Source organism: Corvus kubaryi, unplaced genomic scaffold, assembly GCF_017639235.1.
Source record: "Corvus kubaryi isolate FWS band 111438036 unplaced genomic scaffold, C.kubaryi_AGA036_p1.0 76, whole genome shotgun sequence".
Taxonomy (NCBI): Eukaryota; Metazoa; Chordata; class Aves; order Passeriformes; family Corvidae; genus Corvus; species Corvus kubaryi.
The window spans coordinates 101,175-386,474 of record NW_024582063.1 but is presented as its reverse complement, the minus strand read 5'-3'; the positions used below and the strand labels follow the sequence as shown (position 1 = coordinate 386,474).

General features: G+C 42.4%; 8 protein-coding genes and 2 long non-coding RNA genes across 15 annotated transcripts in view; 5 read left to right on the top strand and 5 right to left on the bottom strand.

Moving 5' to 3' along the window:
- LOC121675891 overlaps nt 1-10,306 on the bottom strand; it is a 32,181-nt gene extending 21,875 nt beyond the window's left edge. The window contains exons 1-3 of the long non-coding RNA XR_006020267.1: nt 10,117-10,306; nt 8,686-8,812; nt 7,516-7,685 (exon numbers count right to left, since the gene is read on the bottom strand). This is a non-coding gene — a long non-coding RNA (uncharacterized LOC121675891). The remainder of the gene's footprint in view (nt 1-7,515; nt 7,686-8,685; nt 8,813-10,116) is intronic.
- Nucleotides 10,307-10,527: 221 nt separating this feature from the next.
- Nucleotides 10,528-42,473, top strand: WDR26 (WD repeat domain 26). The gene is made up of 14 exons (XM_042051886.1): nt 10,528-11,361; nt 12,849-12,948; nt 13,066-13,122; nt 19,644-19,780; nt 20,370-20,467; nt 21,259-21,415; nt 25,910-26,048; nt 29,534-29,674; nt 30,981-31,100; nt 31,855-32,000; nt 32,523-32,601; nt 33,187-33,316; nt 35,955-36,140; nt 37,532-42,473. The coding sequence occupies exons 1-14, from the start codon at nt 11,003-11,005 to the stop codon at nt 37,555-37,557; spliced, it is 1,875 nt and encodes a 624-aa protein (XP_041907820.1). The 5' UTR covers nt 10,528-11,002; the 3' UTR covers nt 37,558-42,473.
- Nucleotides 42,474-46,022: 3,549 nt separating this feature from the next.
- On the bottom strand, nt 46,023-54,326 carry CNIH4 (cornichon family AMPA receptor auxiliary protein 4). The gene is made up of 5 exons (XM_042051889.1): nt 54,194-54,326; nt 52,865-52,933; nt 51,939-52,051; nt 47,708-47,848; nt 46,023-47,119 (listed from the first exon to the last, which is right to left on the bottom strand). Exons 1-5 carry the CDS (start codon nt 54,260-54,262, stop codon nt 47,092-47,094), a joined length of 420 nt encoding a protein of 139 aa, XP_041907823.1. The 5' UTR covers nt 54,263-54,326; the 3' UTR covers nt 46,023-47,091.
- Nucleotides 54,327-54,335: 9 nt separating this feature from the next.
- Nucleotides 54,336-93,074, top strand: NVL (nuclear VCP like). 3 transcript variants are annotated; one of them, XM_042051883.1, is made up of 23 exons: nt 54,336-54,442; nt 56,360-56,433; nt 56,974-57,026; nt 57,117-57,213; nt 58,069-58,123; nt 58,657-58,923; nt 59,743-59,866; nt 60,158-60,234; nt 60,510-60,644; nt 62,085-62,186; nt 64,055-64,172; nt 64,672-64,816; nt 67,487-67,757; nt 69,988-70,206; nt 70,766-70,870; nt 71,666-71,728; nt 72,922-73,041; nt 73,733-73,832; nt 81,698-81,804; nt 85,443-85,519; nt 87,010-87,098; nt 90,950-91,020; nt 92,818-93,074. In XM_042051883.1, exons 1-23 carry the CDS (start codon nt 54,386-54,388, stop codon nt 92,860-92,862), a joined length of 2,571 nt encoding a protein of 856 aa, XP_041907817.1. In that variant the 5' UTR covers nt 54,336-54,385; the 3' UTR covers nt 92,863-93,074. The 3 variants fall into 3 exon arrangements, with proteins under 3 accessions (XP_041907817.1, XP_041907818.1, XP_041907819.1); XM_042051884.1 differs by lacking the exon at nt 62,085-62,186; XM_042051885.1 differs by lacking the exons at nt 81,698-81,804; nt 85,443-85,519; nt 87,010-87,098; nt 90,950-91,020; nt 92,818-93,074 and adding an exon at nt 79,710-79,901.
- Nucleotides 93,075-98,030: 4,956 nt separating this feature from the next.
- DEGS1 (delta 4-desaturase, sphingolipid 1) lies at nt 98,031-103,735 on the bottom strand. The gene is made up of 3 exons (XM_042051888.1): nt 103,565-103,735; nt 102,042-102,784; nt 98,031-99,864 (listed from the first exon to the last, which is right to left on the bottom strand). The coding sequence occupies exons 1-3, from the start codon at nt 103,644-103,646 to the stop codon at nt 99,718-99,720; spliced, it is 972 nt and encodes a 323-aa protein (XP_041907822.1). The 5' UTR covers nt 103,647-103,735; the 3' UTR covers nt 98,031-99,717.
- A 3,740-nt stretch (nt 103,736-107,475) lies between these two features.
- Nucleotides 107,476-121,344, bottom strand: FBXO28 (F-box protein 28). Its single transcript, XM_042051698.1, has 5 exons — nt 121,096-121,344; nt 115,156-115,265; nt 114,052-114,190; nt 111,424-111,619; nt 107,476-109,574 (listed from the first exon to the last, which is right to left on the bottom strand). The coding sequence occupies exons 1-5, from the start codon at nt 121,306-121,308 to the stop codon at nt 109,180-109,182; spliced, it is 1,053 nt and encodes a 350-aa protein (XP_041907632.1). The 5' UTR covers nt 121,309-121,344; the 3' UTR covers nt 107,476-109,179.
- An 11,024-nt stretch (nt 121,345-132,368) lies between these two features.
- TP53BP2 (tumor protein p53 binding protein 2) lies at nt 132,369-185,462 on the top strand. 4 transcript variants are annotated; one of them, XM_042051446.1, is made up of 18 exons: nt 132,369-132,584; nt 152,884-153,031; nt 158,571-158,684; nt 160,165-160,244; nt 164,392-164,493; nt 166,941-167,115; nt 168,487-168,668; nt 169,041-169,205; nt 169,616-169,853; nt 171,555-171,683; nt 172,094-172,230; nt 172,994-173,483; nt 173,845-174,626; nt 176,472-176,609; nt 177,188-177,321; nt 178,314-178,480; nt 181,515-181,714; nt 184,397-185,462. In XM_042051446.1, the coding sequence occupies exons 1-18, from the start codon at nt 132,558-132,560 to the stop codon at nt 184,436-184,438; spliced, it is 3,450 nt and encodes a 1,149-aa protein (XP_041907380.1). In that variant the 5' UTR covers nt 132,369-132,557; the 3' UTR covers nt 184,439-185,462. The 4 variants fall into 4 exon arrangements, with proteins under 4 accessions (XP_041907380.1, XP_041907381.1, XP_041907382.1 ...); XM_042051447.1 differs by lacking the exon at nt 132,369-132,584 and adding an exon at nt 146,742-146,888; XM_042051448.1 differs by lacking the exon at nt 132,369-132,584 and adding an exon at nt 146,986-147,230.
- Nucleotides 185,463-186,321: 859 nt separating this feature from the next.
- On the bottom strand, nt 186,322-209,313 carry CAPN2 (calpain 2). The gene is made up of 21 exons (XM_042051450.1): nt 209,062-209,313; nt 208,210-208,279; nt 202,102-202,220; nt 201,601-201,734; nt 200,543-200,711; nt 198,569-198,652; nt 197,072-197,157; nt 196,363-196,437; nt 195,979-196,139; nt 195,489-195,658; nt 194,912-194,923; nt 193,212-193,423; nt 192,411-192,447; nt 191,727-191,792; nt 191,168-191,225; nt 190,114-190,178; nt 188,927-188,995; nt 188,504-188,582; nt 187,772-187,888; nt 187,262-187,320; nt 186,322-186,652 (listed from the first exon to the last, which is right to left on the bottom strand). The coding sequence occupies exons 1-21, from the start codon at nt 209,296-209,298 to the stop codon at nt 186,629-186,631; spliced, it is 2,103 nt and encodes a 700-aa protein (XP_041907384.1). The 5' UTR covers nt 209,299-209,313; the 3' UTR covers nt 186,322-186,628.
- On the top strand, nt 205,349-213,866 carry LOC121675759. The gene is made up of 3 exons (XR_006020211.1): nt 205,349-205,359; nt 206,644-206,647; nt 213,726-213,866. It is a non-coding gene; the product is annotated as an uncharacterized LOC121675759 (long non-coding RNA).
- Nucleotides 213,867-217,450: 3,584 nt separating this feature from the next.
- CAPN8 (calpain 8) lies at nt 217,451-247,210 on the top strand. Its single transcript, XM_042051797.1, has 21 exons — nt 217,451-217,744; nt 219,951-220,020; nt 227,739-227,857; nt 228,968-229,101; nt 229,405-229,573; nt 230,454-230,537; nt 231,336-231,421; nt 232,781-232,855; nt 233,854-234,014; nt 234,716-234,891; nt 236,889-236,900; nt 238,611-238,822; nt 239,416-239,452; nt 240,100-240,165; nt 241,092-241,149; nt 241,652-241,716; nt 242,963-243,031; nt 244,298-244,376; nt 245,271-245,390; nt 245,996-246,054; nt 246,984-247,210. Exons 1-21 carry the CDS (start codon nt 217,508-217,510, stop codon nt 247,005-247,007), a joined length of 2,112 nt encoding a protein of 703 aa, XP_041907731.1. The 5' UTR covers nt 217,451-217,507; the 3' UTR covers nt 247,008-247,210.
- Nucleotides 247,211-285,300: the final 38,090 nt, after the last annotated feature.

The following is a 285,300-nucleotide window of genomic DNA, read 5'->3' as shown; positions in this document are numbered from 1 at the left end:
AAAAGTCACAGCAAATTGAGTGTTACATTGCTGTTGATTAATTAGATTATTAAACACATTTTCATTTGTTTCAGTGGACCCTATGTTGCCCCACACAGGTAAGATCACAAAAAATGTGCACTGAAGCCAGTAGACCTTACACACAGGTGTAAGCTAGTCTTAAAACAATGTAAATCTCATTTAGGTAAACAAACAACAGGCCCAATATGTCATCTACCTGAACTTATTAAAATAGCAATCTATACCAAGTATTACTTGGGTTAATCACCATGAGTCATACCCAGTGAACCTCATTCTGATATTTCTTGCTCTTCCTCACATAAACTTCTGTGGTGTAAAGAGAGCAGGATTAGGCCAAACAATTCCATCAGCTCGTTAGCCTCACACCACAAACACAAATCAGACACGCGTAAGAATAAAGAGCCAGTTTGGCGAGATACCATGATGCCAAGTCAGGTCAGTCAGGTTATAATAATTTTTAATTAACACTCTTCCAAGTTTCAGTGTTATTTATTTGCATGCCAGTGTCACTCAGAACAATCCAATCCTCTTTCCTCCCTATGAAAACCTTTGAAAAAACTGAAAGAAAAATTTTCAGCCTGATCTGTACGAAGAGAAATCCAATGTAACGACAAATAAAAATGATAGTTGAGCTTGAAAACCCTTAATGAAAACATCTTTAGAAATGACAAGACTGATATATATCCACTGATCAAGAAACAAAAAGCATAAATCAGCACAGGTTGAACACCACAGAAGACATGATTTCTACTTTACTATCTATTTTCGATTATGTTTATCCAAGCAGCAAAAATTCCCTATCTCAGCAGCTTTATATTGCCTTGCCCCTGAAAATGCTCCCTTTTGAAACATCATTAGTGTTACTCCCTAAGGAATACAAAGGTCCAATGTAAAATTCAGCAGGTTGAGCATTCTGGAAGGTTTCATTAAAAAAAAGTATTATTTAAATTATGTTTTGAAAATGCTTGATAGGGCAATAACTATGCAATATTATTCATCGAGACTTGTTTCAAAAGCCAAGTCATGGAAGCAGTTGTTGACAATCTGAATCTGCCTCAATTTACTGTCTTCACAGTATCTGTAGTTGAAAAAATCCACACCAAATATCTGTTCCATACATTAAATTATTTACAATTTAAATTAATGCTTATAGGTATTCATGTTATATAGGTAAAATGATAAAAACCATTAAAGGTGTTGAAAGGCATAGCTAGAACTGCTATTCCTATGACAAACTTTAGAACGTATGTGAAGTAGCATAGTCTTATTTTTCACATAACATTTGTAATATGCTTTATTAACCTTATTAATATTTTGTTAACAATATTGATAAAACACAAATATTTAATATGTTATAAAAGTAAGATGTTGAGTAATATATTAGTTCTGTGTAGAAGACAGGTTAAGGATGTTTTAGCACCAAGTAACTCGTAAGATTTCAGTGAAGTCATAACGTGTTCATACCACACATTTTAGGATATATGCATGGTCAAACTTTTTTAACAATGAAATAGATAATCCTAAGTCTCTTCTCAGTGTTGAAATAATGCTATCAAAATATTGTTGAAGAAGGCATGCAAGTATGTGTTATGGGGTAATTGACCTTATAAAATATAAAAATTAATATGAAAAATGAACGGGTTTAGTGAACTAAAGTGCCTATTTCAGAGTTTTGTTGAAAAGGCTTTATTTTCAACATGGGATACCTGTATTTCTTCTTTATTTTTACAAAAGATGAGAGATTGTGGGAATAGACACTGCTGTCAGTTTTGTATACACAGAATGCTTACTGCATTTAATCAGTAAAGGTTTTTAAGCTTTCACTTTGCTTTTTGTTCCTCTGATAATATTTCTATAATAATTTTAATAGTGTGCATATTTTTAAAGTAACAAAACTAATTAAGCATTGGTGACTACCCTTTACTATCTAATGAACTGCACATAGGCTCCAGTTAGGCCCAAGAGCCACAAGACACATACCCTTAAGAATCAAGAGGATGGAGAGCTCTGGGAGCAGCTTCAAGATAAGATGTGGTAGGTCTAGACCCTCAGAGATCCCCAAAGGTCATCCTCAAGATCCTCCCTGGTAACGTCCTTGGAGACCTTCTGCTTCTTCAGGTGACCTGTCAATACTGGCCTGAGCATCCCACAGCTGAGTGTTAGGAACCATGATGACCCTTGAGGAGAGATGATGACAGATCACCAAGAAGGGATGTGATGGTACAGCTCCGCAATCCATGAGCCACAGGCTGGCCTCCCAGTGACATGGGAGTAAGTGTTGACTGCCACAGCTCACTGTGGCTGTCCGTGGCACATTGGCATCCCTCACCTAATATGACACTGTTTGAATTTCCAAATTTGCAATCACAGTGGAAGAATGTAGGCCAGAATTCACCTCTTTTAACTCTTCTCATCTACGAGTTACTGATGTACTCTAACGTAGCTGGGCTAGGCTCCTGCAGTGTCACTGCAAGACACCAGAAAGCCACACATCCCATCCTATGATAAGGATCTGGGATGAATCACCTTTGTGGATGCCTCCACCTCTCCAGAGGAAGCCTAGAAAAATAGCTTGGGCCAACTGCTTAACTTAGAGGTGTACAAAGTCAGCCTGGATTAACCCCATGAACTATGTTTTTCAAAAAGAAAGTTCTATCAAGGTTTTCCTGCTAACGCTGTTGTTATAATAATAACACCAGAGCAGATTTATCAAGCTACCTACTTTGCATTTGTGTCAATGCTCCTGGCAAAATGAAATTAGTTCTGTTCAGCTGTGCCTTTGGCACCACACATCTTTGGCAGGGGACTCCTAACAACACATGGGTATTCTTTTAGCTTCAGGGAGGGGAGTCTTTGTCTTTTAGGACTGAAAGCTTGAGCTCATTTCAGGATGCATTGTGAGGTTTTGAGAGGCCACAGTGTGCAATATAATTAGTTACTCTGAGGTGACAGATTTGTTTTAATTCATAAAACCAGGTTCCAACTGTGAAAACGCAGTAAACAGTACTGCCCACAGAAGTATGTCTGTGCATGCACTGAAATATTTAAGAGACAGAACCTTTGATCCTAATTTTACAAAACTCCCCTTTCCTCCTTCCAGCTGGAACTACTTCCCACCATGCCTCCCAGCACTGACAGTATTCAGCAGGACACACTCCTCTCTCAGACGTGGAGCTCTGAAGAAGTGTTATTAAATTGGAGTTACTTACAAAGAAGGTGTTGGTATTTATAGAAAATGAGGAACTACCTCGAAAATTCTACAGATGTAATTGTGTCTATTGTATCATCTTGTCCTGATGGATAAAAATAGGAATGACAGTATCTAGGGTGTCCTGCCCATTAGTCCAACTGGTGATGAGTAATGCAGCCAAATGAATGTCAGTAAATCCTAGCTACCACACCACGCTTCAGAAACCCTCCTGGCACTCTTCTTTAAGAGAAAAGCCACAAAAGCATAAAGGTTTAATCTGCATGTATTTGAAATTATTATGTTATTTATGAAGCAAAGATTTGAATAAGGTGTATTAGTTGCTCCAAACACATCTCACTAAAAAACTGTGCCTGCCTATATTCCACAGATCGTACCCTCTTCAACCCCCCACCCCAAGTATTATAGAAAATTTGGTGAATGTTACACTTTCAATTTGAGAAATCAGGTTGGTTTAGTACAAAAGACCCAAATATATTAGTCAAAGACAAAAAACCTGAACTCTCTGATACTAGGAGCCTTTGGAAAAGGATCTGAAGAAACTCTTCTGGAAATCAAAATGTAATGTTTAAAAGTCATTGGATCACATGGGTTTAACATCTTACTGCCTGATATTAGCCTCAGAGCTTGTGTCTTGCATGAGTGTCCTTCTGAAAGCCTGAGTGATCAGTCTTCAATACTGTGCAATGCTCTTTCCCACTCCTGCATCTCAGACCAGTCTAGTTCTGGAACAACACCCTTTTTCAAGCATGCAGAAAAAGTATTCTTGTGCTGGATTAGCGGTGGTGTCTTGGGTTCTTTATCAGAGTAGCTATTTGAAACTTCATGAGGTCTTAAGTCTGAGAGTAAGTGCTGGAGTGGATGCACCAGAAAACAAATTAGACGAAGTGGTGAAGACTTTTTACTATATAAATGTATGGAGACACACAAAGGAATCTTTTCTCTAATTTTGTGGCTCTTTATTTCTGATGTAAATATCATGCACCAACAAGGATGAAGAAGCTTGTATGGAAAGCTGTATTTTAAGTAAAGGTACAGTTACAAGAAAAACTAATGGTTTCCCTTAAAATAAGGGGCACTTAAATAGTAGTACAATGACATTCTTGTGACACTAGCCTTTAATCTCTTGCCCAAAGTAAGGAGGGTCTGGTTCACTTGCTTTTTTAAACATGGACTTGAAAAACCATATATTCCTGATTAAGAAGGGGAAAAAATTAGTAAGTAATCCCAGAGCACCAAGGAGCTATTCACAAGCTTAATGTTTAGATGTAATCTTCTGGTGATTACGTAATAATTTCCCCTCTCTGCCCATTCCAGAGTGGATATGAGATACTACAGTCTACACACCTGGTCTTGAATGTTTAGCTCCAGGTGTGAGAGCTCACTGAAGTTGCCTAGAGAAAGGCCAAGTGTACATGTCATTCTGGGAGAGATAGGTCCTAGTTCCAAGGAGAGGCAATAGAAAGTGGTGTGTTACCCTACTCAGGGTTAGGCTCTAGGAGCTATGTGGGAATTGGCAGACACAATTAACAAGCCTGAAATAACAACTGCCTTGAGAGCCAGCAAGAAGCAAAAGGCAGGGGAGCAGCCCTCAAGTAGGAAAAGTAAAATAACTGCAACAATAGAAGGACAAATCTAATCTCACATACAAACACCGATAACCCATCTGAGACCTGGACATGAAATTGACACGCTGACATTAAGGAACACAGACCACACAAAACAACAAGCTTGGAAACCTTCATGGAACAAAATCAGTGACTGGCTTTTCTGTGGAATACCTGCCAGCTCCTGCTGCACAGTGGTCAGAAGGGGATTTCCTAAGTGTTAGAGTGAACATTTACACCTATTAAGATGTGGGGAAAAATAAAGAAAAATCCAAGCACGCTGTTATTCTGCCCATTGCAAGTCCATTGAAGCACTGACATGGTGGCCTACTCCTTCCAAATCCTGGCTACACATAATTTATCAAATATCTGAAAATGCCTGATAAATCACAATATACACAGACAGATTTTGCAAGGTGACATCTAGCATAGTCCCAGACAGATAAATCCTGCACGCAAGCAAGTCTGACATGTCAGATTGACAGCATACGCAATATTGTCTTGCTCAGAGAAGTTGCACAGTAAGTACCAATCTGGCATCACACCCCTTGCACACGCATGTTTTATCTGTCCTTACAGGGAGGTCCGAGTTCTCCCAATACATGGTGTCCTGCACATCCAGAAAGACACCTATGGCAACAGAAATACAGGGAAAACCATGCCATGTATGCTCTTCCTATGGGAAATTGCACTGACCATGTATTAATATGACAGCCCCTGTACTAAACAGGACGTTCTGTACCACGTGGGATCCTCAGCACCTTCTGACATTTATTTTTGTGACCACACCACGCTGTGCTTACCCAGGAGAGCGCAGAGGTCAACATCAGTGTATGCACATGAATTTGGTGGACAGAAGACACTGTGTTATTACCTAATATTTAATTAGGTTGCAACAATAGCACTACTGCCCTGATCCTCACTATGCAAGCTCAGCTACAAAGCAACATGACTGTACTGAAGCTTTGGGACACAATATCAGTAACCCCTGAGACATGACAATTATCAAGTCACCAATACTGTTCCCCCCGTAACACAAGGATAGTCTTGTAGAATGTATAATCACAGAAAAATCAAAGTTGGGCAAGATACTCTGTAGGTCACTGGTTCAACGTCCCACTCCCTCCACAGCTATCTTCAAGGATAAACTAGGTTACTCAAAGCCTTTTTCTGTCTAGTTTTTTCTCCAAGGATGGAGAATCCATAGCCACTCAGGGAAAGTGTTCTATGATCACTCTCACTTTGAACTTTTGTTTTCTTATACACCATTGGAATATCTCTGGGTGCAGCTTCTCACTTTTGTCTCTTATGCTGTTGGTGACCATCTCAGAGAGAAGCCTCGTGCCATCTTCCCTGTAAATCCCTCTGGGAAGGTGCACATTGTAATTAGATCCTGGTGTGGCTGGACCCACTTCCTCACACAGCACGTGCTCCAGCCCCTACCACCTCAGCAGCCTCTGCTGAACTGGCTGTTCCCAAACTGGACCCTGTGTATCCAGTGTGGCCTCACCAGTGCTGCACACAGAGCTCGTACCTGCTGAGTATATGGATAAGGCAGCCCTGCAGATGTTGAAATCCCATGAGGAACTTCTTTTGTCCACCAGGATGGTCAGGCCCCTTTCTGCTGGGCTACTTCCAAGCCAGCTGGTTCTCAGCCTGTAGCGTCCTATGAGGATAGTCTGTCCCACATTCGGGACTTTGCCCTTGTCTCTGTTGACCAACACAAGGTTCTCACCAGCCTTCTCCTGCAGCTTGGCAAGCCTGCTCTGACTGGCAGCTGTGGCTTCCTGTGTATCAACTGATCTCCCCAGCTTGGCAAGGGGATCAGCTGAAAACTTGCTGAGGGTGCACTCTGTACCACCCCCTGCACGGTGAACTTGTCAAACAAGACTTGCTCCAGTATTGATCCCTGACCCCTCCTAACAGGGCATCAGTGAAGACTTAAACCAATGAGACACTACCCTTCAAGCCTGATGGTACAGACAGTTTTTCACACACACAGTCTGCCCACCCCCCCCACATCTACCCAGTTATTGAGGAAGTTTACCAAAAGCCCTAATAATGACAAGCTTAAATGACATACTCTGCTTTCCCCTTGCTCCCTAAGCCCAAAGTCAGTGACACTGGGTCAGACACAACTGAACTTGTAATATTAGCCTTTGTTCAATCACCTGCAGTCTTCTAAATGTCATGGGGTGGGAGCCCAAACCCTGATACCAGCCCACAGAAGCTTAGGAGATGTGGAAGGGTTTTTTTGGAAGTCCAAGATGAAAGAGGTCTTTTCTTTTTCCTTGACTTGTATGGTCAGCTCAATCACCCAGTTCTGCAGCAGGCTTTCCATATTCCACTCCTCTACTAAAATACTGACCATCCTCCTCTACATGAAGTGACGGAATCTCAGACCAGTGTAATTTGCTTACTATCTGCTGAATGATTTCTAGAAATGCTGTTTAAGGAAGGTGCTTATCTTTCATCCTTATCTAATTTTTTGGAAGTTGCAAGCATATCCAGGTGCCTGTTCAAGCATTTATTTAGCTGGTACTGTGGAAAATGCCATTGTTCTAAATTATTCTTTCTTTGTTCTTTGTTGTTAGTTGGTTTGTTTCCAGTAACCTCAAATTTGGTGCAGAAGAAAAGGGAATGTATACACACCTGATAGAGAATCAAACAATTAATTACCTTCATCATGCAGCTTTGACTGCTAATCCATCTCTCGAGGATCTTCTCTAATATTTTGTAGTATTACAGCTCTGCCGAAGCAGCCTCACATGGTTATTATCAAATAACCCAGGCCCTTAACAAGATTTCCTTCCTATTATTCAGATCTGGAATATGTGCTCCATCCTCCTCTAAAACAAAATGGAGGGGGAAAAAAGTTAAAAAAAAAAAAAAGAGCTAAATTAGCCAAAGTTTATTAGTTCTAGTCAGCTCATAAATGATAACTTCAAGGGTTATTTTTTCTTACTTGACTTCCCAGACCTAGAAAATGGAAGTGTTTCTTGCTTTTCAAGCATTTGTATTTAGTCTAGAATATCCCAAGACAGGTTTCTTACATTTAAGAGATACCACTTGTTCAAAATATTCTACATGGGTAATTTCATTGGTTGTTTTTAACAGGGAGTGATTGGTCTCTTCAGTTTTCTAAACTATCACAATAAATGAGAAGTATTTCTCCAACATTTTTTCTATTAAAGATGTGGATCTATTACAATATAGTCAGATTTCTACATATTCTGCACAGTTATACATTACACTTCTGCTTCAGTAACATGGCTGATACTACAACTGAATTTAAGGTTGCCAAAATTTCTCTTCAAAATTTCTCTTCTGGGTGTTTATAAGTTTGTTATTTTTTATAGCTGAATTGTTGCATTAATTCTCTACTTTTGGGAAACTTTGAAGATGCCTGAATATGATGAACTCCTTCTTCTGTTATTACAATAGAGTCATCTGTCACAAGTGAGACGGGTTTTGTATTTACCAGTTGATTCTCTAATTGTTCAAAAAGCTGCGCACTTTATTTGGATTATTAAATCTGCCCTCTCTCATCTGGGTGCAGAATAGAATCAGATCCAAATCAGGGCTTAGCTGATGAAAAACTGACAGAGCATGGTGCCATTACCGCTTTCACAATTCTCTTTTTCCTGTGACTGTGCCAGCCCCAGACCTGTCTCCCAGGATCCCCTCCTGGTGACTAGGGAAAGCCTAGGAGAAGTAAAAACCATCTCTATGACTAGGAAAGCTGTAAGTGACAAAGGACAAGAGGAGTAGAAGGTGCAAAGGGGTTTTTACCAAACCCCACCCCGGACACTGAGGCAGAGGGCAGGAAAGAATGATGAGAAACTTTACCTTCCTGAAAACCTAGTCTTGATCTTTAAAGTTCACTTTCAGGTGCCTTCACAGGGTCCGCACTGCTCTCTGTACTGTTCCTGTCATCTTTACCCAAGCCTTTGAATTACAGATTCGGTGATGGCATCTGGGGAGGACCAAGAAAGAACTCAAGAATGCCGAAAACACAGAACAATGGAAATGAGAGTATATACAGCAGTGAAGTGCCTAAAATACAAGCCTTGTGTTCTGCAGCAGCAATTGGTGAGCTAAAGAACATAAAATCAACATTCCCCTCTCTGGGAGACCAATGTTAAATTTAACCCTACAGCCACACCTGGGCAGAGGTCAGGGACAAAGCTCTTTCCAACCTCTCCCTCTGGCATAAGAGTGCTTTGGCTGTTATCAGCCAAGTATCTTCTGCAGCCTCTAAACAGGGCCAAGGTATCTACTTCAGCTGGCCAGGCCTCCGTGAGGTCTCATCTCCTTCTCTGGTTTCACTCCTTTCATGCATTTTGTCTCTTCATGGAATTCTCCACTGGTCTTGGGCCTGTGGTTTCCCTCAGCTGGACTTTTTCAAAGTTCCGCTCAAAACAAAGCACTGTTTTTCAAACTTGCTAGTTTAACCTAAGTCAGTACCCCTAAAACTTCAGCTTCTGAAGGGGAAGATAATTAGATATTAACCTCAGCTTTCAATAAGGAAAAAAGTTTTGTTATTTCCCTTTGGGTTTTGGAGAAAAGTTTGAGCATACCAAAGATAAAAATTCTAGGCTCTAAACCAAATAACATAAAACATATTATTTCAAGATGCTATTTTTAAAGACCAAGAGTTCACTCATCTCATGTCTTTTGACCAGAGACTTGGCTCAGGATTTGAGTTTACCTTCCATCACACAGGAGGGTTAGCAGGGAGAAACCACAGCGCAGAGACTGGGACCCTTAAAATTCCCACTATCTTCTGGCAGCCTGTCCTGACTCATGTACCCCAACACTCAGCATTCCTGTAAGATCTACAGCAAAACTGCCATTTCCCTTCTTTTTCCGTGCCAACGCATGCAGTGCCTACAAAAGACAAGACCATCAGCAGGTCGGAAACCTTCCAGTAACCAACCTGGGCAACACCAGGATGCGACTTCATTAAGCATTTTCCTTTTTTAAAAAAACCCAAACACAGAATCATAGAATCAGGGCTGGAAGGGACCTTAAAGACCACCCCATTCCAAACACCCCTGCCATGGGCTGGGACACCTTCCACTAGACCAGGTCGCTCAAAGCCCCATCCAACCTGGCTTTGAACACCACCAGGGTTGGGACATCCAAACCTCCCTGGGCAACCTGTTCCGCTGTCTCACCACTCTCACATAGAAGAGCTTCTTCCACACACCCAACCTGATTTTCCCCTCTTTCAGTTTGCACCCAATTCTCCTTGTCCAAATTGCATCAGGGAACTACCTGAGGCCGGAAATTAGCCGGTCACCTCCACGGTGTCACAGGGACGGCCGGTCCCACCGGGACACGTCGGGGCAGCGGGCGCCCACCGCACCTCGTGCACGACCACCCTCGCCCCTCTCCCGCCCCAGCGCTGCCGGGCGCGGGCACACAGCGGGCACATGCCCGGGACCCCCGGGACCCCCTCGGGCACGACGCCCCCGACCCCCGCAGCCGCCGCGGGACCCCGCACGGGCGGGCGGCGACCCGGGCGGTGCCGTTGGGGCGTCCCCGTCCCCCCCGGGGGCCGCCCCGCCACCGCCCCCCGGCAGCCGTGGGGCCGTGCCCACCGCGGCCCCGGGCGGCGGAAGTGTGTGTAGGGGGCAGTGCAGGAATTTCCTGTGACGTCCCGGCCCGGACTCCATTAGGTGCAGCTGGGCTGAGAGGAGACAAACCCGGCGGGCAGCGAGCGGAGCGGGCCGGGCGCCTGGGGCTGCCGGGCGGGGGCTCAGGGCAGCGGCGGCCGCCATCGCCAGAGGGAGCCCCGAGCGGGCGGCGGCGCTGCCTCCGGGACCCCCGGCGGGCGCAGGGCCCCGCTCCGCCTCCCCTCGCCCCCGCCGCCTCCCCCTCCTCGCCCCCCCGGCTTCCCACCACGGCCGCTCTCGGCGAGGAAACTCTGGCCTCCGCTTCCTCCTCCTCCGACTCGGACACCGGCGGAGCCTCCCCGCCCCCGCGGAAAAAAGCCCGGGCCTCCCCGGCGGCGGCGGTGGAGGGAGCAGGAGAGCCCGGGGCTTCCGCGGCCAGAGCAGGCCTCACCTCGTCCCAGTCCCCCTCGCTGCCCGCCGGGCTCGCCCCCGCCGCCGCCCCGCTCAGAGGCAGCAGCAGCAGCGGCGGCATCGCCAGCAGCGCCATGCAGGCCAACGGGGCGGGAGGGGGCCAGCAGCAGCAGCAGCCGCCGCCGCAGGGCCCGGAGCTGGGCTGCCTGGGTGCCCAGAACGGCGAGGCCTCGGCGGGCACGGCCGCCGGTGACCAGCTGGCCCACGCCAACGGGCTGCTGCCCTCGGCCAACAGCGGCGGCCCCGGCGGCGGCAGCCCCGGCGGGCTCGGCGTCAACAACGGGGTGCCCGCCGCCGGGGGGCCCGGCCCGGCCGCCGCCGAGCTGGGGGGCGGCGGCGGCGGCAGCGCCCTGAAGAAGAAGAAGCGGCTCTCGCAGTCCGACGAGGACGTGATCCGGCTGATCGGGCAGCACCTCCACGGGCTGGGGCTCAAGTAAGTGGCCGCGGTGGGCGAGGGGCAGCGGGGCCGGGGGGAGGCGCCTTCCTTCCCTTCCTGCGGTGCCCTGACCGGAGGGTCCCCCCGGGGCTGGGGCAGCCCCGCCGGGGAGGGTCCGGCGCGGGGTCCCCGTGGAGGATGGGCAGTCCGGAGCGGGGAGGAGAGTAGAGGAAGGGACCCCCGGCGGGGGGAGGGGGTTGGTGGTCAAAACTGCCCCGTCGCAGCCCAGTGGCGTCCAGCGAGGGGAGAGCAGTGCCCGGGTGCGAGGCAGAGCGGTGGGGCAGGCCCGCTCCCGGAAAAAATGGAGCCGGAGCTGTGTTTTCCAAGCTTGTGCCGGTGTCTAGCCAAGGGACAGGACAGGAGCTTCCCCTGCCAGGAATGGCAATATGGAAGTCGAGTTGCACACCGATAAGGGTAGATCAATACAAATGTGTCAGTGGGGGAGAAGTTATCTGGTAAACATAATGGAGCCCGCAGCTGGGCGTGGGGGGGGCGGCTTTTCGCAGATGAGCTCCAAGATTTGGCTTGTCAGCTCGGAGGAAGCGACACAAAGTAAACTGCCACTTAAGCAGGCTGTTTGGTTTCCCTCTGGAAACCTTTGGCCCTCTAAATGGTGAAGGCCTCTCTAGATTTGTGCTGGACACGTGTTTTTGCTAATAATCTTACTCGTAAACAAGATATTAGTATGTTGGCCCTTTCTTAGAATAGAGAAAATAATTTCCCAGTGGAATGGGGAAGTCTTAAGTATTTAATCATAACACTTTGTGAGTAAAGCTAAAGCTAGCCAGCATGTCATAATTTTGGAAGGAGGCTAGAGAAGTTTTGCAAAGTGCTTATGTAGCTACCACAAAAGAAGTCTTCAAAACGCTGCAGAATGGGTCAGCTGTAAAGAACATATTCCATAAAATAAATTGCCTCTGACACAAGAGGCAAGTTTACAGCAGCAGACAACTCGTGACTATTCATAGACGACACCACAGTAAATAAGCTATTTTTAGTATAAAAGGGGGAGGGCTACAGGTTCCTGAGTTTGTTTATTTTTTTTAAGGAGCTAGTCTTTTAAGAAGTGATGAAGAAGAAAAAATTAGGCCTGTGCCAGATGTTGTAGCTCTCCTTGCTCTCTTAGGGGGGAGGTAGGGAGGGGGCAGGGGATGGCAGCCAGTAGCTAACAGCTTTCTAGACTGTGTCTTCCTTCATGAAGTTTATCTTCTGTGCAGGGATGGCTGTTTGTGGTGGCTGGTAAGTCACATACTTTATGGTACTTCAGCGAAGCTTTCAAGCTCCTTGACAACTTGCTTTAGGTAGAGGTAGCTTTTTACATGTCTCAGGCAACTGAGATAATCTTGAACAAGCATCTGAATCTGGTCATAGTATTCTTGTTTTATTAAAGTTACTTTAAGGTATGGTAAACTGTTATCATAGCAGGCGGTGTATTTGCGAGGGTGAAACTGGTCGGGTTTTTTTACACTGTATCTCTCCTGCAGCCAGACTGTTGATCTCCTCATGCAAGAGTCAGGATGTCGTTTAGAACATCCTTCAGCTACCAAATTCCGCAATCATGTCATGGAAGGAGAATGGGATAAGGTAACGTAGGGCTTATAGGACTGTATTAACCACTGTTGAAATTTATAGTATCTATGAGAGAATTCAAAATTCACCCTCCTTATATACTTTTTTTTTTTCTTATGCCGATTTCTGCAGGCTGAGAACGACCTGAATGAACTTAAGGCCTTAGTGCATTCTCCGCATGCAATTGTGGTAAGAGGCACACTTGAACTCTTTCAGAGCTGTGTAGTTGGACTAATTGTAGTGATGTAATCTTTCACTATGGAGTTGGTTGTCCATAGTTCTTGTTTTCTCTTTTTTTGTTTACTTTAAGCTGCTTGCATGCTATCTCAAATGTCATACTAATCTGAACTTTTTTTTTATTCTGTTGTAGAATGTGAGATAGGCAGCCCAAAAGTGTTGAGGCTAAGATTTGGTGTACTGAATGTTAAAACCCTATTAAACATACCTAACTGATAAAATATAAATCCTGTCACAGTCCTAAAATAGGTCAGTTTCTGTAGAAACTGCCTCTGTTGAATACTAATTTCAACCTTGAAATATTTCTCACAATCTCTGTGTTTATAGGAGTTAGGTTTTCTTGAGGGGAAGAGAAGTTCAGAAATAAAATGCAGTAATACTAATGTGGAGTTGGCATTGTAATAGCACATTACAAGAATATAGAGGCTGCTATAGACCATGAACAATACTGTTGCTTTTCCAGATGGCTTTTAAAGAGCAAATGCATTTGTATTGCTGTTTGGGATTTTATTTAGAGCTTTTTCTCTTTGGGTGGCTTTTTTTTTTAAAAAAAAAAAAAAAAAAAAGATAAACCTAGAAATAGAAGGTTGGTGGATCCTGTGACTTGACAGCTACAATACGTATTGTTATGATTTCAGTTGCTTTGAGTAAAGTGTTTCTTGTTTTGATTTTTGTATCTCAAGATGAAAATCATTACTTGGCTCTTCAAAGAGCTTGTTCTGTTGTGTTTAAACATTTATTTTAATGAGATGAAGTTAGAACAGCTATGGTCACTTAGGAAACAAACAGTAGCAAGGCTTTTTGAAGTGTCTGTGACTGTAAACAATGAGGAATCAGCTGATGGCTGCTTAGTTCCACTTCTAGCTGATTCATTTGTTGTCAAGACAATTTCCTGTCTGGTGGGGGAGGGAGAGAAAGAGAGAACAGGAAGTGAAGTAGGAAAAAGAGATGTTTAACAAAACATCAGAGGGTACTTGATAGAAGTTTACATTTGGTCCTATTAATTTGGTCAAAGCTTAGCACCTCTTAATTAGGACAGTAGTTCACTTTCTCTTTTGTCAAAGACTTGAAGGAGTTTAGAATATTGTATGCAGCTTTCAAAAGTTTGTGCAGACTGAAAATATGGAACTGCTATATGGGACTATTAATGGTAGTTTGAAACAAATTTTCTCATGTTTCTGACTTCTGAAGTTAGGAAGTTTGTCTGTAGTATTAAAGTGTTTTGCATGTCAGTGAGGTGAGAGGTTTAATTGAGTTATCAACATTGTACTTCTTGGAGAACTCAGTTTGAGAAAAATGTTTTCCTTTTGTTGTTCAGAAGGGCTCTGAGAGCATTCTCTAATGTTGATGTCTTAACTGGTTCCATAAAGCTTGGTTCAGGAAAAATACTTGGTTTAGACTGAACTTTACCTGAACCAATATTAACTGCTTTCTTTTTAAAGTTGATCTCCTTTATATAAACTCGATATAATTTAAAACAGGTAACAGTTTTGAATGTCTTACATGTGTATGTTAGTAAGACAGCATTATTTGCAAGGATAAATTGAGAGTTTGTGGGTGTTCCATCGTGTGCACACAGTCTCCTTGTCTCTCTCTGTCCAGCTTTTGTGCACATGGTTGAGGTTCTGGGTGGGCATTAGTGTTGCCAGCAGCTGGGAAGCTAGAGAAAGATCATTACAGGTAAGGAGGGATGCTTTATGCTCTGTAGGTATTCCCAACTGCAGTAAAGTCAGAGCTAATGAAGCTGATAAATGTCTTGATCTGGAAAAGTCCAAACAAGGTGCTGCTGCAGGTAACTCTTTAAAAATAGAAAATTGGATTTTGAGTTTCCTGACTTGTGACTCACACTGTGTGACTAGATGTTTTAAAAATGTGTGCATACAAGAAGAATGGGTACCTAAAAATTTAGATGACACAGTGTATTTAACTAAGTAGGGTGTGTGTTTTGTGGTTTGTTTTTGGTTTGTGGTTTGAGTGGGTTTGTTGGGTTTTTTTTCTTATAGTTAATATGACCTGGACAAAATAACCAGGATACATAGCTTCTTTTGAAATGTCTGGTCAGTGAAGGGAGATGCATATGTATTTTAAAAATTCTACTTATGTTTAATTTCCTGATTTCTGCAAAGTGCTTTAAGTTCTACAGGTGAAAAATCTAAATATGAAATGGCTAATCTCAATTTTTAAAGCTTTGATGCAGTGTGTTGATATGGGGGGAGGAGGGTGTGGCAGCACCCAGGAGAGTTTGCGATTTCTGTTTGTGTCAACACAACTGAGTGCTGTACAATATGTGATTAGTCATGTTAACTTTTCCAGCATGTAAGATACAGCTGTCTTAGAGAATCTCTAGGAAAACTTTATAATTGAATCAATGATCTTTTTTCCTTGAGTAACAGTTAGAAAACACTAACTTCAAGCCCGCCTGAGGTTTTGCATACTTTGGGGCTACTCAAGCATATGATGGCATCTGTCTTGGGTACTTACTTGAACCTAAGAAGAAACTTGGAGATTTTTCCTCTACAGTCATCTAGAAAATACCTTCAAACTGTTCTCTTTACTTATTCTGGAAGTATACAGCATGCAGCAGGCAATACAATCTAAAAAGTGAGTCAAATATTATAATTTGGGTGAAGTGCTCCACCTGCCTGCGTGGTGTCCCTCTTGCTACCAGCATTAAGGGCAGTTCCCTATTGGAGTTAATTACTCGCTGTGTGGCAGGACTTGGTATGGTTGAAGCCTCATTAAATTCCTTGCTGAATTCTGTAGAGCAAATTTTTTTTTGCCCTTTACATATCAGGGTATTTAAGTTTTAGATTGTTTTTAAGTGCTTTCATCAGTGTTCTACAAACTATCAAAGTAAAAGACTACAGGATAAAGAAAACTGAGGTCTTAGTTCTGCAGGCTGTAAGTAGACAGCTCCTGTGTTGAGTTTGTTTTGAAACATCTGCTGATAATTTCACCATGTATTTTAGTTACCTATTCAAAGAACAGTTGTTTCAGCAATGTTTACTTACTTTGAACTCCTAGTACATTAATAAAACCGTTGTGGAGCTTGTTAATTTACGCAGGTTGAAAATAACACCAAAATCTAAACCTAAACTTAGGCTATTTTGCATTTTGCTCATAAAACTTCTGAAGGTTTACTGCTAGTTGCAGTTACTGATCAGAATGACCCAATTTCTTGTCTGTGGTAGTATGTTTGTGCTGTTCCTTCCACAGTTCTGTTTGCTGAGGTTTTCACCTTTGGTTACGTAGTGCTGGTGAGTTACGGGACGTGCCAGATGTCCTAGAATTTAAGATTCTGGAAGGGGCTTTCCTACTAACAATGAAGACAAGGAAGGAGTACAGTACTAAGCATTCTTATTAGTAATCGAAGGCTATAGCTTGAAGAAAGAAAAATGCTAATAGTGCATACACTAAAAGAAACAAAACACTGTAAATCTGTTAACTCTTAGTTTTGCCCCAGGGTATTCTGAGTTCAATTTACACTTAAATAATAGCTTGTAGAAACAACAAAGTAATGCACTTTATCCTCATCCTTTCTATAGAGGTGACAGACAGGATGAGGTAGTAATAACTGAACAAAACCAGCCAGACTGCAGTGCTGAGACTTGGATTGGACTTTTCCAGAGGTTCTTCAGGGTGAGGAATCTTGGCTATAAGCTAAGCAGTGATGGTGTCTGAATTTTAAATTGTTAAACAGTAATGAGTGTAATGATGTTGAATTTCCTTTGCAAACACTGAGATGATAACAAATCACAGGCACTTGTGTTACTTTGGTTTCGATTATGATAATTTTGATTTCCCTTCTTTGTAAGGCAGCTAAAGAATATGGAGAAAGAATAAGCTACTTAAACAGTGGAGTTTCTGCTTTTACTTTACAGCTGTCAATATTATAAACAGTTCTCTTTCCTTCTAGAAGAGGTTGTTTGGGCTGTAAAAGAGATGATGTACCCAAAATGGTCTTGGATGTCATAGAAGGTGGTGTTGGAAGAAATTAGAAATACTATTAGGAGGGCATAAAGGAGTTGAGAGAAAGCTATTTGTTAGCAAAGTCACTGACTGCGCAAAAATGAGAATTAGGAGACAGTGAGTTGTCCCAATGTTGAAAAATGACCTGCAATGTGATATTACTGGAGGGTGACTTTTGCCTTGAGGAAGTTCATGCCATTGTTTGAGTATGCTGTAGGGCAAGTTTTGGAGCAGTTATCAAAATAACTTAGCAAATCAATTTAATTTCTCCATCAAGACTTTAGTCCCTGCCCTTTGCTTTCGATAAGTTACTATTTCAAACTGCTTATCTTCTATTCTAATTCTCCATTATGGCAACAGTAGATTGCTGCATGAAATACATAATTCTTTGTTTTTCTGGAGGCCTTCATATTCCTGATATGCCTAAGTCACACATGGCACCAATGACCTCTTTTTTTAAACCATACTTTCTAACCTAGAACTGAAATTACACCACTTTGGCAACAGCATTCTGAGTGGTAGTATTCCTGCAATACTTTCATGAAATTGCTGGGACTGATGTTATAAACCCTATGTTATAGGGGTTTTCTCCTCTTTTTACTTTTTCCTCTAACAAAATGAAATTTGTGTGCTAAGTCCTAAAAGTAAGGAGGGAGAAAAGGTAGGCCATCACATTTAATGGAAATATGATATAAATTTAATAAATATTGTATGCTGTGAGTGGAGAAGGAAAATAGGGAGGAATTTCAGTTTTTATTACGAACTGGAAATATCAGGCTATTTTTAATCTGGTGGTGATCATCAGTGTGAGGTGACTAAGAGCAGTGAAGTACAGTGTGTGTCTGCTACCTGGGCATCTCCATGTATTCTAGAGAGCATGTGCACAGCTGGGGGAGGAAGCTCTTATCCCTCCTGCTGCTGGTATATAAGCAAACAGCGTGAGGTCTGCTGGCCTGCTGCATGTAGCCAACCACTGGGCTTGTAAATAATTGGGATATCTTTCATTTGGTTTTTCACATGTCAGAACATCGAAAAAAGTTCTCACCTGGAAGATGTGTACAGTAATGGTCTAATAATTCCAAATTCAAATAAACTAAAGAGCTGGATTTGGAGTGCAATACAGGTTTGCCTGTCAGATACAGGACAGCAGAGCACTACAGACAAGTTTGAACATAAATCATCTGTACTGTGTCATGTTTTATGCTTCACAGAGCTGTGTGGTAAGTTAGTAGCACTGTATGTGGAAACTTCATTCTTTTGAAGAACTGAGTGTTTCTGGAAATGAAAATGCTTTATATTTTAACTTTGGATTTAACATCTACTAAGCCTTAAACTTTTATGTGAGCTTAAATAGGACAGGAACATCTTAAACTTCCCGATTATTAAGGAGGCTGGCAGTGTGTTTGAAACTAAGTAAACATTGACCAAATATGAGCATGAAAATAGTGAGGTGCCTGAGGTCTGATGAAAGCAAAGGAAACTGGTGATTGAACTGGTGGTGTATTCATTAGGAAAGCAAATGTAATTTGCTACACTTTATCTCCAGTCTGTTTCTCACCAGTATGTCTCAGCATGTACATTTTCCTCTTTAACCTGGTGAGTTTTGTGGACCAAAACCACTATTTCTGTCTGATAACTGCTAGCAGTAAAATATGTGTACAAACACAAGATAGTTGGTTTCACCTAGAAACAACCAAACTGTGTTTCTACTAAATTAGAATTAGAAATTTCTAGGACTTCTGGTTTTTTTTAAAATAGTAACTTAATGCCAAATTTCCCTTTTTTTTTAATCCACAGATATTTGTTGTTAGAATAGCAGGCTTTCTATTTATTTTTAAAAGAAGAAAACAACCAAAAACTGTACAAGTGAAAGGAGCACTATGAAATAACAGCACTTAATTCAGAGTGTTGAAGTGACTCCTAAATATAGGAAACAGTATTTTTTTTGTAATCCTGAAAACAGCACCCAAGGAAAACAAGTTAACATGGAACTACAAAGAAAACCCCAAAACCTCAGGCAGTGTCAGTTTGTTACTGTTATATGTTATGCAGCTATGCAAACAATCTGTGTCAACTCCTGTGTAAGCAGTGTGAGAACTTGTTGTCCTGTTGTGTTCTGTGCTGTCATGCAGTCTTAAATATGTGAATAGCTGATTTGGGGCCCTTTCCTTGATAGAATATTGCACTGGAAAGCCTGTCTAATGCAGGGTTTGAAGAATGATGACTAAAGAGCAGGCGAAAATGGGACCCGTCGCAGGGGGGATCTGGGGAATGAGATAGAAACATACTTGGAGCCCCATCAGGCAGGGAGGAAGTTCATGGATAGCTTGATTGCTGCAATGTTGTTGAAAACCCAACAAAAGAAATTGAGTAATGAAACGTTACTTAGAGCTGTATTTCTGAAGGGCATAGTAGAATGGTTTCTACTGTTCTGTTTAGGCTCAAACGTTTTCTGAAACTTCAGTCAACCTTTTTCCCCTGACTGCTGCTTTCTGTCATGTCAGAGGATGAAGTTTTTGCTGCTGCAGCAGAAGTACCTGGAATACCTGGAGGATGGCAAGGTCCTGGAGGCACTTCAGGTTCTACGCTGTGAACTGACGCCTCTGAAATATAATACAGAACGCATTCATGTCCTCAGTGGGTAAGTGTTTGGACTTTAAGAGCTCTTGCAGAGAAGGTTTTTAAGGAATTTTGTAGCTTTTGATAGCTGATGTTGTGAACCCTCAAATTGTATTAAAGCTACTATGCTGGTGATTAATAAGCTGTAGTGAGATGTGATAAAATGCTGAATAAAGAATACTGTTCAGTAGACAGTGTTCTGTTTCAGATGCCTGAAAACAACCTGATGATGATTTACGTTAATACTACTAGAACCCAAATTAATACATATGTACATATGTATGGCCATCTGATCTTGAGAATTATTAGCCAGTTACTTTATAATGGAATTAAGTGAGTAATCTGGTTTGTTCTTAGCTGAAAATAAGACATTTCTACCTTCCTAAAATTGCTTGTGTTTTATTTTCTTTTTCTATGGGCAGTTTGCAGACATTTGTTCAGAAGACGTGTGTGTGTGTGAAATAGTTCCTTGCCTTCTTCCCTATTGCTCTCAAGTTTAAGTCACCTGTTCCCAGTTCATTAAAAACGTTATGATCTGTATCACGCTTAGAAGTGAAAAGAATGATTCCAAAAAGACTTGGTCTGTTGGTGTATGTGCACTTTTGAAACAGGTACCTGATGTGTAGCCATGCAGAAGACTTGCGTGCAAAAGCAGAGTGGGAAGGGAAAGGAACAGCTTCCAGATCTAAACTTTTGGACAAACTCCAGAGTAAGATGTTCTAGTGCTTAGAATTTCTTCTCACCTCTGTTAAATCCAGTATAACTTATATATCTCAGGGAATTGACTCTGTTTGCTGGTTGGTGGGTTTTTTTATTTCTTGATTCATGGGGGTGCCTTTACCCTTTGGTCTTCTGTACCTAACCCTTTGCTGTCTCTGATAAACTGTTTGTAATAAGAACTGTTATTTCTTAGCTCTGCTGCATGCAGCAGTGATATACCTTGGTGATTAAATGTGTGGTTTAGGGAGGGGTGGGTGTGTGTTATAAATGCCAGCTGCAGTAAGTGGTGGAAACTAAGTGTGGCCTATTACCACTAGTGATACTGGTACTGGTGGTGTTATAATTTGCTCTGAACTATGGTTTCTCCTCTCTCTTGTGGCTGTTGTAATACTATGTACCAGAGTTGCAAAACCCATGGTATTCTTTCTTTTCATAGTGCTAATAGACAATTCCTTAAATGAACACAGCTGGTACTGTTGTTTTACAACATTATAGATTTTGTTAAATACTGAGTTTTGAGTTAGCTTGTGTAAGTGGTGCTTGTTGGCCAGGACAACATGCTCTATAACAACAAATACCTTGCATACAGCTCTGCTTTCCAGAAGTTCATGCTTTTATAATTCCAGGTGTATAGCTGTAAATTTGACAAGCTGTGTGCTATTATTTACTAAGGTCTCTTCCAAAACCACTCAAATCAAGGTATGCTCTCATTTGTAACTTGCTTTTGATAAGTCTTTTTTTTCTTCATTTGTTTGTTTTTTCTTACTAACTCCTCTGAAGCCTACCTACCCCCATCCGTGATGCTTCCTCCGAGGCGTTTACAGAACCTGCTGCGCCAGGCTGTGGAACTCCAACGGGACCGGTGCCTATATCACAACACAAAACTAGACAGCAATCTAGATTCTGTCTCGCTGCTAATAGATCACGTTTGTAGTAGGTAAGATACCTTCCTGGCTTCTGAGATGGGCAACAGGATCTTTTCTTGGGGTTTTAAAATAATCTGATTGTTAGGAGAAGCGTGAAAACTATTCTGAGTTGGTTTAACAGGATTTTACTGGGAAAAAGCAGTTTGTGCTAAATGAGCAGTGGAGGTTGGGCGTAAAGAAGGTGTGTCGAGATTTTGGTAGCTGGATGTGGGGTAATGGGATCAGACTGAAGCTTTAAAATTTTAATCAGATTGGTATGAAAAGAAGATACTGCTATGCTAATCCTTAGCCACTTATTTCTTGTCATTTTGGACAGCCGGTCTCTATTCATCAACACAGGCTTGCTGTGTTTTTTCACTGGAGAATCAGTAGTGTGTTGCTTATCCAGACTCTGTCTTCAAGGTTACTGGAATGCAGAAAGCCTACTGAACCATGCTTCTATGACCTCAGCTTTCAGTTGTAACTTTTAATAGTGGACACAGGTGCTTTTAGACACAAAGGTTAAAACAGAGGAGAAATGTGCAATGGATGTTTCTGATTTACATAATATATAATATGAATAATATAAAGAACTATTTTCTCAGATTTGTAAGGTAGTAAGAATTGAGTGTCTCTTATACCTTTGTATTGGCTCTTTAGACTGTCTGGGTAACTTTTTTTGGTAACGACATCGATGCTGCTTCTGACCCTTCAAAATGCAATACTCTAATAGACATGAAACAGGAAGATGTTTTTAGCAAATGGCTGACTTGAGCACTTTTTCCTCATTCAGCAAAACTTGGCTAAGGACCTAAAAACCCAGTGTAACTTCTATGGAAAACTGCTGTGCTCTGCATGCTGGATTAAGGGAATGAGGGCTAGAACATAAGGGCTGTATGGGACATTGTATATATTTGTCCATGTAACAGGCTAACACTTGGGCTTACATGGGAATTGTTTTTATGTTAAGGTTAGCTCACTGGAGGAAGTTAATTAAGAACTGATAAACTTGATTATAGAAATTTTCTGAACTCAGCTGTTTTGACTTGTATTCTTGAGTTACTTGGAATCAGTTTTTAAAGATGCAGACTTCCACAGTACTTCACTGTAGCCATCTTAAAGTTTTAAAATTACTATCTTTGGCACTTTATGTATTCAAGTAACCTTTTAGCTTACAATTTTGCTGCACTGCATTGTTTCAGCAGCTGCATGTGTATGCAGACATTTGACTGTTGCCCACTTTAAGAGCTGTTGGAAATGATCCTATACTGATATTGTGGCTTCCGTCCTTCAGAAGAGAGTCTTAAAATCAGACTAAAAGAGATTTAACCTTTAAACAAGTCCACGAGTAGTGTTGGATGTTGTGCAACAAGTTTGATATTACTAATCAAACCCCAAGGAGCATTCAAGATCACTGTGAAGAGCATGATTTACTGAAGTCAGGCTACATAGAGCCAGATATAAAAGGTACTACATGCAACAAACCTGGGTTTGAATTTCCCCTATCTGAATCTATTTGACATAAAAGTTTGGCCACAGTTTATGGTTTTGGTTTGTTGGTTCCTTTTTTTCACTAAAGTAGTACTTCCTAAACTTGCATATTCCGTGTGTATATACATACATAGATACTCAGTGCTAAAAAACCCCAACAGCAACGCCTGCCCCCACAAAAAAGTACCCAAAAATTCACTTGAAAAGAAAGGCTTCCATTCTGTCCTTGTCCTATTGTACCTGTCTGTAGCAGGGGTCTGGGTTCAGTTTGTGGTGTGCTGTACGGGCTGCCATGCTTGGGCATACTGAGGTGAGTTAGACAGTGGAAGCCAAATTTTGATCAAGGGGACAGAAGTAACAGTAGTCTAATAGCTTAGACAGTTCAAGTCCTGTACTACTTAAATGATGGAACATTGATAAGTTTCCCTTTTTTAGCTGGAACCAATCTGTTTTGGACTTGAGTCAATATTTTGGTTAAGCATGTTTGAATTGAATTGATGCTCTTGGGGATGATGATTTTCGGTTTTGAGAGCCTTTGGCCTAGCTGGGTGTATTGGGGCTTTTTGGTGGTTTTTTTTTTGTGTTTTGTTGAGGAATAAATCTTTCATTGTATGTACAGGGAATAAAAAGGTAGCTATTTAGTGTTTTACTCTATAATTTTGAACTTGTCTAAATACAACAACAGGAAGCTTTATTGGATGCTTTATTTCAGTATGTGAATGGCATAATTCAGGTGTTTAGTGCTGAACAGAATAATTTCTAATGAAATGCTTCAAAAAAGATAAAAACCTTTGAGCTTCAGTAATGTCTAATTACCAAAACCAGAAGCTGTTAAGACAACTGGTTCTGGTTTCTTGTTTCAAGACTGCTTCTATTTCCTTCCACAGCCAGGTTGTTTAATGTAGCTTTGCTCTCTGTGAAGTCAAACTTGTTGGGTTCTGTGTTTCACAGTTAAGTTAGTTTTGTGGGAGCACCCTGATCAGACTGGGTTATGAATAGCATAATTCAGTATTGAGATGTGTCTGCAGCAGCTCTATCAACTGTGTGTCACCCCTTCTAGGAACCTAAAGGCATCTTACTATGAAAACTGTGTGCTCCAGCATTATCCTGCTTGCCTTTCATGTCTGCAGAACCTTGGCTGCTTTTCTTAAGCTTTAATATGGAAGAGCTGTTGTTCCATAGAGTATTATTTTGAGATGAAATATGCTGAAAAGACTTTCCTGGGATACAGTGTGCTCCTTGTACTTTGTGTGAGTTATGGATGCAGCCTCACCTGCTAGGGCAAGTTGCTGCTCTGAGTAAAAACGTTAACTCTTAACAATATGGCTAAATAATAATGAAACCCTGCTCCTGTAGGTGCACATGTCTGTGTAAGGGCTTGCCTGCTTCCCTTTAGACTTCAAGGAAAACAAGGTTGTCTTTCATGGGTGGGGCTTTTTACCTTGGGTTCAGTGTTCTTCCAGGGGCAACCAGGCAGTTCTTGGTCAGCTGAAAGCAGGAGCAGAACACACTTGTGTTTCTCTATAAACAAGTAAGTATAGACATACCCAAGGAAGCGAATTACAGATATGTATATATATGTACATTTTATCCTCTAAAACAGGACAGGAAATGAGACTCTATGGTTGTTCAGTGCTGCTTGATAGTCTTTAAGCACAGTCTAGGAAGCTCTTCTAGTAAAAGAAAATAGACTGAAAAGGTACAGACGCTGTGTGAAGCAGAACTTTTTTCTAGCTTCAGGCAAGAAGTAGTTTTTTAGGTGTCTGGCTGTCACCAAACTGTATTTGTAAACATGAACGTGAAGGAAGTAAGTTTCTTGCTTAAATTAATGGGGGGGTTGTTTAATTTTTTTTGTTTTTATTTCCTTCCCTTTGGTCTGTGGGGTGTGTTGTGTTTTTGTTGTTTTTTTGGTTGGTTTTTTTAAAGCCAGTTTATCTCCAGGGATACATACAACTGTACATTCAAGGGCCCTGTAATTCCCTTTGTACCACTGTCCCATCAGAGTTGTGTTGCCCTGTTGCACTGGGTGCTGTAAAAATTTAGCCTAAGACTAAACCACTTCAGGATCTCTGCAGTTAAGAAAAAATGTCTGTGGTTAGAGGCTATCTTCTAGTGCATCTGAACAATGAACTTGTACTTCTTGCAGTATTACTTCAAAAAGAGACATCTGCTGTAAAAGCCTACATTTATTTTATCTTAGCTCTGAAATTCTTATTTGAGAGCTTGTAGGCAAGATCTAAATCAAATAAAACTTGTCTCCAGTTCTCACCTAGTTTAATATTTTGAGTGTTAGCTTTTTCTCATTGTGTAACTAGAATATTAAATACCGGCTCTAGAGGAATGTTTGACTCTTCTTCAGTAGTTTATTGTTTAATATTTTGTTTGATAAACACCACATTTTACAAAATAGTGTAGATTTCGGGAGGGAAAAGTGTTCAAGGTGAAAGCTCAATGGTGTCTTGCTAGTTATGCAATATCTAAGATATTGTGTGTGGTACTCTGCAAAGAAGGTGAAAAATGACAAAACAAAGGCAAAGAAACATCTAATTTATTGCAAGGTCACAATCAGGAAAAAGCTTTTATGTAAGAATCATTTGTTAGGAAAATATAGCTAAGTGAGTTAGATACCTACAAAAACCTCAGGAGTTAAAACACTGCACTTATGGTTCAGAGAGACCTATAGTATTTTCGATATGTCAGAAAATTAGGTAGTAATAAACTGCTACACTCCTGATGAGGCCAGTTTTATTCCAAGTTACATGAAACATAACAAATTATGTGAGTATATAAAATAAGAACAGTTCTATGTTCTTATGGTTCATTATGATGACTTGATGGTGTGAGCTTGTTGCCAGATAAGACATTTCATTCTGTACTTATTTGAAGCAGCTGTTAATAGAGGAGTTTTCCAAGTTGTCTGGTCATGCATTTAAATAAGGTTTTTGTTTGATTAGGTTTTTTTTTTTAGTAGCTTGATTTTAAAAAATCTTACTGCTTTCTTACTAATCTGCAAATGCATCCCTTTGTTTTCCCAGGAAACAGTTCCCATGCTATACCCAGCAGATCCTAACGGAGCACTGTAATGAAGTGTGGTTCTGTAAATTCTCCAACGACGGCACTAAATTAGCAACAGGATCTAAGGACACAACTGTTATTATATGGCAGGTTGATCCAGTAAGTGTGCAAAGTGTGAAAACATGCATGAAAACAAGTGTGACAACTTGTGTTTTCCTTCCCTCTCAGCTTTTTCCTGCTAGGATGGTATGATTCTTGTATGACAGGCTGACATGGACTGTAGCCCACTTACATCCCATTCCCTGGGATATAAAAGTCTTGTAAGTCTTGTAGCTGTAGGATATTTCATACATCTTTCCTACACGTATCTATTAGTGTATAAATAAGGAGGTTGATTGATGAATCTAAGCCTGTTTCGACTCGTAGAAGTGATTATGAAAGTATGTCCATACATGTCGTAACAGTTGAAGACTGTGAATAGGCTTGAACACACACACACATCTGAAGTTGCTAATGCTTGTGAAACACTATCAAAAATAAGATCCTTGTGGTTTTTTTAACCACACAGCTGCAGGCTGATATGTAAGGTGGAAAATGAAAGGCTTTTGCAGCTCCATCCTGGTGTTTGGTAGGATTTGAGAGCTGAGTTTAGTTTCTTCCGCTTCAGGTTAGGAAGCCGTTAATCTGAGTCCCTTTTGCTATTAAAATAATGGGAGGACTTAAAACCCTGTTCCATGTGCACAGTTGTTATGTAGCCCCAGAACTAACAGCAGGAACCATGGCTTTTTCAGGCATAAGAACTGCTGTGGTTTGTGTGTTACTGGGGCCTGTGTGGTCTGGGCCAAGAGCTGCATAGCAGCAAAGCTGACTTCTGTTATTTAGTTTGGAAATCATCTGTATGTTGTTCGTTGGTTTTGTTGGAGTTTCTTTTAACAGACAGAGTAATTTAGGTAAATTAAGGATCAAATGTTTTTTGCTGTTAATTTGTCACTTAACTGTAGATGCACATCTTCCTTTTATATTGATGGGTTTTAATACCACACATCTTGATTAGCACATCTTAAAGTGAATTGTTAGCTAATACCTACTTAGTAAAACCAGATAAATGTTTTGTGAGTGTTCAGGTTAACCCTTTTGACCAAGGGTTGCTAAAGAATAAAAATCTCTAAAAAAAAGTGGGAAAGCAGTTTGGTAGAGTTTTATTGGTTTGTCTCTTTTTTTTGGATGCTTTAAAAAAAATTGCAACCCTTTAAAGCAGGTGGATACTTAAATAGCATTAGGCCACATCAAGTGATTGATTTTTGTATTTGCCAGAACATGCTTCTCATGTTTCCTGTAGAGTTGACAATGTCTTTTGACCCGTAAATTTAATTTGATTTTCAAGGCTTTAGGTATACAGAATTATTCTAATCTGTTTGCATAAACTACGTGGAAACATCAATCCAACAATGTCTGGGCAAGTGATGGGAGAGCACTGTTTTAAATGAACAGTGTTTGATTTTTACACACACACTTCGTGTGTGAGAATCTTTCATTTCTCCCTGTCCAAGCTCCTCTTGGAACTGCAATGATGCTGCTGCAATGTGTTTTCCTAGTTTCGTACCTTGAATTTCTTATTTCTTTTCTAAGACCCAGCTACATGTCTAGACTGTCTTAACCTATGCTTCTGTTGTCATCTTCGTGGGCTAATTTCAAAGTTCTAATGCAGACTCAGCAGCATTAAATAGTGTCTTGAGTTGACTAGGTTTGTGTGGGATGCATTATTTGACTGTCAGGAAGTGTGGCAGAAGCTCTGTGGAGCACAAAGGATAAGCACACTCTGTGCATCACCTTGTCTAACAGGCATCTTCTTTGTTAAGAGTTCTCCTTTAACTGGCTCCTTACAAAAATCCCTTCTGCATTTTCTGAAAACCATTGACAGGTTTTTGGCATTTCAGCCAAGGAGCTCAGCTACTGCAGACTTGAGTTGATGCCTGAATAGTTGCTTGTCATACACAACAAAAATTTGGAAAGCTATATGTAAAGCACAGAAGTGCTGAGATTTCTTTCGGTGGTGGGTGGGAGGCAGGTTGACTACATTTGGGGATGTTTGCCTGAAATACCACTGACTGCTGTTTTAGAGCATGGTATAGCAGCTTTATGGTATTTGGAGGGAAGTATTAGAGCAGTATGGAAGATAGTAACAGCCACAGAGTTCTATCATTAGAAGAGGAATATCTTATGTATCTTGTTTCTCATGAGTTTCAAATATGCTGAAGTGACAGGCTGCTTTAATCCTGTTGTAAAAAGAAATGTATCTGTTCCAGACAAGCTCCAGGATGTGAGATGATGTCAGACATGACTCAGTTTTCTTGAAAATGACTTTAGCTACAGACACAGCAGTGTCTAATGCAGTCCAGGAATAATGATTAGAATGGAAAAGGGGTCTTGAGGAGATCCGTTGGTTTGCCCTTCTTTCTCTGCACTCTGAAGATTATTCTTAGCTCACTTTCTTTTGAGGAATTTACTTTTTCTAGCCAGCAGAACCCCCAGGGCTGCAGGCTGGCCAAGAGTCACCAAAGCTCTCACAGCTGATCCCAGGAAACAATCCGTCATGTCACTCTTCCTCTGGTCTTTCTCTTTAGAATCAAGAAGTGCTCTGTTGTTTAATACTGGGGGAAAAAAAAAAGAAGAAAGAGAGAAGGGACAGTTAGAGAAATCAAGCTATATATTAGTCACTCTTTTTGAAAAGAAGTTGGAGATATAAGCATCTGCTATGCATGGAAAAAACTGAGGGTGGGTGGAGGGAGCACAACTTGATTGCCCTTTCCAAGAGGCTTCAAAATAATTATTGTCAGTGTTTTAACAAGCTCTGATCTACTTGTGTATATGTATGCTGTTACCAAGAGTCAGTGCTAATGCTGTACTGAAGCATGTTTCTGTATTTAGGAAGCCAGTGTGTGGTTGTTTCACAGTATCTAGCTGTACCATTTATTTTTGTAAGCTGCTTGAAAGTCAAGTTCCTCTGACGAGGCAGCAGTAAAACAGTTGTAATATAGAGATGATACAAGATGCTGCATGTGCCAAGTATGCTTCATTCACTAAATCTGGCAGAAAACAGCTTGCTGTAGGCAACACTTCTGAAATAAGAACACCTCTCAAGGAAGTTTTTAAAAATATCTTTCTGTAATCTCCTTCCTTGAGCAGCACACACAAGATACACAAGTTTATAAAAATACTGGCACTTCAAGGTTTTTCCTTGTCAGCATCTGTGAAGGTTTTGGTTCTCTGTTTAACCATAACAGGCTTCCAACACGTCTTTACTTTTAAGGAAGTAACTTAATTCTGTAAAATACAGATAATAATAGTATTTTCGTATTCCAGTAGATGTAGAAAGACTTGACACCGCAGAAGTCTTCTGTACTAAAGCAAGTGTAATGTAATGCAAAACTTTGTACACAGTGGTATTTCATGAGTTTTATGTTCAGAATCATGGAAGATTAGAACAAAAATACCTATGAGTGTTCTTGTTTTGAAGGTTGAAACTTAGGAGCTTTTATTTTCTGGCTCTGTAAACTGGCAGACCTGTCATGCTGTGGATGGACACTGTGGAAATGTGGTGGGAGTTCATTTGCATTGTCTCAAGAGCACCTCTCTTGTTGCAGGACACTCACCAGCTAAAACTGCTTAAGACGTTAGAAGGTCACGCATATGGGGTCTCCTACATTGCCTGGAGTCCAGATGACAACTACCTTGTTGCCTGTGGCCCAGATGATTGTTCTGAGCTTTGGCTCTGGAATGTACAAGTAAGTGGTGGCTAAGAGTGAAAAATAAAACTTTGTGGTCAGCCTGCTGCTTTTGTTTCAATATCTGAATACTTCCGGTGTGAAAGAAGTAATTGCTGCGAACTTGTGCCAAGGTGGGAGTGTAAAGAAGAGATGCTGATCTCGCTGCCCTCCTCTCAGCTTGAAAAAAATAATTATGGCAGCCTTTAAATTCTCTTTGCACTTTGGACAGAACTGAAATTGGAGTTCAAGTCTAAGTGTCTGGGATTGTGCAGCAATTCAGATGTATGTGTTTACTGATCATTTCTGAGAAGGGATGGCATAAATGCACAGGACCTCAGAGAGCTCTTGAAGAGAAGGGGACAGCAAATGAATCAAGAGAAGCAGAGGACAGAATTATCAAAGGGAAGCAGTTGCTCATTGATGATTTTAACAAATAGCAAAAGTAAAAGATGAAAACTATTTTACTTCATGTAACCCTCCCAGTCATGTTAGTGAAGGATCCGCAGAGGCTTAAATTTTTGATTTCAGAACTTAATCTTTCTGTCAGGCACTAGGGCATTTTGCCATTTCCTTCATGAACTTGAAAATCACTTTCTGCTGTTGAATTTTATGGCCACTTGAGTTGATACAAAAGCTTCCCTTGCCTCGGTTGAGAGCTGTATAGACTTCCTTGTGCTGCCTTGGACTCTGAACTAATTTAGTTTCCTAAAACAAAAACATTGCCTTTCTTCACCCTTGGAACACTTTTCTTCTGTTTAATTAACTAAATTGGCTCAGTGAAGAGCACTACTGACAATGCCACTCACTGGTGTTCTGTCTTGTGAAACGGTGGCTTTATATGCTGGGATGAAAGCTAAATTTTGGCATGGAGAACTTCAGTTCAAGGAGGAAAACATTCTAATGACTGATATTCCTAACTTCTTACTAAAATGTATTTTGTCACTTCTTCTAGTCTTTTCCTGCCTCCTTTATTTCAGTGTTTTGGGTTTTTTTCATTGATAGTGCTTGTCACTTTCTTGGCGTGTTCATATAACTTCTTTTCATTTCACTCTTTACTCAAAATCTTTCAGTTGTCTGACACAGCAGCTATTCCATCTCTCTTGATTTGAGAGACAAAAGAAATTATCCCAAATCAAGTCCAGGTTCACTGGAGATGCTAAAGTAGTTCTGCCTTTTTATTGCATTATTCTTAAATATGTTGCTTTTTAATAAACGTGTTGAAATATATACACTTCCAAACACTATTCACATCAGATAAAATTACCAGTGCGTTTTTGGGAAAGGGTTCTGGTATAAGGCCTTGCTGCCTTTGTTTATTTTCCAGACTGGGGAGCTGAGGACAAAGATGAGCCAGTCTCATGAAGACAGTTTAACAAGTGTTGCCTGGAATCCTGATGGGAAGCGTTTTGTAACAGGAGGGCAGCGTGGACAGTTCTATCAGTGTGTAAGTTCTCTGCATCTGCCTTATTGTAAGCAAAGCAAGAAATAAAAGTTTGGTCGATGCTTTTTCAGGTGTTTTGTGTGTGTGTACACTAAAGCTTCTTATCCTTTGTGATTCAAAGAAGCAATACATTAATGCAAATATTTCAGCAGCACTTCTGTATGTTGCAGTTTGAAGGGTTTGAGCATCTTTGGTCTGCCTCAAGGAGGATTTGTGGTCTGGAATTTTTTTCTTGGCTGCTCCAGAAAATACGCTAATAAAAAGCAGTACATTTGTCCACAAGTGGTTTTATTCCACAGAGTTTTGACTACATCTTTATTAGTTTTTGCATGCTGCCTTTGCTTAGTGAAAACAGGAATTTGAAACCCTCATTACTTGACTGGCATTGGTTTGGGTTGGTGGTCCACAGTCTCACCATATTCTTGATTATTTTTTCAACTGGTTCCTGGAATAATAATGTAGTATGCAAGCCTCACTGTGAAGGTCATATCAGTGATGGGGTGCAGATGGCACGTGTCACACACAAGAAAGTAAGTGACAGAAGGGTTTCTCTCCTCTCCAGGGCAGATTCCTACAAAAGCCCTCAGTTAAGACAACCAACTCCTAATTCATTAAGCCCTCTCCTGTAGAGGGTAAGATAGCTTTCTGTAGCAATTGTCTGAATAGGAAGTGAGGAATATTTCTATTTGTGTCACAGCTCCTCAGAAACTTGAGACTAATGGTTCAATGTTTGTTGTTTTTTTTTCCTTCTGCTCAGGATTTAGATGGTAATCTCCTTGACTCCTGGGAAGGGGTGAGAGTACAATGCCTTTGGTGCTTGAGTGATGGGAAAACTGTTCTAGCCTCAGACACGCACCAGCGAATTCGGGGTTATAACTTTGAGGATCTCACAGACAGGAACATGTAACTACCTCTTTTTTTGGTTCTGAATTCCTGCTTCTTAGTGTTGGAAGAAAATTGAGGAGGATTTGGGGGACAGGATGGGAAATCACTTAGTGCTCTCAATATTAAAAGAAGACAAGAATAACATGGGACAAGAATTAGTGAGCAAGTTTCAGCAAGCAGCATTAGATCAAGTATTAGAAATAACTCCCTAAGAACTGGAGTAGGTTTCTGCTGGATGTTTTGGCATTTCTATCATCACAAGTGCTTGTTATGGGGTCCTCCCAATTCCTGTGTTCTTTTAGTAGATTCTGCCTTGAATTTAGGAGTTCAAGTTGAGGTCTGAAGTCCCTTTTAGTCTTGGTATTTGGCATAAGTATAAGGAACTATTGCAGACCTGGCTTGTACTGATGTATAGAGTCATACCTAATTTCAAATTCAGAACTGTTTTTCCCTGATCATACTGCAGAGACAGCACATGCCTTTTGTTTTGGTGTTGCATTATTATCTGGTTTTCTTGACACTTGTGTCTTATCATTTCAGAGTACAAGAGGATCACCCTATTATGTCGTTTACTATTTCAAAAAATGGCCGTTTAGCTTTGTTAAATGTAGCAACTCAGGTGAGTTGGGGATGTTGGAAGGAAATGGAAATAAATCTGCTTGCAACTGCTACCTGTTTCTAAATATTTAGATGAGAGTTGGAATGTTAGATATTAACTAGTTGTATATTGTGTGATATGAAGGCCTTAATATTCCGAAATACAGCATGGAATTCTCTGACAAGAAGGCAATCTTATTCTTGAGACCTGATTTTTTTTTTCTTTTTTGACTGATTTATAGTGAAGAGTTTTATATTGTGAAATATCTACTATTAAATGTTATTATCTGGCTGTTGCACTGGGGAGCCAGGTACAGCAAGAACTGTGGCAGGTTAACATGCCTGGGGGCATGAGAATTAGATTTTATTTATCTATTTCTGCTTTTGAAACCTTGGGTAAGAATAAGAGTTTTCAGAGAGGAAGGGACCAAAGGCTGAAAGTTTAGTTTAGTAATTTGATACATCTTTAGTCTTTTCACCTCCTCACAGTACTGAGGTTGGCTCTGAAGTTACTGTACTTTCATGTGTATTTTTTTTCATTGTTCAGAAGAATGCTGTTAATAACGTTCGATGATAAAATAACATTCTTTGTATTTCTTATTTCCAGGGAGTTCACTTATGGGACTTACAAGACAGAGTTTTAGTGAGAAAGTATCAAGGTGTTACACAAGGATTTTACACAATTCACTCGTGTTTTGGAGGTCATAATGAAGATTTCATTGCGAGTGGCAGTGAAGGTAACACCATTCTCCTTTGTGCAGAAAACTGGAACACGGTGTCCTTCCTATACGTTCATTTTATAGATGACAGTTGCTAACAACAACATGATAAAAAGAAGCCAACTGGTTCATGAAATAAATTTGAGGCGTGCTGAGATTGTGGCATACTTCAAGAAGTAATTGTGGGCTGGCAGAAAGCATCTTCTGAGAGGATGGCAGAGGTAGAACGCATTAATGACTCTTTTGTGTTCCTCCTCTAAAGCAAAAGCATCTGCACAGTTTTAATTAGAAGTGGGTGGGGTGTTCTTGAGGATTTTTCTTTTTGTGGTATGATATTTAGACTTCTGGTTTGAATAAAAAGTACTTCTGGGGAATAACAGCTTCATTTGCCTGTTGAAGATACAGGTGTGGTGAGGTTATTTTAATTTCAGTAGAATCATTTTAATTACAGACAGGAGTCTCAAATTAAGCAGTTGTTGACGTACTCTGGTAGGGTTTCTTGGTGATTAAAGGCTTTGTGGTATGTTTTTATTCAGCTGTCTGTGGCAAGAGTAGAAATTTGTTAAAAGCTTATGTGTTAAATTGGTTCAGTTCTGTCACTGGTGTAGTGCCATCACCTGCCGTGGAGGTCACTTAAAATTCAAGCTTATGCAGGGCTAAGAATTGCGCTTGTAATATGTAAACAGATTACTGTGAGTACTGTGTAACTCACAGATCTTAGGAAACAAAGTTGGCCAAGGCATTTCCTACTATCCTGTTTTTGGAAAATACAAAATATGTCTAAAATAAAACCAAGTTTCACCCTCTGACTATATCCAGTGGAATATAAATGAAGGACAGCACCTCCAGTCCTCCAATTCAGTGTGAACCTCTTTTCATGGTTGGACAAGATTCTTGGTTTGAGTCCTGAGTGCCTGAAAGTTCAGGATTTGTTTAGCCATAACTATGTGTAGGTGTAGATACTGTAGTGTACCAGTCCTTTTTCCTCCCCAGTTTGTTGACTTTATTGTCTTCATTGTTTAAAAACCACTGTAGTTAAAACTGATGGTTCCTTAGATTTTAACTGTCTGAAGCTGGTGCCTCTTTGCAAATGTGGCTACTGAGAAAGACTGTTTCCTAAAACAAGCAAACAAAAATAACAGGTCACATTGTCATAGCCTGTTTTAGAAAGTAATTGATACACATTGTCATAACCTCTTAAAACATGTTGTCAGCTAGGTAGGGGTTTTCCTGACAGTGGCATCCATAGGAAGAAAATGGAGGTCTGTCTCAAAGGGGAATTGACTGCTGCCTTGTAGCTATCTTGTTTATTCCAAACCAAAGTACTGCTTTGTGTTTAGGCTTTGGTTCTCTGACAGAGCAGAGGCTTGTGTGTCCAGTGTGTGAATTGTGTTGTTTGGTGAATGGCATGGATGTGTAGTCCCCTTGAAATCCTAAGTGGAATATAAGCACAGCCTGAACATTTTCATCAACACAGCCACATGTGAAGGCGGTACCCTCACATGGGCTGGTTCAGCTCAAGACAAGGGAGTTACCACATGGTTCCATGGGGGTTTTCTAGCAGGGAGGTCAGAGAGCAAATTTGTTTTATAAGGGGCTGGGAGGAGGAATAGAGGAAGGCCTTCAGAGTGATGTCTATGTCAAATATAGACATCGATTTCAAATATATCAAAATACTTTCATTTGATGTGCTGGACCCTAATACTAGGCTTTTTTGTAATACTAGCAATACATACTTGTCCAGTTTCTGTTGCTCTGTTTGGAATATTCCAGACATTCCTGGAGAGGTAAACCCACAGATTTGTTGCAGGCTGCTGGTCTACAGCTGGGACACCACCACCCACCACCCCCCAATTTATTCTTGAATATGGTTGGTTGTAAAGAATGACTCTTCTCTAAACATTGCAGTAGAGTGTCTAACGAGTTCACTATTCTATTCCTAGCATGTTGCTAGAAGTAATTAAAAGCTTCCCATCACAAAATAGGATCTAGAGGGTTTATTTGCATCTACTTTAATATGTACAAATAGGTATCTTTAAATATCACACAATAATTAGTTTTAAAAGACTGTAATAGCTCACAATTTGAGCCATTAAGCTTTGCCCTCCCTCATTTGCTCTGTTTGCACTTTCACTGGAGTGTTACAGCTTTTTAGTATTAAGATGTTTTTTATAAAGTATAGAGCTGTGATCTTATCTGGTACTCATCAAAAGGAGGTGGTTATAATTATTCTTAATACTCACAACTTCATAATGCATTTGGTAACCTGCAAATACAATTATTTGAGGGGGGAAAAAGTCTGAAGTCTTCCTTTTGAATAAGATTACAACTCCATACCTGTAACTAAAGAGTAGCTTGGTTTCTCTCTTTAGCCATGTATTGTCTTATTTGCATTGCAGTCAAATGCTTTTCTTCAAACACCAAGTGTGGTAGACTTGCAGGTGTCAAAAAAGAATGTGTCTCTTAATGGAAGAGCTTTGCCAATGTTCTTTTGATCACTTGTAAAAGGAAAGCTTTGTTAGTGCTGTTGCACACTCGAGACTCAGGTTTTTGACATGGGTTTTAATGAGAGCTGCTGTGGAAGTGCTGTTGGCCCCACACATGGGTGTGTGCAGAGCAGTGCTGCTCATGCTGCTTTTCACTGGTTTTTGTTCAGATCACAAAGTGTACATCTGGCACAAGCGCAGCGAGCTGCCCATCGCGGAGCTGACGGGGCACACGCGCACGGTGAACTGCGTGAGCTGGAACCCGCAGATCCCGGCCATGATGGCCAGCGCCTCCGACGACGGCACCGTTAGGATATGGGGACCAGCGCCTTTTGTAGACAGCCAGGATATTGAAGGTAAAAAATGTGTCTTACTAAAAAATGAGTCACTGCTTTGTTTTGTTTTCTCAAGTGTCTGACTGTTGAATTTTATCTGAGTTACTCACTTTGTGGAATAAAAAAGAAAACTGATATTTCCAACATTACTCTGACATGGCCCTGTAGAAAACTGTGGTGTCACTTAGGATTGTATTAACTTATTTATGCAGACTCCTTAAAAATCTTGCCTTCAATGCTTGAGGTTTAGTAACGTATGATGTTATTAAAATTTAAACAGTGTATTCTAACCACACTGTAAATTAAGTAATGGTATTGTAATGCTTACAAAAGGAATCTCCAAAGTCTAGAGAGAGTTTTCCCCAGGAAAATCTATAAAAACTGAATCTTTACTAACTGTCAGTAATCATACGTGTCATGGGGAGGGAAAGACAATGCTCAGGTTTTGGCTGCCCAAATGCACACAGGTGTTCCCAGCCCTTCTTGCTTCCCCCAGGATTGTTAAGGAGATGACTGCTGGGGAGTTGTTGTACCGTTTATATGCTTCTGTCATTACGTATTCAACCTTGCAGTAAGAATTTACAGGAGACATTAAAATGGTGTATAGCATATCCTGTTGCCCACAGGACCTTATGGATGTGACTTCAAGGGGAGCCTGGGCAAAGTAATCAAAGAGAAATCCATTAAGTGCTGGTAGATAAGTAAACACTTCTAGTTCAGAATGTCCCGAAGGTAAAAACGGCTGAAAGTTGGAAGGGTATTAGGAGAAAGAATTACCTCTTCTCCCTGCTCCAGTGCTTTGATACATCTGCTTCTAGTCTTGGACTAGGTGGACCAGCCTGGCTAATCTGTTTGTAACACCTGGAATGCACCCATAAGGAGTCAGAGCCTGTCCTCCAGTTGGTACTCATGGCTTTGTGGTTTGGTTTTCTCTAGTGAGCTGCTTGCTCACTCTTTCTTAGTTCCTCCAGAAAATGAACGAGTAAGTGCCATCAAAACCAAACCAACAGCAAATGGATTTCTCACAGCAGTGCTTTTGCAAGAGGTGTAGGTGCATGGAATAATACCTAACCACTTAGGAATCCTAAATGGGTGACAAGACAGCTCTGTAATTAGCACACTCCCCTAGAACTTGTATGTAAATGTGTGTTACGTCTTTTTGGACCAGATGCTTTTTGAGTACCCACACTTAACATGCTAAATTAATTTCTAGATTTATATGAACAATTTTATCTAAAATAAATAATTTTAAGCATGGAATTTAGCTACTGTATAAGATCCATTAACTAGTGCATGTTCAGTTAAAATTTATGTAACTACACTGTATTAATTACCTTATGATAGAAATATGAACTGTTGCTAAGATCTTCAAGCTGTGATTTCTTTCTCTCTATGTTTTTGTCTTTGCTCAGAGGAATGCAGTAGCATGGATAGTTGATGGCGAATTTGGAGCAGACGACTTCAGTTTAACTTAATTAGTCGTATTTTAAATGGCTTGGGATTTGGTGCAAACAAACATGATTGATAGCTGGACAGACATGCTCGTCATGAAAAAGAACCATTTCTGAAGCCCGGTTGGGGCCAAACATTTACCACCTTTGCTTCATAGTAACCAGTCGAGATGAAGCACGTCCTTAGAACTTTGTTGGACACCGTGTTGAAATTACCCCCCCATCGGTTGTGAAGAACTGTGCTACATTCAGGCTAACCATTGAACTCAGTATATATATTTTTCCCTCCTGCCTTTTTGTCTGGCAGGCTACTGTTCTTGTTGCTCTTCTGTGTAATGAAGTTTAAATGCTTGTTTGGAACACTTTATTTAACAGTTTAGAAGGCTTGATAGAAAGAGTGCTTTAGTCTGAAGAGTATACATTGGATAGGAAAGTATTTCCTTCTCTTGTTTCTCAAGTCTCTCTCCGCCTTACTTAGCTTGAGATCTTTGCAGCTTGGTTCATGGATTCTAGCCTTGCCCGTTGCGCAGTATATCTATCAATTGAGAGGATAAACCAATGAACTATGTCAAAAGCACTCTCAGTATCACATTTGACAAAAAGTTTTGTACTTTTCACATAGCTCGTTGCCCTGCAAAGGGGTTAACAGCACAATTTTTTAAAAATAAATTATTTATAGGATTAAAATGACTTCATTTGTATACATTTGGAATTAAAACAATGCAAGAAGTGTCGTGAAACATGGTATCACTGATGCTTTTCTGGAGTGTCCTGAGACCCAATCAAAAGCAGTGGCTGGAAGGAGATTTATATAGGCAGTAAAGCTTGTTTCAGATGGAGGGATTCACTGTCCATCTTAACAGATAAACTGTATTAGTTAGGAAAAAAAAGTATTCGGACTGCACCACCAGTCTAAGAGTTTAAACAAGAAGAGGTCTTTTTGGTTTTCTTAATTATATAAATATATGCAACAATGCTGGTGTAAAAGGTAGACTACACTTCGAGGGAAGAATGTGTTGAAAGAGTCCTTTCTTCACAAAGTCAACACTTTGTATAAGTAATTTACATACAAATCATAATTAAACACTTGTATTATGATGGAAATTTTTTCTTTATTTTATAAACAAGGGTGGACAGATTTTGTTGTTGAGAATATACTTTTAAGTTTGCAGATTTAAATGCCTCTCCCAGACCTTGTTGTGTGCTGGTGCTGTGGACATCTTGACACACCTAGGAATAGTTCCACTAATGTCCCGTGTTAAGAAAAAACAAAGACATTTATAATTTAAATATTTATTCTTTTTGACATAAACAGATGGCCTGGCATCTCTGGGCTTCTGCACTACACACAAATCCATTACGGGATGGCACTGGATTCCCTTTAGCCACCGTGGGTGGAAAGATAGTGTTGGTACTGCTGCAAAGTAAAGAAGGAGCAGGGAAGGGCATGCCACCAGCAGTCATGTGAGCAGAAGTGTGGACTTCATCCTTTCATGAGATAATGATCTAGTGTCCTTATTAGTCATGTGTGGAAGAAGGGTGGGGGAAGGTTTGCTGGAATTCCTGGGAAGAGAAGTGTAGCCACTTTGATGAATGGGAGTGTGGTGTTTCCCAGAAAAACAAAGGTTAGCAGGTTAGATTTTTTTTTTTCCTTTTAGATTCCAGCCATCAGGTGGTGTGTGTTTGTCTTGCCTTGTGTGCAAACATAAGCATGAGCTAAGATTCTGATACTGTGGTTGAGACCAGCCCCGAATCTGACATACGAGTCTTCTAATACCTCCAAAACCAGGTAGGAACTTAATGTTCAGCCTTAAAACTAAGGTGAATGCTTTGGTGGCAATTACTGTTTCACAGCACTGGGAATACATGTGTAAACTTAGATTATAAATCAGTTCCTTCTTTAATCAGTTCTGGAGGAAGCTCTTTATTTCTCTTCTTAGTTCAGACAGTCAGGCCTCTGGCCTTAATGTTGCAGGAAAAGAGACAAGTTCTTGTGGTCAAATTTTGAGTAAGCTAAACCTTGGGGTTTAAGGAAAAATTAATTGCCTAAATTGTAAACAGTAAATTGTAAAAGTGTTTTACATGTTCAAAACATGGTATAATTCATAAGCAATGCCAGTGTGTGAATCTTTGGAAGTTACTCTAGTATTGTCTTATCCTGGAACTTAGGTTTTCAAACCAAACATTGTTTAGGGAGAGAGTAAGGAGAATAATGGTTTTGATGTCTCTTAATGCCTCATACAATGGTCTGTCACTATGTACTCCTGGAAATAAAGTGGGAACTTTAGGCAGGTGGTGAAGGCTGGATCAAATCTCAAGTGCAGATTTAAAGTCTCAGATGCACTTCAGCAGGCATTTTTCATGTGGTGGCCATAACTAACCAGAGTGAGAGTCCTTCCCTGGTACAGCTGTGGGGGGTGTATGGGCTGATGCCTGCTTTCCCCAGCAGTGCAATTAGGAATGTAAAGCTAGGACCTCTGCCAAAACACTGCCCCTCTCTTCTGGACTTGGTTTGTCCCTCTGAAGGACACTTGAGCTATTTAGAAGCTGAGTTAGGGAGAAGCACGTGTTGGATCTCTCTCCCTTAGAGTCCTGGTGCAGCCATGCCACTTAAAGGCAAGCTCCAAGCAGGTGGCACCGCTTCCAGAGTGTCTCAGAGACAGCCTGTGTGCGTCTCATGGGCGATGAGCAGGCAGGACAGAAAGGTGAGATTAATCTTCATTTTGCCACACTACCTGGTCCCGCAGCAATTGCCACTAGAGATGTAGCAATGACTACCATTCCAACCTGGAGATGAAAGAGCAACCTAAACTATTGCCAACACATTGCATATTGACACTATGTGGATTGAAAAGTACCAATACTTTTTGTGCACAGACAATAAAATGAGACTGGGGTGGGGTGGGGGGATAAAACCCAAATAAGTTTGCTCATTTGCAACACGTTGATTTCCATGTGCTTAAAAATGTTCGTAGTCTGGCGTGTTAGGCTGGAACAAGTACACACCCACAATAAATTACTGTATTTCTAGTCAGCAGGCCCATGGTTTTAGAGAGGAAAATACTGTAAGTGTGTACTCATTTTGTAACTTTCTCCGGACACCTGTAAAATAATTCACAGTAGCCCCAGGCTACTGTCAAGGCAGATCTTAAAAAAATGCTGAAGCATCTTATTATATGAATGTTCTTTAGCTGTTCAGGTAAGTAATTTTCAAGGCACAATGGAACACAAAAGGGAAAATGGTAGCTCTGTTCATGTTTTGGAGGGGAGGGAAGTGGGGGAAATGACACTTTTGTTTTTAAATTCCCTCTGTCTTTTCTAAAGTTCTCCAACTTTAAAGTTAACTTCTCTTTATGATTGGAGCAAAGATGCAAGCTAGAAATCTACCCAGATCTTGCCAGTTACTTCTCAACTTGGCTTCAACCAGGTAATGTTTAATAAAACTCCGTCTGCTTTTGGGAGTTGGTGTCTAGTTGTGTATTTTTACACTGCTAAGTGATGCTCCCACCCAAAATCAGTTGTAAAGGCTTCCTTAGCAGGAGGCCAGGACTTGTACAATTAGCTGTAGCTTGAGGGGATATGTTATAGATCCAAATGGGGAGGGAGGTAGAGAAAAAAGAATGGACATAAAAAGCAGGATTTACTGACCAACAAACAAACTACTGTAACTCAAGGGGGAGGAGGAAAAATGCACTTTCAATAGTTTGTCCATATTTTTAGCTACACAGTACGCTTGTATCTAATTTCTTTTTGAGACAACTATTAAGAGGAACACCCATCCCATAAATGGCTAGTCCTCCTTTTGCCCTCCTCCTGTCTTTTCCACGTTGGCTTGAGTCCATTTTCAGCTGCCATACTTGATTTTTGAAAACTGCTACTTTTAACGATGTCTAGAAAGCAAAATCATTAACTATGACACTTTTTTTAAACAGGGTGGACTTATTTGAAGTGTGCAGTGTTGAACTACTGCTGCAGTAGCTGCCTCTAGTTGAAATAAACTCTGTAGCCAAGTTTTCTGTCTATTCTCCAGATAATCTGGATTCAGTAAAACATCTGTGAGAGTGTTCCTCCCATCCGGTGTGAGTGTGTGTGTGCATGTGTTCCATGAACAGACAGAGAACCAAATGTTCTAGGTACTTGTCATGTTTTATTACATACTTTAAGTCGTGTGTATGTGAAGTGTCCTTTGACCAGAAGGTTTTGGTTAATATCAGTATATTTTTATAAATTTGAAATTCATTGTGCCCCATCTTTTTTCATGAACATTTTTCATTCTTAGGGTATATGTGCTAGATTTGAAACTTAACATTTTTAGGCACAGATGGAAAAAGTTTATTGGCTCCTTGAAAACATATGGGACAAAATGGATCCTCAAAGCATGTATGTACTTACAAACCAAGCTGTAGAGATCAAGAAAAGAACTTTGTTGTTGATCTCAAGATTTCTAAATTGTCAAGATTTATATGGAGTTGTGGTGGAACTAGTTAACACTTAGAGCTTTTGGTATGTAATGACTATTTGCTATGGACTGATATTAAATGTTTCAAAGGATTGCGTTCTTAAACTTTCTGGATTTTTGTTACTCTCCTCGGATATTATTAAGTAGTTAAAAATTTCTTTGCTATATTACATTAAAAACATAAGAACTTTGGGTCTCGTATTTATTTTCACTTGTTTTACTAATTATTTACAGAACACCGTTTTAACTTTTTTATTTTATAAATGTGTAGTATTTTAAACATATCTTTAAAAATTGTTCAATTGGAACTACATTAACTTCAGATTTGTTTTTATTAGGATTTTTAAAAAAAATACACTTTTTCCATGTTGGTGCACAGCACTTAACAGAAATGTTTGTATTCCCTTTCTTTCAATTCAATAAACAATAAATAACTGGAATGAATAGTTCTTAGTTTCCCTAACTTATATGACTGACTTGGATGTTAATTTCTTGATCATTAATTATAGATTTCTTCCGTAGTATTTCACTTCCTCGCTGGGACAATTAATTTGTGCAGTACAGCAGCAGCTGAGTCACTCAGTGCTGTGCGCAGCTCTCCAGTCTCTGCTGTCTGGCTCTAATCTACCTCACCCTTGTGTTTGTGCTGCACTTCAGCACTCAGCTTGCCCCTGTCTCAGGCTGTGCTTATCTCACTTGCTGAACATCTGCTCCCTTGAGGCTCCGTGAAATCCATCATTCCTTAATGCTGCAGCTTGCTTAAATACCAGACTCTGGTTGCTGGAGGTGATCTGTGAGTTTTACTGGGTTTTTTGGTACTTCATATCAAGAAGGTGCTCCTAAAGTACTTGGATCTCCTGCCTTTGTGTTCCCTCCAACTGACCCCACATTCTTGTCCCTCCTCCCTGTGCCTTAAAACAGAAAGTCACCTTTGTCCTGCATTTTTATTCAGCTCTACTTTGTGTTAAAAAGTTGTGCCTGAATCTCCACTCCCCGTAGCTTTTCCAAACTCAAACCTTTTGCTGAAGTGCATTCAATCTTTGAATTCTTTTAACTTATGTATTGATTAGAAGAAGTCTTCACTCCCTCTAGTAGCACCTTTGTATTAACTTCATTCTCTCCCTTACAGTTTAGGCAGTATATAGACAATTATGGCTTAAATGCAGCTGCCAAGAGAAGGGATGTGCCTTATTCCTCTCCATGTTCTACTTTGTGCCACTTCCCTTGGCTGCTGCTATTTGCAGGAGGGTTCTTAGGATGCAGGCCCACTTCAGCCATAAATTATCCACACAGCAGATGAAGTTCCTAACAAACCCAGCCAAAAAGCTGTGCTTCATCTGCTGTCCTGTCTGCCTTTAAATGGGTCAGAAGAGTGCATGAGAAACAGGTATATGAATTCTCTAGACCTGTGACATTTCAGCATTTGTAAGATTTAAGTCCTGTGGGTTTGTTTGTTGTTGTTGTTTTTTTTTTCTAATGTGTTTTTTGGGTTTTTGTTTGGTTTTTTTGAATCATTCAGATTACTTCAAAGAAATTCCACAAGGAAGCCAAGAGTGTTTCTTAATTAGCTAAAATCCAAGCTCTGCCTGTGGAGAGCCCTTCCTGACAGCTTGTCCCGTGCTCTCTGGTCACCTTGCTTGTCTTGCACGTGCCAAGGCTGTCACCTCATCCCAGAAGGATGGCAGTGCCAGTTGTCTCCTCACTTTAAAAGACCTGTAATGCTCTGAAGGGTAACCACTGAGGCTTGTATGCCTCTGATTCTGCCAAAGATAAGGTGGTGACTGTACTGATAGATATGTATATGAACCATATATACTGATACATATATTTATGAACCACTGTCCATCATACCCTATACTTAAAGGCTTAAATGGTCTTTTGGCACTTGTACAAAATCCTAGAGACCTTCTTGTGAGAAGAAAGAATTAGAATAAAGCTATGACCATCCTGAACAGATAAAGATTTGCCTTTTTGGGCTTATCAGGGTTTCTGGTTGATTGTTAACCTGCATGTAGAATTGTTCTTAGGATTACTGGTCACACTGCTGATTTACTATGTTCCATAATACAGAACCACTTTAGAAAACCAAACCAGTAATTTACTAGATTGAGGAGACAAGTATTTTCTTTAACAAAACAGGCTACATAACCAACAGTCTGTAACTAATGATTAATTAGGGGGAAACATGCAATGGTACACAACTAACCCCCCAAATGCAGAATTCTTAGCAGCAATCTAATCTCTCTGAAAACTGATACAGGATGATTGTCTTTGCAAGCTGGCCAATATATAGATTGTGGGTGAGGAAAAGGAATCAGTAACATCAGTTAAAAAGTTGGAATTCCTGCAGGACTTTGGTTTATTTTCACTGATTAAAAGAGTTTTCTGTCAATCATAGCTAATGGTTCCTCCGACAGTTATACTTGGGTACCTCAGGTTCAAAGGGAAATAGTCTAAGTGAATAGGAAGGAATCTGTATTTGACCTCACACCAATTTGTAGTGATAGTTAGATGATTGTTTTAAAAAATCAGTCTCAAGGTTCTAATTGTCTTGAATTCTGTATTATAAGCTTGGGTTTAAATTACCCTGTTCTCTGCTGGAAAACAGAGGGGTTCTTTTATTTTTGCCATCATAAAAATTTCTGTGCTCTGTGGGCCTCTGAGTAGTGAGATAACTGTAGTATCCCTATTTCTAGCTAATGAGCCATGTTTTTAGCAGTTACATTTTTCCTGTTGCTGACATTGACCTGTGAAGATCTCTGTTGAGGCAGGCACTGACCCTGTAGAGTAGGGAAGGCTTCAACACTACCAGTGTAATTATTCAGCAAAATTGTAGTCTCTGAAACCTGCTGCTGAGGTTTTTACAACTCTTATAACCAACAACTTAGTATAAAGGAACAGAGAACTTAGTTGTATTAAAAAATTGAGGTGGGAATCTTGCATTCATATAGAAGTATCAACTGCTTAATGTTTGACAAGCACCACTTACAAAACATATATGTACTTTTTGTTGGCTTCTCATGGTTAATAATTCACTCTTGAGGAGGGAAGTGGGGAGAATCCACAATTCCATCTCTCTAGGTCAGGATATACACATGCTATCCCACTGGCTTTTCCCCTCACATCTGTTGTTGTTTTCTTTTATCCTTCTTTGTCCCACTCCCATCTCTGAAGAAACACTTCCCTTGGTAGAGAACAGAAGCTTTTCATAGTGAGTGATAAACTTTTCCAGTTCCATGGGGGAATGGGTCTGCTCTATCTAATGTCCTCAGGGTAATTCTAAGGTGCTATTGGAAATCATTGGAGACAATGTAGCATACACACATTTTTATTAATAGTAAAGCTCTTCTCTCAAAATCCTGTCTTTAGAGCAAGATATCAAGCTGCTGGTTTAAGTGATGGACTTACAAATTAATGCTCGTGTTTCTCAGTGTGAAACAAGTTCAGTGAAATATATCTACTGTCAGCAGTATAGCAAGGACTTGACTTAGGCCCTTTCTTCTAACACCCAAAATAAGTGTAGTAGGTTTTTTTCACACACAAATAAAATCATTTAATTGCCTAATATGATCTGCTAAAAAAGTTACTGACTTTCTACCCTTTTAAAGTTTTATTTGCTCTCCTTTCTGCAGACCTACCTCCTCTCTGGCTTTTGGCATTACAGGGCAGTACTTTTTGTAGTTTGATATTGTGCTGTCGGGTAGTCAGTGGCATCCAGCTGGGGTAGCTGTTGCCTTAGGTATTTTTTTAATGAGCACGATTTTCAGCGGTTTTTCATCTTTAACACAGCTGAACTTGGACTCCATCCATCAAAAATTTACAGCCAAACTTTTCCTAGAACAGACACTGAACACAAGGTATCTACAGCAATAAAGCATCAGTGTTGCCTTTTCATGACTGGCCCTGAAAACAGTTTTTAACTCCAGCTGTACACTAGAACCCCAAATACTTGAGAAGAAAAAGCTCATAAATTTTAGGACGTAATTACAGAAGTGTATTTTTTAAAGTGTTTTAATTGATGTGTTTGTTCCAAGAGACCTCTTTCCAAGCACATATAAAAAACTTAAAGACAGTTATTGGACAGTGAGGGTACAAACTCAGGTTTATACACTTATCGCCGATGCAAGAGCTGCACAAAAAGAACTTGCTGCTATCACTGAAGCAGAGTCATATCAGAATTGGGAGAAAAGTGGGATTATGGGTTACCAGACCATTTCCCTGAGCTAGACAGACTCTTGGATTCACCCCACCGGCTATGGAAACAGCAGGTTCAGGGAGTAGCAACTGCAGATAGTCTTTTGCTCTGTAACCATCTCCACCCCAGTGCAATCTGATCTTTCCTTTATCTGGGTGTCCATGATGTAGTTCAATGACAAAATAGGAGTTGAAGGGAAAAAGCAAGTATTAATCATCTTATTTATCTGCACTCTTACACACAAGTGTCATGTCCACCAAAAGGATCTTAGTCCATCCAAATACAAGATTTCATATAGGTTGCTGCAGGGAGGCAGGGACAGGGAGGAAAATGTAGCTTTTATTCCATTGATTTTTGCCTGGGAAAAACACCAGCACAAAGATGCAAGCTCTGCTCCTGTTCCACTTTGAAACCTCTGTTCCAAGTGCTGCTTCAAATTAGGTTCTGATAGGACAGCTTGGCAGCCGGAGTCTCATCCTGACACCTCTCAGCAAGAATCAGATTATCTGAGCTGCACTTAAATGTGTTCTGGAACTACCTTCGTTACCAGCTCATGCTGTTGAAATGAGTTTCCCTTATCACCATTTAATTCCTACGAGGTCACTTCTGCAAGCAAGGATTTCATCTTACAGAAACAGCAGCTCCAGCAGTTTGGCTTGTAAAGGAACAAAAACAACTGCTAGACAAATCCAATGTCTTTTGAAAATATTTTATGTTAAAAATACAGAAAAATATTTCTTGTTCAAAGAAGAAAAATATACTGCATGATGACACTGATCTAGGTGTGTTCGGAAGGTGTCTATGGCTCCACAACCAGTCACTGGAGTGATGACCCGATTTGGCAGCTAATGGTTCTCTTTCAACTTCTCAATCATTTATCAAAGCCAGAATCATACTGTGACAAAACAGAAAACATGATACCAGTGGATTACTGAAGCATGTGCAAGTAGGAGCAGCTCTCAGTGTCACGGGAGAGCTGCACTGAGAGAACCTGAAACAGAAAGTCAAGGCACCCCTGCTGTGTGCTTTGCTTAGGAAGACAAGACTGCAGAAGCAGTGCTGCAGCAGAGGAACAGCAGCTCTGCCACCTTGGAGTAAGTGGCCCTATCACAGAACACATCTGTTTGTAACTCAGCCAGATCAACTTCATTTTTTAAAAACAGAACTTGTAAAATAAACTTGGTCCTCAAGAGTATTTCCATTCTAAACAGGCCACTTACTGTAGGTGCTGAAAGCATGTAACTCTTTATGTTGTACTTGTTTTAAGATTAAGGAATAGCCTAAGTTTCCAAACAGTGTTTGATCAGAATGAATAAAGGCATATAATGAGGCCAGAGATAGCTGTCAAAATATATTACTGAGGCTTAGCAGGATGCAAAAGGTAAGACATGAATACCAGCAATTACAGCAGTAGAACAGAGGAGATAAAAATAGCTGGCAGACAATCCCTTTGTTCCTTGAGAGCAATTTTTTTGAAACTAACCTGTAAAGGTACATGAAGAAACAGAGCAGATGAAAGCCCAGCTTAATCATGGCTTCTTTCATGTGTGATTTCAGTTGTCCTCGGTTATGGATCTCTGTGGGATCAAATACTCCCATGTTTCCACTTGGCACCATAATGTACCTGAAAGTTTAAGAATGAGAAAAAAAAACCCAAATAAAAAGACCCCACACAACAAAACCCAAAAATGTAATTGTTGAAACATTAGGGAGTGTCGGGGAAGAGCTTGCCAAGAAGGGACTTTCATCTAAAGAGTTGTTTCACAATTCAGCATAAGGGAGTTCTGGATATTGCACCTATCTCTGCCACTATAACCCACAAAGAAAGAATAAGAGAACAAGAAGCACTAAAAACATCAGTCCAGCTTCCATAAATAAATGGGAGAGATTCCAAGTAATAGCCAATTCCAGTTAATTTTAATTGCTGTTCACAGTTAGTTGCTGTCATGAGGGAAGCACCTACCCACAGTGGAAAGTGCATTAGATGAAGGGGACTAGAAAAGAATTTAGCTAAGAATCAGTAATTTATTTAGCAAAAAACCTCACATAGGAAATCACAAACTCCAGTGGTCAAAATGAGATGGCATAGGCCAAGGCAAAGGATCTGTGCTGTTACTCCTGCCTTTGTCACAGCCGTCCTCGGTCACCTCAGCACAGACACTGAGGCCGATGAGTCGGGCAGAACTGAAGATGTCAAGTTCGGCTGTCCAAACCCACATGAGAACAAAAGCTGAGTGAAGTCAAGTGAAATGTAAGCCAAGGAAGCATAAAACCAGCAGACCAAATGTTTATGTCCTGTGACAATTGAGCCAGCAGCATGTTCTTTTGTCAGAAGAATTTCTCGAGGGAGCAAATGCGAGCACACGAAGTTCTCACTCCAGCTGAGCTCAGGCTAGAGCATCACTTCATTGAGATGTTACACAGGCTTTATCTTCCTGGAATCAGACTCCTTCTATCCAGGAATTTAACTCTTTGTCTTAAAGCTGGAGCAGAAACATGGTCTCAGAACAGAACGCTTGTTAAATTTTCTTCATCTACTCAAATGACACCCCTTGTAGTCCAAAAGGCACTTCCCCACCCCTTACAACATTCATTTCCTTAACAGGAAGGGAAGGAAAGGGAACAAGCAACAGGGAGGTTTTCTAGCAGCAGTAGGACACTGGGAAATAAAAAGTTCAGACCACAGTAATTGTCTGTCACAGGGGCATTGAAAAGCACAGCAGCATATTTGACCAATATCAAAAACAGTTGTGTCCCATTAAAACAGTTCATGTTAAATAATTCCAGTTTGACATTCTCTTCTAGAATTGAAGTTTTGAGTGATTGTTCTGTTTTCAGTATTGTAACATAAATTATTGTCCATTTCCTGGGAATGTAATACATTTTATTGGAATAAAAGGAGGAACACGTTTCCTGTACCAATTTATCCTATAAATAGAATGCATAATTTTCTTATATGTCTGGGATATGATTGCCATAAAGACAGCATGTATTAATTTTGCTTTTTATAAAGAATGATAACACTTAAATGGTGCAACTTGATTGTGTAAGCTGTGAGGTGTTTCTTCCAAGAGGCCCCCGAGGTAGGACAGCCTGTATTACGTATCTAAGGAACTGAGCCATGGGTACAGTGCTGCTGGATGCTGACAAACCCAGCTCAAGCCAGCTGTCATACTCTACACAGCAAAAAAACTTCTGCAGCAAACAAGTAAACTGTCAGCTTTAATAAATACACACATTAGTGCCTCCAGTATTGCCATTCCATGGAAGCTGCTACCACACCAACAGGACACTTCCCTCTAGATTTCCCAATTTTTTAAGGGATGTAGAAGTTCTGGCCAGAATTTTCACTGAATTGTAAAGATTTTATTTTTTTTAATTTTAATTTTACTCTTTCAGTTTTATCTTCTTAAAGACATGGCAAGAATCTCATTATTTGGGCCTGTTCTCTCAAGGAGATCTATGTAACACAGAAGAAAAAAAAGTTGAATGCTTTCCTTAGTTTTAAAACAAGGAGAATGTAAGACAAAACTGTCTCGCTGGAGACACTACAAAGTTCATCAAAAAAAGTTAAATATCGTCTGAGTGTGCTGAGCAAGAAGGGCCAGTAGGATGTTACAATAAACATGCTGCAACTTTGAAAGTCTCTCTTGATGCTCTTTTTGACTAATTTATCCTTCCCAGGATTTGTTTCTGATACCCCCTCTGCACAAAACCTCTCTCCTCTCACTGAAATCCTCGACGGAATTAGTAAGTTAAGCAAGTACTGCCTGTAGCTGCCATGTGGTCATTGGGATTAAGCAGGTTTTAAAGAAATGTGAGTAAGGGGAAGAGATTATCCTACCTTTCTATCACTTGCACTGCAAAGCACAGACTTCTTCAATCTCAACAGAATTATTTTTCTTCTGTATTTCTAACCTAAATTTCCCCTCTTTTACTTTGAACCTGTTACTCCTGGTCCTATCACTACACTTCCTAATGAACTGAAAATGCTAAACCCCACACTTGCTTTTGCAGGCCTCCAACTCCTTCACTAGAAATGGGATAGTCCAGGCTGTTAATGTGGGAGAAACTCCTTGATCCACAGAAAGAAGGGAGGATTAGTGATACAGGCTTAATATTTGGACTTCTTGTGGCAGGACAGGCAAAGTATCATGTTGTCATATTCATTTATTGCCTACATTGCATATCCAAAATTGAGGAAACAATCCTGGATTTTAGGATATTCAGAATATTTATGCCATGTATAAAAATGATACAAAATGAGAGCTGTCAATACAAAAGAGCAGTCAAAGCTTACTGCCTGAAGTGTAGAAATAGAAATAATTTCTCTTTTAAAACTCTGTCTGACCAGGTTTAGAAGGGAAAGCAAGTGGCTACTCCAAAAATTAATGTAAGTACACAAAATGAAGCAGCAAAGGGGTAACCAGTACAAGAAATCATCAAAGCTTCAAAGACAATGCATTCTGCCTGCAGTGTCTCTGCAGAAACAGCCTTGCCTAAATGAAACATCAAACCCTAAAGTTGCCAGCAGATCCCAAATCAAATACTGGTCACTATGAGTCACAGCTGTACACAGGGAGGGGCAAGCAAAACCAGGCAAAAGCATGCCCTATGTGTGTGTATTTAGGCAACATTTATTTATTAAGCATAAAGTTATACTGTTTCATGTTTCTCCAGCTTAGAAACATTTGAAGGCTTTGTTGGCAGTTCTGTAGAAAACAAGAATGATATTTATCAATATTTAAATAGCATACCTATTTTGCCCATGAACAACCAGGTTGTCAGTACAGAGATCCTCAACTTTGTTTTAATGAGAGCTGTGAAACTTCTTGTTTAATTCTACCAGCAATCCAACCCATCCCTGCAAATAGTTAGCCCTGGCAAGTTCAGGCAAACAAGAATGACAGCCAGCTTTTCATACCTGTACCTTAAACACCTGGGCTTTTGGGTTCCCTCACTATAGTGATTGGAGATAAGTTGTGACAAATTGTGACAAATCCAGAAAATTAGCTTAACACCTTTGAAGGGTCAGTTCTCCACACACCAAATGACATCAGATAAAAAGAATGGTTTGAACTGACAGTCCCAGTGTTGCCACATGGAAACCCCTCCTGACAACTAAACTGTTTCCAAGGGTGGCAGCCCAGTGTACAAAGACCAGTAACACTGACAGCTGTCCTAGGGTGAAAAGTCTACAAACCTTCCCAAATACAAACTGGCAGGACAGGAGGCCAAAACCAATGCAGATGAGGGGGAGAGACAAGTCAGTAAATGAAGGAGGGTGCAGGGGACAACACCACAGCCCCATGGTTGTACAGCCATCAGCCATGCCACCCTAAGCACTTTTATGCTGATAGCACTATCAGGAACAGCATGAAAACATTATCAGCTCTGTTGGCAGTACTACTTCATAATCCCAATTAATCTGCTATTATTTCCTTTGCATTTGGGAATGACCCACAAATTGAGATTCCTGGGCACTAGAGAGAATGCAAGCAAAGACCAAAAGTTTCATATCCTTTACACTGTTGGGTTTCTTGTCATTTTAATGACAAGAAATTGTGTTAGTTTGATCAATGAAGACTGTTAGCAGCTCAAGAACACAACTGAAACATCTCACCATGACATATTATTCATCTTTGTACTACACTTAAAGATTTAGCACTAGTAACAGTGCTAAAAAGCAAGCCCACAAACCCTTGTGCACTTACCTGTATATATTCCATGTGGCCACTGGCAGGTTAAGGAGAAAGATGAACCAGTGCAATGAAATAAGCATTAACACCGTTACAACAGCATGACCAATCACCTCAGGCACCACCCACTGCAAAAAGGGGAAAGAGAAAAGATTTACATGCACGAATGTAAATTCCTTTATGAAAAAGACATCTATTTGGGATTATAATCTGATTATAATCATGTAAAATCAGAAAAAACCTGACAGCAGAGGCATGTGATTCCATCACAGTGTGGAGAAATCGATACCTTCAGGCAGATTCCACACAAGTAAGCAGAAATCAAGCCCTAAGATACTGTAACAGAAGTGCTTTATCCAAGCATTACAAACATTTCTGGAGAGCAGCACAGCAGCTGTCTGAACACAACTATACCACGCAAGCATTCGAGAAAGAGAACTGAGAAAGTATATAGAGCTCATTTGAAATCACTGCAGAGAACAGTGGATTTAGTAACTCAGATAATTAAAAACTGCACAAAGAGCCTCAGGCTTGGAACAGATAAGAAAGCTGATCAATATAAAAACTGACACAGTTACATTGGGTCAGCCCCTGGCAATTACACATTTTTGGCTTGACAGGATCTTGTACCATTCTCTCTCATATTAAGAAAAAGAATACCTTTGAATCAAAGGGAACACACACATGGAAGGCCACATTGATTTAAGGCTAAGAGTTTTAGGCAGATTCATGTAAAATGGTACTTTTGTGATGGAATTTGCTGAAAGATGGATGTCCAAAAAAAGACAAGCAGGCTGAATAAGGGATACATGCAAAATACTGCCACTCAAGGCTCCTCAGATACCGTCACACCCCAGTTATTTGCAATATGCAGATGCAGGTACTCAGATGAAGGATGTGGTTTCCTCAAACCACAGTAAATGCAAAGAAGAACAATTTACTTTATTGAGCTTGGAGCAGCATGATCTAGCATTGATGTAGTCGCATTCCAGATCTGATAACGTGATTATCTGAAGTTCAAGATAAGGAAATACTGTATGGTAACTCAGAATACACAAAGCTTTACTTTACTTTTAGGGGAGAACCCTCTGCTCTCAGCATTCACTGTCGCTCTGTGCTGGTCTTTCAAAGGCATGTTTCAACTAGTTACAATTCACTCCTCTTTTAGATAGGAGGCTTGGCTACATTTTATCATCATTTTATTATGTATTTCCAAGGGCAACTGTTGCACAAGTGCTAAAGTTCAGTTCAGCCCTTAAACCAGACCAGGGAGGCAACCTCAGTATTTTTAGTATCAAAATTGTTACTACAACACTTGAAAACAAAACTTAAACTGGAGAAAGAGTTCATGCACTTTTAAACTCTCCGCACAAAATAGTGCAGTTTTAAGCAGTGAATCTCATTTTTTTTTCAACATGTACAACAACACTGAATTAATTAATACTTTGGTAGGAAATAAGAGGGTAACATCATTATTGAATGAACTTTCAGACTGAAATACGAGTATTTCAGACAGAAAAGTCCTTACAAAAAAGGCTTAGGATGCACGTGGGCACCTCGCCATGCTGTGTCCTGTAAAGCTCATGGTTCTTTTCTCCAAGGAAATGAGCACTAAGAGATTTTTCTTCTACTCCTAAAAAATCGGTAAAGGCTTTTCATTTTTCAACAAACAACTTTTGCTTCTAGGATGAATTTCTTTCGAGTGGTTTCGCTACAAGAACTGGGGAGACTCTGAAAAATCCCACCAGGATTGAAAGAGCGTGAAAGCCAATTCTCTTTTATTGAGAAAAGTAAGGAAAAGCAGTCAAATCTGTGCACAAGGCCAGGCAGCAAAGACTGCGAGCCAGCCTCCAACAAAAGAACATGGAAACCCTGCTTGCCGAGGAGCTCGGAGCCCGCAGCTACGAGCACACAGCCCGCACGGAGCAAGGCGTCCTCGCAATTCAAGCGCTGCTGGCCGCACTTTTTAGGCCCGCGTTGCTCCCGAGCACCAACGCGGGGCACTCGCTCCTTGTGCCGCGCTCGTGTCTCCTCAGCCGCGGCCGCGCCCGCCCGGGGAGCCGCAGCCCCACGGAGCGAGCACGGTCCGGGCACCGAACCCGCGCCGCCGCCGCCGCCCCACAGCCCCCGGGCCCCGCGGCCGCGGCCACCACCCAGCGCAGCCCCCCCCGCCCCGTCGCCTTCAGCCCACCGGCCCCGGCGGCGCCTCAAAGGGCCCGTCCCGCCCCGGGGCCCATCCCTGCCCACGCCGCGCAGGAGGAGCAGGATACGAAGTAAACGGAGAGGAAGATGAGGGCGCAGCAGTCGATCAGCGAGAAGATGAAGACCACCGACTCCATCCCGCCGCCGCGCCCGCCGCGTTCGGACCCTCCCGGCTGCCGTAGGCCCCGCCCTGCCTGGGCGGGCCCGCGCCGCGCGGCACGCTGGGTAATGGAGTCCCCTCCTCAGGCGGGGTGGCGGCCATGCGGTGCCGGCCTGGCCGCGTCTCCGATCCCCGGCTGAAGCAGCGCATCAAGCAGGTACCACCCGCCCTCCGGGACACCCCCGGTACCCCCGGTACCACCGGCACCACCGGCACCGGCAGCCGGTGGGAGGGGGTCTCATGTGTCCCTCTCTGGCTGAGGGGCCTTGAGCATCCGGCCCGCTCAGTGGCGGGAGAGGACTAAACCCCGTCCCTGCCTCTGAGGGCTTTAGAAAGGCTTTAGAAAGGTCTATTTGTTTATTTTATTTATTTTAATTTTTTGGAAAATAGTTTTGTTTTCTCTCGTTCTTCTGTCCCCTTTAGTAGTTCTGGTCTTGAGGCTGACTGCTGCTTCAGATGTGAAATGAATAGGGCAAAAGAAATATACTCAAAGGATAGATAGATAGATAGATAGATAAATAGATAGATATAAATATATGTGTGTGTATATACACGCAGATGGTGTGTATATGTATGTGTATATATATGCAGATACATATATAGATATATATGTGGTGTATATGTATGTGTATGTAAATATGTGTGTGTGTGTATGTATTTAGACCTTATGAAGAATTTCTTCGAAGAAAGAATGATTAAACATTGGAATGGGCTGCCCAGGCAGGTGGTGGAGTCACCGGCCCTGGAAGTGTTTAAGGAAAGACTGGATGTGGCACTCGGTGCCCTGGTGTGTTTGACGTGGGTGGTTTGATCAGTCATGGGTTGGACTCGGTGATCTCAGAGGTCTTTTCCAGCCTAATTGATTCTGTGATTCTGCGATATTGGCAAGTGGTGTTTGTATTTGGAAACGTGTACAGTGGTTTTATTGAATGGCTGGGAAAAGGGAAAGATGAGATTACTTCCCAAATGCGCGTGGGAAGGACAGGGAGAGCTGTGATTCCTGCAAGTGGCGCAGTGCTGTGTCACATCTTATGATAGTTTGTAATGACTTTGCACCTTGAACACCAATTTTCTGAGCCTCTGTATAAGTGTGCTCCACTTCTAATTCCTTAAAATGAGAGAGTGACTGCTTGAGGGAACTTGCTTGGTTTAATTCACAAGATCACATGGATTGTGCCTTGACTATTCCAAAGTGGAAAACCCAGCTGGGTTTATGGTAGGCTTGATGTTTCTTGTAGGGCAGGAGCTGCTGGGTGATCTGAAGTGTAATATAATTTTAAAAGCTAAATCTGTATTCAATTTGATTGTTTTGTATAGACTTATTAATTTAAATGTGGGTTTGATATTCACCTTGGTGTGACATTTATGTTACCACATCTTTTAGGGTGATTCTATATTTTCATCCTCTTTTTTAAGAAGGAAGCCACCTTTACAGTATTGAAAGTTCTGGCTCCTTGGAGAGTGGGGAAAGAAAGCAAGTGGAGTACAGTTGTACATGAAATTTAGTACATTTTCTCACACTTTCAATAACTGGGGTTTGAAAATGGGTTGGATTAGCTGCTGTCAGAGCAATAAAAAGCTTGATAGAATTCATTTTAATTAATATACTTCTTTGTAGTATTCTTTGAAGTATCTTGTAAAGATTAAAGTTGTTTTTATGACAGTACCCATGCTGATTGATACAGATGGTTTCATTTTTAGAGTAGGAGATCTAAACCAAAAGGAGGATAACTGGGAGGAACCAAGACAAAAAGATGGGGTGTGGGCTACAAAGTCAGCTTTCTTGCTAAATAAAAATGACAGAGTTGATCCAGCAGAAGTCATCAAAGCCCCCTAATGTAGGACACTGCCTTTCCCTGGGAAGCAGAGCTGCCCAGTAATCTGTGCTTTAATAAGAATTTCCCATTTCATTGGGAAATACTATCTGGTGTGTTGCAAGGCAGTGAAAAGCTGATTCTGATTTTCATTTCAACTTCTAAGGAGGGTAGAATTTAAAATAGGCATATTTGGTCGAGCTGTTCTGGTGAAGTGACTGACAAAGATTTTATTCCCTGCTTAAAATTCTTCATTTCAGTATCTTGCAAGTAGTAAATGTGGGCAGTATGTTGACATTGGAATTCTAGCATCTGATTTGCAGAAAACCTACAGGTGAGCCAAGATTTGTCTTATATCCTGTGTTCAAAATGTAGATTGTATTAGTTTGTTATTTTGCATTCATTATAAAAGTTACAATTTTCTTTATGTTACCTTCATTGCCAGTTGTTGAGGTTGATTGAAGCACTAAGATTGTTTCCCCTCCAGTGTTTCCACTATGCTGATATATTTAATGACTCATATTTTATTAATGTATTGGTATTACAAGATCTAGTTGTGGTTTGGGTTGATTTCTGTTTTTAAATAAAGAGGTACAGATGCATTGCAGCATGCTGGGATTTACCCCAGTGGGTTTAAAATATGAGGGAAGATAACACTTCAGTGCAGACATGGGGGGAGATACAGGATCCAGTAAGACACTAATATCTTGCTCAGTTGCTCAGCAGCACAATCACGTTTTCACACAGGTAGTTTTTAATAAGAACCTGTGTGGAAGCTTGGGAATCGACTTCCCGTGTTCTTTTTCCACTGGGAATGACACTCTGTTGAGAGAAAAATCAGTTGGTGTAACATGTTTATTTTGGTTTTTTTCAGTGTAGATTATGGACGAAGAAAAAGAAATGCCTTTAGAATACAAGTTGCAAAAGGTAGATCTGTTAATATTATGTCCAAGATGCCAAATTCTTTGATTATGCTTTGGCTGTTAATTCTTAACATGGTTGAACTTCTTCTTTCAGTGTTTGAAATAATCAGTAATGAAAAAGAACGTGAAGATTTGGCAGTTTTAGAATCTGAGCATGTGGCAAAAAGAGCAAGGCAACAAGAGAAAAATGAGTAAGAAGAATTTTTACTACTGGATTAATAATGCCATTGCTGTTATCATTTCTTTAAAGCTTTCTGTTTCTGGGTTATTACATTTTGGTTGTTTCAAAGTTGCAGGTGGATCCTTGATTTCCCATAGGCTTGTCTTCTTCAGAAGTTACCTGTAGTTATTGGAAATCCTTTTGTCACTGAACACAAGCAGATACTAGAGCCAGTCGTGATTTCTCTGTTGTAGGGAACATACAGCCCTGAATTAGTGGGCAACCTTGTGGCTTCCTCGATAGTTTTCCATGTAATGCCCTGTTCCTCATGTGTTTCAGTTCCTTTGTTTTGTTGTTAGTCTTTCTTGGGTGTGAGACATACTGGCCACATCTGAGAGAGGAGACTGCAAGACAGGCTACTCAAAGTAAATCACCAGTGGGTGTGAGATTGGAATGAGGATTTCCTGACTCCTACCCCTGTTCATAGTCTCATGGAGCATTCTGTTTTCTCTAACCTGGGATAGATATTAAGGATCTCATGTAATCTTTTTTGTCAGAAAGATTGGTCTGGTTCAGCAGTGATTTGCTCCTACTTCCCTTGTGAACTGAATCAGAATGAACCTACATCACTTTCTTATAGGTCTGTCTTTCAGATAGGTTGACAAATTGATCCAACTCATCACACACTTGGAAAGGATGCATTTTTTAACTTTTCATAGTAGAAGATTGAGAGCATGGGAGTCAGGAATTTCTCTTCAGCATTAGGCTACATATCATGGTTATGGGGAACCACATTGTGGAAATTGCTTTTGTTTTATTTTACAGATGTCTCACTTGCAATTCTGCTCTGATAAATTAATAGTTTTTGTCTTCCTTCCGTGTTAAGGACTACTGGAAGTGGCACAGATGACTCTGATTTTGATGATTATCCAGAAGATCTAGTAAGTTGTATTTTATTATGATTGTCTGTATTTGTATAATCTATGATTCTGTGTTGTCAAATTGCACTTGAAGCGTTTAGAAGAGGAGATAAAGTCTAGTCAGAGTTGGTAATTCCAACTGAGAATCTGTGGAGCTGGAAGGAGGATGTTTTCTGAAGGAAATAGAGGAACTTGTGGTGGGGAATCACTTTTGAGGAGGCACACTGAGGGCCTGAAGGACTTGGCTATCAAATGGATGAAGTGATTGAGGGAACCAACAGGTCCAGCTACTGCCAAAAGAGGTGCCTGTCCATTAACAGGAGTCATTCCAGGGTCAGTTGCAAAGGCTGCTGCCCCTTCAGCCAGCACATGTACTTTTATATGCAGTCATTTGCTTTGCAGAGGAGTGGGTTGGCAGATGCATTGCCTGTTTTCTCCATCAGGGAAAATGCTGAATTATGTTCATGAAATAGTTTTCATTGACCTCTTTAATATAAATAATCCAAGTTATAACCTGTCCTGTATATTTTCTTTTCAAATGTGTGAATCTGCAGTCTACAAATCACATGAACAGTTCCCTGCTGAGCTTATACAAGAAAGGCAATCCTGATTCTGTTCCACCCACTCCAAAAAATGACCCAGTGGAGACCCCTCCTCCTGGGAGAACAGCACCTCAAACAAGCACCCTCACACCAGAAGCAAGAGCTGAAAGACGAATCTCTGATGGTGGCTGGTTCATTGATAAAACTCCTGATGGGAAAGACTTTTTCATTGACCTCTCTGAGGATGGAGAAGAAGAGGAAAAGAAACTGATTTCTGAGGTACTTTGTGTTTCACAAATCCACAGTGTTTTAAGTGGACGTATGAATAGAATTGGCCCACTTCAAGCATGTTTGTATAAGAGGCAGAAAGTGACCAAATAATGAGTTTCTTCCAGATTGTTTAGAGGGAAATGTAGTGCTCAATATTAAGGAGGCCCAGATTAGTGCCCATACTGAGAGAAAGATGAGTGGAATGTGGCTGTTATTTATTCCATTTGCCAGTGACCAGCCTACCTGGCTTGTGCCTTGCTGTAGCCATAGCAGGGGGTCTTCCTTAGCCAATGGTAAAGTCTTAAGTGACCCTGGGTGAAAACAGGAAACTACTTTTTATTTCTTTTATCCTGTAAAAGTCCTTCTCTCACATGCAGATAACTCATGTTAGGACAGAATAATTTTTTTCTTACACCCCCTTATGACTTACTTGTAATAAAAATTGTTTCCAAGGGAGTAAATACATTCGTAGAGTTTTATTCATCCCCAGAGTGGATTCCTCCATGGCATGCAAATAACTGGTGTCTGATTTTGGTTAGTAGTTTTGAGGGGGTTTGTTTAGTTTGGGTTTTGGTTTTTTTGCTTATTACTGTGTTCTCATAACAAAAAAAGTGACTGTTGTAATTAACCCATTTTAAAAAAGCCAAATCCTAAGTACAAAAAAGATTTTCTACAAGAAGAATGGGATAAATTCCTGCCTTGCTTATCTTTATTTGTATAATATGTGTAAGTTAAGTGTCATAGACTTCTGTTTTGTTCTTTTAAGTTTTTGCAGAAGTTCACTGACTTGGAAGGTTTTGTGTATATAATTCTGGTTTTATGCCCTAGAAATCAACAGAATTTTCTGTCTTGGAGAGTGAAAGAAAGAAGACAAAGGGCAGAAGGGCAAAAAGAAAAAAAGAAGAATTTCCTGATGTAGATGGAAAAATTGAATCCATGTTACTTAAGAAAGGTGAGAAGGTATTTTTGGTGTGTTACTCCAAACAGTGAGATGGTATTAGACCATGGAATCTGTTACCAGAGAAGTATTTTCTGATGTGCAGAGAAGTGACCTCAGGCAGTTTTTAAAAGAAATTTAGCCTTAATGTTGTACTAAAAAAATATTGCAGTCCTGTGTCTACTACTAAAAAATAGTACTGCCCTGTGTGCTTAGCTGTTTGTTTAGGCTGAGCACCTTTCTGTTCAGTATTAGCAACTACATTTATACCATGGCTAAATTTGTGTGACTTTTCCTCCTTAACAGTGAGAAGTAAGGGATCAGAGCTTTACCACCCTTCAGTGAAGTTTGAGGATGTAGGAGGCAATGATGAGACATTAAAGGTTAGTTAAAATTTTATTTGTGGGCTACAGGATGCACTAAAGAAAATGTCACATTAAAAATGATAAGAAATATTGCAGAGTTCATCTGCATGGCACTGAGAAAAGCTGCTTATACCAACAGCATCAAGGTTGTTAGTTTTATTTTGATTAATCTTTCTGTAGGTAAACACTGAAATCAGATTGATAAACAGAACTTTATTTTGCCCTGCCTGTAAGAATAGCAATCTATAATACTAATTTCTACAATTTAAATGGAGCTCCCTTGTTCTTTACAGGAAATCTGCAAGATGCTCCTCCACATCCGTCATCCTGAGGTCTACAGCCACTTAGGAGTGGTTCCACCTCGGGGCTTTCTTTTACATGGGCCACCAGGATGTGGGAAGACACTGCTGGCACAGGCAATTGCTGGGGTGAGATGGCTTCACATTTACAGCTTCTTCCTTTCCTGAGTTGCATTTAGAGAGAAAGAGAATAATCCTCCTTCGTAATAGACTAGAGCTTTTCACATTAGCCATCCTTTGATAGTTTGAAATATGTTAATCTTTACTGCCTTTATTTGAATTCCATCTGCATCTTTACTTGATAGAACCTCATGTGTAAAGAAGAGTCATAGTGACGAGGTTTTGTGCTTTATTTAACTGTTTTGAGGCATTCCCAGAACAGAGCAATACAGGCATGGGTGGTGAGAAGGGTATAACTGAAAGATAATTTTGGTTAAATTTACCATTGTGTTTCAAGTCTAGACTCGACCTTACCACCTTTTATGAGGCATTACATTGATTCTGTTGGGTGGTATCTGTTAAACAGCTGACTTCTGAATTCCAAAACTGGATGTTGCCTCACCTGTGTCATACTGATGTGTTCAGAGCACGTGACACTATTGGTGTTAATAGTTTGGGGTGTGGTGAAGCTGCTGTGCCACTGTTCCTGTTCTGGATATAAATCTAGGAACTATTTAGGGCTCTTCAGTGATGACCATGGACATTTTCTTTTTCTTCAATATAGTTGTTCCTTAAATGTCACTGATTATAACATTAAATGTAGATGCATGTAAGTTACTAACTTTTGTAATGCAGGTAAAGAAAATACTGATACTTATTCCTTAAATGTTGGTTGCACCTTCTGACATTATGCTTCAAATATTTTAATTAAGATTTGGGTGTTTTCTTTCTAATGCCTTATTGTAAAACAGAACCCTTTGAATGATTTGATGATATTTAATGCTTCGGTGGGTACTTGTAACCTGGAAGAGCACGGCATTTGGGGAAAGAAACGTGTCACAAGTGAAAAGCTTTGAGATGAAATAAATTTAATGACTGCTTCTTAAATATTTTTTTCTTTAAAAAGAGATTTTCAGTAGTGCTATTTTAGGCAGATTATCTTCTTTGAGCACCACAGGGTCTCTTGTGGCCTTGACTTGCATAAATTAGGGTTAGTTTTCTTTTATAGGTAATTCAAAGAGCTTGAAATAGGCTGCAGCAACCTGTAGCACTACTGTAGTGCTGCAGTCTATTAAAGTTGCAGTTGTATTTATTTCTTTTTAACAGCAGAACACTTTTGAGTGTGAGCTTTACAAGTGTCTTACTGTACAGTCCTGCTCAGATATTTCTGGAATTGGACTCTGGGAACCAAACCTGGTGGGGAATACCTTCCAGACTGCTAAGCAATGCTGTGTTACCCATTTTAAGTTGGAGGACACTTCTTAACATTTTAAAAAGTTCTTTGAGATTTAGTCCTGAATACGTAATTTGTAGGTGTAAAAGATGTCATATTGAAAAATATTTGTCCTCAAGGACAGCCAGCATTACTAACCTCTGGCTACATCATACAATGTTCCTTGTTTCTTCCAGGAGCTTGAGCTCCCAATGTTGAAAGTGGCAGCAACAGAGATTGTGTCTGGAGTGTCAGGGGAATCTGAGCAGAAACTGAGAGAGCTGTTTGAGCAGGCTGTGGTAAGAGACCCGCTGGAAATAGCTCTGTAAATTGTTTGTCTTTTTCTTTGTAAACATCCATACTTTGTTGCTGTGGTTTGAATTTGAGTAAATCTTAGTGAGTGAATCTTTCTCCTGCTGCGCACATGACTTTGTCTCCCTTTCTGTGACCAGAATTCCATTGTACTGTCATGATGTCACGGAGCACAAAGCTTACTATTCTGAAGCCTTGACAAAAGATGGTTCATCATAGCATTGTAAGGAGAGCAACATAAATGATTTACATATTTGGATCTGCTTGGCTAGATATATAAAAGAAAAAAATCAAGAGCAGTTCATTGTGCTTTTTTGTTACAAGGGGTTCTTGTTAGTTTTGCTAACATGGAATTCAGAGCATGGAATTTGAGTGAATGTCAGAGACTTCAGGCTTTGGGGGTCTAGGTAGAAAGCAAGAAATTTGGAACAAACACGGTAAGAGTGGGAGAAAAGTTGCCATTGAAGTCTTGCTTTGATGTGACTTCTGGATGTAGTAGGAAGCAAAGAGAACAAGACAGGTTGAGATAATTTTAATTTAAATAAATGCAGATTTTTCTGGTTTTGAGTATGTGGCTAGTATTTTATTTCATGAGGTCAATTTTCTGTTCCTGACCTCTGAGAATGTTCTGATTTTCCAACTTTATTTCATTTTTTGACTCTCCCCCACTGTATATGGGTAAAGTATGTTCCTGTAAAAAAGAATCCTGAACAGGGCAAAAAGGTTGATTGTGAAGCTGTTTGTTATGTTTCCAGTTCATACTAAATTTTAATTTTTAGAGAGCCTTGTTAAGAAGTTGTTTAGGATAAAATTACGTAGGTTATGGCAAAGTTTCTAGAAATTAGATCTTTTGTATGCGTAGTGATTGAGGGGAGGTTGCTCTAAATTACTGTTACAGAAATAACATCTGTTGCATAATATATGTTTGAAATAAAATCTCTTGACTTTCTTATAGTCTCTCACATTCCCTTTAGTAGTTTTTCCACTTAGTTTTTGCAGCAACTTTTGTGGGGGGGAAAAGACAACGATTCCTCGTTATTCAGGTGCTGTGAAATTTTTACGGCCTTTTCCCTTCTGTTACAGTGGGAAAGGGAATGACCACGAGATGGCGCAGCTGGTGCCTGGGAACACCCCGTGCAGGGGATGTTCAGCACGGGTTTTTTACTTGGGACTTTTTTGGAACGTGATTCCAGTGTTTTTCTTAAGTATTCCTTCGCACTACTAGTGCTTTGTTGGAATATTAATAACCTTACGTCAGCTAAGCATCATTCTATTAGTTACACTAGTTATTAATCTATATTATTGTTGGCTTTTTACAAAGTTCATGGAATTTTAGAACACTTGTGGGAGTTTCTCACTGCTCATTTTTACTCTTTGAACATGGTCAGGCTCTGTAGTAGTCTTGAAGTTCCATGACCACCTACTGCTCCTTTTGTTTCATTCTGTGTGTCAGTAATACTACTCTTGAAATTCCACAGCTCTAATGTCACTAACAAAACAAACAACAAACCAAACCAAACCTTTCTTGTGTGATTTTCATTTATGGATTTCAGCAGGCAGTCACAATGGAATATTTTGGGAAAACATAAAGCAAGACAGAGGTATATTTAAATTTTGGGCAGTGTGTAGAAACATTTTAAATCTCATGCCTTTATTATTCCATAGCTTCAGCTCAGTGAAGTTCCATAGTCTGGTGGCTCTCCAGACTGTCAGCAAGAACAACAGAATTGTTCCAGGATTTGACTGTGCAGCAGATTGACAGTAGTAGTTACAGATCAGAAAACATGAAAAATTTCTTTCTTGTAATACACTCAGTCAGTGTAATTTTGTAATTATGAATCTTTCTTGTTCCTAGTCCAGTGCTCCGTGTGTCCTTTTCATTGACGAGATTGATGCCATCACCCCAAAGAGAGAAGTCGCGTCGAAGGACATGGAGCGGAGGATCGTGGCTCAGTTCCTGACTTGTATGGATGGTGAGTTTCAGGAGCAGCTGTGTTAAGACCAAATTCTAATTAGCAGGCTCACTGTCTGCTTGCCTTCAGTAGTGATTTGTGCTTACTTTGGAGGAGATAGTGGCAATAATTTTTCATATTTTGACACAGTTTGCCTGGGGAGTGGTGGGAAGATCATAAGTTTGAAGGGGTGTTACTATAATATTTTCACAGTGGTCTGTACAGCATTATATAAGCCTGTCTGTTGTATCAACAGAATAATGGGGGAACCTGTTAAATGTAATTAATAATTAATTAATCTGTTAATTTTAACATTTTTGCTTGATTGTGCAAAATGCAAGCTCTAGGTAGTAGAGATAGAGATGAACAGCAGTTCAGTCTGACTGTTGATGAGTTTATCTCTGCTGACTGCTATCATGTGCTGCAGAAACAGAGTGCCACAGATATGGGAACAAAGTTGGAACAATGAGTATGAGTACTGACTTCCTTCCTTCCTTCCTTCCTTCCTTCCTTCCTTTAGACTTGAATAATGTGGCTGCCACTACCCAGGTCCTTGTTATTGGAGCAACAAACAGACCTGACTCACTGGACCCTGCACTGAGGAGAGCTGGGAGATTTGACAGAGAAATTTGTTTAGGGATCCCAGATGAAGGGGCAAGAGAGAAGTATGTGTTGTGAAGTTAAACTTCCTTTTTGATACATTGATAAGTAAGAAAATAATGTGTAAGTTAACATACAAATTAAGGAAAATTACTTTGTTGTGTTTAGTTCTGTTTGTACCTCTACACACTTTCAGTGGGTCAGCACACACTGAAAAGTTGCAGAAGACATTAGGTGTGCACCTATTTATCTTGGTAGCTGTGTCTACATTTGGAGTGATTTCCTTTCTTTTGTGTGCAGATCTGCTTTTAGCATTATGTTAATGGCTTTTGAAATGCCTTAACAGTACAGATGATGGAATCAAATGTATCTTTTCTTGTGTTCAGGAAGTCAACATTCTGTCTTTGGTGCTCCCTATGTAACTGTTAAATTAGGAACATTAATTAACTAAAGCCCATTTGTTAGTTCACTCAAGCACGTACCTTAAGCAACAGGCCTGGATTCTTCTCTTGCATTCCTCCTGTAAATACATCAGTCCAGGCATTAAGCTGAGCTGCAGTCATCCTGTGTTGTGTGACTCTCCCTTTTTACTCCAAAGATCTATGACTGTCAGATTAGGTTAAAAGAAATAAATCCTTTTTTGCTTTTTTAATTAAAAAGGAACTGCTACTCATTTCCACAACAGCAAAAACCACAGGAAGGGAAGTTTGAAAAACTTGTAGCTTATCTTGCTATGGAAAGGAAAGAAAGGATAAGTTTCTTCTAGCTCAAATAATCATATTTGTAACTTGAAGAGACAAACACTTCTGCTTGCAGTATTGCTCATTTTGTGTTGTCAGCACTCTGTCCATTATTCCACCCTGGGGTTTTTTTTCCCCTTTTGGCCATACCTCCATTTTTTTTTTTCCTTCCCTCCCTTCTTCCTCCAGATTTACTGTAGTAATTATGTTCCTCTTGGTTGTGGGCAAGATAGGCAGATCATTAGAGGAAGAACTAAAGAGTTAACTGAAGAGAGTTGTGATTCTCTGATTCCCAGAAATAGCACACTGTTGAAGGACAGGAGTTAGGAACAGCAGAGCCATTGTGGTCTGTAGAGGTTGTTCACAGGTTAGAGTGGAGACACATTCACATTATTGTTTGTTTGTATTTGTGTTCCTGAAGGTGTAGGCTTACAGGGACTGATGATTTTGTTTTCTTTTTTAAATTACTCCCTCCCCTGCTTTCTGTTTTGTTTTGTGGAAGGCGTGTTGGTGTTGATTTATTCCTTTATTTAAAATTAAAGGGTCATATAGACCTTATAAGTCCATCCAGTGTGCTGATTTACAGGATAAGTGAGTCTTGCTGAAGGCAGGATTTGAACTGCTTAGTTGTGGTTCTGCAGCCTTAGGGGGTGGAGTGAGATGAGAACGTGCACCTGGAGATCTTGCTTTACCTGGTGTTTTCTTCTGCAAATTCAGAATGAGCCATTTGTAGTTCTGAACTGTTTACACTTCGACTCCATTGATTACATACAGCTCTTGTCAGACAGGTTGAAAAAATCTTGAGAAACAAGCTATTATCCCTAAAATGATTGAAAGGAGAGATGATGCAACTTGCTAGTGAGGGAGGGAAACAGATGAAATATAATTTTAGAGTTATGAATAGTTTCATCACTTGGTTTTTTCATAACTTCTCTGTAGTTACTTGATCTGGAAGTAATTTGGACTAGTTTTTATTGGAACTAGAAGTACATTACTGATCTGGACTTCTTTGGTTTGTGCTGCCTTTTTAAAATATTTTCCCAATGAGGTGGTATTTTGCTGTTTCAACAAGTTGATTTGATCAACTGCTCTGAGTTCTTCAGTGCCAGTGTTTATGCAGTGTGACATTGGCTTTTGCTGGCTTTTTTTCCTTTTGACAAGTCATGTAGTTTTTGGTTGTCCTTGGCTTAGAAGAGCAGCAGGAAATTTTGGTGGACCCTGAATGAGATTTTGAAAGCTTCAGCTGTGATACAAAGCGGAAAAAGCTCCCATTAAAAGAAGTGTGAAGTGTAGCTCTTCACTGTCAGTTACACAGAGCTGTTTTATGTTAGTGAGGAAACTGCCTAAGGAGGTGTAACTTCACCTTCGAATGAGGATAAGGTAACTCATGAGGTGGTAACAGAAGCCCTATGTTGCCTACTGGAAGTTTTACTGGGGACCCAGGAAATACCTGCACTTGTATTCCACTGGCAGTGGTCAGGGAAAGATACTGAAGATTAAACCAGAGCTCATCACACAGTTTGATTTCATTTGCTTCTTGCAGAATAGTTTGTTGTGGATGTTCTTCAATAAATAAATAAAAGTGTCATGGAACAGACAATGCAGATTTAGGTATTAGGAATACAAGGTTAAATGTATCAATGGATAACTCGTGTGCATCTCTGTGGTACACTCTGAGTCCTAGCCCATCAGTTTTGAATATAAACTGAGGTTGAAAGGATCTGTAAAACTTAGGTCAGCAAAACCACTGATTTGCAATGTCTGCTTGAGGCTGTTGGTTTTTGTTTAAGAACTGACGGGAAGTTTATAGCACAGTTCTGTGGGTTTCAGAGTTGGTTACTTCCTAGCTGGGTGAAAACTTCCCACTGTACTGCTTCAATTCATGTCGACTGAAAGAGACATTAAATGCTGTTTGTTTTCATTTGGGGGGAAAAAAAAAGTAACAGCTTTTTCTCCAGCTTTATCTTTCCTTTTTTTTCTCCTCTGCTTGATCAGAATTCTCCAGACTTTGTGTCGAAAACTGAAGCTCCCAGAGTCGTTTGAATTCCGTCATTTAGCACGGCTGACTCCGGGCTATGTGGGGGCTGATCTGATGGCCCTGTGTCGAGAGGCAGCCATGTGCACAGTCAACAGGGTCCTGATAACATCTGAGGAGCAGAGGAGGAAACACACGCACTCTGGGGGGAGCACAGCTGAAGGAAGTATGGGGATAGGAACAGACATGCTGGTGGAAGATGGCACCAGACAACCAGAACTTCCTCCTAAGGTATGTGTTCCTTGAAGTGTGTGTTTTTAACATCTGAAGAGTTGAGCCATTTTAGAGTTATGAAAGTCATTGCTCATAAATTCCCAAACATCCACAGCCAACCTAATATTAAATTTAGCTTTACAAGTATCAGCTTCTAAGGCAGGAGCTTAACTCCTAATGACCCTATAATGGGTCGGGAAAAGTGGCTTCCAAACTCCAGTCCTCCTAAAAATCATGTTCATGTTTATACAAGGTGTATTTTTCCCCTGGGATTTTTTGTTTTGTTTCTGCTGTGTTGTTTTGTCTTCTAGCAGAGCAGAGTTTAAAAGAGTGGCTGTATCTCTCTTCAGAAGTGTATTGACTGTAACAGAATTTTAAAAGCATCAGACTTGCACTGAATATTTTGCAGAAGCTGTTTGCTGTGCCCTCAGTAAAATATCTATTATGATGCCTGGAGCTCTTCCCTGGCCTGGTAGAGTTACAGTAAGCCAAAGTCTAGAAGTATTTATGCAGCCTTTGTTTGCCTTCGAGTTATGTGATTATTGAGGTAAATCACGTGTGGTGTCTGGTACCTGTAGCAGGTTTGAGGAAGAGATGAGCTGTTAATGTGCAGCACAACTGGAATTCTGTTGCAGAAAATAGTATTTCAAGTGCCCAGAATTATTCTTTGGCCTAAGTAACATGAGGATTGGTGAAGCAGAACAACTTTACAGAGAAGTCCTTGGTCCTACTTCTCAAAATTTGGAGTCTGTATATGCCTTCATTGTGTGCCTCCTAAAGATTTGTCTGGAGATAAGTGGGCTTAAACGCACATTGTGCTCAGATTCTGTTTTTAGAGGGACTGTCAAAGAGCACTGTTGCTGTGATGACAGAAATCAGTGTAAAAAGCTGTAGTAAGCCTTTGTATTAGTGTAACATAAGCTTAGTGCTTATACCTCCCAGTGCTTCCTGGGGCCTGCTGTAGCCAAAAGAAAGTGGGGAGGGGCAGGTAGTTGCAGCTTTTATCAATGTCACCATGATCAAAGGGGTCACTGAGAATGAGGAAGTCTAATCCTAACAAAGCCATGTTTTGATAGCTGGCAGGAGGTTGACATAGTCTAATACAGGGTATTGTCATTAAAACCCTTGTATTATGTTTATAATGGAAAAATAAACATACAAAACCTTTAAAAATCATTCACACAATTGGAGTAAACACACCCAGTGGTCTTGGCTATTTCAGAGTTTCTCTCAATGGCTCTGTTAAGAACAGGAGGGAGGGCTTAAAAGGAGTATCAGGCGTTCTAAGCACTTGTATTTCTTTGTGGTCAGTTGTAGAGCTATCCTAGCTGAAATTGACAGGAAGTGATACTTTTTCTTTATACTCCTACAGGAAAAATGTTGAAACTTAACACAGTTTTTACATTTATTTTTTCTCCCTCTATCTTATGATGAAAATCCTGATACAGTTTTACTAGCAGTGCAGTACCAGTTTGTTTTGATAATGCCTTTCTGTATTAGAATGGGGATGCATTTGTGTTGTGAAGATGTAAAGTTCTTTGATGAAATATTTTCTCAGGTAGTTTCCCCAATATGGAACTGATTGGAGAAATTGGAATGTACCTCTCTGGGTCACTGTGGTCTGCAACATGGGGCAGTGTAGAAAAGCATTACCCTGCATCTCTATTCTGTTGGCCCAAACTTTATCAGGGCCTGGTTGCAGAACCAGGCCTAATCAAGCTGAAGAAATGAGTTGTCTTGAAATCAGATGGTGTTAAATAAAAGTGGATGTTCTAGAAGTGTGTTAAGAGTTTTAACAGTTTATATGGAACTGAATATTCTGCAAATTGTTGGCATTGTGCTGTCCAGCAGTTTTTCACTTTCTCTTGAAAGCAGTTTCTTGTTAAAAGCAGAATTAATACATATGAATAATACATATTTTTGAAATTTCAGCATGGAAATAGCTTTCTCCTAGTAAATGTGGGAGAAGCAGTAGGAAGAACTGGAAGGCAAAATACATGTGCTAGCTCAGTTTCTGTAGCATCTAAATCAAAATTTTAGGCTCAGCTCAGTGCTTTCAAACCTGTAAATGTACACAGAGCTTCCCTGGAATGTTTTTATCATTAATAGTGGTTTACATATTTTATGTGTATTGTACATAATAATGTGATTGATAGTTGAACTATGGCTTTGAAAAAGCCCTTAAAATGGTTCTAGAAGTCTAACCCAGTTGTACAATCTTTTTCTCTCCCTTTCCATGTACCTTAAGGATGAATTGCAGAGACTTTTGGATTTGCTGAAGGAGCAAGACCCCTTGCCTGAGGAACAGCTGCAGAAGCTGTGCATTGAGATGAATGATTTTATTGTTGCACTGTCATCAGTGCAACCCTCTGCCAAGAGAGAAGGCTTTGTCACAATTCCTGATGTGACATGGGCAGACATCGGAGCCCTGGAGGATGTTCGGGAGGAGCTGACTATGGCAATATTGGTATGTCTTAACCTTACTTCCAAAGATCTGTTGCACTCCCCCCTGCGCAGAAAATAAAACAAGGTTTGTTTTCAATATTTATTTAAGGTATAGTGGTATTTTGCAATATCTTTATTTAAAACAGTCAAGCTTCTATAATTCACTTCAGAATTTGTTTCAAGTCTGGTGTTTGTATTTAACATTTTGTGTTTTGTATTCATGCTTTCAGTGTGTTTGTATTGCTTAACCTTTAAGTATTCTAAAAGGTTTGTACCAATAACCTTGGTTGTGCAACTGCCACACAAAGAACTGGGGACTACTTAGCTGGAAGCTTAGCAGTCTTGCTGCCAGTCAGAGAGAAACTTAACTTTGGTAAATAAAATCTTTGCCTCTGAATTTCTCCCATTTAGGGGTAATTAGCAGTGCTAGATATTAAGATGTTTATCGAATCATTATTCTTTTAGCCTATAAAAATTGGAATAAAGAACTTCCCATGAATGATTTTTCATCCAGCTGTAACTAAAACGAAAAGTTTCATGTTTTCTTTATGCCAGAGATAATGATGATAATTTCTTTTTAGGCACCTGTGCGAAACCCAGAGCAGTTTAAATCTCTGGGCCTGACTACTCCAGCTGGTGTCCTGCTTGCAGGGCCTCCAGGGTGTGGCAAAACGCTGTTAGCTAAGGTAATGCATTTTCTAAACATCATTAAAAACACTGGATAATCTTCTTGAAGTGGATGTTTTTGTAGGATGAGTCTGGATGATAGTGACAGAAGTTGGGCTTTTGCACCACATCTCATCAGAAAATTAAATTTAGGCCTTTGTGCTAAAGTTATTTGATTTATTTGCATAAAGTTACAACTTTGCTTGAATTGAGAGGGAATTCCTGCAAAACTTGAAGGAATGAAGTTAGTTAAGGAAAAAGTAGCAAAGATGAGAAGAAACTCTATTGGATACCCACTTTTATGGAATATTTCACAGTAATTATATATTTGGGGGTATATACTTTACACTCTATTATGTATATGTGATTTTATTTTTTATATTTATCTTATTGAAACTACTTCTATTCTCCTTTTGAGCATTTCAGTTCTTACAGCCTCTCCATGTAAATACAGATGATCGTGCAAATTTCAGGTTGTTTCTCATTTGTGTCTTCAGGTGCTCTTATGGAGTTGAATGTCTCTTTAACTCCCATAGTTATTGGGCATTCTTCTTCTGGTGTGGGGGGTGAAGTGTGAATCTGGAACTGCCTCATCAGAGAGAGAGAGAGAATACATTGCTAAACTTGCTGCTCCCCTCCCACTCTTAATTGCATGTAATTATACTTTGTACTGTTTTCTATATTTTGCAAACAGTTGATAACTATGTTCCTTCCCTTATATTTGTTTATCACTCCATGGACAGAAGCAAAGAAGACATGATAAATGTGTGTTTTATATATATATCTATATATAGCTGACTTTAAGTTTTTCACAGGCTGTGGCAAACGAGTCTGGACTGAACTTCATATCTGTGAAAGGTCCTGAGCTGCTAAATATGGTATGTGCTAATCATGGGGCTTATGTTATTTATGGAATTCTTGTCCAAAATGTGGGGCAAGCAAAATTCCTGATAATTATACAGCTGATACTGGTGTGACTGAAGTTGCCTTATTTAACTTCTCCTTAAAGTTTTTAGCAGTGAAGTTGTTCATGTGAAAAGAGCAAAGTCCCTTGTGTAGCTTAAATATTTATCTTAGTTTAAATTACCTGGCAGGTGGAGCCTTCTTGACTTGAAGTAGAGTTTTTAAATGACCAGCTACATACATCACTGCTTTTCTATAGCATGGAGATTTTAAATGTCAACAGATGAAAGTGCTGTAGTTCAAATTTTTGAAGCACTGGACTTACAAGTGCTGTGATGTAACTTCAGTCCCTTTTAGAGTCAAGAGAATGTGTTGAACTGAGCAAGGTGGCTGTAGCTCCCATCTGGGAAGGCCGTGGCAGTTTTCTGCTTATCAGTAATGTGGAAGCTGAAAGCAGCATACTGGATTTGATTGATCTCTTCCCAAACATTTTTATATGTCTGCTTCAAGTACTGATACAGGCAGGAAATACAACACTTAAGTTAATGAGAAGCCCGACTTCCTTGTGGAATACAGAGAAAATAGTTGGCTGTGGTTCAGAGACTGTGTTAACATATAAATTGCATCAAAACATGTTTGTTTGGAAAAAATTAAGTGTTTGCATTTACAGCTTCACAGCCCCTGTTCTTACAGTTCAACATTCAAAGTGAAATTCTGGCTGACTTTTGAGTTCCCTACCACCAAGGCCCTATCTTCAGGCAACAACTCTATGAACTTCAGATGTTCATTGTGTTCACATTGCTCACTGGGTTTGTTTATGAGCAGCTGAAAAACAGGGTCCTTAATTAAGACTGTATTTGTTAATTCTCATCACCAGAATGATGGCAAGTTAGATTTACTGCCCAGAAAAAAGGAATTCTGTTGAACTCTGAATCTACTACAAATTGTTGAAAGTCAGCTAGTGACAATTAGTTCCTACATAAATCATGTTCAGTAAGAAAACAGAGATAAGCAACTGTTATCAGAAATAAACAGTAATAAAAGATTAGTAGGTTGTATTTCTCCTTTGCAAAGTACCTTGAATAGTGTTTAAAACTATGGATTTTTTTTCCCAAGCAAAATCTTCATGTCTTACGTCATTTCAATGTCGTTTCTCTTCTTTTTTTAGTATGTTGGTGAAAGTGAACGTGCTGTCCGTCAGGTATTCCAGCGTGCCAGGAATTCAGCCCCCTGTGTTATATTCTTTGATGAAGTTGATGCTTTGTGCCCTCGGAGGTCTGACCGTGAAGTGAGTCTGCCTTCAAATATCTCCACAAATAAATACTCTCAGTTACAGCTTTTGTGACATTGCTGGCGACAGAAGTGCCCAGAAGGGTATCTCCCAAGAAAAGCAGTCCACTAGGCTTTCTGTCATTTGAGGGAAAAAGTGTTGGTCAAGTTTTACAAAGCTTAATACTTTTTTTAGTATGCATACACAGAAAAAATATCCAGAGAAATTCAGGTTAAGCTATTGAGTTTGGTTGCAGGATGTTGCTACTATGGAATTAACATTTATGTCTTAGTAGTTCACCTGGTTAAAATGTTATTCCAGAGGTGTCAGTATTTAAGAACTCTTTTTTCTCAAAAAACTAAGTATTGAGAAATTTTGTGGCTTCTTGTTGAGGTACATATCAGAATGACTAGTACAAATATTTATATGTAATCCTGTAAGTGAGTCCTTTAGTTTTGATGGGAAAGAAAAGGTTTGCCACATGTTAAAATATGTGGCAAGTGTGAAGATGGCATAAATTTGGGATGGAGACACGCTAAGAATATAGAAGGAATCCACAATGCAGCTACATTGAAAGTGTGAAAAAGAACCTTTTTCTTTGAGTAATGTTTCAGTGCAGGGACTTAGTAGATCTTTTGTTTCTTTTACCTTGAAATAGTCACATTTCCACTGTTTCCTCGATTTTGTTGACAAATTTCTCCTTCCAAAGTCAGGAGCCAGTGTGCGGGTAGTGAACCAGCTCCTGACAGAGATGGATGGGCTGGAGAATCGGCAGCAGGTTTTCATTATGGCTGCCACTAACAGGCCAGGTAAGCACCCAAAAGTCATAAACAAGAAATCAGACGTCCTTGGTTCTATTCTAATGAAATCATGTGTTCTTAAATATTTGAATTCTGTAACTAAGCCTGTTCTGTACTTAAAATTACAGTGTCTCCTCAAATCCAAAGCTTTTCTGATGAGTTAGTCTGTTCCCTGTTCATGCGGCACTGTGAGATAAAGCAATCTCTTTAAAATGTGTCTTACTTAGCACCTGGTACCATTGCTGTTAAAATGCTTTGAAAGACCTTTGACTGCTGTGGATTATGTCCTTGCAATGTAAAAGCAGAAAAGAGACCTAAAATGTACTTTTAAAATTTTTTTTACTACTTAAATTGATTTTCTATCCAAAGCAGCCTTACAGTTTTCTGCTTTATAGATGTATTTTTTTTTTCCTTAAGACATCTGTCTCGTATTAAATCATTTTTCCATTTGAAAATCATTTTTCTTATCTTTTGCTTCCTGGGTTTCATGTTCTGAACTAGACTCTGTTTGGATCAGTTACTCTCCTGTTCCCTCATATTCTGTCTGGCTTGGATATGGACAGCTGTCCTTGCTCCCTTGCTGGCTCTTCAGTTTTTGGTAGCTCTTGCAATTTCAGCAGCATCTTCTCAGTTAATAACCTAAACACTGATGTCTGCTTTACAAATATCATGTGTTTTATGAGCAATTTTCTGCCTCTTTTTTTTTTTTTTTTGTTTTGTTTTGTATTATGGAGAAGTCCTGTGTTTTATTCATAGCAAGAAACTTGTCTTTTCCTGAATGTGAATTCCATTTAAAAGCTGTGGGTTGTAAGTAAAGGAATTTGTTGTCAGTTAACAAAGAAACATGCATAAAGATGTTGCCCTTCCTTGGTTATGAGGATTTTTTGAATATTGTAACTGAAATGAAACACAGGGTTACAAGTCTGTCTTGTAAAACCATACTGGTGTGGGTACCAGAATTTCAGAAAAATCCTTTGCACCTAGAATTTGGCAAATTACTACTTACAGTGAGACACAGTTATTTCTTACCTGCATGTATTAAGTAAGGACAAGATGTAGAGTTTTGCTGAGAAATGGCTTAACAGAGAAAATAGTAGCATAGCTGTTCTGGATATAATTTGGAAGATGAGAAAGTTAAAATACTTGATATTTCTTGTGCTCTATAAATTAAGAAAAATTTGGTTTGAAATAGTCTATAATAGGCAACTGTGAGCTGTGGGGTTTTTTTTCCAATGGTCAAAAGCTTCAAAGATTTTGAGGAAGATCTTCCTATGTCTTGAATTCTTTGCATCATGACAGACTCTCGGGCCTTCCACATGATGAAGTATGAGCCGTAGGGGCTTAAATCTGTATCTGCTTGTACAGATTCTTTGACTTAAAGTGGTAGGTTTTCCTGGCATGAGCTTGCTGGCCTGAGCTATCTAATGCAATGCAGGATAGAGAATAGGGTTATACTACATGTAGATGCAGTGGGATGTACCAAGAGTATTGGTGGGAGTGTCATCAAGTTGCCTTAGGAAAGAGATCTCTTCCTAAATTAGTTGTGCTATTCCAAGCATTTGTATCAAGCAGCCTTATTTGGAAGTGTTTCTCAAGGGCTTTGTATCTAATTACTGACTTGTCATTATCTCTGACTGGAGCTTGGGCTGGGAATTCCGGCGCTTCTGAAGCGGAGGACACATCCAGCTGTACTTCCTGCAGTGCCTCCTCAGCCTGTTGGGCACAGGGCCAATCCTTTTTGGGCTGCTCTGTGTCACTGTTCTGAGCTAAGGATTCCTCTTGTGGAGGCAGCTGAGTGCAAGCACTCCAGCAGCTTTACCAGGGCCAGTTTAGGGTAAATATTGCTCAGATGTTAATTTCAAAATATAAATACTTACATGTAGCAGGTTTGTCCTAATTCCCTGATTTAGTTTTACACTGATTCAGTGCTTGCTTACGGGTCTGATTTTCATGCATATGTGAAATAGACACCTGTTCAATTGTTAATTCCCCTCTCTATAAGCCTTACACTGGGTGCATTTTTACCATTATGTGGTTAGAAAGTACCTCTGGAATGGTTTGGGGATCTTTTTTTCTTTTTTTTTTTTCCTTCAGTTTTAAAATGTCACTGCTGCCTTGTTCAGCTGCAGTGGCAGGTGTACTGTGTGACCATATGGGAATAGTTTTGAGGGCAGCTGGGAAATGTATGAGGCATGAAATCAACAGTGTATTATTAGTCAGTGACATTGGTGAAAAAAGTGGATTTGAGGTAAAAATGCCAAATGCAAAGAAAATGCAAAGGCAGGGATAACAATTACAGTTAATTTCTGTTTACTGAATTTGTAAATGAATTAATATCCTTTAATTTGATGATTTTATCTTGATAAAGATTCAAGGAGTTGTTTTGCCAGTATTAATAAAATGATTTTTTTTCTGAATGGCCAAGCTTGGCACATCCAGCTTCTGCAGAAAGAGGCAGTTTGGATAGGATGGACATCAGCTGTGTGTATGAATAACATTTTGGATAGGTTTAGACCATGATTTTTTCCTGTGATATCTGCATTTGTCAGTATGAGGAAATAAAGTTTCCAGCTGATGCAGCTTTCATCAGAACAGTTTCTACTGAAGTTGTGGTTAAGTTAGGGAAGCTGATTTTTCTCTCCTGTTGTTTGTTCACTGTTCATGGGGCCTGGGAGGAGGCAGTGTTCACCACATGAAGTTTTGCTGGTGTGGTCTGGGTACCTAATAGGAGCACATTGCAGGTAGAGAGCAGGGAAGTCTGTGCTAGTAAAGCACTCTTAACCACCTTAAGAATGCAAAGCCCAGGCAGAGACCTGTAGGACAAGCATAGCTTATACTGGCTACTATGTTGAAGTGATTCCCACAAACAGTTAAAGCTGTGGTGCCTGAGAAGGTCTTTAATCTTTGTAAGAAAGATTTTTCTGTCGTTGTCGTGGTGAATAGAGGGTGCTGCTGGGGTGGGGGGTTGTGTAATGTAAATCTGAATAATATATGTGTCCTAGCAGAACTGCCTGCAGTCTTCCACTGGGCCAGTACTGTCAAGTGTGAGATCCCATGGCTTTTAACCCATGCTAGTAGAATTTATTGGGAGAGAAAATGGCTTTTCAAGATGCTTCTTTTTTTAGAGTGACTGTATGCATGGTAGCTTTGATAGTTGGTTGCTGGTACTGTTCATGACTGTCAGTGCTTGTTGTCAGCATTGTAGTCTGAAATCATTATGCAATAGGAAAAGTCTTCTCTCATAAGTTATTATTACTGTTGTTGTTGTTGTTACTGTTATTGCTATTATTGTTATTGTTATTGTTATTATTTAGGAGTAGTTGCAGTTAGGCTAGCAATGGCTCAACCACTTTTGGCATCAAGGTACGTTCCTGGCACAGTTGTTCCAGTGAGGTGTTGGCACCCAGGACAAGGTGTTACTGTGAAATGGTGGTGGTTTATACCCCATGGCTAAAGACTGCCAAATTCTCGTTTATATGGCCTTTAAACACTTGGAAGGTTTTAATTCCTATTTTGCCAAAAGGACAGGCACAATAGATTGGTTCCTTTGTTTATCAAATACAATCTGCAAGTGGTAATTCTTATTCTGGCAGTGCTGAAATAAGCCTTTGATGTGCCCTAAAAAGCAGGATATTTGAGTGGTTTTTGCACTTACTCAGTGACTTTGAAAGTCCCCTGTAGATATTTCTTGACTCCTTCTAAATTAGCAGGGATGCTGTATTCCAAACTCAATCTCTTTCCACCTAAATGCAGAATCAATGTCAAACTTTGTCTGAAGATGATTAAACTTTTAAAGTACTCAATATCATTAGAGAGAGAGGGGGGAAAAAATAGAGGCAGAAATGTCATGTCTTGTTAGACCTTTAATGGGTCAGAATAATTATATTCTTTTCCAGTCTACTTCCTTCCCCAAATCCAAGACTAAATACTACACAACTGCCAAACACTACTGTTAAAAAAAATCTATAATTTCCCACAATTTTCTGGTTACCAGTTTGAATTTTGGGATGGGATACTGCTGCTTTGTACTCTTCTCTTACTTCCCTAAGCTTTGAGCATTTATAAACTCCTTAGAGAAATGCTACCAAGGCATCAGCAGCATTTCCCCTGGGATCTAGGGAACTAACTATGTATGTAACATGAGGAAACAGTCAAGATTTTAAACTTGACATAAATTGTGATGATGTCTTGCTTTTATTCATGGCCTCTCTCTTTAGCTTTCTGAAATTAATTCTTGCACAATTCCCCTTCTACTGTTACCTTTGAGCATGATCCTAGTTCCAGTGAGTTCTATTTTTTGTTAGCAAGTTTATTTTAATTTTTTCAGAGCTATTCATGTGAACCACATGTTTTGAAACACAATAAAAAAAATAATCACCAGTCTTTAACAATAGTTAAAGTTTGGGTTTGGGCATTGTTTATGTTTTTACCTGTTTATACATGTTGCTGAATTAAAGGCAAGATAACATCTAAGAAAAGCACTTAATACGTGAGGCATGGAACAATTTCTTTCATAATAGTTCTAATTCACACAAATTATATTTGTGCATTTCAGCAGCCCTTGAGTGTTGTGTATCTTTCACAATAACTTCAGTTGTTAACTGCAGCGTTCGCTTGGAGTCTCAGAAAACCTTTTAGGGCTTCTGGGCCTGCATTTCAGAACATCACAAATGGGAGGGTCTAGATCTTGTGTACTTCGAATATATTTTTGAAAGCTGTAGTGAGAGTATAAGAGAAGTTTGATGGACTCACACAACAGCTGTCACTGCTGGTATGCACTGAATTTCTCTAAATGTGGTTGGCTCCTGTACAGTTGAGATAAGAAATGAATAATCAGCTAGAAATGAATGTGGGATTAACAGATTCTATTTAGAAAAACAGAATGTCCCTGTTTAGGGAATTCATGCACAGATACTTTCAATAGAATGTAATGATTCTGTCAAATTTTGCAATAGTTTGAAGAGCAGTGTAGCAAACTGTAATGTGACATAATTCTCTAGAGGTTAGTGCCTGTTTTAACTATTAAAAACAAAACAAGGAATAGATGTACTCTAAATATCTTCTTATGTAATTTTGTCAAATTATTTGGAAGATGATACTGCTGTCTTCTAATGACAGTCAACACCACTGACCACCTCAGAAAGGCAGAAAATTATTAACTAGACATTTCTCCTAATAGGAGTATATTCTCTCTGTGAGACAACTGCTTGGAAAAGAAGTGCTGTGTTTTACCACATTTCCATGCTTCACTTCCTTTCCAACTTAAGGGATAATAATAGGCTTTGAAAGGGGTATCTGCGATAACTACCTTAATTTCATTAAAATGTTAAATGTATCTGAAATGAGTTGACTTTTTTCTGTTTAGATAACTTTTAAGGTAATAGATATGGAGAGAGTGTTATGATTTATCAGGGTGGAATGTTTTGAAATTCCTTAAAGGGGGACATTATTCAGTTCTTTTGAATGGATATGAGGCGCATCTAATGAGTGCGTTTGCCCAATGAGTAAATACTAATTTTCTGCATTATGTGACTTGAGTTTTCAAGAACTTCAGGCCCAGGTCTGAACCAGAAGAATGAAATTAGTTGATTCATAAGGAGATGGGGAGTGTAGATCTCTGTTTTAAACTTTGGTGTGGTCTTGTTGCTGTAAACCACCATTACTGCAGCTTATCAAGTTCTGTCAGTTGTGGTAACTCTTTGAATGCAGGCAGTGTGATCATTTCCATACAAAAAGATGAATGCAACTTCAGACCACATCACTGACTTCACATTGTTGGACAAATAGCAAATACCATGTTCTCAGCATGCAAAATGGAAACAGTATTTTCCATAGCTAGCTTAATATTTTAAAATATTATTTAATATTTTATTTTTGGAATGTTAGAATGAAGAAATCAGCAAGTGCCTGGTGTTGTAATGCAGTCCCTATTGAGAGGATTTGTTTTGGTATTTGTAATTGATCCTTTGAGTGAACTTTGTCATCTCCTATTAATAATGTGACAAGAAACACAGGAACAGGAAAGTGCACTTGTGTCAAAAGCAAGGGAAAGTGTCATCTGGAACGATGCACAGATGTGTAAGTAACATGTTTTTGTCTGTGCCTGCCATGGCAGGGATTCTGTTTAACCCTTGTTTCATCTGGCCTGGATTAAATTAATACAACCAGTCATTACTTCTTTTTCCCCCCTCACCATTCTCATCACAGTCGCAGTAGCTGATTTTTGCTTCCATAAATGCTTCTGCCCCTGACTGCTGTATCTTAGGGGAAAAAAATGCTTTTGTCCAAGGAAAAGATAATGGAGTTGTTCTTTAAGCGTAAGTGGGAGAGCAACTGGAACAAAAGTATGAGTATCTTTAAAAAGTGGATCAAGACCATATTGTGGTAGGATCAGGTAGTTCAAGTCTTGACAGAATTGAGCAAACTTTTTTCATTTGCAAAAAAGGGACAGCTTTACTTCCCTGCTGCTGTTTTAGGGCGTGGATGGTGTCTGTTTTCTTTAAAACATCTATACAGTAAAGATTAGCAGCTTCACTTTTCCCACATTTCACTTTAATGTACACAGCTGCAGTTTGTCTGTTAGCTCCCTTTTGTCAGCAGGGCAGAGCCAATGCAGGCTGTCAGCAGCCTCATTGGGAGGCCTTGATCATTTCCAGCTTTAGACTTAGATGGAGCTGTCAACTGCCACTTCTGGGAAAGGTTCTTGCAGCAGTTACCTCACACATCCATAGAATTTATATACTTGAAAATAGTCTGTTACAGTAAAAGTATAGATTTCTTTATATCTTCTGTGAGTGCTTTTGTGACTTTGCCGCTCATGTTGCTGTGGCATGTAGGATATCATAGAGCCATAGAATCATTTAGGTTGGAAAAGACCTCAAAGATCATGGAGTCCACCTGTTAACTCAGCACCGCCAAGTCCACCACTAAACCGTGTCCCCAAGTGCCCCATCTACACATCTTTTTGGTACCTCCAGGGATGGCGAGTCAATAGAATTCCTCAGTGAAATAGAGCAGTTAATACCATTATTGGTTTTTGGTAGATGGGGAAATAGGGCATCAAGAAGCATTGAGAAATACCATGCAGACAGTTTGTGCTGAAACACAGACAGAAATTGAGGCCTTTTCCAAGTTACATGCCCTGTCTGTATCTCTTGTTATACCAAAAGCATTTATATCCTGACTTAGTTTGTGTACATAGTAGTGAAGCCTGTGGTTCTAAAAGGCTGCTACACATTTCTGTTACACTTAAGCTTTGAATGATTTTCTAGAAACATTTGTGATAATTTTTGCTTTCTTACTTCTCCACACATCATAAATTTGGAGTCTGTAGTTCTTCCTGGGAAACAAATTCTGTACTTTGCAGCTATATTTAGTACTTTCATGGGTTTCCTGTTTTACCATTCAGATTACTATTATGTAGTAGAAATGCAAATGACCAATAAAATTAAGTTTGCATATGGGTGGTTGTGATTGGCCCTGTGTACTTGTTATGCTTGACTTATCACTGTCCCATTGGGTAGAGTTCCTCCCAGTAGAACAAACTGCTAATAATTGATGTGGAATTCCTCAGCAAAAATGTTCTAATTCTGTATTGCCAGATACATGGTTGTCTTCATCTGTGAAGAAATGAAACTGGTATTTATGAGCCATCATTGAGCAGATGTGGCTGAACTGTCCTGGGTGGTAGAGACAAAATTCAAAAAATGAAACTTTTTCAGTCAGCTACTTTAATGCTCAGAGCTTCACGTCACGGCACAAATGCTTCTTGGAGTCTTGGTACAAATATGCATATATTCCTTCTCATGTGGAGACTTTCCTAAGGGTGCATCTCATTTCTGTGTTAATTCTTTTCTATTTTTCCTCTCCCTAAGATATAATTGACCCAGCTATCCTGCGTCCTGGTAGGCTGGATAAAACCCTCTATGTGGGTTTGCCACCACCTGAAGATCGACTTGCTATTTTAAAGACCATCACCAAAGTGAGTATTTGGAAATATAGCCTTAATCTTGAAGCTTGGTGGAATGATGTAAGACAAATTAAATGTTACAAAGAATTGCAGGATCCTGTCTCATTAAATACTTTCACGTATTCCATGAGGTCATAAAAATAATCCCTCAGCCCATCTGCTGTTAAATTTGCTCTGAGATTGCAAGGGGCTGATGAATCTTGATTAAAGCAAACCTGTTAAACACAGAAGTTGCTGCCTTTATAGTCATAGTTTGAACAGATTTAATTAGAAGATTCCTATCTGTGTGAGTAATGGGCCTAGAAGTGTTTTGTAAGCTTTTTTTGGGAGGCTCCAGACATTCACCAGAATGATTCACAAGCTCCATCTGTATTTGCTTAACAGTAATTGTGACATGTAATTGGCTTTAGGATTAAAGGAAGCTTGTGATGATAGAGGTTGTAGGTTAAAGTAAATGTGAAAATGTGAAATCTGTGCTTTCATGGGTCCTCCCCACAGTTATCAGCACAATCTGCCACTCAGAGACTTGGACTATAGAATTCTGTGTGAGTATTTCTCCAAGTATGGCACAGCAGCAGTCAAGGCCTTAAAAATGAACATACAGAGCACTATGAATTACTTGGATATTTTCTGCTTTTTTCTAGTAGATCAACACTGAGTGTTAAGAGCAGGTGTTCTATCAGATCGGGGTTTTTTGCTGCAAAGGAGAAAAATTACTTAGTGTATTTGTAATAAAAGATAATCCACACTTGTGTAACCTTAAAGTTGTGGTGTATAGGCCATAGTTGATTCAGAATTCAGAAAGTGGGAACTTGTTCAAGCCTGTTCTTTCATGCCAAAATGGATGTTCAGAGAGTGAATTCTCATTACAAATTCAGGATTTTAGACTTTCCTTCGTTTGTTCTCTGCATTACTTCATGGATGAAAATATATTAAGTGTTCCTCCATTTGCTATTTGCACTAGACCAGTTTGTTGTTTTTAAGTTTTACAGAAATACTTCCGTTAATTATTTTTATAACCCTGTTCTTAAAGATGATTGCTTTTCATGAGATGTTGAGAGAAATTGAGTGTAACATCCTTGAATCATTTTTCAAACACACTGTAAGGAATCATGATGTTTGTTTTACCAAATTTATTTTCAAAGGTTATTAGGGGTGTAGGAGAATAGTACAGCAGAACTTGATGCTTTGCTCCCTTCACTGGAGGAAAAGGTGGTATTAAACAGAGCTGATTTCGCTCACTCTCACAAGCTTCCCTTGCTCACACTCTCACAGCTACATGTAGTCACCAAGATACACAAACCCACCTGGCAGGGGCAGGATCCCTCGTGGGAAGCACTGAGAATAAGTGAGAATTAAGTTCTCACTTCATCTTTTGACTTCCTCTTGTTTGGCAGTGACCAGCTGGTTGTTAGGGAGAGCTGTTTTCAGTTTCCCGTCAAGAATCAAGTTCAGAATTGGGTTTACTGCCATAAATCTTGGGTGAGGTGGCTGAAAAGTGTCTTTGCTCCCTTCTCCTGGGAATCTTTGTGCCTACAGTCCTATCTTCCTGTTGGGATAACATCAAGAGGCGTGGCAATGGGATGTGGTAACCCTGTTATTATCCCATTGCCAGAGTATTTTTGTCTTCTGCTGAGAAGTCATATTTGATGTGGCCTGATCTGCTTATGGGCCTTCTTGTGACAGAAGGAATACATTGCACAGTGTTTATCACCTTGGTTTCTGTGGATCCTGTCACTGGTTATCATGTCGTTTATCACGCATTTTGGAATGCAAGATGCTTTCATGCATGCTTAATTCACACTAGTCTGACTTTTGATTACAAATCCTTGTGGTGAATGAGGAGTTAAATCTTTAAAGATGTGTAGGAGTTACCTGAAAGAAGAACATGGAGTAAGACGAGGGGAAAATGTGTTAAATTAATTGAAATACTTTAATTTTTGTCAGATTTCACCCATGCATTCCAGGTAAGGAAATTTGAAAAATTTGAGAACACCTCTGCTCAAGGCTAGAGAAAACAAAATGTTTGGTGCAGATGTGAGTGGCTTCTGGATGATGGCATGCATTCCCAGAAATCTCCAAGGAATACACACACAGCATGTGGAAACAGAATCACTGCTGAATGAAAACATGGATGCTTAGAAAGGCAGCATGAGGGGTAGAAAAGGGACTTGGGGGAGGAAGACAGACAGCCTAAATGTAGGCTGAAACTTTGTTGTGAAAGACTTTTATTTCAGTTAACTTGTACAAATCAGTCATTCCCAATTATGCACATTATGCAAGAGAATCCTGTCTTCACATGTTTCTGTTACTACTGGACTGACATTCCTGCAAGCTGCATCAAGCTCCTCTGCTGCTCAGAGCTTGGCACCAGAGCAGGCAGAGCAAAAAATGCCCGGTGTATTTGCTCCTCAAATTTTGTAGTAGTGGAGAAGGCATCTCTCTGGCTTGCAATTTCCTATAAGAATTACTAAAATATCCCATATGAAACAGTATGAAGCTTCCTTGTTTCCAGGTTAAAGTCTCTCCTTTCAGGATGTTTTCAAATGAGGCTGCTCCTTTATTTTTTTGTTACTTGTTATGTTACTATGTTTTTTTTCCCTTTCTAACATTTAAACATTCATTCAAGATTGTTTCCTTACTCTGCCTAGTCCTTGACTGTTCCACTGCCTGTTAAGTATTGAAGTGTTTTAACTTGCCAGTTACTATATATTTTATTTTTTCTCTTGAATATATTGTAGATATGCAGTATATTAGTTCCTCTGAAGAAGTCAGAAAATAATTATGTGAATTTGTTCATTTCTGTCAAATGAGTTTCTGGCAGAAATTCGTTATTGTATCAAAAAAGTGTTCTTTCCTGTCAAAACTCAGACACTGTTTGATACAAGAGACATCTTGAATCTCTGCACTATCGTGATACTACTTTACTGTTGTCTAAGGATAACAGGGAGCATCTCCAACCTTAACAGTGTTTGGAAATTTTGTTGGCTAGTTTCAAATACCATTTATAATGCAGTTTAGTATTTTTTGCTGTTGGAGATGCAAAAATAATAACAAAAGAAACCACTTCTGGGATCTTCGTGGAGGAAGGAATAATAATGTGGAAAAGTAGTGTCCAAAAATCTACAGTATATGTAAACCTCTATGAAATCCAGATGGAAAACTTCTAAGTTTGAAAATTCATATCCAGAATATAAAAGATATATAATTAATTTAGTCTTAAAGGTGTCAAGAGTAAACTGACATGCCTATTGCTTAGCTGTTTGATTTCAACACACAGTAAAACTAGAGGAGCTGCAGCTAAACAAAGCTGCTGAAGCAACCAGCTATTATTATTATTCCACATATGGAACAGTGCTGGTGCCACAATGCCCTGTGGCAGGCTGGCCATCATTTCCTTAGAGAAAATCTAATCTGTGGGTGGCAAGTAAAAATTTAACAATACTTAACATTTTATAATTAAATAGTTTTAAGGCTGATTATCCTTCTTGTCAGTTTGACATTAAAAATATTAGTATTTGTGGATATTGCATGAAATTTGTCAGACCCCTATATGATTCCTGATTAAAGATAACTAATCACTTCAGGGATGGCATATGTAAAAAAAAAGTTTTCTTACCTTCTCTTTTTTCTTACCTCAACCCCTTTAGGATGGCACCCGACCTCCACTAGACAGTGATATAAGCCTGGAGGAAATTGCTTACAGTCAGCATTGTGATTGTTACACGTGAGTACCTTCTACTTTTGACTTTCCTATTTAAGGTGCAGTGCCAGCAGTCTTCTGATGCATGATCAGGTGTGTTTTGTTGGTATTATTAAGAGGGTTTCTCAACTTTACAAACCTTTGCCCTCAGGCTATTTTTCTTGCTTTCACTTGTGCTTTTTTCCAAGAAGTTGGTAGGAATATATGGATGCTGAAGTCTTCTTCATCTGGAAAAGTCCTCTTCATGTTGTAAATACAGAACAGTAGGGGCATCTTGGTTTCCCTTGCTTTTATTTTATAATTCTTGCATCATCTGAGGACAAAAGAGCCCTCTTTAAGTTGTGGGCTGATAATGATGATAAAAGCAAATTGGTTAAACAGCCATAAGCAACTTGTTTTGTCACAGAGTTGAGAGCAATCTGTTTGACAAAGTAATGAGGGCCCATTTCAACTTGTGCTTTGGGGATAGCAAGGTGTGGCTTTAGGGAAAGCTTGATGGCCATATCTGTCAGAATTATTTGCAGTTATGGTCCATAAAACTTAAAAAGCTTTAAGCTATTCAGTAAGTTAGTAATAATGTTTTTATGGAGTTCACAGAAGATAAAGTTTACAACAAGCTGCTTGCCACAATATTACTTGGGAAAGATGAGTACTTTTTCTTCCTACACCTTTCATTGTTTTATGGTCCAATGTTGTTCTTTTTCAGTGTGTGGGGATTTTGATTTGTTTTTTTGTTGTGGAGTTTCTGTGGTTTTTTTGTTTGGGGTTTTGTTGTTTGGTTGTGCTTTTTTTGATGTTTGAGTTTATCTGTATTTTGAGTTTGGGGGTTTTTTGTGTGTGCGTGTTTGGGTTTTTGTTGTCGGTTTTGATTTCTTTGCTTTTGTTTTTTTTGGGGGGTTTTTCTTTTAGCTGGTTCGGTTTAATTTTTGCTTTTTAAATACTTTATGCCTAGTACCCCCAAATGAAGCATGGGGAGTTAATTTTGAAAATTTTTTTTGGTTCAATGACTTTCACCAGCTGAAAGGCTTGTGAAAACTTCCAGCTGTTCCAGTTCCAGGAAACTGGAAACAAGTACTTAAACTGATCTGACCATGTTTTGTAGATACTGTTATTTTAAGCATGTTTACTGTTCGTGCAGCTTTGAGCAACTTTTTGTAAAGATGAGGGACTTCATTTGATTCTTTCATAAGATTTATAAAAAAAAGAAGTTATGATCCAACCAGGTGGCAAATTATTTATCAACTCTTTGGTGTTTTCAAAGATGGGGTTTTTGCCTCTTCCCTTGCTTTTAATTCATTTGATCTTAATCTGTGACTAAAATCTGAAGGGCATCACTCCGTAATGCAGGGTGCAGACTGGGTAGTCGTCAGGCCTCTTTCCAATGTTCTTAAGATGAAACTTTGTTACAGCACAACCAATTTTTAATGTCATTTTTAGTGTCTTGCCTTTCTATCTGCCATCAGCAAAAGACAAGAGGAATTTTTCTCCAAATAATCTGTTGTTTGTATCTCTAGAGGGGCAGACCTTTCTGCTCTTGTGCGTGAGGCTTCCCTTTGTGCCTTGAGACAGGAAATGGCCCTGCAGAATACTCAAAGCAGGAAAGGTAAGAAAGCTTTAAAAAGAAAATCTTAACTGAATAGTGACAAGATAAATGGAATGTAAAGTGTTTGAAGTAGTTCAAGACAAGCATGAAGCTGTGCAAGCTGTATATCATTGACTGATTGACTTCTGAGCCAAACAAAAGTCAGTCACATAAGGGGAGGTCGGGGAGGGTACAGGAAAAATGGTTATGCTGGAAAGTCAGCATAATTTTTATTTTGAAGGAATTGAAGCTTGCAACCCTAAAGAAAAGATTCTGTTAAATGGTTATGTAAGCTGGTTATTTTCTAGACTAAATACCCCTTTGCCAATTTTCCCTATCACTACCAAAGACTAATTGTGCTGACGTATTTGGAGGAGGGTTGTAAACTGCACATTCCCTGATTACCTACCTTTGGCCCCCAGCTGTGTTGTGTAACTGAGCATGTACATCCAGCACTGATGGAGCTGGGAAGATCTGAGTGCCACTTTGGATCTTTGGTGCTTAGCTCATCAGTGCCTCTTGCCAGGACTTTAACAGGGAGTTATAAATTGATTCAAGTACGTTCTCTGCCCTTTCATTATCTTTCTGAACTTCTGGTATAAATTGTGTGTTCCTGGCATTATTTAAATTATAGATTGAAACTTTTATATAACATGCCTGTCTGTCTAGATTTTTTTCCAGTAATTTTGTTTCTTATTTTACCCTTAAGTCAAAATGCAAAGCTAAGATGGAATTGTGACTTTTCAGATTATGTCCTTGGAAAATGTCATAGGCTTTCATTATGCCCCTGATTTCTAAGAACAACACTGGAATTTTAATGGCTTTGAATGCTTCTTTTTGATCTAATACCTATCCAGTCTTGTCTGGTTTTTAGCAACCAGTAGGTTAACAGAGCAGTGTTTGTATTCCTTGTTCTGAGGCAACAAGCATGTTCAACTAGAGGGGGAAAACACCCTGAGCTATGAAAACCTTCGCTGTTGTATGACTTAGTTACCCATTTTGCTTGCTGTAGCTGGAGAAAACTCTTGATTTGAGATGGAAATTTCTGAGTTTATCCAGTTCTTTTTTATAATTGTTCAGAATAGAGCAGACTTTATTCAAAGCTGTTCATCACTTAAATTCAGCCTTCAAGTTAGGATTGCAGCCTAAGCACTGACTGTATGGATGTGTAGGCAGCCAGCAACAACTCCCTAATATATGCATGGCTTGATTTGCATGTTTATAGCAGCTGCTTGCTTGGACTGTCCTTGGACTTCCAAGACATCAGCCCTGATTGATATGAAAACATATAAGGTGGTTTCTGATTTGAAACCCTGTTCATTTTTATCTTCAAGATAAGACTGGGGATTTTCGTCCTTCAGTGTGACAACAGGACACGCTCAGCTGCCTCCCTCCCATGCTCTGCTTGACTGTGGATGGGTGCTGAGTGTCCTTCTCAGTGCTTTGGAATCAGGGCTGCTCCTTTCTGTTCTGGAGAAACTGTTGCAACTTCTTGTTCTACCTAATACTTTCCTCTGGAATAAATTCAGGGGTGTGGTATTTTTAACACTCAGCAGTAGTTTGCTTGAAGGTAATTTTAGAAAGTGAAATGGAAAGGTACCCTTTTTGTGATATTTTGTAGAACAATTCAGAAATTCTACTGCCAACTTGAACAGGCAAGCTGATCATGTTAGTGACTATGGTCTGAGAATTGCCAGATACAGAAGTTTGTAGGGGAAATTCCAAACAATTGGGCAGATTTCCACTTGCATGAGGTCCTCCTGGATTTCCTCGTCATTGGCCCAGCATTTGACTGCCCAGAAGGGTTCACTGTCATTTGCAAACTTGGAGTTTCACTTCTGCCTCCCTTTTCCAAACCACTCAAGATGCTGCATAAAAGTGGTTTCAGCAGCACTGCCAGAGTGGGACTCACCCGACTGCAGCAGATCCTCAGAAACTTCGGGTGAATACCATGTGCTCCTGGGGACTTCTTCCCATTAACATCTTAACTCACCTCTTTGGCTTGATCTTGTATATTTATTTCAAATAGATCTAGTTGCAGAGAATGTATAGGGTATGAGAAATATCATAATAGGAGAGATTCTTACCTATTTCAGCTGCAGTGACAAATACAGACCTTCTAAACAATGACCCTTTTGGTATGTTTTTATAAAAGACAGCCAGTGGCCCCACATCACCTGCATAGTCTGTAAGGCTATGAGAGAATCTGGGAGACCTTTTGGTAGAGCAGTTAAGAGCAACTGTGGTTTAACAAGTGAGAATGAAGTTTTGCATCTTTGCAGTTGAATTTGAAAAGCAAGATCTGGTGCTTGTTTGATAGGAACCACCTATCCCTCACTCATCTATGTAAACAGGAAAACACCAATTTCATATTTAGTGTTTCAAGTACTTGGTCTTTTTTTTAAAAGATTGTACCTGTTGATATACTTCATTATTCCGATTTATCAATATAAATGGTTTTAAACAATAAAATATTTGTACCTACTTATTCAGACTAAGTGGTTTTGTCATCAGAAATCAAGGCAAAGTGTGTTAATGCAAGTAGCCAAGGTCTGGATTACTGACAGCTCCATTTTCTACATGATCAAGCTCTGGGCAAGCTTTTATCACATAATAAGCATGAAGTAGCCTAACTTACTTGCAATGAGACGTAAACTACCCAGCAGGAGATTTTCTCCCTCCCTATAGCATTGTCACAGTTTGATTAAAAAGTTACATGCTTAAAAACAAAAGTGAAAGCAAAACTGAATTCTTGTAGGTTCATTTTATTGTTTTATGGAGTTTTAAAGTAATCTGACTTCTCAGAAAGTCCCAAATGGAACCTTTTCCTTACTGTAAATAGCATTTCCTTGGGGAAACAGGTTAAATTCCTAACATTTTAAACTTGCATCTTCAATTTTTCTGGGTGTAACTTTATCTGGTAATAGGAATGTTGAATATGAGTGCCACAGAAGTGAGATGACAGAGCAGTGAGGTTGTATGTTTAGTTCAGTGAACTTTAACCTTCATCTTTACTTTAAACACAGGTAATAATAACTGTAGGCTATTTGCTCTTCTGCTTTATACCTTTGACAAGGTATATTTCATTTTTAATTTAGTACCTTCCATTTGCTATTTAGTCTTTTACTATATCAGCAGAAGATTTTTGTTCAACTCAGGCTCAAAATCTATTAACAGTTTTTTCATGGTGGCACATCCCATTTCATGTGGCAAAAGTGGAAGTAAAAGCAATAGTCATCCTAATGAAAGACATTTTAAAAATGCACCAAACAAGACTACAATTTGTATTTCTGTCATATCTGATACCTGTGCACAGTGTCAGCTTGTAATGAATCTTTCTAGTAGTAGCATCTTGGGATTCTTAAGTCAAGATTAAACAAGGTACTGCCTTGTGAGAGCAGAGAAATCCATTACTTATTTGAGGTATGCTTATGTTTTAGCATACTAAGAAAACCTGTTCAGAAGGCTATTATTAGGAATAATTACTGTGGATAGCTGCATTAAGGTCAAAATGGCAATTTGCATAAACTTAAACACAGGGAGTTGTAACAGTGAAAGCTTTCATCACTTCTGTCTAACATCAGGGAAGGCAATGATATGAAGCCAATTATTTAGAAATTGAGTAGAATTGGAATGATAGCAAAATGTTTTCTAGGTACTGCTTAAATAACAGAGAAGCTTAATATTAAATTTATGTTAAAAAAAAAAGCGCCCCAAACTGGAAACAACAGGCTTTGAGGGATTCACTTCCAGAAAGGTTAAGGGAATTTAGTTAGTTAGGTTTCCTGAACGCTGCCTTGAAATACATAAAACAGTCACTTAATTGCCACTTGTCTGCAATTTTAGTAATTTATTATGCTCTGTTCTTTAAGGAGGAATCAAGATTTCTCGTAAACACTTTGAAGAAGCTTTTAGGAAAGTGAAGTCTTCAGTATCCAAAAAGGTAAGATAATATTCGAGTATGTAAAGCTCATTACTCCCTTGGGAAGGACACTCTTGTGATGCTGGAGACTGGTGGGAATGGTTAAGGTTGCAGCATACTTAGATGTATTTCAAACTGACAGTACCTGTTTGTGCATTAACAAACCTGATGTTTGTGTTAAGGTCAGGAATTAAAGCCTCCCTTTTCAGCTGTAGATGATGCACTGCATGTAGGTGGCTTACCAAGATACCAAGATTATCTTTTAGTGTGGTGCCTTGGACTTCACTGACATTCCCAGATTGATTATTAACCTGGCCCTAAGCTCTTATGGCTGCTGAATTTTCAGTTAGAAGTCAAGGCCTTTAGAGTGCACCACATCCTGCCACAATCTTTCCTTCCCCACGACAATGACACACAAAGATTCTCAGCCTTTTCTGTTGGTGTGCAAGAGATGTAAATTTGACATGGGACATAAAACACACTTGATTATCTTAGTTACTTTTTATCACTCTTTTCATTATTTGGATTTGTCAAGGAAGTCTGTTCTAAACGTTTCCTTATGTCCCGTTCCTTTTAATGACTGAAAGGAAAGCTGTTCAATCACCTTAATTACTGTAATTTTGAAGTTAATAGTTAATGTATAGGACTTGCTATTATTGCAGAGCTTGTATATAGGTCTCCATGTGTTGCCAAGAGTGTACTGCAGCCAGAATACAGCAATGTATTCACTTTTAATGCTAGCCAGAGAGAAGTTAGCTAACTATTTCCTTTTATTATTATTGTATTTTGATGGTCAGTGACCTTTCATAAAATTTAAAAGTGATCTGTGGCTCCAAGAACCTTTAAAGATGATGTTGGTTGTTGTTTTCCCTTTGCTAATCACTAAGCAAACAGCCACAAAAATGTAAAACATCTCCTCTAACACAGGACAGGAGTAATAACTGTGAAGTATTAGAACATATTTCTTCTGGTTAACCAAAAATGTTATTCTGCATCTCAAAGGCAGCTTAAATATCACATGTCTGAGAGTCCTATATTTCAATTATATTCATCTGAAGACTTTTCAGTTAGGTATTTTGAAATATCTATTGCACTACAAGATACTTATCTCCCGTTTCCAGAGTCTACTTCCTATCTGCTAGACAAATTCAGTCTGACAAAAACTCTACAGCCCTTGCTATGAATACTGGAAAATCTAAAAAAAAAAGGCTAAAAAAGCTACATCTTACTGATCTAGTGCATTTACCTCTTCTACCCCATACACATCTGTATTTGGTTTAATTGGTTGACTCAAGATAAACAAAAAAAAATCCTTAAAGCTGTGGACAGACATCACGTTCTGAAGCCAGTTATTTCAGTGGAAGTATTCTATTCCTCAAAAGTGTCATTTTGAGTGACCAGTGCAAAGGGTTAGGGAACAGTTAAGTTAGATTAGCAAAAGATGATGTCTGCTCATTGTGCAGAACTAGAGGGGGGAGGAAAGTGTCAACTCAGCAGCTCCCTGGTGAAGAGGGCAGTACCTTCTCAGTGAAGCTGCCATCTAACCCAGCATGGCAACATAAAGAGTAAGAACTCTGCCCAAGGCCTCTGTGAACTACACACCATTGGTGACTCTCCCTGGAGACCCTCATTAATGAGCCAGGGTAGTAGGGGTTTGCCTTATTTAGGTTTTTGTCTGTAAATGTTTTAAATGCAGCTAGTAGCTCATAGAGCTGGTTTGTTTCACTTGCTTGAATAATACACAAAGTCACTTTTAAATATTGTGTAAGCTTTTTACCACTGTCTGAGGTATTTTTTCTATTCTCTTGGCACTGTTAGGATCAAATCATGTATGAAGAACTGCATCAGTCACTGTGCAGGTGATACATTTGGACAATTCCCAAAAGAGACTCATTCTACACTGGCGAAGAGTTCTGCAGTTCCTGTGCCTGTTTTCAAGAGACAGGTTGGAAAGAAGCTGTACTAAATCCATCTCTCAACTTTTTATACTGCATCTGAAAAGAAGGTCATCACAACCTACTGCTCTAAAGCATCCTTAATTTAACTGTCTCCAGAATAAAAGATACAATACATGCTTCCTGCTTATAACCATTTCTATTTTCAAAATGAATGCTTTTAGTGCTAAAAAGCTAATACCATTCTGATATATTTGGTGCCCTGAATCTGAAATCTCTGAGGCACAAGCTAGCCCCTCCAAGTGTTTACACTGCTCAAATAGCTGTTTTCAACCACCAGAGAAAAGTGCTGTGTTTTCTAGAACGAGGACACAGAGAAGCACTGGGAGGACAGAGCTGTGAAAGTAGGCTGGGAAAGTGCTGCAGTGGATGTTACTGCACGCATTTTCTGAGTACAGTGACACATAATTGTGCCAGCCCAGGTTCTCAGAGCTGCTAACAGCTTCCTTCCACCTTACCAAAATAAACTGCCCACAGATTGCAAGCTGGGAGGGTTACCTAGGAGAGAGTAAAGTTTGGAAACTGGCAAAGTGCTATTATAACATGATTCAACCTAGAAAACATTTGAATTAAGAGGTAGTTGACAAGCTGGTTCTTAATTATTTTTCTTAAACAGATAAATTTGCAACAACAAAAACTTTTTTACAGTGTTTCAGTATCCTCCGGAGAAATAAAAATGTTACTGTTTTAAAAAGCAAGCCAAGAGCTTTTTTTTTTTTTTTAATACAAGAAATTCCATATTGGAAGGAAGGTCATAACTTCCTAACTTTCAGTGTCAGCAAATCAGACAGTATCCAAGTTAAAACACTGAAAAGTGCCAGATTATGAAACCTACAATCCTTCAGGGAAGAACCCCAACAAAATAGTTTTTGTAAGCAACATATAATCTGTAAGCATCCTCCCCTAGTTACTTAAACAAGAGGGAGATCATTTCATCTCCTACTTGAATTCATTTAAACAAATACCCTGAACAACCAGATCTAACTTTAGGACTGACCTTGACAGAGAACAGTACCTTACATCTTAAATTCTTCTCAGAATTGTCAGCTAACAAGAAATCTCCTGCACCTTTTTACCCAAAGGTACATGTTGAAGGCTATCACATGTAACTTATCACCACAGACTTGCATTTTAAAAACACTGACACCCAGGGGAGCTTGTTCTTACCACTGGGATTTTTGCTCAACATAGTATGACATTCCCTCCCTCTCCTAGGGAAGCTGGAGCCTCAGTGACTCAAATTCCGACTCATAAGACTAACAAATTAAGTCCCTGTATATAAAGCAGATGATGATGATGTGCCTGCTTTTAATTGCAAATCAGGCTTGAAGCTTCAGCTATGATTCCCAGAAATCCAAGGTGAAGGATCATCATTTTCAATCAATACCATGTTGGAAGGAAACCTCAATGATCATCTCGTTCAACCTTTCTTGGCAAAAAGCAGTCTAGACACAATGGCCCAGCACCCTGTCCAGCTGAATCCTACAAGTGTGTGACACTGGGGAGATTCTTCACAATGAGTACAATCAGCCAGTGGAATCGTTTTCCTCATTCCCAGTGGGAAGCACCCCAGGAGTAACTTGCACTCCTTACCCCTCCTCTTTTCCACATCACCCTTATAAAAGGGAATCTCCATCTTCTTTGTAACCACCCCTGGAACACAGTGATAAATTCTCTCCCTAAGCTTTATTTTCTCAAGGCTGCACAAACACATTTCTCTCAGTCTTTGCTCATAATACTACAACAGTATAATAATAATGATACACTCAATTCACTTGAGTGGCTGAGTGAACCAATGAAAAGTTATTTCTCCTTTATGGATATACAGAGAAGATTCCTGTTACTGTCCTTGAGGATAGCTGCAGCTGATGAGCTTAGGCAGGAGTGGAATCCTCAAGCCCTGGCATATCCACCTAAGAATTTTCCTTTCCTTTTATGATGGCATTATTTCTGTGTATGTATGGAGCAAGAAAGCAAAGAAGGACGTGCCAGGCAAGATAAGGGAGGAAATGCTATCAAGTAGTACTAACAGCACTACAGTCTTGTCAAGAGTGCCAACACAAAACATGTTTATTATTCAAGGTGTCTCATGATCATTCTCCTTAACAGGTGATAAGGGAAGAGGAAGTGGGGTGCAGGAGGGTTTGAATGCACAAGAAAATCTGAAGTGAAAGTGAAAGGCAGAAAAAGCCAAATCAGTCAAGTGCCCATATCCTGCTTGCTTACCTTGTCTGGGCTCTGTGTGCAGCAGGGAGCAGGCAAGGGTAGGCAGCTGAACTCCATTTGCCTGCTCACACCCAAGTGTTGCACCCACACTGCTCCTTGTGGGAAATTCTGCTCAGGCTATAGTATATATCACTAAAAAAACAATGATCCTTTGTACGGAGGAGATCCTTTGTACACAGAAAATGGGAACTGCTTTAAGGAATGAGCCTATTCACGCAATCGAGACAAATATTTGGTTCTGCATATGCAGCTACCACCCCTCCTAACAGACATGCCTCGAGGTTTTGCCTCCAGTCATCTTGTTTCTGTTGTGACAAGATCAAGAAATTGTTCATCATGCCATTCTCCTCTCTCTTTTCCTGAGGCTAGCAACATATCTAAACCACAAGAATGATCCTGTCCCAGAGCATAGCAGAGGCATGGATAGGGGGCAGAGGCAGTGCACTGTGTGGGGGACTGTTGAAAGGAGAAAAGAAAAATACTGTCTTCAGTCATGGCTCAATAGGAAACTTTTTCCACATCTTTGTCCTGACTAAAGTCATATATCCCACTTCAGGCTTGATTGTGAAATAGATTTGCTAGAGAAGAGATAATTGTGTGGAGTTGCAGGTTGCTGTGCTAAAGGCAGATCCACATGATCCAGACACACCTCTTTATCAGATTGTTTTCCTAGGACCTCGCAGAAGCAAATGTTGGCAGCCCCAGAAGTGGTTCCTGTGCCTTGCAATGTGCAAACTAAACAGCAGAACTTGCTTTGCTGTCTTTTGAGACTTCCAAATTACAGAGGAATAGTTTCCACAAGCTGTGCCAGACTCCTTACACAAGGTTGCTGCTTCAAAGTCACTTTCCTCCTCTCAGTCCAACAGGATGGCAGCCTGCAGTCTGTAGCACTGATGGTATCAGCTGTTGAACCTCATCATGGAATAAGGAATGAACAGCTTTAAGCTCTACTGGGGCATGCCACTCCATCCAATAGAAGAAAGAAATGTCAGGGAGGCAGAGGTGACCTCACCATCTGACAGTGTCCACTTACCACCATCAACAGATCCATGTCTCAACACCTGGAGACCTTTGTCTTATGTGCTCACCAGCTCATTTAATGACTTCACCAGAGGAGTTCTGAGACACACAACTGGAAATCTGAACTGTTTAAACTGACCTCTGGTTCCAGGGAGGAAGTCCTGCCCTGGCTCTGACAGCAGGGAGCTCTGCAACCAGACAGATGCACCCATTTAGCACATTAATGTTGGGAAGGAGTCAGGTTCAACAGCAAATCAGGAATGCCAGAGGCAAGAGTTGTTCTGAAAGAGAAGCATACCCACGCCTGTCCTGTGGGAAAACTAATGCCTAGTACAATCAGATTCCAGGATGCATTACTTATTCCACTTAAGCAGCTTCAGATAATTGGGGGCAGGGAGTGTTAAAAGCCATGCAAGGAAGTTTATTCTGAAAACTGCAAGTTACTCTAAAAGGCCTGAAGAGGATTCAGAGCTCTGCACAATTTAACTGCAGCTAAAATACTCGGGTGACAGTTAAAACTCCTGACTGATTTCACATAAGATGTTTTCCAAACTGACAAACTGAAAGGAACAAACCCTAACAAACGTGTGGAAACACCAAAGTTAACTCATTCCATCTGAATAGATTCAGAAAAAACAACTGGGTTAACTGTCAGGGTTCTTGATGCTCTTTAGCTTCAAATTTGCTCTCCACAAGCTCCCTCCAACTTTCAGATAAAATGTTTCAAAAATTATACTAACCCATTTCTGCCAGATATGTTTTAATTGTATTAATGAAAACTATTTAATTCCTTAAAACAATAACTAGATGGTGCATATGTATTTTTTTAAAAAAATGTTAGCGTTTCATATTTCTATGTCATGCCTTTGGAATAAACACCATGCTTTCTCCAGTCATACTTACATTCACTGTTCATTTAGAATATAACAAGTCAAGTAGGGCCAACTGGTCCTAATTACTTTTACCAGTGGTTCAGAAATGCTTCTAACTGTTTTTTAGGGATGAAACTATGCTGGTTACCTTTCAAATAGCTGCTTTTGGCAGTTCTTACTATTGAAGTTAGCTGTTACAGTTTTTTTATGTTTTATACAGGAGTTATATGCCTAAAAAGGGTCACTACCAATGCTTGCAAGAATGAGACCATTGTTAAGATCCAAACTTAAGTCTCACTGGCTCAGATTAACCTAATACAGCAAATTGTTCTCCAATAAGTAGCCAATACCAGATATTTCAGAAAGACTATGGCAAGCACAGATATCTCCCTCAGAATTCCCCACTATTCAGTACCTCTTGAAGTGAAAATAATGTATTTATAATTTGAGTTGGAAGGGAAAATCATAATCAGACCACCTTAAAGCAATGCTTGCAATTTTAAACAAGAAAGATGGCAACTTCAGTCCTGTTTATAAGCAGGAATTCCATGAAATGGGTAACTAAGACTAACTATAAAATTTTTACTCTGAACTCTGGTTATCTTAAATATTCATATAGGATAACTGAATTTCTTAACTATCGCTCTTAGCCATAAAACTTTGTAGGCACTTTCCATCCTTCATCCAGCTATGATAAATCATTAACACCAAAGACAATTTAAGAAACAAAGGGTGAAAGTTATTAACTAAGTGGCTTAAAAAGAAACTGGTTTGCAACTTCTTAAGCCTGTACAAGTATTTCAACCAAAGTCCATTTTCCTCTGAGTAGGGAGGAAAGGCAGTGATTCTTTACAGGTCATCTATATCACCACTCAATAGAATGGATCTCAAATCTGCGTTAGAAGTACCAAACTTCTCTAAAGCTTAAGTCCTTCAGCATAAGGGGACCAATCAAAAATTCACCTAGTATTACTTTAATCTTGGCTTTTTAATTACATGTAAAAATACTGGACAAAGTCTATTTTGGCATTACACTCTACCCTGAGCAACACACTGGCTACACCTGTCAGGTTTCTGGCATAATGAAGTAACTTTGTAGGTGGCTGGCAGACTTTCATACCACTTCTATTGCTTAGCCACAGATAAGGGCCCACACTTAAAACACCCATTAAAACAGCACCGCAGTCAAGACTGAGTTAAGAGGTACCTATACATTCATTTCAGGCACTCACCTTTTCAAAACAAGCAACAAACACCCCAAAAACCCACCCCAAAATGCAGGAGTTGAAGACATCTAAAATCAGGTTACAGCAGCTACAACTTCCACCTTCCATCTTTCAGATGAACACACCACAGAACAACCATTTGAGATTTAAGGGTGATTTGTAGCCAGTTTTGACTGCTTAAAGCCATCATCAATGCATTAAACGGTAGAAGGCAAATCTACTGTGCTGAGGGATGGAAAGGTTTTTCACTGTCCAGCAAGTCAACCTGTTGCCAATGAAAAATTTCCTAAGCAGGAAGTTTGATATCACCACCTCTCAGCACATTTTAATAGGTAAGAAAGACAAGTATTTATGGAGGGTACTGTGGGTTTAGGGGAAAAAAAGCCAAACAAGATTATTTAACAACCTTTCTGTGTACACAAATGACTAATGTGCCTAATAGGTAGTACTGACAGTGGTTGTAGCCAGACTTGTTTGCCAGAATAGTACCAGTTTTAATCCATTCAGTTTTCCATAAAAGCCAAATTTCCAAGTGAGTGTAAATATTTATATTTATATTTAAAACCATAGTAACATGTAATAATTTTTCTTTGAAGATCAGAAAACCCCCAGACTCTGTAAAAAGACTTTTCCAACATAAAACCCCACATTGGGTATATTAAGTTACCTAAATGCCACCTGCTTACACCACATGCCAACAGAAGCAGCTCAGGCAGTAGGTGGGACCCTTGGAGCTGGCAGTACCCTTGAATACCACACCTTTTTTTTTTTTTTTTTTAACAAAGAAGTCACAAAAGCCATCTTGAAGATAGCAGTTTCATTCTGATAGATTGCTCCTCTAAGGTACTTTCAGTAGAAAAGGTAGACCTTTAAAGCAATGCTTCAAATGACACATTACGTATTTAAACAAAAGCAGACTTAACATTTCTGTGCAAATTTAGTTCTTCCAACCATCAGTTCCGAAACATTTTCAACAGAATGTTTAAGTTAACAAATCACGTTAGTTTAGAATTAGCAGGTAAGTACAGCATTTTAAAACTAGTCATCTAAATAGCATGTTGAAGGCAGTATACTACATTGAGAACTTTAAAACTGTTATGAGTCAGACAGACATTTTATATAGATGTAATACCTACCAAAGTAAATTCTGTTTAACAAAGTTTTTGTTTAAACAAAGTGGTTTTGCATTATGCACGTAACACTGATCCTTAGGCAAATAGAGACACATTAAACCAACAAATCTGAGGACTGTGAGGAATGTTATAGCTTGTAAGAGTCTGCTACTAAATCCTTAAGGATGCATTGCTGTGTTGCTGCACATCTTAACTCAGGACACAGGTGAACAGCTTTAGCAGGAGACCTTTATACCAGCCACTTTAAAGCAAGCAGACATTTCAAAGTTTTTTGGTTGCCAGAAGTTTAATCTTGCTTCACTTCACCCTTTAATTGCCTTTTCATGCGTGAATATGGGCTGATTGTGTCATCCATCACGAAGTCATACAGTACTTTTATCCAAGAGTTATATTGGGGCAGGTTGTCATAGTATTCAGCTGCTATTTTCTTCACCTGAAGGAGAGATATGAGGTTTATTTACTAGTTATATTAACATCAGTTGTGACAACTTTACAGTCCTCCATGTGTAACCTAGTGATGTGTAACAGCACTGGAAGTTTCATTCCAGAAGTTAGCTCCTACAGGAAAGGCCACTCATGGCACAATGTGAACGTTCCTTGAAGGAAAAAGCAATTCCCTAGTTGCTAAATAAATCTCATATGAAGCTTTTGGAGCTGGCAGGAACAAACTCTGCTAACACTCCAATGTCCCTTCATTGTGCTACCTACAGGATGATGGAGCTCACAAAAGCAAGTGGTTTGGTTGCTACTGAAAGTGACTCCGTTCAGTGCTGACTCATAGATATAAAAGTAGCAGTAAAAAGGATGTTCTAAGTTCTAGGAAGAGATGTTTAACCCAGCTATTTTTACATGGCGTTTCGAATCTCCATACTCAGAAAAAAAAAAAAAGCATTTTATTTCTGAGGAACATTTTGTTTCTGAAGACAAACTTCAAAGAATGAATATAAACTGCTTCCAAAGACTCTCCTCTCAGTTGCATATGTTGACTAGACCACTATTTAAACTGAGAGCAGCAGGTTCAGTTAGGTGTCTTTACTGCTATTTAGGACCAACCACTTTAAGGCTTAAAAACATAAACAGAACAAAAAGGATTTTTCACAAAATTCCATAGCTTTAGTCAGAAGAATAATATCAATCTGTAAAAGCAACAAACAAACCCAAAATAGTTAAATGCTTGGTTTGAAGGCAAAGCTTGTTTTGACCCATCATCACACCTATAGAATAGTGCACCTAGGCAGTGTACTTTTACTCAACAGTAAGAATTCTCAGCTCACCAGTGCTGAGGAATCGAGTGTTCAGTACTTGGGGATCTTTAGCACACAGCACAGCAGAATCCAGTCCAATTAAATTAACTGCACTGTTCCAAAAGAAGGCTTTGGTTTCTTATCAGAGCTGTGGATTACGAGTCCTGCAGCAGAACTGGGTATTTACCCCTAGGACTAAATACTTGAAAAAATTCATGCCCAGCTTATACCTAAAGTACTGTGCAAGAAGTGAAATGCTGGTTCACAGCACAGAGCCAGGTATCAAAGGAGAGTTAAAGCAACTTTTGCTGTATTTGAAAGATTAAATCTATGAATAAGAGCAGTCATCTCTCTGTAGAAAAAAAAAAAAAAAACAGAAAAACCCACACAAAGCCTCAACAAACCAACTGCATTATCTACCTGCTCTGCTAGAAGTGCTGGCAGTTACTTCAGCTGCACTGCCACCACTGACCACAGAAATACCAATCAAGTTTAGACTTCACCAGAGGGACGATCTTACAGGGTCTCACTACTGCCACGTGCAATAACAAAGCTGTAAGACCAACACCACAGCTGCTGTCAAACTGCAAATTTTGTGTCTGATGAAAAACCGGAATTTTAGATGTAACCCTGAAGTCTGTGTTCCCCTGCTCCAGTTGGGAAACACAGATACAGTGAGAAGGAAGCTCCTGCCTGTAAGAAACAAAGACTGAAGTGAGGAGAAACTTCAGCTCTGCTACTCATGCAGGCATGACAGGCCTAAGTCCTGGCTTGGAACTCTTAATTCTGCCAATGTACAGCTGATATTTATTTAGGGTTCAAAGGCTCTTGCTACAGAAAACTGAAGTGCTCCAGAATAGAAAAGTTATTAAACATTTGTAAACAGTACAACAAACATTAACAGTACCTCAAACCCTCTCTTTTCCCCTACCAGAGAATGTCCCTGCTAGAAGAGACTGAAGAAAAGCACACATTACAATACTGTCCTTAACATTTCAAAGGCAGAGATAACAAATCTCCAGAGTTATCTGCAACGTCTTAACTAGTTTTTTTGCATACTTACAAACAAGAATTCAGAAGACAGGTTGTAATTACAGAAAGCTGAAGTTAGTGCAAAGCTTAAGACATGCGTTCCCTCCCCTCTCCTTTTATGGAAGAGGCTTGAGCCGCAGCATATAGGGAGCTAGTTCAGGATACCACTGAAATGATAAATAATTACCTCCTTTATCACTCAACTTATATTGTGGGGTTTTTGTTTGTTTGTTTTTAAGCTCCCAACCTATTCTTCTGTCAGGGTTCTACCTTATTTTCATGTTAAAGTAGGCCTTAATTTAAGAAAAAGTAATAATCTTGGAAGGAAACTTACCAGTGGAAGGCTCTTGCCAGGAATATTGGGGAAGTCATGATGTTCATTGTGATAACCAACATTAAAAGTGAGCAAATTAAGTGGCCCATAGTAGGAATAGGTCTCATGTCCTTTTAAAAACATGTAATGTTCAGCTATGAAATGTCCTGAAATTGGGTGCAACCCAAGACCAAGTACTGAACCAGCAAGCATGTAAAAAATTGATTTGACGCCCCATAAATAATATATCGTGACATCAAAGGCGAGCTGAGCCAACAAATTGATTATTTCAAGTCGAGTGATGGGTTTAGGATTGATGCAGAGTGGTCTAATGGCATAGAAAAAAGGCTGAAGAACAATCCATATGAACTTCCTAAAACGGGTGCAGAAAAACCAGCCTTCAAAGTTGGTAGGAATGTCCACATCGATGCCGTCACCACCTAAGTAACGATGATGATCCATGTGGTATCTCTTGAAGGATATGGAGTAGGGGAGACCAAGAGGGAGGTTGGCAAATATTCCAAACCATCGATTCCACATGGCTTTGCTGTTGCCAAAGGCACTATTGTGAGAGATCTCATGAATAGCCAGAGTCATGGAGTGGCTAATACAGCTTCCAAAAACGTAAGCCCAAAAGACCACCCATTTCCAATCCAAGTCTTTAACCAGATAGAATGCAGTCAACTGTGCCAGAACCATCAGCACAACCACCCAGATCAGGTTGTAGTCTGGCTTCATCAGTGCTTTTATCTCTGGATGTTTAGCTAGATGGGAAAAAAATTAAATGAAAAAGAAGATATTTCAAAGCTCTCCTCACAACTAGCCCAATTAGATTACAGTTTTTTCTTCCCTTTGTCCCAATTAAGAGTTGTCTGCAAAGGTAATGAAAACGCATGACCTTACCACTTGTGATATTTACTGCTACAATGAATCATCTGAAATCGAGTCATTTTAGCACTTTCACGTTGCTCAGCAACTAGACACGTACATGGCAAGCACCACTACCACCTCCAGCCTCCTCCGGAAGGAAACGGCTCTGAGCCGTCGACCCACCCGTAATTCACCGGGGCTCAGGGAAGCTCAGCCCCGCTTCCAGCGCCGCACTCGCCGCCGTTATCCGCCGCCCCTGGGCGCGGGTGCCGCGGTGACCTCCGCGCGCCGCCGCCCCAGACACCGCCTCACCGCCCGTTCGGCTGGCGGGGAGCGGCCCGGGGCCGCCGGGGAACCCGGCCTTCTATTCCGCCGCTCGGGATGGCAGCCCGGGCCGCCGCCGCCCCGAGCTTCGGGCTCGGCCCCCGCAGGCGACCGCCTGCCCTCCTCCTTCCCCCTTCTCCTTCCTTTCCCCTCCCCCGCCAGCGCCGCCAAGGCGGCGGCTCCCGCCTCCACGTACGCGGGCCCGGCCGCCTCCGGCCGCCCCGCCGGGAGGCTCCAGGGGGCCCCGCCGCCCCCCGGCAAGGGCGGCCATCTTGTGGGGTGCCCGTGTGCCTCCCCCCCGCTCCGCCACGCGGCCGGCGGCAAGAAGCAGCGACACCGCGGCTCCTCACCCAGGATTTCCTTGCGGCGGTCGGCGTGGGGCTGGTCCGTGTAGACCCACTCGAAATCCTCTCTAGCCACAGTATTCCCCATGGCGGTAGCACAACGCCCACTGTCCACCCGCTGCGTGGAGCCCACGGCGCCGCACTTTATAGCGCCGCGAAGGCGGCTCGGGGCCACGCCCCCCCGCCACGCCCTCGCCGCCCATTGGCTGCCGCCGGCCGGGCGCGCTCCCGCGGCGGCGGCGCCCCCTGCCGGCGGGGCGGGGCGGGGCGGGCCCTGAGGGGCTGAGGGAGCGGAGCGCGGAGCGGAGGAGCCCTCGGAGCGGAGGAGCTCTCGGAGCGGGGGCTCCTGTGAGCTGCCGTCCTGGTTTGACCCCGTGCTTACAGACCCCTGCCTAAAGGTACTGAACTGCAACTCCAAACGCCTGTACCAAAGCCTCCATTTCCTTCCTTTTTTGTGGTAAGGTATTTTAAGAACTGTGACAAACTCCTCTGTAAGAACTAACGTCCATTTAATCTGTTACTGCATGTGCTTGTTATAAAACACTGACTGCGGGCAGTTCAGTGAGCAAGATTACCCTATGCAGAAGTTGAACCACTACTTGCTTAGAATTTTAGCTGTCCACTCATAATAATCTAAACCAGTAGATCAAAAATCCACTCAAATAAATCAGCAGTAGTGATAAGAAACAATGGAGGGTATTATCACAAAGTGAATTATACCTTATCTCTCCATGTAGTATCATCACTTAAAATTTATTAGTAATAGTGGGTACAAAAGGCTTATGCCTACAAGCTGCTGAAAGTCCCACGTGCAACAGGGCTATTGGAGGGGAAATTCAATCTCTACTTGGAAATGTTTGCAATCTAGAGTAGTGGACAAAGCACAGGATCCATAAAACACAGCACCTCTGTGAATAGTTTGGTTTGCACGCATTTTGATTTGTGCATATTAGGGTGGGATTTAGAAATGAAAAATGCAGCAAGGAGGTGAGACATGGAAAAGGTTATGCTCAGCCTTCCCCTCCTTAGTCACAGAATCTGGGTTGTGCGGACTGTGAGGACTGGTGCAGCATAAGAGGCTACGCAGATGTGTAGATTTCATCAAGGTACCGTGACCTTGCAAGGTTTACTTTCTGGTCAGTGACCATTTCACAATAAACCAGGAAGCTTTGGGGTTGCCAGTGCAGCAGCTGACTGCAGAATTGCCAGGGCCACAAGTGTTTCGTTCAGCTGTGCTCCAAACACCACACGTCACGTTTCTGACAGCGTTCCCTTCTGGGTGTAGTTCAAATATTAGCACTGCTATCCATCATTGTGCTAAAGACCTCCTCCTCCATGGGAAGGATCCTGCCAAAAGAAGGAGTGTGTCAGCTGGTGACAGAAGCATTGGAGGAGTGACAGCACATCAGGAGTTCAGTACACAGAGGCAGGTTTACAGCACTGCAAACGTACATAGGTTTGTAAATGGTCACGAATTTCAGTAGGGCAATTAAACAGAAGATCCCAGGTTTATAAACTAAACATTCCAGAGCAGTTAAACAAGCTTTAAACAACTGAAAAATATATATTAAATAGGAGAGCTTTGGACAACATAATTGCCCAAGTGTACTGGAGGGCAGAATGTCTCTCCTATTTAATCACCGAGTTTAATCACTGGTTTAGGCAGACCGTGTAACAAATCCAGATTCATTAGGTCTTCAGCAAGCCAACAGTTTTTGTATCTGACATTTTCCATTGCAGACAGCGAGATCCAGTACCTAGTGTGTCTTCAGCCGGCACAAAGCTTGAACAAAAATCCTGGAATGTTCACTTACATGTAAACCAAAGCCAGGAGTGCATCCTTGTCTAACAGGGAAGGTGAGATCCAGGTAGGACAACCATAAAAGTGGAGAGCTGGCCCAGACACAGTGCAAACTAGCACAGAAATGTGACTGGAGACTAACAGAATAGTTCACAACTAGCAGACATGTTGTAGAATAGTCCAAACTGAATCTACTTATTCATGAAGTAACAATCACTGTAATTTGCTAGGTACCCTCTTAAAACTGTCAGAACACCAAGAAACCAGGAAATCCTCTCCTGTGCTGAGGCACATCCAACTATCCTACGTCATCCTGTTTTCGAGAGGCTCTTGGTGTTGAAAATTCCTTTGGCAATCTTAGTGCTCCCCACAATTCACTGTTAGAAGATTGAATAAGAGCAACTAAGTTTTTGTTCAATTCTGTCTTACCTTTTACATTAAGAAGTTACACAGAGGCATCTTTTGTAGCATTAATGAATTCAGTGATTAACGTGCAATGCTGAGCAAGTATCAGGAACTGAAGAAGTTCCAATTGTTTCCATCTGTTCTTTAATCTGTGAAATTTATCTTGCAGTCTTTCTTCCTTCAGTGCTTCCACCTATTACATCCATTAGTTCAGGTTTGGAGGGTCCTTACATACTGTAGTTACATAGAAGCTGTTCAATTTGGGAAGCAAGACCTGGTTGCAAACAGCTTTTCCCTCAAGAAAGTACCACTATGGTATCTGTTGATCTCATTTTCACCATATTCACTAGGTATACAAATTTGTAAAAAAATCCCCAACCTTGCTATGAAATAAAAAGCTGTTTCCAAGCAAGCTGCTGTTTTTAGAAAAGCAGTAAAGCTGGCCTCAGTAGTTTTAAGTTATTTTAAGAAACTAAATGTAAGACACTTGAAATTGCTTTCTCTGTCAGCTCTGACCTTTTTTTCAATTTCAGCCCTTGACACAAGTACTAAAACTGAATAGTGGCTGCAAATAAATCAATTTTTTACGTAACTTTGTGAACTACATCTCAGTCTCACTGGTTTAAGGCTCTCCCTTGAACAGATGATACAATCACTAATCACTACCAACGCTGCTTTGAGGCTGATACACCAACTCACATAAATGTACACAGACATTTAGAGTGAAAAGAGATTTAGTTTTACTTCAGGTGATTCATCAGCTTGTTCATATATTGCAAAATGCATCCTTTTCATTTAACAAGGGACAATTTGGGTGTCAGAAATTAATGTTCCAGCTATTTTGTCCAAATGATTACTTCATTCTGTTTTCTCCATGTGTATATTTCTCTGGTGTACATTCCAACCCGAGAGCCATCTGACATCTCCCTCTCTCTGGGATGTGAAATAGAAAACACTGATGTACCTTTATTGTGGAATTTCTCAGAGCTGCCTTGTAACCATCCCCTCTACCCTGTAAGTTTCATGGGCCTCATTCCATTTGTCTGTCAGCACATGGAGGAGCAGGATGCACCTGCAATCCTGGAGCATGTGATACTTCCTTGAGCTGAAGGTTCCAAGTTGGCACCGTTCACAGAGAACATTTCCCGTAAGAATAGGCTGTTCTTTTCCAGCTCGGTTTACACACAGCCAGAGATTCCCCAACACATACAGAAATGCTGCTCCTGAGGAACCTGAAACAATTTGTGTACTGGGATGGTGTGGAGGGGCAAATTGTTTGCATATTCTAGAAATTCATAAAGAAATTAAAGTGAAGAATATTCAGAGATGTATCAATAAAGCTTTTCAGTAAATGCAATTCACAGGTTTATACTTGTTTGGAAGTATTTGACCACAGGTAGCTGGTAATTAGTCCATTACAGGAATTTTTTATCACAAATAACCATTAAATGAATTTATATCACACAGTAATTCTAGCTCTAATGCTGACCCTCTGACTCAAAATTGTTTTTTAAAAGATAAGGCATATGCCAGTATTTTTTAATCTGAACAGCAGGCATCTATCTCCAAGATAGACTTAGCTGTAAAAAACATTCTGAGCTGTAGAAAACCAGTACAAGCAAAAGCTCAGTTAACCTTCGAAGTCTTCTCTCAGACAGCCTTTTATAATTTCCTTGATGCTTAAGAAAAATGCCCTTTTTTTGGAAAAGACTCAAACTACTCAAGAAGTTTATTTGAAAACGAAATGTCTGTCAAATATTAGGCATTTGCAATGTTACTTCTGGTATGAGCTACTATGTTTTAGAAGTAAAAATTGTAGCTGAAGTTTCAGGAAAAATGTCAGCTTTCCACAATTATATAATATCTGACCAGACAACTTCTGATTTGTTTGGTGCTTTAAATACAGCCACTAGGTTATGCTGACAGCCATACAAAATGAACTTGCACTTTAACCCACAGTAGCAATATCAAGATTGTGAACAGCTACAAATGCAGCATTTGCATTTTCAGTGCCATACCAAGTTGAATTCAGAACCACCTAAAGACAAAGCAGCAGCTGGTTAAAAAAAGGAAACGTAAGTCAAATTATAAAGCTACACAGTTTAGTACATTAAAACAAAACCAAAGACAATGGTATTTGTATAAGATTCCAAAAATATACAGATGGGGGGTGGGGGGAATAATCACTGTACACAACTCTGAGGTGGTTAAAGTGACCAGAGAGACTGAACAGTGCAAGACATGCTTTTCCAGTTACAAGCTCAAAACAGAAGTGCAAAAGAAATTAAAGCTTTGTCTGCAGTGATTTACCTTTTAGGATAAGGAAAGCTTAGAATATTGTCATCAGTGTTACAGAGAAATTTCCACCCCAACCCCAACACAGACACACAAAATAGTTTGTTTATCCATAAAACAGCATTTCACTCAAATGATATCCCCGAGCTTCGTGACTCCAGGGACCATTTGTAGGTGTTCGCTGTTGGCCTGTGACCCAAGTGATGCACAGGCAGCCTCTCGATTCTCCAGCTTTGGCTAACAATAAATCCCTGCCTTCCAGGCAGGGCAAGTGGCAGCCACACAGCCCGGGCTCAAATGCTCCTGCCACTCACCTCCCCAGACCACCTTGCTGTAAGGAAGCCGTTGTGCTGAAAGCAGAGGCTAAGCTGTGGCTGAGGAACAAAGGAATTGCTTGACAGGTCTCTGTGCTCTCTGCCAGAGTTTAGAACAGTTTCAGGCAAGTGCTTTTGGCAGGCTGACTAAGCTGTACATGCATCTATCCATGCAAATGTAGAATATGGCCCCCAAGACCTAGAACCAGGGTGTGTGCATGTGAAGACTGGATAGAAGGCCCTTCCATGTAAGTTTACAAAAATATATAGCCAATACTGTAGCTTAAGAAGTCAGTTTTACTCATTACAGAGAACCCCAAAAAGTATTAACTACTTTTCAGACATTCCAGACAAGGTCACTTGTAACAAAAAAGGTCAAGTTCTCAAAAACAAGGTTTTAAAAGCGGATCTTTCCTTCAAGTGAACAGGACATCTGTTTTTACGCTTAACTGTTTAGTCAGTTAAGACAATTTATTTAAGATTTCATGTGAACATATGCATAAACACAAATAAGTTTACTTTAAACACATCTGCACGGAAAAAAAGGTTAACCCTTCAAAACATAACAGAGCAGGTCTGGTTAGTATGTAGCTATTGCAAATCTTAAAGATTCTGTGCATTAGGCCCACCCATATAGAAAGCAGGGGAAAAGTCAATGAAAGAAAATTACTGTTCAAGTCTAAGTGGTGTTTTGAAGAGCCAGCAGGCTAAGTGACACCATGAAGCTGGTCACAGTATCCAAACAAGCAGACCTGCTTGGGCTACTAGAGCAGTGTATCCTCCTGAAGGCGCCATCTCCTCCCGAGTTATTTTCTGTTCCGAAGGCGTTTAGATTTCCTAGGACAGTCTGTGGAATCAACCGCCTTCCTCCGTTTCCTGGGAGATTGTTCATTTGAGCCGGAACCTGAAGAATTCCCTACTGTGCTCTCCATCACCTCTCGCAGCTTGCGCTCCAGCTCAGCCAAGCGGGCGTTCTGTTCCCCAATGATTTGGGTTTGCTCAAGCAGTTTCTGGTCTTGATCCTGGAGCTGCTTCTGCTGCTCCTGCACTTTGACGCGCAGCTCCGAGATCTCCCGCTTTAACGCCGTCAGGCCCGTGCCGTTGGCTTTCACCTGCTGCTGCAGTTTGGTGACTTCCTGCCTGGAAGGGCTCTGCTTGGAGAACAGCTGCATTGTTGTCAGTGCTGCAGAGGGCCCTGGAACTTCAGAGAGAACTGTGATTAATCCTCTGCAACTTAAGGGTAGAAATGGTGTCCTGGTGTTCATATTTTGCTTACCCCTACTCCCCACATGAATCTGAATACTGGTTGCAATTTATGAACAGGTAAACAGATTTACAGCCACTTAAGTGTCTAACAAGAACATGTGGTAGTCTCAGAGCACAACCAGTTTAATTTAAAATACTTACAGCTTTTCAGTAATCTGGAAAAAAGTTCGTAATTCATTTCCTGTATATAAGCCCCCCTCCTTTTGCTGTATCAAAAATTGCGTAGAGATACTGTGTTGTCATCTAGACTTACTGTCCCAGATGTTAAGACAAAACCCCACAAAACATCTATAAATTACTTAATATGGAATAGTTAAGACTGAATAAATATCTTTCATTAGAGCAGCAAAATTCTGCTGTCTTAGTTGCACACAGCTAAAGTTCTAAAATTTTGTAGTTTGGAACTTAACAAGGTATTTCAGTATAACTTACATTTTAGAAGAAAGGAATTTATTTTCCATGCTTCTTTAGAATCACTCTTCCTAAGCACTAAAACCATACTGGAATCTGAGCTTGGAACTGTTGATTCTAATAAATTTCCTGCAAATCAAGGAGACTAACAGCTACAGTATAATTTCTTTCACTTTCTCTGCCATAAAAGATACCTATCACTTTTGCTGCCATTATACTCTTCTAGCAAGGCTGTGCAAGTAAGGTGCAACTTTAACTGCTCTACAAACAGAAGAGTCTGGAACAGTCATCCTCATTTTCCTCCTTTTTGTCCATTAGGATGCCAGCACAACTACCATTATGTGACACTAATGGAGAGGTTATGCCCTTCCCTCAACAAGAGAGAGGCATTTTATGCACCACAAAGCCTTGAAAAGTTGATTGGCACCAGCTGTGGGTTTGGGCAATACTTCCTCAGCTGAGAGGCTCAGTATATATTAACACACATAATTAATAAAAAACTTAAACCCATATATAATTTCTTTAGAAGTATATAATTAAAAAAATGAAAGTATAACTAACAGGATATAATTAAAAGGTGGCATACACACTTATGGCTAAAAGGATGGACAGGACATACAAGAAACAAAAGCATCAGCAATAGGGCTATTGTTCTTGCTTAAGATGGGGTTTTTTTCCACAATTTTTACTAAGTTATCCTTCTAGAGAGTTAAATTTCACAGTTCCTAAAGTGTGAACATGTCCTGTATAGGGAAAACGCTACAATTTTACCAATATTTTGCCTTTTACCATTAGGATAACTTTGGCCATGAGGCAACTACCTTAGAGTTTGGTTAACAAAAGTTCTGGAAAGTCTGACATATGAGGGGCCAGTTTAATGGCTTATTTATAGACCGTTATTTTAATTGCCTTTTGACTATTACCTGGAACTATTTTGCTTGTTAGTGCATAAAATAGTACCCCCAGTAAAGCAAAAAAGCCCATTCTAGCCCTCTGTGTACTACTACAGCTTAAGCAAATTCATTTGCTGCTTGTCCTAAAAATAAAAGGCATCGAGCTGTCATCTCACGTGCCAAATTTCAACCAAATGCAGTGATAGAGTCTCATTCAGTTTAACAAACCAGTCTCATTTGTTTAACAAATACACACTATGCATAATTCTAACATACATTCAAGTGACTGTTCTTTTGGTAGCACAAAGGCTCCTTAAATTTCAAAGCAAATGAATTTCAATTAGCATTCTTAAGAAACAAGTATCATCAATATTTATGGAATAAAGCTCCCATTTAAGGGAGGGAGCTTTAAAAACATACAGTGCTGTGATTTTTTACAGAAAAACTAAATAAAACTTAACTATACGTTGGAATTAATACCTGGGGCAGTTCCTATTAGACGTCCCGATACATCTGACCCAGGCATCTTTCTTTTCAGTATTGGAACAATCTTCTCATCAAAATATTCCATAGCCATGGAGGAAATGTCCCTTAGTTCTTGAAGAACTTCATGAGCTCTCTGAGGAGCTCTTGTAGAGTTTACATATCTTAGCACTCGATAAATTTCATCTATTACCTAAAACATTTAAGAAGAATTAGGATTTTCTGATAAAGGCAAGATTATTTCAGTTTGTTCTAGGAATTCTGGCATATTCAGAGGTTTTTACCACATAACAGTTGCACACTACTGTGTGTTTTAGTTCCAGATCAGCTTTTTGAAGTGCTGTTCATTATATATCAGAGAAGCTATTCATTTAAACTATCACAACAGCTCTCTTCAAAGTCATGAAATAATGCTCATTGTGTGAAATTTTAAGTACAGCCATAGCTGACTTACAAGTTATATAATCTATACTCAGCAGAGCATGATCATTTCCTTCAGGAGAACCTGGAGCACAAAGCCCCAAAGCAGAGCAGTCACTACCCCTGCCAGTTATGAAACATGTAATTGGAGAAGCAAGAATTAGCATTATGTCAGCCTGAAGAGCTGTAAATATTGACTTGAGTCCACTTCCATATACACAAAATATTGCAAATTCAGATTAAGTCCAAAATATATTTGTTTACAAAACACCAATCCACTAAGAACAGAGAACAAAACTCTCTTGATAGGTTTGGGAAACAAGCCCTTTGGTTAGGAGAGATACAGAGAGATGAAGGGTATCTCATTAATTTATGAATTATAGTCTGAGGCAGGTCAAGATAGGACTGCTGATCTCTTACCCAAAGCTACACAGGTATTTTGTACAGGATTAAGAATGTTTGAAGTGTTTCCTGAAGAACACACATAATAAGGATCTTGTAATACAGTTGCACCTTTTGTTCTGATAAATGAAGTTTAGCTAAAAAGTTGCAAAAGCTAGACAAGACCTAAGCTTCTCATCAAGCAACACAACAAAAGACTTCTCTAATTTCATTCACTTTTTATCCTGTTAGCAACAACATCCTCAATATAGAACCTTGCAGCAGTGCTCTGCTATCACACAGAATGCTGAACCTCAAATCAGGATTTGCATATTCTACCACAAATTCACTTCCTGGCAGTTCTGTAGTGAAATTTCCTGAGGGAAGCAAAGCAGGTGGGAGGGAAACCACAGACTAAGTGAACACTAAGCCTTAAATCTGATTGACCAAAATATTAATCTTGAGCGAACTGGTAACTGTGTTGAGAGAGCAGCAGTGCTAGCAAACTCACACACTAAGTAAATAATTTCTTTAAAAAACCCACAGACTTTTTAGCAGTGTTATCAAAATAAAATCAAGGTCCTTACAAGTTGGTGCCCAGAAGGAAAATGGCTGGCAAGCTCACCTGTCCAACTCCTGCACATCCCTAGTCTAGAGTGAGTACTGCCTTTCCCTCTACTCTTCAAAATAGTAGGGCAACACTTTCTTATAAGTATTCCATTTACCATGTAAGTATCAGGGACTTGAGTTCATTTGACTTTGTTATTTTAATTTTTTAAAAATACATGGGATATAAAAAATAGAATGTAAAGTCAAATAAGAATATAATTTAAAAATAATTAAATATCAAGTCAACAGGAGTGTACAGAAATAGTTACTTCTTCAAGATAAGAATGCATTCCACATCCACAGTTTATCCTACCACTGCTTGCAGAAATGCCTGCATGCTTCCCCAGAATCCAAGAGAGAACTTTTCCATTCATCCCACTGCAATTCAGTTCTCTGCCCACAAAAAAGTAACACAAACATATCCGAACCTTACATGGAAAGATCAATGAACAGAGCATTAGGATAATGTTCACTGATCTAATTTAATCCCTGAGCTGTACCAGTCTTCCTCTGAGCATGATTTCGTCAATTCCCCTGTGCACTGGTGATTTCACAGCTTATAAAACACTGGTATCTCCATGTACATCTTGCCTGCATAATTTCTATTTAACACTGGGTTAGTATTCTGAAACACCAGAACTGCTCAGTAATGTTCCCATTTAACATACTTTACATTTTAAACTAATTCCACCTACTGTGCAAAAATATACCATCCACTGTAGTACTGAACAGTGTTTTGACATACTAAATGTCTTAATTCAATTAACCTGAAGTACTCAAATCCTTAAGAAAGGTGTGTAAAATCTCGATTGACTGAGTGCCTAGTGTTTTATGTAGTCTAAATTACTACATCTTCAGATGGCCTGATCACATGTTTTTTCTAAAAGGTTGTAGAGCATGAGTATACCACCAGTCAACCATCAGAATCAAGAGAGAATCTAAGGGCAAATAGAAATCAAATTTTAAATCATTAATATTTAAATACAGTCTGGTTTATTAATTTCAGACTGCATGGTAAAACAGAGTATTGGCTTGTAGGTTTGTTTGCAAGTATCTGAAACACAGTTTATATATATATATGTATGTATGCAAAAACATATATATATATACACACACACTCTCTCTATCAATTTACCCCAGCTGTGCCAGGTTAAGTTACACAATGCTATTTTTTAAACACAGATACATATTCATATAATATAGTCTACATTTTACCTTTCCAGGTATGAAGCAACAGAGATTGGAATCCACATACTTCATGAAAGTCATATTTAAGAGAGAGAGTCTTGTTTCCACAGCAGCAAGGATGTCTGCATGACGAGCTAATGAATGGTTTCTCCTTTCTGACTCCCGTCTAGGAAACAGACCACAAGGTGACACTGATTTAACAAGGAGTCAAAAAATCAAACTGTAACATTTGTCACATTAATTTCACCCTTAAAACCCTGTAGCCACTAACATTTGTCTTCATGGAAATAAAAGATACAGATTGAGACCCAGCTCGTAACAGCATACTACACTTTCTTAGACAAAATTTGTTCTCTAAATAATTACTATACTTCATGTGATCTATAAACTCAGCATGTAATTTAGGACTTTTCAAGAACAAGGTTTCAGTATTAACTATCAGCAGACACTGAGTGAGTGTGAATATTTTTATCCCCCCCCCCCATGGTCAGTACTTCAATGTAATTGAAATAATAAATGGAATATATTAGTAGTGCTTGCTGTGAAGTGTAGGTTGAGATAGAAATGCTTTTTGACAAAGGATCTCTATGATAAGTAGCATTTAGTTGCTTCACTCTGACTGGGAAATCTGAAAGGACACAGCAGCAGCTGCACTTATTCACTGGGAAGAGGAAGAAATACATTGTTTTAGTGAGAAACCAGTTTCCAGTAATGCTCACATATCAAATCCCTTTTCCTTGTTCCTGTTTAATCCTTGTCAGTGAAAAACCTTGCCCTTTTTTTTTAAGCAAAAAACTTGCTTTGATAAATGATCAGTGAAGGCAGTTGGTCTTGAAAAGGAATGGCATTTATTCATTCCCAGGAATCCTCGCTTGATCTGCCAGAAGAGTTGAGCAATACAGAACCCAGTCTTCTCTGTTTGAAATACCAGATACACTTTTCACACCATTATTCTGTAATTAAATCTTAGGTTCAAGGTGCTTTTAGAAAAAAAAAATGCAATAAAAGCAAATGTGACTCAAATTTTCAAGATACATAAGAGGAATTAGCCAGAAAGGAATTCCTTTTCAATAATCTGCTTAAATTAATCTAACACAATTAAATTTAATTACAGTTTTAACTGGTACATACCTTGGAAGCTGAGCTTTAACTTGCTTCTGACACAAGTTGTGGTATCTTTCCACTTTCAGAAATCCCTGATTTAACATCCTCTGGCAAACCAAGTCCATTCGCTTACAAACCTGTATTTAAGTAAAAAGAAATCTTAAGGCTCAGTTAAGGCCACAAGTCACTTTTACTATTATCTTACCCCTACTTGCCAGGTAGCAAAAAATTCTCTTAACTGTGTTATGTTCCATTTCAACAAGCAAGAACTGAAGTTGAGATTAAGGCATTCCCATCTCCACCAAAGATCATGATACTCCAAAAAGGAGCAGCTATGTCCCACACAGTTCACAAATAAATCTATTGATTTTGCCTAACAAGAGACAGTAGGCTGAATGCCACCTGTTAGAAGCAGATACAATTTCCTCTGATTGTAATGGAAGTTGCAAATGCCCATGCCTGGCTTTTAGCATGGTCTCCAGAGTGATTCTGGTGTGTCAAGTTAGTATTTTGCAATCTCAAAAAAAGAAACCTTTAAAGACAAGAAATTATAGTGGTTTTCTTCCAGTGTTTAAGGTTTATGTTTTTTTGAAGTCAACCACAATTAAATTTAAAAACACCTGCAAAACACTGCACATGGAACAAGATTCTCCTTCTCGTATAAAAAAGTCTTTTCTCCTCTGTTTAAAGGATTCCTTTATTTGCTATGTTGGACACCAATAGTCTCAGGGGTTTTATGCCCCACAGATTTAGGAATAAGGGACATTAAGAGCTGCAGAAGATATAATAAACTGCTAAAGTTAGCTGTTTCCCTTCACAAAGTTACTAGTTACAGGACAAAGGCAACTTGTAGAAAAGTTTAAAGCAATTGCTATTCAGTTCTGAAGATGCAAGAGCTTAGTGACCCAACTGTTCTTCGAAATTGTTTTGGTTTTGTTGGGTTTTTTTAGGTATTAAAGTCCACAGCTCCCACTGTGACCCCCCCTTGCCAAGAAATAAGCTGCTTTTTTTTTTTTTTTTTAAATAAATACTCCTTTCCTCCATACACTCCTCATTTCATAACTTTTAAGTCCATGTAAGTTTATACCTGCAGGAAGGAGATTCTCACTTCTCCCAGAGAAGCTTGCAATTACTTTGTGTAATGCCTTCTGTATAAACAGAAGGAAGTTCTGCTTTGTGAGTCTTCCTCTAGTCACAGCCGGTTTAAGGTCTGTGAGAACTGACCATTTTCAGACAGATCTGTATGAACAGGCCATTAAGCAGTGACTGTGGCTCTGTCCGTGCTCCTCGGTATTAGATCTTTCTGGTTAACAAAGAAGGATCAGACAGGCAAACCGCAGAGGGAGAGTCTTAGCACACTCTGCCCCACATTCAGTGATCCAGTTAAATCATCCCCTGTGTATATGGAAAAATGCTGGCCCTTCCTACAGGAAGGAGGAAACCGTTCTTTTTTCCCTGAGCTCGTAGCTCCAGGGGCGCACGGATTTAAATCGTTTTTGAGTCGGGGCTTTGCAGCTTTCCCGCAGCCCGAACGGTACCGAGTCCCTGGAGCAGGAGCTGGTACCTGCACAAGGCTGCGTCAGCTCTGCAGTTACCCGGCACAGGAGGAAAACAAGCTCCAGCCACGCTCAGCTCCGCGCTCGGAGGCGGCAGAGAGGGTTTTAACCTCGTGCACAGTGACATCTGGTGGCAGAGAGGCCCTCCCAGGGAGCTGCAGCCCAAGACACGAACCGCACTGGGGGGTTTTAATCTTCCTCCTTTGCTTACCCTACACAGCATGAAGAATTATTTGCTCCAGTTTCTCAGCATTACCCATATTTATGCCAATAATCAGCCTAGAACCCAAACACCAGTAGCACCAGAAATCGAAAGTGTTTGTTTACAACTTATTTTACCAGTCATCTCTTAATTCTCAGCTGGCTCACCATGTAAACCATACATAGCACCTACATTTATAGGAAAATACACCTCTTCTAGACTGCAGTCAGTCATACGTACAGTAGCATCATTATACTTTTAGAGGTCCATAGTAGTCCAAGACAGCTTGATATTAGCTATTGGACAGATCGTAAGTTGTATTTCCTTATACTTGCTTTTGCAATTTTGGTGAATATTTTCTTATTCTAGTCACAGAGCTGAAAGAGGCTGTGTTTCCTCAAAGGTCAAATCCAACCGGGTCCTGTGTTCAAATTTCAGGATTAGAAAGGTATTCCAAGTCCATGTGAAAAGCAGAAAGAGAGGTTGCTTCTTTATGTGCTGACTTTCATGTGATAACAGCTTTCTATGATCCTATGCATTATTTTTCCACTTTATTTGTAAACAAACTAAAATGACACAATCTACTAATTTCCATTTCCTCAAGCATGTCTCATTTCTTCCAAGCTTCACTACCAGATAACCAACTCCAAAACAGATATAAATACCCTGGAGTATTTAGATTGTTCTTTTTCTTAGAGGGCACACAGAACCATGTTCTGTAAAATGCCTTTTTTTAGGGTAAAGTAAGTGGCAAAATGTTTATGACTTCATCAAGAAACTTTAAAATAGAAATGCCTGTAAATACAAACTGACTGAAACTGGGAATATTAAAGCCATGTTGTCCAAAGGCTATCAGTCCTTAATAGTGCTGTGCAGGAAATAAGCACAAGTTTGCTGCAGAACCTAAGTCAATTCTGATGTGTATCAGAATCCAAGATAACCTTCTCAGAGTGTTCATGGGAGGAGGTCATGGATTGCGTGATTTTAATCATGCTTGTTGTAGTAATAGCCTGAATGGAAGTGCCTTTCCAAGCTCAAACATGTGACTGAAAAAGAAACTGGAATATAAGAATTTCATTATTATCCCACTGAGGTAAAAATTTCAAAGCTTCTGCAAGTCACTAAAAATATCACAGTAAGAGGAGCCTTCAAAAGCTGGAAGATAGCAAGCTTCCCTGTCAGCATGCACAGTAGGTTTGTCCAGAGCAGTACAGCTTCAGACATAGGGATCTTTGGGGTTTTCTGTGTTTCTCTCATGGTGACTATCAGAGAAAGTAGATGAAGTAAATACTCAGAAAGGCTGAAAGCAAAATGCTGCTGCTTTTCCTCTCATTCACTTAGTCTGAACAAAAGTTTGACAGCTCAAGATTTCCCTCATTTCAGACACGACTGCTCTCTGAATATCTATTGTTTAGTCTCTGTTCCTTAGATCTACTTCACTTCTTAAGCAGTAGGTGCTTCAATTTACGCTTTCACATGCAGTAACCCCAGGAATAGTAGAAAGCATTATGCTCAGGAAAGCAAGTGCTTTTTGCACAATGAGGGGCCCATGGTCTTGCCTTGCAATCATCACAAGCAGGAAATGTTCTTTACCTCATCCTTTGGTGACAGAAAAAGACTTCTGGATCTTATGCCTGAGATTATGCTGCACATAAACAATGCTCGTTTCTGTCTCCATTTCAATCTGAAAACATTCCAGTGTTCTATATCCTCCCACTCAGCCAACTCCTTAGGCTGTTGTCTTGTATACACTGTAGATCCAAACCCAGTTCAACTGTAAGAATTTATTTGTCACCTTTTTTTATGGGTCACTGAGCTAAGGTGATCCAAAATAAAAAGCAGATTAGGACATCCATTCCTTCCATGCTGGGACCCAGAGAATGCATGAAAATGACTGGTTTAGGGAATCCACATTTTTTGTCTAAACAAGTATGATCAAACTTCATTTAGGTTGATTGATGTCCTGGGTTTTCCTGCCTTCCTCAAGATGCTTTATCCCGGGGAATCCCACATTCTAAGGGGTAATGAGTCTGCTTTTTGGGCACGTTTCTAATATGCATGAGACCTGAGCAATTTAATACCTGTCATTCAATTAATGTGCTCCTGCAATGTATCTTTAGCAGAAAAGATACACTCATTCATCTTTGATAAGCAGCTCAAGTCAGTTCTCACAGAAAACAAAAATTTACTGTTTGTGCCAGGCAGATCTTAGAGCAGGGATACACAGATCCTTCCAAAGGCTACTCACCACCTTGAAAAATCCAAAAGTCATGAAATTCCATTATGAATTTATGCCTAGGCATTGCTATTTTTAAAGGCTACCTTAATTCTCTGTCAACAGCACCTGGAGCTATGAAGAACATTGTGTGTCTGCCTCTCAGTGAATTGCCAAAAGAACACCTTCAGCTCTGAACAGCCACCTGAAAGACCCGGCTGATCAAGCTTATGGGCTCAAACCGGAGGGGCTTTGATTCTTTACATTACTGCTGGTTAACAAAAGACTGCTTTCTTCTCAAAAGAATGCTCATAATGCCTTCTGATGTGCTTAAGGGAACAGCTAGGAATTTGATGGAGATTAATTTTCTTGGCTGTCACTGACTCGAAAACTAAAAATAGGGGAAGACCAACTGAATAGTTTCCTTCATTTTACGCCCAGTATTGCTCTATGTATGTGTCAAAGTTGGTATTTATCCAGCCTGGTTTTGCATATTTCTGAAACTTCTGAAAGGGGCTGTCCTCTTCTGGAAAAAGGAACTTGGAGGTGCTATATAAGAAAGCATAAAAGTGTTACATTTTACTTCTTAAGTGCCAGTGAGAGTTAAACAGCTGGTTTAGTCCTGACATCATCATCTTTCCTACTGACCTTCACTGCCAACACAGCATTGCTTACAAACACTTCGAGCTAGAGGAAGAAAAAGCCTTCTATTGACTTGTGAGAGCTCCCACAGGCACTACCATTCATAAGATGCAACAGGAAAGGTGCAGCCACGAGCTGTGCCTGGCATTGCAATTCCGACCCTGAAACGTGGCATATCCAAACACCATGTGATGTACTTCCCTTCCCTTTGGTCAAACTGCAAGTACCACCCGTGATCTTGAGGATGTCCTGTGCAGGGCCAGAAGCTGGACTTCCATGATCCTTGTGGCTCCCTTCTAACTCAGGCTATTCTGTGGTTCTCAAAGTACATCTCTTCTACAGATCCATTACCTACTCCTACAGAAGAAGCTGAAATCTTCAGTGCACTGACAGCACACTAGAAATATTTAGGAACTGGTGTGCTTGGAGTAGTATAAATAAGATCATATTTTCTGCTTGAAGAGCTTTTGTTTTAAAGTTACAGTCAGGATGCAACACTTCAGGTTGCCGATCCAGGACAGAGACAGTCCAATTTCCTGCAGAAATATGCTTATAATATTATCCGGTTTAGACTAATCGAGTTCTTAAAATAGGAACGATACAGTACATGCACGTTTACTGAGAGTTACATAACCTGTGCATTAATTCCCTCACTATTATTCCATTTATAACCTCGTAAGAGATTCAGTAAGACAGCAGCATATCATAATGTGACATGGTTTACATCAGGCTCCTTATGCAGGCAGTTAAATATTGATATACATTGATCTCCTCGCTGACAGCTGCGGGGTCTTTTGGCATTATCAAGTTCAGAGGTGCAGATACTACATGTTATTAGATCTACCACTAAGACTGAAAGAAGCAGGCAGTCTTTTTTGGTTTTTTTACATTTTCTTTTTGACCCACATTTCTAGATAAGGGAGAGTTCTTGGAGCAGCAGGCTCACCACGTCCTACACTCGTAGGCTTAAGCTCTATAAGTAAAAATAAACACACATATGAGACACAATAGACTACCCACCCCAACCAGTCACTAGGAGAAATGAGCCTCCAGCAGCCCGGTGCTTTCTCACAGAGCGCGAAAGGAATTAAAGAAGTAAGAGACGGTAAAAAGAGCTTTAGGAGTGCTTGTATGGAAGCGCACGCCGAGACTGGAGAAGGGATAAAGCCCCATCCCACCCACCCCACCTCATCCAGCCCCCTCCCCGGCGAACGCAGCAGCCCGGCGGGGGGCGCCCGGTCCGCCGAGAGCCCCGCACCTGCCCCGGGCCAGGCGGGCTGAGCCCCGCGGGCTGAGCCCGGCCCGGCCGCAGCGGGGCCCCCGCCCCGCTGCCTCCCCTCCGCGGCCCCTACCAGGCGCAGCTGGCTCGTCTCATCGTAGGACAGGAAGCTGAGGATGCTCTCGATGGCCACGATAGGCAACCCCATGAGCGTGTTGCTCTGAGGCGGCGGCTCCATGGGCGCCAGCGGCTCGGCGGCCTCCGGCAGCGGAGCCGGGGAGAGCCGCGCCGAGCCCGGGGCGCCGCCTTCGCCCTCCGACACGAGCCGCTCCTCCGGCGCCGCCATCTTGGAGCCCGTCCTTCCTCCGCGGGGGAACGGTACCGCCCCTCTGTGACGCCTCTTCCGCAGCCGTCACGGGCAGCCCCGCCCGGGCGTTCCCTCAGGCAACGGAGCGAAATGGAGCTTGGGGTGTTGCTGCGACGCTCGAGGGCTTAGGTTACCATCGCTGCCCGGGAAGCCGTTGGCGAGCGGGGGCCGGAGGGATGGTGCCCGACTCTTGTCGGTGGTGCCCAGAGACAAGACAAGGAGCAAGGGCCGTAGACTAACACACTAGAAGTTCCCCAGCGTGAGGGAGAATTTTTTAAGCTGAGGGTGGCAGAGCGCTGGAACAGGCTGCCCAGGGAGGTCCTGGAGTCTCCCTCTCCAGAGACATTCAAACCCCTCCTGGAGGCGTTCCTGTGTCACCTGCTCCAGGTGGCCCTGTCTTGGCAGGGGGTTGGACTGGGTGATCTCCAGAGGTCCCTTGCGACCCTGACAGTTCTGTGATTCCCATGCAGGATTCCCACCCTCTCCGTGTGGAGTTTGTCCCTATTACCCAACCTGAGCTTCCCCTCTTGTGCTACAGCTGGAGGCCGGAGAGGAGGGATGAGTGCCTCCCTCTCCATGCCCCTCCTGAGGAAACTCTGTGGGAAGGACCTCCCAAAACTCTATGGCTGCTGCCGCGCAGGAGTCCAGCAGTGCTCTCTCCGCACAGGCACAGTGACCTACCGAGAGAATGTGGCTGGATTACAGCGAGGCAGCTACAGCGCAGAAAATACCCCTGTAGCTCCTAAGTAAGACACAACTACATCCTTATTACAAAGTAATCCAGCCTGCTGTATTTCACCTATAGATGGGCGAGCACCCCTTTTGTGTTTGGTGTCCAAGCTGCCCCTACTCTGCTGACTGGAGTAGCCACAGCAGCCAGGGGGGCTGCAGGTCTGCTGCCAGCCTTTGGGATCAGAGCCAGCTGGCAAAACCCTCGGCTGCCCGAAAACCACTGCCTGGAACCAGACATAATTGAGCAGGCGGAAGACCCAGAATAAAGCAAACTCTGCTCCTATATTTGCCCTTTACCCTGTGTATTAAGGAGGTTTCTGGATCAGATTGCTGGGACAACAAAGGGATGGGACCAAGGGCTGTTTCTAGAACATTCCCTGGTGCCTCTGAGAACAGACACACCTCAGTTTCACAAGCATTTTAGCTTGACAGAAGTTGGCACAGCCTTTGAAAAGTATGGTGCCAGTCTCCTCAGTGCCTTCAGCTGCTGCTGCTTTGTTTCACATCAGCAGCGTTGGGTGTGTGTGCTTGACTGGGGGACTGGTGCTGCTGAACACTGATTTGCCAGAAGAAATCACTGAACAAATGCCAGGAGTGATGGTAGCAAAGTGTATGGGAAAAAGACATCAAATGTTTTGGGAGAGTGGGACCATTTCTTGCAGTACCTGCACCAAGGTAGTACAGCTTAAAATATTACAGGACTAAAGAATTAGCTGCCTGCAGTACCTCTGTACTTTTTTTTTTCCAGCCATGCTTCCTCTCTTTGAAGTTTTATCTTAACCCATTTCTTTCACTCTCTCCTCTCCTCGGAAACTCATTTGCAACATATTTCTCAAAAAAAAAAAAAAAAAAAAAAAAAAAAAAAGCATCTGGAAAAGAATTAGCTTGGGAACAGGGCAAATACAAGGGTAAGGCTTTATGTGTGTCATCCTAATGGCACTCCAAAAATGCGCTCTGAAATTAATATTTCCTTTTTGGGAGCAGAACACTGTGTGCCTTGTATGGATCTGGAAGTGTTTTGCTCCCTCCCCTCAACTCATCAGTGCTGCTATCTTGCAACAAGGGTTTTATTCTTGTGCGTGGTTTTCAGACCTGATCTCCTTTCACATGCACCATCAGCAGTTTAAAACACACTCAGGAGAATTCTTTATGAACTTGTGACTTGGCACGTGAAGTTTGGGCTGGCAGTGTGTTGATGGTTTAAAAGGAAGTGGAGTTTTTCATCCTACCTAAGCATATAAGATCTCACATTATTTTGAGAATGCTTTTTTTTTTTGTCATATCATTTGAACAATTTCAGTTCTTTCGATACAGCTCTACGTTTAATAAATATAAGCTGTACGTTCTGTATGTTTATCATATCATCAAACAGAATAAATACAATGAACAGTATATATTTTATGCTAACTATACACATAGCTTAGTAGTTAATAAGTCTATTTTAGTAAGTAGGGTAATTCTACTGCCTTCCAGGTTCTGACTCATGTTGTTCCCCAGTGTATCTGGTGTCATTTTTCTGAGCATGCATCACTTTGCATTAATTTGGAAAAACACAGTTCTCACGCACTTTCACAAAACCCCCATTACAGACCCTCCAGTGGATGAACTTTTCAGTTATTTTGGGATACTGTGAAGCCAGAAAACTTGATAATATTTTCTGAAAGGGATGAAATAAAGCCATGTAGAATCTATTTGCATGTTACATGTCATGTATCATCTTGAAATAGCCTTAAATCTTAAAATCTTGACATAGCCTTAGTTTTGATTTTACCATGTTAGAATTATAAGTATAGTTGGGCTGATTTTTTTTTTTTTAACTTCTCAGTGACTCACAAGAAGGTGTTAGGGGAAATGAATTTTTTCACTCCTTTCATGCAAAAATCCTCATAATATTTTTATTTATGTTTGGGGGAATGAAATTTGGATGTCTCCATACTCTGGACTAAATATTGTGCTCCCAACTGATTGGAGTGTGGTGTGTTCAGGTCAGCAGGGACTGTGAAATTTTACTGAAATTATGTGGCATGTTTTGGTTGGGCTTTTTGTGAAAGCAAGCAATGCCAAGAACTGCGATGAAGAGGAAGGAGCCTGGCTTAAATACAAGTCAAGTTGTATCTATGAAATCTGAGAAAGAAGAAGAAATTAAAGAAAGGGTAGAAAGAGAGAGAGTGAGAAGCAGGAGCTAACAAACAGACATCTGAGAAGATGGGAGTGGGGAAAAAATTTAGCAGCAGGGGTTGGAGGTGAAGGAAAGTGTGTAATTAGGTCAGGAACTGTCATGTTGATGAGGAATATTGGAGCAAAGAGGAGCAATGTGCTCAAAAACTGAGGGTAAGAGCAGAAGCTGGGTGGGAGGAGAACAGATTTGTTTTATTAAGTTAGTGTAATCAATAGAAAAATAGAAAAAGCTTTCCCACATAATTTGTTTTCTTCTCGGGGACAGCAGCAGTTTGCTCACTTTATGGATACTAGGAATTTTTTTTAAAGAGATGCTAAATTTGAAAGAAGTCTGGTCTATTCACACAGTTATATTTTCATTCAGGCTGCTGGACACTAAGGCAGAGTAAAGTCTTTCTTGCTTAAAGGCCTTTTTGTGAAAGGCATTAAAAACCAGAAAAAAGTAATATTTAAATTTCCTTTGGGAGGGTTCTTAATAAACACAGACAGCAGTGTAAATTTGAACAGATTAATCCTCTGCAGTGGAAACTTTTAATCCTTTAATAGGTAAATGGGTAAATATTGTGGTGTGGAGTCAGCTTCAGATATGAATGTAATCCCAGTTTAATTAAATCAATATAAATATTTAACTGGATCCTTTGGAGTTTAATCAGTTTTGGACCCAGTAGTGCTACATGTTGCATAAAAAACTGGTTGAGAAACTGGCTCTAAAATCTACATCTACCCCTTAATTTACTTGTAATACTGTATATTAGGTATCTGATAGTAATCATATGTTGATATTGAGAGACAGAAGAATATGATGCTCCATGGGAAATGAGAGGTAGAAGCAAAAGGAAAACAAGTAGAAGACAGAAGGAAAGAAAATACAACCTCTATAGATTTTTTTGAACTTTAAGTGTGGGGACCAGACTAATCTTGAGTGGTTTTTGTAGGCCAGGTGTGTTACACAGTCAAGCTTTCATCAAATATGTTTTTCTGTTTCAAATTTCAAGAAAATATTTAACTTAAAGTATTTTCAAATCCACAGGAAAATTGGGGTTTGTAGACACCTAATATATTAATTACATACTACTAATAATTAATTACAAATCAGGTAAACTGATGTACTTGGGGGATAAAAAGAACAAGGGTTCAGACAAATACCCTTTCTATTTCCTTGTAGTCAAAATACCTCCCCCGAGAGAGGGCTGCAGAATCAGGTACTGATAACACATTGCTTTGGTCAGGTTACACATCCTCACACAGCTGTACTCAAAAGTAACCTTGGTGAACAAGCTTAGATAGGAAAATAAGAAGCTTTCATTGGATAACCTGACTTTTGCTAATTCTCTGTATTATTCTCTTGTAGGATGTTTGCAGGCCCTAGGGCACAGAATTAGTTTTCACCATGAGGAAGGGCTCAGTTTTGATGTAAATTCCAAGGAATTCCTTTAATTTAAGTATACTACCACATCTTAACGTTATGATAAAGATAATTCAGTGAAAACATCAGTGATGCTGCTGTGTCTCATCAGTTCAGCTTGGTGAAAAATCAGAGACACAACAAACTGCACCAATACTTTTGATGTCCCCATGTCTGCCAGGGTTATTTCAAGCAGAGATTGATATGCTGAGGCACAGGACTACAGCTCTATGTGAGAAGGTGCAAAGAAAATAGGTAAATTAACAACGAGAAGAGGTTTACAAAGACATGGTCTGCTCAGTCCTGCAGTCACTTTACAAAAAAAGAAATTGTTGGGGGCCTGATCTTGCAATAATTTTGTATTTTCTGAAATCCTTCTGGTTTCATTCTCTCTTGACTCCAGAGGGACTGCTAGCATGAGCTAAGTCTGTCTTCTTGGCAGCTGAGCAATAGGGATGAGGCAACAGTGAAACAGCAGTGTTCGTTTAACTCTCCACATTCTCCAAACATCCAGCTAGGATGAAGGTTCAGCCTCACTGTGTGGCTAATCAGTGTCTTAAAGTTTCTGGTAAAGAATGGGATTTTGATCACAGAATTTCTGTTTCCAACAGCTGAATATATTTGTATTTAATGAACATATTTTTCAATTCCTTCCCTGTTTTTCCTCACTGGCCAGCTCCCTTATGGGGCTGGATGAGTGGCTGCAGGCAGATTTCAGCTTTCCCAAATTGCTGTAATTGCCCTAAACAGACGTTTTGTTACAGAGGGTCTTCTGTCAGGATCCGTGCCCAGATAAATTGACAGGGGTCCAGAGTGAGCGTAGTGAATATAATTTAGTTATTGAGAAGAATGGCAGCTGTGTGTGGTGCATACAAAACACTAATTTGTGCCAGCCTACATTTTGTTGAAAGATGCTGGGGACTAATGGAAGAGGAAGTTTATTTCTCCTCTTTTTAAGACATGGTGCAGACTTGCTTTAGCTGGCTGGTTGTTAAATTACCTGTGAGGAAAAAAAACCCCACAGTGAATTTAAATTACATAGGAAAGAATTTTGAGTGAGGAAATTAGAATTTTCTTCCAGCAAGTAACTTGAGAAGTTGGAGGAGCTTTAGTTTACTGAAGTTAAATAATTCCTGGTTGATCTGGAATAAATTGAAGACTTCTGTTTAAAGTGAGTGATGCTTGTGATATTAATGACACTTTCTATTTTTAGAGAATCATCCTCTGAAACTGTATTTAAACGATCAGCTTAAGAGCTGAATAGCTTGCAGCAAAATTGATGCAAATTTCAGAAGTGTTTTCTGAGTGTTGCTGGTTCTGTACAATTACTAGTTTTCTGAGTAACATGATTGAATATGTACTTTGTGCAGTGAGTGCGTGTGGGACTGTCACAATTTAGATAATGGGATTAGTTTGCAGAGAGGGTGCAAGTTAAGCAAGAAATAATTTTGAACTTTAAAGTTACAGAGTCTGAATCTCTGTTGTCTCATGTAGTTGCTTATATACATGACTAGCTTCTACATACAGTGATCATTAAAGTTTATATTTAATTATTGTAGTAGTAAGTGCTATCACAAAGCAAGGCACTGGCTCTCTTGCCTCTGCTTGAGGAGCTGAGCTGTTCCTTGTGTTGGGAAAGTGTAGATTTTGTTTCCGCTGTGGCACAGGAATGTGACAGGATACAGTTATTTGTTTAGATTTTAAATCGATGTGATCTGCATGTGAATGAGGAAGTATGTCACAACCAAAATGGACTTGGTGTGACCACAAAACACACCCCATCCAAGTAGGGGCCTGATGATGTTCTACATTAAGCATGCACGGATGTGATGAACTCCTTAAAGGGATTGCAGCTGAAGAGGCTCATTTCAGCTGCCAGACACAAGTTTAGAGGGAAATGGCTTATTCCAGGAGGAAGGTATGCCTACTGAATTGCTCCTCAATGTCCAGGAAATGTCCAGGAAAACCTTAGAGAACTGGGCTGACGGAAGTTGTGGCAAGCCACTGTGTCTTAATTTAAAATTTACTCTTGCTAAATGTTTCTTGATGTACTGCTTTGAATGTGGCATAGACCAAAGGCTTTTGCTTTGGAAGCAGCTACTGGAATAACATGAGATGTTCTAGCTGATGTTGTTAGCAAATTTCTTAAAAGATTTCATAAATCTTACCTGCAGACTTTGGAACTTGGTCAAGCACTGGAACAGGCTGCCCAGGAAAGTGATGGAATCACTGCCCCAGAAGTGTTCAAAAAATGTATCGTTGTGGTCCTTAGGGACATGGTTTAGTGAAGGACCTGGCAATATTGGGTTAACGATTGGACTTGATGACCTTAGAGGTCTTTGCCAACCTTAATTGTTCTATGGTTCTATGAACTAGGGAACTTTATTTTCCAGCTGGGAGATGATAGTCTCAGTCACTGCTGCATGTTTTCCCCAAAACTGTTTCTGCTGTAAGGTCTGTTATCTCATGTTTTGAAAACAAATTAAATAGTAGGAATGCAGCATTAAATAGTGGAAATGAATCTAACAACAAGAGGGCAGCTGGTGGATTAGCAGAACTGTGTGAAGGTGCTGAAAGTGTTAAACCATCAGGGTTTTTTTCTTTAGCTGCTTTTTCTCTTTGTGAGGAAGTTTGACAACATGGACTAATCGAGGTCTTTGCTTTGAATCACTGCCTGGAAAAGCCTTATCTTGAGCCGGAGAGTAGCTGTATAAGTTAGGTGCCAGAGTTTCAACATTGCTGGAAAAAATCCAAACTTGTGAAGCTGCTGTGCCACAGCCCGATGAGTTTAGGTGAGCAATTCTCTTAGCATGTTCCTTTTTAATTCTTTTTTTCTTTTCTCCACAGCAATCTCAATTCCAAAGCTTTCCCTTCTTTCTGGGCTCTTAAATTATATCCTTCGGGAATTAGAGCTCACAAGTCTGATTTGGTGGATTTTTAACAGTAGGTGGCAGTGGACAGCAAATCTAACCCAGCCCTTCGGTACCTCTTCTCTTGATGCTGCTCTCTTGATTTCTGACACTCTCCGAAATTACTGTCTTAGAAGCAGTTTAAGAATCATATTCAGCTTTTTTCTGAAGAATTAAAGGGTTTATTAAAAACAACCGACAGGTACAGCTTTTTTTTTTTTTCCCTTTAAATTCTTACGAGTTATTGCAAAAGAAATGTTACCTGATCATTTTGTCTGTAAAAGGACTGTAAAAAGGGACTTGACTGGTCTGGAAGCACTTTTAGGCAGTCTGGTAGAGCAGAGGATGTGAAGTTACTGTTAAAATTACTTAGATACAGCACTGAAGGAATTACGTGGAATGTTTGAGTTCTAAGTAGTGTGCTGAGAGCATGAAGTACAGCAGTGTTTTTTCCAGCCCCCTCCTACACATCCCATTGTTTGGAAAGACTAATGACAAGAGAAGATGATGCTATTTATTTCTACTGATTATCATTACCAATACTGTCTGTAATGTCTTTCTGCTGCTGCAGGTTTCTTTGGTTCAGATCAAGTAGATGTCCTGTGGAAAGAAGAATGGTTCCACTACATTTTTATTTAGTGGTTTGGTGGAATTTTTTTCCTTTTCTTGGATACTTTTCAAGCCATTCCATGAGTATCAACTTCCCCATAACCCTTGCTGTGATTACTTCTAGGGGACTGCATGTGGCCTTAGTCAAGTGCAGCATGCTCTGTTTAGGCCGCCAAAAGTAGTGGGAACCAGGGAAGAGGTGCAGAGCTTCAGCTGTCCGTGCCATTGGCTCCAGATCCTGTGGATCTCCTCTTCCTTTTTCTGATAGCTCTGTGTATGCAGGACTGGGAACTGCTGCCCCTTGCCAATGCTCCTGTGCATGACTCAGTTATCTCCAACTGTTGATGCTCTGGAGATTGAACCTGTGGTCAGAAACCCTCACATATTTCTGCCCTCGGTGGGGGAACCATCAGCTCTCTGCTCATAAACCAAAAAGTCTTTCCTGTAATTAATAACCCGTTGTGAGAAATTCATGCCATGCTTATCTAGTGAAATCATGTCTGAGTTGCTGTGAGAAGCAGGAATGTGAGTGCCATAGGGAGGGTGAGCAGTGCTGCTGAGATAGGCACGGGTACAAGTGGTTTTGGCCCCACTTTACCTGCAAACCTGGCCAGCAATGTCCCCTCTGCTGGACAGGAGCTGGGATCTAAAGTGCAAGACCAGATGGCACTGAGAGCCTTCACTGCAGTGTATGAGTCACAGAGCCTGCACAGAACTGGAAATAAATAGGTGCACCCCTTGGAGCTTCATTTCCTTAGCAGGGATGGGGTTGTAGTTTTGTGTGGAAGATGTCAAAGTTAGAACTTGAGCCAAAAGAGACTTCTGTGGTTTGGCCTGCAAGAGGCATGTGCTAGCAAAATGTGGCTACCTTGCACATACACTGCATCTGAAACATCTTTTCTACTTGATTTTTACCTAACCATTTCCAGGTTTATTTTACAGGCTTAAAATTGTTATTTTAACATTCTAATTATTATTAGAAATCATTTGTGTCTGTATTTAGGGTGTACATTAAAAGATCATTCTCCTGATGTTGTCCCTTACCAGCTAGATGCTTCTAAAAATTCAGCAGGGATTTGCAGAATCGTTGGCTGGAGTGTGTTCAAAGAGGGACAACAAAGCTGGTGAAGGGTCTGGAGCACCAAGGCTTCTGAGGTGCAACTGAGGGTTGTTTAGCTTGGAGAAAAGGATTATCAGAGGGACCTTACTTGTGCTCTACAACTGCCTGAAAGGAGGTTGCAGCCAGGTGGGAGTCGGTCTTTTCTCCCAAGTAACAAGTGATAGGGCAAGAGGAAATGGCCTCAAGTTGCACCAGGAGAGGTTTAGATTGGATATTAGGAAAAATGTCTTCATTCAAAGGGTGGTCAAGCATTGGAACAGGCTGCCCAGGGAAGTGAGGGAGTCACCCTCCCCAGAAGTGGTCAGAGACATGGAGATGTGGTGCTTAGGAACATGGTTTAGTGGCAGACGTGGCAGTCTTGGGTTTATGATTGAACTCAAGGATCTTAGAGGGCTTTTCCAAACTCAGTGATTCTATTACTCTACGATTCTAAGAATTTTGGTTCTCCATCGCCACCTGCTTTGACCTGAAACATTTTTATCCTGTAAGATAAATCCAAAGTTTGAGTTTTAAAAAAACTACCAAATGAAAACTGGCTTTATAAACCTTCTGTGCGTAGTTTTACCCATGCATGCGGGCAGTGGAGAAGCGAATCGGAACGGGCGCAAATCGGGAAAGAGCTGGAATTCACAGATCCACTCTGCCGGTGGGATAACCGCGGGGGGTCGGAGCGGCGTGGCGGGCGCAGCGGCGTGGCGCTTTGCTCGCAGTTCGGGCGGCGCGTTTCCCGTCCTTCAGTCAAACAACAGCGTGGGGACAAGGCAGCGGCCCCGCTGGAGGCGCGCCTTTCCCGCCGGGACAACGGGGAGCCACTGCCAGGGACGCGGCCGGGCCGCCAGGGCTTACGGGGCGGGACCGTGACGTCACGGCGTTGCCGGGAGACATCGCTCTGTGTTCGCGAGGTGCCCAATGGGCGCCGGGGGAGGTGACGTCATGTCACCGGCGGCGCCTCCTCATTGGCCGGCCGTGGAGCGGGGGGAGGAGCGCGGAGAGCGGGGTTGGGGGGAGGGATGCGGGAGCGGCCCCGGGATCGGGACAAACACGTACTGGGGGACGCGGCCCGAGGGTTTTATCCCCGTCCCCCGCGCCTCATCAATACTGTGTTTAACAGTGCTTGCTTGCCGCCTAGGAGATCCAGCGGGGAGGGGGGGCGGGCGGGGCGTTATCAATGTTCTAATGCTCTCAAAGTTTCTTTATTGCTTTAGAAAAAGATATGTTTGTATGCAAATTAGGTTCGTGTTTTGCTTTTCCTTCATCTGGGAACTTTTAATCCTCTCCGCTTTTATCCTGCCTAATTACTGCGAAGATTCTAATACGAGTAGGAAAAGCAGATGGAGCTGGTTTTCCTGCCGAGAGAGCCCCGTAACGGTGCTGATTAAATATACTTTTCTTCCAAGCCTTGCGTGAGCTTTTGAAGTGCTGCTAGCAAAGTGACTGGGTTTGAAATGGGTGTCTTGCACACTGGTCCAAGGAAGGCAGAACTATTCCCCTTCATCACTTAAGTGGGTGCAAAAGATTTCTGGGGATGTATTCTGGACAGCCCAACTAAGACTTTGTCATCTCAATGAGGTCTGACTTGATCGACCCCTCAGGTCCAACCAAAAATAACAAAAAAATAAAGCGTGCCTTGGGCAGGGATGCTCCATTGACTGCGGACACGAGGAGCTAAAAGGGATCTGTAGGACGGTCCGTCTGAGGCAGTGGGGACCGCAGGGGCTCGCAGCTCAGGCCAGGGGAGGCTCTGCTGTTGAAGGCTGACCTTGGCCAGCGGCTTCCCACCCGCGCTTTCCCGCTGCCGCTCCAGGGAAGACCGGGCTACGTGTGCCCCTGCCCTCTGTGGGGCCCCGAAACCAGCGCGTTTCGGAGCGGTGTGCAGGAGGAGGTGACCCGAGGGGACTCCCACGGATCTCCTATTTTCACAGCCCCAGCTGAGTGCCGAGCCCCGGGAGGTCCGACCGCGCTCGTGGATCTCTGGGCCGGCACTCGCGGCGGGGGCAGGAGGCGGGCCGGCCCCTCCCGGGGGTGGGCGGCGGGCGGGGCGCGGCGGCTCCTCCTCGCCGGGCCGGGGTTAGTTTCGGAGCGGAGCCGGGGGTGGAGGCGGCGGTGGTGGTGGGAGAGTGGTTGCTGGTGGGAACAAAGCGGAGGGCGGGCGGTGAGGCCGAGCCGAGCGCTTCCCGCAACACCGCAACAGGTCGTCCCGGCGGCAGCGCAGCCCCTCCGCCCCCCGGGCCGCCGCTCCCCGCTCCGGGCGGTGGGGCCGGCACCGGCCGTCCCCATGCGGTTCGGCTCCAAGATGATGCCGGTGAGTCCCGGGCGGCGGCGAGCGGAAAGTTGGAGCGGGGCAGCGGGAGGGAAAATAGATCCTGCGGACGTGGAGGGGGGCGGGAGGCGACCCTCCTTCCCTCCGGCATTCCCTGCCCGCCTTCCCCCACTCAGCCTGGTCTCCGCGGCCGCGCAGGGGCTTCCCCTCCCCCTCTCAGGTTTTCCTTTTCTTCCTCTTTCACGCCGGAATCAACTTGTTAGACGGGCCCGCTGGAGCCGAGCCAGGGCCGGGGGGGCCGCGGGGCCCCGGCAGCAGCGCGGGGTGGAGGGGGGCCCGCATCGCCCGGGGCTTTTCCTTCTCTGCCGGGGGATAAGGCTTCCCCGCCAGGGCTGCTCGCCCCGCTCCCGCGGGCTAAACGGGCACTTCGTCTAGATCCTGCTTTCTTCTGCTTAGGTTTTTTTTTTTTTTTTTTTTTTTTTTTTTTTTTTTTTTTTTAATGGTGCGAAGTTCTTAAAGTTGGTTTGAGCCGTGCTGCTTCTGGGGGATGGGGGTGGCTTTGTTTTGGAGCGCCCGGGCTCCCAGAGGAAGATGGTGTCCATGTTGTTTACGGGTCAGAGTGCTTAGGAGCTCTCGGGGCAGGTATTCCCGACCTTGGACGGGAGAGTTTCGGGAGCTGCTGGCGGCGGTGTGTGCTAAACCTGCCCGGCTCTCGGAGGTGTCTCTGTTCTAACGCTTTCAAAAGGCACGCGGAGCACCACCTCCTCTAAGGAGTTTTAACGTGAATTTAAAAATTACACCGTTTTTGTCAGCTCAGGTTGGATGAAAGCAAAGCCCAGCAGCTTTTCCTTAGTTTTCCAGCACAGTATTTGTGGAAGTGGTGACGTAAAATACTTTCCTTTGAAAGTACACCTGCCACTAAATACCTGGGTTTACCAGCAGGGATGCCCCGTGAAGTCCATATTCTGTTGTTCTGAGAGACTGGAGTATGTACAGAAAATCCCGACAGGCTTAATACCTATTTAGTCCGAGTCGAAGGTGCTTTAAAGTGTCTCTCTGCCATCCTCCCCCGGGCGATGTGGCCTGTCTTACCGAGTAGCTTTGCACGCATAGGTGGTTCTCACAACAGCACTCTTGTATTAAAGATTATTTCCAGTTTAACTCTTCGAGGAACTGACTGAAGCAAGAACTGTACTGAAAGGTGAAACTGGGAATCCATACTGGAAGGATGTGGATGTATTAGGGAAGCTCATTTTGCTATAGGTGTGAGGTTCTTCCGCTGCAATTAGGAGGAAATAATGAGCGATAATTTGATCTCGGAGAACACTGGAGAAGGCTGGGTGATGGTTGCTGTAGCTAATGAGGGAGGAACAGAAAGAATATGAGTCCAAATAGATTAAACAGCCAGTGTGTTATGCAACAGTGGTGTTGTCTGCCTATAAAAACTTAGAAAAACAAGCAGTAAATATAATAAGGTGTTAATTCAATCCATGTCAAAACTGATCTAGGTAAGCGCCCTCATGTATCAGTGAAATCTCCAGGAGATGCTGTTGCTGGTGAGTTCCTTGTCACTGAGTTCAAATAAAGGAGAAAACAAACAGGCGCAGTCTTATCCCATCAGCATTTGCAGGTGACAAGTTCCAGAGTATGCATTGCCCCGGTGGCTCAGACTTCTCTTTGGCTGATGACTCAACTCATTAGTGATTCTTGTTTTTAACACGTAAATAAAGGGATGAATACAGCCTTTTCACATTGTGTTTGCTGCAAATAATGAAAGATTCGTGAGGGTTGAAGGTGGCTTAAGGTAATAAAAATGTAAATATTATGAGTATTAAAACTTTTAATTCAGCGTAAAAAGCTTTTCTCCAGATTTCCTTATTGTCTTTTAGTTAATAATAAAAAAAAAAATCTTATTCTCTTTCCAGAAAAAAATTAGAGGTTTGAGGTGGGCAGAGAAGGAGGGTTTGAGAAAGAGGGAGCAGGATGTGAGGACTCTTTTATTTATTCAGTAATGAAGTGTTCATAGACTTCAGTATCTTTTTCTGCGTTGTTTTAATGAGAAGTAGTAGGCTGGCCCTAAACTCTCTACAAAATGTTTTGTTTCTTAAAGTTTAAGATGTCTCTTTCTTTTCCCCATCTGTATATAATTTTTAACTCTCAGCTTCAGGTCTATCTCCTGTGCTCCAGAAGAGAGAGCGTGGGCAAAGGTTTAAACAACAGTTTGTTCCCCAGGTGGGAAATACAAGCAACGTGAGCCCAGCCAGGAATTCACCTCTGAGCAGCTGCCAGGGAAAAAGCTGGGAAATTGCTGTAGCAGCATAACTACTTGTGCTCTTGGGAGACTACCCTGAAATGGGAATGTTTTCCTTGTGGTAATGACAGATAGGAGCTAAACTGCTGCTGTAACCATATGTCAGGGCAATGTGATTGAGAGTCTGCACGAGGGTGTACTAAGAAGTAATTTGTGTGTAGCTGTACTGATGAAGGTAATAACAGGGTTAATGCTGGCAAGCTGTGTGAGGTTGTCTCACCTTTCATCTGTGAAGGCTTGTGGGAGTGTGACTGGTAATGTTAAGCAGTGAAAAGGAGCTGGAAACACTTTCTAAAATAGCATATCTTTCCACAGCATGATTGGTATCTCTCCTTTTATTTCACATTATTACCCTAAAAGGAGCATGTATTGAGAAATAATTAGGATCATTATGCATGCTGGATAAATGTTTGGGGTTTTTTCCTGTCAGAGAGTGGGATGTGGTAGATTGAGCTCCGCTTTAATACTCAGAAACTTTTTAGATCAAACCCCCTTGATCTCGATAAGGATTAATTTTTCAGTTTGAATTATGTGCAGTGGTTACTGGGGATCTCCTGAAATCAGGATGGATCCAGACACACAGCTTTATTGTTAGGGAGTAACTTGGCAAACTGGAGAGCACTTTAATTCCTTAATAAGTTTTGCTTTCTATCATCAGAAATTACTGAAATGTCTGACACTGAAGTTCTTAATAACCATGTGTTCTTTTCTAATCAAGTTAAGCTTTCAAGTAGCCCTGCAACTTTGATACCACAAGGTGTAGTGCTTTCCTTCTAAAGTCTAACATCTTGTCCCAGGTGAGCTCTTGGAGTTGCCACATCCAGTAAGCACTTAAAGTACATATTTTCATTGCAGAATGCTCACTAGTTTGTGGATATGTGTATTTTTTATCTTAAAAAAACCGCCTACATTAAAAGCTGTTTTGCTTGTTCCATTAGGCAGTGATTGGAGCTGCCATACAGATTCTGATTCACTGAAATAGTCTAGTAGTAGCCTGCCTTTGGGAATTTTCTTAGGAAACACTTTTCTTGTTGTTCAACTGAAGAACTTTTAGCAGAAATGAATCTCTTGCACTTTGTAAGATGAGCAGCTGTAAGTTTATAAACAAACTGACCCCCAGCAGAGTTTGAGAGCAGTAAGTGAACTGTAGGATCTCAGCCTTGTTTCCTGTGGTCTTTTAATTTTTTAAGCTCTGATCAGGTTTATCAGTCATTAACAGAGTTTTCCATGTCCCTTTTTGTGGATTTCAGTGCATGAATGGGGTTTCAGACTATGAGCTCTTCAAACAATATACTGCTTATCTTCATCTGATTGGAGGATTTAGTTTATTAAGTGTTCTTTTAACTGAATATCCACTTAAGGTTAATAATTTAAAAGTTTTAATATTACATTCAAGCACTTTAATGTGGTACTCAGTGTTTAAGTATTCCATCTAAAATGCTAAATAAAGCTTAGGTGATTGTTTTGCTGTGCTTTCTGATCTCTAAACTTCTCAAACCTCTTGCACTTCTCTTACAGACTCTGACCTGTCGTTATGCACAATAGAAAACACTGCCTTGAGGTTCCCAGAGTGCTCTTTTTCTTTTTCCCCTCCCTTCGCTTCATGTTGTTTTAACAAGATCTTTTTTTACTTTTTTTCTGTCCAGTGAATAATTGTTCCAGGAATAGTTTTAAATGCATTTAATGTCTCATATGTCTTTTTTAATACCAGAGCACTCTACCTGCAATGTGTGTTATGTTACACAGCACTATGTTAAATATCTTTGTTTCTTTGTGTGGCTTATATCAGAAATGGGGGAAGGGCAATACTACGAATTCATAACAGATCAAGCTGTGGAGACCATGGGAATAGCTAATTATGCCTCTTCTAATCTATTGAACAGTTCAGGGTCTGAGTGCCTCATGGGGCTCTTGAATTTACAGCTTTGAGGGCTAATATGCAGTCATGAAGTTTGGGATGGATGGATAATTCATGGAATTTTGTTTTGTTTTCTCCTTCCTAGTGTTGTCAGATGGGATGTCTGCTTTTTTGGTGAGCAGATCTGCTTTGTGGGATTAATTTACGTGCAAGTCAGTTGGACTTTAAAAGAGGCAGGTATAAAGGTTATTTCCACAGAATAAACTAGCGGGATGGCAGTGTTCCTAGCATTCCTTTTGAATTACTGATGAAGAAACAGTCTTGAAAGTGCTCCGTTTGTCTAGCCTCTGTCCTTGTTAGCAGCCTGCCTTGGGGACTCTCCTTTCTCTCCCACTGTGTGTGTTATGGAGCTTGTTTAATTACATGCGGCGCTGTGCCTCGCTGCCATACAGCCTCCCTGGAGAAGGAGTCGGGTAACCCTGAGAAGACTGGCTCAAGCTAATTCCTATAGCTTGGTGGCACAGCTGAAGGAGAACTTCTTCATTGTGCATGTGCCTGCTGATAACAAAGGAACACCCAGATCCTTTTAATCTGCGCTTTCATGGTCTTGTGAAATGTAAAAACTTACTCAGGGCTCTGGAAACTGGAGGATGCTCCTATTCAGGAGGTAACGAGCAGATAAAACTTCTCTTTGCTCTCAGTTTTATTATCTCGAGGCCTGGTTTCTCTCAGCTTAGTCACTTGTTAGTCAGGCAGAGTCTTTTTGATCTTCAGTTCCCAAACAGTCGGATGATGCTTGTGAGTAAAGGTCACCAGAAGTCCTGGACATCATGTGAAGCGTACTTAATTATCTTAGTCACTACTGCTTAACTGGTTTAGAGGTTTCAGACTCTTCTGTGGAACATGAAAGATCTGAAGTGTTGTTTAAAACAGTGTTAGGTAACTTACTGTAGTTTGGGATAAATGTTCATGGAGAGGGAACAGTGAGTGAGTTTGGGACAGAACAGCAACTGTGACTGACGTGTTAAAGGGCACAAACTTGGCTTCTGCTTTTGCTGTTTGCGTTTAGTTAATTATTAATATTCAGGATCGTGCTGCTGCTGTTCAGAGTTAGTCATGCCTGTGTCCTCATTGGGGATTTCACCATAGGGATGGTGTTTATATGGATGTTGAACCCAGTGGTGTCTAAAGATGAACTCTTTGGTTTTTGTTTCTGTGGCATTAATAGCAAGAATTATTTTACTGGGCTGGTAATGTAGTTTCTGTACCGGTTTCTCCTGTGCTGCTGTGATGCTCCCAGGTCTTAATATGATACAAAGCTTTGGTAGATGGCTGTGTGCAGTGCCCTACCTTTTACTGGGGTTTGTTTTAAAAAGAAGATTAGGGGAAGACTTTGTGTTTTAGTTGGGGGGTTTGGGTTTTTTAAAATCCTGTTCATATCTTTATTTCATCCTTCTGCAAAGTAAAGCTTAGACACTTTAAAATCAAGCTTCTGCTGCAGCTATCACTCATTCTATGTGGTTCTCTTGATAATAAAATTTATTCTTAAAAGACTTTATCTGCAGTGTATCTGGTTAGAATACCCAAGCACATGTTAAAACATGAACATATTCCCACGCAATTGACAGGGAGATGACTTTAAAGGTTCTGCCATTATTATTTTGAGTTATTCCGTATCAAACATTTGATCAGTAAAGTGCAAACTGCTATGGATCATAACACTGAATAAAGTGAGCAGAAGCTGCAGGAAGGTCAAGCCATTTGTTGGAGATCATGCAGAGAGTTCAGCCCGGATGTGGGGGACCTGTAGAGTCAAACCAACTGCTACATTGTGGTGCAGCTGGAATACGGGTCTGTCATATCCAATATCAGTATTTAAATGATTTGTAGGTTTAATCACAAAGGGGGAGAGAACTTTGGTGGTAATTCATTGTGTTCCATGCTTGAGAATAGGCCCCAAAAGAGATGCTTCTCCACAAATCCTTTACAAATATATAAAATAAATATTCTTATTTCACTGTTTTGGTGCATCTTGGCTAAGAAGCAGCATGTGGGGTGTACTAGTTTGAAAACAAACCAGTGGGAGGCACTAAGTCAGAATAACAATTTAATGGAAATTAAAGAAAAGGGGAAAAAAAAGGTAAAAGAAAACACTGTCAAACTGACAGAGTCAAGGTACAACCTGACACCCTGTTAGGCAGGGCGGTGGTAGCAGTCTGGTAGAATGGTGGCTGCAGTCCTCTGAAGCGGTGATCCTGTAGTAAAACAGTCTGCTCTTCCTCAGGAAGTCCAATGGTGGCTGTGTAGCTCCTGTCCTCTGGAAATCCAGTGGGAAGCCGGTGTCTCTGGTGTTCAGCCTCAGATTATATCCACGATGGGATGCTTGGTTCCTCCCTCTGGGCGGAGCATCTCACAATGGGGTAACGAGTCATGAGGCCAAGTGTTGATTAGGCTCATTAACAGGAGAATAGTCCGGAGGGAGTTATCTCTGAGTCAGGTGGCAGGACAATGATGGGCAATTAACAGAAAGATAGTCTGGGGGGAGGAGGCAAGGAAACACTGCCCCACCTGGTTTCAACGGCTCCTGAGGATGGTAATAGAATACACTGCAACCCAGGACATGGGGTTTGTTTTGGATTTTTTTGTTGAATAAGTAAGGAGATTTTCCTTGTCATTTGGTACTTCTATTTTGTGAAACCTAACTGCTTAAGGAGTAATTTAGATCTAATCTTAGATTACTAGTTTTCCTCTATTTCATTAGGGTGTTAAATCCCATTGTTTCTTTGAATTGAAAGCTAAGGGAGAGTCTCTGGAATTGGGTATTTTTCTTACCTTAATTTTCCTTCTGTCATTTAAAAGAGTAAAATCATTTTTTTAATCTTCTTCAGTGGGTTATTTTTTAATGCTGTAATTTTTACCCCATTTGAGCTCTGTTCTGTGCCAAACCACAGTAACTCCAGTGTAGCAGCAGCCTGTAAATGTGAGCAAGGAGCTGGAAGACTACACATAAGCCCTGCTGTAGAGCATCTTTCTTGCCTTCTCAAGGTATGGAGGCTTGACTTTCTACAAAGTGACTATCCCCTTCTTGAGTTTCAGTAGCCACAAGCCTCTTCAGCAAGACACAGGGATCTCACCTTCCTATTCCTTAGTTCTGCTGGACAAAACTGAAGTTGTGCAAATTGGCTGGGCTGGCAAATCATGTGAGTCTACAGGAGGGCTTTTACTCCCTGTAGCTGGGTCTCTCACTCAGCTGTTTCTGTCACACCTGTGCAGTTATAACTTGCTGATTTCCCTGTTGCCTGAGGGTGGTGTTTTGTCTAGGGCACTTTTTCCTCTTTTTTAAGAGTGTGCAAAGACTGTTTTTACTCTGCTCTCCATCATATGTATTTGCTGCCTTGAATGCAGAATCTTACTCAGATCAGTATCTGAACCATGCAGAGAAGTGATTATTATTAGCTCCTGCTTGGCTTCTCCAACCAAGTGAAACCCTTTCTTGCCATCTAAAGGATTGTGTTCCTAAAACCTATTAGAGCTTCTCTGGTCTCAGCTGTAGTACAACTGTGTCTCCCAACAAAATCAAGTGTTCAGGAGAAGCTGATGTAGCAGGCAATGACTGATTTCTGGCTGTCACAGAGGGAGGGAGCGAGCTGTCACTGAGTCGTGAAAGGCAGAGTGCAAGGGACCAGGCAAAGTGAACCAGACGTGCCTGGAGAATGTGGGGAAGCTCTCCTGTGAAGTACCAAAGGTGGCAAAGGGACTCTGCCATGGGTCATGTCCAAGCCAGGTTCCTGACGAGCGTTGCTGTCCTGTCATGCTGCCATGGCGCCTCTTTATCAGCGACAGCCACGCTGCATCTTCCAGCCTTTTGAGAACACCTTCTACCACAAGGAAGGGTTAGTGCAGGGAAGCCATGGAAACAGCACTCTGTGCTTCTTGCCTCTGCACTGTTGTGCCTCTGCTGTTGCCTGTAGGTCTTGCCCACGAGGCCCTTCTGCAGTGATTTACCAGTGTTGCACAAAACCATTGTTATTTAGGGTACTTCTCTTGCAAATAGTATTTAGCAGCGTTGGCTAAGAGAAGTAGTTTTCTACCTCCAGGGAAGCTGAATGAGCAGCCAAGTAGTACCAAGCTAAAAGGGACAACTTCTGAAGCTCTTGAAGCAAGAGGAACCTGGCATAATACGCATGTTATTTGTTTAAACTCTGCTCTGTTTAATTCATTTAAAATAGGTGTGACATCACCTAAGCAACCACCATTCTGTACAACACTGTTGTTCACTGTCATGACTTTGGTGACAACTTGTAAAGCCAAAAGTCACTCAGCAAGCTCTGCTGCCTTGCCCTGCTCAACTGTTCTCCTCTCACTTCTCAGCTGGTGTGTCTGCAGAGAGCCTGGTATTGCCTGGAACGAGCAGTGGGAGTGAGCAGCACTTAAAAAAAACCTGTCAGACAGTGATCAGCTCTACAATCTGCCAGCCTTCTGCAGCGTCTGGTAGAATGCCTGAATGTTTGTGATACAAGTTAAAGTGTGTAGAGCTCCACATCACAGGAGCAAAGGTTGGATCAAGCTGGGTGCTTGGGCTAATGGGCTGACTGAAGGGGCAGGATTTCTCCTTCCCAGTTCTGCTGTAGTTTTACACATTCCATTAATACGGTGTGGTCAGCTAAGAACATCTGGCCATCCATCACTTCGAGTGTTGGACTAGCCCCATTGATCCCTTTTAACCTGCAAAGTAACAAAAGAGATCCATCTGTTTTGTTGCAAATGCTCAATGTGTCCTCTGTGCCAACTGAGTGGGTGCTGCTTTAGTTACTAATGACTTCCTGTGTGTTTGCAGCCCAAAAGTGGTAGGACAAAACCCCTCCTTTGTGGCTTTGAATAATAATATCAGCTGTTGTCAAATAGGTGTGATCACCAAGCCCAGGCATTTCATGCTGGCAGTCTTTGGCATGGCTGGTGGCTGTGTTGATTGCCTGCAGTGCTGTGTGTCCTGGCAGTCACCTGGATGTGACAGATGAAGGTCATTCCATGCAACAGGAGTGTGTACCCACCCAGAGCTGGTGGTGAATTGGGAAGAGCTGCCCTTCTGCAAAGGTGTGGTGTGACACTACACCTAATTAATTTAATAGTAGGATGCTGCTCAAATGGATGGTCTTGTTCCTTGGGTTTCTATCCACACCCAAAGCCACGTGTCTTTTGTCACTTCCCCTTGAATTTAGGAAGGATTTGAGTGATGGTTTGTAGGAAATGCTGCCTGCACTAAAGGCAAAAAGGAACTAAAAGACTTACATGGTGGAAGTGATTTGCCATGTGGCTGTGCAATCAGAAATAACAGCTGGATTTGGGAAGATCATGGTGTGCCTCAACTCACCATTTAGGTTGGCTGAGTTGGAGCAGTCAGATGATACCTTATCCTCTTTCTACACTCCCTTGAGAGCTGGTAATGCAGGGGAATTTCTCCACCATCTTTGTGTATTCTCATGCACTGCGAGGATTAAGTTGGACTAACAAAAACGTAGAATTTACTCTGGTGGTATTTAGATGGTGTAATAAGGAAGCCTCTACCTTGTAACAGCAAATAAGTAGGAAGGCAGAGGGACCTTTGAAAGCAGTAAACAGGCATGCTGTTGTGCTGTGTGGTCTGAAATTCCCAGTTTGGGTTGGTTTGGTTTGGTTTTTGCTTGTCCTGAAGGTAGATGGCTGAATAACACGTTCTGGAATTGCAGCACAAAGGAGATGTCAACCCAGCCTGTGGTGTGCTAATGTGCCTCTGAATCTCCCATTGTAGTAATGTCTTTTAGGGTACCAGACTGGTCAGCCTGCCTCACACAACAGCCCGGTGTGTCCTATGACTTTTCCCACACTGGAATTAACCTGTGTGGTTAAACATGTCATTGTTTCAGACGCCAGAAATGGTGTGTCCTCTGACCTACCTGTGTGTGTCATGAGTGTTTTGGTTTGGACATTGATCTGTTTTATGGAGGTAGGACACAGGTTTTGACAGCTGTTTTCCTAGAGGAGTGACTAATACAATGTATTTTCAAAAGTGCTTGGCACAGAGCTCTGTGAAGTTGCTGGGTTTGGAGTAAATGAGTGTTCTGTGCTTCGTTTTTTAATGACTTGCTACATGATTTGTTTTGTGTTGCTGTTATACCACAACTGTTTTAGATACATTGACTCAAAAAAAGAAAGTCCTCTCTTCTGCTTCCATACCCTGCCTCCCTCATGGGTGCTCCCACCAGCCCAGCCTCCTGGTATCAGTAAATAGAATTTAAGTCATAAATGTGCTTGATGTATGGGTAGGCACTTGCTGTATGATAAATGTGGCTTTGCCTTGCGTATTCTGGTGGGCTGAGGTGGAGTTGCTTCCTGGTGTGAAAGTCGATCGTCTTTTTATTGGTGAGATTATTACGCATTGGCTGGAAAAGCAGAAAAGGAGTGTTTTTAAACCCAGAAAGAATTGGTGTCTTAGGCAGTGGGAGGTGTGGTGTGGGTGGGACAGGTGCCAGATACTGTGATAGCCCGTGTTGTTTAGGTGTAGGTGGTGTTAAATACGCTTTCATCCCTGATGCACATCTATTTTTGCTTTTCTCCAGAATGAGTCTTGTGTTGTACAAAATCTTTTTCTATTACCAGGAAAAATTCTGGGTTTTCTTTTCATTGTGAGAAAGTACCTGCATTTTAAGGGACTATCTTGAGATGTGTAATTCTCTCAAGTCCCAACAGGGAACACTTAATGTGGCCCTTGTTTGGCCTCTGGCCGTGTATGAGGCTGAGAGAACCATGTTCCCAGTGGGAGGGATGTAAAGCTCTAAAGCAGCAAGAGCAGCTTACTTTCTTTTTTATTTTCCTTTATGTAGTTATTACTACTTTTTTTTTCTTGTACAAGGACTTCCTCTGGGTTTGACGCAAGTACAGAAAACTGAGATGATTCAGGCTTAAGCTTGAGTTCATAACCCCACTCGTTATGCTCGGATGTTGCCTTGGCTTTAGGCTCATTAGGAACAGCCTGTGTCGTGACACTGAAGAATGGGAGGAGCAACTGGAACCCCCTGTGATTACGTTGTATGAGTTGGACTGTTCCTCTTTCCCGTAGTAGGTATCTCTTGTAAGAATTACATGGTATAATTTTTTTATCTGCCTGAAAATTACATTAATTTTGTTCTCCTTGTGTATGAAATGTTTATAACTTGGTGCTGAATGCAGAAGATGAGGCAGAGTCTGCCTGAAGGGGCAAGCCTCCCAACATCCAGTTCTCCTTTGCTGGCTCCAGGTGGAGGAGGAGCAAGCTGCAAGTAGGACACCAACAGTACAAGCCCAAACACCATGTGTAGGCTTGCTTTTCTGACAGTCAGCTTGCAGGAGTTTATGGTAAAGTGTCCAATAGTGCAAAAGCAGTCTGCAGGGGCCACAAGGAAGGATCTGGGGAGAAAGGGAAAGAGTATTTTGGGGTGGAAGGGAATATGTTGTAGGAGAGGAGCTACGCAGATGGCAGTGGTAAGGGATCTGTGAACATGCTGCTGTGTGGTATAATATGAAGAATATATTCAGGGTTTGTTTACTCTGAATTTCTGCAGTTGTTTAACTACATTGATGCAAATCCAAGTGTGGATTCAGGTCTGAGCAGAACGAGCTATAGATGATGTGTTGGCAAATGTGGGTGCTCAGTAAAAGGCGGTGGTTTCCTACATGTTACTGAAAGCAATGTATTTTATATATCTTACAGGCTGGTTTGTTTGGTTTTTATTCTTGTATTGGGTTTGTTTGGCCAGGTTTTGGGCAGGGGGAGGGTGCTATACAGGTAGCTTCTGTAAGAAACTGCCAGAAGCTTCCTCCACATCCAGCAGAGCCAATTCCAGCTGACTCCAAGATGGACCCGCCGCTGGCCAAGGCTGGACCAGTCAGAAATGGTGGCAGCACCTCTGGGATAACATGTTTAGGAAGAAGAAAAGAAAAAGGTACTGTGCAGATGTAATTATGGCTGGAGAAGAGCAGAGTGAGAATATGTGAGAGGAACAGTGCTGCAAACACCAAGGTCAGTGCAGAAGGAGGGAAAGGAGGTGCTCCAGGCAGTGGAAGTGAGGTTCTCAGGCGGCCTGTGATGAAGACTGTGGGGAGGCAACTGTGCCCCTGCAGCTCTTGGAGGTCCATGGGGATGCAGAGATCCACCTGCAGTCCCTGGAGGAGACCCACACTGGAGCAGGGGGTGCCTGAGAGGCTGGGGCTCTGAACCCGTGGGAGGCCCATGCTGGAACAGGCTCCTGGAAGGTACCTGCAGACCTGTGGAGAGAGGAGCCCATGCAGGCTTCCTAGGAGGAGCTGTATCCCTGTGGGGACCCACGCTGGAGCAGGCTGTGCGTGAAGCACCGCACCCTGCGGAAGGATGACCTACAGTGCAGCAGTTTGTGGAGAACTGTTGCCCCTGGGGTGGACTCATACTGGAGAAGTTCATGGAGATCTATATCCTGTGGGAGGGGCCCACGCTGGAACAGGGGAAGGACTCCTCTCCCTGAGCAGCAGCAGGAACAACATGTGATGAGCTGACTACAATCCCCATTCCCATCTCCCTGCACCACTGCGGGGGAAGAGCTAGAGCTGGAAAGGTGGGGGAAGGGTCTTACTGTACTTCTCATCATCCTGCTGTGGTTTTTTTAGTCATAAATCCAATTAATATCTCTAATTTGAGTCCGTTTTGCCTGTGACATTATTTGGGGAGTGATCTCTGGCTTTTTATCTCAACATATGAATCCTTCATTGTATTTTGTCTCCCCCATCCAGTTGCAGAGGGGAGTGATAGGCTTTGGTGGATCACTGGCATGCAGCCAGGGTCAACCCATTACAAACTTTAAGATCTTTTTTTTTTCCTACTAAATGCTGATGTTGCAATAGATACTTGCAGTGCAAAAGTATAGGTGGCTTTAAAAACCACCTTTGTTTGAGATTTTCTTGCCTTGTGTGATATGTGGTAGCTCAGCCAAGGAGCGGGGAGTTATGTTGCTCCTGTGCTGAGTGTTCATCCAAAATAGTGAGCTTTATTTGCATAGACCTTTCTGGTGTCTGGCTTGTGGGAGGACTTCTGCTTTCTTGTGTATGAAAATGCCTGAAGAAAAATGTCAAGTTGGAAAACGTAGCTTGGGTTCAAAGTAAAAGTCTTTGTTTGGAAAGCTCTCTTAAAGACTGTGTGCATAATGCTCTGCTGAAAGAAGGGGGAATGTAGGTCAGGAATTCTGTGTTTGCCGGTCCTGAGCTATGCCTGATAGACTTCACAAAATCAAAATTGCTAATCTAGGATAATGATCTTCTACAAGATTTGGCAGGAAGATTGTAATTGCATATTCCTTGTTATTAAATCTGAACTGCAGTGCTGAGTTCTGTTGTTGAGGTTGCAGTCCATGAAGTAGAATGAGAACAAACCTCCATCCATTAATTTCAGACAGTCACAATACTTGGCTAGAACTCAGGCTGCTTCCCTTGCAGCTCTTCAGATTCCCATCATGATGATGATTCAGATGCCTGATAGTGAGATGTAATGTGGCAGTTGTGCTGTAGCCTTTGCCCAGATGAACTAGCATATACTATAAGCAGATGGCTTTCTTTCTGTTCTCTCTACAGTAAGGATAAGACGGAGGAAAAAAAAGGAGGGGGGAATCTTCCTCTTTGCTGCTTTCAGCTCATTTTCCCCATCCCCTCCTCAACGTGCATTTAGATGTACATTGTATTTTAAGTTCTGGAAAAAATTGACATTTTTACTAAAGATAAAGTACAAATGCATGACAAACTTATCGTTAAAATAATCTGTACAAGTAGAAACTACCGTGCTATTGAGAGTAAAGGCTCAGTCTTGTTTTCTGCTGTGATACAATTGAAAGGGAAAAGGGCTGTGCTTTATACAGACTGGGAATAATCTGAACAATTCCATGGTGCTTCCTACTGTACTCCACCTACCTTGCATCATAACTTCCTTTCTCATATTTATGGCCCAAAGCCAGTGCAAAATAAGCTGAGTAGTGTGTGCGGAGGGTGAGATGGCAAGAGCTGAGCTCCATGCGTTTGGGTGTGGCTGGAGGCAAATACTAAACTTTACTCTGCATTTCTGTTGAACCTTTATTGAGCTTTATTGAGCAGTGGAATATGAAAAGGATCAAGGATAGCAGTCATCCTGTGTGCCTGTCTTCTAGTAAGTCTATTATTATCTTTTGCTTACCTTAATCTTTTGCTTACCTTAGTCTTTAGGCACAATAAGTGAGGATGTTGCCTGCTGAAGGACTGTTTTCAGGTTCTGGGGAACTTCATGCAGAAGAATCACTGAATTACTCTATTGTTGTGGTACACTTTGCACTGAATGGAGAGCTGTAACTGTGCACCAGCTCTGACTGCTGCTTATCAGAACGGGAAAATGTGCTGTTGTGCAGGCTGTCTTCTGTTGTTTAGAAAGTTGCATCAAGTCAGCAAAAATATGTTTTAGCTACTGATTTCTTTGTAGCCATCTGGAAAGGTGCAGCATCATTGTTCCTACTAGGTAAGATGAAAGACTTAAATTTAAAACTCTTTGTATGGAGGGGTTTTGTATTTATTAGGGAAGACTTAGTAGTAGTTTAAACTGTGGGTGAAAACAGTTATTTGTCATTTCTGTCACCTGTACTTGAAGTGTGATAGCTAATCTATTAATTCTAATATTTCTATGCTGCTAGTTTTTCAGTTAACTGAAACTAGCTTCTAAGATGACTTTTTAGTTCAGGATGTAAATTCATAGAAACTGTTTAGGTTTGAAAAGACGTAAAGAGCGACTTTCAATGCCTCCTTAAAAATGAGAGCTAAGAAAATTTGTTATACAAGCTAAGACCATTACTTAGCTGTGTTATGCAAATATAAAAACCTTCAACACAGGTAATGAGTGCTTGAAGGGATTAGGTTTCAGTCTAAAATGCAGCTAATACAGAATGTGGTACAGAATTATGTTACTAGCTCTAATGCAAGGCAGCAAAATGAATCATGTTTTCCAGAGGCAGTGTGCTTGTTTGGCTGTCAAATATAATGGGATTGTCTCTGGTTTTGCCTTCTTGTATGCCTCAGTTTCCCTGCCTGTAAAATAGGAAACTGCTTGCTTGTGTCATGATTTCCTGGTCATAAAGGGCTTTGAAGCTGAAGAATACTGTGTGAATAGATGCCGTGGTTTATATTGTATAGTGCCTGCTGTGCAGGAAGCCTCCATAAAGTTAGGAATTCAGACAATAGTGAAAACCAGGGTTAAGTTGTTTTTCTTAAAATATATTCTCTTCTTGATTATATTTTATAAGAGACTGAGTTTTGCTGGTTGTTGTCCATTGCTGACATTTTATGATCTGAATTAGATTCTTCCCTAGAAGTGTGGGGAGGGGGAAAATGTGTCTCTTTTAGCTCAGGTAGTTTCAGGAATTAAGTGTATTTTAATTTACATCATGCCCCTTACCATAGTGTTCTTCTGAATATTTGAATCCTGAATACTTGAATGCAATTAGTGTATTAGGTAGAAAGTGTCCGATTTAACACCCTTTTAATACCTGAGATGTGTGACATCAGCTTTATAATAACTAAGGAGTAAGAGAAGTCTGATCCTTGCAGAAGCACCATCAAAGCTGAAAAATAAATTGCATTTCTATTTTCCCCCCATTAATCAATAATTGAGGCCTCCTGATCTAAGGAGAAGAGTGATACAAGGCCTTTGATATGAAATGATATCTTACTGGATGGATATCAATTATGAGGCATGTGTTTGCTCAGGTTAGCGCTCCAAATGTGTTTGGAAGCTATTTCTTGTGGATTTGGCATGTTTTTGGTTTTTAAAATTTTGTTTTTAGTTTTTGTTTTGTATGGCAACAAAGCAGGACCCAAAACATAGTGTGGTTATAGCCTAGCACTTTAGTAGGGCTAGCCATTCTTAAATATTTTACTTTCAGTTGACAATGTATTTGCAGATGTTGAGCCCTGTTATATTTAATATTGGTATAATTTATGAAATGATCCCATTGATGAGCTCAGCAATGAGTGGGTCAGATCTGCAGGCAAATGTAAGGCTGTTTGGGATGATGTGCAGAAGAGAGATGGAGGATTATAAAATGGCCTGTGATTTGCTTTAATTGATGACTTCCTGTTTGGTTGCTTTTCTTACTGTGTTCCCTTCCTGTTCCTGGGTGTGTTACAATCCCAACTTAGTGGCTGTAGTTGGAGTTCATTCATAAATAATAGGAGTTGAAACAAGATGATGTATTTCATGCTGGGAGGACTCAAAGTTGTATTTCACACCAATTTGGATTTATTTATTTTTCTGTCGTAAGTGGCAGGCTTTTTGGAGACACGAAGTCCTTTATGTTCAGTACTCTGCTTTGCCATCCAGTTGTTTGTAAGTCAAACAGTGCAGTCATTCCTTGCAAAAACTCTCCCTTGCTTTAGCTCGTGTGACCTTGGTCTTCTCTCTGATGTCCTTGGTGCAGCCGATCGAACTGCCTCATTTGGTGGCTCCATAACTGCAAACTTCTATTTTCTAAGCTGGAGCAGAGTCAGCTGAAATCTCTGATGTGATTTTAAAAGGAACTGCTTCAGTAGCTACACAACACCCCTGTTTTCTCCCAAGTATGCCAAAGTACTGCAGTGCTTTTATATTTTAAAGCTTTTCAGTACCTTTAAGTGAGCATGTCTCTGGGCTGGGAAGAGGAAGGGAAATCTTTTAGTTTAGACCTTACTTAGAGATCTGAGTCCTGTTCAGAAAATGCTTGGTCTGTATGCTGGGCATTCCTAAAACTCAATCTTTGAAAGTCTAGGGGAAAAAACCCTGATCCAAGGCTATATGGAACTGTCAGATATTTTAGAATTTGCTTTCATGACATCTTTGAACAAAGTACAAGGTCTGACTGGGATGTCTTCCTTTTGTTTTTTAAATCAAGTCCTTCATTTATGCCTAGTTTGAAACTGAATTTTTGCATATTGGTTTTTTGTTTTTTCCCCTTTGAAATTGCTGGATGTTTGTATACAGCTGTTTTAACATCTTCGATTTCAGGGAGGAGCAAGTGACTGGTTTGTTCTCTAACTGGGTGTAAGATTCCAGCTTCTGAACAAGGTGTCATGAGAGTACTCTTTTCCTTTGTTTCTTGTTGCCACACAGCAATAAAACAGAGATATAAACTAACTGGTAGGGTGGTTAATGAATTTTGAACCATTCCCAGGGGAAGCACGAGTCCTTGGGATCCCAGTGCAAGGTGGTGCAAGCCACAGCAGCCACCAAGGGTGACAAGCAGCACCAAGAAGCCACAGTAGGCTTTTGGTTCACATCAGTTTCTTTACTTTTCCCACTCCTGTCTGGGAAGAGACATCTCTGTGATGGATACTCTCTGGTTGGAGCTTGCCCTAGGCTCCAGTGTGTCCAGGTGGGAAGCAGGGTACCTCAGGAGGCCTTGCAGGTGAGCAGGCAGTGGTGATAAATGTGACTGCCCATTCAGCAAGAGCAGAGCACAACAACTTAGAGAACTTGATCATCTCAGCATTGTCCCTGGAGCTAAAGGGAAGCAGGATGAGATAACATCAGTATCATAACATTTTAGTTGCTTTAGATTCTAAGGACTTTGAGGTATGTTTTTATGGAATTTGCATTTTGGTTGGTTTTTCTTTCCTTAGTTCCTAGAATATGTGGGCTAGAGGTAAGGCAGACACTCCCAACTCCCAGAAATGGCCCCCACACAGCAGGTTTGAGTGCTCTTGGCTTAATGTATTAGTAATTATCCTGAGCATTGTGGATAGAAATGGCAACTCGTGATCCTTCCTGTGTAGTTGTCTGTATTGCTAAATCCTAAGGATTAACCACTGGATATAGACAGGCACACTGAAGGGTGAACAGCCGTGCTAGGGTCAAATTAGGTCTGCTTTGTGTGTAATGCCATGGTTTTTATAATTTTCTCTTAATTCCCATCTGTGAGCTCATCTTTTAAATTAACACGTTATTGCAGACACATGGCCTGTGTGATTTGGTGATGTTCGAATACAAGGTAGTACAGCGTTGTTTGTGAAGGGTTGATGTGTTTTACACACCTGTATAACCCTCCTCTAAAGCTATTGGGGAGCTTCTTTTGCATTTTATACTCTTCTGCCCCAGTAATTGTGATTAAGAGATATTCTTACCTGGCTGCACCTGACATCCTTCACTGCCAAACTCCTCTAGGGGAGTCAGAGACACTGCATCTGAAAGGTGGCATGTTCTGTGGCAAAAGATTAAAGCCAAGTGTCAGAGTTCCTGCTTGGAAAGCTTTGTGTCATAATTTAGCTCACTACCTCCTTATGCTGTAGACAGCAGAACAGTTGTGCCCATCTTCACTATTTAATAAGTGTGTGGTAAACTGATCCTACCTACCTTCACATTCTCCTAGTTTGCCTCCTTATAAGCTCCAAGTTTGGCTTTTTTGTTTGGTTTTCTTGTTGATTTTTTTGTGGTTTTTTGCCCTCCCATAAAGTGACAAGGAATTGGTTGGGGCAATGTAGCCATCAGGCAGTTTTGAGTGTGTTTTCAGCAGGCTTTTTCCTCTCTGTGAATATTTGTAGAAGGTGTTCAGGAATTTATCAGAAGCCCTTGTCTTGGGGAGCTGGACAAAACCAGAGGTCAGAAATTCTGTGCTCTTGATGCAGGGCCAGGGCTCAAAAAACTGTTTGCAAGTGTTTATACTGCCACAAGTGGGCCAAATACTTGCACTCTGTGTAACAAGACATGCAGAGTCTGGAGTGTTTTTGTCAAAGTTTTTAAAAGAGTAAAGGCAGCCTCTCACATAGGGGTGAAGGGGATCTTAGCACTCAGAAGAGCCCTGGAAAGGCTTTGGAGACATCAGGAATGTCTCCAAACTGTACGATTGTATTCTGTGAGAATCCCCAATAGAGGATTCCTAAAGCTGTGAAACAGACGTGGCTAAATTTCACTTTGCATAAAAATCTCTTATTCCATAGTATTTACACAAAATCACAGAAATAGTGCTTGTGGTAATGGTTTTGTTGTTTTAAAAATTATTTAAATTTATTTAGAAGGTTATTGATACCTTTCTCCCCATGTTTGATTTGGCCTCCTTTTCCTTCTTTTTGATCTTTTGAACTGTTATGCCTAAGAATGTATACCCCTTTCATCCTCTAAAAATGAGGACAGGCAAGGATTTGTCTTTTCTTGAGAAAACATCTTTTCCATCTGTATGAAAAATCCTGAATTGTATAAGTTGCTGTTGCTTGAAATGCTTAGTGGAGTAATTGCTTTCTGGAGATATTTGACTGATTTTTGTGTTGATGGAAGCTGTGTGACTAACAGCCAGTTGAGACTGATGTTGAGAATAGGCCTCAAGAGAATTGACATTAATTTTTAGCTAGCAGCTAAACTTTGATAGCAGTTTAATATTAATAGCATGTAGTGAGATGGTGCTTAGAGGGAGTAATCATCAACGTTTTCTATCAAATATGGCAACTAATTTTTTAGAGTGCTCGTTTAGTAGTTGTGGCAGGAAAGACATGAGCAAGAACAACATCTGTCTGTGTGGTGTGTTTAAACAGAAAAACCAAAGATCAAGGATCCTTCTCCAGCTGTGAAGAGGAAGCCAAGTAAAATATCCTTGGTTTCCTGGGAATGGGGCTTAAGGGGGACCTTGTATTCAGGCTGTAAGACTAAGGGCACAGCAAGTTGACTTGTGTTTCTAGGACCCTTCCCATGAAATACATTATAGAAATGCAAACTGTTTCCACTTGACTGCCTATGTAGTAAGCTCTGGTCTTTTTTTTTATACCCTATGTAATTACCATTGTTTTTCACTACTGCTGAACTCTGGATGACTGTTTCTCCTGCTGTGTAAAATGATTGCAGTGTATGTACACACAGTAAGGTGGGAGGAGTTCTGACACATCACCTGAAGAGAGAAGGAAGGAGCATCAGGTCCAGATTTAAAACCGAGTAATCCTCCAGCAGTGTAATTTAGTTGAGCAGGGGATTATTCCTGTAGTGTCTCTCTGGCTTATACCTTAAAGAAATTTGGGGTTGTTTTGAAAATTGTACCCACTGTAGTTGATAAAAAGTTATCTATGTTGGAAAGAATGCATGTAATGAGCAGGTTGTGACTCCAAGGTGCAGTCTGCCTTTGTGTTGGAAAGTAACCATGTGCTGTTGCCTTTGTCTTTTGCAGATGTTTCTGACCGTGTACCTCAGTAACAACGAGCAGCACTTCACTGAGGTGCCAGTCACCCCCGAGACAACCTGCAGAGATGTGGTGGAGCTGTGCAAGGAGCCTGGGGAGAGCGAGTGCCACCTGGCTGAGGTGTGGTGTGGCTCAGGTAGGTCAGGCTGGCAGCTGGTGAATTCCTGGGCATTCTCTGCTCCTGAGAAGGTAGTACATGGAGACCTGACAGATGTGATGCTGTCCCAGAGAGTTTCTGCATTTCCATTTCATTGACTTCTTCATCAGACTGGCTGTGATAACACACCTGCAAGAAGGCTCACACATGCGAAACTGAGTTAAGCAAAGGAGGGGGACTCAAGCATGCAGATGTTCTTGTCTGCGCAGCCCATGAGTCTCTGATGGGTGTGAGAGAGTTGTTTCCTCTACCTCCTCCTCTCCAGCAGCCTGTGTGGAGGTTTTGAAGTACTAAGTGTTGGTAGCTCTCTGATCAGGTGAGAATGATTTTTTTTTTTTTTTTTCAACCCCACAGCCATTTTCACCTGCAGTGGCAAAATAAAGCTTCCTTTTTCTGATGGCACCTTCAGTGTTACCAACTGCATTAAGTGTGCACGAGGAGTGTGTTAGCAGGAGTAGTGGGAGCTACCTGATATGCAGTGCTCTAAAGAAAGTGGGTGACAGGGAGGATGTAGAAGCTACTTTTGACTGTCCTTCCAAGCCTGTAGGAAAGGGGGTTGTGCATGTGGCTTGTTGTAACTTTTTTTCTTTTTCCACGTTCTTCTAATCTTGGGAGCTCAAATCTCCCTAAATTGCCATGCTCCACTGGAACTGGAGAATATGTCAACAAATAGAACCTAAAATATTACTAATGTCTCATGGCTTAAATGGGAAAGGGCTCTGGACTATCCCCTGTCTCCATGGTGCTCATTAGGCACTGGTAGCCACCCAGGCATAAGATAGATGAATCCCTGACAGGATTTTAAGTCATGAAAAATAATTGTGTCTGAGCCAACTTTTTTGAGATGCTTCAACAAGATTATAAAGGAATCAGATGATAAGGGCTTATATTTCTTCCTCTGCTGTTAGCTCAGGCTCACATCTGTTCAAAGAAGTCTTTGGTGAGATGGATGTTTGTTTAATGGTATGAGATACCTGAGTTATCTCTTGATATTTACTTGCTTCTGACAGAGATGCAATGTTTCTGATATTTCTAAGTCTAAAAAATGGAACAGGTTTTTTTTTTTCCTTAGGAGGTAAAGAAGCTTTGCTTCATAAATGATAGTAAAATCACCAATTCCTCATGGAAAGAGATCTAGGAATATATTTTAATTGTACATGTTTGTCTAAATCAACACAATACTGAAGTGTACAGTGAAAGACAAGTAAAATAAAGGTTTAGGTAAAACTAGTGAATTTATAGTTAGTCTTAGTGCCCACACCCTGTTAAAGAGCACAAGTGGTTTTGGTGAGGGACAGGGTTCTCCTTTGGTACTGAAGTTGGAGCTGTGCTAGAGTGGGCAGTTCCTCTCTTGTTTCCTGAACCTGGATTCTTGCTTGGCTTTTGAGATGGTGATGTAGAGAACACTGGAAAGGGCAGTGAGATTGTCCTGAAATCAAAGGAGAGCACCTATAGTAAGAGGCAAGTGAAGTCTGTTAGTACTTAGTGTCCAGATGTTCTTGTTAAGCTGCAAAGTGAACTTTTGTGTGAGTGGGACCATATAGTGTGTGGTGTTTTATTCATATGATCAAGTTATCAGCCTCTCTGCTAGTCAAGGAGATGTAAGAAAATCGGATACAGAAGCATGAAGCGAAGCAGAGAACTTTTTCTGAGATTAGTCTTTGCAAAGACATCATGAGACACACAAGAACAGATATCTAATGCTGCTTGGACAGCTGTTATAGGACAAAAAAAGTTGCTTCCATTTTCACAGTGAAAACCTTGACAAGATCATTGAGCCCAACCTTTGACTGAACACCACCATGCTAACTAGACCATGGCACCAAGTGCTATGTCCAGTTGTTTCTTGAATATTTCCAGGGCTAGTGACTCTACCACCTCCCTGGGCAGCCTGTGTGGAGGTTCTGAAGTCCTAAGTGTTGGTAGTTCTCTGACCAGGTGAGAATGTTTTTTTGTTTTTTTTTTTTTTCAACCCCACAGCCATTTTCACCTGCAGTGGCAAGATAAAGCTTCCTTTTTCTCCTTGGCAAAGAACCAACCTTTCAGTGAAGAAATTCTTCCTGGTGTCCAACCTGAACCTCCCCAGTTCAGGGGAGTGCAGTTTGAGGCAGTTTCCTTTTGTGTCACTGGTTGCTTGGGAGAAAAGACCAACCCCCACCTGGCTACTCCCTCCTTTCAGGGAGTTGTAGAGAGTGATAAGGTCACCCCTGAGCCTCCTTTGCTCCAGGCTAAACACTCCCAGCTCCCTCAACAGCTCCTCACAGGACATGTGCTCCAGCCCTTTCTCCAGCTCCATTGCCCTTCTCTGGACGTGCTGCAGCCCCTCAGTGTCTGTCTTGCAGTGAGGGGCCCAGAGCTGGACGCAGCCTTTGAGGTGTGGCCTCCCCAGTGCTGAGTACAGGGGGACAATCCCTGTCCTGCTCCCGCTGGCCTCATTATTGCTGATGCAGGCCAGGATGTCATTGGCCTGCTTGGACACGCTGGCTCATGTTCAGCTGCTGTTGACCAGCACCCCCAGGTCCTTTTCCACTGGGCAGCTTTCCAGCCACTCTGCCCACAGCCAGTAGCACTGTTTGGGGTTGTTGTGACCCAAGGGCAGGGCTCGGCAGTTTGCCTTACTGAAGTTTCAAATACCGTTCCCAATTGTACTTGTTAACAAAAAATGCAGTTGTCTCAAATCAATAACATTGGAAGACTTGAGTACTGGATTGTGCATGTTGCTTTGAATAAAAGATGTCTTAAGGATCTGTGTAGCATCCAGTAATGGGCATTTGCAAGATATGTTTTCACATATATTTTGGATTTTTTTTTTGGTGAGGGGAGGAGGCAGCGGGGGAGAGAAATACTTTATTTTGCTAATCTCATTTTAGATGTCAGCAAAGTTTTCTATCTTGTTCTGCCAGGATTAGCCATGACTTCTGCTTTGTTTGCATATTACACTGAACAAATGAAACTGGTTTAAAACAAACATGGTGCAGGACAGCTAACCTCTGGGGGTAGAAACAAAAGACTTGTGTTGGAAAATGACTTCTAAGACGTCAGTTATTGGGATCCTTTTTACATAGCTTGTTTCTTTCTTTTTCTGACACTTGCTCAGGAATTTTAGCTTCTATTGTCAGACCTTATTAAGCCTACTTTGAAAGATTGCTGCAAGTGTGCTTGAGGCACTCTGTTCCCTGAAGGGAGGCAAGTTTACTACTCTCCCTGTGCTCCCAGTTTTGTATGAAATTTGGTGAATATCAGGGCAAAGCTTTTTGACCTTCCTATTATTGTCAGAATTCTGCTAGGCAGCTACCTTTCCTGCTGTGGAAAGCAGTCAAAAGGGGTGTGTGTATAAAGATCTCCCTTTTTTTTTTTTTTTTTTTTTTTTTTTCTTTATGAGACAGGTGGGGGGCAAAAAAAAAAGAAAATGACTGTCCATTCTTCTTGAGCTTTCAAATGTACATTTGTTTGGTATTTGAAAATCTCTTTGACCTTCCTTTGAAGCCAATGAGTGGTATTGACAGAATCCTCCTGTAAAGGGCATCTCCCTTGATTATAGTGTTTCAGCTGAGGTATTGCTGAGCTGCTAGAAATCTGCCTCATAAGCCTGCTATATACCCTTTAAGACAAAAATCTGGCAGTGGTACTGATGATTTTTTTGTTTGTTTTTGCCTTTTTTTTCTTGAATTAAGATTTAGCTGATGAGGAGTGTTTTTTGCTGTCTAGACAAGTAACCGCCAAGAGACTGCTTTTTCTGTAACAGTGACCTACTTGCTTATTCTGTAAAGCTAATCTCTTTTGACAGTGACTCCAGAAATTTTCCTTCCTAGATTGCTTGAGCACAGCTGCAGCACTTTCATTTAAAGAAACACTTTTATGTTGAAAAGAGCTTTTCACATACTGGAAACATGTTAGCAGCTCATTTTTTTAATGAAACTGAAAACATTTATACTTAATGCCAACAATTTTTCCTGCTGAAAACATTATTTCATATTAAGATAGTGACTTTTTGAAAGACTCCATTGAATATGAATGAACTACTCTGATTTAGTTTTTCTTTTTTTCCCCCCCTCCCCTTGCTTAAATAATGAAAGGAAACCGCCAACAAAAGCAATGTCAGAAAAAATGAAACTGGTGCAAAACCGGTGGTATTTAATTTCATTCTTTGTCTGCTTGTCTTATTTCTCAGGCCAGGAACAAGATCTTCTGTTTGTCTGGCATCCAGCACAAATGGGTCCAATGTGATCATGAGCCCCAGTGCTGTTAGAGGATACTGTGACAGTATCCTGACTATGTAAATTCACTGCTATGATATATTGACCACACTGTTGCCATCACATTTAAAATAGGCAGAAATATTTATGGTAAAATGTCTAGAATAACAAAAGAAACTGCTTTTATGTGAAGATCTAGTGGCCAATAAGTAATTCTGGTTATATTCTGGCTATGTGCCTGGCTGTGATGTATGTAAATTTTTAAAGAAAGGTAATAAAGAAAGGGAGGAGTACTGGTAAATGAAGTTGGTAGATGTAGACTCACACTGGGTTTTTCTATTATCACAAGGCAGTAAGTAAGGCTTAAAAATTAGATATATGACTGAATCCTGAGCTTGGGAATAAGAGCGGGAAAAAAAACTCAGTGGAACTTGTGCATGTAACTTTTTCATCTCAGTTATTTGAAAGAAAGTGGCAAGTTCTTACTGAGCTCACTTTTCACTGTCTGATCCTTTTTTTTACTTTGAGCTGTGAATCCAAAGTAGTTCAGCTTTTCAAGGTTTTATCAGAAATAGGGCTTTCAAAATGCATCTCCTCTGAACTTCATGAAATTTGCTGTCCAAGACAATGAGCTGAATCAATGTCTGACAGGAGCTGTGGGAGAACAGTTGAAGTGACAGGAGCTGTGCTGGCATGCTGAGGATCAGGCCCGCTGGGTACTGCCAAGGAGCCTCTTCAGGGTGTTGAGTGCTTCTGCCTGAGCTTGAATGCAAGGGCTGCCATCCAGCGTTAAGAGAATTCCTCTTCCCTGGGAGTTTATCTTTGCATCTCTCTTCATTCTCGTTGGAATTAGGAAGTCCCTGTAGGAATCGTGGCAGCAGTGCCCTTGAGGAGAGGGTGGGAATGACTAAGGAATAAGTTTGTGTGAGGTGCCACAGAAGAGGCGTGAAAGGTACAGCAGCACATGCTGAGGTGGTGAGTGGGTAAGGTGATTTGCACGTACAAAATGAAGGCACTAGAACTGATATCTCTGAATTCCTGGTTTGTTTTCCCTTGGGCTGTAGCAGTGCCTCAGCTTTTCCCTTCAGGGGTGGACTTTTCCAGGGCTGCTTTTCAGAGGTGTTGGTTTAGTTTCAGAAGCAAGGAGCAATGCAGTGGCTTCTTAAGGGAAAAGTAGAAATGCCTTGGGTGAGGGCAAGGGTTATGTGCACTCGCTACACCTGTGTACTAGCAAGCGTTCAGGTGAAAGGTGATATTTTTGGTGTGGTATGTGCCCAAGCTGCGGTGGGATGTAGCAGTTAACTGTTTTTGTACCTTTTCAGAACGTCCCATAGCTGATAATGAACGGATGCTGGATATTCTGCAGAGGTTTGGAATGCAGAGGGGCGAGGTGCGTTTCTTTCTCCGGCATGAACGCTCTCCCTGCCGGGAAGCAGGTATGTGTTGATCTCAGCTGGTTCATTTGTTCAAGTTCTGTTTCATTCTTCAAGGTTAAGGAAACAGCTTGTGTGTGTTACTTACCGATGTTCATAGCCAGTAGGTGTTGCAGCCCTTTTTGTCTGACCGTTGGCTAATTTTTGTAAAAGCCTCATCTTCCCTTGCCATATCTGGGAATAGAAAATCCAAATTGAAATTTCTGCAGGTTTTCTAGAGCTGGTTATCACCAAAGCACCTTAAGGGCGTACTGTGTTAAATATATTTTCTGCAGCAAAATATCTAGAGATCTGTGGTGGTGATCTCTTCTTTTAAATATAGTAAGCAGACTGTTGCCCAGTAATGTAATCTGTGATTTGGGCTCAGGGTTATTCACCTGGATAATACTTTACCAGGGTGGTAAACTTAGCATACTTGGCAAAGAGTTCTTTAAAGTTTCTCTTACACACTTCCGTTAGTTTCAGGAATAGCATTAAATGAACTGCCTGGTCAAGTTCTCTGAGAATATAATTTTCATTGTAAATTTGAATGTGAAACGTGTAAAGGAAATTACTTTCTGCTTTTCAAGGGTTTTCTGTGCATCCCACCCTCATCTCTTCATTAGAATCTTTAAGACTTTTACCTTTTAAATCAGTCTACTGGATTCTTCTTCCTCCACTTTGTCTGTTTTCATCCTTGATAATCTTCCTCAGTGTTGGAAATACTGCATTTGTTAAGTGGCATTGTACCCAGCATATTTTAGATGGCTAAGTGTATCTTGATATTTGAAATGCATACTGGTGATAGAATGAGTCCATGAAAAGCTAAAGCTGTGCTGTTTCTACCTGCTAAGGATCTTACAGAGCAGTTCAGTTGTCATGATGTATTTTTTCAAGTCCAGGGTGCCTGTAGTATTAGGATTATTGTCATTTTATTTGCCACAGCATTGCCAAGCAATGTATTCGAGCTCTGCAGTTAGTCTCACAGAAATATGGTCTTGAAATAGGAATCAAAAGGGCAAGAAGGTAACAGGACATGTCTTTGTCCTGTAGTACACCTGAGTTCTACAGGGAAATCAGTGAGCTTGGTATTGGGCATCTGAACACCTTTTGCACATAATTTGATGGGAATAAAGTAGGATTCTAGTTAAGTAGCATCTTTACTGACACAATGACTGCCCGGAAGAAGGAAAAAATGTGCTTTTAAACTGTCTTTATAATGCACATTTACTAGCAGCTGACTGCCTGTTGACCACAGAATAAATGCTGGAGCAGTCTACTACTGTCAAGCTGTTTTTGTTTGTCTGGTTTTTTTGAACAGAACTTTTGAGAAAATGTGTTGTGTCATCAGTTAGATTCATCTTATGTGGTAAACACATAAGAACAGGTGTTCAGATTCTACACCATAATGACTGTTCTGATTCTCTTTTTGTATTGAATGCTATGTCTAAAAAGATAAGAAAAATCTTCTATTACTTTACCGTCTTTGACAATTTCTTTCTAGGGACTGGACAAAGGTCACAAGATCCAGCCTTCAAAAGAAATGGTGTGAAAGTGCCTGGAGATCGAAGAATAGAGAATGGAGTAAGTGCTTGGTGCAGTGGCCAGTTGGGTTGGGTCTGGCTGAGCTGGAGTTCATTTTCCCACAGCAGCCCTCACAGTGCTGTGCTTTGCACTGGCAGCCAGAGGAGTGCTGATAACACTCCAGAGTTTTGGCTCCTGCTGAGCAGGGCTGGCACAGCATCAGTGCTGTCACAACATTCCCCCCACATCAAGGGGCTGGGAGTGGGCAAGGTCCTGGGAGGGGACACAGCTAGACCAGCTGACCCAAAGTAACCAAAGGGATATTCCATGGCATATGACATCAGCTGAGATATAAAGGCCAAGGGAAGGAGGAGGAACAGGGGAACATTCGTTATTTCACAATGTTTGTCTTCTGGAGCAACCGCTCCACATGCTGAAGCCCTGCTTCCCAGAAATTAGCTGGACATCGCTCTCTGATGGGTAGAGAATAAATTATTTTCTGTCCGTGCTTGCTTGCACAAACTTTTTTGCCTTTGCTTTAGTAAACTGCCTTTTCTCAACCTAGGAGTTGTTTTCCATCTTATTCTCTCTGCCCTGTCCTGCTGGGAAGGGGAGTGATAGAGCAGCTTGGTGGGTACCTGGCATCTAGCCAAGGTCAATCAACCATGGTCCTTCTTGGTCCCTGAACAGGGGTGAGACAAAGGCATATATGTATATATATATTTTTTTTTTTTTTTTTTGCATACCATAGTAAAAAGTAGTTGCCACGTATCAAATCTCCTGTGTGGGACATGGAGTTTGTCAGCTGCACTGCTTATCTCTTTATTTTGCTGAGTTTGAGAACATACTAATATAAACAATTGCTCTGTGCTTTGCCCTTACACTGATGGCCTTGTTTTGCTGGGGGAGCTGTCTTGTGGGGATGATGAGGGCATAGACCTCCCTCTCCCTGCCTGAGATTGATGTGAATGTTTTTAAAATGCAGGCTCCCACGGTCTTTGCTCATCCTTATATAAGCTGTTTAATACTGTTAATAATATTAACTAATACTGCTGGCACACTGTGGGGTTAGTGGAATCCAGTGTCATCGTGGTGTAAGAGAAAACAAACTTTAAGTGAGGAGGTATTGAGATGTGCTGTGAGGCATCCAGTTCCTGGGTGGCAGGGTGTGGGGAAAGATTTGGACAGATGCCTGGGGTGGTTATCACCTCCCATTGCTTGGAACTTTACACCTGAACCAGTAATCAATCAACCCTGGCAAACTGACATGTCAGCTGATAGAAGGGTGCCTTGCCTACCCCAGTGAAAACCAGCAGCCTCTCACCCTGTACCTGGGGCCTGGCTGTGAGCCACAGTTCAGTACTCAGAGGACTTTAGTTGAGGCAGAAACTCAAACTGTGTTTGAGGACATTATGGCTGAGACAGAGACTTAATAATTGCTCCAGTACTGAAAAAGGAAAAATGGAAATGGATGAAGTAAGCTACAGGTCCATATCATTGGTTGGAAAGGGAGGAAGAAGGAGAATTAGGAGAGTAGGGGGTCAGATAAAGAAGCCAGTCCTTCAACAAAGAAATTGCAAGGAGTGAGACAAATCAAACAGGAGATAGTTACTCGGTCCTTGACCTCATCAGAACTTCAAGACTTGGGAAAAAAATTATGACCACCAGCCATATGAGCAGATTTCTGCCTGGCTGCTTCAGTGCTGGGATAATGGGGCTGACAGTCAGCCCTTAGAAGGTCATGAAGCCTGATAGCTGGGATCCCTTGTTAGAGATTTGGAAATTGAAAGAGGAATTGGAAAACAGAGTAATTTGCAGTCTCTGGAGATTGGCTCCTCTCAAATGTGAGGGCAACGTATCCGTTTAAGGAAGATCTTGTAAATTCCCTGGAAGGTGAACCACTGCAGATGAAGGTATCCAGTACTTGAGAGTTAGCACTGCTGGAAGTCATCTGTAGTGATCTAAAAAGTGACAATGTCCCTAAAGATCCAGAGGATGTCCCTTGCACAGTGGCCATGTGGAGGAAGGTGGTTCAAAGTGCCCCTGCATCATATTCCAGCATCCTGGTGGCATTGTAGCACCTGCAGATGGATATACCAACTGTAGAGGTGGCATCTTCCAGGCTTTGAAATGTAGAAGCAGCTCTGGGTACTTCCACATCCCTACAGGCCAGCACCCCGCAGCCCAAGAGATCACTCCCCTCCTGGCCTGGTCAGAGGGAAGGGATGCCCCAAGCGCAGGCCACGTGACAAACTCTGGTTCTTTCTGCATGAGCAGTGGGAGGACATGAGGAAGTGGGATGGTGAGCCCACCTCTAAGCTGTAAGCCCGTGTCCCTGAACTGAGAGCGAGGAGAGCTGTTCAGAAGAGGTCACCCAAAAGGCTGTCAGTGTAGTTGCTGCAGGGAGGCAATCAGTGATCTCCTAGACACAGAACAGAAATCGTCTCCTTTAACCCTGGTGAGGGGACTTCTGATCTGGCATCACAAAGGTCAGATAGTGAATACTCTGACCAGGAGCAGGAATAGAGGATCTCTACCTCCAACTAGGCAGAGTAAAGGGATGACAACCACACTGGACTGTGTGGATTCGATGGCCTGGCACATTGGATCCGCACAAGTATAAAGCTTCAGTAGATACCTGATGTGTATCAAGGCACAGGAGTGCAGAACCCATCTGGATCTCTGGAGTGACGGGGGATGCCAGGAGTTCTCTATATTTGAGGCTGAGTTGAGTTTAACAGAGGACAAGTGGCAAAAGCATGCCATTGTGACTGGCTCAGAGGCCCCTGGTATACTTGGCATCAGCTACCTCAGGAGAGGGTACTTGAAGGGATCCAGAGGGATACTGATAGGCTTTAGGTGTAGCTACTGTGAATACAGAGAAGATGAGTTATCCACCCTGCCTGGTACTCAGAAGATCCCTTCATTGTGGGATTGCTGCAAGTTGAAGAGCAGCAAGTGACAGTTGCTACCAGGACAGTGCACTGACAGCAATATCACACCAACCAAGACTGTGTAATTCCCATCCATGAACTAATTTGTTGACTGGAGAGCCAAGGAGTGATCAGCAGGACCCACTCACCCTTTAACAGCCCCATATGGCCAGTGCAAAAGTCTAATGGGTCCTTAAGAGATGTTCTGTGGTAACCTGGTACGTTAGAGAGAATTGAATCAGACAGTGGGACTCATTTTTGAAAGAACCTCAAGCTCTTGGGCCAAGAAACATGGCATTGAGTGAATATATCATGTCCCTTATGATCTGCAAGCCTCTGGAAGAATTACCATTATAGTGAAAATGGAGGCTTCCCCTCTTTGGAGATACTTGTACAATTCGTACCATGGGAAGAGACTAAGAGACTGTTTTGGAGGGGTTGCTAATGACTGCTCTAAAATAGACACAAAGCCTCTAGCAATTATCATCCTGGCTTTCAGATTTTTAGGATTGTCACCAGGATCTGTTGGCTGCCATATCTGTGCTTGTACAGGTGATCTCAGAGCAGCAAATGCACCATACTTTCCCTTCTCTACTCCCATCAGAGTTCTTTTCTCATGTTAAAGTAATATTGGGGGTTTTTTCACTTGTGGTTTTATCAGAGATCCCTAACTCCAGATTTCAAGTAGAGACTGGTTCCCGTTTCAGCACTGGATCCATTGTCTATCACTTACATCCACAGTTATGGAACAAGAGTAAGACTGAATCTAGGTTCAGGAAATACCTGAACAGATAACCAGTAACAGTGCTGTCTTTGAGAGTGGTGTTTTCCTTCCTGCCCAACTATATTTAAACTTTCTATTTTCTTCAGCTTATGTGGAAGTGCTTCAAATTGTAGTGATACACCTACGACCACAGATCCATCCTGCCACATGCTGAGCATTCTGGGCTCAGTCAGTCAAAGCTGATTCATGCTGAGCTGAATTATAAAGGGCTCTGAAATGCCTCTTTAAAATGCTGCTGGGATTTTGCTAGAAACATTAATGTTCCAAGAGGTGTCAGTTTGTGTGAGTTGTTGGATTGGGCTACACATACATATGTGCTTACAATTGTTTATTCTTTTATCATGAGAAGATGCTGTGTCTTTCTAATTATTTTATTGGCTATTCAGTTGTTATTTTTGAAAGACTTACTGTACTTTTCTGTGATAGCTCTGTTAAGTGCTAGCCAAATTAAAAATTCTAGACTTAGCATGCTTTGGGTTTTCTTTGACAGGTGAGTGCACCAAGGATGGATATGACACTGTCTGAACTTCAGGAAATGGCATCACGCCAACAGCAACAAATTGAGGCTCAGCAGCAAATGCTGGCTAACAAGGTGAGTTTGGAATTCGATTGTTTACAGCCAGGAACAAAGGTAGTAACAGCCATGTGAAGTGGAGGGAGGATTGGGGAATTGGGGTTTTTTCACCCCTTCTAAACAGAGGGCTTCTTTTCTTTGGCTGCCTGTTTTTAAATTTGAAAGTCCATCTATGCAAATACCCAGTTGTAAAACATATAAATAATGCCAGTGATAGAAGTGACCAGTTTAGCCTACTGAAAGGGTAGAGCACATAACACTGATATACTGTCATTCATCCTGGTGGCTCTGTCAGCTCTATTTGTGCTCCATGTGTGGTGACCAGCAATTCACCAGTTTGATCACTAAACAATGCTTCTGTCTCTGCTGTCCTGTCATGCTATCTTGCTTTCTCCTGATAAGAGTTTGCCTGGTTTTCTGGGGCAGCTGGCTGGAAAGATACCTTGTATGTGATAGAAGTAACCTAGGACTGTGATTTATAAAACGCTTGCAGAACAGTAACAGAAAAGCTAATGGAAAAACACAGGGTGCTCCTGAATTGTGTAAGGGAAAAAATACTCTGAATGCATCTGCAGAATGGTGGCACAGAGTTCATGTTTTGCTTGAGTGTTGTTGGTACACAGTACTCTTGAAAATATAACAGGAAATTCTGTTTTTGGCAGAGAATTGTTAAATGTGAGCCTGTCCTGAAGAGGGCTCATCTGTCTGGGTGGATGTTCCCATGCATTTCTGAATGTGCTTTGCTGGGGAAAAAGGCTGCTCTGAGGATCTGGTCTCACCGCTTTTCCTCTCTCACGCACCTTTTCTCCCTCTCCTTTTGAGATGAGCTCTGTGTGTCCCTATGTTTAGTATCTTGTTCAGTTCCCTTGGCCCTCAGTAATTGGATCTCAGGGAAGTGCTTCAAATCATGGCTTTCTAATAGTTCTGCAGCACCTGCTAAGTGGTATTTTTTAAATGGCCTGTCAAAACAGCCAATAAAACTTTTTTCTGCTTTATGGTAAGAACAGGTACAGCTATGAAGCAGGAAATTGGTCACTCAACCAAGCAAATGAGAGTTTTCACCTGAAATGTAGCAGCACAATTAATACCCATACTGCCTTGTTTAATTTGCCAAAGAATGTTGCCCTCTTCTCAGTTCCAGCTGAGATGTGTTTATATATGAGAAGCCTAAACTTCCACAGCTTCTGTTTCACTCACAGGTGATGGCAGTATACCCTAGTCTTATAAATAATGCTGTAGTCACGAGAAACAGGAACATTATTTTTACTGTAAAGGGAGTAATACAAGATTAAAAAAGATAAAAATAGGAGTTTTACTCTGGATAGATACCCATTGGATGGGTGTCTGCTGCCTGTGGTTTGAAGAACTGTAGCCCTGTGGGTGTACCACTGCTAGAATTTTTCATTTAAGTGCCTCTCTGGAACAAACCACCTGCTTTCCTAGATGCCTCTTCAGAGTGACTTTCCATTGCCTCTTTCCTGCCTTCTGAAATCAGATGCAATATTAAAAATAGATTCTGAGGGAGGAAAAATACATTTTCTTTTTAGACGTGAGCTGTAATAGCTTTTTTTTGTGACATTTTCCTGCGTGGGAGTGACTCTAAAGTAGTGCATGCACTGAGGGTGCTGCCTGGTCCTGGTTTTCTCTGGAAGGCAAGCTCACTTTTTTGCTCTGCCTTTTTTATTCAAAGTGCACAAGAATCCCTGTTTTCTAAATCTGACTGGTGATTTTTTTTCTTTTGTGGGTTTGTTTTTTTTGGAGAAAGTATGGAGTTCTAATGTTAGTAAGCAGTGGTAGTCTTGGATATTAGTGGGTGCTTGGGAGTCTTAGTAGTAGTTCTACTAAGCAGCTTGGAGCAATCTGTCATCTCCAGAGCTGGAAGCCGTGTGTAATGGCCAGTGATTCAGAGGAATTCTTTGTAGATGACTTAGTGGTCTCATAGTTTCTTGTAGGTCTAAACTAGACATGTGCATGTAGAAACTGGTAACACATTATTTTACTCCCTTGGAGAGGCAGAAGGATCCTCTCCACTAAGGTAATATCTGTTGTTTAGATGAGGGCCAGGTCACTGTAAAGGTTTTCCAGTGTCTTGAATTATCTGTTTTGTTATAGTGGTGATCATTATCTGGAGACCAGTGTGTTTTCAGAGGTTTGGGGTGCAGTCATCCTCCTCAAGCAGGTTTTAGCAGAACTAGTAAAAGTACAATTAGTATGAAAAATACCAATAATTTATGGGATACCTTCTATATAAAGAATGTCTAATATTCTCCAGCATGACCTAGTTGTTTAAAATGTGATATATGATAGAGATATGTCAAGTACAAGCAGCATGGAGAAGGTAGAAAATAGTTCTTAGCACTTGTAACTCAAGAGTGCTGAGTAGTGATTAAATTAAATTAGCAAATGTCTTGGAACATGAATGCTAAAGTTTTTCTTAGGCTTCAAAATCCTTATCTTGACTGCAGGAACAGCGCCTGAAATTCCTGAAGCAGCAAGATCAGCGACAGCAACAGCAAGCTGCTGAACAGGAAAAACTGAAGCGATTAAAGGAAATTGCTGAGAATCAAGAAGCCAAACTTAAGAAAGTGAGAGCACTGAAAGGTCATGTGGAGCAAAAAAGACTCAGCAATGGGAAATTAGGTGAGTTGCTGCTTGGGGAAGGTAGCCTGGGATTTTTCATGAAGTGCAGTTCTTGGAACTCAAAAGTTTCTGGTGACTTCAGTGATTCGGAGGAGTTTTTTACAGCATTCCAAGCAGTGTTAATCTTAACAATTTCACGTCTTGTATTTACCAAGAAAACTCATGACTGACCTAGAACAAAATATATTTTCTTACTATATTTTAAAACATCCTGTAAGAGTACCCTGTATTTTGAGCCTAGCATGTCTGCTCTTTAATTACAGTGTAGGTTTTTTCCTTACTTGAATACCTTTGTGCACCACAGTAACTTTTTCCATCCTTGGTGTCAATACCCTACACATTTAGAGTGTTATTTTCTTGGCCTGTAACAAAGCTTAGCCAGGTACCCAAGTTGCCTTTTATGCAAGAGGTAATTTGATGGCTGCATATTTCCTTTTTAATTATGTGAATTTGACCAGGTTCTTGCTTGCTTACAGTACTGGTTGGGTGCTTGTAGTTCAGCATGTTGATACAACATCAATATTAAGTCTGAAATAAATATTTATTCTTCTGCTTACCTTTTCATCCTCTCTGTTGTGCAGAACTTGTTATTTCCAGCCTGACTCAACTGAAAATCTGAATGTTGTTTTAGTAGGAAGCATTGTGGTTGACAGATAAAGCAGAAGTGTTTCTCTATGGGTAGAATCCCTTTTCTGTTTGGGTTTTGTCACACAAAATACCAGTTTAAAGGTGTGGAAGGATGGTAGAATAATACAAGATCTTGGAGCATGTGAATCTTGTTTCCCTGCACCATCCCCAGCAGGTCTGATTTTGGTACTTGCTTGAGTTTTTACTGATTCCTTAAATTTTCTTCTATAATAGAACAGTTTCAGCAGTGGGAGCAGCTGATGACAGATGTTTGTAATAGACCCTAAAACGCCCTCTGAGTCTTTGTTTAATGTGACAGCTTGAGTGTTTTGTCACTGAGTTCTTATGACCTAAATTCAGAGTTCTAAGTATCATAAATATGCCTTGTGGTTGAGTGAGTGTCTTCCTGCTGAATTCAGCATTCAGTGCATTTAGGCTTCTTCACATGAATTCAGTCTGGTATTGTGGTTTTGTTTATTTCCATACTTTAGAAAGTAACAAAAAAAGTTCTCTTTCCCTCCCTGTCAGTGCTCTAAGTAGACCAAATTTCCATAATCATTCTAGTGAGCGTGCATTTGCCAGAGCTCAGAGGAAGAGCTGGTGTGACGGGGCCCATGGGTTTGGCTGAGCAGCCCTGCTCTGGAGGCCAGCAGGGCGCTCTCTGTCTCCTTAAGTGCTGCCTTGGAAGCAGCCCACGCTGGGCTGTTTCTCAGGGCAGCTATTGTGCTCTGCCCTTCTTTGCAGTGGAGGAGATTGAACAGATGAACAGCCTGTTCCAGCAAAAGCAGCGCGAGCTGGTGCTGGCCGTGTCCAAAGTAGAGGAGCTCACCAGGCAACTGGAGATGCTGAAGAATGGCCGGATTGATGGTTACCACGACAACCAGTCGGCTGTAGCTGAGCTCGACCGCCTCTACAAGGAGCTGCAGGTAAAGGGAGGTCAGCCCGTGACCCTCAGCTCTTCCAGGCTAAAACCTGGTTGGGTTGTTTCTTACCTCGTTGCAAAGAAATCCTGTTGCTCCTGTTCCTGCCAGGGCTGTGTGACTGCCTGCATGCTGAGGATGGAGAGTTAGTTGTGCTGGGTTCAAGGTAAAGAGAAGAAGGAGCACACACTGCCTATACCTTTCCTTTCTGCAAAATCTGAAGACTAACCAGCGTTTTCTCTGGAGGGAAAACATGACTTGACTTTTTAGAAGGCTTTTCTCTTTCCAACAGTTTCCTGTCCCCAATCCTGAAAGTAAATTTGTTTTTTTTTGTTGTTGTTTTCCCCTCCTCCCCCACTGCTTTGTGAATTTATTCAGTTGAGGAACAAACTGAACCAGGAGCAGAATGCCAAGCTGCAGCAACAGAGGGAGTGTTTGAACAAGCGCAACTTGGAGGTGGCAGTCATGGATAAGCGTGTTAATGAGCTGCGCGAGCGTCTGTGGAAGAAAAAGGCAGCTCTGCAGCAGAAAGAGAATGTACCAGTAAGTGTGGGGCATTTAAGAACTGAAACATTAGTTCTGTGTGTTGTCTGTACAGCCTGAAGTAAGAACTTGCTGGGGGGGAAGGTTGTTGAGATGCTAGACTTGTTGTCCTTATCCATATGTAGTGGAAGTCTTGTATTATTAAAGTCCTTTTCGTGGTACATTAGTGTTAACCTACTTACTCTTTACAGACAAGAAGTCTTATGCTGTCCTGGATTTTTATTTTAGATTTTTTTTTTGCTATTACTACCTCAGCTTTATAATTCTCAAAGCTTTTCCAAAAAAGCACTTTTGATGTTGGAGTATCATTTGCTACTTGTTTTATCCTTTTTGACTTCTGTTTCAAACTCTGATGAATGGATACTGCAGAATAAAATTCTTTAAATTTTCTTCTTTTTTTTTTCCCCAAGGTTTCTTCAGATGGGAATTTACCACAGCCAGTGGCTTCTGCTCCAAGTCGAGTGGCAGCTGTAGGTCCTTATATCCAGTCCTCTACTATGCCACGTATTGCTTCCAGACCTGAGCTTTTGGTGAAGCCAGCATTTTCAGATGGGACACAAGCTTTGCAGGTACCTGATGGGCCACTGAAAACACGAACACTGCCCAATATGAGAGCTGGGAACAGTTCACAAGCTAAAGCTCCTGCAGGTAATAGCTTACAATTAGTATTTCTTATCTAGACATGTTTTGTTTTCTTACCTAACAGCTCTGTTCTGATGTTTTGTTTGTTTGGGTTTTTTTAAAGCACAGCTTTATTTGAGGTGTCAGTCTTGCTACTTGCAATTTTTCCTGCACCTGTGAATATATTTTATAAGCACTGAGTTTCTATGATTCAATGTTAAAAATCAGGCAAATCTATTAGTGAGCACTTTGAGTTGTCGTACAATGTGGAATGTAGGAGGATTTTTCTGTAAAGTAATTATTCTTTTTATTTATTTTGAAGTTCTCCTAAAAACTATACAACAAGTGTGCTTTGAGTTTCTAGAGGCAGTTTTAGTACATACCTGGTAGCAGTCTGGTGCCTGGATTTAAAAACTGGCAAAGCCAGATTTTCTGATTGTGCATTTTTGGAAATGACACATGTAAAAGATCAAGCAACATGACAAGAAATTTTACAAAGGAGGCAGTTGCTTGTAGCACAGAAATAGCAGTAAAGTTATTGACTTGCTGCTGAGTGAGGTTTGGCCTTGCCTACTTGGAGAGTTAATGGAGATTTGTTGGCTTCTCTCTGTGGCTTTCTCCTATGAGAGTCAGTTCAGTAAGAGAAGTCTGGAGAAACTCTTGAGTGTTGTGGGTATCTCTTCTGTGCTATCCTGGGAGAAGACTCCTTTTTCAGCTGGGAGAGAAGAGAAACACTGATCTTCCCAAAAGCAAGAAATGAAGACTGAGCTTGTAGAATAGTTCTGTTTATTTTCTATCTCACTTCCTCCATCTCCAGTTCTGGCAGATACTAAAGTAACCATTGCACAAAAGCAGTTCCAAGTGTCTCTTGCCGTATTGGAGAATGGAGGATTGTTTCTTTTTATTTGGTTTGCTGATCCTAAAACTACTGGAGTGGAATTTAAGCTCTAGACTACAGAAAATTTGAATTTTTGCTCGAGCAATGTGTGGTGGTTAGCTATTTGAACTAAAATATCACATCTTATTCTTTAGCATTTGGACAAAAGGACTGCTTTCCTACAGAGACTTTGATACTTTGTCAGAACAGAACTTTTCTCCTGCTGCTTATTATTACTGTTTGACTTTAACATTACTTAGATTATTTAGAATTTAGTAGAAAGAATTCAGTGAAATATTTAATAGCAGATTGCAAGCATTTTCTTAGTGATTTTTGCAGATCTGGGTGTCTACTCCAATGAATGTGAAGGCCAGCTTTAAAGCAGAACCTGTATGCACATTAAACACACAGATGATTTTTCTACTGTTTTGAATATCACTTGCAGGGTCTGTCTATGCTTTATAGCATCATGTTTTTTCTTTGCACAATATATCTTTTTTATGCTTAACATTGTATCACTTTTAACTTAGCACAGATACTCAAGGAAAGTTTCCTACTAACTGGAAATAATAGAGAAGTTTCTTTTTTGCATGCTAGAAGTGCAGGTGTGTGCTACAACAAAGAGTTTTGCTGCTGCTTTTGGTAGCTGTTCCTGAACTTCATTTGCAAATCTCTTTTTAAAATGAACAAATGAATGAAAATTTGTAATGATAGGTTTTCTGGCAGTTAACCTCTAGGTGATGCTTTTACATTGTCTAGACCTGACTCTTACAGAAAAAAAACCCCCTACTTGTAATAAGTCAATAAAAAATACTATTTTAGCGTAATGTGTTCAATTTGTTCTCTCCTAGGTTCTGTGGTCCCCAATACAAAACCTTCCCCATCTGCCCCTGACTGGAGCAGTTCAAATACAGACAATCATATTAGTCAAGGTTCAGCCTTGACTTCAGGAAAAGGAATTGTGACAAGTGAAGGACAAGGTATGTTCTTTTGTGCTTGGCTAATCTTAAAATATGGATATTCTAGTTGATGATATTTCTCTTCTAAATGCTTCAGTAAATAATAGAGAATTCATTTGAAAGCACAAAAAAAAAAAATCAAAGAACATTGATGTTGCTTTGCTATGGTGTTGCAGCGCTTTTATGAAGAAAGAACTCAAACCCACAACTCACTTCAGGTGGTGAAGTAAATCCTAGTTCCTTCTTACATGCCCCTGCTGAACTTGCATAATACAGCATTTGGCAGGCCCAGGGGCCCTTGGTGCAGGGGTAGGATGGATGCAAAAAGCATCTCCTGCATACACTGTGGTAAATATTGCACAGAGCAGGACTCTTATCCCTACAGTTGTGCCATCCCTTTTGAAAGTTGTCTCCTCTCTCTTCAACAACAGCTGAAGGAGAAACTTTTTTACGAGACAAAGAGAAGAAGGTGCGTCCGTTCTCCATGTTTGACTCTGTGGACCAGTCTGCTGGGCTGGGCACTCTGAGGAAGAACCAGAGCAGTGAGGATCTCCTGCGGGAAGCACAGGTATGCAAGGAGCCCGGGCTGCTGCTTTCCATCTGCCAGGGCTTACCCACAGCTGTTCTAATGTGGCTGGCAGAAAGCTCTGAAAAGTACTGAGGTCAGCTTTTAAAAGACTGCGTCTGAGGAAAAAAGCCTGTTAGGCTTTTGATGGCAGTTGGTAGCTCCAAATCGTTCTCTACGGTCACTGTGGTGAGAATCTACATTTTGGCTTAATACATAAAAGTGGCTGTATTACTTGTACTAGTGTGTATGCATATATTTTTTCCCCCAAAGATACAAAGAGGCATTTGCATGTTGTTTGTTTTTTAAATGATCTACACACTTGTTTCACTCTTTAATGCAGCAGTCTCCTTCATATGTTTGATAGCAGCAAGACTTCCCACCTAAATTTTGGCACAAGGGCACAGTTTGATCAGGTAGGGGAGAAGTAGCCTGCAACTGGGGATGACAAGTGCTTTGTTGGAGAGCAGCCTCTTGCCAGCCAAGTGTCTCTGACATCTGTAGAGAAGTTACTGTGCCCTGCCATTGCTCTTGTTTTAAACATAGCTGTTACAGAAAGAATTAAAGAGAATAGGCTCAAAGTGTGTTCAAACAACAGTGGTGACAAAATGTTTCAAGCAGTTTCTTCTTGTTTACAATGATGTTGTAAACATTATTGCAGCAGTAGTACAAATAAGATACTGTGTCATTCTTTGAGGGTCTTTGGTCCTTCACAGCAGCACTCCTAAACCTTGAGTAACCTTAATGAAATTTTTTTGTCTTTCAGACAACCAATAAAAATGTAACCAAGGTGCCACCACCTGTCCCCACTAAACCAAAACAGATAAACTTGCCTTACTTTGGTCAAGCCAGTCATCTGCAACCTGCTGATACAAAGCTGGATGGAAACCTGCAGAAGCTGCCTTTGGCTATTGCAGCTATGGGGAACAAGCAAAAACCAGTGGCACAGCAGCCTTCCCATCCTTCTCAGCAGATACAGCAAAGAATTTCAGTGCCTCCTGCAGGTTCTTCCTCTAGCCAGGATCAAATTCTTCCTTCCTCCAAACAGGAGAGTCCCCCAGCAGCAGCTGTGAGACCTTTTACTCCTCAGCCATCCAAAGAGACTTCACTGCCACCATTTCGAAAGCCTCAAACTGTGGCTGCAAGTTCCATTTACAGCATGTACACCCAACAGCAGACTCCTGGGAAGAACTTCCAGCAGGCAGTACAGAGTGCTTTGACGAGGGCACAGACCAGAGGACCACACTTCCCAAGTGGTAAGCATATGGCTCTCTCCCTCTCTTCTGCCTGATAAACCTCAGATAGATGTTCTTTCCACCTGGGCTGTGAGTACGAAGCTGTTCCTTGGGGAAATTAAGTGGGTGAGGGCAGCTGTAAGAATCTTAGGGGGTGTGTAAGAGTGTTAACAGGAAGTGCAGCATGTCTGTTTTGTGTTTGCAAGATAACTGTATGGTATGTGTAGTTACCAGGTTAGTTCTGTTCAGTTTTTTGTATTCTGCTTCTTTAGCCTACATAAAGAATACACAGCCTGATTCACCTTTCTTCTTTGTTGTTGTTTTCTTGTTGATCAAATATTCAAACTTGTTTCCCCCCACCCCTCTCTGAACTGCTCCCCAGTGTACGGCAAGCCCGTGATGGCAGGAGCTGCGGTACAGAATCAGCTGCCGCAGACGGAGAACATCTACTCCAACCTGCAGGGCAAGCCAGGCAGTCCAGAGCCTGAGATGGAAACAGCAGCCTCTGCTCATGAGAACCATGAACCAGAGCGGATACCCCGTCCCCTGAGCCCGACCAAACTGCTGCCTTTCCTATCCAACCCCTACCGCAACCAGAGCGATGCCGACCTGGAGGCGCTACGGAAAAAGCTGTCCAATGCCCCCAGGCCGCTGAAGAAACGCAGCTCTATTACTGAGCCAGAGGGGCCTAATGGCCCCAACATTCAGAAGCTGTTGTATCAGAGGACCACTCTGGCTGCAATGGAGACTATCTCAGCTCCATCGCATCCCTCCAAACAGACAGCATCAGCTGCCAGTCCTGAGAGCCCGGTGGAAATCCCAAATCCTTATCTAAGCACAGACTCAGAAAAAGAAACAGCTGCTTCCATGCCAGAACCAGCTATTGCTGAGGAGACAGAAAGCACAGCAGCAGAGCAGAGCGAAGCTGCTCTTCCCCCTGCACCTTTGGACACTGTACCTGAGGCTGGATCAGACAGTGATGAATTCACGCAGCCCAAAGCAGAAGAACCAAACCTAGAAGCTCCACTGCCACTGGAGGTGTACATGGAAGAGTATCCTCCATACCCACCACCTCCCTATCCATCAGGGGAACCAGAGAGTTTGGGAGAGGACTCATTCAATATGAGGCCTCCTGAAGTTACTGGACAGTTTTCCTTGCCTCCTGTAAGTATTAGTTAGCTTACAGTTGGGGTGCCCTGTCAATAAATCCTCTCAAGTGCTGCCGTAAACCCTGTGCATTGTGTTGTAGAGCTCAAGCAGATGTGGGAGAACAGTCCCACAGTCTAAAAGTCTCTCTGTGGGTATCTGTTCTACTTGTGTGATGCTCTTATCTCCAGACTGCATGGCAGTAATGAAAAGTCTCTCTTGTTCCTAGAATTAATGACATAATGAAAAGTTTCAAATGGAATACACAAATAGTAAAACTCTTCAGAGCTGTAAAGAGCATTCCTTATAGAAGTCTGCCTACACCCAGATTTTACTTCCTTTTTAAGAGAAATTAAAGATACAGATAGAGATACAGATTTCACAAGCCTTTTCCACTATTGCTAATAAGAGCTGGAAATGAATTTTCTTAATCCTGCATTGCATTTGCTTATCTGAAAGCGTCTTGCTTGAAAAATATGGAGGAACAGACTTCTTTAGTTTTTGCCTTAAAAACTCATTTGTAAACATCAACTGTTTGTATTTCTTCTACTGAATGTTTTCTGAATTTCTTTGGAACCTGATTCAACATCAGTTTACTCTCAAGTTGCATAAAAATGGAGTCTCTTGGGGCTAGGAGGAGGCAGCACTTTTACCATTTTATTTTGCAAATTTGTATCTGTGTATGATGTTATTGCACTGTTGTGGAACAAAAATGTGTAATGTTTTTGGTTTCTCAGAGACTTTCTTTAGAAACCTGTCATGAGTACAGTTTTGATAACTTGATACATGAAAGTGGTTTTTTCCTCTATCACTTCAGTGCAGAGGAGTTAAAAGCTTTAAAGGTGCTTTTTAACCCTGTAATTTGTGCATGGAGTAGACATTTCGTGTGTTCATGCTTTAAAGATTTTGTCCTTGCTCCCTTTTACAAGGAAACTTGAGTGGTAGGATTTCCTGAATTGTAAGAACTCATTTCTGCTTGGTTTTGTAATAACTCTGCAATGATGAGAAGAAACCAGCCTACCTTCTTGATTTCATATTTAAATCTGTGGGTTGTGCTGCCAGGCTCACTCTTGAAAAAGCCCCTACTTTTGATACTATGTACAAATTACAGGCAGAAGAGTATTTAATGGGAATCTCTACTTACATATCTTATCTCCACATGCCTGCTCTTGCAGAATATGAGTCAATTCTATTCATCTTTGCCTGGACATCTGTCAGAAATTTACATACCCTCGTGAATAGTCCTATTGCTGCTGCCCAGCCAGCTGGGCGAGCACTGAGCTAATGCGAGCATGTTCCCTAAAGGAAAAGGTACAAACTCAGCTATAGAAATATTTGGTTTCCAGTATCCATGGGAGCATCTGAAGTAATTCTACACTTGGTTCTATATTCTTTCCAAAACTGTTTTCCATCACTGTTTGCTCCTGCTATCCTCTGCTATACTTTTACAAAAACGTTAGGCACTTCAACATCAGCACTTGAAGTAGTGTACTCTGTGGAGTGTGCTGCTTGGTTGGTGTAACTGCTGTGAGAGTTAATGCTAAAATCGTCCAAACAACAAGAAAAAAAATGCATCTTTTCCTGACCTTCAGGGATTTGGTAGTTTCACTATTCTGGTGATGTTTGATCAAGGTAACTTCTGTATAGAGTTGAATAGTGACCTTGTCCAGAGATAAAGGCAGAGATCTTTCATAACATGCCTAACCTAATATATTCATAATGTGTTTGGGAATTGGTAAAGATGGTGTAAATTTAATATTAAACACTGCTTTGATCATTTCTGCTTTCATTCCCAAATAAGCAATTTTATATTATTGTTCTTCCAGGAAAAAAGTGCCTGTAACTTGTGTTACCTTTTCACAGGGAAAGAGGACGAACTTGCGTAAGACTGGCTCAGAGAGGATTGGGCATGGAATGAGAGTGAAATTCAATCCCCTGGCATTGCTTCTGGATTCATCGTTGGAGGGGGAGTTTGACCTCGTGCAGAGAATAATTTATGAGGTACAAATGCTAATTTTTAAGGCAAGGAATTTCAATCCCAGTTGAAACTGGGAAGTTGTAGCTTTTCTGGACTAGTGCAGAACCTAGATATGTTCTTGAAGAGATAAATCCTGACAGGTTCTAAGTGTTCATACTTGGAGGCTGATTTGAAGTGTGTCAAGTCCACAGTGGATTTTTAGCATCAAGACTATAAATTTGCAAGGTAGCTTCTTCTCATTTTTTATGTAGTGTTTCATTCCCTGTCTGGCATGTTATCAGATAATTCGATAAGCAAAATCCATGTCAACGTTGCTCACAGTTAAATAGACATATATCAGATATTTGTGAAAAATACTTCTAGTAAATTTTCAAGATCCTTTCTCTCTGAACCACACTGTTAAAGGGAGACTGCAAGCTTAAATGTAAGTCTTGTTGAAAAATTAGTGGTGGTTGTACTCTTCTGCCTCTTGCTCATGTCCTTCCTAGAAATATGTCACAGATCCGTATTTCAGAATAAGACAAGTGATTCTTATATGAGAAGAGGTGTTTATTCCAGAGTGTTTCACCTGAATGTGACTGGTTCCTTTCTGGCTGGCCAGGTGGAAGATCCTAGCATGCCCAATGATGAAGGAATCACCGCGCTGCACAACGCTGTGTGTGCTGGGCACACGGAAATTGTGAAGTTCCTGGTGCAGTTTGGGGTGAACGTGAATGCTGCAGACAGTGATGGATGGTAAAGGTTCCATGAAGTGGCTCCTTATGGATGTTCTCCACAAGGGCCCTGGCTTGGGAGCTGCAGGTCCCTCAGAATGTCCCTTGCTTTGCTCCTGTGGAGCTGGCAATGAGTTTTCTTTCCAAAGCAGAGCAACAGTAGTTCTCTGTGGGGCATCACATGGGACTGTGCAGAGGGGAGAATAGGGAAATTATAGCAATATTCCCTGTATGAAAAAAACATTGTGGGATGGACACAGTTGTCAGGAAGTTGCTCTGTTTCTTTGAGATATTGAAGACAGGTTATAGCGAATGAGCCTTATGCTGAAATTCCCAATGTCCTCTGTGAGCCTGTAACTTACCTGCACTCTGGGCAGTATCTAGCCCTGCAAACTCTCTCCAGTTTTGTCCAATAATCACAGAACTTTAGACCAAAATGAAGTGGAAAACCACAATGTACAAACTAGGTTTACAACTGATAATGGGTTACAAATCCTTTTTACAAATAACTAGTGAGATTATTTACGAAAGGCTGGTGCAGGGGGTTGTGATTTTACTATTATTTCTGCCTATAACAGAAGGGTTTGAGGCCTAAGACTGAATAAAGATGTTTGTGGTCCCTCAACCTCAGGGCTTATTCCAATTACCTGCACTTGTCGTGAAGTCAAATCTTGAAGTGATTATCTAGATTGTATGAGGCATGATGTCAGAAAGATTTCTGAGTGGGTTTTTTAATTTTTTAAATTTTTAGTGCCTTAGTGAATGTTCCTAAAATGTTAATAGATTAAAAAAAGGTAGAATAGCTGGAGATCTGTATGGAAGCCTAGCTTTAGGGCTCAAGCAGGCCTTGCTGTAGCTCCTGTTATCTGTGGAAAGCGATTGACATGCTGGGTTAAGTGCTGTGCTGGGAAGCCTGCAGCAGGGCAGGGCTGATTGCCCGTTCGCTCCCGGCGCTCTGTGAGCGCTCCACGAGCAGTGGGAGTGAAGTGCCATCCTTCTGTCCTTGCCTTGCAGGACCCCTTTGCACTGTGCAGCATCCTGCAATAACGTGCAGGTGTGCAAGTTCCTGGTGGAGTCGGGGGCGGCTGTCTTTGCCATGACCTACAGCGACATGCAGACGGCCGCAGACAAGTGCGAGGAGATGGAGGAAGGCTACACGCAGTGCTCCCAGTTCTTGTATGGTGAGTGTCAGCCCCGAGTCCTGGAGCATGCCTGGGGTGCCCCTGCCACCTCTCAGTTCATTTGTGCATACGGAGGGGTAAATTGCACACTCAGGTTATGTGCCTGTGCCACAGGTCCCTCTTGGAAAGAGGGAGGTTTTTGCCAGCTTGCTGTCACAGAATGAGATCCATCGAGATTAACTTTGTAATATTCATCCTGTGGAGGAGATCTGAGTAACAAAAGCTTTCCCTACATTAAAAGCTTTGAGTGAAGCATGTGCATTGACAGATTCACCAATTAGGTGAATCTTGCCACATAAGAACTTTCTACATAAAAACAAAAGTAGTATGGATATGTCAGTAGGCAGTTCATAGCTGTTACCTGGTGTCTTTAAATGAGGAGTATTTACTAATGTGCACCTTAGAACCAAAAAAGGTATTGCCAAGTTCCTGCCTTAATGGATATTAGTAAGCACTGAATTTGACTTTACCTTCCTGACTTTTTTCTTCACTTGCATTTAAAAAGAAATCCCATATTAAATTTAGATTTTATTCAAATAGTAGGGCTACAGAGATACTATCTTTTAATGGAGAAAACTAATTCCCCCTAGGGTGTGATGAGTATTAGTCAATGAGGTTTTACATTACTTTACTGTATGTTTTGTGTGTAATGAGGTTTTAAGTTACTTTTCTCTGTTTTGTATGTAGCTTGTGTCCCCATGGCACCTACCAGCTGGTGTGTCATCCCTCTGCAAGAGGTTAGAGTAACAGCAATGTAACACAGCAGAAAAAGCTGTAAAACTGCCTTGCTGCTTTTGTGGCACAGGCGAGATCTGAGTTTCTCTAAGCTGCTCAGCCAGCAGATTTCAAAACAGTCTGTCCAGCTGTCCTCACTAAGCTTGAAAACTGTGTCTCTTGGTGCCAAATAGGTAGTTTTCACTAGAAAGGGAGGAAGCCTTTATAACTGGCATCAAAATTTGTAGGCTAAGCAAAATTCCATTTGGTTTTGTGTCCAGACTCCAAGGGAAGCATCAAGACCAAATACCCAAGGAAGATCGTAGGAATAGATAAAAAATAACACCACTTGTCTAATATTTTAAACTGGTTTTAGCTCACATATGAGTTAAGAGATGGTATCTTTGTGTTGATCAGCTCTTGAAGGATTTCTTTCAGGAATTTGTCTAATCCTTAAATTCAGGTAAACTGCCCACAACATCCTGTGGAAAGGAGGTCCATGGACTCAGTATATACAGCATGAAGAAATACATTCTTTTTGTTTGTGGGGTTTTTTATGACCTGCCATCTGATGATCTGACTTGCTACTCTGTATGTTGAGTTTGGGATCTTTTTTGTGTTACGAGATACTTTTTGATGGGTCCTGAAAGGACTGGAAGGCTTTGGCTTATTGCCAGTTTTTCCAGATTGAAACCACTGAAACTATCTATCTCTTGATATATTGGCTGTTCAGCTATCAAAGTTCCATATTGTTCTATCAGAAATTAAAAATATTGTTAAGACTGGTTCTGGTTGCTTGTAGTTACTGTAAGAAATTATTCCCTGCCTAAAACTGCTTCTGTAAAAGAGGTTTGGGAATGTGTATCTGTTTCCAGAACTGCGCTAAAACCTGGCCCTCTAAACTCATTATTAAGCTAATAAACCCTGATGTAATTCATTGATTCACTTAATCTTTTTCTTGCAAATGATGTCCAATATCAAGTAGGAGGTAGGTTTAAATAAAACCAATCATCCTTTATCACTGACTAAATGACAGGTCTGATGCTGCTCAAGTACGGAATTTTCCACTTTCTTAAATGTAATGCCTGTGCTGTCTCTGAGTGTGTTTGCCCCACTACCCTGGTGTGACTATTAACACCCCTTTAGGAGACCAGCAGCCCTGTGTAGATCATCTTTGTCTGCTCTGATGCTCAGTGCTCCATCTTCCCTTCCACATGGGTGCAGAGCACAGCTCTGGCCAAACCTCTAATTATACCAAATGCAAAGCAAGGGAAGAGTTTCTCTGAGCAGAGCTTATCATGCACTGGAAATAATTTAATTTTATGTGCTGAGCTGTTGTGCAGAAGTAGAGGACTTGATTTGAGCAGGTGCTTCCTTTAGCAGATCCTATACAGAATGTTCTAATAGGTATGTGATGGAAAGGGAAAGGACAAGTTTTATGATGCATAAAACTTTCAGGATCTTTGCTCCTGAAAATACCAAAACCAAACATTGAAACCCCAGTAGGATTCAGTATTTTAAAATAATTACCTAAGAGAAAATCAACTGGTGTACAAACAAAGATACCTTTTCCAGTTTTGTGCATGGAGGCTGAGGAATGTGTACAGAAAGAAAAGTATCATCTCTGGCTACAGCTGTAAAGTGAGCAAGTTCTAAATAACACTGCAGGGTCTATGTGTGTACTCCAAAATACCTTGGTCCAAAGATAATTTAAAAGAATTGTGTTTCTGAAGGCAGTGTTTAAAACAAAACAAAAAATAATGTTAGAAATTAAGAACTGCTGAGATAAGTGCTTGATTAACCTAAAGCAGCTGCAGAGTAGCAGGCAAATCTTTCAGGTACAGGTCTGAGATGCAACGTGCTTTGAAGTTCTGAAATAAAATGGCCCAGGTGGCAAATGACACCACAAGCATCAAAATGACAGTGGTGGTCAACCTAAGCAGGTATTGCTATCTCCTTGTGACAGAAAGAGGTAACCACTGGATTAAGAGTACAGAAAATGTTTTTTGACCATCACTTAGGTCTAGAAAGTGTGAACACAAAAATATAACCTTTTATCAATCAGTGCTGCTCTCCCCATTTGCCTTGTATTTTTTGAGCATGTGTAAGGAAGGAATCTGTCTTCTGTAAGTAACTTCACAAAGCCACTTCTTCCAGGGCCACCTCTGACCAGGCAACAAGGTGCCAAGCAGGTAGGAATTGCTTGGGGTTTTTTCCTGGCCTGTCCTCCAGTAAGAATAAAGGAGTCTTCCCTCCTGTTGTCCTTTCTATTTATTTATTTTCTTTTCAATTTAGCTGCTTTGTGTTTTCAAACTTGCAGGAGTGCAGGAGAAGATGGGCATAATGAACAAAGGAGTGATTTATGGACTCTGGGATTATGAGGCTCAGAATGATGACGAGCTGTCCATGAAGGAAGGAGACTGCATGACAATCCTGCGCCGGGAGGATGAGGAGGAGATTGAGTGGTGGTGGGCACGGCTGAACGACAAGGAAGGCTACGTGCCCCGAAACCTGCTAGGGGTGAGTCCTGCCTACTGCCAGCACCAAAGAAACCCCACCCTAGGATGGGGAGTGTACACAGCATTGTGTTCTCATTGCACCACTTGCACTGAGGTGCAGCTTTAAAAGTCAAGAGGAAGGAGTTGACGTTCTCCATCTTTGTTTAGGGAGTTGAATACCTTGGCGGAGTGGGTTAACACCCTCTGTTTAAGGTACTTAACACAGATTAATGGGTGCACAAAAGAACAACGTGTATCACCAGCCTGCTATATACTGCAGGCTCTAATACCAACCTTGTCTCGCCATCTTAGAAAAACCCCTTTCATCCAAACATGATGTGTGAGTAACGTTTTGTTGAGCATGTTCTCAGGCACATGGTGTGATTTTGGGGCTGTCCTGGGTAGGGCCAGGAGCTGGACTCAATGACTCCTTGAGGGGTCCCTTTCAACTCAGGATATTCTATGATTGTTTGAGAACAAAACTAGTTTTCCCTGTTTCACAGAGTGATGTACTGGCACAAAGGGCCCTCAGAACTGAAAATTGCATGAAGAGTGTGTCATGAGTCCTTTCCTGTGTACACAGGGCACTTTTTGATCCAAGGAGATAAACACTGCAAAAATCTAGGTTATCTTTTTTCTAGGGTTGGAAAACAGATTACATTGCTCAGTAAAGGCAGATCTTTATTTTCTCCTCTGCTTTTAAAGTAACATTTAACCATATGTCCAAGGCTTTACATGAATGGCCTCTCCTCCTCTCATCACCTTTGGTACTGCCTCTTTTATTAAGAACAACTGTGTACAAACAAATACTTTAAATTATGTCCCTGTATTTCTCCTCATAGCTGAGTTGCTGGAAAACTATGGCAGATGGACACATATATAAAAATTCCATGAAGCTTTTCTCTACAGTTCTAGTTGCCCTGGTGCTGGAGATAAGAGGTTCTCCAAGATTGACCACTGTGAATTTTAGCTGATTGATGCATGATGCTTGAAAGAGGCTGAACCTCCTTCCTCATGTAGATCATCATTACTCCTAAACTGGTTGGATTTTGCAGAGCAACTCTATCTAATGCAAAATCAGTTTTAATTTCTGTATCATTTCCAGGTCAGGCCTAACACCATGTACTGTAAAATCCTCCCTACCATAGTATTTCTGCTCAGTCTTTTCCTCTCCAAAGTAAACATTTCTAAATTGAGAGCAGCCATCAGCCCTGCACAGTAATGTCAAAATGGCAGCTTTTTGGTTTTTGCCTGCCCCAGGGTGAATTGTGCATGTGCTGTTTGTTCATAAGCTTGTGCTTTCAGCCTGAGCACAGCTTAAGCTGGGGATCACAACTTGCCCTTGTAAGCACAACACAATCCCAACAGAATCTTTGGGTAAAACTACACAGTATTTATTAACTGTGACTCTCCTGTGTCTGCTCAGTTGTTCTGGTGCTGCCACTGAAATATCATGTGGTGATTCTCCAAAGCAACTACCAGCCTCTTAATATAGCAGCTGAATTCTAGGCTATGATGTTCACCAGAGAGGAAAATATTTGGTAGATTCTTAAGTCTTCATCATAGTTGCTTTATCCTTTTGCACTCAGGTGTACTGAATAAAACCAAGGATTAAATTATCTGTATCAGTGCTCTACCCTTGTTAGTGACTCCCTAGCTCCCTAAGCCAATAAGATAATACTGTCAAAGGGAGTCTTTTGAACACTGTCAGGTGTTATGGTACTGTAACTGACTGACTTCACCTCTAACAGTGGTGAAACCACAGCAGGCTGAGACAGACCTTGTGGTGAAGTTGTTGGCCTTGTCCTACTCATTGAGAAAAGAAGAAAGCCAGAGTCTGGTTAAAGAGAGAAGGGGGCATCTTTGAGGAGAGCTTTAGATGAGAAAACCCGAGCTGTGATGTAGATGTGCATTGCCATTTAGAGCACGGAGGACTCATCTCTCCTAACTGTATGAAATGTATCCTATTTTCATATGCCAGTGGCTGTGCTTTTCACAACAGTAGCTGTTCCCTAAGCCCTTCCAAGTGGGAGCCAGCAGCTTCCCAGACATCTTGTCCCTGCTGTGAGCTGACCCAAGCTGTGTCCTGTCAGTTGTGCCCTGCACCCCTGTGTGTGTGGCCAGGGTGTGTGAGCAGCACAGGGCCCAGGGGGCACAGGCTGACAGGTCCCAATTCACTGCTGGGCAGGTCCTTGATGGAACTGGCCACCCACCCTAAAGCACAGCTCCTCCACTTGCATGGTTCTTCTGCACACAGATGTTTCCAGCTTGCCCAAAGCTATACAGACATAAAAGCTGATAGGCACTGAGAGAAAGCAAACCAGACTTTAATACCTCTCTGGTCCCATTTATGAAACAGGGAACAATCCCACTGAACACAGAAGTCTCTTGACTTACAAAGCCATGTGCTTTTCCTGGCCCACCCATCTGGGCAGAGCTGAAAGTACTCCATTATGTGCTGTTCCATACCTTCCTCTTGTACTGACATGGTTGGTATTTTTTTGAGCTTGCCTCAGACTGCTAAATTAATATTTGTTAGTTTATAACATGTAATATTTATTTTTTATAACCATGTTTTTGCTACTATGGATTACATTAGAATTGTAGTACCAAAAAGGTTTTCTGTTCCTTTATTTTTTTCTTTTAAAAAAAGTAACCTTTTAAAGTACTAAAATTTTAAACCTCATTTCTGTTTTACCCTCAGCTGTATCCGAGGATTAAACCTAGACAAAGAAGCTTGGCATGAAATAGTACAGAAGCCAGATTCTTGAAGTACTAATCATGGGTAACTTGTGGGAAAAAGAGTCCATTTTGTGTTGGTTCCAGTATCATGAGACTTATTTCAATGACAATGTAATTTGAAAGCTATGAAGAATGTGCTTTGAAAACAAATGAAGGATTGATGCATTAGCAAATGGATGAGGGCATTGTACAAGATGAAATAATGCTTACAAGCAAATGAAATTCTGCTGCCTTTGGTCGAATCAAGCCATTATGTTCAAGTACCCACTTGGATTCCTTCAAACATGGCAGAAGAGAGTTTCACTTTTCTCTGCATTAAATACAAGAACCTTTTGAATTTGCCATTGAAGGGATCATCATGAAACAGGTAACTTGGCTTTGTCCAAATTTATCCCAAGGCTTTTTTCCAGATGGGAGAAATTAAAAGTATGTGCACAGCACCCAACTGCTTATTGCTGGAAGCAAAATGTTTGTTAAGAGAAGCTAAAAAACCTGCAGTGCATCTGAAGAGCGACGACCACATGACCAATCCATTAAGCAATAACTTTAAAACAAGCTGTAGCATCTTAGAAATTCTGTGTATTCAAAATACCATGTGCTGTAACAAAAATGTAGTTTTAGATTCTTCTTTTTACAAAGAGCCTCATGTATTTATTGTATTTTGTACTTTGAAGACTAAGTGTAGAACCTTTCTGTAGTCCTTGACAACTTACTTGTTTTTACTCCACTTGTTTACTCCACCATTAAACTTTTGTCTCCTCTTAAGCTTTAACTCTGGGTATTTTAATGGTAATTTTTATTAGAAATGTTACCAGTAAGACACACTGCTGTTCTACATTACACTAACTTTCTGTATTAAACTGAACCCCTCCTCCCCCCTCCATTCCAGGTAGTTTTCCTGCATTTAAAATTAAGCTGAATCTGTTAGTTGCACATAACCTTTGTTAACCTTAAAAGCTAAGGGACATACTTTAGAAAAAAAACCTTGGTACAAATATTTTCTAAATAAAGCCTTTCCTATAGAGCTATCCTTTCTATCTCTCTATGTGGCAATAATTTGATAATGAGCAGTATTTAACAGAAGAGCAAGTAATTCCTTACAGGTGTTTAGGAAGTGCCTCACCCTGCAGGCTCATGTTTTCCTACTGGGGAAGTCTTACTGCTTTCTGAAAAGGTGCCCATAAGGAAGAAATTGTTTGTAAGGAGGAGGACACAATTCCTCAGGTGGGGAAACTAAAGGCAGCAGCAACTTGGCTCATGGTCACAGCCTCTGGCTGTGGGGTATATAGTATGAATTATCTATCTTAGAAACCTTTAGCTGTTCAAGCATTAATCGTTTAAAGTATCAGCCTCTCTAACATTTTATTAACTGCCCCACATCCAAAATCAGCTCCAGAAGCTGGTTTTCCCCTTTAAAAGGCAACAACTTATGTTCCTGAAAGCAAAAGCTCTGCATGTGCACTGTGATGATCTTTCTCTAAGGAAAAAAAAAATTTGCTTATTTTCAGCAGAAATAAGTCTGGCACACTTTATTTCTACTTTTTTTTTTTTTTTAAATTTTATTTAAATACTTTCTTATATTTCAAAGGAACACAAATAAGATACAGGAACTCAAGATTCCACCTGAAAGCATAAGCTTTTCTCCTGCTCCAGGCACATCAATGCTCACTTTGACCAAACCTGTACTTGCTGCAATAATTCTTTAAAGAATATTTAACTAGAATAGTGCTGGGGCTTGACACAAAACATACAAGGGACTCCTATCTCTGAATACAAGTGTTTAGATATGCAATACTATTCTCTTTCCTGATTTCAGATACGCAGGATGTTGTTCAAGCAGCACTTTCTTAAACCAGATTGTCAAGCTATAATGAGCTTTTCTACCTGAAGTCTTTAATAAACATCTTTAATACAAAGATATTAGCAAAGCAGTATTTTCAGAACTTGCACTGAGGATTCATACTAAAATAAAGCCTTTGTCCAGAGGCTATATGACAGTAGGCACAGAGTGCCAGACATAAACATGAGGTTGCAGATTCTTCTGTTGAAGTAGAATGCTTTTCTTCTTGCAGTTGCTTGCAAAATCTGCTATGTGTAAGTTAAGGCACATTCATGTTAGGATATTACTTTTATGTAGCTTGATTATCTTCACCTGATCATGCTCTTGTTGAGGTCTCAAGCTGATGCCAGTGGCTCAAATGACAGTAAAACACAGCCACTGTAACAACAGAGAGAGGAAAACGAGGTTAAATTTAGTAAAAAGACCTGTAGCAAGCATGCATATTCCCATTTCTAGCATAAAGTCAGCCTGTTGTTACAGAAGTAATTTTAGGATCTTTCCCGAGTGATTTAAATTTATATCTCATTTAAATCAGAGTTTTGGGATTCTTAGGTGCAGAAATAAGTTATGTTCAGGTAATAAGCAAGTCAAACATCTGTAGGAGGGTGCTTTTCTCCAAACTTAGCCCTTTCTGCAGGGCACACATGGGGCACAAAGCAGCAGACATGAGCAAGACCATGAGTCTTGCCTACACAACTGCACCTACATTTTGCTCTGTTGACAGAAAAAGCAGGGAAGAAGCCAAAATTACTGCCAGTAAAGGGATAAAGGGCTTCTGGTGTAAGTAACCTTGTTGTGATGCAGGTACATTTTTAAAAGGTAGCCTTTCTTAGGGCTGCTTATAAATACACAAGGTAGATAAATCCAGCACAAATGTGAATTCTTATAACCAGCCATCCTCAGTTAGAATGGAGCAGGACAGACTGCATTCCCCCCCACTTTCCCCCAAAAGATGGAAACAAAGGTTTTAAAGCTAAATGAACTTACATTAACAAGGTTCAATTCTATTGTCCCACTTTTCTCAGTATCCAGTTTTCTAAACATTTCTGTGGTGGGAGAGAGATGACAGACAAGAGTGAATATAGGAACTAATTTGAAAGTCTTCCCTTTCCTTGTGCTTCAGGATCAATAAGGAATTTATTTAGTCCCAGAATCTGAAACTTGACAATGACCTACACTCCAAATCAGAAAGGGCCACTCTAAAGTCATTGTGCAGGAGCAAGACTGAACCTTTTTAATTATTGTCTAGTATTTTTTATTCAACACAGAGTTGTTTGCAGGGAAGACTGGCTGTGGTTCAGCAGCCTGGCCTAAAAGACTGATTCCTAGATCTAGGACAAGCATGCAGGTGCTTGTCCTGGGGTGCCAGATTAGTTATCTCAGATTTTAATTTGTCTTAATACCTTACCCTGGGCTTCTGGACAGTTCTGCCTGGACAGTTACCCTGCTGCACTCACAAGGCAGCAGAGCCTGTCTGGTTGCTAAGCATGTACTCACTGAACAGGGTTTCGAGCCGAATCAAACACCGCACGAAGTTATCAAAGTCAATGACGAGGTCCTCATCAGCAAAACGAGCCACGATGACCTGGTGTAGCTGGCAGTTCAGTTTGAACCCTGAAAATGCAATCCAAGGATTTAAAACACTATTTCCAAAGAGCAAACATTAGTACAAAACGAAATGCCTCATCTTCCATGGTGGCAGGAGGGGAAGGCTCCAGAGTGCCCACAATTCAGTAAGTTAATTTGGGATTGTTTGGCTCTGGGATAGCCCCTCACTGTCCTAACTCAGATTTGCCCTTCCGTGGTTCCAGCAGCAAATTGGCTCAACATTCCTGAGAACATCAACCCTTGGTGAAGCCAGTTCTATTCCTGTGGTCACAGTTATCCCAGTTACTGGTTCATGCCAAACTCTCTGTACCCAGAGGCACTCACTGGAAGACAACATTATGCTGCTAAGAGACCAGATTGGTGCAGTTACTTGTGCTTCTCCAAAAGCTGGTCACTCAAGAAAATAACTGCAAACCTGGCACTCCTTTGAGATGCTCTTAGTGTGTGTGCCTGCATGGCAGGACAAGAGCCCAGGCTGAGCATCCGGATCAAACAGAGGCCTCCAAGTCTGGGAACACAGCATTTTTCAGCTTACCAGTGATAGACAGCAGACTAGTGAGCATCTCTGAACCCTGCCTGAAACTGATGTAACCCTATAAAGAGACAGATTGGTATAAATACCTGCTGTTTCCAGTGCCCTCCTCATCTCATACGAGTTCATGGTACCCGATCGATCCACATCAATTTCCCTGTAAATTTTCTGCAAAACACAAAACCCAAAGCGAAACCTTGACAATCATTTTCAGAGCGTGGTTTGGCTTCTGGCAGAAGTGAAACATTTTGAAATGCAGCCTGCATGTTACTTAAAGCACTTTGCAACATTGGTCTGAAAGACTTGCTACTTACATCCACTGCTTCTAGAAGCAGCTTTTAAAAGTAAGGGTTTTTTTAATGCAGCAGCCAGAGCAGATAAAGACAAAACCTGGGGGGCTGAGGCCACACAGTCCCTGCTCTGGGGAAGGTGACTGTGCACATTGTATGGTACAAATCAGTCTGCAGCCACTTGTACGTGGGGATTGTTCTCCCAAAGAGGTTGTGCCTTACCTGGTACTTCTGAATCTTTGTCCAGAGGGTGTGGAACTCCTTCAGCCCCAGTTTGCCACTCCCATCATTCTTCTCTGAGTTAAGGAAATTTCCTCAGAGGGAAGAGAAAGGGGTTTCCTCTCCCTATGCTGGGTTTACTTGCATGGGCAGTTGTGACTTAAAAAAAATTGCAAACAGAAAAGGGATTCGAGTCCTCTCTGAAGGACTCGTCCTCTCTCCAGGACTCATCCTGCTGAATACACCATTGGTGTCCAAGGTTTCTTTCTACATCATTAAGATCATTAATTTAAACCATGACCAGTTCGAAAGCTCTTTCTGCACCCCCACTGCAGGTCTCTGTCTTTTCACTACAAGTATAAACCAGCCAGGATGATGCCATTTTGTCCTGTGCTGTGGGTTCAACACCTGCAGTTACTGGAGCACAAGTCCCAGGTCTGGATTATAAACAGGAAAAGCCACAGCCAAGCCTGCTATTTGGAGAATTTCAGCTCTTGAGCAAACAGCTCTAACAAAAGAACCTGGTCACGGCCTTGCTCCCAAAACCTGCCAAGGAGTCCCTATGGACTCCTGTATTTTACACCAAATTATGGAAGAGTATCATCTTGTGTTGGTAATTTTCCCTTTTTCCAACTCTGCAATTCAACTCCCACTGCACAGAGAAGCTGAACACAACTATTCTTAGACCTGATCCTTCATCCTACGCTTTTTCCCGTATTCTTAGGAATAAAAGCTCCTAAAATCCTGCATACTCTCTGCTTCCTGTACAGCATGTCAAAACAAAACACTGCATTTGCTTCCCTCATTTTCCATTTCCTAACTTCCCATGGCTTTGTGATGCTCTTGCCAACTCCAGCCAGATAACAGAGAGGTGAAACAACCCTAAGCCAAGGCCATCCTCACCTCACCTTTTCCCAGCACAAACATCACTTTGTCCCCAGCTAAACCAGACCACCCAACAGCTGGCAAGGCTTCCAGGCAGACTGTCTTGTTTGACAGTGGATTTTTCCCATTGCCTGGAATAATGCATGTGTCATGGTGAACAATAATAGCAAGGGACTGGCTTTTTCAGGGGAATCAGGGTAAGACCAGCTTCTCCACCTCAGGATGGATCCATCAGGGAGCAAAGGCAGCTCGTCTGCTTCAGCCCAGGAAGGGGAATATCATCTAGGAAGAGCCTTAAAGGATACATCCAACAGGTCAACCATTATTTTGCATGTCTCAATACTAAAGCCATCAGATTTAATATCTTGGCCTGTAAAGAAAGAGCGAAAGACAGGATTATCACTGCATGCTGTACCACAGCACCTTCCTAAATAGCTCATGAGCTCTCTGAACCAGTGTATCCACCCCAGCCTTTATGTGCTTCCATCGGTGGCTTCCTTTGAGCTGACAAAGAAGGTTTGGGTGCAAGTGAGCTGGGATGTATCCCCAGGCAAGCAGCCTGGTTAATCTGGTTTGGAGGTGTGCTACAGCAGCAAGAGACAGAGAGAAAAGCTTTCCTGCCCTTACTGTCTGCCTGCAAAGTGGGCTTCTGTGGACAGCGTGCACTTGCAGCTTATGGAGGTTGGCAGGAGGTGCCTTCATGCAAGGGCTGAACATGAAGCCAAGTTTGGTAGCCAGCAACACCCCCTTGCTGATAACTGGCTGCTGCACACACACACCACAGTCCTGACCATCTGCATAGGATTTCACTTTGGAAATTAAAGAGACACTTATTTCTCCAAGCACTTGTTTCTTGAGCACTGTTTAATGGGAAGGAAAATAAAGCAGAGCCAAGCTAGGAATCTCTTCCCAGAACAAGAAGCTCAGAGTTTCAAAGTTTCTCCTCCTCCTTAGGGACACCCCAGACCATTGGCTGGGCTACTGCCTGAACCACTCCTGTGTGGTTCAATACTTAAACAGCAGCAATACCTCTCCTGATTATTATCAAGGATTATTCAAATCCATCCATCTTCCTGGCAGCAAATTCCCAGTGGCAGATGCTGGGATAAAAACCACCCATCTGTACCCTGCCAAAGCACACATCTTGTGAAACACCTTCTGGGCTGGCACAGCCCCAGCGTCTCTGCAGGCCCTTGAAGCAGCAGAGGGAGCACACGGCTGTGGCCATATGGAGAACAGGTCCGGGGCAGAGCCCAGGCTCTGACCCTGCCCAGGTCAGTGGTGCCCTCTGTGCTCCCATGGTGATGCTGGAAACCTGCTGGTGGCCATCTGAAGCTGCTGTTGGAGGAAGGTACTTACGTCTAGCCAGGATTTTATTCAAGATGCTGCGCAGTTCGAAGGCGGAGATCTCTGCGTCCTGTGGAAAAGAGGAAAACAAATTTTCCACTGTGACCTGCAGACACCATCTGCAGCCTCTGATTCCTTTGGGGAAGTTGGCCAATTTCAAAGATCCCTTCGAATTCAGTTCCCTTGAATGGAAGCAAGTGGGACGCTCTCCCCACCTCCCGTTCCCAGGAGCACCACCAATTCCCAGAGATCAGCATATCCAGCTGCAAGGTGTGCCCGAGGCAAGAGCAGCCTGGGGAGAAGGCACAGCCCAGCCATGTGCTCTGCCCAAGGACAGAATCCAGGCCCTGCAGAGATAAATGTCGAGCCCACAGCTCAAAAGGAGCAGAGATTGTGCACCAGGAGCACTCACAAATCCGTTGTGGAAGCAGATGGGCAACTGCACAGATTATGGGATACACAATTGTGCTCACACTTGAGAGCTGGCTCAGCACAAGGACTAAACTCTGTCCTGGGGGAGGCATCTCTCTTACCCACTCATCCAGTAAGACACTACCAGAAAAACACTCACATTTCCTGCTAGCTGCCCAAAAAGCTTTTTAAAACTGGGTTCGATGTCATCTTCACTGATCTCAGTCTAAAAGACAGAAGCAGAGAAGGTCAAAAGGAGGAAAGTTTCTGCCTGAGAAAGATTTAATGCATTTCCTTGCTCCTAGTAAAAAATTTAAATGGCAAGGTTGTAGGTACAAAGTGATTTTTACTATGATTTTATTCAGTTTTATTTTCAGGGGCACCTCAGACTGCTGGACCCCCACCACACATGGGGTAGCTGCATTTGTAGGCAAAGCATCCCCAGCTCCAGCAAGACTGAATATATGGTGAGCCACTAGTTCCTCCTGGAAACAGCATCACGTGCAGAAACACCCCTACTGCTGAAAGCTGCACTCCTGGATTCCTGGAGAGCAAAGGGAATTTCCTGCAACTCCAGTTAACACTTCAAAATGTACCTGAGTGTACCTCTGCCTAGGAAGTGCAAGCTCTGGATAAAGGACATCACTTGTTTCCATTATATTCCTGATGGTATTTCCACCTGCTTGACATCCAGCTACGGATACTGAAAGATCTTTTCCCAAAGTGGGACAACATTTCTTGATAATTCCTACAGAAAACATCACCCTGCCTAGGGAACAAGCACTCCAACCCCCCCTTACTTACAACAAAATTATATCCATTTAAAACATTTAATTTGATATACCTCATCATAATTGCCTTCAATTTCATCATCTATCACCCTAGAAAGAGAAAGAAATCAATATTAAAATCAAAACAAGTCACTTTCCTGATGCTTTTCCTTCAAGCTTCAGTTCAAGAGAGATTCTTTAAAATGTGGGAATGACAATGCGCATTCAAAAGTTACTGGATTAAGACACTGCATATCACAGGGAAAGCAGAATTTTGCCAGCTATGGCAACAAGAGTTTGAAGAGACAGCACAAACTGTGCAATGTCCTGCAGAGCCACAGAGAGGATTTTGGGGCTCACATAACTCTTTGGGGTCACTGCCTGCTTAGCACAGGACCAGGTTCTTGGGTGCAAATCAAACTTTGTCTAATCATGTCTTCTTTTTTTTTTTTCTCTCTTTAAAACAGCAAAAAAGAGCCCTAAAGTAATTCTGATGTGTTTCATGCTGTCCCCCAGGTGCTGAGGGAGCACCAGACCTACAGGTGGTGCCCAAGCAGTCTTAAGGGCCCATCAAAACCTGAATGTGTCCTCACACAACAAACATCCCGGGTTTCTCACTGCTGCAGGAATATGCAGCAGAATATTACAGGAGAGAGGAAGGTTTTTGCTTGCTTTGAATCAGGGGAACCCAATACAAAAGACCCCACACTCCTTCCTGAGGCTTTAGCCCAGCTGCTCTTCAAGATGCAACGTGTCTAAGTCTTTTAATTTTAATTCAATAGTAACAGGGATAACAAAACCAAAATAAATAACAATAACAATAATCTCCCTCATGAGCCCACACTGCTGTTACATGGTCACCAAAAGCTACCTACGTGGAGTTTGCATTTTTTTCAGAGAAGACTCTGAGGCAGAAGTCCCCGTTCTTGTTGGGTTCGAAGGTGGAGGGCACGATGATGTATTCTCCTGCAGGGAGCTTGAACCGGTTCAGCACCTCCCGGAGGTTGATGAAGGTGTTGGATTTTTCCCGGGCTTTGTTGGTCAGGAAGAAGTTTTTGCTCAGATGAATATTTGTCTGTCCAGAAAACTTAGGAAAAGCAAAGAAAGGTTAAAAAAAAACCCCTGAAGTCTGCATGTGTTCACATTTACACATTACAAATACCACAGATGTACGGGGAAAAGAAAATGAAAGAAACAAGACGTCAGTTTGACAGAACTGAAAAAGAAGAGAAAGGGGGTGGAACTCCTGAGATGTGGCTGCAAATGTATTTTGCAGATCATTGCAACAAATCATTCATGTTTTGCTTTGCAGATGGATGATGAGTGTCTGAAGACATTGGGCAAATTCTTCCCTGAAAGAAGAAATTTTCTTTAAATTGAGATGGCACATGAGCCATGTTCCTCTGGTGCCAGAGCTGGTGCCACCTGCAGCCCAGCTCTGCCTCTGAGGTCAGGCTGCCTTAGAGCAGAGCCTGCTCATGGAGGGCTCCAAGAATAAAACAGAAAAAAATAATAAAATAAAATCAAATTTGGAGTGTAACATCTAGTGGAAGGTGTCCCTGCCCATGGCAGGGGGTTGGAACTGGATGATGTTTAAGGCCCCTTCCAACCCAAACCATTCCATGATTCTGTGATCTTCCAGAATGAACTCTTTTTGCAGGGTCTTACAGGTGGGCTGTTTCACCTCCAGAAGCCAACTTCAGGAATGTGCATCTTTCAGAAACCTCCTCCTTCCTGTCCTCACAGATTTTTAAGAATGAAGAAAGAATTTTTAAAACCTGTCAGACCTGCTGCAAAGTGGGAGATAAAATTCCACCTTTTGGGGGAAAGAAGAGTCATGGGGACTGTAGACAGAGTAATTTTTCTTATGGAAATTAGATATTTGGACCACTAGGGTGAGTGACAGAGCACTGCTAAGGCATTTAAAAGCTACATAAGAAATTTAATTAACCAGTAGCACCCTTTCCTTTCCTGATGAAACCATACTTTACACAGAAGCCACTGGTTTGGGCACAGCCTAAGGAGCCTTGGGGTGCCCTGGCTGCTTCACACAGACCCCCACAGGGACCAAACCCAGTAATGGGGTTACCCAGGGGTTTTGCTCAGCTTCAGTCCTTCCTCTGAGGAGCAACAGCTCAGAGGCATCGCTGCACTGCCACCCCTCTGTGACCCCCAGGGAGTACTGTTAGCTGCCTGCAGGCAGAAACAGAGAGACACCAAAAGGGGTGGTGCTTAGGGAAATGAATAGAAACACCTCCTTGGAATATTATTCAAGTGTCAAACACGAACTCTGTGCAAACCTGGGGAAAGCAGCCGTGCTCTGGGGGAGCAAGTGTGGGGCTGGGCTGGGACAAGAGCCATGGAAGAGCTGCTTTGGGGAGTTTCTGCAGCACTGAACACTCCTATCCCAATCCAAGACACTCTGAAAATGCAAGGCGGGCTCAAGGCCCCTTCCAGAATGAACAGCCTCTAACTTCAAGCTGTCCTGCAGTGAAGTGGGATCCTCTGAACCTCTTCTTCCCACCAGCCACGGAGCCCCAACTCTGCACCTCGACCACCAACTCATGTCACATACCTCTGGGGGCACCTGCAAGGAGAAAAGGAGAGAGTCATTTGCTTGTTGAAGGGCATTTCCAGGGCTACTTCTTTTCACCACTAGTTAGCAAGGACATCCACATTCTTGGAAAAAAAAAAAAAAGAAAGAAAGACTTGGCTTGCAGGAAGGTGAGTGTTAAGCCCACATCACCCAGGGCTGAGTGCTGGCTCAGCTCCCAGCTCCATCCCAGAGGCAGGTGAGGCTCACGTGGGGCAGTGTGGGCACAGCCACAGCCTGGCTGGTTGTGGCTTCCTGTTGAAACTCCTCCCTGCATCCCACCATGACTTTTATTGAAGGCTCAATTTTTCTACTATTTCTTCCACCTCCTCTTTCACACTCCTGCCCCTCTGACCTCTCCACCACCAGGAGAGAAGGCAGGGGCTGAGCAAGACCATAATGCAGCTTTTTGTTTCTTTACAGCTTCCTTGCTGCAGCTGCCATCCGACTTGACCTGTCTGAGTTCTGATGGAAAGCCCAGCATGAGAACTGCACTACCCCATTTACAGGGGGAATGATTTTCCCTTCTCCTCCCACACCCCTGTACAGCCTTCCTTGCCTCATAAATGGCAAAGCCAATGGTGTGCATGTCCTCCCCCATCTTGCGCTGCTTCCGACGGTGCTTCTGGATCAGCCCGATGAGGAAAGTGCAGCCCCCCTCAGGATCATCGGGGTCCTCGTCCTCTTCCTCCAGCTTGATTAAATACTGTGGATTCGTCCAGAAAGTGTCTGGGAAGTGGATTTATGCAAACTGCTCAGAGGCTTCTTTGACAGCAACCATGATGATACAGAAACACGTCAGCTAGGACAGACGTGGCTCTGACTGCCAAAATCAACAGTGAGAAAGGAAAACCAAGGCACTGCCCTGCCCACCCCCACCCCAGCCCTTACAACCACAACTGACCCTCATCAGGGAGCCACGTTTCCCAGACACCTGTACTTTTTGGAGATTAGGCCTAGATATCCCATAAGCCATCCCAAACCATCTCCTGGAAGCTCCCAGAGAAAGTACAAGTGGACAAGTAAAAAGTTTCTCCAGTTTTTCTTACTTGGGTAGTTCCTGCAGCCCCCTGCAGTGGCTCCTCGCCTCCAGTTTCCATCCAGCTTCAGCAGGCTCCACTTTTTGTACCTGTCACTTGCCAGGGTGTCTGGAGTCAGGTTGCAGATCTCCAGGCGGGAGTAATGCCTCAGGAAGTCGTTGAACGCCATCCTGTGGGAGGCAATGCCACTGGCAACGTCTCCTCCGGAGGGACAGGTTTTCCACACCACCACCTTGTCCATCCTCCCTCCCTGTCACTGGGATTTAGCACTAGGATTTGGGGTGAATTTGCACACTCATCTTGGAGGGCAAAGTGGGAGAGGTCACTTTGTAAGAAAAAAGCAGAGCAGGTGACATTCCCTTCTGCCGGAAAAGGGAACTCAGTGACACTTACCAAAATTCCCCATCTTCGTGTCTCCTGGTCAGCCGCTCCCGCACCTCAGGGTCAACACCACTCCAGTTTGGGCAGCTAGAAGAGAACCCCACATCAACTACAGCATATGGGAAAGGTGAAACCCTAATGCAGCTGGTCTGGCACAAGACCTAACTTTTAGCAGCTCCAGAATTCTCAAACCACTGCAGAATTAAAAATAGATGGACCTGGCATATAAGATACCTCACTTCTCAAATATCCAAGGTAAGGATGAGAAGCAGAGTGTTATTTTCAGAAAGTGCTAATGCCTGGACTGAGACAGAGCTCTGTATCAGAAAAAGGAAGAGTCAGGATAAAAACTGCCCAGCCACAGAAGTGAGTAAACTCCAGCTTTCATGGCTAGCAACAGAAATGGGATTTTTAAAGCCCTTTAGAAAGTGAGTTTTCAGAAGCTCACCACTGAATCCAGGCTGTTAAATAAGCAGAAACTACAGGGAGCTTTCTAGGATTCACCAGCCAAATCACTGCATCTTACACAGAGGCAGGGATTTGCATAGAAGGTACCACATACTGTGATGGCAACGAGGGAGATGATGGTGATGGGATGCTTCTCTCTGAAACAGTTCCATGTGAACATCACCCCCAGACACGACTTACAGAGGAATTTCAGGTAGGGAACACACAGACAAGATCAGAAACACTGCTGGCAACGTGTAAGCCATTGACTCACTTGTCATTCCATTTCCCAGTCCACTCCACTTCCCCCCAGGGATTTCGGATTCTGATCAGCTTCTGCACTGTTCCTCGGAAGTTCACCTGATGGGATCAGAAGCTTATGGAGAGCTACCCAGAGACTCAGCACCACACTCCCTCCCTCATCTTCTACAGTAATCAAAAACATGACAGAGCAAGTATCTCGGTGCTAGGTGTGACAATGTGCACACATCTGGTCCAAAAGACGGAAGTCCAGCTGCTTCTGAGTGAGCTTCACGCAGCCAGGCTTGTCCAGAGAAGTTTCACAGCATGCACAAACCAAAGCTCATAAAAACCAAAATGGCAGATTTGTGCTGCTAAAAAATCACCTCTGATAGGACTGCAAGCAAAGGGAATGTAAAACTGCTACAGGACAGCCAAAAAGCATCACTTAGGTATAAACTGCCTCTTCACATTCAAATGCCTTTTTACCCCCCTGCTTATACATAAGATGAGCCTGTTACAACAGACAGGACACTCAGACTGGCCTCAGGACCCCTCTGACCACACCAACGCCCCCAGTGCAGCAGCCTCAGACCCTCCTCTTGTCCTCTGCTGGTCTCTGCACACACACAGAGGCCAACGCAAGCACAGGCCAAGCTGAGAGCTTCAGTGGGAACACACCCACTATTTCTGGGAAACACAGCACTTGAGGCAGCAGCTGGTGCACCTCTGGAGCCTGAAGCCAAGAAAATTGAGGAGCAGCAGCACAGAGTCCAGAGATGACACCCAGATGAACCATCCTCACAAAGTCTGCACAGATCTCCAAAGGAACAGCCTAAGCCATGCCTACTTGTCAATTAAGGTGAACAAACTCCCTCTTCCCTGCTTTTGCTGTGAGAGGAAGACCAAATGCACACCCACAAACCAGCACAGCGTGTCAGCCGCTCCCTACACCTCATCCTGAACTTTCAAAAATTATTTCAGAGACAATTATCAGTGAACTAACCGAAAATGCACTGCACACATGGAAGGATGCCACGACCTGCTTCCCTTGTTTTGTCTTGCCTTCACCAGTTACCCGCTCTTGGGCAGGCTCCTTCTATTTGAATACCATGCCCTGCTGCAAGGTGCAGTTCAGCAGGCACTTCAGGGACAATAATATTTGTTTTCCTTGCTTGGGACACATCTTGCTGTGTGTTTAAGGTAAAGTGTGGGCTGCTGAACAGAACTGCAATGAAGGGCCTGGTCACCAGCAGAGGGTAGCGTGCCCTCTGCACAGAGCTGTCCACCACCCCGCTCAGTGGGAAATAGCCAAGCTTGTGGAATAACAGGGGGTTTTTGGTCAAATACCCAAGAAGGCAAATCTGTGTTTATTCAAAACATACCAACTCATTATGCATTCCTTCAGAAAGAAGAGACTCAAAACCCAATTAAGCAAAATAGGTGACACGCAAGAATTGGCAGTGCTGAAGATGGGTTTGTGGTTGCCACACACAGGACCTGCTGCACCCTAAAGGGGTGGCACACGTACCTCCTCTGCCCCGGTGACCGAATACGCGTGTCCCTTCACCAGCTTCTGGGAGGTGACTGCCTCTGTTTCTGCTGCACTGGTGATCTGGAGGAGCAAAGAACATCAGTGATTGCAGCTTCCCATGGGCAAGGGATCCCAAAGAACAAAGTTTCCCCCTCCAACAGAGCTTTCATCTCACTGGGAGATGGCAGGAGTGGTTTAGCTGTTGCACAAAAGTGTGACAGAGCAGGGAGAGGGGACGGCAGCACATGTGGTGGTGCTGGAGGCCCAGGGACCCTGTTTGTGGCATGGGGTACAAACCAGAAGCCCAGTACTGAAGCAAAGCTCCCTCCTGGCTCCAAAACACTTGGTGTGGTGCAGCCACTCTTGTGCATCTCAGAAGGGGATTCACACAATAAACTCCGTATTCTCAAGGGACCAGGAGAAAAACAGGGAGTGACTGGCCTAAGGCTACACTGGGATCACACCCAGATACAGCAAGTTTCAGGGTCAAAAACCCACTTCAGCTCCACAGCAGGGTGGGAGGTTCCCCTCCCTCTCCCCAGCACTGCCACCCTAGGACCTGCCTCACAGGGCAGCAAGGGAACAGGCTGGACTTTGGATGCCATTGGTACCTGAAGGCACATCCCCCTCTCAGTTTCTCAGAGCCACTGCTTGGGCAGTCTGGCCTTTAAACACCACAGAGAAAAGTCACTTCTAGCCAGACAGTGAATGTTTAACCATCTACGAAACATATGGCTGTCATTGTCTTCCCACCCCTTCTGAAGTGTGTGATCTCTAAACAAGCATATTTGAAACTGAAACAGAGAGGACTGGATCGAGCAGGCAGGATTCCTGCTGTCAATTCATGGCCTATTACTGCCCCACAGCACACTCTCCATGTAATGCTTAATCTCTGTGTCCATATTTCTCTTACAAAAGAGAAGGAAAGATTTCACAAGAATTTTTTTTCAGAGGATACGCTCAGCAACAGTTAATTTACACTACAGACCAACAACATAATGTATTTACTCTCCACCCCCACCCACCCCAGGGATTTGTATCAGTCTGGGGCAAAAATCCACATGTCAGATTCTTATCTAAATGAAAATGAGTAAAACGGGCCTCAAAAATACCATGAAGTCAAATACTGACATGAAGCAAGCACTTTTCCTGCTGCAAAGCTTCCCTCTCCTGGGACCCTAATTTAACTTGAAAAATGGGAGGAAATATTTACATTTATATTATGAATGGAGTTTCTGTAAACAATTTACCTTTCCTTTAGACACAACTAAGATGCAATCTCATTTGGGAGGAGGGTGATTACCACAATAACAATACTTAAGACTCATTTTCAGTAAGGCTAAAAGCAATGCTGAATCCTTGAAAGCAGGGCCAAAGCTCCTCTTTTCTTTCCCAGGTCCAACTTCTGACAAAACCTTCCCATAAAACCTTTTAAAGGTCTGGCAACAGTCCGAGCCTCTCTGCTTCAAGAACAGAACCCAGGTTTTTTGGGAACATTTTAGGTACAACTTGTGCGACAAAAAGGCTGCAGCAAGGCTGGATGTTGTGACCTCTGAGCACATGACTGCAGGAGCCATTAGCAGCAGCTTTCTGTCCAAACCCACTCATCCTGTGCCATCCTGCTGCCAAGCTAAGGCTTTTTTTGGGACACAAATGTGCATCAGGACCCCCAATGAGTTCCCTGCGTGATTCATTACCACGAACCTACAAAACAGCAAAAGGTCTCAAGGAAGAAGCACAAGGGAGGGAATGAGCTTTTTACACGAACTAATGAAGTTTAGTTTCAACCTAACCCCCACGAAGAGCACTACTGGGTCACAATTGTGGGTCAAATTCTCCAGGCACAAGGTAGAGCAGAGAACCACAGGCAGAGGGGACTGGCACCCTGTGTGCAGCTCCTACAGGTGCAGCACAGGTCCACCCCCAGCCTGTGTGCACAGCAAGAGCCCAGCAATGAACCTGCTAACTCACATCAATGGAGCAGCCAAGGAGAGAGCCCTTCTGGAGTGCCTTCTGAATGATTTTGAAGAGGTTGGGGGGTGGCTTCTGCAGCTCAAACCATTCTGCAATGCCACCGGTGAAGTCCTCGAAGCCTTCGGTGGTGGCACCACCAGAGAGGGACTCATACGATCCGTTCAGCCTGCATAAAATGGGGGACAGACACAACCATCAGGCTCCCTGTTCTCCTCTCACACACACACAACCATCAGGCTCCCTGTTCTCTTCTCACACACACACAACCATTCAGGCTCCCTGTTCTCTTCTCACACACACACACAACCATTCAGGCTGCCTGTTCTCCTCTTGCCTTCAGGAGAGGCACTCAGTGTGCCAGCTGTCACAGCATTTCTGCTTTCAGGAGCATTACAGCAGCTACAAACATATCCCTCCATTCAAGCCTTGCTTCTTAGACCTGTGTACTTGGAAAGCTCAGCATAAAATATTATACGATCATGGATACAGCTTGCAGGTTCAGTCATATCAATGACAGGAATCATGAACACTATCTGAAGAAAAAACAATATAAAAAAAAATTAAGACCAAACAATATGCCTCTCTAGTTCCAGAGTCTTTAAATCCCTTTAACAATTATGGGTCTGATTTTCAGCGGATCTACATTTCTTGAGTAAATTCAAAATAGTAAAGTTAGAGGACAGAATTCCTCTCTGGCCAACCCAAACGTGGAGATTCAGATATGAGCACTGAACACAGACCTTTGCACACTGAAGCACTGCAGCTGCCAAGCCCTCAGAGGTGCACAGAGCACATGAAATGGAGTTTCCCAGGCCCTGGTGACAGGAGGCTCCAGGAACAGCCTCGCCACAAGATGCAAGAGCTACTTTAATGCTTTTGGCTCCTTGTCTTAGGCATCTGTCAACAAAGCTATACCAAAGGAGCCATTGTGGGATGCCCCAGAAGCTGCAAAGGCTAATAGGTACACCAACCCTTTAAATGCACAGCATCCACACAGCTGGGGATGCTATGGGGAAGCAGGGATGTGAGTGGGGTGGCAGCCTGGCCCAACTCACTTGGCATAGGCCTTCTCCAGCAGCGCGCTCCAGAACTCGCTGCCCTCCGCCGAGTGCACGAAGAGCAGCTCCCCGTTCTTGGTGGGCAGCCTGTCGTCCACCACCACGTCCACCCACTCCCCGTACTGCCAGAACTGAGGGAAAGAGAGCACAGACATCCATCATCACCCAGTGCTGGGCACTCCCATCACCAGGAGGTTTATCTTTGAATGTTGATTTCCCAGGGGAAAAGCAATCCCTCCCAGCCAGCTTCACCCACCCTGTTTAGGGATGCACATAGTCAGCTGGCTCTGCTCAGGGAGGAAGGACCACAGAGGCAGCCCCTGCTCCCAGCTCTTTGATCAATGGCCTTGTTCCTTCCACCATCCTTCTTAGATGTCTCCCTTTTTCTTTTTTTGTTTCCCACAAAGCCACGCCAGGAAACATCACATATGGATACCTAGCCAGCCACGCTGGCTCCTGCCCAAGAGCACTAAGGGGAAAAGGCTGTTTTCCACATACCTGGAAGTGGAAAATTCCTGCATATTTATCCTGGAAGCTCTGGTCTTTGGGAACAACACGGGCCAGAATTTCTTCATTCAGGGTGAGAGAAGCAATGGCAGCCAAGAGCCAACAGTCCCCTGTAAAAGGAAAAGGAAAACAAAACCCAAACCAGACAGCATTCACATGATTGTGCATTATAACCAACAGTCCCCTCTCATCACTTTATCTCTGAGACAGATGAAATACATAAACACAAATGCCCTCCAGGTGCAGGCAAGTGTTTCCTCAAGACCAAAGTCATAAAAGAAAAAAGAAAAGTAGGCTTTTTCTGACCTACCACCACAGTTATCACCCATTCTGGCACTATTTGAAGGAAAACTTAACATTCAGTTGAATGGCTAGATGTTAGGAAGCAGCATAGGGAAAAGGCAAAGAGCCTGTGGGCACACACAGGTACTTAGAGGTGCAATTTCTCCTCAAAGGGACAGTGTTTTCTCAGGCATAGGCTGCATTCCTTCCCTTCTCCATGTTTAATAAACATGTTGCCTTGTTATCCAGAGATCTGTCCTGCAGGCAAGCTCCCTTTAAGTCTCTTGCCAGCCTCCCTCCAAACAGGAGCTCCTTTCACCTTACACACCTCTGGAGGCCCTTGTTCGAGGCCTCTCTGTTTAGTCCCATGTCTTGTCTCCAGCACAGTCACCAGAGAGCCAGGAAAGGCCTGAAGGCAGGCACTGTTTCCCAGTCCCACACACCTCTTCATCCTGCCTGGGATGGAGCCAACCCACACCAGGCCTGCACACCGCAACCCCAGGGCACAGGCTGCCTGGACAGTGCTTTTCCACACCATCTCCTGCCATGCAGAGAGAGGAAGAGACCTCAGCTCTATAAACATTACACCTCTACTTTCTGTAATTATTTTCAGAGCCCAGTTTTACTTTACCAGAGCAGGGACCTTTCTGCTCAGCCACGAACCTCCCGCAGCCCATTAGCGAGGCGCTCAGAGATTTACAGACCCAGATGATCCTCTGACTGCCACAGCCCAACACAAAACTCTTTGTTACCACTGCCAGATCTGCTGTTCCCTTGCTTTGTGAACAGAGGGCACCTGGTATTACACACGAGACCCCACAAGAGTCCTGCAGGATTGAGTTCAATATGAGAACCTGGCCCAGCTGTCAGCAAGCCAGAAGCCAGCAAAGCAGCAGTCCATGCACAGCCACCTCTCTCCCATGGGAAAAGGCTCAAAAGCTTATGGGTGAGAAGCTGGGATCCAAACGGGAGAAAGTCTCAGGGTGAGTTAACTCTAAAGCAGCCCTGGAGGTCCACCCTCAGGCCCAAATCCATGACTGCTCAGACAGCACCAGCAGGAACATGGGCAACCTGCAGCTCCCTCCAGGCTGCCCTTGCTTTGCACAGCTGACCCCCAGCAGCAGCTCCATGAAATACATCTGTCCCACACATCTTTTCACATCTCAGGAAAGGTGGAAGAGGTGAAATTGCAGAATAATTTTAAAACCTGAGGTGCTTTTACAGCTTCACAACCTGGAGGGGGAGAACTAAACATAAAACTTTCCCTTCAGCCCTTCCTCTGGCTGCTTGTACTGTAATGGAAAAATCAGCTTCTCAGAGAAGTTTTAAAGCAGGAAAGTCACTTTGCTATTCTCCTGTGGCAGACATGAAGCAGTGATGAACTTCCCCTCCCTATTCTGTGGCAGCACATCCATCTCACCCTGTAAAGTAGTGACTCCTCTCACAGCCTCCTTCAAGGAGCTGAGACCCTCTTCCCTGGGAGCTGCATCCAGAGGTACCACCATGCACTGCAAAGGTGCTTGCTGGGAAAGAGAGGGCCAGGAGGAAAGAGTCTGGCTCAGAGGGCAGCTGCCGTGCCATTCCTCCCAAGAAATATTAGCATTTCTATTCCACACTCAGGGCAGGTGCTGGGCAGAGAGCAGCACAGGAAGAACAAATGAATAACTCAACACGGCCACAGCAGCTCAGGAAGCCTTGGCCAAGAAGCTGATCAGGCCTCCAGATTATGGGCACACAATTTAATGCTGTAGCATGTCTTTGAGTCATGTTTGCCCTGGAGATAAGAAGCATGGAAATTCAAGGAGAAACTCCCCCCAGAGGACCTCCACGCCCACAAGCAGAATTTAGAAAGAATTTCCTTTACTTTCTAGCTGTCCCATCAAGGCAGACTGAAATTGCAGCCTGTTGTAAAATCTCTCAGTTGAACTTTATACTGGTTTCTAACAAGAATTCAGACTCAAACACAAATCTTAACTCTGACAACTCTGGGCAGGGTCTTGAGGTTTAAAGGCAGCTGCAGCAAATATGGAAGACATCCTTTGGTTTCCACACTTAAAAGTGCTCAACAGCCAGGATATCACCTCTACCTTTGTGAACAGCCATCACTAAAAATACACCTGATAATTCACACCCTGGGTGAGAACAGACTGTGTGATTATACCTGGAGTTTTAGCCTGCACTAAGAAAGCCTGAGCAGGGTCTTTACGAGATAGTCTGAACTTCCAGAAGCGGTACTTTTGCAAGGTTCTTGACAGTGATTTTCCTTTGATAGGGAAGGAAAGTCCAAAGGGAGGCTGACAGACAGGTTGCTTAGAATCTGAAAGGAGTGTTAGCAAGGCTACATTAACCACAAATAATTTTTGTAAAGGAACGGTAGGTAGAACAAGGTTATCAGAAAAGGGAATATTATCAGGCTGTGAGTTGATCTATAACACATATTAACAAGAGATGCTATCTTTTGTCCTGTCATGCTTACATTTTGCTGCTTTCAATGTTTTACTTCTTATTTCCATACACCTATCTCTGCATTTACCTAATCTCCAGCTGTAACAAGAATGTTAGAAAAAAAAAAAAAGTAATTGCAAGGCAAGCATAAATAGCCTTAAGGTCTTAAAATTAGCCATTCTGGAAAGAAAAGACAAACAAAACACACCCATCAAATGCCTGAAGGGCTGTAAGCAAAAGGCAGCTCCTCTGGTCACTGCACAGCTCATGTAAGAGTACGGGGTAAAAGAAGAATGTAGGTTCTGCCAACCACAGACTCATCATGATTTTAAAACAGTCTTAGATCAACAACTACTGAATGTATTTATATTAATACCATGGCACTCCAGGAAGTTTTCTGGTTACAAACACGAGGCTGTGGCAGCCCACTGACAGTAGAGCAGCTGTCAGCATGAGAACACCATGGGTCTGATTTTCTAAATTCAACCTATCCAATTAGTTATTATTTCACACATTTTTTATGTAAGGAGGAGACACCTGGGAGATCCTGCACTGTTTACACCCCAGTGTTGTGATACCATGGTGACATCCACTCCAAAAAAAAAGGTGGTTAAGGGTGAACCAGCCTTCTCTGGCTTTGGATCCTCCCCTCAGCTGTAATGAGTCACCACATCCCATGTGCTGCCATTTGGAGCCAAATACCATCACTGACTTTGCAGATCTGATGCTGCAAAACTAACTCCAAATACTTGCCTCTAAAAGTTTCTCCTAAGGAAAAAACCACAAAACAACAACAACAAACAAAAACAAAACAAAAAAACCTCACAAGGCCAGAATAAAGGATAATCCAAATCCCAAAGGGGCAGAATTTTGGAGAACCTAATGAACTGTCAAGGGAACAACCTTTTCTGCACTGATGATCAGATATGCTTTATAAGCATCACAGTTTCTTATAGTTCAGGTCAAAAGCAATGAAACAAATTTATGCACCTGGCCAAAGACTCCTGAACTAAAAGAAACTCTGCTCATTAGCTGAGCTGTTTGGTTACACATTCCCTGCCAAGAAGCTGCCATGCAGACACGATGGGTCCACGTGCTCTGGATGCCTCATCTGTCCCTGCAGTACTCCCAGATGTTCTGGAGGGCTCAGCAACAGCAATGAAATTCCCCATGGGCACAGGTCTGTTGCTTTTTGATCAAGCCTTTTGGGGGATAAATAAGACTACAAAAGCTTCCTACAGAAAAAAAGCAGCATAATAAAAGTACAGGTTTCCAAAAGCACCTGACATCTTCCAGTGCAATCTTCTCTGTAACATCCTAAAATGTGATGGGACATGAACATTCAAAGTAAATACAAAGTTCAAGTAAATGGAAGCTTAAGCAAATTTATCAATACAAATGCTAGCATCAGATAAGGCAGTGGCAAAAAGGAAAAAAAAAAAAAAGAATGCATCTGCCAGCCCCGTTATGTGAAAGAGCAGAGATTCCATACAGGGTCTTAGGAACTCAATGGCTAAACAGAGGTAAGATCAAAAGCATCTAATTTTTAATCAACTGTCACACAATACCAAAATCCAGATTCATGAGAAGACAGCCAGGAGAGTCACTGCAGTACTTAGTAACGGTGAAAAAGGTGATACAAACAAGAACACTGACAACCTCTGATCCAAACAGAGTCAGGAGGTACAACAATACCAGCTGTGAGTCACTTCATATCCTCTGGTGACACCATACAACTCCATGACAACATCTGACTGGTCCAAAGACCACTAGGGCAGCAAGTGCTTTTATCAATTTAAAACAGAGTTTGGTACTAGCAACAGCAATTTCACAACTTGAAAATGAAATTTCAAATCTTTCATTCCCATGCTCTTGCTGCCACAGCATCTGGACAGAAAAGCTGGAAGCCTGCAGAAGGCAGAAAGCAACTAAGTGACTCCAGAAACCAGCATCTCTACAGAAATGCCAGATGTTGAAATGGCATTACAGTAAACTTTAATTTCAATTTGAACAACTTCTTACAGTAAAGTTTCACAATAAAAAGAGATAACAGATGTCTGGCATGTGTGTTTAAGCACCGGGACATGCTTCATGCCAAAACAGTCATGGTGGGAGACATGATATTGGGCAGAAAGAGCACAGGAAGGAAGCTGGTGACATGGGAACAACCCAAGGCACAACAGAGCCTAACTCACACCACTGATGATATTGGGGCATGAGAAGAACCAAGTTCATAATCTAAGCATTTTTACTGTCAGGTATTTTTACACAAATGGCTGACAAATCTGGTTGTCAAAGCACTAACCTAAAAAACTTCTGAATGAAAACATAAGCACAAAATATAAGGTTCCCTGCTTGTTACATTTTTGGGTATGAACACACAAATAGCAGCAGTGGGACTAGAAACTAAGAAGTTGCAATGTGGTGAATATTTGATAGCAAACAAACAGAACTTGGTTCCTTTGCCAACACCATTGCTTCAGCACAGCACAGCTCGTATTAGTCGTGTTTCCTACATGAGAGCTTTCCCTCAACCACGCTATCTGTCTAATCTAAAACCCTCTCACTACAGCTATGGAATAAACAGGAGCCTGCTGCTTCCACTTCACTTTATTTCTTCTCCTCAGATCTCTGCAGACATCTTCCACCTAAAACCCCCTTCTGTCAGGCAAGGCAGGAGAGAGGCTCCCAGGTTGGGACAGCTGTGCACTCACAGCCAGGCTAAGCCATTTGTTCCCCACTGTCCCCTGGCACTTCCCTGCAGGTCCCAGAGCTCCCCCGGGAGCCCCACCAAGGGGCTGCCATTGCACAAACTGAGCAGAAGCCATGGCAAAAGCAGAGGGCTCACAGGCTGGCCCATCCCTCCTGAAACACCCCAGTTTTGTCTTCCTTGAGAGCTGGCGACCAGCAGGAAGTCCCCCACACAACTTCTTTTCTCTCTACAGCATCTTCCCAAGTTTCAGGAGGTTCTTCCTGCTCAGCAGCACTCTCTCCCTCTGGGGAAAGAGAAGTCCTGCTATGCACACAACTGCTCTTCCAAGCAGACTGTTAAAGGCAGAAATGAGTCAGGCTGCTCTCAGGCACATGGATGTGAACGTGAAAGGAACTGGCCGTGATCAGAACAGCCATCAGGAAACCACTGTGTGTCACCCCTGCGTGGTGCACACAGAAAGGCTGTGCTCAGTGGCCCAGCTCACACAGTCCCCACCTTTGCATAATGCCAAGGCAAGGTGAGGAAGGTCTGATTTGATGTGAACAGAGGTGGTAGGATGCAAAAGGAAGTATTTAGAGAGTGAGTTACAGCCATGTATAAACCATGGTGTCCTGGGGTAGCACCCGCATGGAAAACTCAGCTTTCTGCCCCCACCTTACCTAAGGCCCCTTGGCAGATGTCTGTGCGGGTGGCTCCGCCGGCTATGAACTGGGGGTTGGAACACAGCTCCTGGGAACAAAACAAGCCTTTCATTACACGTAGCTGCAGCCAAGGCAAGGAACAAGGCCCCACTTGCAGCAAATTAACCAAACCATTGACCACAGCAGATGGACACCGCAGAGATGGAGCAGGGCAGGAACGGGTGCGGGCACCAGACACACCAAGCACAGTGAGAACAGGAGCTGGTGACCAAAGCTCGTGTGCAGCCATCTCACCTCACAGGACGTGTCAAGAGGTGCACTGCATTTTCACACACGTGCACACACCGCTCTGCCATTACCTCCCCACCACTGACTACGCCAAGGTCTTCTAGAAGCGCCTGGAGGCACCCCGGAGTCCACCTGACCCCACGGCTCCCATGGCTGGCAGGGCTGCTTCGGGAATAAACTGCTCGGCAGTAGACTCACGGCTCTGCTGAGGGAAAGAGTTATCGGAAGAGACAGCCCCAAGCGCTACCCAAAGAGATTTATCCACACGGAGCGCTCTGGATGGAAAGGAAAACGGCTTTTCTGCTTTGTTTGTTTTCCAGGCAGAGCACGTCGCGCTGCCAACCTGTCCCCGGAGCAAAGGGGAGCCTCCGGCGCTCTGAGCATCCGCGGCTGCACGGAGCGGGCGCACCGCGATTCTGCAGCCGGGGAGGGCTCGCACCGCGCTCGGCAGCCGCGCCCCGACCCGCCGCCCCCGCGCGATTCCATCCACCCAAATTTACGGCGTGGGGGAAGGCGAACGGCCGGGTGGCACGGCGGAACGATGCCACCGGGGATCCCCGCCCCCCTCCCCCGCCGCCCTACCGTGGGTCTGCGCCAGACGACGCCCTGCGTCTTGTGCGAGCGCGGCCCCAGCTCCCGGTAGCCCAGGGCGGCGGGGCCGGCGGGGAAGGAGGGGTCCTGGAAGAGCCGCCCCTCCTGCAGGCACTCCTGGCGCAGCGCCCCGAAGTGCTGCCCCAGGTAGGGCAGAGCGCGGTCGTGCCGCCCCGCGCCCAACGCCGCCGCCCGCTCCTTCGCCAGCGCCGCCGCCATCCCCGCCATCGCCGCCACCGCCCCGCCCCGGCACAGAACATCCCGGCCCGGCACATCCCGGCCCCGCCTGTCATCCCTCCCCTCCACCGGGTGCCACGCCACTGCTCAGCCCCGCCGCTTGGCGCGACTCGCGCTGTCCCGGCAGTCGCGCGTGGAGAGACTTCCCCTCCCGCTCTCTCCAGCTCGTTGTCCCGTGGAGAGGCCTCACTGGGCGCCTCATCAGCTTCACACCTGCGCCATCCCTGGCTCCCGTATTGCCACATGTACGCATCAGTTTAAAAAAAAGTTGGTATTTCCCGTGTGAAAACCAGAACTATCCATATCAATTCTCTAAGTTTAGACAAAAAAAAAAAAAGACAAAGAGGAAAACCTAATATGGCTCAAATCTCACTATGGTACATCTGTACCCCGTGTTGTCACCTTGTTACATCTTCGAACATCGCAGGTAACAGATCGCTTACAGCTTGATTTGCTGGTGGTAACCACAGCACGTGTTTTGTCACTGCTGGCATGGACCCATCTGCGCCCTCCGCACAGCCCAAACCACAAACAATGAGTTACGAGTTCCCCCCGAGTTTCCCCGAAACACGCACACATGGTGTGGGGGAAGACAGCGTCTCTGTTTTGGCAGTGAGTTGCTGCCAAGAATGGCTGAAATGCTGCTGCTGGCACCCGTGTAGAACAGCAACCCTCCAAGAGAGAATTCAAACCATTTGTTTCATATTTTAGGTTTGACTCAGGACGTGCTGGTGCCAGGCAGTGTTCCCTGGGCAGCTCACAGACGCTGTGAGCCTTTCGTGCTGCACCCACTGCCCACAGTGGCTGCCCAGCTGCCTTGGAAGGACAGGAACCTCTTTTTGCACGTTGTTTTCCAAGCCCTGGATGCATGAAACAGTGGTTTGGAGCCATCATATCCAGCTAAAATGAACATTATTGTTTGACAAATGCTTAAAGAATCATAAATTAATGGTGGTACCGTTTGCTGAGATGTGGTGGGAAGTTTTCCTTCACTGCTGGTACATGGTGCTCCAAACCGTTGTATAGCACTGTCCATTTGGTCGGTAGTTTTGCCCTTCCATCATTTATGATTCCTCTTCCTAAGTTCAGCGCAGATCCTTGCTTGCACAGTTCATGAGAAGCCATTACCATTAAACAGGAAAAAAAGCTAAGCATTGCCCACTCAATTCCTAGTGTAGCAGAGGAGGCCCCCAAAATCTTTTTGAAGTTAGATATGAATGGTCTGAGCAGCACCAGTCTGTCTGTGTAGATCATGACAGTGCAAGGAAACAGCCCTGATACCACCTGGTTGTCCAAACCTGGCAAGGCACGGTCTAACTTTGCTGTGCTTTGAAGATGCCCCCTGTTCTCTGTGGGTCAGAAGGGCTCTCTTTATGAAGGGAATGATGGTATTTTTAGCAGCACGTGGGAAATCAATCACACGTGGAGAGCTGGAAGCAGATCCAGTAATGTTATGTGCCGCAAGCTGTGTGCACTCAACTGAGGGTGTGCCTTTGGCCAAGGTCTCCAGCATGGCTGTGCTGAAGCTCGAGCAGGACACAGAGTGGCACTGGAGGATGGTTTTGCTCAACTGTTTAGATTTGCTAAGCACTGCTGAGTTATCTCACAGGCAAGGCCATCTCCTGGACCAGGAGACAACAGCATCTCACCACCGGGGAGTTTAACTCCCAGTGGGTTGTGTTGCATCCTAACATGACGGATCCGGGAGCTGTAGAGCTGCTCAAAAAGTGTTTCTTTGGCTCCACACAGTGGTTCGAATCTGTACAGCTGCCACAGGTCAGACTTCTCTGGTTTTACAAGAGTCGGGGTAAAAGGAAACCAGAGTCAGCTCAAAGCAATGGTTTTCACTGGCCCACAAAACCAGTTTTGGTTTGTGAACTCCTCTACTCTAGCTATGTACCAGCAGATGCGAAGTTTAAGCTGGGCTGAAAATCTGTCCTATAATTACTTTGCTTTTCTTAGCCCTCTCCCCTGTGCCTCATAGATGATACTCACAGACCACTCTGGGGTCTGCTGGCAGCCGACAGCCTCTGCTGGACAACGACCAAGAACAAGTGTGTGCAAGAATCTTATGTGGCTGCTCTGCTCTGCTCAGTCAGAGCTACCAGAGTTTTCTTAGAGTCTCCATGGTGCAATGAGGGTTGAGACTGAGCCAAACAGAAAAGGAGAGGAACAGAAGGGAGCAAAGCCAGAAAGAAATTGAACCAGCAAGGATTCAATTAAGCAGTGGGGGAGGTACCTGTGGCAAGGCAGGGTAGAGGTATACTTGTCACCCAGGCTTGTTAGACTGGTCCCAAACTTACAGGGACCATACTGTCCCATGTGGTTTAATGACAGACAAGGATATATTGGTGTAATACAGAATTTATCTTATTATATGGGAAGTTGGCTGTCCCAGCAGCCATCTGAACAGCCTGCCCACAAAGTCCTCTGCAGCCAGGTAAGTCAACAAGTCAACTGCTTCCACTTCCAGCCCAGCAGCAGATGTGGATGGGAGTCCACAGTAAGAGGGAAAGAAGTTATTTTCAGCACTACCTGAGCCAGTTCCTTCATTTTCTATGTATTTACACAATATGCCCATTTTCTTTAAAGAAAGAGGTGATTTCCATTTGACTGTGAGACCAGTGTAATGCTCTTAGGTAAAAGCAGCAGTCCCATGAATAGTTGCCCACTTGTGTCTCCCTAAAACCAGTAAACTTCAGAAGGAAAAAGAAATCTTCTTCTTCATCTCCCTGCACATCTGCAGCTCTTCAAAGACGTCACCAACTCTCACATTTTGCAAGTGAGTGGTTTCAGCTGTTGCTGCAGCAGCTCATTCTGGTTCCTGATGAGGAGCATCCAGCTGCCATTCGCAGCATGGAGTTTCTGGCAGGATGGGCTTGTCATTCCCTATGCCCACACTCAGCAACTGTGAGTAACTCGGAGCTGTTCGGCCTTGCACCATCCCTCCTCCCCCTTGCTCCTCTGCCCTTTCACTATGCATAGATACTGAGAACAAATGGCCAACAGCTCAGGAAGGGAGGAATGGGTCTATGCACCTGCTGGGCTCCTGTTCTTCCTCCCAGGAACTGCCCTGTCCTCACTAGGATGAGGGTGGTTTCCCAGAGGAAGAGGCTTGCAGTAGCAGTAGTGATGTTTCATGAGGAAGGGAATTGCTTTGCTGTCTGAGGCTGGGATCTGGAGAGGTACTGAGCTTTCCCCAACATCACAAGGTGAGGTGTCAGAAAGACCTGGGTCATCCTGCAAAACCCAGCTATCCTTCCCAGCTTCCTTCCCATAGTGCTGAACTATCATTCTGGATCAGCCCAACTTGTGTTGTGGAGCTTCACACCTGGGGTGCAGACATTGCCTCTGCAGGATATCATCTTCCTTCTCCTCAGGCACCAACAGTTTTATGGCTTTTATAAAATAAACAAGCAGAATCAGAGCTAATTTCAGATGTGTTTCCCTATGGGGAACCTGCCAGGCTGCAGCCTGTAGCAACCCTTCCCTCCCCAAACACTTGGAAAAAATATTGCAACCTCTAAAACAATAATTCTGGAGACAAACATTTAGGAACTTTCACAGCTCCCAATAGTCTTCCTATTGATAGTCACTCCATTTTCACAGCAGTAGGGTGGGTAGGAGCCCATACATCTAGAATAGGAGAAGGCAAGCTCTCAGAATCAAACAGATCTGTTTTCATGCTGCAGGGTCTACAGTACAGCAAAGCAGATGTAATCCTCATTAGCCAAGTGCTGCAGTACAGGAGAGCCCTCTCATTTCTCTCTAATGTACTATATCAGAAATGTATCTGGAACTGATGGGTAATTGGCAGTTATTTTCTGCTAAAGATTTCCCCATATACAGAACAGTCCTGACTGCATGGAATTTTCAGTCTCTTCTTTGAAACCCAGGTGATGCATTTTCCTGGTTTAATTGGTTCTTCCCTATTCCCCTCATACTCTCGCTGTCATCAAGAAGAGGGGAGAGGGAAAGGAGAGCAGCAAAAGCCAGGCAAAAATATGCAAATCCCAGAGCAACAAAAGCCAAAATAATTGTTATAACTGTTAACCCTAGGGGTTAATGCCACTTCAGCAGCAGTTTTTGAGTCATGGGGAACCAGAAAACTTTTCCTCCTGTAATACAACTGTCAGCTGTTGCTGTAGTCAACTATACAGTCATCATCATCTCCTCTTCTTTATATCCTCTAGATGGTGCTTGTGTATTACTTGCTACACAAATCATGCTGCTGCTAATCAAGGAAAATGGATTTGAAGTGCTGTGCTACGGATCACTAAAATCAAATAGCTGTGGTGGACACACTGGGTGGTTACCTGGTCCAAGCCTCCCCCAGAGAAAAGGGGAGCCTCCCTCCTCAGCCTCTTTCCAAATGTGAAAACTGAAATTTATTATTAAAATCTGATTGTATTTCATAGAATCATAGAATGGTTTGTGTTGGAAGGGACCCTAAATACCATGTTGTTCCAATCCCCCTACCATGGGCATGGACACCTTTCACTAGAACAGGTTCCCCAAAGGCCCATCCAACCTGGCCTTGAACACTTCCAGGGATGGGACATCCATATCCTCTCTGGGAAACCTGTACCAGAGCTCACTGGTCTTATAGTGAAGAATTTCTACTTCATGTTTCATCTAAACCTCCTGTCTGTTAGTTTGAAGATACACCCCCACTTGTCTTATCACTACAAACCCTGTAAAAATTCCCTTTCCCGCTTTCTTGTAACCTCCTTTAGGAACTGGAAGGTGCTCTAAGGTCTTCCTGGAGGCTTTTCTTCTCCAGACTGAAATACCCCAGTTCTTTCAGCCTGTGTCCACAGGGGAGGTGCTCCTACCTTTTGTCTGTCTTTCCCTGTTACACTCTGGTGATGCACAAAGCTTCACTCCTGCCGTGCCTACTCACATCTAGTGGCAACTGGAGCTACAGAGCACACAGAATAACAAGTGTATGTCTGAAAAAGTGCATGGAGAACAAAATATTCAAAATGTTCAAAATTACCTTTTCCAATTGCTGGAGCACCATGCTTTTCCATGAACAATGTCACCAAACTTGCATCTTACAGCAATCACAGCAAAGTGGGAGCATTCCTCTGGACCCCAGGAAGAGAGGGAATTTCAGCACAAGGCACTGGTGCAGGGTAGGAAAGAAAGCAGTATTCTGCTCCATGAGCAAAGAAAGTGGGTACCCCTGAGTGGGTCTATTGGACGGAAAAACAAATCCACCCTGGAAAGAAAAAACCTTCCCCTCAACCTTTTGTTATTCCACTCCTCACTCTGGTTCAATACGCAGACATACCTGGAAATACTGAAATGCAACAGGGATAAAATGCTGGCCATCCTTTTCCTTTACTCAATTTCAACAGTATTAGTTTCATTTTGGGGTAACTGATATATTAATTCCCTCAGCCCAGCCTCCACTACCTGGACCTGATCAAGTAATTTTGTTTCCTCCTTTGCATTCACTCTCTTCAAATATTTGCAGACAAGCAACCCAGCTACGCTCTGTTTGGACTCCTTATCTCACCAGGTTTCAGTCCTTAAAAATTCTCTCTTCCCTTCCCCACACCTTCTGTCTAAATTTACCTAGAGGTAGTCATCAAACATGCTCCTTGGCCAACAAAGTTACTGTTTACCCAGCTTTCAGCTGGACACGCAGTGGCTTTCTGGGGAATCCCAGTCATTATACAGGATGACAGCAGAGAGCAGCTGTGCTTCGTGGAAAATAGTTCCGCCGTCAGTTTTTGAACCTCCAGACATCTGCAGGCACCTTGCCAGGGACATGTGCACCCCTGTGTCAGTACAAAATGGGGTTGCCAGGGTGGAAATGGAGTTTTTCTCCTACCAGAACAGGAACCACTATTTCCTGAGGTCTATAAAGCCTTTATCACCCAAGGCTTTCTTTGTTTTCAGCCTGTAAACATTTTATATGCAGGAAACAGCACCAGAAGACTGTAAATATGATGGGTAATCTCTCACTAGCTGAGACAAGACCCCGTTTTTATAGATGATGTTTTAGTGACTTCTGCCCAAGGTGACACTGGAGAGGGGTAGTGGGGCTTACCAGCTTCCCTCCTATCTAGTGAAACAATTTCCCATTTTTGGCCTAAGACATTGTCATAGGTTAGCAAGCATAGTCCCGGAAGGGACGTCCTTGCTAAGGGGTGCTTACAGTTTCCTCTGGGAACTGATAGAACCTATCAGCTGGCCAGTTTGAATATGGACAATTCTCTAAGCCACTTAAAGTTGTGATCACCTCTGTGATCCACATTTAAGAATAGGCAAACTCCCCCTCCAAGCTCTCTCTCGTTTCCGGCGCTGGGACAAGTGGCTGCAGGCCCCGTGTGGGGGCCAGCGGGCTCGGCCAGGCCCTGCCTGGGCCAGGCCGGGCCGGGCCACGGCCATCCTGAAGCCATGGACCTGTTCCAGCTGTGGAACCCCCCCCCACTGCCTTGCCGTGGGCAGCCGGAGCGGCTCGGCTCTCCCCCCTCTCCACTGCGATAAGAAAAATACAACATTCCAGCTGCAAAGCTGCAAGGCTGAGGTGAGATTAACCCTTTTTATTGCTGTGAAGAGCTGAAAACCTGAAGGAAGAGAGAGAGGAGATGCTTAAAGCTGAAAGTCTGTTGTGAAGCTATGATATATCAGAGTATCCTGTTGTAATTTCATGAAGATATGGGGGGTGGAGTGTTCAACTCGTGAGCAAAAGCACCTGCGCTGAGATAGGCAGATGCTGACGCAGCTGTAATTTCATGAGAAGTTTGGACAGGGAGAGATGAACCAGATGAGGACTTTTGCTCCAAACGGGAAAGGAGAAAACCTCAGTCCGTAGAGATGAACCAGATGAGGACTTTTGCTCCAAATGGGAAAGGAGAAAACCTCAGTTCCTAGAGATGCTCCCAGAGATAGTCCTAAAGATGAAGATGATGAAGACCCTTTGCTCCCAGGGAAGGAGAAGGGCCTCTGTTTTTTGTTTCTGAACGGCTCAACCTTAAAATTGTACCCCAAAAAACTTCAAGAGTGGACCCTCGAAGGCAGTTGCGGGAAAAGCTGCAAGTCGGGGGAAAGGACTCACACGCAGGCAGAGAGACTCCTCTTCCTAAATGGACTGAACGATATTTGGAAGTGGGCGGCTGTCTCGTTGTGATAATGTTTTCATAGCATGAGCAAGAAGAGACTTCTCTTTCTAAATGGACTGAACAAGGTTATTATGGAAGTGGTAAACAGACTGAACATCTTAAGGGTTGTCTTTTCACATTGTCAGTGGGAGAAGGGAGGAAGGTGGGGGGAGGAGGAGAGTTCTGAAGGTGGTATAATTTTTTTTCCTTCTTCTTTTAGGTCTGTTAATAAACTTCTTTATATTCTTTCAAGTTTGGTGCCTGTTTTGCATTTCTCCTAACTCTTATCTCACAGCAGATAAACAGTAATGAGTATTTTGGACCAAACCACTACACTAAATTGGTGTTTCCGCCCGGTTACAAACCGAACCCGCGACAGACATGCTCCTGGATCGTATCCTTGCCCTCTGCAAGTGGCCAGCTCTAGCTCTGTCAAGTTCACATCTCTTGTTGCTAATAAATTAAATTATAAATTCATACTGCTTTGAGAGTACCAAAGAGAGGGGTCTTTTTGAAAAAAACCTCGTCATTTAAGCCAGAAGTGGGTTCAGCTTTTCCCTAGCTTTAAAACTCCATGGCATCACCACAGCCATGTAAGCTGTAGCAATAGATAGCCAGCTCCAGGTTTTATGTGGCTGCACAGCTCTCCAACAGCACAGAGCCTGATCTCAGAAGGGGGAAAGGAGTTCTAAACCATCTTCACCTGGATTTTTAAAGGACTGATCCTTAAACCTGACTTTCAGCACATGGAATGAACACAGTTTCTTTCCACCTGTTAACAGGTGTGTCTGCAAAAAGTTCTCTGTGGCTTCTTGCCAAAAGAGTATTTTAAAAAGGGACAGCAAAAAACCCCAAATACCATGGGAGTAGCAGCAGGCAGTGTCCATAATCCCAGCCATGATGGCTGAGGCTCCCGCCCGTCTCCCCAGTACGTATTTGCACTCCTGGTGCCTCCTCCCTCCAGGGCTGCTGGAGCACTTAGGGCAGTCCTTGGCTCCACCCGAGCTGGCTGCCTGCCCATACTCACCTCCTCTCCCCCAGGAGGCAAAGGCAGAGCTGCAGCACACACTGGGAGGGTGGGCAGCATGTCCAGGGTCACAGCAAGACTATGCCAAGAACGAGCGGCAGCGGACGGGCTGGGATCCAACAGGAATGCCATCAAGTATTTGAAGCAGGACTATGAAGCCCTGAAGCAGCAGTGCCTGCAGACTGGTACACTGTTCAAGGATGAAGAGTTCCCAGCCTGTCCTTCTGCTCTGGGCTACCGGGACCTGGGACCATACTCCTTCAAAACCCAGGGGATAGTCTGGAAGCGCCCCACGGTAAGAGTGCTCTGTAACTGCCTGTTTCACTGGGTGCAAGTCTAACCAAAGCCCAGCTGAACAGCCAGGCTAAATCAGTGGTGAGCCTGAATATCCACTGTTTCTGTATGTCTTGTTTCTTGTCTTGCTTTACTTCCAAGGTTGGCAGAAGCAAGTTTGGAAAGGGGGTGGGAAAAGAAATCATTATCTTCTAAGCCCATTATAAAGCAGGGAGTCCTATAACTGCTTCACGGCAACCTGCTTTCTTCCTGTCCATTCCAGCTCCAGAGAACTACAGGTCCAATCTGGAGGTGGATGCAAAAGCCCCACATATATCCAGCCAGTCTGTCGGCCACCCCAAGTGCCATCGACTGTCAGTTGTAACAGCCCCCACACCCAGGACTTGCCACTGTGCCCCTCAGGAAATCAGGTTCATACCTAAATAAAATCCTCTGCCTCACGTCAAGCTGCCTGTAACAGTTAAATAGCAACTGACTGGAAATGCTATTACCTAAATAAATATATCCTAGAAATGGCCTCTGATTCTAGGAAAGTAATTTTCATCAGCAAAGATTAGATGATGATTTTTTTTTTTTTGAGTGACAAAATCAGGGCTTCAGAGATTTTTCTGCTCTCTCATTTTTCAGTCATTTATTTCCGTCCCTACTTACTTCTCCTTTGTCATCTTGCAACATTAAGGAATAGTAAAAAAAATTGGGACACCTCCCCCCCCCCCCCCCGCCCACCCAATTACTTACCTCCATCTGGTGGAGGAAAGGAGAATGAGAAAAACAGAAAATTTCAAGGCTTGGGGTTTTATTTTTTTTTCACCTGAAAAGTGAGAAACAGAAACTTGCAGGTGTAGTAACTCGAGGTTTAATACCCCTGGCAATCCCATTTTTCCATCAGCACCTCACTCTGGCACCTGGATGTTACCTCAGCAAGTACCATGGATGTGTCTTGGCTTTGCCTATCCTTGGAGAAGATCAGCCTTAGAAAACTCATTAAATTAGACTTGGGTTTCTCATAAAAGAACAATGTTGAGCCTGCTGCAGGCATAGACACAGCCACAAGCATAGCAGGGTAAGAATAACTGAGGGCTGAGATCCAACAGGGTTAAATGTCCCAGCTCTGCCTGCCAGAGACCAACCCGTGTGGGACCCCTGAGGGGAAACTCAGCTGTGTGAAAGGTGCATGTGGCACTTGGGAGTGGCTCAGGAAGGACAGGTATCTGGGTGAGTAATAAGTCATATGCAGCTGACTGACACCAGGTGCACCACTTCGGAGGGAGAAGAGAAAAAAACTACACAAAACCTTCTTCGGTGTGATGGGTAACCTACTGCTGGACTCCTCTGCACTGGACAGAAGCAAAAGGATGTAGCTGAGATGATGCCTGTTGGAGAGGAGATTCACAAACTGGCTCTTCATCATATACAAGAAGTCCTGGGTTGTCTCTGTCTCTCCACAGGGTGCTGACAACTGCTGCTCTCGAGGAGAGCCGGTGACTGCCTAAACTGTCCTCAACCCTGCTTGCCAAGTTAGGCTTCGTATATACCGCTCCTTGCTGCCATCCAGAAGCTCATGGAAAATTCTCAGCAAAACAGAAAAGGCTTTTGTCTCTAGAGAGACAATAATAACTTCCTAATATAGGCCATGAGTTGTTGGAGAGCTCAGGGTTGGGATAGGAGTGACAGTCGTTGCCATAACCTACTTGGCTGGATCCAAAGGGCCAGGAAGAAAGGGGGTTTGTTGCTAATAAAAGCATTTGTGTGGTTGGCCTCCCAGGAAGCAGGGTCAGGGTGGGGGAACATCCTCCACACTGTTGGCACTGGAAACTCAGCGCAGTTCCAGTGGCACAGGCAGCAGCCACAGTCACAAACTCATTTGTGTTGCTTGAACCAAAATCTCAGCAAGATAAAGTAAGATGTAAACACTGAGGTGAATTTTCATCTCTGTCTCCACAGTAGAAAAAATTCTCAGTAGTATCACTGACAGTGGCTAGTAGCAAAGGGTGTCAGGATTTGCCTCAAAAAAAATGTATGCACTCCTCAATTTAATAAGGAGATGTTATCCTGGGACCCTGTTAATCAGACAGAGGAGAAAGGATATATTTTTAAAGAAATGCTGAAAGTGTTTAATAATTTTTGAATATTGAAACAAGGAAGAAGTAAAGGGAACTTTTCAGACCAGAGAGGATGATGCAAACTTTGAAATCGTGTCTTTTCAGGAGTTATGTGCCAACCCTCAGTTTATAGTTGGAGGAGCTACCCGAACAGATGTCTGCCAAGGAGAGCTGGGTACGTACAGTGCTTCTGAATTTTGTTTTGGAAGAAGAAAAAGAAATGAAGCTTCATTTAAAAACTCCTGATACATGGACTGTTTTATTGGCTGTCTCCCAGACATAGTATGGAGGGACAGATACCCAAGAAGAGGACTCACATAGCAGCACTGCTGCCCAAGACAGGGTACATATGGGCTTGTAAGAGCTGTGCAAAATTGGAAGACACCAAACTGTCTCCTGGAGAAGGGAAGTAATTATGTGGAACATAAAACTGGTTTGCTTTTGACCCCTTAATACAGAGGTGGATGCTAACCCAATAGTGAGAGCACTTGCCCTGAGGCAAGAGAGTAGGATTTGTGCCCATGCCAGCAAGAGCAGCTCCAAAGACTCGGGGGACAAGGGACACCAGGGAAGCTTTCTGCTGTAGCCTAGTCCTTAGGGATTTTTATTTGGGAGGCAGAGCAAGTTCCAGCCTCAGTTTCACACCAAACAAATACACAACAACCAAGGAACAGAGCAGGAATTGGTTTAGTAGAGGGGCTGGGTCTATGATGTGCCATTTTGTGTCAAGCAGGGTGGTCCAAGCATGAGTTAGAAACAAGGACCACATGATAAAAAGATGAACAGAGAATGTAAACTTTGTAATACCATCCACAACAAATAAATTATTCCAAGCCCTTCATGCTGAACGCTCCTTTCTGCTTGAACAGCATTTCATGTAGAGCTGTGAGCAGGAACAGGCGCAACCAGGCACTAGCCACATAGACAAAAAGGGCAGTGCTGCTCAGCTCCCCAAATCAGGGCCTGATGCAGAGGTGGTATCTCTCAGGCAGCACTCATCCTCTCCCAGACATCCATCATAAAACAATTTCCTTACCTATTTTTCTGCAGTGCTTGCCTTTGGCTAAACAGAGCTGCTGTGCAAGTGGCCAGAAGGGAGCTGTAAGGGGACTTTATTCCCTCTTGGAGTAGCTGCTGCTTTCCCTGCCTGCCTCGCTGATAAGATCCAGCTGCAGAGGACAGCAGCAGCAAACCCTTGACTGCATTGAGAGGCGAGAAGGCTGAAACTCTTGTAATGAGAATTTGATAGATTAGACACAGAGAAATCAGCCTTTCTCCCTCCTGTGCTGCTAACTGCAGTACTCCTGACCTCACTGGTCTTCCAGCACATCCATTGTGCAAATGAGATTGAAACAATTTCTGCAAGTCGTTGGCGATAAATAACACCAGTGCTGCTCTTGTAAACACAGCACTATTAAAGCAATTGCTAAAAAATTCCCTGGTGTGTGGGCTTGTACTCCAAATGCTAAAAATAAGATGCCCAATCATATACTTGTTCCAAGATATTTATTTGGTGGATGCTGGAATAGAGTATGGGGAAATCACTTACTGTATTTCAGGAGAATGGCTCAAGTAAGTACTAAAAGCGACATTTCTTGTCACCTCCTGTTTGGAAAGTTTCTATAATGGCATAAAAAAAAAATTAAGAACATACATCTGAAGTAAAACCTCATTTTCCCTGACAGTTTACAAGTTATAGGACTGAAAAATATTATCTGTTCTTAAACTAGAAGAGGCCAGTACATTATTTGTGTTTAGCCTAGAAACTGAATACAAATACCCTGAGCACTTTTCTATTTCTGTCACCTGCTGAATGTTTCTGTAGAGTCCCAGTCCCTTGTGCTAAATGGGCTTTCATTAGAGATCAGGGCCAAAATCCATCACATAGTGGTAACAACAGAACTGGACCCCAAAACCTCCTGTGAATCTGTGGATGGTGCCTTGCTCTGGGTTTTCCCAAGACAGCTTTTGGTGGGCAGTAACCCAAGGGCTGGTCCTGAAAGCTACCCCAAACCTAGAAGAAAAACCCCAAAATCTGATTCTGCTTTTATTAGGAGCTTGATTTTCTCTCTCTCTCTCTCACACACACAAAAAAAAAAAAAAAAAAAGAAGAAAAGGAGAAAATAATGAAAGATAATCCAATTTGTTTCTGCAAGGCTGCTTGCAATTACTTCTACACACACTGACCCTTCACAAAAATAAACTGCAGGCATGGGATTTCCCTTCTAGCCTTCAGGTATTTGCTTTACATCTCTGAGGCATACTAAGCTTTTTGGTATTTGATCCAATACCTTGAATATCAAAGTCCTTGTTACTAAAACACTTCTATTGAAACAGACCCTGATTACATATTTACATAAGCCACATATGTGACTGACTAACGTGTCCTTTAGGGAAATAGAGCCTATTTTTAATAATATTGTCTGACATGTTTCTTTTCTTTTAAGAATAGCACTGCAGGTCTGGGTTTATGGGAACAAAAGGAACAAGAAAACGCAGAGTTAGTCTCACTCCATTAAACTTATTTCTTTGACAACAGCGTAAGCTAGATGAATATCGGCTTGGGAAGTTTGATGGGGACTTGAAATGTTTTAAACGTTCTTTGAACCATATCTTTTTGATAGCCTAGTGACAACTTGAAATGTAGTCACATAGTGTTGGTTATTAAAGGTGACTTATGAAGTTTTCTTGCCGCTATCTGAATAAGTTAACCCGAGGATTGCTTGCAGAAGTTCTTAAGAAGTAAGTGGCATACATTTAATTTAAATAATATAAAACGTACTGAAACTCCCTCCGTTTAATATTAGCTTTCTAGATCCACACAATTTATATTCATGAGTTGCCTTTTGTTCTGAACGCCCAGAGGCCACTCCAGGCACGGCAGCTCCCTGGGCCTGGGCTGGCAGCTGGAGGAGTTCCTTGAAGCCAAGGCAAATGCACCAAGTCACACCAGCCCAGGAGCCCACCCCACGTGTGCTTTGTGCATGCCTTATCCTACAGGCAGATTTGAGGGGAGTACAGGTGTCCTGGAGAACAAACCAAAGCCTGACAGCTCTGAGATAGATCTGATACCTGTTGAGGGAGCCTTTGAAGTGGCTGTAGGCAGGAGAGAACTTAATAGTTCTGGGTTTGTTTACTTATTTTGCTGTAGGTGTTAATATAGGGACCTTCTGACATTCAATCCCGTGGGCTCAGGGATATTGGAGATCCTGGTTCTAGCAAATATAACCCACTGATGTCAAAAATACATTCACTAACAACTTTGAGACCCCAGGGAGAAGAAAGCCTGTTCCTTTGCTGGATTCTCCTTTGCCTCTCTGTTAAAAGCTGCAGAACAAAACTCATTTCCATAGAAAACCTCAGAAAGTCTTTAGAAATCTCAGAGCAGAGGCAACCTACACTACCATAAGTTATAAGCTAGTGGGTCAGTGCTTCCTTGATGTCTGGTATGATGCCACAGGTACTATAAGCTCTGAAGGAGGGCTTCCAGCAGAGACTAAAGCTGAGAGTCAAAGCTGCTTGGCGATCCAGGAAGCAAGAGCCACAGCACTGTGTTTGGATCCGTTCTGAACACCAGACACTGCTGAAATAGCAACAAGCCAGAACAGAGTCAGGACAGAAATGCCTCTGTGCTGTCCAGTTGCATCCTGGAACCAGACACTCAGACTTTTGGCTGAAACTCACCATCTCTAGTTCAAAGGAGAGTTTAGATGCTCTGTGTCTAGACACTCTGATGGTAGCTAAACAGAAACTGAGCACAGCTCTGGAGCAACTGAAACTAATCAAATTTCTCATTTATTTTATGGCCTCTGCAAGTGGAGCATGCTTGGGTAAACATCATCAATACAGAGGAGTCGCTGGGCTCCCAGATCACCAAGGATTCATTATTCGCTGCAGCAATTTGATTATCTCTGTAAACCAGGAGCTGCCTGGGCAGCACTGAGAACATGAGCCAACTCAGGACATCTGTGAGCAGCAAGGGATTCTATTTCAAATGCACTAGCAGTCGAAGTAATTCTCCAAGATCACACATGGATATAGAGATATAGATATAGATACAGATATAGATACACACAGACACAGACACAGGAGCTAGGCACAGCTAGGCTTCATGTTTACCCTTTCCACCACAATCTCAAGGTCAGAATTGCTTAAATTAAAAAAAAAAAATTAAAAAACCAAAATTTCACTTTACTGCCATTTCAAATGACTTCAGATCCAGGAATCAAGCTGGCTTCTTTTCAGGACATTCAGCAGCAGCAGTAAACACTAATTGGTACTTCTCTGAAACTTTTGTTCATGAAATATGAGACTGACCAGAAGCAGTGATATGTGTCCATAAGTGATTTAGCCTTGCAGGGCTAATATTGAGAAGGCTTTTTCAAAAAAATAGTTATTTTTATAAGCTAAAATGCTGCAACTTCACACCCATATGGTGAGCAGAAATGCTTTTTGATATTGTCATTTTTCCAACTATGAGCCTATTTGAAATAAATTCTAATTAATTGGTCAATTGGCCTCTTTTTCTCTCCCTCAAAAATATTCCCTTTTTTAGGAATGGAATAAAATAGTTTCCTCACAGTGTGAAAGATTACTTACAACCTGCTGCTGAACCAGAACAAGTTTGAGTGGTCCTACCTGAGGTGCCTTTCTGGGAAGACTGGGCTCTTGTGCTGTCCTGTAGGCACAACCACAAACTAAACTCTGAAACTTGCTGCTGGCAAAATGATGTTGAACTTTGAAAAAGGGAACAGGAACTGTCAATTTGTACTCTTTTAGAACTAGTCATATATTATCTAGTAGGGTTGAGAAAGCTTATTAATAGGCCAGGATCCCATTGTGGTATAGAAGAAGGTAAGAGGCCAGCTGCGCAGTTTAGGCCCCATCGTGGAAGCTCCTTGATATGGACAGATTCCTACATCCTCTGAAAGTAATCATCACAGGAGCTTGAATGTCATGCACCTCCACTACATAAAGATGCCCCCAAACCATCTACATTCAGACACACTTCCATTTTTATCAAGTTACTGCGCAGCAGCCAATTCCCAGCTGGTTCCTTTTGGTTGGCACAAGCTTAGTCAAAGGTATTAGGCCCCGGAAAGTGAGGTTTGGAGATAGGACTCTGCAGTGCTCAAGGCAGGCATGGCTGCTTTTAAGGCCAAGTTCACCACTGCAATTCTTCCAACACAATTCTTCCTGGGTGTGCTTTGAGCAGGCATGTCCTGAAATGCTTCCCTGGGGGGTCAGACTGCACTGGTGTGTTGGAGACAGGCAGCAGCACCCACGTCACTCACTCTCCCAGACGCTAAGAAGTTAATTCATGCTGTAAGAAAGGCGCCTTAAAGGATTTCACGCTGCATTTGGCATCCTCTGGGCTGAGATTCTGAAATTGTTTAGTTCTGAGGCAGGGAAGTAAACAGTGTATTTAAGGAAACCCCCCTCATTTCACTGAATCTTCTGCCTAATTGTGCATCCAACATCCACCACCCTCAGCAAAGCCTGGAGTAGTTTTGCATTCACTGGCTTCGAAATCCTGGCCAGGACCAGGAAGGGGAAACCCTTCCAGGTGTTGCACATTGGGAGAGCACCACCTTGTCACTGCTGCAGGCTTTCTCTGGTCTCACGGGGTGGAGGGACACAACAGGAGCACCAGGGACCCCCATCTTGCCACCTTCTCAGAAATAATCTCCTGCACTTCACAGTATGCCGGGGACAGCCAGAGCATCAGAAAAATGAGGATTTCAGTTCTAACTCGATAAGGCTTTTCATCTTCCTCTTCTGAAAATCCATTCCCCAGACTTATCACCATTATTTCTACCTCTTCAAGGAAAACAGAAATTGTAACAGCTTAAGGCATACGTCTGTACCAAGGAAAGCCTCAAAGAAATAGATACAAAGCAGATCTGAGTGTTCTCAGTCTCATTTTTTTCCTGCTTCTACATTTCCTTGGGAGAGGAGGTTCTTAAAGCCTTTTTTCCCCCCACACCTTGTGCTTTTACAGTTTTGCTTATTTTTTACATAAGTACCTAAGGCTGGGAGGAAAATTCCAGGTCAGCAAGTTGATCCCTCCTTGAGAAGGTTTTTGCTCATGTTCTATAGTCTGTGGCTTCTGGACTTTCTATTCTATATGCAGAGTATAATCTTTTCCCTATTTCCACTTTAAACATGTCACAATCCCTTTATTTTATCTTCTCTGCAAAGGAGGTATCTTCAACTAAGAGCTCTTGCCTCAAACAGCTTTTCTGCAAAGTAGCATTTAACCTGCCTCACACTTGCTCTTAAAACTTCACTTGTGTAGGATGAGCAGGACAAAATTTTTTAACCTCTTCTCATAAGAAATGCAGGTGGATGGGAAGAAGCAGGCAATCCAACCATTTGTCTGCCCCCTTCCAGCTTGAATGCTTTTTCTGAATGTGGTACCCAAGGTAAGGCAGAGAATTCTGGGGGAAGGCTCAAGCAGCATCTCACATACTAAGAATGGGGTTTCCCTCTTCTGTAGAAAGGCCTGGGCTGGCAAAATGGGTAGAAATATATCATATTACATATCCTGGGTTTGGACCCATAATGTGATCAGCCAGCTCAGGTGGTTAGAGGTCATCACACCAGGGACACTTCTTTACAGAGGTTTCCCAAAACAGCTCATAGGAGCCATGTGGGTACCTCCCCGTGGGGCACAGGCAGTAGAGAGCACCCAGCAAGTCCCTGTATCCTACTTTTACACTTGTGTTCACCATGGCAATAAATCATAAACCCCAAGTCAATATAAAGGGTTAACTGCTGCTCTAGGATGTTCAACCTTGCTGCAGATTAAACTCTTTCCTTGGTTTCTCAATTCACTTATTTCCTCTGAAGCAAGAGCTGCAATGCTAATTCCTTCTGCAGGATATGCACCCGCACAAAGGAACTACATCTTGGCACATATAATCCTCAGGGAACCAGGAAAATATTAGTACCTTCAGAGCAGTTTTGTTTTCTTAGGCTGTCCGCACACCTCAGAAATAAAACAGAATCACAGAAGTTCTTCCTGCTGTTTGCAGTGTGCAAACACCACGAGTCACTGAGTTTCCCATGGGCACCACCTTTGGTGTGACAGAGGCTTCTGCTTACCCAGCCTCCAATCCTCAATAAACAGGTAACCAACCCAGCAAACAGCTCCAGCTGCAAGGCACAGAGCCTCCAGGGAGGGCTGAGCAAGCCCAGCCTTTCCAGGGTAAGGAATGGGCCAAAGATAGGACTTGCCTTCTCACAAAGGTCCTGGGAGACTTCAGCTGCCATTAGACTGCTGGGCAAATCTCTAGCAATAGCTCTAAGTTCAAGTTCAGACCTTCAAATAAAGGGCTGAGAAGGAGCAGGCCCACAAATGTTCCTGCTATCCAACGAATCTTCTCCAAAAGATAGGAATGGAAGTCCCACCATCCTTCTATCAAGCCAGAGCTTTCGCCCTCTTCTGGACTTCTTCTAAGCCCTTGTCTGCCGAAGGTGTGGTAGCTTGAGTCTAGTTAAAGTACCACAGATCATTAACTCTGTCCTGCCCAGCCATGCTTTGCAACTCACATACCTCAAATGCCTTCTCCTTCTGGCTATGTTCTTGGTCTCTTGAGGGCATTAACAAGCTTAGGTAAAGCAGCCTGTTTTCACAGCTTCATTAAAAATATCAAAGCACAAACTAGACCATTGAAATTACTACCATGGTCAGCCTCAGGAGCCCCAAGATACCTGTGTGTTTTGGGTGAGTGGCAAATGAGCAAAAGAGAGAAATAACAGAACAATAATGGATTGCTGAACCAGTACTGAGTCTGGCATAGTTCTTATTGCTGGCATTTTAGTCCAGGTGAGACCATGACTTAATGGAGTTATTAATGAACTTTTCTTCCTTGTAATGTGTGTTTTTAGGTGATTGCTGGCTCCTAGCTGCCATTGCATCTCTCACTTTGAATCCAGATATTCTGTTCCGTGTTGTTCCCAAGGCTCAGAGTTTCCAGAAGGACTATGCTGGAATCTTTCATTTCCAGGTACCTGCATGATCAGGGGATTGAGAATGAAAGAGGAAAATGCTAGTATTTAACTAGAAGCAGCTTTTTTTGTTGTTGTTTGGAGCAAGTGAAATAATCAACAGCTACAGTGTGTACATGAAATTGATGGGGGAGAGAGAAAGAAAATTAGAACAGAGTTAAATAATGTTAAATGAGACCTGTTCACTGCTGAGTTTCTGCTGTCTTACAGCTGATGGGGCTCTGGGGAGTTATACAGATTTTGTAAACTGAGCTGAACCATCAGGTTGTGTGAGCCCAAACCAAGCTCTGTTGCTGCCAGCTGTTAAAAGTGAATTCAGGCTTGTGTGATTCCTTCTCTTTCCTCCCCTTCCCTCCCTGCTTTGCCTTTATTTCCTTGCCTGTGGACCCAGACTGTTGGGATTTAGCCAACCTGCTTTGACTGGAGGTTAGGCTCAGGTTGGAGCAGTGTGGAATTACCCTGCAAAGCTAAAGGAGCTGTTCCGGTGATGACAGAAATTTTCAAACACATACCTACCTATCCCTTGCACCAGCTCACCTGTGAGTGTTATGGTGTGAATTATCATCTCTCTTTTCAGGAATGCAGCAAATCCTGGAGTAAACATTTCTAGCTTTCAGGCCAAAATTTAGCACTAGGAATGTTTCACACATTTTCTAGTATTTTCAGAAGGGATTAGCTCTATTGAGTGTTTCCCCTTTAGATGACCTCTCCTTGCAGCATTTTTACAGGGGTATTGGTTTTTATTTCCCTAAGGATTGAGCCTTGAGATAGTTTAGAGTATCCGATCTCCATGCTGGCTTTCTGGGCTGTCCACCGTGTAAACTCAGTTTACATATTCAGACAGTGGTTTTGATGTTTTGTGTAACAAGATGCTGTTAATATTTCCTATCAGCAAAATCTAAGATAGCATTAAGAAGCCTGCTGAATGCTCCCCACAGCTGGGAGGAGTTTGTCTCTATTACAAAGGAGAGGAATCCAGCATGGGAGTAAACCCTACAGTGTCTCATGCAAGGGAAGGTGATGACAGGTGAAGGGGTAGAAGGATGGTAGCGTGGAGCTATTATGGGCACACCAGCCCCCATCATCTTTTCCTTTCTTCTTTCCCTCAGTTCTGGCAGTACGGGGAGTGGGTGGACGTGGTGGTGGACGACAGGCTGCCCACCAAGAACGGGAAGCTGCTCTTTGTGCACTCGGAGGAAGGCAATGAGTTCTGGAGCGCGCTGCTGGAGAAGGCCTACGCCAAGTACGGGGCTGGGTGGGAGCTGTGCCCCTGGCTGTGCCCCTGGTGGAGGCGCAGGCCGGGGGTGTCAGTCACAACACACTTCACTCTAATGCAGCTTCCTCCCCACCCAGCATTTACAGTTCCCTCTAGGTCCATAAAGGGTGTTGGCAACTGTGTTTCAAGGGGCTTTAATTCTGTTGTCCCAAGTCACATTGATGACCAACCAAATTAAGAGATACTAAATGATAAAGCCTTCTTTCTGTGGTACCTTGTGCTTGCAGGTGGAGATGGACCCTTGTATCCTTCTTATCATCTCTCCCACAGATTGAATGGCTCTTATGAAGCTCTAGCAGGAGGGTCCACTGTGGAGGGCTTTGAGGATTTTACTGGAGGCATCTCTGAGTCCTATGAGCTGCAGAGGGCTCCTTCAAACCTGTACCAAATCATCCAAAAGGCTCTGAGAGCTGGGTCGCTGCTTGGCTGCTCCATCGATGTAAGAGGCTGACAAAGCTTTACTCTCCTTGTTGTTCCTCTCAGGGCTCTGGTTCATACTGTGACAAAAGCCCAGACCAACGTTAGATATAGGCAGGAAGGTCTGATAGAAAAACAAACTGTGATTAATGTGAGACCTCTATTGATTTCAGTATCAAAAACTCTGGATGAGGTTCTTAATAACCAATTCTATCGTGTCTCCCTATTTACATGACAGCATGTGATAATGCTTAGAGCTCTCCACTACCTACTGGTCTTCTGGAACTCCAATTTCATTCTCTGAGTATCTTTCCTCATTCAAATTTTGTGTAATTTCAGCTCCAGGCACTCGACTGCCAGAGACAAACTCGCTGAGACACTTTGTTGTAGCCTGTAGTCTGATTCTGGCTTTGGTTTTCAGTCCTAAAGATTACTGACACCTGTAATACAAACACTCTCAAGTTAGAGATGATGTTTGAACATGTTTTGGAAACGTCACACCTTTCACATCCTGTTTCATTATCTTGTTTGCCTTGTGGTGTATAGAATTACCAGAGTTCCAATTTTGACATACTGGATCTCGACTGAGACAGGCTAGAGCTAAGTTCATGTGAACATGTCTTTGCAAGGGACTGGGTCTGTCACCTGAGCTGGGAATTGGATTTAGATTTAGATTTCATTGTGCATTCTTGAATTTCTTCTGTGCTTGGACTGCATATTGAGGGGCATGAAACTGCAGCTTTTGCTGTGGATCTCACCTTAATTTAATATACTTTGCATCAAGAATATTGGTATTCATTTTGCACACCACTTTGGATATCTTCCCCCATATTAATTTGCTTATGAAAGCTGAGTTCATGCACAGTATATAATCATAAATGTGCATACTTTTATTGCTCCAGATAACTGCTACAGCTGAAATAGAAGCAGTCACAAGTCTGAAGCTGGTAAAAGGACATGCTTACTCTATCACTGGAGCAGAGGAGGTAAGCCACCTCTCTGGGGCCATCATGGAAAGCAGCTTGGGGTTGCAACACTGCAGTGCCTTCAACTTTCTGATGTCTTTCAGTGACTGACAGTAAAAATGTTCCTAACTTATGCACCCTCTTACAGAAAAAGGAAGTACCTGTCATACTCAGCCAGGGCAGAAGCTCTGTACAGGTAGTGGTGTGGAGCAGTCTGCCACTTGTATGGTACCAACAGGCTGGGGTACAAAGCATAAAGGTGGGCCAAGCTGTTAGCAAAATTCAGGATGCAGAAAGGAGAAGCAGGAGAGGAGGCAGCCACTCCCAAAATGTTTATACTGTGTGAGGTGGGAGCAAGTACTTTGCCAGTCAGAGCTGATGGGAAAGGAGTAAAAGCCTCTTTGATGAACTCTGCTGTGAGTCTAACCTTGAGAGCGAGCCCAGGTATTCCTGCTCCTCTGAAACTGGAATCGTTACAGAGATGTCCATGCCAGATAAACTCCTTCCAACCTTGCCATGTTGTGCAATGTTTCCTGCTTTTGAGGATGTCGATATTCTGCTGGTTTGTAGCTGATGCTTTTCCTTGCAGGTTGCTGTCATTACATGAAGTGGTGAGTGCTGCAGCTAATGGCTCACTTGGTGGCACAGGATAATGTAAAATAAGGGTGGAAGGCATCTAGGTGTCTTTTAACTATTGCAAATTGTAATGGACTGCATCATTCAAGTACAAATCATGTTTTATCCTATCTGAAAAGCAACTGCCCTCTGATGATTGGAATAATGGAAGTGCTCAGGCTCTGTTTGTTGTGGATCTTTTAGGTGTATTACCGAGGACGGCCAGAGAAACTAGTGAGGCTTAGGAATCCCTGGGGTGAAGTAGAATGGACTGGATCTTGGAGTGATAAGTAGGTTTTTATATGCCCCTTCTTCTCTCTCTTTGGTGTATTTTGGAATCTATTAAGAATTAAATTGGGACAATGCAGTTAATCCAATCACAAAGCGCATTTAGGAGAGATACTAAATCAGTTGGAATAAACCACTATTAATTTATTACCAAGGTTGGATATTGATCCACTCTGTCCAGCGGGCATTAATACCTGCCTCAGGCAGAGCTTTCTTGTCAGAGACAGCAACCCTTGGTTTAACTCCGAGCAGCCCAATGCAAGCTGTACACACATCATTTTGCAAGACAACTTTTCTCAAACTGATCCTACCAATGGTGCAGGACCTAAGTAAAATACACAAACCAGTCCTGTTCCTGGGAGTTAAAGCAGGGATAAACCATTATACCTCTGCTTCAACTCTGAGGTTCCTCAGCTCTAAATCAGACCAGTATTTGGTACCTATCTGAGAATCTTGAAAAAGCAGGAACGCTGACTAAGCTAAGGACACAGAAGTTTGAAAATCTCTGTCAGAGATGAAACTGTCTAGGCTTCAACTGTCTTGGAATCTTGGGAGCATGGTAGTGACAACACCTCCTTTATTTTTATATTTAGAATGGCATAAATTTTACTGTCATTTGGGCCACAATATATTTTTTCACGCAACACTCTGAGATTTTCAGTTTCCTGTCCTGACTGACTGCAGCCTGGGTGCTGATGTATTAAGCAAAGAAAATAAAGATTACATTACAATTACTTTTACTTTTTTCAGACCTGCTTTGCTCAGCCTCAAGGTAAGGTGCCTCAGGCACACACACATGCCATATCCTGGTTTTGTCACACCTGTTTTGCTGTGGGACACCCTTGCCGAGGCAGGTGCAGCACTGCATTGTCATGTGGAAGCAGATCAGAGCAGAATCCCTCCTGAGCACATTAATATCAGAATGGCAAGGGAGCAATGCTGTTTTCTGCAGTAAATTTTCTGATTCCACCTTTTTGCTTTCCTGTTCTTTCATGACCCCCAACAATGGAGGTTATATCATTTCCCTAGGGAGGATATCAGGCACCCCAATAGATCTTAAAATGGAGAAGCTCTGACTGACTTTCAGGCTGCAAATTTCCTAACCCAGCCAGTCTCTCTGTACCTTCTGGCACCTGGCAGGGGAGATTCAATTCAAGGCTTATTTGTTGCAAATACAGTAGCAGTATGATTCCAGCCCAGCATAGTCAGGTTGCAGGGTGTGCTGTCATTTGGAGGGGCACAAGGTCTATTTGTTGGAGAAATAGATTCTCCTTTATCAGCCTGTGGTAGAATCTAACTCAGATCTCATTGTAGAGTAAAATGCAACAGCTGAACAGTGTGCTTTTGTGCTTTGTCTGCAGTGCTCCTGAGTGGAATTATGTTGATCCCAAACAAAAACAGGCTCTGGATAAGCAAGTAGATGATGGAGAATTTTGGTGAGAATTGTTCATTTAGCTTACTCTTTTGGACATTTTATGTGCCTTAAGCAATCCTTTCCGTTGGATGGAGAAACACTGCCAGCACCAAGGGGGTTAATAATGACATGCATGCATTGTTAGTCTCTTATTTATCCCCCTTCCTATTCAAATATTGCCTTTTATTAGAGCTTGCATAACTCAGCGCTTATCCAAAATATAGAGACCAGATGGTAATAAAATTAATGAGGTGGCAAGAATGAACCTCAGCTGCTCTACATTTTGAGGGTTTTTTTTTTGCCTAAAATGCTACACACCAATGAAAAAGTTCAGATTACCAGCTTGGGAAGAGTCTGTTTACTCAGACCTAATAGAAAGCCTGTCCTAACCCTGATCTGATTATGTATGGATCAGTGCTGAACCGATGTCACTCTGTCCTAGCCCGGAAGGATAAATGGCCACCGTCCTCCGGTGCAATCAGCTGCATGGGCCATCAGGCACTGGGAAATGAGAGCAGACCTCTGTTTGCAGCATGAAGCAGTCAAGGTCTGTCACTCATGCAAACCTACCAGGAATGGCAAAAACAAACATCAGTGATAGGACTGAAGCAAAACACCAAACGGAGACTGTTTTCCTACAGAGTGCTGCTTTCACAAGGGCCAACTTTTACTCCCTTTAAATGGAATCTCCCTGCACATAGTGTTTCACCAGTTCCAGTGGATTTGCTTATGAAGTATGATCCAGGAGGGATTGCCCACAGCTGGGGATAAGAGAAAATGGTTTGACTGAGCCCATAATGTGTAACAGCCATTGACAAAGACTGTCTCCAGAAGCTGCAGCTCATTTAGGCATTGGGCAATTTTGTTTCCCAAAAGCCAGTTCCATGTTTCAGAATTCAATTAAATGCAGCTTTGGGCAGCTCTGTACTACCAATGTGTGCTGCCCTGTTGGGAGAGGTGTCCAGCTGCAGCCACCTCTGTTGCAGGCTGATGGACTGACCTGGTGTTTTTGTGTGCCAGGATGGCATTTTCGGATTTCCAAAGGCAGTTTAGCCGCCTTGAGATCTGCAACTTGACTCCCGACACACTCTCGAGCAACGAAGTCAACAAATGGGACCTGACCCTGTTTAATGGACAGTGGAGACGGGGTTCGACTGCTGGGGGCTGCCAGAACTACCAAGGTAAGGACCCAACCAAATGGGCCTTTGGTGAAATCGAAAACATTCAAAACATAAGTGCTTGTGAACTGGAGGGGGCTGTGGTGGGAAGGAAGAGCAACAATATCTGTGGGGTTTAGACAGTAAGCAAAAGCCTGGGAGTTTAAATGAAGGTCTAATTCACACTTATTTCCTCCTGGGGGATTACCAGCCTACCAAGCAGTTAATTCGTGACAATATTATATATTTTTTTTTTCTCTGTCTGCTTTTCCTGCTTACATGCCTTTTGCTACTGGCTGGAGTAATCCTCTGAAGGGCTGGGTAGGCCAGGAAAGTGTCACAGTTCAGTGGCACTGTTATTTCCAATTCATTTTCAGGTTAGACCTCTGGAGAGGCTGTCTGGCATTTGGTCCTCTTGCAACAGCAACAGCCTCAGCCAAGGACATTGCCTGGAGATAAATGTCTGGCTGGAATTAACAATACCAGCTCCTCCCCGTTGGTCATTAGTGCCCATGAAATACCCTGGTGCTTTGATTTCCCACGGCTCCAATTGATACTCAGCATGGCTGTGAAAACATAGACTCATATAACTCAATGGAAAGAACTGGAAAAACTCCAGGCAGAAGTCCTTCCACAGACACACTCTCTGTAGGTCTAGTGACAGCCATCTTGGCTGCAACGACAACAAAGTCTTCTCATTTTTGTCTCCTGTTGGGAATTCTTAGCAACATACTGGACCAATCCCCAGTTTAAAATCCGGTTGGAGGAACCAGATGATGACCATGAAGGGAGTTTGAACGAGCCATGCTGTACTGTTCTGGTGGGCTTGATGCAGAAGAACCGCAGGAGACAGAAGAGAATGGGAGAAGATCTGCTTAGTATTGGTTATTCACTCTATCAGGTAAAGTTTGTTCCTGATTTTAAAGGCTTTATTCCTTGTCCTGTTAAGCTGGAAAAAAGTTAGCAGTGTGTTCCATCTTGACATTCAGCACTACGCTTCAGTAAGAACTGGATTTTGCAAAATGATTCAATTACTTCCCTCATTTCTTCTTGACTCCCAAAATATGGGAAGACTCAGATAAATTGAGGCTCAGTTTTTGTCCCACTTCAGCAGTGTAAATTGGCAGTGTAAATTATCAAGCCAGTAATTTAGCAACGGTCTCATTGAGAATCTTCTCTTACAAAATCTGAATGGGGGCAGGCTCGGGGTGCCTGGCAATTCCAGATAAGTGTTTCTGATTACAGCCTATCATTAGTCCTCAGTAGTCACTTTCTTTTTTTTTATTATTTGTCCCTTGCATTTCAAACTTTTTTTGATCCATTGTCTGCCATATGCTACTGTTCTGGTTCAGTAAATTTGGGGTTTTGTTTACCCTGATTTTCCCAGTGTTGCTAAAAATATAATGTAGGGAAAAAACCTGCAGTGTAACCTCTCATTTCTGTGGTGTGAGGGTAGAGAAGCAAATGTAAAAATTTCCCCCCAGTCTCTTCATTACCAACATCATATGTGGAGAAAAGCAATCAAATGTTGTATAGACTCCACTGGATGAAGATCATTAGCCAGCACAGGTGGGAGCAGATGGGAATGGCTGACTTTTGCTAATAGATCTTGTGTGGGATGGCTTGAAATGAGGGAAGGTTTTCCCTATTTCCCAAGTGCCTGCATGCACACATGGCTCTCACTGAGCATGTTTCTGAGCTGCCTTCTCTGTGGTGCCAGGCACCCTCAGCTATCAGCATCCTGAATTTGTGCACTATGGATATCTGTCTGCTCCCATCACTGAGTACCACAGTGGAGAAGCTTTTGTGCTTTACATGTGATCTGTCTCATCTGCATCCTCTCTGGCCTTATCCACAGTAGGATAGACTTGGTGACTCTTAAGTCACTTAAGTGACTCTTAAGATGTAAATTTTTTGGAAAAACCTGGCTGCTAAGTCCTCTCAGGTAGGCACCCAGCTATGATCCCAGCTCCTTGGATCATGCACCTTTGTAGGTTTACTTCATCACAGCTGATGCTGTGGCTGGGGAGCTCCAGTGAGGACAGCAGAGATGATGACCTTAGGCAGATCGCTCTGCAGGAGAAGGTGAAAAGACATGTGTTCATGTCTGTCTACCTGTCCTGCAGAGCTTTTGTAAGCCATGTAGCTGCCTGCTGACAACAACTGTGTGTCCATCACCCAGCTCCTGGCCTTCCAATATGCTGGTTATAGGGAACAACACCTGAGGTCTCGGGCTGCAGAAACGTTGTATGGGTGATATTTTTAAAAGCTCTTCTGGGACTTGGGAGGACACTCTCTTTGGTTCTCACTGGAATCAGTGCTCTCAAGACAACTCATTGCTTTTGAGTTGAAAATTTGCCTTATATTTGGAGGTACAAGTTAACATAGCAATTCAGTTAATTTAGGAAGGGCCAAATCTTGAAACTTGCTACTTGTTATAGTTGCCTCACAACAATCTCATCATCCCCAGGCTGACTGCTAGTGACAGTAGCCTTATATTTCCATCATATTCAGTAGCAGTAGAGTGGTGGATTTTAGGTCTGCTGCAATAAACTCTCTGGTTTTGGTTAGCAAAGTGGGGCTAACTTGTTGACTTTCCTGACTGAGCATTTAGAGTCTTACTCAAATATTTCCAACCAACAGTATCATTCACAACACCACATCAGGAGAAAAGCATTAAATGTGCTATTGATTTCTCTGGATGAAGATTCAGTTTTTCCTTTGGAACAGCTCTAGGACAGGACAGAATTTCATGGGTATCCAATACTATTATATGTGGTTGTAAATGAAAATTTTTTTTAAAAGTGTCTAAAGGAGGCTTTATCTAAATTTTTTCCCCTCCTGGTAGGTGCAGGTATACAGCAGGCCTTTAACATTGTCTCTTTCCCTTCCTTTCAGATTCCTCAGGAGGTATGTAGTCTCTGCTGAAGACTTCCAGCCTCCACATGGGCACCTCCTCTTGCACTGGAGAATTTAGCTGCCAGGAAGACTTCTTCCTTACTAATGATATCTCTTCTGGAGAGCTTTGCCCTTGAATCACAGGACCAATATCTCAAGTTCTGAATAACCATTTTCAAGGGACTGGGGCACAAGGATTTATTACAGATGTGTGACTCCGAGTCTTGATCTCATTTATACTTGTTGAAATTTGACTTCCAGGAAGTTTGTACAACCGAGGTCAGAATTTGTTTAGTTCAGGTGAAGGCAGAACAGGATCTTGGTACTCTAAAACTGAGAAAATGTAGCTAATATTGTTTAGAAGAAATGTCAAGCTCTGTGGATCTGTTCCTTTTGCAGTTCTGAGCTGGGGCTCCTGGTAATGAACAAGCCCTGCTCAACCTTCCCTAATCCCCCCAGATGTCAATACTGAGGAAAAGAGACTTTTCATTGCTGAAGAAAGAGACCCCAGGGGTGTCTGGCAGTAGGAATAGCCTATACTCATTACTGAGGTCCAGCAGCCTATGCTGCCAATTTTTCCTTGTCTTTTCAGCCCTTTTTTCTCTCTCAGTAAATGAATGTGTGGCCATGTAGCAATTAACTGTGTTCTTTTAGCAGCCTTGCAAATGCAAAGGGAAAATGAATTTTATATATTGGAGAAGATATGGATCTGTCTTCTTAACTTTTGCAGTTCCACTTAGCTTAATATTGAGTGAGGGGAAAGGATGGGGTGGTGAATAAACACCAAATTCAATCTTATCTCAGAACGAAAGAGGGAAAACCCCATATTTTTCTACATTTTACAACAGAAAAACAGAATGATTATACAACATTTGGTAAGATCTTTGTGTGCTCTGGTCTTAGACAGACAGAAACCTTATCCGTAAGCAATGCTTCCCATCCTGCATCAGCCACACAGCACTTTTTGTGTGTCACTGAATCACACTTTTTGAAAGACATCTTTGTGGAGCAAAAGTCATGAATAGGAGTTTTATAGCAGGGATGTTGTTCTTAGACCACTGTTCCTTTTATGTCAGTGTTTTATTTTATGAACTGTGCAATGTTTAACTTCCTAAAGAGTATATTACTATTAGGGAAAATTTAAGTACTGTTTTCCACAAAATCCAAATGAATCTCCCTAGTATTACTAATAGAAGTTGGGTGAATCACCTAATGGGACCCCAAAAGTCTCACCCTTGTGACTACTATTTTGTCCTATTTACTATTCCTTTCTGTCTGTTTAAAGAAACCAGAGACTACAGTTCCTATGCAATTAGGAGATTTATTCCATACCATAAATTGCTGAAAAATATTCTGAAAATTAAATTTGTCATCAAGCAGCCCATGAAAGCAAAAAATAGCTCAATGCACGGATAATTTACAGTGTAGTAATTTGATCAGATATGAGCACACATTATGATACTTTTATTTATTTTATGGTTATAAGTGTAAAAAGGCATGTGAAAAGATAATCTTTATAGAGGAAGATTCTTGCCCCTTCTAATTATCTGCCTTTTTCCCATGAAAGAACCCTGGTGGTTTTCTTTTGTGCCATCCCTGGCGGATTTATTAGCTTACGCAAAGAAAAGCTTGAGGTGGCTTTGAAGCACTGAAATTGAAATTGGGTGGCTGGCTTACCAGGGAGCTGCCAAAGGGTTTCTAAGGAGAACACATTCCCCACAGCTGGAGGACAGCACAGATGTGCATGCAGGCCGTGCTTTCTTTGCAAGGCACCAACCAGCAGCCCGGACCGACCCCTACATGAACCTGCGCGAGGTGTCCAGGCGCATGACGCTGCCCCGGGGACAGTATCTCATTGTGCCCTCCACCTTTGAGCCCTACAAGAATGGGGAGTTCTGCCTGCGAGTTTTTGCTGAGAAACAGGCTAAATCACAGTGAGTATCTTCCCTGAACCCCCCCGCCCCGCCCTCTGCTGGGGAGGCACACAGAGGAGAAGGTCAGGTGTTGCACCCACACCCTGGGCTTGATCTTTTGTCTTAACCAGCAAAACAGGCCCATTTCCACAACCCTTTTTCTTCCATGGTCTACCAGGGTGGCCACACATCCACGGCAGACTCATGGCTCTTCAGAGCTGTCCACTAAGCACTCAGCTGGGAACAAGATCCCTCAGCTCTGTCAAGGAGAAGTTCCCACAATTAAGGAGTGCAGGATTTGAAAGCATGATGATGATGAGATGGTTTTAAAAAGGGTTGTATCAATAGCAGCCATTGGATGAAGAAACAGGAGTCTGGATGGAAGACAAGAATAGCAAGGCTGGATTTCCTGTGGGAAATATCTTCAAAGAGTTGGGGCAGGCAGAGGTGGGATGGGGAGCATGGGAAGCAGGAAACCCAGGGGCTTGTTCTGTACTTTTGTTAACACCTTGTAGTTAAACAGCTTTTTTTTTTTTTTCCAATTATTTTAAAGGCAAGACTTTAAAGTTGACTCATAATTTCTGGTTGTTTAATTTTTTTCTTTTTTTCCTTAGGATGATGAGTGATGAGGTGTCTGCAAGACCATATGAGGTTAGATGCCCTAACTGGGCAGAGTTTTCCTTCATAATATGGGAGTAAAACAGGGGCAAGATTTTTATTTCTCACCTAGCTGGGATTACAGAATGTTTTTATGCTGAGGAGGAGTATTTTTTGCTCATGGAGATTTTTTACATATATCCATGTTTTAGTTTCATGTTCATTTTCATGTACCTAGGCCACATGGCACAGAAACCTCACCCTTGTAGACCTCACCCTTGGAACACATTCGATTGTCCTTACCTCCAGCATGGGTAGGAGAAGGTGGAGAGGGCACATTTCCATAGAAACAAATGGTCTTCCTGAAGCCTGCAAGAAGCTGCAAAAGGCTTCCAAGGAGCTGCTGAATTGCTCTGGCCAAGTGCAGCAACACTTTCACTGTGGCTATTCTCTAAAACTGTCTTGGTAACAGAACAAAACTTTCTCATCAGCCTTAGGAAGTATTTGCTGCCAAACTAAGCCAGTCCCTGGCTGATCATGACTTAAGTAGTGCCTCTGTTTTGCCATTGCTGCAGAGCAACTGCTCATTTTCTGTTGATGTAAATAAGCCCCTGTAAAGCGTCTTTATAATATCCACTCTCTAAAGCTCACTTTCTAAAGCCAGCTTGTTAACCACACTCTTGGACATCCCTTTCCTCTAGCCTCATGTCGATAACAAAGATGTAGATGATGAGTTCAAGACTCTGTTCCAAAAGCTCTCTGGAGAGGTAAGTGGATTAAAGTGAACAAAAAAGACCGAGACCTCTCTGTTATGATTATACAAATATTTGACTTGCCGATTCCTTTTACTGTCTGTTCAAAAAACCCAAGTATTTCTCCCCTTTTATTAACTCACAGCTTCAGTTCAATTTATTTTACAATAGAGAAGATTTTTTTATATTGTTCCTCTTATTGGTGCAAAATGTGATTTTTTTTCCCCTTGGTTAGGCAAGGCAGGGAATAACTTTGAAAATAGGGGTGATAGGAGTGAGGACTGTGAAAATATTATCCCATGGTGAAATAAATTAGCTGTGGAGTTATCGTATAATTCTGACAATTGCTTGGCTGGCCAATTCCTTCCTTTTTGTTTAGCCACAGGAATCGGGAAACTGTTGGTTGGGCTTTTTCTCTACTTAATGTATTTGAAACACAGTATCTACAAAGCCCTGCTGCGTTATCCTGTGGCTGTCGTGTCAGTTTTCCTCTTAATGAGCAGGTAGCCTCTGCTATTGGAAAGGGAAAACATCGTTTTAGTTAGGAAGACCTTTCTAAGTTTTGAGAGAGCAATTTTAGAATTGTTTGGTTATTGTTTCCATAAGCTGTGAAAATCTCAGATGTTCTCCTGAACCTTTTTATTCAGCCAAACCTTTTAAAAAGTTGCCATTTACTGGGTCACGTCACCATAGCACCTAACAAACCACTTATTTCCCGGCTGAATGTCTAGGAAATATGGTTTTGAAGATTTTCTCCCTGTGATATCTGAAACTAAATGTGAAGGATTAGAAAAAAATTAAGGGTTTTACCTTTTACCTTATAATCTAATGCCTTAGATTTGGAAGGGAAATAGTTTCTGGATGTCTGGCAGCAAATTAATATAGCTTGTTTCAAATAATTTTTGTGTTAACACCTGAAGTATGTTTTGTTTTCTGTCCAGGACTGTGAAGTGACTGCAACTGAACTTCAAAGGATCCTAAACCGGGTTTTGGCAAAGAGTAAGTGATATTATGTACTTCCCATTGGATGGAGCTGAGAGTGGGATCTATGCTAACAAAACCCAGCTCTGTCAGCTAAGGCCGATGAAAAACTGAGTTTGTGTCTGGTCCCAGATGAGTTTCTCCTGGCTTGTTGAACATCTGAATATGGGGTGGGGTGGAAATACTGCCTTCCCTTCCAAATGCTGCCAGCAGATGTTCTGCAGGGGAACAACATTCCCTGTACTTTTCTGGGAGGACCACCATGGGCAATATTATTATGCTGCTGCATGACTTCTGTGGACAGATAGAGGCTTGTCACCACCAAAACCAGTAACATCCCCTTCCACTGTGAAAAAAAAAAGCTGTATGGATCAACTGAAAGGACATAGTGGAAGAAATGGCAGAGCATTTACTTTGCTGCCAAGATTTTAAGGTGGTTGGTATCTCCCACCTTGTCTGCAGAAAAATACTTGTCTTAAAGTATTTCTGACTTGGACTTTTATATTTCCTTTTTGTACAGGAAAGGATGTTAAAAGTGATGGATTCAACATTAACACTTGCAGGGAGATGATCAGCCTTTTAGATGTATCCTTTGAATATCGTTTCGTCACCTTTAAAATTTCTGGATCTCTTTTGCAAAACTTCCTGACAAGCTGGGCTAAGTTTACACTTCAATTGTCCAGGCACATGGCTGGGGGCAAAAAATTCAGCCGAGTGTCTCTATCAGCTCAAGGTGGCAGAAACCTGAACCATTTAATCATCAACTGCTTCTCTCACCTGCTCTGCATTTCTCATTGCTTAAACATTTTCCTAAACATAGTGGGGAGAAGAAGCAGGGCCTTTCTGCCTGGCTGCACCCGTGCAGTTCCAGGTGCATGCACAGCGTGCTTGGCAGGATGCAGCTTTTGAGCACATCCTCAGCTGCTGTCTTGGAGTCAGGTCCTGCTTACAGAGCACCGAGCTCACAGCAGCAGGGGCAGGCTGAGCCTGTTCCCAGGGGGAAGCCTACGAGTACAGGCTGTGCCTGCCTCTCTTCTGCATAGCTGGGAGGACACTTGGGAGCTTGTAAGGTTTGAGTAACCAAGGGAAAAGGAGAGATCAACACCTCTGCCCACGTTTGAGTAGCCAAAGGAAAAGGAGAGGTCAAGACCTCTGCCCAGTGTTCCTTTGGACTGGGAGGATAAAGAGCCATGCTGCCAGCATCTCGCTGGTGTTGGTGTCATGGCGTGGCCATATTGAGGCCAGCAGGGATTCACTGTGGATCTTGTGGATAACTGGCTGTCAGGAGAAGTGATGCCATTGCCCTGCACTCCCCAGGCTCCCAAGCCTAATGGGATAACTCAGTAAGTGCAAGGTCATGGCGTCCAAATCCCTGCTTTTGCATAATTTTCCTTTGGAAGGGATGTCCAAGGCCCTGAAGGACATGGGAGAAGACTCTGTAGACTGCTACTGAGTCTCCACTTGCAGTTCCTGCCTCTGGTTTCTAACAATTGTCTGCTGCAAGGCCAGGCCCTTTTTCCCCTAAGGACTCTAACCTACTGTTAAGTGTACAAAATGTGAGTGGTTTTAATCATGCTTATGTATTAAGCAATCCCATATATCATTCCTTGAGAGTGAGGATAGCCTAGAAATTCTTGGCATGCCTTTAGCCAAGCAAATGTAAAGCTGGGGGCATGTCTGTGGGAGATGGAGGTGCATTACAAACAAGAACTAAACTGGCATTAAGATGACACTGTGATGAGTGATTTGTTTTTACCAGAACTGATTGCTCCCCAGTTTTGTTAGGGATAAAGGAATCCTGATTTTTGAACCACGCCTTAACATGGTCCAGACCGATGGGACCGGCACCTTGGGACTCATAGAATTCAAGACACTTTGGATGAAGATTCAAAACTACTTGGTAACATAACATTTCTAACTCTATCCCCTTCCCTCCCCTCTCATCTCTGAAGTACAGATCCAGAACTGAGATAGAGTTAAACCCTCACAGGCAGATACACTTGGAAGCCTTCCTTCTCAGGGCTGGAGTTTGTTCCAGGGCTCTGAAACACCTCTCACTCAACAGGGCACAAGCAAATCCTCTTTCACCTTGGCCCCATCACTCTTCATAATTTGCAATACCTTATGGAAAGACAGATTAACTCTCTTTGATTGTTGGCAAATATAGTTCTCTCTGCTGCCCGCTCTACTAAAGCTCATATGAACATATCTCGGCTGTTGCAATATGTTGCATTGCTGGCTGAGCATAAGCAAACACAAGAAACATATTTTTAGGACCTACAAAAAACTGGCTTTGTATTTTTGAAATCTTATAGAAGTGCTGAATTATTTTTCTGGCAGAGGATTTAATATCCCAAGAAGTTCACCCAGAATCAAGCAGTCTAAAGGAAGGTCAGATTTGGACCTTCTTGGTGTGACCCCATCCCTTTCAGACAAGCCTCCTGCCACCATACTTGATGTTGTTCAGCACAGAGCATCTGCCCTGGAGTTCCATGAAGAAATGTTGGGTTCATGAAGACCCAGCTTGTCAGAAAAGCAAGCCCTGAGACCCAAATCCAGTATTAATTGTGGGTCTGGGTGGCTTCTAATGCTGGATAATAAACCTGCTGGCAGTAGGAAGCATCTGTCATCTTGTCTGAAATATTAAGCAAGATGGACTTGGTCTGTTGCAGTATTTGCCAAATGATAGGATGTTTTCCTCAATGGCCTGTCTGCCACCATGTAATAAGAAGGCAGGCAAGCTGCCAGCCCATGGGAATGTGTTTCCCACTCTGCCTGACTTGCCAGGAGCTGCTTGAAATGTTTCCCTTGCTCATTAATGTTTCGAAGAGTAAGAGCATGTGCTTTTAGGGGCAGTCCCTGTCCCAGCCATCAGTGGGCACAGCAGTGACAATATGAACATGGCAAAGGTAGGAATGATTAGCTGGCACTGATTAGCTACATGAGCAGGGAGCATGGCAGGGCATGGGCTGCAGGGTGGGCCTAGAGGAGCCCTCTGAGTAGCTCATTCTGGCTTGTAGCCCCTGATGAGACCTGTGTTACCACGTTTTCATGGCTGCTGTGAGCCAGCTGTGCAAGCCCAGCCTGCCTCCCTGTGCCCATGGCATTGCTGCGGGGGCACAGGCTGAAATGCCCTCTCCCATTCCCTCCTTCCCCTCTGCCACAGGCAATCTACAAGAAAGTGGACAGTGACTACTCTGGTACCATCGACTCCCATGAGATGCGAAATGCCCTCAGAGAGGCAGGTGAGTGTTCTGCTTGGGGACACCATCGGATCACCAAACATTGGGACTACAGTGGAGCATTTTAATGGCTTTTCCTCTCTCCTGCCACCTAGATCACAGCATTGCCAGTGCCATTCTCCCTTCCTGACAGTCACACACTGCTACATCCTTTTGCTGTTACATACATCAAACCCCATCCTCTGTTCTGCATTATGAACTACTGGTACTTTTGTCCATGCTGTGACCATTGCTTATCCACCTGATTATTACTTGCTCTATTTTTGGCCTCATTATTTCCTAATCTACTTTTCCTCTTTCAGAGCTATGCCTAAACCCTCTTTTTCCTTCATTTCCTCCCACCACCTTTCCCTCCTCTAGAGAAGGTGCAAGCCTGATCAAGGCATGCCCCAACGATGCCCTCTCTGATGTGTTCACTTTTGGAGCAGAGCTTGCCAGCTAAGGGGCATCTGGAGGAGCACTGCTTTTTTGATTTGTCTTGTGCTTAGAGGATTTTATGTGAATGATCCAGAGATAGAAATAGCATGAATATGGGCCTGAATAGAGCCCAATGTGTTATGTGAGCAATTGGCTCTGCTGCAATCACTGCTATTCAGCTGCAGTGCCAAGACTCGCTAATTAGGGGTTTATCTGGGGAACATAGGACTGGTTATGCTGTGAAACAATGTGAAATATGCAGTCTGACAAAATGCTGTGGGAGAACTCTATGCCTCTCTTCACGCAGCACAATGGGCTTTGGAAAGGACCCACAGAGGTGGGTGTGGGAGTCCAACAGACCTTCTGGGAGGAATGGTTCTGTCCTTCAACCTGCAGCTGCAGCAGTCCATGGATAAGTCACATCCAAGACAGCATATTAACCTGCTGTGTCACTGACTCCCATGCTCTCCTGGCCCTCAGGTTTCAGGCTCAACGATGAGGTGCAGCACAGCATCGTCACCCGCTACGCCTGCAGCACCAAGCTGACCATTGACTTCGATGGCTTTGTGGCCTGCATGATCCGCCTGGAGACCCTGTTCAGTGAGTGCCCAAGGGCAGTTCCTGAAAACTTTGGGGTTGCCTTAGGTGTTTGGTGTCTTTTAGCTGTGAACATAGCAAATTGCATGGAAAGGTCAGGGTGCCAGCAAAATTGTGTCTGTTGGAGAAAGCAGCAGAGAAATAGCAAAAGCCTTTCTGTCTGGATGACCATGGGGAATAGGGGACATGTTTCCATAACACACCATTCTCTTGTGCTTTAGAGTCATCAGCAACTTATGGTCAGTGCTCTGGCCCCCACATTGTCCTATCTCTGACAAATGGGACCATTTATCACTTGCAATCCTTACTCAGACCTGATTTACAGGTTTGTCCCTGGATCATGCCAGATGCCACCGCATCAGATTTCAGAGTTGTCCTGCTGCCAGCTCCCATTTTGCTGCTGTAGATCTATTCCACCCCATGAAGCACCTTAGAAATTATTTGTAAGAAGAAAGAACAGCTGTAATATTGTCTTACAGAACCAGTCTAAATTTCCAGTAGATCATGGCAAGAAGCCAGACCTTTACATTTTGTCAGACAGTGATTCTCTACATGCCAAACTCCGTGGTTTATATCCAGTTTTTTTTCCCCACTCTTCTACATTTCAGAAGTGTTCCATCTCCTGGACAAAGACAAGAATGGAGTCATCCAGATCTCTCTGCCTGAGGTAAGGCTGGTCAGATTGAAATACCACCTGATCCAACTGCAGCAATAGACCACATTAAAATACATTTATTTAAAATCACTATTATAAGTCATTTAATCACTATTACAAGAGAAACACAGTAGTGATTCAAAGGGCAAGTTTGTTTACGTGAAAACGTTCTACAGCCCACAAGGCCAGTCTGAATCGTAGAATGAACTTTTACCTTTATACCAGCAAAAGAGTAAAGATACCTTCACAACTCCCAAGGCTGATTGCGAAGATGCTTACACAGTGCATTTCACTGTCTCTTTTTAGAGGGCAGTGGTCAATTCATTAGAAAACACACAGCAGGGAACTCTTCTTGTCTGGCAGAGAATGTACCGATCAACCTGCCAGAATTAGAAGAAACCTTTTAAGATACCAGGTCTGTTCTTCCCCCCGCATTGTTTTTAATGCAAATTTTTCCTGTTGAAGCTGTTGTAAAAGCAATCAGCCTGAGCCTTCCCTTTGCAGAATACAAATATATCTCAGGAAACAGCTGGAAGGAGCCCCAAGAGGTCCATCCAATTAGTCCTCTCAGCTGAAGACTGGCTCGAAGGGAGGAGGATGGCTAGGAAGCCCTGTGACCCTCAGTCACAGTTGAATCTGGCTGAAACTGTACATTGTGTACTTCTACCCTAGAGTTTTTCAAGGTTGAAAGTTGAAGCTTTCTCCAGCTTGCCCTGTAGAACTCATCTTCCTTTGGAAGAGACCCCACTTGCAATGTTTGAGGCTGATCCTGGTAATAGATTTCCCTGAAGTCCCAGAGCAGATGGATCCTACACGTATAAGAGATTAAAATGCAGCTCCAGCCTTTCCCAGGTTGTTCTCCCAGAGGCATGGAAGAGTTCCCCAGTGGCATCCTGTAGACCTTCCAGATGCCCTGACTCCTTGTTCTGTTTCTCCCTCAGTGGCTGTGCTGCACACTGGTTTGAAACACGGTCAATCAATTCAGCAGAGACCTCTGAGGCTCTTCTGAGCATGAAACCGCTTGTTTGGCATCTCCTTGTTGCGAAAAACAGAAAGAGAAACTTGTTTTTATTCCTGGCAAGTTACTTTAAGCCAATAAAAATGATCTCCTGTCAGTTATAAAATAAATGCATTCTTAAACAAACAAATAAACAAACCCAAGACTGACCTCCTTCACTTTTCCTGCCCAAAGAGTATTGCTCTGTGCCATGCTGAAATCTCATCAATTTTGACTTTGCACAGATGGACCCAGGTGGCTTTGGTTTGACTTCTGACTGTGGAGCAAAGTTCAGCAGTGTTCAAAATCCTGGAAGGGATCTCCACTGCTGCAACATCCAGCATATGTTTTATTCCATGCCCAAGAGTGTGGGCAAAATTTATGTTGCTGCCCTGGCAACTTCCCTTCCCAGACTATTGTCCGCTTTGGCTGCTTCAAGTGTCTGCAGAAGCTGGGGGTGAGGAGCTCAGAGGCAGATGCGGAAGCACAGAGGATTTGGGCATAGACACAATCATGAGGATGAACTGGGAATCAGGAAAATGTGATGGCACTCCTCCACAAGTCTCGGCTCAGTCCTCCAGGAGGAGGAGAGAAGATGGAAGGTCATATGCAATTTTCTGCAGTTATTTCAGCTGAGATCTTCTCCTGTGAATGCTTGTCCATATGCATGCCCAAAGACGGGATTTGGAGCTTTAGTTTAGTGAGTGACTGGAGCTCAGAAGCTCATGAAGGCAAGAAACAAAAAATGCACATGTAGGGGGTCTAGGAGCCTGAGTATGCGAGGGATGTGCTAATGTGGATTGTGACTTAAAGAAGAAACTGAAGCTAACTGGCTTCAGCTGTCTTAAACTTTGCACTGGCTCACAGTGCTGTGCTTTTCTAGGAACATTCGTCCTCTTAAGAAAAGCTCCTCTCTACCTTAAATTTCACACCATTCTAAAGAGTAGTATTGTAGCAATGCAGGCAAGATAATCTTGCACTCTATATTAGCAATCAGAAAATGTTTCTGGAACTTGCAGTAACGATCTGACAAGGCATGTCATGGTCAGTGACATGTCTTTGACACTTCTCCCCAGGAGCAGGAGTGCAGGCTGACATCTGTGTCCCCAAGACAGATGTGGGGCCAAGACTCTGTCCCTCTCTCTCTCTTCAGTGCTGTGTTTGAGAGAGGCCTTTCTCCACACCTGCTGGTTCAAAGCTCTTTCTTTGAGCAGGAAGAAAGCTGTTGTTTGGTTCCCATGTCTGAACACAGAATGCCTCGTGCCAAACCCCACACCTACACCTCACATCTCCCAGCATTTCTTCTTGCTGCTGGCCACAGCTGTCTGACTAAAAGGGATGCATGACCTGTGTCAATGTGCAACTCTGCCTTTCTAATTGGTGTCCTCTCCCAGTAAAAGAGAAATAAATATTTTGTTCGGGTTGCAGGATAAAAGCAGCTGGAGTAGGAACCACAGGCTTTCCCCCGCTGTCCCTCTGCACATATCACTGGCCATGACCTGTGTGCAGCTGTCGTAGATTGCCACCAGTTTCTCCTGCCAGATATTTGCCTGCTGACCAACAACAGACATCTGTGTACCTCCACTTGCCTGGAAGACAGAGCTACCTGGGGCAAGCTCAGCTCTCCAAAACCACCAGAAAATTCTGGTGAATGCTCTGCCTGTTCAGTAGGACGAACATGTCCTTCCCTGCCCTACATCTTGCATATGCAACACATCTCCTCGCTAACCATGCAGCAGGGTGAGCTGGCTGCTTGCAGCTTCAGATTTGCTTTCTGCTCACACGCGCTATTCATGAGTTTGTTCCAATTACGGTCAGAGAGGCCTCTCTCCGTAGGACTGGGAAAACTCAAACATATGCAGAAATCCATTGCATGCTCCCACTTCTTCTCCTTTTACATCAAGCCAGATGCCCCCATCACAATAATTCTCACAGTTATCTCAATGGCTCTCACCCTCCTGTACAGGATGGGCAGAGTGCTGCACTCCATCTTCCTTTATCTTTGGGAAGCAGGCAGCTCCAGAGGAGCCACCTCTTCTTTCATTTGTTCTTTGAGCACAGCACTTGGCTATCAGGTCTTAGAGAACAACTGCTCAAAAATAAGCCTTTTCATGGGATTGAATGTGCTTCTCCTTTTTACTTGACGCGTCTGCAAAAAGATGATTAATGTCCACCTGATTTTCCTTCCCTATGCTGCAAGCTGAGCAAATGTCTGTGCTCATCAGTTCTCCCAGTTAGTCCTGATGGGGCTAAAATAGCTTTTGACTAAAATGTCTGCAGCATCTCCTGTGGAATCAGTGGGGCATGGTGAGCTGAGCCAGGGCTTGGGCATCTGGACTCTCTGCACTTTTACAGTCTGCATGTTGGCTGTGCTTCGTTTTTGGAGCTGTAAAGTACTGCAGCTCTCCTTAGGTTTGAGTAGCTCAGTCATGGGGAATTATAATGCAGGCAAGCCACAAAGGTTCATGAATTTGTGATCCGTTCCCTGTCACAATGAGAACTGTGCTGTGTGGCATTCTCAGCACTTTATAGATATGGCAGGGCTAAAGAGACCCCCACAGAAACTCTGGCACAGCTCTTCAGATCTTTTTTTTTCTCTCTCCACTTGCCTATAAAAATGTTTTCCTCAGCACTGCAGGCTTGTGAACTGGAAACTTGAACTCTGTACATTGCTCTGGTAAGATGAGATTCACATTAGGCCACATTTAGAGTTCCAAATGCCTTGTGCACTAATTGCTTTGTGGTTGCCTATAGAGGAACTTCCTGTGGGTATAAATCCTACCCCATCAGCATCTGACTCCAGCTTTGCACCAGGGTAAGCATCTGCATCGTGGACAAGACAATCACAGGTATTTGGGATTCTGTCTATGAGCTAGGAGAATAAAAAGAATTAACCTCATATGTGCAATTATCTGTCACCTGTTCATCCTCCCAGAATGGGAGATTTACAGGGGGATCTCTCCTTTCCCTCAGTGAAGGCTAATGATCAGATCCATGGCTTATGAGTAAGCACAGAAGGAGCAGTCCTTCACAAATTCCTTTTCAATCTTTATTTCAGACAATCCTGCTGAACCCAACTCAATGGTATGTTTCCATTCTTCCTTTCCATACAGGTCAGACAACCTGGCAGGCCTGGGTGCACTGAGATACTGTAGACACATTCTTCCTTTCCATGTTATTCAGGATGCATCCAACATCCCAGCCTGCTATTGTTGTTATCCCAGGCTTAGCTTATAGACTGGAGATTCAAATTCCATAAAAGCAGGTGAGATTCTGGGTGAAAAAGGAACACAAATTCCAAAGCTTTTGAAGCTTCTCCACCACTAATGATGTCCCCAGCGATAGTTAATCTTAGAGTAGTGCCCTGCTTCTGCCTGACAAGCTTGTTGCCATGGTGTCTGTCTCTCTCTGTATAACTGGCACGTACAGCTTAAAATCCTCTCTTTCTTTAATAGAGCAAATTACTTCACTTGTTACTGTTGGCCACTCATTAACTCCTTCCTCAGTCTTTGAAATCTTCAATGCAGCTCTCACCTGAAATGCAGTCCCCCACCAGCACAGCATCACCTGCCTGTGTGGGCAGGAGGTGTCTGGGGGGGGGGTTATGTGCAAAGACAAAGAGCACGCAGCAGAAAAGACTCCGTAGGAGCGTATCTGGGAGATGGACTCAAGAAGTACCTGGACAAACACTGGAATAACAGCCAGGAAGAAGCTGAATGAATCAGCTTTTTGTCCATTCAGGAGCTGAACAATGTCAGGAACTGGGGAAAACGTGTTCTTCTGTGACCCTGCAGCTTTCAGGGAAGAAGACACATGCACTCCCTTCAAAATATGTGGTGCTGACTTAGAGAAGAAATGCTCTTTTGCTATTTGGAAAACTCTTAAAACATTGGTAGTTTTGCCTATTTGCTCACCTCTAAATATGTAAAAACTACATTGTGAGCTCAAGGAGTGATTAAGGTATTTTTTCTATCCCACCTTTTATTCATTAAAAAAAAAAAAAACCAACCCACCAAATTCAAAGGTAGTTTCTTTAAGTTCAAGCTAGCTGGTCTGTTCCTCCATGTGATCCCTCACCAAATTAGGTTTTCCTAGGCTAGTTTAAATGGTGTAGCTTGATCTCGCTCTTACAGAGAAGATAACAGTGAGGGCCTTCTTCCAATGTCTTAAAGCATTTCAGGCTTCCCTAAATTCCCATATCCTTTTTGATAGTCTCTCTCTTATTCTCCTAAATGCACAGACTGTCACATCTTTATCTCTCCTGTATGCTTCTTTTCAACTGATACAGTCAAATGTTTCAGTGTTCCTTTGTTATATGTAAAAAACCACTGAGGCTGGTTTTGAAGGGGAACTTTCATTATCACCCTCAGTTGTTCACTCCCTGCCAGTCAAGACACAAGCCATACCCAGATAACAGGGTCTGTACTGTGCTCCAGACCTGCCACATCACCACCAGTTTCTGAGGTGGAGCAGCAGGAATAGCTACAGGCACTGGCAAACATCACCTAGGTGCTCTACTGAGGCCACTTTGAAACAGCTCACAGAGCACAGGTATGTGGAGCACAGAGTCCCCAAGAAAACTTTTAGTCTGTCCACGTAGAAAGCACCACAAATCTTCCCAAAGGTGTGTCTTCACTGCATGATAGATACATGGGTACAGTAAACACATTTCAATGTAAGTGGTGTTTTCTCTGTCTCTTTACTCAGCCCTGTGGCTCCAGGGGGACACCGCTGAACTTCCCACCACAAATGTCACTGCCCTGCCAGTGGCATCACAGACTATGAAGAGAAAATAAGCAACCAACCTCCTTGCTATTGAGGGCCTGTATTTAGACACAGAAACTGGTTTCTTACTCAACCAGTAGCTCTCATTGCCTTTAACAGCCCTGAAAGGAAGGAGTTGGGTTACTTGTTTGTCTGATGAAGCTTTCAAAGGAGAAGGAGAGTAGACCAAGGCAGTGTGACATTGCTTTAATGGTAAAGTCATCAGTGCTTTCTTTAGTAACGAAGGGCATCCTTTTGCCACAGCTTCGCTACAGATAGCACAGGATTTGGCATTTCCAGAGATTTTTCATTTCTCTGTCTTACTTTCTCTACACACCTTAACTACTTGATTAGCCAGCACTCCTAGGCCAGTTCTTGGGCATAGCTCTCTGGATACCTGGACTTCAATGTTACCTGTCTTTAAGGTCATCCACGTAGGCTTGATCAGGAAAGAAAATATTTCTTTGTATTTAAAGAGCTTTACTTGGTAATTGATACGAGTAAGATATCTGGCGCAGTCACTAAGCCAGCCAGCTTAAAGCTGTGTGTGTTTTCCCAAGCTGTAATCACACTCTTAGACCACAGTGCAAATTTACCCAGTACACATACCAGAGCAGGTATGATCTTCTGGGAATTTAAAGGGGCTTTGTGACCAACACAGTTTATTTCAAATTGTGTTTTGCTACGTTTTAAAAGATCATCATATTTGCTTATTAATTTGCGTGGAGTTGGAGCTCAGGAAATGCGGTGCTCATCAAACATGGGATTGATGAGTGGTGGTGATTGCTGTTGTAGCAGGCAGTGGGGCATGCCACAGGGTCTCTGTGTTGGCATGCAGCAGCATTCCCAAGGGATATTCCAGTGTGCACGTTGTGTCACATGAAGGATGCTCCCATCTGCTTTGAGTTAGAGAATCTTTGCTGGGGAAGCTTTGCCTGGCAGATGTCAACTGTGAATACAGGAAACGAGGAAAATGTTTTCAGTTTCAGAAAGAATCACCATAGAATTAATTACATGGGAAAAAGAAAAGAGATTAAAGGAAAAATGAGAAAATTATAAAGTACCAACCTGACCTCTAATTTGTAAAGCACCTTTAGCCAAAACCCCTAGAGAAGGAGCTATCTGAAACAGCAGTAGTAAACTTCATAATAATGAAGTTGATTCCAGCAGAGAGTGCCAGCTTTCTACATGTTAATTTAATTTGAACTCATCTCAGTTTTGTGTTGGGATTTTTTTTGTGTGTGTGCCTTTATACATGCTGATAATGTTTGAATTTCAGACATGCTGGTCTGGTGCATGAAAGCTTGAATGAGAAATTATCTAACCAAATTTTAGTGTCCAAGCTGACTAGAGTACAAACAATGAACAAGCTTTATGGAGAGAGAAAATAACAATCAATTTCAGAGTTTACAGCTTGCACTCTACAGTGATACCAGTAACATGAGTAAGAAGAAAAAAATAATAATTTTTAAAATTATGTGGGTTATTATCATAGATTACCCTGGCATTGACAGATTTAATTTTGCCTGTCCTCATAAGAATCTCCCTTCAGTACCTGATGTCCTGTCACCATTCTGTGATATAATGGAGCTATGTAATGATGATGTCCTACTGTCACCAGGGATGTACATTTCTTTTAACACAAGGTACATTTTGTGAACAACATATACATGAGCATGTCTTGAATAATCACGGTATTTGTCAAACCACGGTATTGCTTCTCTAGATTCCTACGCATACAGCAGATGAAATCTCCTCAGATACCAGGAGAATGATTTTTTATTTTGTTTCAACTTTCTTTTCCTCTGAATGAGCTCTTCTGGTTTGGGATTCCTGGGAGAAAAAGGTAAGTACAATACTGTTGGCCAGGTCTCATTCATTTCATTTAAAAGGAGCTGGTAACACAGTGCTAGATGGCTTGAGGATACTTGGTGTTTCCATCCCTAAGTACAAGATCATTTCATGGAGGGATGGAGACAGCTAAATCAGAACTCAGCTAGAGGAGGAGTGATTCTGGCTAGACTAAAGAGGTTCACTGCATTGAGCAAAAATTGCTCAGCATATTTTGATACTGGTTCTGATAGGCTGAAGTTTTCTGCTGTACGTAGTAGATTATGCTCCATGACATGGGAGTGGTCAACAGAGAAATCTGGGAATACAGCTCATTCAGACACTGTAAAACCAATTATACCACCAGCAGATCTCAGAAGTACCACAGAGCTAGACAAGTTTGTGCTGCAACATGCCTTCAACCTGCACTCCCTACGTCTACATCTAATTAATTTTCTTAATTGCATAACAGTGCACTTCCTAATTACACTGGGGAACCACTCTTGGTTCTTTATCTATTGCTCAGATTATTCTGGCTGTCATTGTATCAGCACAGTCCCCAGACTAATTTTGTTCTAGCCCTCACAGACTGCTCAGGGAATGCTTGGCAGAGCCTTCATCTGCTGCAGCGACATCTCCCAGGCCCAGATGGATACCCTCACTCACACAGAGTTCCTGGCTGAGCAGGGCCACTGAAGCCATGGGACTATTGTGGAGACACTTGCTGCGTGATGGAAGGGCATTGTTAAGATCTCCAGTAAACAAGAGCCAGAGGAAACCATTGGCAGTGCACATCCACAGTTTTGTTGGTCCTACAATACCCAGGAGCTAGGCTGCGTGTTCTTCAGTATCATCTAATTTGGGGAATAATTAAGTCTTTATGGCATGTTCCTGAAACAAGGAGCACAATCGCCCCCAAATGATCTGACAGACAGGAGGAACCTGCACCTCCAGACACCCCCATTTATCCCACCACTGTAACTGGAATACACAGTGGCATAGGCAGGCATGCAATAAAACTGCACAGGAGTAATTACAACCAGCAGTAAAAAGCCAGGTAACCCAAAATCCCAGCGTAAGGGGTCTGGTTGCCAGGGAACACACATCCCAGTGCTGCCAAATACATTTGCCGGGTAGTGGTGCACTTTCCCTTTCACTCATACTGAAGTTAAATATCTGAAGTGTATTCCACATCTTTCAATGGCACCAGTGTGCTTTAACACAGCATTGGTGCCTCTGGGTTTCCACCACTCCTGGTAAGTAGATGGAGTCTGAATCCTTTTGGTGCTATCCCCATATTTTGCTGAAACCAGCCAAAAATTTCATAGTAATAGTTGGTAGATTTTGTATCTCTTTTCCTCCTTTGTTTTCAAATTTTGTAAAACCTAACTTCTTAGCCAATGAGTTTGCTAGGAGCTCTCTCAAGAAAATATCTGCTGTACTCCAGGAGAAGAAGATGGTCAGTATAATATTGAAGTAACACACCTAAACCTGATCAAAGGAAATAGATTTTACAAATTCTAACTAAAATTCAAAGTTTGTTGTAACTGGATGTTGTTGGTCTGCAGTATTTGGCAAGATGAGAAGAGGGGTCAGACATTTGCATGGACAAAAGGGCAATCAGTGGTTTTGTTTTAATCTTCATCGCTAAACCACCTTTTGAAAAATTACCAGACTTCATGATTTCAGGCTTTGAGCTGACCACTAAAATTAGAGATTGAGAGAAAACCTGCTGTGAAGTTTAAAATAACTCTCTGTCTGTGTGGCTACTCTGAAACACTCAATCTTGGACACTTTGAGACAGGATGGTCCACTGGATTGACCAGAGATCCCTTCCAGGAGGCCATTGCTTGTGCCATGTCACCTCAAATAGACTTGTCCCCATCTGCTGTGCAGGTACCACCAGCGCTTTGAATTTCACCCCTCTGGGTTGTCAGGAGCCTCCTGCCAGCTTCTGCTTTGCTGAGCAGAGAGGACCTGACATGCCAGAGAGCAGAAGAAACTTGTGGCCTCTCAGAAAGATTTCACTTTTCCTCCTCCTTCCTTTGCTGCTTTTACTGCATCCTAAATAGTTGCTACAGAGTAATAAGTCATATGTTTATTCTTTGTTTATAGATTTATAAGGCAATCAAACTGTGAAAGGTATTTGCAAAGCCCAGTTCTGGACAATTATTGAATTAGCTGAAGTATTTTTGATTAGAAACAATTATTCTAAAGCAGAAGACAACCTAGGAAAGCATAATTGGGTTTTTCTATAAAAATAACTTATCATGTGTGGGCTTGAGGGCACTAAGGCATGTATTAAATTTATGTCATGTAATCCTGGTCTCTGCCAATTGAGAACAACCTCCCTGGGTCCCCAGGGCTCGCTCAGGAAGCACGGCATGGAGCTCTGATTTTCAGATCTGATGATAATGGTGACTATAGACCCCAGATCACCTGAAAGCATCCCTTCCTAACTCGTGATTTCTAACAGCTCTAGAAAATTACTTGTGGGATGGAATAAAAAGCCACTAGAATTTAAAAAGCTATCCTGACAGGGATCAGTCCCCAGAGGAGCAGCATCTGGGTGCCCAAAGGGACAAATATATCTGTCTGCAAACATGTTTCTTGGTGATGATAATATACAGCTGTAATGCTTCCTTTTCATCTAGCCCTTTTAACACACTCCCAGCAACACATGGCTTTGGCCCGAGATTTTCTCTGTCATCCATTCCAGCAACCAAGATCTGTGAGACAGATCTGCTTTGAAATTGGATACGACGGGTACCAGGTGCCACATCCATGAGCCCTGCACAAACAGTGAAATCCAAAAATTGCCTTTCAGCACAGCCTGATTAAAACCAGTATAAAACAGCAACAAGGTATGCCTGAGCCTCCAGACCCATCTGACTGCTTTGGGATCTCTCTTGATATGTGACAGTCTGTTATGCTGGGATTGCAGCACCATGCATCTGGGTGTTGAGTTTTAGAAGAGAGTCCTCTTTCAAAAAGGAAAAGTTCTTCTGCATGCAGGCTGGCAGAGCTCTGTGTCTTCTGTCACCCACAATATCCATATAAAATGATCTGCTCAGTTCCCAAGTGAAAGAGTTCTTAACTGTCTCAGTGCCACCCATCAGCCTGGGCAGATATCCCAGACCATTGTGTTGAATCCAGGTTCCACCAAACTAAACAGGCCCCGATAGCTTTTCCCAGCCTGGACCCTGAGCGGCATCTTTGATTTAAGTGAATTTGCAGCATATAAATGTTTGGGAACTCAGTACATGATCTCCCTGGTGATAAAGAAGGGAAATAAAATCTGGACCACACTTTTCAGGGTTTATAGGAGTAACAGGAATAAAAGGCAATAAACCATGAGTTATCACTGAAGTCACAAGCTTGACTCAAACACAAGCAAAGGTCAGATCAGCTAATAAAACAGTTCATTCTTTCCAGTTCAGATTAGGAGGGTGCTCTAATCCTCAAAATAACCTTGTTGAATATACTCACATATGCCAGTGCCAGTGGCTAGCTCTAAAAATAATAAACATGATTCATTTTAGTTTTGGACATGAGTTTTGGACTATGAGGATCATGACTCAATACACAGGGAAGAGGCAAGGGGATGTCACCAGTTCCTAATCAGATGAAGGAGTTAGTGTCACTGGCTTTCAAAAGCAATTTCAAGGCTGGAAATGTTTAACTGCAGAGATCCAGTGAGTACTTGTGCATGACAGGACTAGTGAAATGATAACGTGCCAGCTCCTTTTGGCAGGGCCTGGATATTTTTAGGCAGAGCTTTTCTGGAATTTTTCTTTCCAGCTCAGTTGCTCCCAAGCAGAGGAAATCTCCAGCTCCCCTTGGGCTCTGCTGTAATGGGCTCTCGTCTGGCTGGGGCATGGTGCTGCTGGAGAGATAAGGGCTGCCTGGGAGTTCAGAACAAGCTCTATCAGAGGAGAATCAAGGGGAAAGACCCTCACAGGGGTGTCCTCCCCATTTTAAAGGTCTTCTATGGAGAAACCTGGTTAAGAAACATGGCCAGATTGAGCTAAAGATGTATAAACGATGGAGAGGTGTTGCAAGCATCTCCTCTCCCAGAGAGACTTGAGTGACAGAGTCTGATCTGTCCTTGCTGTAATGGTCTCACTTTGATTGTTGAAACTCTAGTTAACACTTTTTTTTTTTTTTTAAACGTGTGGGATTTCTAATGTCCATTTCTATCCTGGATGTAGCACCTTCTGTCTTTAAAGAAACATGGACAGATTGCAAAAGCTCCTAGGTATTGATTTTGTTGACACTAAACTTTAAATTTGAGCTGATTTCCGAGCAGGTACAAAGAATGTTGTGAATTTGTTTTCAAAAGAACTTCACTGAAACACACTAAAATCCATAGGCACCATTTAAAATGTAACATAAGCCTTATTTGGATTTTATAGAAATACGTATCTTTTTCTCTTTAGGAAAAAATTGGAATATGACAGAGGGCTCCATGATGTCTGAAAAGTCAATTAGAATAAAGCATTGCCCCTGGCTTTCCAGGTGGCTGTATCCTTTATTGCCAGCCAGGAAGGGATGCCTCTTACTTTATATTCAATACAGCTGAGCTGGCAGTGACTTCCACCTGTGCTGGAGCTGCCTTACAGAGATGAGTGCAGAATCAAACTATCAGCACAGGATGGATCCCAAGCATGAGCCCAATCCCAACTCACATCCACTGCTTTGATGCAAACCTCTACCCAGGCACAGGCTTTGGGTGAGCCTTGGCATGGGGGAAATGAATCAAGGACTGACTCTATGTGTCCTCTCACAGAATCACAGAATTTTTTTTTCTTGTTTGTTAAACATTTTGTGAATGAGACCTGAACACTGCAAGATAAAGCTCAGTTGGGTAATTTTAATGAAATCTAGGAGGCTGGGAGAGAAAATTCAGTGTTTGAAGAAAGTGCTTCTATTTCACACTGTGTTGCAGCAGCTGAAATTAAATTCTGATTAATATTGTTCAAAAGCAGTAGTAAGTGACTGTACTGACCTTTGATTGTCAGTGGTTTTTTAATATATGCCAGAGGTCAAACAAGTAAAAGACCAAGGAGATATGGCCAGGGGGTATAACGGAGAGAAAGAAGGGAAGGGGTATTAATGTAATTTGTGTGACATGTACATGCCTGCTATTTAACTACAGTGTCTGCCTGCTGCATACCCTCAGGCAGCCTGAAGCTAACTAATAACCCTGTCATCTGGAGAAAAACCACAACACTGATCATCACAGTTTCACAAATAAGTAATTTTAAATTAATTGTATCACATCCTAATAAGACCAGATCTGATTGTCTCCTATCTTGTCTTGGATTACTTTATCAGGACTGAATATATTAATTTTGCCGATAAACCTGTGAGTGCTTGAGCAGCAGCTGATGCTGAGTGTCTCTCTGTGTCACTACCTGCACCTCCCTGACCTCCTGAAGTCCTGATGAACAAGGCTCACTGTGCAGGGAAAGCCCGGGAATTTTTCTCTTTTCATTTAGCACTGCCTGATGCCATCCCACAGCTGCACATGCCTCCCATTGGGGTTATTACAGTCACCTCAGCTATTCCAGATTATCTCCAAGTTCAACCCAAATGCAAACCTGGAGTTTCTGACTCAGCTCTCCTATATGCAGCTATGCTCCAAAGCAGCTCCCTCAACCATTTTGATAAGCCCAGAGTCTGCTGGATGATAAAGCAGCCCCTTTATTTTGATATTCCAGTGATAGGAATGGCACTGACATTGGAGAGAGGCGAGTTACAGTAATGGTGAAGTACCAGAGTGGGCAGAGGGAGATTTTGGGAAGCTCTCAGCCTGCCTCTGTAACAGTTCCTTGAGAAACAATCCTTCAAAATGCTCTTTTTGTGAGAAAGTGATTCTGTGTTGAAACAAATCAGGTTTACTGCATTTTCATTCTCAGAGGAGAGCTGAAGCAGAATGGGAATATCAATGAATTGGTATTTGCTTTTTCCTCAAAATTTTAATTTACAGGAAAGGTGTTTGAAATCAAAACATTGACATGATTTTAATATAATCTTCAAGCAAAAACCCCTCATGGTTTTGCCTTTTAAACAATAAAGGAGAAGCAAGGATATTCAATGTAATGGTAACCGTCTTAGGCCAGCAAATTATTCCCCACCTGGCCTGGCATGCTACAAACTGGACACAAATTTCAATTTTGGAACAAATGGGGGCAAGTAACCCCTATCACAAACTGTGTAGGAGACACTACATTACAGCAATCCTTCAGGTCACCCTTTGGGCTCATGCAAGGATTTTCTCCCTTCTAGCTATAAATCACACTTGCTCATGAGCTCCAAGAGAAGCACAAGGTTAGCTAATGTTCCCCCCTTTTGCAGATGTTTTTCTCTGAAGAGAGAGAGAGTGGCAAAGCTCAAGAGGCAGGAGTTCAGAAGGAGCTGCAGGAATCAGACCGATTAGTATCCTCCCAGCAGTCGTATTTTCACCCTAAGAAAATGAGACGTTGCCCAATTAGCAATATTTTATCACTTGTAGTACGAGATCTCCACTCTCAACAGCTGTTTGTAGTTTTTCCAGAAAAAGTTACATCTATTAAAGATAACTGAGCCTAATGACTTAATTGGCAAACGCTATTACATGTTTTCAAAAAGTTTGATCTGAATTCAAGGTTGTTGGGAGCAGGGGTGAATTATAGACTTGAGGCTCTAGTCAGAGTGAATAGTTTCCAGTGAGTGTTCAGATGGACAGTTGTAGCAGGATGCTCTGCCTGGAGTGGGGGGGAAAACAACTTGATCAACACCCTATTTGCAACGCTATCAGCAGTGGATGGAGACGGGGGCTGCCATGCTGCTTTTGGTGTTGAATGATGCTGAAAACAGCCTGACTCATCATTCCCAAAGATAAACATTCTGACAGTGAGGTGAAGATGTGGCAGACCTGATAAAGTACCTGATATGAAGGGACAAACAAGTGATACTGCTGATAACTTATCTAAAGATGCTGAGCTGACACAGCTGGCCTGGAGACATACGACGACGGACAGAAAATCACTTTATATATAAAAACCCAGTCCCGCTTTTTAACAGCAGGGTCTTTATAGAATCATGGAATGGTTTGGGTTGGAAGGGACCTTAAAGACCATCCAGTTCCAACCCCCCTGCCGTGGGCAGGACACCTTCCACTAGGCCAGGTTGCTCGGAGCTCCATCCAACCTGACCTTGTACTCTCCAGGGACGGGGCATCCACAGCTTCTCTGGGCAACCTGCACCAGTGCTCACACCTTTTAACATAATCTTTCTTGGAGTGTATTTGGAGATTCCTCCCTGGAGTGGCTACAGCCCTCAAGGTTATTCCTTGAGGCTGAGTGAAAGCAATTTGCCCACAGTGTTGGCATGAGTGAGTAATATCAATCTCTACTTAATAATTGGTTTTGCTTGCTGCAATATAATTGCTTCAATATTACTTCAAAATAGTGTACAATACTAATAGTTATAGCTTCCCATACTGTGTAGTAAATAATTTTGATTAAGATCTTTTAGTTTAGTCATTATAATTTATTTTTATGTAAATATATTTGGTTTGCCATCCTTTATCCTGTGGGACAAATTTGTATAAAGGTTATATTACACCTATGTTAATCCTTTAGCCATAAATCATTGACAAAGTCTGGGGCTAAGCTTGGATCCAGCAGCACCTGGATTACTCTCTGGGAAGGAGTTTAGAAAACAAAGGGGTTCTTTCTGTCCCTCATGACTCAACAGGTGGGCTTCTCTAATAAACTTTGTCTGAAGCTCCCATTCTGCCCACAACAGCGGTATAACCAAAATTATGCAGATCAACAAACTCTCAGCACTTCTATCATACTGACTTTTGAGTTCATGGCAGGCCTGGACAGCCCAAATTGGGAACCAGAATGGTGCTGGGAGCTGCACTATCTGAGATCCCACTCATGTGATCCCACTTTCTGCATCAGGGATAGAACTGAAGCAGCGAGATGTCGTGACCCTCAGCTCTGACTCCTCTCTAGCTGCTGACATATGTTAGGGACGCTTGACAAATGGCTCCTCTACAGAGTGTGCTGAGCAACCACAGGGTCCAGGCAGATACTTTATGTCCTGTGAAGTAGGACTGAACAAGAGCCATACATTTGCCAGGGGACTAATTTAAAACATATGTTTTTACTCATCTGCTCCACACAGGCACAGTGGTCTTGTCTGTAGCATCACAGAGGGTCTTTCTCTTTATTCTCCTCCCTGGGCCACAGAGTTTTCATCTGCTTTTATAATTTTTTTTTCAGTATGGGATTCTTGTCATATCATTCTTGGCCAAGACAGATCTACACAAGGAAGCAGAGACAGTTTTATTCTTGCAGCTTGAATCTGGAGTCTGTATTCAAATCCCTGTGATCTTACGAAGAGTCTGAGGGCAAGATGTGCACCACTGCTGCCTCTGGACTGTCGCCGGTGGCGTAATGTGGTGCCTCTCAGGGGGACTCCGAGCACATCACAGTTGATGCCTGTGTCTCGGGTTCTTTTCAGCAAAATGGGTTTTCTTTCCCCTCTGTGTATCAGGCTGTTACACTGCAATGGTGCTGGCTGGCCCCAGGTGCTCCTGGGGAGGTCCTGTGCAGCTGGAGGGAACTGTGGTGTGTCACCTTGTGACTTCAAGCTACCCCCAAGCTGAACAACAGACAGGTCTATTTAAATGTTTTTCTACAAAATGCTGCATGTGACCCCTTAGGGTTCATGAACTTCCCAGAAAATAGTGACTATATTTGGATCTTCTTGTATTAGAGGGAGGTATTTGTGGTTAGGCTAAGGAAGAGGTCTGCTCCTAAGCCTCAGTGGAAAATACTTTGGGGGGATTGCTCACAGGAGACATCCTGGCAGCTCAGATGTGGGTAGTGTCATAAATAAATGGCAGTTAATTTGAGAAGGGGAAAGATGAGATGAGAAAGTGTAAGGAATAATAATCAGAAGTTAAAAATCCCTTAGGAAAATATCAAGTCAATGTTTAAGGTCAGAGTAATTCTATTTTTCAAGCCACATCATTGCCTTTATTAAGAATAAAAAGAAGTGATAATGTAAATAGTCTTGACACTGTGTTTTCATTTCAGGCTTGGTATAAATACTTGTATAAATCACTGTCATTCAAGTCCCTTCTGTATAGATCAGATCCATCTTTCTCACATTGTTTCTGTGCTTTTTCCATTTCTATCACACCAGCCCACTCTGACCTTGAGCAAGTCTCCCCCTGTATCTCCGTTCTCTTTCTGTAAAATGTGGGTGATCGTACAACAAGTCTGCAAGGAAAAAATGCTCTGGAAGCAGAATTTTATAGTGGGTGCTGTGAACGTAGCTCAAGGAAATAAGCTCTCAAACTCAAGGTGAATTCAGGTTTCAAAACAGCTTTGATGACAAGTCAATCTAAAATTTCTGTTTCAGTTGCCCTTAGTTTTTTGGGGTATTTCAAAATCATATTCCAGTGAAGGACCCTGGGGCAATAGGCAATGCAATGTGGCTGAGGGTTCTCATGTGCTGGTTCACATCAGTGCCTTTAATATGTAGGGCTGTCTGCCAGTCAAAGGCTCCCCTCTTCCAAGCTCAAATTAACTTCATGTCGTTCAGCAATGCCTGCTCTGCATGCATCTGCTGCTTCGCCTCTCTTGTTTAGACTAATGAGGACAGAGCCCACACATCTTGTTAAATGTTTGCTGAAGTGTTCACTGTCACATTCTTGGAGAGGCTTAGGAAAAAAAAAAAACAAACACAAAACATTAAGGCCAAGCTCACCAGGTACCTTGAACTTGTTATTATATTTGGTAAGTAAAGGGGATCCCATGGTCGTGAAGATGCTGGGAAAGCCATAGCACATCCTGGAGGCATGAAGGACACGAAGGTGATTGGAGGTAGGAGACAGCATGAATTCAGCAAGAGAAACCTGATAATCATCTGTGGTGAAATGACTGGGCTGGGACATGAGGGGAGTGCAGTGGCCACTGTCCACTTCAGGAGGACAGAATAGTCTCATGGAGAAGCTGAAGAAGTGTGGGTAGGCTGAGCAGAATGGGAGGTGGGTTGAAAACTGGCTCAGTGGCTGGGCCCGAAGGCTGGTGGCCCAAAGTGGCATCAGAAGCCAGGACAAACAGTGAAGCCCAAGGCAAGGGGAAATGAAGCCCAACAGATGGAGAGAGGTGATCCTTCCCCTCAGCTGTGTCCTGATTTCCCCCTTGTGTGTCTGCCATCCATAACATTCCTTGAGAAAAAGATGAGCTGCAACCATGCTGTGTGTCCCTCTGGTCTGAGCTCTGCCCTGAGAACTGTGGGTGCTGAGTGAAGGAAAGAAGGCAGTGGGGGAGGAAGAAGAAGGGGAGGATGGCAGCAGCAAGGACGCCTTTCAGCTGCCTCTGGCTGTGCTGAGGTGATATGTGGCCAGTGGGGTGAGCTTGTGTGGGAAGAAGGGAGAGAGGGTCCTGCCGTGCCACTCAGGGAACCTAGAGGGTTGGAAAGCCACCAGGAACACCGGCACAGCCTTGGTGGTGATGGTGGGAGGAAATCTGCCATGTGGGTGAGAGAGTCCCAGAGGGCAGAGGGTTCCAGCTCTGCCACACTCAGGCTGCTGGTGCTGGGTGGCAGCTTGCCAGAGACCCTTTCTGCTGTGGGGCTGCTCTCTAAGCACAGCCTGGTTCCTGCAGGATGATTCCATGCAAAGGGCTCTGACAGCCTCGTCTGAAAATGGTGGGAGTCTCTGCTGCTCACCAGGTGAATTTTGGAAAAAAAGGCAGGCTGGGTCTTCTTTTCTCCTGAACCAACACATCTGCAGAACTGAGGATGGGGCTGCTGCTGCCCTTTGCCTAGAGGAAGTTGGTGCCCATTATGCTGCAGCAGGAGAGACAGAAATCCCTGGGACCCTTCAAGAGTGATGAGCACTCCAGGTGCTGCCTGCCCCAGCTCTGTCCCCAGAGCAGGGCACAGGGAGGAGCTGTGTTCACTTGTGCCCTGAGTGTTGCCATGCAGGGGTGGATGGATGGAGGACATCTGGAAGAACAAGAGCATCCACTGGACATGGTTCTCTGGGGACACAGCTTGGAGGAGGGCAGACAAGGATTGGGCTAGGCTGTCCTGGTCATGTGCCAGCTCTCAGGAGGCTCCAGGCCACAGCCACGGTTCCAGCTGCTGGCTCCCTGCCCATCCTGCTGCATGGTGCAGCCCTGGGCAGGGCAGAGCTGGGAGCACTGCCTGGTTGTCTCCACGGATGGGCTCTCCTTTCTTTTGCAGTAGGAGGGATTAGCAGCAGAAGGAGGAGAAGGGGGCTGCCCTGGCCCTTTGCTCTGTGGTGGAGTCTGGCCACTACCCAGGCTGCCAGAGATACACTTCCACATGGGATGGTTTAAAATATTGCCCTCAGATGATGCACCCCCTATTGATCACACAGAACTGCAACTGGAAGATTTCATTCAGTTTGCACGGAATGACTCAACTCAGTGGTTTGCTGTCTGCAGAAATGTAATTTTAGAAAAGAGTTTAAAGCACCTGAGCTCGTGAACTGCTCTAGGTTCTTTGCCCTTGATGAGAATGGTAATGCTCCACACTTGAAATGAACCATTGTCAGGGTGCACTGACTTGTTAATATTCCCAGACACTGGCAGTGAGAACTGGAGCACTGTAAATATCACTTTTTCCTGCTTTGTGACCCCAATTCAGACAAGACAAAAGGGAATAAAGTCTTTAACAGAAGCAGAGATATGGGGGTGATGAGAGTGGGGAACCTCAAAACTCCAGGTTTGTTTTTTGTGCAGCCACTCAAGCCATTGCTGGAGGAATACAAAATGCAGATGCTCTGATTTTCTGTCATTTCTTACACACTGTGCGTTTTGTATGAGGGGCTTTGAAAACAAGAAGCGAGGGAGAGAGACTCTGGCATGAAGGTGGAGAATTGATATATGAATGCAGCTTTCCCTTGAGAAAGGAAAAATGACTGTTGCCCATGGCAAGCAATCAGGAAGATGCATCTGGTACAGTATTAGGAGACAGGTGCACTGCATAAAGTGAGACAGGATATCTATGAGACTTTGAATAAGATGCAGAAGACAGTGATGGGTGGAGGAGTTGCAGAGGGAGACCTTTTGGAGCATTTTGGACAATATTATGTGTTAAGATGAGGAGGAAAAGGGGAACAGGATTGTTTTTCTTTCAGAGCCAAGGTTTTCGGGTTCCTTTTGGTCTTCCCATCTGGGGGCCTACTGAAACCTCTGTGTCTGAACATGGAGAGATTTTCACTGAAATGCTGCACCTTTTAGGTAGCCTTATACTTACAGGTCTGGTACAAAGCACAGACATAGCAGACTTTGAGAATGGCCATAGTAACCAGGCAAGATACAAAGAGTTTTTAAATCCCAGTAGTCCAATGGATAATAATGCTGGAGGCAGGTTCACGCTCTAATTTGTATTCAAAGCCTGAACACTAAAGAGAGGCCATTTCTAGCACCTGGAATTCAGAACAGGTCCACTATTCACAGCTGGAAGTTAACAAATAGGTGTGATCCCTTATCAGTTTATTATTTGAGATGAGACACCTGAAGGTTTAATTTTCTCCAAATAACACAAAGCAATCTATGGGAGGAAGAGCAAATTGCAAAAATGAGTAAGAAAAGATTGTTTACTCTTTATTATAACTCAGGAATTAGTGAGAAAAACATGAAAGTATTAATCATGATAAATGAAACTAAGAACATCTGCACACAACATATAATTAAACTGTACACCTCCTTGCCATGGGATGTTCTGGATAGAAGCAAGAATGGGCAGAAGAAGCAATTAGACAGAATCAGTAAGAAAGGTCTCTCATGGCCCATTAAGCTCTGGGAAGCAGGAACAGCCTGCAGAAAACTGAACTAGTGACTGTCAGCAGAGAGAGAGTACACCAGGGGAAGGAGCATGCTATGCTCATCCCATTTCTCCTGCTTTTTTCCTGCACACCTTTCACTGTTCAGCCTCAGAGAAAGGATGCTGAGCTAAATGAACCTTTGGTATGACCCCGTGTGGCTATTCTCATGAATTATCCAAGGCACAGTTCATACATGCTAGGGATGCAATTCACATTCACGCAGAGCTTACGGCTCTGCAAATTCTGCTGGGTATTTACAGGGAGAATTTAAGCAGAACCTAAGTGGCGGAGTTCGTGCATTCATGTGATCCCATTTCACCCTATCTGAAATTGCACACTGCCTCTTCTGTGGCTGCTTTTTTGGCTCGGGTGCAATTTGATATGCAATTAGTCAAACATCCTCTCCTGCCATATCTGCCCTGTTGTGAACAATTAGTGCTGCACAAGGGAATACATTCCGAGGCTTGGATCCCGGGGATTCCTGTCAATTTACATTGACAGTATGCTTACAAGGAAGGAGCTGACAGTCCAACTGGAATTAAGTGTAGCAGCCACAGAGGCAGCCACACACCAGCCCACAGATGGTCCAATTCTTGCTCACATTTTTAGCTCTGCCCTCCTTGAGCATCCTTTTGTTTTTATATACGTTATGCAAGATACTGAATATGTTTGAATGTCCAGGAATACATTTCTTAATGTTTCAGCTGTGGGTCACAAAGAAAGTTAGTATATATTTTAATTTCCAACCCATGGGAAGAAAATCATCAGGTCATTTGTTACATACAGGACATTTTCATCTTGCCAGAGAAGAGGGGACCAGCTGTTAGGAGGCTGACCTGGTGAAGTTCCCAGGGTGGCCAAGTTGCCTGAGTGCCAACTCCACTTAAAGAAAGGACAACTTGACTTTGCAAGTGAGATCAATTTGCTCTTAACAGTGGTTCTCCAAAAAAATCATGCTTTGCGGTGATGAGTTTTTCTGCACGTGAAAGCCTGCTCAGGAGTAGCTGGGTATCTTACAAACCTTTGTAGAAATTACTTAAGAAAAAAAAAGAAAAGAAAACTGTCTCCCAAGTCTGCCCTCATCCAGAACTAAATTTTCTGGGGAAGGGCAAGAAGAGGTCGTTTTTTTAGTGATCAGAGCTCATGTGTTAGAAAAGCTATCAGATGCTGTCTTTTTTTAGCTTTGTAAAGCCATTTAGCTGTGTTCTGGAAGTAATTGGCTTTTAGTACTCTGGCTAATCAGATCCCTTCTTGGTTTATCCTGGACTAATTAACTCTCATCTCTTCAAATTATTCCCAGTGCAGCTGATCACCTAAAGACCTCCCATCCCCGTGCAGCAGCTGCTGTCCATCCCTGATAAGGTGAGACATTCTTCATCACAAGCTGTCTTCCCAAGCAAAAATAGAACAAAATGCTAAGCAGTGCCAGAATAATGTACCAAATAGCAGCCTTTTCTCTAGCTGCAAATTTTTCCTCTCTGGGGAACGTTGCCCACAGTTCTGGATGCTGTTTTTCTATTATAAGGGTTGTAACATGTTACCAGGAAACAAGAGTTGGTGCACAGGGGACAGCTCAGCTTGATCAAGCGTCTTTGCCCCTCTGTGGCTGATGATCTGTGTGTGCTAAAAGACTGCAGCCCTACACGGGTTATAGGGTAAGGTGTGCAGCACCTTTTTCCTAGCATGAACAGCATTCCTGGGTTATGTGTCACTGTGGTCCTCTGCACCTCTTAGACCAGGGTTGAGGTCATAAGAGGAACACAAAGCCACACACCGATATTCAAACTCAGGATTTGTTACTTTGGAGACCTTTACAAATGCCAAGCAGAAGCAAACGCCAGTTATTTAATGCTAAAAGAGAGAATGAGGTGGGATGTTCTTTGGGAAAGAGAGAGCTGAGACCATTGAAGGAGTTTGCATTTAACACGCTTAGGAATGCCATCCCAGGGGGTTTGTGTTTCCAGAGCCATAGCTGGGAGTGTATCACCAACAATTCCCCCAAAACACTCAAAAGAGTCACAGAGAAGCTAGGAAAGTCCACTGTTCAGAAAGCTTTTGCTAATCTTCCTCTCTCTGGTGCTAAAAGAGAAGATGTAACCTGTCTGTGTTATTACTTGCCCCTGAATTCCAGCCCTGAGGCTCAATGTTGTGTAAGGGAAAGTCGCACCAGAACTGGCTGAAGATGTTTGCTTGTCAAAGTAGCCCCAGACTGTGACTCAGTTTCTCCCTCCACCCAGAGGGCCACAAGGAATCCCTTGTTATCTTTTCACATGACCATTTCTCATAATTTACATGCCCAGCACTCGAGTCATCAACATTGCCATCTCCAGCACTGGAATGGGACCCCGTGAAAGCCTTGACACTGAGCCCAAACTTTCAGAAGGGCCCTTCCTTTGTGAACCACCCAAAACACAGTTCTGAACAGCTGCTGCAATTGGTGGTGTCTGAAATCCATCTCTGGATCCGAGCATTGCAGCACAGCCTGGGAATCTGTGCGTTATTAACCTTCCAGATGGCGAGCTGAGGAGACATCCCTTGAAAGATGGTTGTACAATGAAATTTTAATTAACGGTCAATGACCTTTAGGAGTGAGACATAGTGATCTGTGCGCTATGCAAGACATCATAGATATCTTAGGAAACTGCTGAAATGATGAAATTCTTTTTTTTTTTGAGGTGGGACATATTTCTAATTAGATTTCAGCAATCTACTTCAGATTGAAAATGTTATTTATTTGCTTTTCTCTCAAGGATCTTAACACCTTTTTGGACCTTCAGCAGACCACAACAGGATGATTGGATGGTTCCCCAATGTAGATTTATCAGTATCCAAATCCATCCTCTAGCTTTACTTGTCCCGGGACATCCATGAGGAGTTAATCAACTAAGTGTGTCTTCTTGAGTAGGTTCAGGGGGTGCTTTGTTTCATTCTATTCCCTCACTCTATTCAAACCTGCCTCGTACCCCGTGTCTTCCAGATACCTCAACCACAGGGTCTGAAGTTTCTTGAGAGGTTTCAGTGATTCTTTTTCTTAGAGCTTTGCTTGTAGAAGTGTCCAGACCACCAGGAAAGCATTGGGAATATGTTGGTGTTACTCTCAGTGCTGGGCTGCATGCCAGGTCCGGGGATCATCATCGAAGGGAGAGGAGAGGGTTTCTGCAAAGGAGCCTGATCCCACCTGCTGAACAGCCACAAGGAGGCACGAGCACTTCAAAGTGTTTGGTTTGCAGGGAACGGCTCTGCTGGCGTTATCTGCCCTGCCTGTTAGCCACACCTCCCCCGAAGAGCCAGCCACACTACATTGATAGTATTAAGTACATGATTCCTCTTGGCTGCAATTTTTGTGGATAAAGCAGGCATAATTTGCACAGTGCCATCTAAAAAGGATACAGATTCATCTGTATCTTCAGATTACATCTGGCTGCTTTGAAATTGCAGGAGGCAATGTGAAAAACAGAGTTTGAGACTGTTACTTGATCCCTAGTGCAATAACTAGCTAGAAGGAGCTGAATGGATAAGATTTCCACTGTCATTTAGTCATACTCACCAACCTTTGCCCAGAGAGACTTGATCTGTGGTGAGGGTTGTGGGATAATTAGATTTCTGTCTGCTCAACTTCTGAATTGTTATGACTCAGCATGACCAGTTCAGCTGAACAGAGTTCCCCTGATGTTTAGGGATTCAACTAAAGAAAACTCAAGCTCATTTTATCAAGGCAAAGAAAAATACATTATCACTAGGTTTTTCCACAATGAAAAGGAATTAATAACATGCAAGCTCATCCACTTACCTTTCTATTGCAAAGGTTGCAGCAAACAACGTTCCTATTATAAAAAGAAATCATACCACTGTGGCATTCCCTGTTTGCTCTATTTAAATATAAAAGATTTGGTTTGTGCCATATAACTCAGCCATACAGATTTTGAAAGTAAATAAATGGTCTGAGTATGGAGATATTCAAATTCCTACAAAACAGAAAACCATTTATGTACACAGTGAGTATCCTCATAGCAGTGGGAGCACTGATACACCCCCATGAAACTGCACACTTATCTCCCTGTCCAGCAGATCTGCAGGGTATTATCTAGAAGACCAAGATCTTGGCACTAGGGAGTATGAGAACTTCACCATCTACTGCGAACAAAACACTAAAGAGGGAAAATATTAAAATTTTTGATAATGCCTAATGACCCTCTCTGGATTTAAATTTTGAGTATCCTGTCCAAGATACTTAGAAAACACCTAATTCTCTTCAAGCCCAACTAGATGAGACTGTTGAAATGCATATGAAATAACTTTTTTACTCTTTGTTCTGGGATTTGCAGTAGCATGTGGGGCAGTGTTTTCAGAAGTTATTTGAACAAGGCTCAGTGAACTGCACAGGGAGAGCATCATCCTTTTGTACCTGGATGTGAGTTATGATTGCTTTTGTATGTGTTTTCTGCTTTAGGCTTTTTAGTGTTGCTGGATATGAAGACTTGCAAGGTTTCAAACAAATGCTTATTTAAATAAAATGTAGAAATACATCTGTGTTTTGTTTAGTTCAGGGGCTTGGGTTGGGGTTTTTTGCTATTATGTGTTTTAGCCAGTGAAGAAATAGTAAAGTGAGAGAAGGAGCAGCTCGCTGGCTTCTCTCTCAAAATGAATGCATATCTGACTGCTTTGTAGAGGGTGATATATCCACTTTGCTCTCATAGATCAGCTTCCTCAGCAACTGCACCCTAAACAAAACATAAACCCAAATATTGCCACAAAAGGAAGTTTTTTCCATAGCTTTTGAGTTTTCAGTATCAAACTTATAATTTCACAATTGACTATGTTCATTTTTGTCTAAAAGACTAAAGAACTTTCAGATTTATCTCAAGACGTTGGTGTTTGTAGAAGTGTCATGGTTTAGCATAGTTTGTTTTTTCGGTAAAAAGGGCTCCATCAGCCACGGAAGTGATTCTCTTGCAAAGAGGTGCTTACAGCTTCCTCTATGACTTTACAGAACCTATCAGCTGGCCAGTTTGAATAGTGGCCACTTTTTAAGCCACTTAAGAAGCTTGACACGCCTCTGTGACCCACATTTAAGAACGAACAGAGCCTGGGTAAGTGCCCTTGCCTTCTGGCTTTTGGACAGGTAATGGGGGGGCTGCAGGCGGCCCAGGGGGGCCGGGCCGGGTCAGCCGTGGCGCGGCGCTGTTCCACCCGCGGCCGCCCCGAGCCCCGCTCCGCGCGGGCGGCACGGCCCGGCCCGGCCCGGCCCCGCAGCGGCCAAGGACTCATCTGAGGCCGCTGCCCGGCAAAGATGGGACCGACAGCGAGAGGCGAATGCCGGCTGCGGGGCCGGCTGAGATGAACCCTTTCAGTGCTGTGAGTTTCCTCCAGGACAGATGGAGCCTGCAGACATCAATCCTCTCCTGAGGAAGACGAAAAGGAAAAGTGGAAGCAAGTGAAGAAAACACCATAGAGACACCAAAGTCAGTGAAGAAGGAAGAGCTGAAACCCTGAGGGAGGAGAAAGAGGAGATGCTTCAAGCCTAGAAGCTGAAATTCTGTTGTAAAGCTATGGTGGTGATGGACTATGATACATCAGAGTGCCCACTGTAATTTCATGAGAGCATGGGGGGTGGAGCGTTCAAACTGCAATTGTGAGCAAAAGTATCTGTGCTGAAATAAGCAAATGACTGTAGCTGTAATTTGATGAGGACCCTTGCTCCCAAGGAAGGAGAAGACCTCTGTTCCTAGAGATGAAAGCGATGAGGACCCTTGTTCCCAGGGAAGGAGAAGGGCCTCTATTCCTAGAGATGAAGATGCCGGGTGCCTGTCTGGTTGTGATACTGAAGCCATGAGAGAACTGTTTCATGTGGAGATGTCTCCATAGCATGAGCAAGAGAGACTCCTCTCCCTAAATGGACTGAACAAGGTTATTATAGAGGTAGTAAACTGACTGAACATCTCAAGGGCTGTCTTTTTACATTGTCAGTGGGAGAAGGGAGAAAGGTGGGGGGAGGAGAAGTGTTCTGAAGGTTTAGTCTGATTTTTTTTCTTTCTTTTAGGTCTGTTAATAAACTTCTTTATATTCTTTTAAGTTTTGTGCCTGCTTTGCTTTCTCCTAATTCTTATCTCATAGAAGGAAAATAAGTAAGTAATGGATATTTTGAACCTAACCACTACACTAAATTGGTGTTTCCGCCTGGTTATGAACTGAACCTGCTACAAGAAGAAAATGAGTGTAGCAACGTGATGTCAGAGCTGGTATCTTTCATGCAGGTTTTTCTGTTGTTTTCTTCAGAAATTGGTGGATCATTTCTATGAAAATAAGCACATAATCATTCCTAACACAGCTTTCCTTCTCATCAGAGTCAAACTTTATAGAGAGCAAAAAATTTATGCAAGACATAAGCATAAACATTATAATGTGATTGGTTTTAACAGATTTCCTCCTTTTGCAGTTAGAATGGTATTGCAGATTATTTCTCCTACAAATACTGCAGAGTGGTCAGGTATTTCTTCCATTGTGCATAAAAAACTTTTATTGTATTGGTGTCAATGCACAGCCTTTAACTTTCCAATCTGTAATTCTAGGCAATTGAGCATGGTGTGAAGCACTTTACATGGAAATGCTTGCTTGGGGATTCTCTGAGCAGGCAGCAGACTCTCAGACTCTTCCTTGGCGCCTGCAATGGCAATGCCCACTGTGGTTGTGCTTCCCTCAGATCCTTGAAAAGGTTAATCCATCATCACAGGAAAGTAATAGGAAATTAATTATTGCAGCCCCTGATAAGCAAAGCTGGCAGCAAACTTTTCAGTGGGGAGCTGGCATGGCCAGTCTAAACACCAAGAGAATTCAGCCAGGGGAGACTCAGTCTCAGGGCACTAAGTAGTGTACCTTCTCAGAGTGCAGGAACTCTTCTATTTTAGAATTACTGACAACAATTGCACCTGAACACCAAGAAATAAGAGCTCAAAATGACTCCAGAATGATTATCATAGATGGATATGTAATGTAACAGCCAGAGGTGATGAAGACATTGCAGAGGCCAAAAAGAAAGTGGCTCAGATCAGAGGACCTAGGAAGCTGACTTGCTTTGCTACTAGAAAGAACAGAAGCCACTTTGCATTTCTCCTTTTCCAAAGCCATTCAAGATGTTGCTTCATCAGAGTTGAAGGAAGGCAGTGCCGGTACGAGTTAGAAGCACTTTGGATGATGATTAGGAAAAATGTTAGGGCTATGAATATCTTCTTCTCCTAAAAGAACTGAAGTAGAAGCCCAAGTCAGCAGCAGCTAAAACCTGGTGGTTGTACAGTTGGAGTTACAGATCTGTGGGCAATGTTAAATGAAGGTATCATTCCTCAATAGTTTTAACAGTATAGTGCAACCATGACAATGATGAGATAAGAGGCAGATATGAGTTACAGTCTAGGAACTAAATCTGCTCTAATCTACTTGAGTTTAAATCCACTTACTTCAGCTGCGTAGCTCCTGGGATTGATTCCAGGGTGAGAAAACAGAATTTCACCCCACTGTACTCTTTTGTTGTCGTGTCTTTTTCTTTACTATTTGTTACCTTATAGTCACAGCAGATAAGGTGAAGCTGTAAATTGTATATTCTCAGAATTGTATATTCCCAAGGACTTTCCTGCTTGTAATGCTGGAATGTGTATTTACCTGTGATCAAGCATAGGAAGTACAGTGAAGATAACCCGTGCTAGTGCAAACAGGAGCAAACAGAGTGCTGAAAGATTTCAATAATGATCCTCTAACTACTGGGGCCAAAGGCAAATCTCCGTGATTTACAAAGGACTTGTGACCTCGGTTTCCAGCAGGTGCCTAAAGCTGTTGTGGCAATCCTGCCTTTGCTTGGATAGCAATGAGAATAAACAGAATTGTGAAGGTACCAGGAAAGGAAAGTCTCTTTCTACCAGGATTATTAAACAGTTGTTCCTGCTTTTGTGCATGCTGGTTTTAGGTGTAGAATCAACCCACTGCAGGTTTTGTCTGGCCCCAGCAGCAATGGCTGGGATGTTTGCAGCTCTGCCCCAGCCACAGCCAGTGGCTGCTGAAGGAAGCAGAGTTGGGATGCCTGGCATGGGAAGAAGCTTGAAGGACATGGATGCAACATCAGGCCCCCTCCTCACAGAACAGTTCGTCAGATAATTGTAATCATGCTTTAGGATATATTCTGAATAGCCCATAAATTCCTATGAATCAAATTGCCTTAGTCAGCACTGCAGCTTGTTAGCATTAAATTACCATGGTATATAATCCAGAAGGTAAAACCTCTAAATCTTTTGAAAGGTTTGTTCTTCTGACTAGTAATTTAACAATCTTGTAAGAAGTTGAGATATAAGAGCTTTCTGGCAGAGAAAGCCAAGAGGCAATGAAAAAAGTGTCATGTACTCATCTGAATCAAATGTAGTGTCTAACTTACATTTCTAATGAATTATGGAAGGTGAGATGATTTCTCTCATTTTCCTTTAAGCTAAGCTGGGATCAGACATTTTGATTAAATCTGTATTGAGCCTTGTTCCCTTACATGCAATTCTTGTGCGTGTGTGAGATATCCATTTTCTTTTGGCAGGATAAAAAAATATACATATAAAATCAGGATTTTAATGTACTGCATCTGCATGTCCTGTCCATGCTTATGGAGATGACTGAATGATTATCAGTATTTGATGAATGTCTTCATTTCAGCGCTCCCTTACATATCTCTTGGGCTTTGCTCTGTTTGGGTTTCCCACTGTTTTTGGAAATCATAACCTAAAAGCTTGACACAAAGCCCAAAGAGATAAATAAGTGTATTTGTCTAGCCTTGAATGAGTGAAGAAGTAGACAACATGCCAACTCAGTACAGGGGCTGGGTCAGGCAGCTTTTAGTTTTGCTTTTCCTATGCTGATATTTTTCCTCGGGGAATTCTCTAAATGTTGCCTAGAAACACCTGTGCCTCAGAAACATCTGAAGCACAGCAAAATAGCCACAAAATCAGGTACGTGAAAAAGCCCATCTGTTCCCACCAAACTAAATTTGAGGAGACAATTCCCACATATTTGTACTAATCAAAATGCTGTTTGACCATTTTTCTCCTCAAAGGTGTTTAACTATGTCTTGCATCACCCCTAAACCTACCAGTCAACCTTAAAAATTTAATAAGTGCAGTACACTAATATAATATTCTGCTCATTCCTGAATAGGTATAAGTAAAGGTTTTAATTACTAAAATTATGCAGTTACAAAAATGATTTAATGAAATTATTCTTCCCATTTGAATTCAGGGACTGTCTGTATGACGAGGCGTGGTAAATGTCCCTGAACTGTGGTGCAATAATTCCCAGTGCTGTAACTCTGCCAGAGGACTGAGCACCTCAGTGGCTTCAGCTCCCAGCAAAATCAAACCACGGGGAAGTGCTCTGAGTATATTGTAAGGAGAGCTAAACATAATGTATGGCTTTTGAAATCACTCTCCTTTCAGTTTTACTGATGGACTTCTGATCTTGGCATGGATAGAATGACTTCACAGTCATAGTCCAAAGGGAAATGTCTCTGCTTTCAGTGAAGTCCTGTCTGTAACATCTTTAGCCATGGTTGGTGCAGAACGTGTGCCTTGCAGGAAAAGGGTTCTGGATGATGCCTTAATTAATGTGCATCCTCTCTAATCTGCAATGATGTCTGTTTATTTCAAAGCTAATTACTTCATTATGCTTTCCTCTGCTAAAAAATCTTCAGTGCCTGAATAAGACTGCAAACTCTTTGGGGCAAAGACCACATATAATGAGATAATGTTATGTTTGCTAAATAATGTAAAAGGAAGGAAGCTTGTGAATAAAATATATGCTGAAGCTTTGTGACTCTGGTTACAGGTAAAATTTTACAATTTATCCTGCATTTGCAGTCATAAATAATCCTTTTCCTCAGATTTATAAATAAATCATCAGCTGAAATACAACCTGCTACCCAAACAGTCTCCAATGTTAGAAAAATGATTCTTGACTTGACCGTGATGGACTGAACAAGAACTCCTGGATTCAAATCAGTTACAACTAAAATTTCACAGTCCCCCATTTCTTCATACTCTTTGTGTAAGGAAAGAGCTGCAATATCCTTCAAGACTACTCCAAAGGCACTATTTTTCTAGAAGTTACAAGGGTAACTTCCTAACCTCAAAGACCCACTCCAACTCTAGTCTGGGCCCTTCTGTTACAGGTAAATCTAAGTGGTCAACCATGGAATGGTAATCACTGCTTGCCAGTATTTACAGTGGGCAAAAAGAAAACAGACTTTTACACATTTTTAGTGTTTCAGAAGGACTAGTTTCCCAAAGATGAAGAGAGTGACAGTGAGGAAAAAAAAAACTCAGAAGGAGAAAATGTGATGGAGAACTGTGAGCTCTTTCAAGAAGAGCTCATTAAACAGCCAAAACGCCGTGATTCCAGTGCCAAGAAAGATGACAGCATTTCCTGAAAGCCAGATTCTGAAAAAAAAAAAAAAAAAAAAAGAAAGCAGCAATTAGGAATAAGCAGTGATATACAATCAATAAGCAAGGACAACATATAACGATCAATTATAGATGAGAATTTATGAAGTGTGGGGAATGGAGGAGGGACAAAAAGACATGACAGCAAACATTTTCAGTTCCTTTCAGGCTGGGTACAAGGCAGTTTGGGCTTTTCTTTAGGGACTTTTTAGGGAGGAACCACTGGGCAGGACAGCTCAGCGTTGGGGCTGGTGGCTGCCATCACTCAGCATGGAGAAATCCCTTTGAAAAAGGGGCTGCTAGGAATATTCTCAATAGTGAAACCAAGCCTGAAGTTTATAGCTCCAAAGAAGAGAAGGAACCACCTCTTTAGAGAGAAATGTCCATTTTTTCCTGCCCTTTCCCATCAGGATGGAGCAAAGCCTTTTCCACCCTGGCACAGACTTCTGCCTCCCTGCACAGGAGTTCAGCAGAGCCAAGCTGGTGCCAGTGGCTAGCAAAGGTGGGGACTCAAAACCCCCCTCTTCTTGCTTCCCACGATGCAGGAGCAAGCTCAGCCAAGGCATTCTCTGCCCAGCAGTACTTTTCCTTTAGTGCCACAGTAGTGGTGAGCACAGAGGTGGCTGGAACAGGTCCAGATCACATGGGCCACCAGCTCAGGCTTGCCCCTGTCACAGAATTGAATCATAGAATCATAGAATGATCATCTAGACCATCTAGAGGTCCTGCCCCTGCTCAGCCTTCCCTGTGCCAGGTGGCCCTGGAGCTGCTCAAAAAAGCTCCCTCTTAACACTCTCAGTGTGAGAAATTTGAAGACCTCGCTCTTACCTTTAAGAATCTTGTGAAGTGCTTCAAATGTGCTACTGAAGTATTTTCGTGAGAAAAAGTACAGTTATGAAGGGACTCCAAATGAGGGCAAGGGGAAATCTAAGTGAAAAAAAACTCTGAGAAGTCATTGTTTGGGAGCTGAAGTTGACAAATTCAATTTGGATAGTTGGAGATCTTATTCTCACATGGAAAGTAACCGAGTATTTGAACAAACCAACACATGAAAACTGGATATCCTGGAAACTTTGGTTTAACCAGACACTAATGTGCTTCAGCATACAGAATATACTGGGGCAACTGAGAAAAATAGAGAGGTCAGGGACACATGGAAGGTCTGAGCAGATGAAGATCTAATTAGCATTAGATTTTGAAAGCTTGTCATGTGAAGTTCTTACCGTCTCACAACCAGACATAGTCCCACCCATGTATTTAATACCTGATGTTTTATACACCAAAAATATGTTGGCATTGCCAGAAAAGTTAGTTTATGTTTCAGTTTGTGTTCTACACTTTAAACAAAACAATCACATATAAATAATATAACCTTAACACCTAAGTACAAAGAAGGGCAAAGCTTTAAATGGCACTAAACTTAATAAAAAGGAATAATTAATATTATGATAATTAGTCTGTTGAGGAAGACTAGACCTGGCTGGATTTGCTTTTCATTAGCAAGCATGAAGAATTAGATGACTCCCATGGGGAGCTAACTATCTGAAAGTCATCTTATGCATGACAAAAAAAGGCAGAATTCCTTTTTCTGTGCAGCTAGGCTGGGTTTCAGCCCTTGCTCTGGGGAGCTGTTGTCGCTCCCCAGAGGGTGCAGTAGACCTTGTGCAGAAAAGGCAGGGACATGAAGAAAAGAGGAAGGCAGCACCCTTTCCAATCCATGCTGTTGCCTCATGCAAAGTGTCCCTGGCAGGCTGCTGCCCTCTCCTTCTCCAGACCGTGGAGGGTTTACTCTCACTCCCATGTTTTCTGTTCCCAAACAGATTAACACAGGGTAACTCACCCCAATTCCAACAATTCCGTTTTTCCTCGCCCTCTTCTCCTGCCTTCAGTTGCTCTCCACCCACAGCTTTGCCTCTATGGATCAGAGAGGGCAGGGACAGCCACCAAAGTCACAACCCCGATGCATAACCTTCAGGGCTAGCTGGACTTCTCCTGACCTACTTGCACCCCTCCTTTTAGGAACTGCTGATGTTATTTGTTATTTTTGGTTTTTTGGAGGGATTTTTGTTTTGTTTAGAGTTTCTTTTGCTAAAGGAGAATAGCTGATCGAACCTAATCTAGTTTAGTCTTCAATTCAAGCTAATCCTCTTGTTGCTATGAATTTCAGGGTGGCAACAGCAAGCAGTAATGGTGATCATGTATTTTCCAGACAGCTTTAGATTTGTTATTATTTCACCTGATAAGAGCGGACAGATATTTAACTACAAAAATGCATCAGCAGAAAGGAAGAAAAGGATCACATGCAGGGAGGAACCTGAACAAACCTGAACTGTTGCCTGTACTGAGAGCCAGATGAACAGCTGATACACTTGGCACAATTCAGTGGTAATGTGGCTACAGCAGGAGAGAGTTATTTTTGTGTCTGTGTGCAAAAGGTAGAAAATAATAATGGAAATTAAAGATGAGAACAGCTCAAATCCAAATCTCTGCTTCTTCAAGGTCTGTTCATATCGAGTTCTGTCTAGGATCTTTCTTTCTGCTCCCTTTCTTCTGTCTGCACTAGTCCACACTATATGGATGTTACTTCACATTGTGGAATTTTGGAAAAGTTTTGGAGTCTGATACTGTGGTTTTTAGTATATGCATCAGAACAGATGCCAAAGGAAGTTACAAAAATTCTACTGTAACACTGGTAGAACCACCCTCTTGCAGCTTTTCCATGGTTTTGCTATGAAATGAAGTTAATGCAAATTGCTGTATGCCTATCAAGAAACATAAAAATGTGTAGACATGGAATACATAAGATGCATGTAAATTAATTCTTAATTCTCTGAATTCGTATTTGACCATATGTTATGAAGCTAAGGTTTTGCATGGCATTTAGTTAGGACTCAATATGAAAAATCTCAACATCTTAGGAAGTCATTATGCAGTGCTATAAAATTGTGACATTTTAATTTTTTCTCTTATTCTACCTTTAGGATTGTAAAGGTACAGATATTTGCACTGGAAGGGTTCTCAACCAGCTGCTCTATTTTTGTCACAGCCTTTCAAAGAATATGTTTGAACACATCTGCTTCAGCTCTCTCATTCTCCTCTCTCATGGGGACTCTACTGCAATTCCTTTTTCTTCTTTCCTTGTGTCCTCAAGGAATACATAAAGCTGCTCTCCATGCAAGGAAAAAGGTAGTGCACAAATTTTTACATTTCTACATGGTTTAGTTAAATGCTTCTTGGCAAACACACTCTGTCTACACCAACTCTGCAGAGACATGAGATGCAAGGGCCAGAATCCAAGGGCTGTGGAAGCCGATTTCTCCTGCACCTGAGTGGATTGCTCAGCTGCTCTGTTTGGACAAAGGAAGGCGCAACCCCTCTGGTTTGAAAGACATTTTTCTTATCAGAAGCATTGTGAAAGCTTCTGTGAAAGCCAGCACACGAGGTACAACCCTACCTAGACAAGCCACAAGATCCCTGCAGCCAGGGCTGAGCCCACAGCCATGACTGCAAACTCCTGGGAATTTTTGCTAAGGAAGAGTGAAGTGCCTTTGACTTAAACTGCAGCTGAGTTGGGGTCTGGAGGTTGCAATTTTGAATGTGGATTTCTTTGGGGGGTATATATACCTTTGGGGCAAGTCGGGAGGACTTGCTTGTAGCTGTAAGTTCAGACAGTGGTGGGAAGGAATTTATGTCTTGCAGTCCCTGTGCAGTTCCCTGTGCCAGGGGCCGTGCTGCCCACCCCAAAGGCACTGTGGCAGTCAGGTGTGTGTCTCCTCAGTCTGCCTCTTCCAGACTGATGAAAAGATCAGAAAGTAGGATTTGGGGACTTTTCCAGGATGTAAATGGATGGGGCTGAGCGCTTTAATTTAAACAGACCAGCGAGTAGTGAACTTGTGAGCTGGAGGTGAAAGACACTGGGGTCCCCTTATGCAGAACTTCAGGTATCATAATGCACAGGAAATCAACTGTGCCAAGTGTGCTGTGGGCATAGGGAAATTTATCATGAGTTTGTACTTAGGGGTGATGAATACCATTCAGGGCTTAGAATGGTGTTTCAAATCAAACAGTACATATTGCATTTTGTGTTTTCGAGCCTCTTCTGGTCTGAGGGGATGAAATGAAAAGCACTCATAACCGATTTAAATTGTTTCAGCTCCTGGAATTGTTTCATTTTATATTCTTCTGCTGGAAATTACTGTTTACTGGAAAGCAAGGGCCAAATGTAGTCACAGGACTAGTGGCAAGTTCAATTTGGCTGTAATCAGAAGAGTACAAAAACCCCCATGTGTTCAGCTGAAGAATTGGCCTCCCAGTAAATGTGATTTGGTCCAGTTCTCCAATTAGCCAGGTATCATTTATTTCTGTGATGTCCTCTAAACCGTGTTGATGGAAATAAAAATAAAGCATGGTTTTCTGTTAAATAAAACTTTTCATTAGTTATGTAGGTCAGTAGGAAACAAAAAAGTAGTTCAAACTCCACCCTCCCTATGCTGCCAGTTTTTCTAATGAAATGTAATTAGCACTAATTGGTAAAACTACACTGATGGCTGGTTATTAATGTTTGTGTATTGGTCCCAGATGTGAGTTTATGGCTGTCAGTACTAAAGGCTCAGTGAAGGAAAAAGAATTCTCCTTTCATATTCCTGTCATTTTCTTCAGGGTGCCCCCATCTCCCTTCAAACAAGAGTGATTATGTTTAGGGAAGAGAAAGGTTTTTCTTAAATCCTGACTTTGTGAGAAAATGAATGCCTTCAGCTCTCGTTTGAATTTGGCAGCAGTCGAAAGGAGCCAGCACTATTTAGCATCTGCAGAATCAGGACTCTACAATTTTAGGGCTGCTTTTCTTGAGCCATCATAACTGTTAGTGGTTGAGAATTCATCAAAATAATTATCCTCCTAATTGCTTACCTGTTTTTGAAAGCACACTTGTGAGGGGAAGCCTCTCTTATAAGCAATCACCTTAAAGTATCCTGTTCAGAATAATTGCTTTCCTGCGATCCCTGCAATTACTGCGTGTCCAGCAACCACCCTCTTCAGGCTGAGGTAGGTGAGAGAGCTGGCCTTTTTAGACATGGATGGAGGGAAATTATGAAATCAAGGTTTCCAGTGCAAATCTACCCAGAGACGTGTAGAGGGTCAGTCTCCTGCAGAATCAAGCAAAGGCAATGCCATGGTGAAGAAGAAGGTCTGCAGGAGTACCCTTTTGGGAACCAGAGCACACTTGGCAATAGATTGGAAAGCACTCAGGAACTCATTAATTCCTGAATATTAACAGTAAGACAACACCACTAACACCTAAGAAGACAAAACCTTTCTTTGCAAAGCATCTATTTATTGCCTACATGGTTTAATAATGTGTATCTGCCCAGGTCACCCATGCACACCCTATTTTTGTGAAATATCAGCTCATTAGTATTTCTGAGTTCGAAGGGAAATACAGTGTACTCTGGGTGTGAAGGAAGTGACTGAATGCCTTATCTGATATATAAAGGAGTTCAACAAACAAGTTTTTACTTGAAAATGCTTGAAAGCTTGAGCCTGTTAAGAATACAAGTAATACAGCATATCTCAGGCTATTATCTTTCATAAGGACACAACAAGGTCATAATGAAATCTTAGCCCTGAATAGTTTTGTGCCTTCCAAGGCATTCAGAACTCCCTTTAGCAACTCCTGGCATTTTGTTAGATGATGCTTGAGTTCTTCTTTTTAATTTTGCATGCAGAATTTTGTTTACAGCATGATACCTGTGAGCTCGAGGCAACAGCTCTTCCTTGTGGCCGATGAAATGGGAAGCTGATCTGTGGCCAGGAGGTCTGGAGGATGTTTTGCAACAATATGTACTTTCAGCCTGGAATGATGCTCTGCAGCCAACTCTCAATGCCAGTCATTGCCATTTTATATTTTAAAATTGTTACTTGCAGTCTTCTGTGTTAAGCTGTTCTTTTCCCCAAGGACTGACCACCCCTTTACTCATTTGACTGTCACTAACATGCCTTGGGGTCTTTTTTTTTTACAGTCTCACACTGCCACAGAAAAATTCTCTCATGACCCTCAGCTACAATCCTCACCACTTCATTTTCACCCTTTCTGGAGTCCAGTTTAAGGAGGAAACTTGCCTACCCAGCAGCCACATCATCAGGACAATCCCTTCTGGCCTTGTTTTTGAGCAGGTAAATCATGGAGAATGATTATCTTAATGTGATAATTAAAACCCCCAACCGATTAATCCAATACCCAATATTTTGGGTTACATTTTGCTAGAAAATTAAAGATGCCCATGACCACTCATGCACTGAGGCGGACCAGAATGTTAGGTAGCCCAAGAATTTGGACCTCAAAGCTTCCTTTCCAGCTGACTCTTACCACAGTGTCCTGGTTTTGGCTGGGATAGAGCTGATTTTCTTTGTAGTGTCTGGTAAGTGCAGTGTTCTGGGTTCAGTATGAGAACAGTGTTGACAACACACTGATGTTTTAGTTGTTGCTGAGTAGTGCTTACTCTAAATCAAGACTTTTCTGTCTCCCATACTCTGCCAGCGAGGAGCTGCACAAGAAGCCATGAGGGAGCACAGGCAGGACAGCTGACCTGAACTGGCCAAAGGGATATTGCACACCACAGAGACTCATGCTCAGGACATAAACTGGGGGGAATTGGCCAGGAGGGACCAATTCTTACTGGGCATCAGTCAGAGTGTGGTGAGCAACTGTGTTGTGCATCACTTGTTTCTCTTGGGGCTTTTTCCTCTCTCTCTGTGTCCATCCTTTTAATTCTAATTACTATTATCATTAGTATTCTTGCTATATTTTACTTTGTTTCAATTATTAAACTGTTCTTATCTCAATTATTAAACTGTTCTGATCTCAACCCATGAACATCTTCTCTTTTCTCCCCAATTCTCCACCCTTTCCTGTCAGGATGGTGGAGGACTGAGTGAGCTCATTCATTCCCTAGCTCTTTTTTGGAGTGAATGAATTTGTTCCCTTTTGAAACAATACCTGTTGGCAGTTCTGGAAATAATTTAGTCCACACACCTTCCCAGTGAGCAGTGTCAATGAGACTACAGCAGATTTGGCTGCTCCTGTCGTCCCACTTTTGTCCTGGTTTCTGAGCATTCTCAAGCACTTTCATGTGCCATGGCAGTAGCTGTGCAACACAGGTTCATGTTGCAAGGGCACCACTTGGACTGGTGATGCCATGGACTCTCACATTGCCTTGGATGTTTCAAAAGACACTTCCTCACCTTCACACTGAGAGAAAATTATTATTTTGTATTAAGGATTCAGGGTAAATGCTGTGTAGGGTGGGCATGGCCTTCATATTCCTAGTCCTGAGCAGAGTCAATGTTACTGCTCTTGGAGTGAGGGGCCACTTTTTGGGTTGGATGCATTTAACCGAATTTTTCAATCTAGCTTTTTACCCAGTACAGGCCTTGGAATAAGATTATCAAATAAAAGAGTGCACATGAGAAGATAAAAATAAGAGAATGAAGCAGATGAATGTGTATGGCAAGACTAAACTAAAACCCTGCAACTACAGGAGTTATACACACAATTGTTTATTCATGAAGGTGATTACAAAACCCCAGGAGAAGATAAGCTGTAAGCCCACAGCCAGCCAGAATCTGGCTGGGATGCCCACCCTGCACTTGCTACAAGCAGCCAGGAGCCGACTGTGTGCACCAGCTGGAGCAGAGCTGAAGCCTCTCCCTCCAAGGAGAGCGAAGCTGGCCAGGAACACCTCTCACCACATGGCAGCACCCACAACCTGCCATGAGGAAGACATGATCTCTCCCCGCTCCCAGCACCACCTTGATGTTCCTGGGCCCAAACAACAGGAACCTGAGTCTGGAGGGTGCAGATGAGCAGTGGCACTTTTCATCCTCATTCTGAGGAGTGGCATTTTTAGCTGCAGAAGCAGTGCAGGGAGATGGAAGCAACTTTGTGAGTACATATGAAGCAAAACAATGTCACATAATCTCTCTGACTTGTTTCCAGCCTGCCTGCACCAGCACCAGGGAGGGTTTATCCCCACCAGATGCAATTCAGGGTTAGTCCCCACAGGTCTGAGGCTCATCTGGAACTTGCCTAAAAAAAGTAGTGGAGGGGCAGCCAAGTGTAGGAAGGCACAGAAATCATGACATCTGTGGCCTTGAAACACTGGTGGGAAAACCAGGGGACAAATCCTCCCATATTTTGCAGCCTGTGCTATGTAGCAGCAGCTCAGAGCTTCAGGTCCAGCCCACTGATCACTGCTCTGGCCCCACTTCAGCTCAGGAGGATGCACTAAAATTGATTACAGATGTCAGATTTGGTCACAGAGCGGTTGTAGCCCTTCAGGCAA

What these genes read in the sequence shown, in the direction of transcription:
- CAPN8 (XM_042051797.1), top strand. Translation starts at nt 217,508, where the DNA reads ATGTCCAGGGTCACAGCAAGACTATGCCAAGAACGAGCGGCAGCGGAC. An exon ending in GGGCTGCCAGAACTACCAAG is followed by an intron (nt 234,015 to 234,715) that starts GTAAGGACCCAA and finishes GGGAATTCTTAG; the next exon opens with CAACATACTGGACCAATCCC. An exon ending in AAATGCCCTCAGAGAGGCAG is followed by an intron (nt 244,377 to 245,270) that starts GTGAGTGTTCTG and finishes CCTGGCCCTCAG; the next exon opens with GTTTCAGGCTCAACGATGAG.
- CAPN2 (XM_042051450.1), bottom strand. Translation starts at nt 209,298, where the DNA reads ATGGCGGGGATGGCGGCGGCGCTGGCGAAGGAGCGGGCGGCGGCGTTG. An exon ending in TCGTCTGGCGCAGACCCACG is followed by an intron (nt 208,280 to 209,061) that starts GTAGGGCGGCGG and finishes TTTTGTTCCCAG; the next exon opens with GAGCTGTGTTCCAACCCCCA. An exon ending in CAAAGATTCAGAAGTACCAG is followed by an intron (nt 188,583 to 188,926) that starts GTAAGGCACAAC and finishes TGTGTTTTGCAG; the next exon opens with AAAATTTACAGGGAAATTGA.
- NVL (XM_042051883.1), top strand. Translation starts at nt 54,386, where the DNA reads ATGCGGTGCCGGCCTGGCCGCGTCTCCGATCCCCGGCTGAAGCAGCGC. An exon ending in GCAAAACGCTGTTAGCTAAG is followed by an intron (nt 70,871 to 71,665) that starts GTAATGCATTTT and finishes AGTTTTTCACAG; the next exon opens with GCTGTGGCAAACGAGTCTGG. An exon ending in CTCGGAGGTCTGACCGTGAA is followed by an intron (nt 73,042 to 73,732) that starts GTGAGTCTGCCT and finishes CTCCTTCCAAAG; the next exon opens with TCAGGAGCCAGTGTGCGGGT.
- DEGS1 (XM_042051888.1), bottom strand. Translation starts at nt 103,646, where the DNA reads ATGGGGAATACTGTGGCTAGAGAGGATTTCGAGTGGGTCTACACGGAC. An exon ending in CCGCCGCAAGGAAATCCTGG is followed by an intron (nt 102,785 to 103,564) that starts GTGAGGAGCCGC and finishes TTTCCCATCTAG; the next exon opens with CTAAACATCCAGAGATAAAA. An exon ending in CTGGCAAGAGCCTTCCACTG is followed by an intron (nt 99,865 to 102,041) that starts GTAAGTTTCCTT and finishes TCTCTCCTTCAG; the next exon opens with GTGAAGAAAATAGCAGCTGA.
- CNIH4 (XM_042051889.1), bottom strand. Translation starts at nt 54,262, where the DNA reads ATGGAGTCGGTGGTCTTCATCTTCTCGCTGATCGACTGCTGCGCCCTC. An exon ending in TCTTCCTCTCCGTTTACTTC is followed by an intron (nt 52,934 to 54,193) that starts GTATCCTGCTCC and finishes CTTGAACTTCAG; the next exon opens with ATAATCACGTTATCAGATCT. An exon ending in TTCTTCATGTACCTTTACAG is followed by an intron (nt 47,120 to 47,707) that starts GTTAGTTTCAAA and finishes GTTTTGTCACAG; the next exon opens with TATGATTCTGGCTTTGATAA.
- FBXO28 (XM_042051698.1), bottom strand. Translation starts at nt 121,308, where the DNA reads ATGGCGGCGCCGGAGGAGCGGCTCGTGTCGGAGGGCGAAGGCGGCGCC. An exon ending in AGACGAGCCAGCTGCGCCTG is followed by an intron (nt 115,266 to 121,095) that starts GTAGGGGCCGCG and finishes ACTTAAATACAG; the next exon opens with GTTTGTAAGCGAATGGACTT. An exon ending in TCTAATAGGAACTGCCCCAG is followed by an intron (nt 109,575 to 111,423) that starts GTATTAATTCCA and finishes TTCTCTCTGAAG; the next exon opens with TTCCAGGGCCCTCTGCAGCA.
- TP53BP2 (XM_042051446.1), top strand. Translation starts at nt 132,558, where the DNA reads ATGCGGTTCGGCTCCAAGATGATGCCG. An exon ending in TCGGCTCCAAGATGATGCCG is followed by an intron (nt 132,585 to 152,883) that starts GTGAGTCCCGGG and finishes TGTCTTTTGCAG; the next exon opens with ATGTTTCTGACCGTGTACCT. An exon ending in AGCAAATGCTGGCTAACAAG is followed by an intron (nt 164,494 to 166,940) that starts GTGAGTTTGGAA and finishes TCTTGACTGCAG; the next exon opens with GAACAGCGCCTGAAATTCCT.
- WDR26 (XM_042051886.1), top strand. Translation starts at nt 11,003, where the DNA reads ATGCAGGCCAACGGGGCGGGAGGGGGCCAGCAGCAGCAGCAGCCGCCG. An exon ending in CTCCACGGGCTGGGGCTCAA is followed by an intron (nt 11,362 to 12,848) that starts GTAAGTGGCCGC and finishes TCTCTCCTGCAG; the next exon opens with CCAGACTGTTGATCTCCTCA. An exon ending in TTTGGCTCTGGAATGTACAA is followed by an intron (nt 29,675 to 30,980) that starts GTAAGTGGTGGC and finishes TTTATTTTCCAG; the next exon opens with ACTGGGGAGCTGAGGACAAA.